General features: G+C 42.5%; 1 protein-coding gene, 1 long non-coding RNA gene and 1 other non-coding gene across 3 annotated transcripts; all 3 read right to left on the bottom strand.

Annotated features, from left to right (window-relative positions):
* Positions 1–158,080: 158,080 nt before the first annotated feature.
* Positions 158,081–255,792, bottom strand: IARS1 (isoleucyl-tRNA synthetase 1). The gene is made up of 35 exons (XM_033071518.1): positions 255,734–255,792; positions 254,012–254,101; positions 251,692–251,811; positions 251,031–251,187; positions 250,440–250,559; positions 247,578–247,660; positions 240,034–240,151; positions 237,464–237,611; positions 236,231–236,318; positions 232,357–232,417; positions 230,735–230,830; positions 226,198–226,320; positions 224,665–224,756; positions 218,903–219,001; positions 208,000–208,126; positions 203,185–203,258; positions 201,289–201,483; positions 196,609–196,695; positions 195,876–195,959; positions 191,166–191,313; positions 187,467–187,587; positions 183,672–183,763; positions 183,261–183,338; positions 182,753–182,874; positions 180,069–180,171; positions 179,873–179,956; positions 174,919–175,093; positions 173,894–173,997; positions 173,526–173,621; positions 172,545–172,721; positions 168,951–169,059; positions 167,912–168,037; positions 163,640–163,783; positions 162,655–162,807; positions 158,081–158,672 (listed from the first exon to the last, which is right to left on the bottom strand). The coding sequence occupies exons 3-35, from the start codon at positions 251,808–251,810 to the stop codon at positions 158,590–158,592; spliced, it is 3,786 nt and encodes a 1,261-aa protein (XP_032927409.1). The 5' UTR covers position 251,811; positions 254,012–254,101; positions 255,734–255,792; the 3' UTR covers positions 158,081–158,589.
* LOC117002696 lies at positions 253,400–253,532 on the bottom strand. Its single transcript, XR_004419342.1, has one exon. It is a non-coding gene; the product is annotated as a small nucleolar RNA SNORA84 (small nucleolar RNA).
* Positions 255,793–261,089: 5,297 nt separating the features above from the next.
* On the bottom strand, positions 261,090–287,465 carry LOC117002288. The gene is made up of 4 exons (XR_004419255.1): positions 287,243–287,465; positions 282,831–282,919; positions 282,053–282,163; positions 261,090–262,879 (listed from the first exon to the last, which is right to left on the bottom strand). It is a non-coding gene; the product is annotated as an uncharacterized LOC117002288 (long non-coding RNA).
* Positions 287,466–288,358: the final 893 nt, after the last annotated feature.

The raw sequence follows: 288,358 nt of genomic DNA, 5'->3' as shown, positions 1-288,358 counted from the left end.
ATTTTCACACAGTGCAAAAGGATAAATAAGATTCACACCACATCAAACACGATGACAAACGTATCAGCACTCCACCTGGATCTAATAATTTTCTTAAGCTGAGCTTATAAAACCTAGTTCATGATACATATCAAAAAAATAATTAAGCCATGCACTATTACTGCTGCAACTTTCATTTCTGCATCCCCACACCTGCATTCCAGACTATAACTGATACTTTACCTGAGAAATTCTAGTTTGTGGGTAAACTGAGGGTTTGTCTTATGAAGAACACATTTATAATTGTGGGGGAAAACCTGTCTAAATCAAGTATTATTTAGGAAGTATTATTTAGTCCAAAATCCCAGGGTGTGGGGGCTGTGGGAGCATGCAGAATTCTGCCAGAGGTACCTTTTGCAGAGGTGCCAGCTCCTCCTGCACCATTTCCATACTGGGATTCAGCATCTCCTCACACAACCCACCAGCAGTGCACTCCAAAACAGCTTTGTCACATTCCCTATTCCACATTTCACATCACACCACGTAAGGAGACAGCAGATTGATCTTCCTGACCGAGGGAATCTCTCCTTAACAATGTAAAACCATCACCATGTGGAAAAAATCTCTGGTAGCAGTGTGTAAAGTGAATAGAGCACTTCTGTGTCCTTGGCTGGCATCACCAAGCCAAAATTCAGGATTGTCTTCACCAACAAAAGTGAATTCCTCAAGAATTTTCCAGAATTTCTGTGAAGTTATGACAGTAAATTTTTTAATTTGCGGGAGAAAAGAAAAAGAAGCAACTTACAGTTGTCTTGTAAAAACGAGCGAGTGCTTCCCAAACAGGGCTCTGAGTCACATAACCAGCTGGGTCTCCTCGTGTTGGCTAATCAATCTTGATTTCAAAACTGCAAGAAAGAAAGAAGATAATTAGACTTGACAAACCCCAGAGAATTAAGCAAATTAATAGAACAAACAAGGATTGATCTAAAGGATGCCCCACAGGAGAAACAGATCCAAGAGCAAACATCCAGTGTCATAAATAGTTAGGGACATTTTGCAGTAAAATAAAGTGATTAAAAAGTTCCAACTCTGTGACCAAAGATGTGAATTAAAAGCTTGAAAACACAGGCCTCAGTCCCAATGACATCTCTTCTTACTCATTTTTCAGAGCTGTAACCCTCTGGCCTCTCCTATTTGCAAATAAATGTGATTTTTAATGTTTTTGGAGACGTGTGTGTTGGGTCTGAGAGGGAAAGGCCCAGGAGCAGAGGGGAGACATTCCTCTGATTTTCATTGCATGACGTAAGGACTTCGAAGGGAATAATTGAGAGGTCTGAAGGTCAGCACAGCGATGTCATGGTGAATAAGTGACATTCTGATGGTTTCATAAGAGATGCCCAGCAGGGTGCAGGGCCCTCCTTGGGCGGGATCGAGTGTTCCATGTGGGAACACATCCCCACCACACCGTAAGGACAGACAAAACAAATCTATTTTTCATGTTTTGGTATGAAAAGGGAGCTCTTGTGCTCCAGCACGATGCCATTTTTGATCCAAGGCACAGAATCACAGTCAGCTCCTCTCGTGTCAAACCTCAGCACATGGCAGAGCCGGAGGGGACACTCCTGGGAGAGCAAACATCCACTTCTGACTTGTAAGTGCCAGCTAATGATCAATTCATCACACCCCTCAGTAAATCATGTTTGGATTCAGCTTGCAAAAACTGGATTGTTTAAGGCCCTTTGAACACCATGTGAAAACATCTTTCATTATAAATGAGGATTTCCCTGCAGACACCAGTAAGACCACATCTGCTTCATCTTGGATTAGCATAAAGGAGTGAGCTTCCCATGCTCCTGCCACTGAGAGTCAGCTCTGCCAGGCTGTGCACGTCATGGGCTTTATTCAGCCTCCACCTTGTGCCCACATGAACATTTAAACTATCCAAACACATTGAAATTCCATACTGCTGGCATTTGTAGGACTTGTTTTAGGTATAGCAACATCTCTTAAATATTCTTACTCTAACTTAGATCAGTTCAGTTTGTATCATTTATCTGGGACTTCCAGGACTTGAAAACCATCCCTTTGTAAACTACATTTCAAATATATTGGGAAGGTTAATGCATAGCACAGTGTGCCAGGACCATACAATATTTCCAGACTTGCTCTTCCCTCATGTCTGTGGAAATCAGTGGGACTGGGGGATGAAAAGATGGAGCAGTCCAGGAGGGGACTTGGAGGTGCTGGTGGATGAGAGGCTGTGCTGAGACCCCAAAATCCCCTGCCCTGGGCTGAGCCCAGCATGGGCAGCAGGAAAGGGAGGAGATTCTGCCCCTCTGTCCCCTCTCAGGTGACACCCCACCTGCAGAGCTGCCCCAGTGCTCCCAGGGAGGAGCTGGAGCTGCTGCAGAGAGCCCAGAGGAGGCTCCAGGATGATCCAGGGATGGAGCAGCTCTGCTGGGAGGAAAGGCTGGCAGGGTTGGGATTGTTCAGCTGGAGAGGATGTGACTGAACTGTGGCCTTGCAGGGCCTGAAGGGGCTGCAGGAGAGAGACAATTCCCAAGGGATGGAGTGACAGGACACAGGGAATGGCTTCCCACTGCCAGAGGGCAGGGATGGATGGGATTTGGGCAGGAATTGTTCCTGGCAGGGTGGGCAGCCCTGGCTGCCCCTGGATCCCTGGCAGCGCCCAAGGCCAGGCTGGGCATTGGGGTTTGCAGCACCCTGGGACAGTGGGAGGTGTTCCTGTCCATGGCAGGGGTGGAATGGGATGATCTTTAAGGTCCTTCCAACCCCAGCCAGCCTCTGATGTGACTCTGTGATATTTAATGCCATGGGATCACAGCCTTGCACTGCCCCAACACAGGGCACTGACAGGGAAGGAAGAACTCACTGAACCTGCCTGCTAAACATAGGAACCTGTGTAGGATCCAGTCTGAAACTCCAGTCTCAAGACTTTGTCTACCAATGAAAATATGACTTTGGGAACAGGTTCCTAACCAAATATTTATTATCAGGCTGTACCACCAGGTGGCAAGATTGCAAAAATAAAGGGATTTTTAAAATTGCTCCTATAACCCATTCAGTCAGGGCTGCTTCAAGGACCCCCTGCTGGGCCATGGTGATTGTTTTGGGAGGACCTGGGTGAGTATTGAACATGTACCCCCATGGGTCTGTAAAATAAAGTATTTTAACTTCTGTCCTTCACTCTTCAGGTAGTAAAATGCAACATAAGAATCCCAGTACATGAAAAAGGAAACTGTGGCCACCAGCTGCACTTCTCTGAAGAACTTGGTTTTCCCACTGTTCTCATCCTGCTCCCTCTTTCCCTGAAAACTGGTCTAACCTTTTCAAAAGAGCCTAAAACCTGACATGACTGCAGGGAACCACATAATAAATGGGACTACAACTCAAAAAGATTAATAAAATTACTTTGCAAAGGGAAAGTAAAGACTTTCCACAGAGTGTACTTACAGTCACTTGGGTAATTTTTTTTCCCATATATTTTCATTTCTCAGGTTATATCCCAATTATCTATAAACCAAGACACAGGGCAGTTCTAAGTTCTACACTAATGGTGTTCCATGGACACATGAGCTCAGTTTAAAGGGTTGAATGTTATAATATGTTATTTTACAGCCTATTTTAATTCAAAGTTTAGGAAAAATATAAATCTCCAGTCACAACTCTCTCTCTAATGCCTTGCCCCTAGATCACAAAGGACACCATGTGAGCACCCAGTCCACATTATGTGACTTATTTACCACTATACACACACACAGAGATATATGGCTAAATAACAGATATAAAACATTAGTAAAGTTAATACTGGTAACCAGACCAAGTTGGTGAGAAACTCTACCTGACCCTGAGATATGCAACACAAAAAAAAACAAAAAAACACCACAATTATTCCAGAAATAGTTCAGGGACTTTTTCCTTCCATTTGTATCACTGCACCTGCTCCATAACACACAGCTACACTTCACAGATGCTTAAAATATTGTCATTATCCCTGGAGCTAGAAGAAATTAGGTAGGTGTAAAATAATCAGAATGTCAAGCACATTAAATGTCAAGCATAAATAAGAACCAAAATTGGAATCTCTCAAAGATGCTGGTACTCCCACAGTTGGGCAAAAAGTGTTAACTTCAATAACTGCCACCATTTGGGACTTGTATTATTACACAAACCACAAAATTCTCTGCCTCAATGGCATCAGCTTGAAACATGGTTTGGCGTTAGAAAGTAGAGGTAAATGTTATCCAAAACATCAAGAAAACTTCCTGCCCCAAAATAGATTTTTATTTGAGACTCTTCTATTCAAACACTCCAGGGTATTGAAATTAAAAAGAGAAATAAAATCTCCAAAAGACTTTGCAGGAGAAGGGAGAGATGAGTAATACACGAGCCTGTGTTACATGAGATGGCACCAAAAATATAAACTGCAAAATAAACTGCTGGCTTATGTTCCTTCAACCAATAAAACAAAATAACTTGTTCAATCAACTTTTAATTCCATAATTCAATCATCATGCAAATTAAAATCAAGCACTCCTTCCCCAGTGAATAGATACTAACTAAATATTTTAAAGCGAAGATTCCTAAAAACTAAATTAGATTGGAAACGCTTTCAAGAGAGATTTGCTTTCATCTAAGTTCATACCATCCCAGCATAGAGTCCAGAAATCTAAACTGTAGTTAACTAAAATTTAAACTTGAAAAAAAATATATTAAAACCCACAAAACTCATTATGCCATGCTTAGGGACTAACACCTATTCTGAAATGTCCAATGGAATCCACAAAAGTGTTTTGGAGGTTTTTTTGTCTGGAATCAGCGTCTCCTTTTCTTTCCACATTACCTATTTAACTTTCTATCTGAACCACACAACCAAAGCAGCTTCGCAGGAGATTCAGGGCTTGGGAATGGCTTTGCTTAGAGGGCTTCAGTGAGAAATTCCCTGGAAAAATTCTGTGGCCCTGGAGAAACCATGATCCCATCCCAGAGATGTCTGCATGGCCAGGACACACCACAAATATACTGAGTATTTAGATGTTCATGTGGAAGGGATCCATATCATTGGACAGAGGCAGGAGGAAACTTTTCTCACCTCTGCTCATCCTTTCAGCCATGGGGCAAGAGCTCTTCTCTTTCTGGGAAGAGTGGGACAGAATCAATGGATGGACAAGAGGAGCAGGGCTGAGCTCACCAGAGCATTTGGCTCAGCCAGAGACTCTGTCAGCCCAGAGGAGCAAAGACATTGATCTGATGTGCAGCAAGCCAGCATCAAGGTTAGAAACCCCCCATGGAACCGTGTTCCTGAGGAGGAAAAACATTGCAGGGAGCTGAACTCCAATACTCCAATCTTCCTTTAAAGCTGCAGAAAACCCCGTGCACCTCATAGCTCCACCAGCATCTACTGTGCCATGCTTCAGATTTTTAGAGCCTAAGAGAAAACACTCAAACTCACAAATTTATCCAATTTTACAATGAGCTGATAGAATTAGGGCAAGACAGATTTACTCCCCTGCTTTAAGGAATGAAGGCTCTCTGCACTGTTTAGGACTTGCTAGCATGCAGTGCTAGGACCACCATGCCAGCTTAAGCCTCTGCTTCAAATCCCAAACTGGCAAGAAAATACATAGGATAATGGTATTAATAGCTGGAGTTTAAGTTACATTAAAGGCTTGGTTGGCTTTCTTCTTTCTCTTATGAAATAGTAAGAAAATAGGAAAAAAAAAATCCAAAATTTTATATGTAAAATGAGGCAGTTCCATATAGGGGAGCACTCTTCCTTAAGGTCTTCATGAAAATAACATTTTCTCTTCCTGGAGAGTACTGTGATCCAGCCACAGACTCAGACAACTGAAGTACGTGTTCACATTTAAAAAAATAATTAAATAAAATCCTCTTCATGTTCAAGAACACTCTCTAAAGCACTTACTCTATAAAAAGAAATCTGAGAGAGTGCATACACCTGATTTATTTCAGGAACCAAACAAAAATAACAAGAGTGTCACCTATCCTTCATTAGGAATAACAGGACTTCCTGTGGACTGACCTTGCTGCTAAAAACCCTGCACAGCAAAACCTGGCAGCTGAGAACATATAAAACTCTCCATCTGGGCAGGAACTTGGGGGGAGAAATGCAAAGGAGTGTTGCATGGAAAAGCAGGATTAAAAAGAAATACAGAAGGAGGAGGAGGACTTGGGAAAAATAAATCTGTCAGGTATCAAAAGTACAAAATTGAACCCAGGAAAATTAAAGATGTTTTAAACCTTGAGGCCACATGTTGGGTTTCAGTAATGATTTTATAGAAATAAGTTTGTGTGTAACATGCAATGAGCAAACTTGGTCTAGAAGAAGCTGCTGCACAGAGGCAGCAGCTGCCATTGAACAGGAGACAGGGAATATTTATGCAGTGCAGACAACTAGAGCATCAGAGGGAGGTGGGAGGGTCATTATTTTCTCTTTTTTTAAGGTTATAGCAGATATAGGAGTAATACAAATGAGCAATACCAGCACCTATACCAGGAAAATAAATTATTGTACCTAGTGATAAACTCATAAATAAATATATTTTATTGATAAAAAGGAGGAAGGTTTTCCTTTTTGGTAAAAGGAAGTCATGGCTCACAACCTGCTATGTGCACATGGATGAGGGAAAATCCATACATTTAAATCTATTAAAATCCAATAGATATTTCTAGGCTTTCCAAACTGCCTCCCACAAAGGGAGTCACATGGAAACTAAGCCACTATGAGATAATACAGAAGGCCTTTGCTTTTCAGAAAAATCTGGTGCAAATATGGGGAGCAGAGCTCAGTTCTCCCTGCAGTGGACACTGCAGAGCTCTCCAGGGAATGTGAAATGGAAAAGGGAACAGCAGCAGAGAAAAGGGAAGGGGAAATGTTCTTCCTGGAAAGTGAGGAGAAGAGTGAAAAGACCTTTCCAGCTGCAACTGGACATTCAGGAGAGATTAATTTCACCACAAGTCCCCACAATACAATAAACAACTGAAAAAACAAACCCTAAAGTTACTGCTCAAATAGGGGAGCTCTGAGCTGATCTCCTCCCCAGAGAAGTGAGACTGGGATAAAATAGAGATATAAAACATGGCCTTACATGGGACAACATCCCTCCTTTACCACACAACCAAAACCAGCCAAATATTTGTCACCTCTCCTGATGAGATGGCCTGGAGAGGGCTCCAGAAAGTTCCTTCCAGTGCCTAAAGGGGCTCCAGGAGAGCTGGAGAGGGACTGGGGACAAGGGAATGGCTTCAAACTGACAGAGGGCAAAGTTAAATTGGATATTGGGGAGGAATTCCTGATCTGAGGGTGGGTAGCCCTAGCACAGGTGCCCAGAGCAGCTGTGGCTGCCCCTGGATCCCTGGCAGTGCCCAAGGCCAGGTTGGACATTGGGGCTTGGAGCAGCCTGGGACAGTGGGAGCTGTCCCTGCCATGGCAGAGTGGAGTGAGGTGATCTTTAAGGTCCCTCCCAACCCAAACCATTCCTAATCTCCAATCCACTGCCTGTAGGTTGGTCAGAAAGCTCTTGATGATGAAGCAGTATTTTTTAAATCAAGTGGACAGCCAATGCTGACAGCTAAACAATCTTCTGCACTAAATTTCCCAGAAAATTGAGGTGTGAGACACCAAGCTCCAGGAAGCATTGCTTGCCAAGCAGATCTTCAGAGACATGAGAGACATGTCTTCAGATCATCAGAGACATGATTTACAGGATAAACAAAATGCAGTGTCGTGTTGGAAAGTAATGGAGGTTACTTCAAACCTGTCAAAATTCACAAGTTCAACCTCCCCAAAAGTATTGCAACTGCTTTACCATAGGAAAAAGGTGGGAAGAGTCCAAATGAGCACTGCAACCTCTCCAAAGAACACAATGTGGATCAAATAAGGATCATTCTGTCAAGTTCCCCAGCAGAAGCTCCACTGTGAGAAGTGGTTATGGATTGACTTACACATTAAACAGTGAATGATGGTTTATCTATTGAGGGAGCTTTGCTCCAGTGGTTTATATAACATCAGTCCCTAAGTATAATTACAGCTATGTAATCAATCAGGGACTGCATGTTGTTTTACTCTCGTACAGCTCTGTTTGGAATCACATCCAAGACATTTTAAATTGTACTCCAGTTACAGCTTTAAAAAATCTGCTGTATGGTCTCATCAGAGAAGTTTCAGAAGGATGCTATTAATAAGTATTGAGACAAATACAAAGAATGGCAGAAAAGCAGAAGTGTGAAAAATATTTCCCATTAACATGTACATATGGTTTCATTCAAAACAAATTTTCTTGCAAGAAACATGTTTATATAACAATATTAAGTTGTTACATTACCAAACCGGCTGTACGTTTATAATGGGGCCATTTTGATTTAGGCACCATAAAAATTGCAGCTGGAAGGCAAAAATTTCAAATATATATGGAAATAATGGAAGTAAAATCCTGGAGGAAAACTATTTGAGAGAAAAATTATAAAGACAAAAAAAAAAAAAGTTGTTTCTGAGCTCCTAAAGGATGCCAAAAGCCCAAGGAAGAAGGAGGGAGATTGAGATTCACCTCTACCTCACATAAAGGTGTGTAAGACAGTTCCACAATTGCTGCCAGTGCAGCTCATCTTGAATTCTTTATGCAAACTTGCAATTTGAAGTGTTTTTAAGAAGCCATCAAGCAGCAGGAGCCACCTGTCCCCAGGCATTGCTTGAGCACCCAAGTCCTTGTCCATATTACCAAAGCATTACATGAGTATCCAGCTGCAACAGGATTTTTAAGCAATTTTTAATCCAGCTCCATGCTTGGATGAAATAAACAATTTGTATAGAAGGTTCTGTTGTAAATGGCAATTTTTTTTCTTGGCATCTACTTGCTTTTGGGATCTGGATTAGCCTTCATGCTCGGCAGGACTGAAGCGGAACTGATACGTGATAAATGCTGAAAATGTGATAATGCAGGAATTTCTACGTATGAGCTTCAACAGGTGAGACTTACCCAAGGAAATGACCCAAACTCTGTGAGTTTAACACTTCTCACTGCACCAAAGGAGTGACCAACACAGGCCTGTTATGAATCTCCCAGTCCTGTGAAAGCTGGGAGATAATTCTGATGGAGGAACAAAACCACAGAGAGCAGGCAGGAGAAAACTGGGCTGGGTGGGTGGGAAACCCTGGCACAGGGTGCCCAGAGCAGCTGTGGCTGCCCCTGGATCCCTGGAAAGGTCCAAGGCCAGGCTGGAAGGGGCTGGAGCAGCCTGGCGCAGTGGGAGGTGTCCCTGCTATGGCAGGGGTGGCACTGGATGGGCTTTGAGGTCCTTCCAAGCCAGGGAAGCTCAGAGGTTTTAAAAAGCCTTTCCCTGCTTGGACAGGTAAACCCCAGAACCACATGAACATGCTGGTGTTTGAAGCCCTGCCCTGAGGTGCTAACCCAGCCTTGTACCAGTGTAATTCTGGAATTTATGGCAATTAAGGAAAGAGCAGGTGGGAAAACAAGACCATGGCTCGGTAGCAGGAATGTTCTTGGAGCTGTGAATTGGGCACAGCCACCCTGCTCAGGGCACAGGGACACTTCTCTTTTGGGAGTCAGGGATGCTGCACATGGGAAGAAAAGTAAAAGAGAAAACCCTTCAGGAGGAAAAGCTGATGCATGAACCCTCCCAGCAGGTGTTCAGTGGTGGGACAGAGGTGCTCTCAGCATTGTCTTCCACCACAGGTAAATTAGATTGCAAGAGTACTTTTCATTATTTTCATAGATTGAGAGGATAAATATGAAACCAGTGTAACAACTTGTTACTCTGGGAAACCAAAGGGGTACATTTGTCAGCAGCTAAATGTGTACATCATCATTTCAAGTGACACCTTAAATATGGATTATTATGCTGGGAAGGAGCAGCACCATCCCTATTGAAGCCTTCCAGGAGGGCGTCTGAGTAACTGCAGCCAAAAAATCATAAGGAAAAATCCAAACCCATTATATTCAGTGTTTATACTTGTTTATGACATGAAATATTTACTCTTTGCTCTCTGTTTTGGAAATATCAGATACAACGCTTTTTGCTTCTTATCTATCAAATAACTGAGAATAAAAATAGATAGGATTAAATCCCTCAACAGCACCCAGAGCAGCCAAAGGAGGACACACTCTCCATGTATATAAGAACAAGCAGGGACCAAGTTCAAAACTCATCTCCCTCCAACTCCAGCCAAGTTAACTGCAAAGGCCACTTGGAGGAGGGAGTCCCACACCACTGGATTTGCTCTGTGGATTGCAGCAAGTGTTTGACACCCTTTCCCTGGAAAAGCAGGGCACTCTCCCAGCCCTGAGCAGCAGCATCCTCCCAAAGAGCTGAGAGCTCACTCATCCTCACAAAGTTACTCCAGACTAACCATGGCTGTGGTGCTTTTCCAGACTTTGTCACCCTGAGTGTCTAAAGCAACACATCCTGCACACTGCAGCACCAGTAATGTGCAAATAAATGTGACAGATGGGTTTAAAAGGTTCTCTGCAAAGCTTTTGTGAGATCAAGGCAGTTCTCATTGTCTCCTCCCTCTTTACAGCCATTCCTGTGTGCTCTGCAACCCTTCTTTCTCACACACAATTACCCAAAGTCACCAATAAAGCACCAACTGCTCAGTGAGCTGCTGCAGATTGCTAAATGATGGCCTTGCACAAAGCTCATCAGCCTGACTTGGATATTGTAATCACCAATAATAATTTAGATATTTCATGCAAAATGCCATCCTATTCCCCTCTCAGAATTACCAACCTTCAAAATCGCCTTCCTAAGCCCATCTGAATCAGTCAGAAATAACAAATTCATTTCTTTCCAATTAATTCAGCCTGGCTTAGGAAAAAAAAAAAAAAGGCAGATTTTATTTGCCTCTGAAACAGTGGCAGTTCTAGATTTCTAGTACTTGAAAGAGTCTCTGTACAAGCAATAATGCCCTAATGTCTATTCCTTTAAAATTAGCACCTAAAATTAAAACAAAAAGCTTCATATCCTGCTGGATTTCTTTATCTGCTTAACTCCTCAAGGGTTTGCTGTAAATGAGGCAAAGAACTCTAATAACAGGGGATATGAAAAAATATCCCTCCTGACCTTCTTCCAGGAGGAAACTACTTTTAAGAGGTGCATGCAAGGTTCAAAAAGACACACTGAGAGCAGCAGTGTGAGGGGTCTCAGTTGCCCCAGGCAGGACACAGCCCAGAGCTGAGCTCAGTGGGCTCTACCTGCAGGGAGCAGACAAAAGATCCCCAAACCATCAGGTGAAGTTTATCTCCAGCTGGCACATGGAACATCCACTGCTACAGCAAGAGCAGTCACAAACAGGCTGTGGCTTTCCCCTCTCCCCAGCAGGAGTCTGTAATATCATATGGTGAAGGGATTTTAGAATATTGTAATAGTATGGGACAAGATGAAGGTTCTGTGTGTTGGCTTCTTCTTCCTTCTTGTTCCTTCTTCTTCATGATTTCAGGCAGTAGTTTTTGGTTGGATAGAAAGTGCTGCACTGTGGGTCACAGGTGTTTGGTCATTGGGTCAAAAGTATAAATAATAGAGATGTTAGCTTTTAATTGGATAGTTAGGCCTTAAAAGACCTTGTAACAAGCAAGATCCAGCTCCATTTTCTCACTTTTAGCTTGTTAGCTAGAAGTGCTGCAGAACTCTCTGTACTTTAGGTAAGAATTAATAAAAACTGAGTCCAAACAAGAAAATCTGTCTCTCATGCTTCAATCCCAACTCTGACTGAAGGCAGAGGAAAAAAGAAGATAGCCACCAATAGGTCATGAAGAAATTCTTCTCTGGTGAAGAAGGCACCAAGCAGCCATTTGGGTAGCAGAGGAAACTGAAATTAAATTGAAATTGTTCCCTGTGAGGGTGCTGCACAGGGTGCCCAGAGGAGCTGTGGCTGCCCCTGGATCCCTGGAAGTGTCCAAGGCCAGGCTGGATGGGTTTGGAGCAGCCTGGGATAGTGGAAGGTGTCCCTGCCCCATTCCAGCATTCTGTGGTTCTATAAACTCCCCTCCTGAGTAGGAACATCTCAATGCCAAGAGTTGCCCTAGGAACGAAAATTCTGTTCACTAGCAACCTTCTCTCATCAACATTTATTGTCCCTAACTCCATTCTGCTCTCAAAGCTGGGAGCCAGAGAAGATGGATTTCACGTAAGAGTGAAAGCTGGAATGGAAATGGCCCTTTGTAAGTGATGGATCTGCACTGCACTCTGAAAATTCTTCTTGGGAAATGACAGACAGCTACAGCTACAGTCTGAGGCACTGGATGGATTGAGTGAATGCTGCCAAAGCACAGAGAACTCAAAAGGTCAGGACAAAGACCTAAGAGGAAGATGAGGAGGCGATCACATTACTCCTCAATTATCAACAAAATGAGAATTTCTAAAGTATGTATGATGCATTATTAAGTTCCAACTTAAAGATTATGCAAATACTCAGGAAAACAGGTCTAGTAATAAAAACCACTGTGCCCTTCAGACCATTAAAGCAACCAAACACTGGAGTCCTCCTTCACTGCTGCCCACAGGGCCCCTGGGGCTCAGCCTGGCTGGCAGTGAGTTAGTCCTCACTGCTTAAACCCTGCTCAGCCAAACTCAGCCCAACAGCCTCGTGCTGGCAGCTCTTACATCCAGAGCCCAGAGTCAGGCTCTGCCCTAACCCAGCACTCACCTGAAGAGCAAACTAAAACATTCAGAATTTTATTCAGAAGATTGACTTAAAATCACTGTCAAACTCACTTAATGCAAGGATTATTTTTAATGTGCTCTTAACTATCCCTTATCAAGGTCCTAGATAATGATTTCAAAATTTTACATGGCTTATTTAAAACCAGAACAAAATTGATGCAACATTCCCATCTAATTACAAGTGGTAGGGATAACCATCATGGAAAGAAAGCAAGGTTTGGTTTGCTTATCAGGAAATAAAGCAACTCACCAAACATCTGAAAATACAAAAATGTGCTGGGAACGATACGGAAAAAATTATCTTAATTGAAAAATAATGGCTTGTCTGAATTTTATTTTCTTTGCATCTTTTAAAAGAAATTTCAGACAGCTCTGTACTCCCATTGAATCTAAATATAATTGCAGTACATCATGATGGTTCTCACAGCAGAGATGACATATCAGTGGCAAGCAGACCCTGATGTGGATTAGGATAATGGGCAAGACAGAAGGGGAAAAACAGAGCTCTCCCCTGCACAGCATTTTCCAGGCACACTGTACATCCCCACAATCACACACCACAGTCACCTTGCTGAATAATGAATAGCAAAATGAAAAGAAAATTAAGGAGCAGCAAGCAAGGGAGAGAAGATTCGAGCTGACATTTGCAGCGAGAGGAAGTCACTGAGAGGTTCCCAGTGGCTGCTCCAGATGGCTGCAGCTATTTTGGCCAGACTACCTGGCCAGGACAGAGCTGCAGTGAGGTAAGCAGAAGGGGACAGGAAGAAGGAAAGGAGCAAAGGCAAAAAAACAAGCACTGAAAACGGGATTTGAAGCCTGCAGGATGCCTCATTCTGGATCTTGTGAATAAGAGAAAGTTCCAAAATAAAACTCACAGTGGCCATTTAGGAGAAGGAAACCAATTACCACTCAGGATTAGACACAGAAATTTCTTTTGGCCACTGTATGGATTCATTATCTCTCCCATGCCTGGCTTTCTATAAACATAATTAAATTGACTATTTCTTATGAGTGAATCTTACATGTGCTTTAGGCCACATAAAGCGTCTTACCATCTAATTGTATTTTTCATCTCTGCTTTCCCCCATTGACCTCCCTCACAGAAGTGGGGAGAAAGGAAAAGCCCTCTGTATGGATTCATCTTTTTTTTGTTTGTTTGCCTTAAGGTCCAATGCATATTCTAGCTGTCAAAAGTGATTTCCCTGCTCACTGAGCAAATATTCTCAACAAGGAGTTTCTTTTTTATTTCCTACTATTAAACAATGATTTTACAGACACAGGTAATAGAAATGCAGGCAGGTCGGAGTGCATCAAAGATTTATCTCTGGGCAGGAAGTCAAGTTTCATTAAATATAAAAATGAAGTTTATGTAAGTGGAACACAGGGTTGTTGTGAGTTGGCTTTGGGACATAGGTGACAAAGTTGCAGCAAAATGATGAAAAACATCACAAAAGCCAGTAAGAACCTCACACGACCCCAAGCCAGTATGGTAGGTTGGTTCCACTTCCAGAAGACTCTTTTAAACAATATATCAAAATATATTTAAAGACCTGAAACTGGATTGAATCTTACAAATCTTTTGTACTTTATAGCACTGGACATAAGATGAGAAATAAGCCACAAAGTAAAAAAAATGTAAAGCAAGTGTAGGAGTGGTGTAAATCAGGTCTGTGTCTGATAGCAAGGTGTGAGCAGTGTGCCAGTGCAGCCAGAGCCAGGGATTTGTCTCCAGGGTGCCCAAATCAATCTCTGCACACCCAAGGCTTTTCCCCAGGGCTGTATTTAGGGGCCTGAGTGGAAATAATCCCAGGGGTCTCACAAACCTGCTGGAGCCCAAACACAGCCTGGCAGAAAAAATGGGTAAAGCCTTGGGTAGCTCCTGCCAGAGCAGCTGATGTCCTGCTAAGAGCTCTCCTGGTGAGCAGGCTGATGGTGGAACAGCATTTACAGAGCTGAAATACCCAGCACATCAGAGTTTTAAATTATCTAAGCAGATAACAAGGAACAGAGGATTAGTGCAGAGGTGAAACTGAGCTGGAGGATATTCCTGTAAATGCAGCCAGGAGAAGCACAGTCACGTTTTCATTTAGGAATTCAAACACCCGTGGCCTTCAGTAGTCCTTAGGAGCCTAGTACTGGATTCTGGAGGTATTTAGGTCCAAATAAGCACTGATTACCACTTCAAAAAATTCCTGTATTTCTTATTCTACACACCAGGCATCAGCATCTGATGTAGCTGAACTCCATTACTTGTCACAGTGTGGGTCCCCACTTCAAAACCCCCCTAAACTTAATGTATTTTACAAATGCTAAATGTACATGAAAATTAATCAAGAGAGAGGTCTTTACAAAATATCTAAAGCTTCTTTAAAACCATTGCAATGTCTTAACAGTTGTTGTGAGTGAACTGCTAAATAGAAATAAAATTCAAGCAAGACCAGATACCAGAAAGGATTATATTCCCTAAAAAGGTCGGATAGAAAACCCAGAAATATTTCAGGCAACCGTTTCCAAGTTCATTAAACACCATGACAAAACAATAAACCAGAATGTGGAAAGCAAAGCATCAGGAGAGTTTAGGAAATTGAGGATGGAACTACATAATGACAAACTTGTCAAGCTACAGACATTTCCCCCATGTGAACAAACCTACAAACTCCATGACATGATGCAATTTGGAAAATGTCCGGATGTCAAAAGATACCAATAAGTAGGAAACTGGGGGTTTGTTTAATGGCTATGAGAGAAATGCAGCCAATGCCATCACTAGGAAAATAATGGTGTAAATACAAGAACAAGGAAATCATACACCAAACATGGATAATTCATGGCTGCTGCCAGTGTGTCAGGAATGTGAGTATAAAAACATGGTTTTCTGTTCCTTCAATTAATTAAAAATAATTACTCCATAAATAAAAGCCTAAGGTGTTTTGGGATATTTTTTAATTAAGACATGTATTGGGGTTAAACAATTTTAAATACAAAACAAAATCAAATCAGGTTCATCAAAAGAATTATAAGATATCTGTGTTAAATAATGAAAAATAACACAACTTCATTTTTTCACTATTATCAAAAAATATTAAGTGGAAACTACAGAAGAAGAAAAAGTTTCTCCCTGATAGACAAAAGAATTATTAGGATTATTAAAGGAATCCAAATTTGTACAGAAAACAAGCTTTTGCAATTAAAGGCCAGTGTGTACTCTAGAGCCCATGGATCAGATAACAGAAAATCTGAAATAAGAAATTATATAGGAGAATACAAGACAAGGTCCAAGCTTTCAATGCAAAAACAAGTAAAAGTCTGATTTCCAATGTTGTCAGGATTTCTGGGTTATTAGGAAAGCAAAAACAAGTAACAGTCTGATTTCCAATACTGTCAGGATTTTTGGGTCATTAGGAAAGCAAAAACAAGTAAAAGTCAGATTTCCAATATTGCAGGATTTTTGGGTTATTAGGAAAGCTGCAGACTTCCCCTGGCTCTTGCCCCTGAGCATACAGAGCCCTGCACTCTGCTACAGCAGCAGCAAGAGTTCAAATGAATTAAGTCAAGCCAAGTTAAGAGTTCAGCCAGACAAGAATGGCAGTAATGAGAAGCCAGGGAAAGGGACCATGAATGGAGCAGGGTTACACAAGAGAGAGGAAGAAATCAAGACACCCCCTCTGTGACTGGCTGGGCTAATGGAGCCTCGCTTGCTTCTCTGCTCTCTAATTGTATGCGAGATTAAAATGGAGCTTTTTTCCCAAATTAGTGACATCTCAGGAGATCTGATTCCCCAGCAGCTTTTTGGTATTCAGCAGGGATCATCAGCCTTTTTCTCAGGGCTTTCTTTCCCCTCAGCCTGGTCATCTGCCCTCCCTGCTGGCAGGAGCTCCCTGTTCCTGGCTCCACCTGCCAAATGGACTCGCACTGGCCCAAGGATCCCAGAACTATTGAGGTGGAGGGGAAAAAAGGATGAATGCAGAGACACACCAAGAGATTTGATCTGAGTGTTTCCAAGGGGAGTTACTGCCAAATCTTTGCAGCTCCTCCTCAGCCACTTCAGCTCCTCGCATTTCCCCCTCTCCTACCCCCACTCAGAAGCACCAGGAGGAATCTGGGTTTTGGGAATGAATCACCTTCTCAACACCTCTCTTCATGAGACTCTTTCCTCTTTGGAAACTCAGCAAGAAATCATACATATGCAACAGAAAACCCAACAAAGTCCATTTATTTTGAGCCCAGAAAAAGGGAATTAAAAGACAAACATTTTGCAGGAGTTAAAACCAAGCCATTTTCTGATTATTAGCAATGAGGACAAAGAAGGCAAATGGTCACAAGGAACCTGTCAAGGCTTCCCAGCACCTCCTGGTGAGGGAAGCTACCCTACTTTCCAGAGCAGTTTTTCCTCAGACTCATCACTTTCTGCTAACAGATGGGAGGCTGAAGATAGAAAGAGGCATAGTTTATGCCTAGCACCAAGGGGAGGGGAAAAAAATTATCTTAGCAGGAGATTCTTAAAAAAAAAAATGAAACAAAAAAAAAAAATCAGCAACTGTCCTTCTCCTCAGAAACTAGGGAAGGGGGAAGTGTTGAAGACAAAGGATCACAGACTTTTCCTGGTGTTGCCCATGCTCTGAATGCCAAGCTGAGCTCCTCCAGCCTCTTCTGCTCTCCTTGCTCCTTTTCCTAAACATCCATCAGTGGTAGTATAAGAGGAGTAGGAGAAAAAAAGGTCCTTCAGAAGTCTAACAGAAAGAGTTCTACGATCAAAAAAGCTTCCTCATACTCTAAAAATTGCAAATAGGTTTTTTTTTTTCTGTAAAACCCAGAACATTTCAGCTGCTCCTTAATCCTGAATGCCTATTAGTTTCTTCACCAAGGAGTCAGGATTTTCCTAACTCAGAGATGGCAAAACACTCTGTAATGATCCAGCAGCAGGGCAAATCCTGGGGTGCACATGGAAATACTGTGCAGTGAAATGCTGGGATGTACATTAAAAGAGACTCTCTGATGCAGTCTGGAGTTTATAATTTGCCATTGAGACCTACAAATTTCCTGAAATTGTGATGATACAGTAAAAGTGTTACTGGTCTTAAGTCACTTAATGTTTTCTTCCTTTTCCTTATGGACATGTCAGAATATTTATCAGTAGTGATATTAAAAAGGAAAACACCTCAAACACAATCCCCACAAAAAATTAAGTTGAACTGAACACCTTTAAATTGTGATACTTTAATACTCAAGGAGGGGAAAGACCCTCTACTAATTCAGCAACCTTACCTAGTGCTGGAAAGGACAAAGAGCTGACAATTTTTAGCATAATTTGTCATCATTTTCTAGATGTCAGCACACACTCCACTTGCATTTGCATGTGTTTGTGCATGCATGCATGCCCTTTTGTGTGGTTACATAAAAATGCACACACATTTTGGGGACAGTGTCACCAGCAGCATTAATACCACATTATCTACACACAACTTTAAATTCCCACTGGAACCTCAACCAAGGAATTCGAGAACGATTTTTTATTTTTCCTGCTAGTGATTTACCAAGTCAATTGAGTAGGAAAGGGCTGCTTTGCTGCAGTGCTAATGCTCATGAGTAACACAAGCCTTGCCCAAACCCCCAGCACCTCAGGGTAGAAGGAACAGCATTTGCACAATCTGATTTTAGATTTTTTTAGATTTCTCCCCTGTGCAGGTGCTGAGGCCCTGGCACAGGGTGCCCAGAGCAGCTGTGGCTGCCCCTGGATCCCTGGCAGTGCCCAAGGCCAGGCTGGATGGGGTTTGGAGCAGCCTGGGACAGTGGGAGGTGTCCCTGCCATGTGGAATGAGATGATCTGTAAAGTCCTTCCAACCCAAACCATTCTGTTATTTCTCTTTAGCTCCAATTTCAAGAGCCAGCTGAGAGAACGCAGGGATTTAAAAAATGATTGTGTGTATAGTTCTTCAAGGGAAAAGCTTCCATTTCTGTCTTCCCTAAAAGAAAAGAGGTCACCAGAATCAGGGTGAGAACATTTCCAAGGAACTTTGCCTTTGACAGGGCAGGCATGGAATTGCCTGAGTGATTCTTACACAGGAGTGTGAAGATAATAATCAAGCTCTAAGAAGGCTGAAATTCCCAGGAGGTCTACACACACATATAAACCCTGAAATAATGAAAGATAAATGTTTAGTGAAAGTATCTCTGTTATTTCTGAGCACATACCAGCTGCTTAATAGAAAAACAGAATACAAATATAGAGTCACACACAAAACCAGAAGTGAACCAGAATGGTTTGCTCACTAGAGACATCAGAATATCATCAACTAATTAAGTGCATCTTCACCCTTTTGGGAAGATAACTGCAGCCTCTGCAGACTTGAGAAATCTACATGGACTCGGATGAAATATGGAAAATGGAACTTGAGCCTCTTTAATGCCAAGTGATTGTAGGAGGGTACTTCTTATCTTCTTTTCTTGGTCTGTAATGTGACCATGGAAGAAACTGCACAGCAAGTTCCCTGCCATGGAACCACTTTATCTTGGAATTTCATTAGACCATCAGTTGAGACAAGCACTGACTGAACAAATCAAAGAGAGGTATTTATCTACAAGCAGTGCAACAGATTAAGTTGCCAATAATTACAGATATTAAATAATGCAGACTAGTCTACAATGTGGTTTTGTGAGCTTCTATTTTGGTGGGAGTTCAGTTTTGTACCATTCTTATAGACTGTTTTGCAGTGTCATCATAAAGAAAATTTAAGCCAGTTTCTCTCATTTCCCTAAATCTTTCTGACTAGCCTGATAAATGCCTTGAGTTATAAAGTCTGTGGTTATTTACAGATTTGCCCTCCATCATTCTGGAATGAATTTCCCTTGAACATTCATTTCCTGGCTGAAATCTAAGAGAAAGTAAAACAAGGGGAATTTCAAGGATATCCTTGACTATGAAATAGGTTAGGGAGCCTTCAGTTCAGAACATCCTTGTTCAGAAACTACTACAGGTGGCAGAGATGAAAACAGTGAAAGAATTCTGGACAGCTTGTCAAGCAAATGCTGAACGATGAGAATCAGGATGAGCATCCTCACAGTGCAGACAGGCCTCTCATGCCAGATTTCCTTTGATGCCCCAAAAGTCTCTGATTTCTCACTGCCACTATCACACCCTTTGATTACTGATTTGGTGAGTGGTTGGAATTTCCCCAGAAATGTTTCCAGACACAGTCAAGTTCCCTTGGCACACAATGAGCTGTTGACAAATGTGATTATTACCAGGGAATGGATCTGCTCGATTGTCAGAGAAACCCCTGCAAGCAGCAGCAGTGCCCCAGCTGGGTGTGCTCCTGTGTGCACCCAGGCAGGTCAGACACAGCCCTGGGACCTCTGGGCTCCACAGCTCCAACCTCCCTTCTGACAGCTGACCTAGAACCTGTGCCTTCCCTTTTTACTCCAGTTAAAGTTCACTCATTGCTTATTCAAAACAGGCCCCAGAACTGCAGGTGTTCCATTTTCACTTGTTAAAAACAGGAATGGGCACCACACAGATTTTTCCTCTTTCAAACCAACCCTCAGCTGGTGACAGCTCAGTGCTGGCTGGGTGGCAGGACTGTGACAGACACTGCTGCTCAAGCTCCAGCAGCAGCAGCATTAGGTTTACAAAATCATTACTTATTTAAAAAATAAAAATAAAAATTAAAAGAGAGAAAAGCCTGAAGTGGTTTCATGTGACCAAAAAAGGATGCTTGATATGAAGTTTTTGTTTCATTTCTGATTAAATGAAAATTGAACACTATTAAGGTAGAAGTTGGGAGATAAAGTTAACCTGAGTTACCAGCAACACCAAGATGGTTTCACATAAAACTTGAAATTTTATCAAAACTATGAAAATAAGATTTAAATATTGAAAACAACAAAAAACCCTCTCCTATTAGCTAGTCTGCCATACCTTATGTTACAGTGCTTAGTTTACATGTTATCAAAACAGAGGTAATTAGCTTGGCATTCAATTCCAGTACATAAAAGCTGCTGAAATTTTCATTTGCAGAGATGTTTAACTCTCATTTTCTTCACACTTTGAAAGTGAATATAGACAGTCTGCTTAATGTCCTCTTATGTAACATGCACCAAATGCAACAGAAAGTAATATGGAATAAAACATATCTAGGCAATTTCAATTTTACTTGTATTTCATACATAACACATTTAACCTGACAAGAAGAAAGGTAATAAAAGTCATCGATTCAAAATAGCAGTTTTTTGTTCTAGTCCTTAAGCTATGAAAGAAAGTCAAAGTTTCCATGGAAAATGTTCCACTACTAAAAAACAGAAAAATCATTTTCAAATCATAAATCCTGAGCAATAGACTTTTTAGCTGCTAGTAGGTGAAAAAATACTGCTGTCAAGTGACTAAAATAAGCATTCAATTCTCTCTGAAGTATAACAGATTTCACTACAATATCAAAGTGCACTCAGGTACATGAAATACATGACACACAGGACATCCACAATCCCATTAGAAAGATTTTTAAATTTACAGTCCCAATAAGAAAGCTCCTTTTTCATGTGCTTGATAGAGAGGGCAGATATATGGAACTGCTGCTCTCCTGCAGCTCTGCACGAGCCATTCCCAAGAGGGGAAAAAGCAGGATATGGGGAAGTGCTGGTTGGAGTTCTGGTGAGAGGCCTTTTTGTCTTTAATGTAGTGAGCCTGCATCACCAGAGGCAGATGCAAATTCCTAACACCTCCATTTCCTTAAATAAATGAGAATATTCAATACTGCTATACAATTAAAAGGCTTTTTCCGGTACTGAACTTGTATGTCCAGTTATGGGGATTGTAGCACAAACCATAAAAATATCCAGCAGGTCTGGCTGCTTTTCCTGGGCTGGGAAATTTGCCTTTCTGTCAGGAAGGTGGGTGCCCATTTCACTTGGCCAGGGCACTCTAAAGAGGAATCACAGCAAACTTCCACACCAGTAATTCCTGGAGCAACATCATCCCCACTTGGATCTTCTTAAGTCAAATCTTTAAAATATGGATGTTCTTAAGGCCATGATGCAAAACCAGCCATTTTTTACCCATTTCTACACTGGAGAAATACCTGCATTGTCCATAGCACTTTAATATATGTCTGCCTACTGCCTTAAAGATACTTTAATAGATTTACTACCAGCTATCATACCTGGATTTTACTGATTTCAATCACCAGCCTCCAAACCAAACTATAATAAAAGAGCTGTTGGACCTGTCACAGCCTGAACAAAGCAAGAACTAAATGCAATGTTTTCAACCAGTCAGAAAATTCTTTTTTTAATAGAGAGATGATCATCATACCAGAAGACATCATCAGCTTTCACAATTCAAAATTCCTTTGTGTTGATTGCAGCACATTACATGGCAAAACAAGTGGGGATAAGTATAAAAATATGTATATAAGAACATATATATGAGATAGGTCTGGAATAGAGTAGCCAAGTAAAATTCAGGAAGACACAGAAACAAAAGAAAGCCCAGGGATGTGTTAATTTACTATTATTTTTCGCACTCTCCTTCCTGGTTATCCTGTCTGAAAAGTAAGGTGGCCTCAGGACCCACTTCCAAAGCTGTCACAGACTAAAAAGCACTTGACAGCTGACAATTCACTGTCACTAACTTTAAAAATATCACATGGATCAGCTTCAAGAAAGGTACCATGACCCACTATAAGAATGCAAAGGAAGACATGAAAAAAAATCTAAATTCTCTCAAAATGTAGCTCAAAGTTCCTCACTCTACACAATAAAAAATAATTTGTTTCTTCGTAATGTTTTTTTTTTCTTCTTACATTTGTTTCTTTTGTTTTCTTCGCTTTGGATATCCAAGAATCACAAAGAAGAAAAAAAAATATAAAACAAAAAAGAAAAAAGAAAAACCCATTATAATGATTTTGAAAATATAATTTTAAAGTCGATTTAATGATATTTACAATCACACTTGCAATATTTATTTTTCATGCTGGATCTCCCAGCACTTGGATCTTAACACCACTACTGGTCCATGCAGGCATCTGCAGGGAGTATTTTATAAGGAACACGTATTTGATTCTGTCTGTTGCCTCAGGATGGAGAAGACAGGATGGCAGTGATAATTCCATTAGAAAAACCAAACTTCTTCATGTGAAAACCTAATTTTTGCCTCTCAAATCTTGAAAACTTATCCAAAAAAGAAGTTGAAGCATGCATTAAATGCTGTTGTTCATCTCAAGGCCTGCCCTGTACGAGCCTGTTTGCCAATCCCCACTCAGGGAGAGGGAAATGCAATTTAAGATGTGCCAAAACAACATTTCCTTGCACTCCTACGAGTGGTGGCCAACACATTTGGGCCAGCTCCCTTCCCTGTGTGACTGGCAAGGACCTGCTTGAGCTGTAATTACTCCTGGCAGCAGGAGTTGCCTCCTCCTCCTCTCCCCAGCTTTTGGAGAACCAATTCATTTCTTTCCAGTCGTTGGGGCCATAAAAGTGAATTCCAAGTGTCCCACCTCCTATTTTCTGCTCATTGTTCACATGCACGGATGCTCTCTGGAACAAAACCCTGACTCCTGTCAAGGATCTGTGGCTGAGTCACAAGGCACAGGAAGAGGCTTTAGAGGGACTGGGCTTTGTCCCTGGGCTGTTCCTACAAGTATTTATGGCAAAAGCAAGCTGCTAAAATGGTAATGGAAAAGGAAGGAATTTAATGTGGGACATAACCTAGGCAGTGCTATAACCACGCTGTAAAAATTTCAGCAGGAACCTTTTCTGTGCAGGCATTTCCAGGAGCTTTTTTTTGGTTCAGATTTTTGCTCCAGCTGAAATATCAGACACATAAAACATCGAGACAACACCACCACCAAAAGCATAATTAGAGATTTGGAAGAAGAGCTTCATCACTTGTCCATTTAATTCTCTCTCCTGGCTCCAAGAGTGGCAGCACCAAATGCTTTGGAGCAAAAATGCTCCAAATAAGAGGAATCAGAGCAGTCTGCAATCTGGTAAAACCCTTTCCCATGGAAAGGTTCCCTGAACTCCTCTCTAGCTCTTCTTATAGAATATAAACAAGCCAAACTTTAATTACTGTAAGCTTTCACATACTAATGGAATATAAGGAGATTTAAAGAAATTTGGAAAGCAGCAATTTACTTTGGAGTAATGTAATTTTACTTAATTGCTTCTAATTAAAATTATTCTACAAATGTAAAACAAAAATGTCTATTAATTCTCTACATAAACTAAATTTAGGTATCAACTGAGTAGCTTATTCACAGTATTTACTATAATTACGGCAAGACTTTTGTAACTTTAATGATTTAAAAGTTTGGAGGCTTGATACCAAATAATGGTTTCTGCTGCATAAAGCAAAATAATCTTTCAAACTCCCAGTGCCTTTGTACTTTGACTGTGACTCACTAAATTTACATTTTGTCAAAGTACATGTAGGAGTAAAAGCACTTATGCATTATCAAGAAATATGACATTATAATCCCATGAAGTTACTACTTATAGAAAAAAATAAAACTGTTCCCATTCTCTTCCACACCTAAGTGTAAAGTGAATACCTTCCATTAACTTTCCTTTGGATTAACTTTAGAAAGAAAAAGGACACTTAATATTTTTGCATATATTTTAAACTTCACTTTTAACACAAAGTTTAAAAATCATCCATGAAACATAAAAATTGGAAATATCTTTCCATAAAAGCTAACTCATCTGAAAATAATTATTGTATTTTAAACAATTTGTGTCAAATCTGACAAAAAGTCACGGCCAAAGTTGGGGTGGAAAATTAAATTTTAAAAAAAGTCCATTCTGCAAACTTTTATATTTTAGAAACAGACTGAGTTAAGTCCAAAGACAGGGGGCTTTGTAATTTCTTCTCTTATCTTCCTTATTCTCTCTCCACGTTTTTGCTGCCTGGTTTTTCATTTGATTCTTCAAACAATGCAACAGGGTCAATGTGCCATTTTGTGGGGATATTTGCTAATTTGAGTAAAACCAGTACCAAATTCTATTTTCTCTCTGCAGATAAGCCATTTCCTTCTCCAAATTCTTTAATGCCCCAAAGTCAGTGCATCACAAGAAGCCATGCCTGATTTAATCCGGGGCAGATTGTTTTACCACAGGGTTCAGTTCACCCCACTAACACCTGAGCATGAACCTCCAACAACAAACAGAGGGAACAACCAAGCTCAGAGCTCCTCTTTCTATTGGGAATCATGGAATGGTTTGGGTTGGAAGGGATCTTAAATCCCATCCAGTGCCATGGCAGGGACACCTCCCACTGTCCCAGGCTGGTCCCAGCCTGGCCTTGGGCACTGCCAGGGATCCAGGGGCAGCCACAGCTGTGCCAGGGCCTCACATGGAAGAATTTCATCCTGATATCCAACCTAATTTCCCTTCTTTCCATTGGTACCCACTCCTCCAGTCACTCAGTTCCTGACAAAGCCCCTCTGCGGTTCCCGTACCCCTTCAGACACTGGGAAGTGCTGTGAGATGTGCACACATCCTTCTGTTCTCCAGGCTGAACAGCCCCAGCTCTCCCAGCCTGTGTGCTTAGGGGAGGTGCTCCAGCCCTGTTACCAACATCCCAGCTTCCCCTGGACTCACTCCAGCAGTTTTAATGTTGGAGGCACCACCTGAAGACACTTTCAGAACCTGGCAAACCATGGAGCGTGGAAATCCAGACCCTGGTTTTGTTTTTAAACTTGGGGTGGGGGGAGGAGAAAACACATTTCTGTAAGCCAACAATTTTGGCACTATATTACCATTGTTTTCCTCCAAAAAAAAACCATTTCCAAGAGCCTCCTGAAGAAGTCACAGGGTGCCACCTTTGGGCTCAGCTGTGTCACAGAAACATCTGTGCAGGGCAGGATCAGCATTTCACCTTTTCAGCAGCTGGAATCTCTCCATCAGTGCAAGGGCATTTCCCTCTGCCTAATGAAGTTCGAGCCAAATCACCACCAAAGCCCAGAATGAGATTGCTGATGCCATGGCAAAGCAAAAAGCAAAATAAAACGAAATAGTAGCACCCAGGAAACAATTTCTCACTGTAATTTACTTCTTGCATCCCTGTGTGGCACTGACTACATCCCTTCACTGCATGCATGCCATGGGAAGCAGATGGTCACACGTTTTTAACCCCAAGATCACCAAATCTAAAAACAGGCTCTTAATTAAGAAAAAAATCAGGGGAAAAAAGCTTTAATAAACAAATGAGTTACATGAATACAAAATGCAGAGGGCATGTTTAAAAATTGGCCAAGATCAAAAGCAGGAATAATAAGTTAAATTACAGAAACAGATTAAAATGTCTGTTCTGAATATTTGAAAACAAAAACCTTGAAAATGCACTGTTCCAGGGAAAATTCTGCAGTGGCAGGAAGAGATTCCCAGTGCGACTTGACGTTTTTTCTTAAATTCAGCAATTCACTAACAAATCATCATTAAAACCTTGATCCCCAGGGCATTGTAAAAGCACTTTTGCAGCATTAGTAATAGGCCATTTAATTCCCCCACTTTATTTCTAATTTCTAATTAGGTTTTAATTCATGATATATCTTATCCTCTCATTGTGATAGCCTGTATTCTTAAGGAAATGGGAATTTATCTTTCTAAGCTAAAAGTTTTTACAGTGAGGATTGCTGGATCATGGTGTTCTTACTGCTTGTTTGCCATTTCCTTCAAACTATCCTAAAATAAATCCAAGTGTTTATTATTGAAATATCCTGTTTTTTCCTTATCTGCTTATGCTGCTCAGCTGGCATTTTGGAAATGCAAGAACTGGTGACATTCCATGTATCACCACCTCAAACCACATTGAAAAGTCCTCTGTACCAAGAGCCTTCTCTTAAAATAATCTTGAAGAGCTTCACCATGGAACACTGAATAAACATCTGCATGTCACCCACACAAGGGATGGTGCCAGGGGCCCCTTGTCCTGCTTGGACTCCTCCTACCTATTGATTGCTGCACTATTTGACTCTCTAAAAGTTTCTACAGGACAGCTGCTTCCATTGTCAAACTAAGCAATCAAAACAAAACCAAACCAAACAGAAAAACCAACAAACAAACAAACAAACGATCTCCCCAAATCAGCTGCTTTTCCATGTGATTCTTACTCCATTTTCTCTTACCCCAGGTACATCTAACTCCAAGATTTCTTTGTGATCTTAAACAGAACAGAAGAACTGGAATTAGGAATTAGGAACTGGAATTAGGGTGGAGCTGGAGGGGGAGTAGAACAGAACAAGGGAAGAGTTGGGGTGAACTGGAGCTGGAGCAGAGCAGAACTGGAGCAGAACCGAACTCCTGCACCTGCAATGCAGCACATCCCAGCTCTGCTCAGCAGCAGCAGCAATCTGCTGAGGGTGAGAGGGACCAGCTGCACCTCAGGAATTGTTCCTGCACCCACAAATTCTGTCCCTGGAGAAGCATTCCAGCACCCTCGCAATGCCTGTGCTGGGGACAGGAGTGAGACCCCTAGAAATGGAAGCCTGAATTTATTCCTGATGCCCAGCAGATTTTCCTGTCGTCGTTCAGTTTAATTTGTTTAGTTCTAAATACCAGCAAAAGGTAGAGTTGAGGGGAAAAAAAAAAAACAAACAAGAAAAAAAAAAACAAAAACACCATCAGCCAGGAGAATTTGTCTCCCTGAGGTGCAGCAGAGCCTGGGAGGGGCTGTGCCAGGTGATCCCACACTCAGATCCTCATCCGAGGCTGAAAAGCGCTGCTGCACTGCAGGGTTTGCACTTCCAGCCCTCCCAACCCCTCACAGCAACACAAGCACCTGAAATCAGCCCAGGTCCCTGTGTTTGTGTTTTCTGAACGAGCAGCATGCATAGCTCATGCTAAGAGAGAGGCTGGTTTTCTTCAGTGTGCTGATCTCATTATAAGCAAAGAGGAGGGCAATCTCATTTTATCGGCCGCAAAACAACGAGCGTGTTTAAATTTTAACATCCAGCCAAAACCTCTTCTGCTTATAATTTGAGTTTAAACTTATACAGCATGTTCATTACCATAAACAATCTGCAGAATGGCCAGAAAACAAACTCCCCCCTTGTAATATGCCATCAGAAAACCCCAAAGAAATAAACTTTGGCATCTCAGCTTTGCTTTCGCTTTGCTCTGAAGGCTTTGGAAAGACCAGCTGAGAAGTTTTCCTTCCAAATAAACTGAAGGTTTTAAACAAACCAAAGAACTCTTCCAGATGTTTTTCTTTCAAGCATACCTTAATAAATGACCCTGAATAAAGAAAACTTCAAGGTAGATAAATAGTGTCTTGGAGGATAAAGAATTAGAGAAGGGCTCTAATTATTAGAAAATTTTACTCATGTTTCATTTCAATTGATTTTCCCACCTAATCAGTAAAATCAACAATAACAACTTGACTTTCTTCTTTGTGAAAGGAAACAAAATGCTATTTTAAAATATGAGATAATTTCAATTTAATAAATACTACATGTGCAGATAATGGGATTTCCATGAAAAATTCAAAAAGCATTGCTCTTCATCATTAAATTCAAGTTAATCAGCATTTTCTGCTGCAGATTCAATTAAAAACCAATATTCTAAATTTATTTCTCAGTTGCAAATATCAATTCAGTTTCTAAGCAAAACAATACGAATCTGCAGTAAACAGCTCAATCATTCTGGAAGTTGTCTAAACACCAACCCCAATAGCAACAGAGAAAATAAACAAGAGAAAAGCCACACTAGCAGCTTCTCCAAAATCCAGGCTGTGTGGTACAGCATATTGTACCTTAACAAACCAGGAGAAGTGACAAACAGTGGTGATAACCAACAGGAACAAAGGCTGCTATGTGGGTATCAAACGTTATAAATTATGGTTTTACACAGATGTTCGTTTGGAATGCCAGATGGGAGATGGGAAGGGTCTGTCAGAGCACAGTCCTGATGAAAATCTCCTAATGAAAGCTGACAGAAAACCAAACCAACAGACTGACAGCCAGGAATGGCAGATGCCTTGTTTCCTTTGGAAAAGCAGCCTGAAAGGAAGGGCTCACTAACAACAACCACAACATCCTTGCAGCGATGGTGACAGCACCCACAAACCTCAGCACGGCGATATTTAGTGGGAAAAGAGTGAATCCAGAGAGCAGAACCCCCGGAGAAGCCTTGGAGATGGATCCAGGAGGAGCTTCTGCCCACCCTCCCTGTGAGATTCCCCTGGGCTGTCCTGCCTGCTTGGGAGAGGAGCCCCAAACTCCTGGGGGAGTTCCCTGGGACAGAGGGATGAAGGGAGAAAGCACAAGGATGGGACAGCAAGGGCATGGAATGAAGGCAGGCTGGTAAAACCTGATCAGCTCAGTCCCGGCTTTCCAAAGCCAGGCCCAGCAGCTGCTCTGAAACTTCAGGCACAGGGACAGCCAGGTTTGGGCAAGCTGGGGAAAGCAGGAGCTGAGGGAAGGATGAAGAAAGCAGGAGCTGAGGGAAGGATGGAGAAAGCAGGAGCTGAGGGAAGGATGGAGAAAGCAGGAGCTGAGGGAACACTGGAAAAAGCAGGAGCTGAGGGAACCCCGAGCTCCACAGCCTCAGGACCATCAGGGATGTCATTTCCAGCTCCAAGGAGTGCCCTAAGTGGTAACAGACTCCACTTTAATGTTTCCCTCTCCTCTCCCATAAGTTCCTGTTCATTATTTTCATATTTTCTGTTTGGCATATAAGAACAGGATAATACCAAGTTTGAACTAAATTTCTCCATGACTATAAAAATATATTTGATTAAACAGATGTCAGCAAAATTTTATGGAGTGAAAATTGAGTAACAGATGGTGAGGTCTGTGGAGTTCAAAGAGGCTGTATTTTATTAAATAGGAAATTTGAGAAAAATAATTATTTTGCTGGAAATATTGATGTAGTGTTTAGGCAAACGTAAATGCTTTCTTACTTGATAGAAAACAGTAAGTTTTTTTAAAAAAATTAAAATAGATGTATTCATGCCGTGAACTTCAGACCATTAAAAAAGGAGTTTTAATTCTACCTTCTTTTTACTGACTTCAGCACAACATCAAGGTTCTCAAAGAAATATAATGGGGAAGAAAAAACCCAGCTAGTAAACCAAAAATAACAATGACCTTGATTAAGCATCCTGAGCAAAATACATCCTTTATGTGGTACACAAACTACTGTGAAAACAAGTTTAGAAGTACAAGACCATGGAAAAATAAACAGTTATACCAAACTTATATTATAATCATTAAACAAAATTGCAAATAATGGCTTATGTGCTATGGGAAATGAGACAGAAGGATTATAACTCCTGACTGCCATTAATGTATCACCCCTATTCCAGCTTTACTACTTGGAATGGCAGAAGAACATTGCCACCAGTGGAACATAGACAGAGAGTCAATGGAATGAAAAGAACATCATAAATATAATTATTATTGCACAATGTGATTTCTCTCCCTAGTCCTATGGCTCTCAAGTCTTTCCTTCAAGCTGATATTTTAAACATTTTATTACATCATTGGGAAAAAAATTCAAAGGGTAGAAGTAGTTTCAAATTCATGACCAGGCTTCTGCATCAAAGAGAAAGCTACAGTACCCTGTGGAATAGCAGTCAGAGCTGCCTCAGACGTCCAGGGGGAAGAATTGGAGAAATCCAATAGTTCCAGAGCACTTAACCATGCTGAGAGCTGCCTGTTGTCCAGACAAGCCTTGTGTTGGCTCACAGGCAGAGACCCCTCTGATTCCCTCTCACTGAAGGTTCCAGAGTTGCCAGAGCCTCTCTGACCTCCAGAGGCACCAGCCCCTGTGGCCAGACCTGCACCAACACAGCCCAGCTCCACCAGAGAGCTCTGCTCATCCCCTCCCAAAGCCTGCTGGAGCTGCTCTGTCCTGCTCTGCCCAGCCAGCACAGCTCGGGTTTGGAGCTCCCTTGGGTCAGGCTGGAAGGGCTGCTGTCACCAGGGTGGAAGCATCCCAGACACATCTCAGATATTGCTGAGCCTGTGCCTCCATCTCTCTGGCATTTCCCACCAGGTGCTGGACTGTGCTGTCAGGGCTCCTGATGTGTGCAGCCTCAGCTGTGGAAGCTGCTCCATGCTCACACTGGGAAATGCTGCTTGTTTTTCACAGCGTGGTGCAATGAACTGAACCCCCCAGACTGTGAATGCAGAACCAGAGCTCGTAACTCACCAGTATTTATGGTTTATTAACTACCTAATTATGTCTTATTAGCAGGTTTAAACCTCAACACCACAAGATACATTTTCCCACGAAGACTGTATTCTAGGAGAGAAACAGTCAGATAATGTTTGACAGAGTGATAGAACAACCAACTAATTCAAGCCTCCAAAAGCAAAACACCCTCCTCGAGTTTGCACTTCAGGGTTTTGTACAAGCACAAGCTCTTTAGCTTCACAACTCATCCATCATTCCTTCCTCTCTACTGATCCATTTATCAGTCACATCCAGGTATCTTGGATTGGTTCAGAGGCTCCAAATAAACACATGGAATTGTTCCTGGGTTTATATCAACACCAGACTAATTTAGATCACATTTAGCACAGCCCTCAAGCCTTCCCAAGGAATAACTGATTGGATTCAAGCACCTTGAAAGCACATATATGTTGTCTGAATTATTTTCACATGCTTTCAGACCTAGAAATCCTGTATTTAAGCAAGCAGAAAAAGGAAACATTGGAGGTGGGTGTTAATTACTCCTATTTACAGGCTTTTTAGCAGTTTCCCATATTGGTTAAAACAGAAGCTGTATCTTATTTTCAGTGATTCAAAAATCAAGGCAAGAGGCAGAAATTCATCAAAGAAATCTGAGACTACTTTTCCAGAGATATAAAAGAAAATGCAGCTTACACATCTCAGGCATCAGCTTTTAGATCTGTCTTTTATTTTCCTAAGGCAAATGTGATGATCAATCTATTAAAAAATTCTGAAATAGTCACCCAAAAACCTCCTCTTAATCTTTAGCTGTCCAAGGATTCTGCAGTTTTCAAAAGAACTCTTAAGCACAGGACATTTTGGGGTTTGAAGCATTCAGTGTTAAGGGCATGAAAAATATCACTTAAAATGTTTAAAAGGGACTTCAGAGCTTGACCCAAGCTGATAACCCTGGTTAAGATTTTCATTTCTGGATATTTAAGATAAAACTGCTAAGGACTTACAGAGAAGAGAAACCAGTTTTACAGCAGCATTTTAAGCTGTGATAAGACTCCTAAATATAAATGCCCAAAGCTAATGTGCCAGAATGTTCATTGGGTATTTTTTAAAGGAAGGCACAAGGAATGATCCCAAACCTATATTTAAGATCTACAAGAGGCAGTTCAGTATTTAGAGAGATCTGAAGGAAGGTCTTGTTCTCATCAGATCATCTTTCTTCAGCTTTGGAGGAAGAAGTGCTAATTTCCATTCTTCCCCATTTTCTGATGTGCTCTAGGATTCATTGTGGATGTGGGAAAAGAAATTATTTGACCTCTTGAATAGAAGGAAAAGGGAAGTGGGAGGGTCATGTCTGGAGAGAGATCTTTGCCCCCTAAAAATACTATCAATGTTATGGGGCCTCAGGCCAATTTCCCAGGGCCAAACCTGACAGCTACCAGAGAGGTTTATTGTGAAATGAAACAAGGAAAAGTATTCTTGGGATAATCTCATGGAACCCTCATTTTATTCCTGTAGTGAAAGTCAGGAAAAGCCTATCTAAAAATAGCAGATCGTGTACAAATGGAGTCAGAAAAAAAAAAGTGTCAATATGTGTAACACTCCCCAAAGTGGATGTATTTGATTAGAAATAAAAACAGCTTGTTAAAATCCTCATTCTATGGTGCTTTGGTAACCCCTAAGAATTGTTACCATACTGCAATCAGAAGTTCCTGAGGAGCTGCCTGTTGATCCCTTACATGACAGGTTACTCTGTAGATAAAATTTCATGCCCACTGTTGGTACTTTTTTTGTTGATGTTTTCACAGAGAATGCCTAACATTTTTTAAATAATTATTCTGTGTACAGGAGCCTGCTCTGTGCCCTGGGAATGCCAAAGGTTGCCTGAGTGGTGCCATGTTACTGACCCTCCCTGAGACACAGAGGTGACAAGGACACCAGGAGGGAAGTGACTCCCCAAGCACAGCCCTGCACTCAGTGCCTCCTTTAGTGCAAGCTGAAAGCAAACTGCTCAGCTGATAATTAAAAAATAGGACCCAAACAGTTAAGGCCTCTCTGAGTAATTGCTCTACTTAGCTGATTTGATAAGCCCTCCATCAGTTTTCCTTGCCTCCTTCATTGGCTTGATCTACTTTGTAAATTAATCTAATTATGAGCACCTGCAATCCAAAGCCCCATCTCTGCACAAGTTCCACAACTCTTATTTATAGACAGCATTTCCTAAAGGTCAGCTCTGAGCCCCATCCTGCCACAAAAAGGCTTTCTGGGGTCCCAGGAAGGGACACAGCAAGGGGAATGTGCTATGGAGGAACCTCTCCCTGCCTCAGCAATGCTTTATTCCCTCTGTATTCAGCAACACAAACTACAAGAAAAATCTAACAAAAATTTACAGCTGCCAGAAGATGACAAACGAGTCAAAGTCACCACAGTCCCCACAGCACATGAATCAGATCAGCCACACACCAGGAGGGGAATGATGATGCCAAAGAAAGCAGGGACTGCACAAAGTGCCATGGGTTTAAACCACACCGCAAGCTGCAACCTGATAAAATTATTTTGCAAAGTTCAGCGTCACCTAGAGTGAATATATGTTAGCTAATAAAAGATTAACTGTGTGTTTGTGTTGTAGATGTGTGGCTTACACTTGATTCCCTGAAAATCCATTTCTATTTGCACCAGTTCTTCACACAGGACAGACCTCTGCCAATCTAATCCAATCACAAAACTTGTGCTGCAGTATTTTCAAAAGTATGGTAACTGATTTTAAACCAATTGCACTGATAGTTTTAATTGATCTCTCCAGTTGCTTCTTCATCCTCATTAATTATTGTGAATATAAATTAGAAACAAAAGGAAGCTCCAAGCAGTTTTATCTGGCTATAAAGATTTCTTGCCACTGGATTTGCAGTTCCTCTTCACAAATTATTTTGTGGGCAGAATTTTTAATACTCTGTTTTAATAATAATTTTCTTCCTCTCAACATCATTACAGACAGATTCAACATAATAAAATTATTTTTTCCATCAAAATCAGAAAAAGTTACAGTTCAATTCATCTGGGGGTTTATGCTAGCCTTGATAAAATGCATTTTTAAAAGAAAAACAATAACACTGCCAGACTTTCCTAACTCAAAAGCAATCTGCATTAGTAAAATTTAACTGTAAGCCCTTGAGATGACAACGGTTTATTGTACTTGTTGTAAAAAATATTTTAGCTGAGCAATGCCAAGCTTGGGGCCTTCTGCAGTAATTGTGGCAAGAAAAATTAGGAAGCAGTGCTTCAGAGAACATCTGCAGAGCTTGCAGGGGATCCCTGCTAGATGGACTCCAAAATGAAGGACACTCCTATCCTACCTCAAAATACTGGTCTAATATTTTAAACCTGAGAATATGAGGAAGTGATGTTATTAATGAAACCAGTAACTGTCTCTCTAGGGCTCCCAGATTAATTAAATTCAGAGTCAGTGCTAGATCCTCACAGCCTTTCCAAACCTCCAGCAAGCACCTGCAGAACTGCTCCAAATATCACCATCACCCATTACACAGAAAAGCTGCTAGAAGGTCAGAAAAGTATAGGAAACAACACCAAAAACAAAAAGGAAATAAAGAAATGTTGGCATTAAAAGACCTGACAGATGTTAAGCTTTTGTTCTTGCATCATGTCTCATTGCAGAGTGCTCAGTAATTCAATGTGATGTGCAACTGAGCAAGGGCTTGTCCTGGTCACGCTCCCAGAGCTGCCCAGAGCCCTGGAGCAGGGGCTGCTGGAGACCCCCAGGGCAAAGCACTCCCCTGGCCAGTGGGGGTGATTATTGTGATTATTGAAACACCAATGGGTACCCTAGGATTGAACACTTCCCTCCAGGAGGCTGCAGCACATTTCTGACTCTCAGAAACACCAGGGAGCTCAGCTGAACCTGTCTATTGATTACCCAAACAGCTTAATAAGGCAGATTTCAGTGCCTGACTCAACTGGGCTGAACTATGGAAGAAGATTAAAAAGCTGTGTCCCTTAAAGCCTTGGCCACTCCTCTGACATCCCTAATCCCATCAGCAAGGGAAAGCTGTTTATTAACTTCTGCTCTCACAGGTGGGGGTCATCAAGCAGCTCAAACATCCTGGAGCAGGCAAGGGAGAAAAAAAGTAAAATGGAGAAAAAAAGGAAAAATAATTGTGGAACCACATGAGGATTACCTACTTCTAGTTAAAAGCATGAGGGAAAATAATCAATTTAAAAATATGTATCAGTAAACTCAGAAATACAGAAGTTGTTTGCTACTTAACCACCCCTCCCAAAAAAAAAGGACCTAAAAGCAGAACACAGTAGGAAACCACTTGATAAATGTGAGGCCTAGTCCCAGAAGCTGGTTTATTTTCATATCATAATAAAAGGGGTGATTTGCTAATATTTGGAGGAGAAGGGAAAGAGAAGGAACATGTGCTGCTGAGGAGCAGCACAGGGGCTTCTTTTGTCTATACAAAATGAGTTTATGAAATATATTTAACTGAGTTATTTTAAGAAGTGCCAAAAAGTTGGCAGGCACAGAGAATTCCTTAACATAGCTAAAGAGCCTGAGGATTTGGAGCCAGGACAAAACAGGATTCACTGGACCCAGGGTGGGCATTTTGTGTTGCTGTTTGTAGATCTCCTCAGTGGGGACTGTCAGGAATTCTGATGCCACTGATTATTTCAAACTACAAACGGGCCCCATCCTGCCCTGGCTGCAATGCTGACCATAACCACTGAACCATCAAATCCTTTACAGGTTCTTAAAACTCACTTGGCACCAGATGTTGTACAAAACTGGAGTTTTGTCAATAATTCAGAAAAAACAAAGACTAAACTCATGCTCACGTGTTTATGATGATTTCAAATGACTGATTGCTAAAATAATATGATATCCTGATATAATAATCCCTGGAATGGCAGTGTGGATAACAGGAGGGAATCAGGCTCACCATGAACATAGCGCACCAGGCGATGAGATCTCCGTGTCACAGCATGCAAGACCTGATAAAAACAAAGGAAAAAACAGTTTATATTTTGGAAATTTAAATTATGAATGTAAAGTCAAAGAAAAGGGCAGTTCAGTCATTGAAAAGCAGCTGGTTTCATTTAAATCCAAATGGGTTTATTGCATAATTAATAAAATTAAGCTCATCTCTTCTGTGTTATTCTATAAGAGAAAATTTAAAAGTGACTCTTAAAAAAATGAAGTCCTACACACCAAAAAGTAAAATATAACACACCTTCCAACAGAACTGAAGCACTAAATATTGCCTAATTCCAGAAAAATCAAACTACCAATGCACACAAAAGCTATCATACTCATTGCCAATTCTAATTATTTTGTAGTAACATTCAGGTCTACAAGTATTCAACTGATAACCTCAATCTTACTTAGAATCAAATATCTTGAAGGGAAAATGTTTACTAAATAAATACATGCATGAATCAGGGCACATTAAAGTTTTCTTCCCTTCCTTTTGGAGCTGAAAACAAACATCTTTTCCAAGAATCACATCAGGACAAATACACAGGTGTCACAAATCTAATGCCAGGACAAAATTTTCAACAAAGGATCTATTTCAACCCCTTGTGGGGGTGATTTTAAGTCAGCAGAGACAGGATCCTGTGTGCAGCACATTCATCAAGACACAAGTTGCCAAGCAATCAGTTAAACACAGCCCTGAGCTGCTGGGGGAACCTCTCCCAAAGCAGCAGATTTATGCAGGAGCACAGCAGTGCCAGCCCTCCAAGAGCTTCAGGACACTGAGATTCAACAGCAACTCCTCTGCTAGCTCCTCAAAGCACTTCAGAGCATCACAGAAGGATGCACAAACAAAAAGAATGGATGTGGTGCTGTGAAGAGCCAAAATGAAATTCCTGGAGTCGTCGGGTCCCGCCGCGCAACTGCTCGGCCAGAAATTCAAAGGACAACACCACTTACTTTGAGAGACAAATATGAGTCAGGGAGGTGACACATCATGAAAATCTGGCCAAAAAAAATAAAAGAAAAAGGAAAAAAATAAGCCTAACTCACTTGATTGAAGCACCACAAGTGATAAAAATACCTCTCTGCCATCCCAAGTGACAGCAGTGCTTGCAGGAGTTCCAAGCCAAACATCTTGTTCCACCACCTGGGCTACCAACATCTCTTTAGCACATTTATTCCAGAGATTCCCCATTGTGAGAACACATGAAAACAGCTAAAAACCAGAGCTCTCTCACTCTGAATTGCACACAGGATGCCAGAGCTGAGCAAAAAGCAAGTCCATCTTCTCCAGCAGGTGACAATGCAATCCCTGTACTGGATACCAGTCCCAAAAACCAGCAGGTAACTCCAGGAATCAAACAGCAAACAAGGGGACACAGCAGGGGGAAATACCCAAATGCCAGGGCTTTGGAGTACAGCAAGTCAGAACATCTCCACCAGAGGGGATGGAAATGGAGCAAAGTCAAATAAAAGAGTGAGAAGGAGACTCCCAGCAGGATGGTGCAGTCAGGGATGGAACACTTGGCTCTGTCCTGACTAAATCCCAGTTCCAGCACCTCCTCTTGGAGGCCTAAGTTGTAAAAACTGTTTGAGCCCAACAGTACAGGTGTGTCCCTAAACCCACTGCCTCCCTCTGCCTCAGCAGTAAAGTTGTCCCAGTTCTGTGAGATCGATTCTGAGTGTAAATTCTAAGGATGACATCAAAGTGCTCAAACACTGGGCTGATAAATTAAAATAAATGTGTCACCGGTATTCTCAATATATTTCTACAACTCTATAAAGACTCAACATTTTCAGCCTGGGAAGGATAACAAAACCAGAGTCCAGGAGTAATCAATGCTACTTTTAAAATGCATTTTTACTTTAATCAGGGATTACTTAAACTGCAGCCAGATCAATATTTATTTATTCTTTCATCTGGCTTTCCCAGAGTTTTAGAAAATTATAGTTGTCAAAGGTACTGCATAGTGCTGTAAATTTCCCTGTGAAGGAGTTTGATGTAAGAAAGTCAGTCACTCATGAAAAAAATTAAAGTCATACAAAATTTATGGTTAAATAAAAACCTTTGTGCTTCATTCATTTCCCTAAATAGCTTAAACCCTTGCTGGAGCAGAAATTCAGTGTGCCTGCAAATCAGTCATTTGCTGCAGCTGCCTAAAAATACGAATAACCATTAAAAAAATGGATAATCAAAGAATTTGCTAGAAGTAAAAAAATCTTAATGATTTTTAACACTGGTTTTGATGAGGGAAAGGTTTCACCTTCCCAAAGTGAAGATGGAATTGTAACAAAATAGATGAGTTCCCATTTAGCCAATACCCAAAAATCTGAAGTCGCAGAAGAGGCAGTGGTGGGCTCTTCATCAACAAACCCATTTCCTAGGGAAAGGAAAATAGATTCTCTTTGGGATATAAGGGCATGGGGGAAATTTGATTAAGTATTACAAGAAACTTCTAAAAGGGGAGGGAAACAAAAGGATCATTTTTCTGTCAGTCAGCTCTGGGCTGCCCAGCTGCTGCCAAACATCCTGAGAAGTTTTTATTTACTTTAAAAACAAATTCACAGATATTTCTCTTTATATTTGGTGCTGCTGAAGTGGTTCACAAAGTAAGGCAGAGCAGTTGCAGCCTCTCCCAGCCCAGAGCTGCAGCCCTGCCAGGTGTTCCCACACAACCAGAACCCATCAGCACTTCTCACAAAGTGAGACAAGAACAGAACCGCAGCGGCTCCCAGCTGAATCTGATGGCGATTGTTTGCTTTATTTTTTAAATGCTGATGACCAAGGTCCAGCAAATATTTTATCATCTCTTTAAAACCCAGGTGTAATGCTGCGGTTAAACGTTTTAAGTGAATTTTGTGCTGCTGAGAGGGTATCATTTCCCCAGGATTCCGTGGCAATTAGGAGCAGCACTCAGTAGGGCTATTTTTAGCAAGTGCACCTCATTCACACATCTCGCAGTGCTGCTCAGGGATCACTGATCTGTATGCATGACTGCAGTGATAAAATCTGGCAACACTCTTTAATAACTGTTTAAACTGTTCTAGGCGTGTTTCGAGCGGCGTACAATTATTCCAACACCTAAAAAGAGCTTTTCCACTTGCAGGATTTTCCACTGCTCAGTATGTGCACCCTTGCAGTCGGATAGTTAAGATTTTCCATTATTTCCTTTATTCGATTTACACCTTTTCAGCCAGTGGACAAAGAGGTGTCCCTGCCCATGGAAGGGGGCTGGAACTGGATGATCTTAAAGGTCCCTTCCAACCCAAACTGTTCTGCTCACAAAAGATAGCCAAGGTGGGATTTGCAAAGGCTGCAATGAGAGCACGAATTCATGAGGATACAGCTGAAAAATACATCGTTCATCAGCACATATTTATATAAATATTGAGAATGATCACCATAAGATTTATAGGATTTGTTACATTTTAGTGAGCATCAGTATTTGGCATGACACTGAACAAAGCCAAAATTAAAACTGTAGCTTGGCCAGGTTTGTTTTTGTTTTTCAATTTACAACAAATTCCAGTAACATGTTCACTGCATCACCACTGAATTTCTTTTTACTTTCTAAATGCCCTTAAATGCTACTGCTGTACAGTGCCATTTCTTACAATAAACTAAACAAATTTAATTTATTCAAATTAGCATTGATGGACATTTTGAATCAAGCATAGCACTTATAATATATAAATACATTTTATATAAATATAAAAGGTGGCAGAGCTTTGGGTGAAGCAGGGATAAACAAAAGTCAGCTGTGTTAGGACATCTCCAGGAGGAGAAGTGTCCTGCTGGCCATGCTTCCATCCTGTGCAATGGAAGAGACCTCAAAACCCTGCTCCACTTGGCTCTGGAATCCCAGGACAAAGTTCACTAATGTTTGAAGATGGAATGAGTGTGGCATTAACAAAAAGCCCATCATGAACTGTCCAGCTGCAATTCAAGCTGCAGAAATGAAATCACAATGGCTGAAAGCAACAGGAGAAAAACACAGTGATACCTGGAAAATGCACGTAAGGAAGGAGGAGAAATCACTGCTTTTTCATTAAATGGTCATTTTGAGGGCTTTGTCTTCCCCTAAACCCCCTGCAATAGGGTACAGATATCTACAACACCTTCAACTGCTCCCACCTTTCAAAAGTGCAGCATTATTCCAAGTTTACTTCCCAGTGTAAAATGCATCTCATTCTCCCTACAATTCCCCAGGATCTCAGTAGCTGTAATTACAGCATGCCAAAACAAACCTGACAGCCACCGTGGCAGCTCTTTTTGTCAGACAGGCAGGCAGCAAAGCCTCTGTGTGGCTGTGCCACAACCACTGTCAGCTCTCATGGGTTGAAAATCAGCAGTGATGGCTTCCCTTGTTCTAGCAAATGAGTCAAAGATGTTCTTCTAAAGATGTTCTCCTGACTCTCAGGCAAGTCCTCACTGGAAATGGGTGCTGCAAACACTGCCCCACAGCACTCAGATTTGGAAACATGCAAACCTGGTACTTCTGTTATTAAACGTATTGACATTAAAATAAAAGTGACACCCCAGGCACCTTGAGTCTCTCTTGGAAAGAATGAAAAAGGGTTCTGGAAAAGGGCTGTAGGCCCCAAACAGACAACACAAATTCTCTGCTTGGTCATGCAAACTCTGGATGGTTATTTAAAATCATCCCATGTGTTCTGTTTGCAGAGCTGAGGTGACTGATGCCCTAGTGACCTGAGCTGGTGGGGATGAGAGAGCAGCAGATAAAAGTGTTCCTGTGCCATGTCCCAGCACATCTGGCACTCCTCTGACACACAGGAGCCCTGACACATCACAGTGTGCTGGGGACCTTCTCTGGGGAGGTTTGGTCAATGAGTGCTGCTCTGATGGGGGAAAGAGGAAAAAAAAAAAACGGGGATTGGGTTCTGGCTTGAGATTTTGTGTTGGGTGGGGTTTTCCCCTCTTCCTGTTTTTTTTTTACCTTGTCTTTATTTTAGAATTGCAGAGTTTGAATGATAAAAAAAAGGTATTCTCCACCTGAGAAACTTCACTTACTTCAAACCTCAAGTATTTCATACAATGACTATACTCAAGTTAATTTAACGTAAAATACACAAATGAGCAACTCTACCAAAATCATACAATAGATCCAGACAAATTTGGTTCAAATTTCTTTAGGTGCAGTGTGATTTAGATGTTGATCTGCACTATCTTTGGTATGGTTAGTGGCCTAAGATGTGCTGGTTTATGCATTTTATCCTAAGGCCATCTATTATAGATTTAAAACAGGAAAAACAAACATGTAAGGCTCTTTCAGACAATAAACATTTTGTTCCCTAGAAATACTCAGCTTCAAAATAAATAATGAAACAGGGATTTAAGATTGTAAGTGCTGGAATCACAGATATACATTTCATAAGACTCTGGGTGATGTCCAGCCTTCATCTGCCTGCACACTGCTCATATCCCAGGAGATGGGAATTTTGTTCTTCTGAAATTGTTTTGGGTATAAGAAAACTCAGTAGCTCAAAAGGTACAGTAATAGCTTTCCCTCAGTCATATTAGACATATATTTTCTAAATATTCCCTTCTATTTCTAACAAATGGGGCTGGATTTGTAGCAGAACTTGAATATCAAAGAATACAATACAATTACAACCCAGCTTATCTGTAAACTCCTTCATGGTTTGTATTTACCAGCACCTCATAAACTACAGTTATTACCAATTCCTTTAATAAGTTGGCTTTCTGATTCTGGGAGATTATCTGGGCCAGAAGAATCCTCAGATGACAACTCTGTGATGTTACAGAGCTTTACAGCTGTGTTCAATAGAGATGCATCAATGTTTTCTCCCAGTGATCAGTTCAGTGATCTAATAACACTTTTGGACAGTTTAAGGCTGTGCAATAAACACCTCATAAAAACTGATTCAAAACCAGATACTCTCATGAAATCTGAGAAAACATAAATTATGTTTGAAAAACAAGAGGGTTATTAGGAAAAAATATTTATTTTCCTGTATCTGAAACCACGAGCCAAGAACTAACAAAATGCTGCTTTTCCAGCATTCCCAGAGAGTGATCCCTCACTGCTGTCCCTGCAGAGTCCCAGGAAATGGGAATTCTGTGCCCTGCTTTAGGAATGGCAGTGCCACCAAGCCTCCAGCACCACAGCAGAGGCTCCTCATGGAGGATGAGCAATACCACAAAGCCAAGAACTTAACTTAGCCAAAAATACAAGTTGCTTGTTTGTAAATGACAGGCTTAGTAAGCAGAGCCACCAACAGGTATTGGCTTTTAGGCAGCATTTGGAAATGAAACTGGCTCTGGGAAGGAGGAGTCCATCATTCTCCCTCAGTGGTCTTAAACTCAGCAGCCAGGAACAGTTCCATTATCCCAACCCTGTGCAAAGCTATTTCATCTCATTTATAATCCCTCAACTTCTTCCCACAAAGCAGAAGGATCATGCCAGAGTCCAAATGCCCTTTCCACTGTAGCCATTATGAAATAGCAAACATTCCTCCCAACTTCCTCCCTGTACCACTTGCCACTGGTGCTGCTTTAATTCCTTTAATTGAGCTTTAATTCCTCAATTTTCTAATGAACATGGCCCCATTCTCTCCTTAATATATGCAAATGTACTACAAGAATTTCCAAAGCACTGAACAAAACTTGATATCAATTTCTAATTAGAAATCTCTGCAGAAGCTCCGGAAATCTCGGTCTCCTCTCTGTGATTCTGTTAAAATAAAAAATCCATGTAAGTCGTCATAGGAATGTGTATTGTATGAATGCATTCTTTTAATTTATTCGTGAAGAAATATTTTTAAAGGCTGCTCAGTGACAGAGGATTTAACACAGTGTTATGCAATAACTGGTTCAACAGCTTCCCCCACCGTGTACTTTTCTCTGCATGTAAATTTTTTGAAGTTATTTCTAAGGCAATAACTCGATATCAAAAGTTTAATTTCAGAGTGTGACAGATGACAAATATCTTCTCCCTTATTTAAGTGCTCCCCCCACAGTGCTATTCTAGTCTGTGCAGAATATAAATGACCGACTGAAGGCAAAAGGAAAAAAAAAAAGCCAAAAGCATTTTTCAAGGTTTTTCATTAAAATCCACATTTAAGAGAGGAAGAAGTTACCCTTCCTGAATGATGCTGATCAAAGTACATTTCTTCAGAAGCTTCAAAGATTTGCTGAGCAATACAACACTCATGTCCCCTCCCAAGGAAAAAACAAATAATGTATTGAAAATCTGGGTTAGCTACAGTTTACTGTAAATACATTTATGACACTGCAACAAAGGACTGCTGCCATGTACACAGGAAGGAAAATTCCTGCGACATTCTTGCCGTAAAAAGGATTGCACTGAGTTTAACACCACAGCTCAGGGTGTGCTTAGGTGCTGAACTTGGCCACATCTCAAAAGCTTGCAGAGCTGCAAGGCTCCGGGTGAGAAAGATGAATCAGCCTTAAATTAACCCCAAAGTGTGTGGTGAGGCTGGAAACCTTCTCAGTAATGCAGAGAGGTTTTAGCTCTAGCTCTGCTTGCTGCTCCAGCACAAGTTCGTGTGGCCATCAGTGATATTGCCTGGAAAGGCTGACCAGGAACAGAGACTAAATAAAGCAAAAGGAATAAAGGAGGTGTTTATCAAAAGGATACACCTTGGGCAGTGCAAGAGCCTGGCTGGGGCTACACCCAAGTCAAATCCAAGATGGATTCTGGTCATGAGTTTTACACTTTCATAAGTTTTGATTCACCTACACACTGGGGTTAATTGTCCAACCACAGCCCCAGGCTATGCAGTCTCAACTCACCTGCCTGCCCCTCTCCCTTTGCTGTTGTTTATGCTTTTTGGGTAACAGCTGTCCTTGATTCTCTAGCTGGGAAGGAACTGCCTTGTCCAACTACCCTGTGAAGAGCACTTACTAACAGCTAACATGAAATTTCAGAGTTACATACCAAGCAGCAGAGATTCTGAAAAATATAAAAGCTAAAACCTGAGGCATCAGTGATTCCAACTGCATGGGCTGTGCCATCAGGGAGTTGGGGCTGTGCTGGCACTTGTCCAGGTATTAAAAAAACAACAGAGATTTTCTTTTTTGTGCTTCTTTCTGCTCCTTCATCACCGGGAACATTCTCAGGTGGTGCACACAGGAAAATAACTTCATTCAAGAGAAAATCTCCCTCAAGCACCAGAGAAAGCAGTGTTTGCTTTGAGTCCAGCCCAGAAAGAAGAAGGGCTCTGGTTGTGTTCCCATCCCATTGTGCTGGGTAGCAGAGCTACATCCTGCAGTGGAAAGGTCATCCATGGGCAAGGCCTGCAGCTCAGCTAAACACCCTCACACAGGAAAAGAGCTACAAAAACACAGGTGACAGCAGTTTGCCAGGCAGGCAGATCCCAACCACAACCCTGAGCATCTCACTGGGAATTCAGAGAATGAGCAGCATCCCCAGCATTTCCCACAAAGTATTAGCATTTCTGCTTTTTACTTTATCCATATCCCTCCCTTCAGGGGTGCATCCAAACATCCTGGATCTGAGAGAGGGTTTAACACCTCCCTGGTCACACAGCTGTGGTTAAACTGCTTTTCTGGCAAATTTTTACCTGCAAATTCATTCATTGTCTCTATTAAGGTCTTCCAAAGCACCAGCAAAGTGTGGTGACAGCACTGCCAGGGGAGGTGATTTATGAAAAGATGCTTTCCAGCTTTTTCCCACACTAAGTTCAATATAGTTGTGATAGCTGGTTTCCCCATCACTTATAGTAAGCACACACATTAATTACTCATTACAAATTGTTATCAATTACACATTACAACTTGAGCTATGGCAAGGTATCTTGCTAGTACAGTCCAGTTAGTTACACAAGTTTTAAAAAAAAGGTTAATTTAAATTTTCTCTGATTCAATAACATACTGGAATTATTTCCATGGCACATCCAGAAGTGGTTCAAGGTGAACTCTTTTGATGCAAAAATGATCAGGACATTTTTTCAATTCAAATATAATGAGAAGGCAGTGAAAAAACTTCCTGGTGGCTGACAGGTGACTCAATTCCTAAACAATTCCTTTTACCTTCAGTGGATGGACTTGTGAAAAAACGCTTACTAGAGCTGTTTGGAAAAATATTGGTTTGTTACTGGGATTTTAAATGGTGTCAAACCATTCCCTGCAAGATTGTCATAAAAGAATTCCCTGGAGAACACCAGCAAACCTTCTCTTTACAAACCAGGTGATCAGAACCTGTCTGAAGGCAAAGCAGGGCTCTCTCAGCACAGTGGGAAGGAGAAGTATTTTAAACCATCCCTCAGCTCTTGAGCCTTCTCCTGCACATCTTTCCCCCACACCATTGTCACAAAAAGGCAAAGCTGACAGCTCCCCAGGCTGCAGCAGGAAGCCACCCACACACAGATCCAGAAAAGCTCAGCCTGGATAAGCTGGGCTCTCCTGGCCAGCCCTGCTGTGACGTCCCTGCTCTTCCCACGGTGCTGGCACTGGCAGGATCTCCCTCTGGGGACCCTGCAGCTGGCACTGGTGGCTCCTGGCCACCCTGGGGCTGCTGCCAGCCCCTGAGCCCAGAGGTGCAGGAGCAGGGGGGCTGCAGCACCTTCCATCCCAGTGCAGCTCCTCCCTGGCTGCCCCAAACACATCCTGCTCTCTGCAGGTGTCCCCAGTGCAGCCAAAAGTAGGACAAGGGTGCTGCTCCCCTCTGATGGGGGGTTTGCTGCACTGCAAAAGGATAGGGAAATGAGAAAAAACCAAATTTATTGCTCAGGGTAGCAGCACAAAAGATGATTATGCTGCCTTAGCTTCCCAAAAATCACCTTCTCTCAAGATACCCATCAGTCACTGCTATTTTCACAGCCATTAGGACATATTTCAGCTAAAATTCCTCTGACAAGGGGTTTTTACCTCTCTAAAACATCTCAGTTTAAAAGAAAAGTTCCCTTATTGTGGATTAGGGAAAAAAGCACACACACACACAACCACAAAAGCACAAACAGAAAAGGACAAAACTGCTCAAGCTAAGAGAAAAACCATAAATACAAATTGCCATGGCAAAAAGACACAAAACTTGTACTATTTTCAATCTTAGCAAACTTTCATAATCAGTCACCACTATTTTCACAACCATTAGAAGACATTTCAGCTTAAATTGCCTCTGACAATAGGATTTTTTTACCTTTGTAAAACATCTTGGCATTAAAAAAAAAAAGTTCTCTTACTGTGAATTAGAGATTCTTGGTTTTATTGACCATCTTTCTGTGCAGAGGAATCAACACTAGTATTCCTTGCTATGGATTAGAGGTTTTGGGGCTTTAGTGAATGTCTTTCAGAGAAAACTCTAGTTTAGGCTACATAGCAACATAAACCATTGTTCAAGATAATTTCCAACCACATGAACAAGGAAATACAGGCATAAAATGATCCTGTTTGAAGGGTTGTAACTCTGTGATGTATTTGTCTTCTTGTTCTGATAAAGTGTCTTGTTGACAAGAGAAAATTGGAAGAGAGATCCAAGGGACTAAAACCCCCTGCCATCAACTAGAGAAAATGTAACATGGTTCCTGTTGTACCAGAGATTAGAGACATTAAATGCACATAGATGCAAAAATGCTATTCATAAAGTGATTTGGAGGCCTTGAATAACATTTTTTGGTAAAATGTGTCATTCACAGAATAAATGCAGATACATTGTGAGCTGTGATACAATGAATTGTGATATATTTCATTTTGGAGGCATTTTTGGCCCTTGTGTGAGACCATCAACATCCAGCTCCTCAGAGGCTTCAGCATTCACAGAATCTTAGGAAGGCTTGCACAAGGTGCTCAGAAATTTATCAGTGATGATTAAATGATGAAAATGCTTTAAGATTACTGCAAATTCCACTTGATGCCAAATATTTAATTTTACACAACAAGCACCCACATGCCAAATTAAAGAAGCTGAAAACCAACATAAAACTTCATTATTAGTCTTCACAACATGGAGAAATGAAACAAATAGAAGTTGCCAAACTATCAGGTCCAGTTTTGAGCAACTGCAGGCAAAGGTAGAAATGCATCAAGTAAAATAAAATGAGACCAAGAGTTGTTCAGCCCAGAACCCCTGCAGATGCTGATTGTGTTGGTGTGACTGGGCATTACCTGTTATTTATAAGTGATGGCATCATTATTATGCCAGGTTTTCCCCATGGATCCCTCCAGACAACAATTCAAGGCCTTTCCCCACTGCTGTCATCATCCCTTCAGTCCATGAGCCAGGAGAAAAGCTGCACTCACAGGTGCCTCCAATCCCTGCAGTGTGCAGCACAAGCAAGCTTTGGTTTTGTTTTGCAGTCTGGGCTTGATTTACTGCCTGAAGACAACTCCTCAGATACCTCCAGCACTCCCAGAAAATTTCTACAGCCTCTAATAGGGCTGCAAAGAGAACCCAAAGGGCTGCACAGGGACCCCAAGGCCTGCAAAGGGATCCCAAAGGGCTGCAAAGAGACCCTAAGGAGCTGCACAGGGACCCCAAAGCGCTGCAAAGAGATCCCAAGGAGCTGAAAGAGACCCCAAAGGGCTGCAAAGAGACCCCAAAGGGCTGTTTTTCCTGGCAGCTGTAAAGCACTGTGAGCTAGGGCTGAAAAGCCATGCACAGCCTTTCTTCACTTCCACCATAAGTCATGAATTTTTCTGTAACTCCATTTCCATCTGGGAACTGGGAAACACCTCCATGCATCTTCCTTGAGCTGGCCCAGTCTCACCAATAAAAGCTGCCCAAGAGCAGGATGCTGCTGGTGGATTCTGCTCCCACAGCCAGGCCAAACATCACCAGCACCCAACAGCCACGACCTGTCCTCACACAACACTTTCAGGTAAGCAGCAGGCTGGAATCATACAAAGGTTTGGGTTGGAAAGGACCTTAAAAATCACCAAGTTCTAACAAGTCCTACCCCTGTCATGGCAGGGACACCTCCCATTGTCCCAGGCTGCTCCAGCCCCAATGTCCAGCCTGGCCTTGGCACTGCCAGGGATCCAGGGGCAGACATAACAACAAAAAAAACCAAAAAAAAACCCCCACAAAAAACCAAAACAACCAAAAAAGAAAACAAAAACAAAACCAGAAAATCACAAAACTGCTGAAGTTAAGGGAAAACCATAAGTACAAATTGCCGTGGCAAAAAGCAAAAATTTTTACTATTTTCAATCTTAGCAGACTTTCATAATTACTTGTTCCCTTAGTAGTAAATCCCACTCCCAAATAGTACCTCCTATACTGTATTCAGTGCTAAGGGCTCCAAAGAACATATTCCCCCAAATATTTCTCATATGAACAGCACATTATATTTACCATTTGATACATTTACAGTGGCACACTAAATATACACCTGTAAAAAAGGCTGGATTTATTTCCAGCATATAAAAGTTTTCCATGCACAGGGACCAAGCTAATCATGGTCCATTCAATCACTGGACTCCAAACATTTCTGTGAGACAGTTTGATTATTTCCCACTAAGAACATATGGCTCTTGTCTCCAGATAAATCTCCAATGTGGGTTTAAGGAACAAAAGGGTTAACAAGCACTCAGGTATTCTCACACAAAGGCATATTTCTTCACCAGCCCTATTTCCACAGGCTAAAAGAATATATCAAATTTCCCACACATAACAGAGTGCCCCACATTTAAAAGCAAGGATGCATTAACTTCACTTCAAATTTCTCTGCTCTCATTTTTGGTACTTACATGTTTAGCCTAATAGTGGATATTTTGTCTTGCTACACTCCACTCTCACTTTCTCTCCCTGCTTGAGACTGAGCTGCTCTCACAAATGGACAAAATGGCCAGTTTTTGGATGAGCATGGGAGAAGGTGATTGTTTGGGGTTTTTAAATAAGTCCATTTTCAGCTGTCTCAAAATGACCATTTCAAATCAGCAACAAGCTTTACAGCAGCCTTGGTCTTATCTTTTCATTTACTTGCTTTTATTCCCCTTAAACCAGCAAAATAAAAAGCTTTCAGGGATTTCCAAAGTGACCCATACTCATCACTGCCAAATGGAAAATGTGCATTTTATTGTAATATCCTATAACCAGGATCCTGTTGCAAAGGGATATTCTGTATGAAGCAGACATTTTCCTTTAGAAGTGAAAAAAAGGACTCCTTTTTTCTTTTTTTTTAAATGAAAACTTCTTCCTTACAGTCCATGTATTAATTTGTGCAATGTAATAATAAATGCTGCCTCCTCAGAGAGCTTTACTGGAGCATCTGAAGGTGCTTTTTATCATTCACTACAATATGTTGTGTTTTTAGAACCAATGTAAATATAACATAACCAAACCCAACCTCCAGTGGAACACAGGAGCTGTGACAGGGGACCAGGACACAAGAGCTCAGGCTCGAGTGGCAGCACAGCTTCCTCAACACCTGATATTTGTGGCAGGAACTGTTCACTGGACAGTGTAGAAATAAACAGTCTGACTTGTCTAGACACGGAGATTTGGGATAAGAAACCAGCAGGACTCCTGGAATTGTTGGAAGAGACTTCCAAGGTGATTGAATGCACCTGTCAATGCAGCACTGCCATGTTCACCAGTGGTCCAAGTGTCACATCCACACGGCTTCTGAGCTCCCAGGATGAGCCAAGCACAGCCCTGAGCAGCCTGTTGCAGTGCTTGACAGCCCTTCCAGTGAAGAAATATTTCCTAATATCCAACAGAATCCTCCCCTGACACACTTGAGGCCATTTCCTCTTGTTCTATCGCTTGTTATTTGGGAGGAGATCGGCCCCCACCTGGCTGCAAGCTCCTGGCAGGGAGGTGTAGAAGGAAGCTGTCATTTGTCATGGTAAGACTTGAACACTGTGCACGAAGACAAAGCTGGGATTCTCAGAGCAGCAAAGTGTTCTCCAAGCCAGTAATTCCTAATTCTATAGGACACAGATCAATACTCTTCAGCTTTACGAGCTGATTCGCTCGAGTTATTGTTCCTGCTGCACCTTTAGTGCCCGGCAGAGAGGTTTAAATCAAAGGCAGGGAACAAAGCAGGGCTGATGTGCCCCTGGGGAGGTCTGCATGAGATGCAGGCTCTGCTCAGCACCACAATGGAGCAATCAGCCCTTACACCACACAATCAGCAGGCTACTCACCCTGCCACTGAGTGCAAGGGCTGCACAAGGGGATTTAATAGGTAGTGAAGAAGAAAAGGGGCAGAGGAGACCACCTGAAATCTCAGCTTTCTTTTGGAATACCAGCATTTGCCTGTGTCTCTGGCCCCACACACAGAGGAACAAAGCCTGGCTGGTTCACACACAGCCCCAAGACAAAGTAGCAGCACAAGCTCCTGGGACAAGTTGCTGAACAGGAAAAGGGAAATGGAAAAATTAAACATTATCTTAGACAATCTGGGGTGAATATTGTTAAAATCTTCTTTCAGCATTACAATCACTTGCTCTTTTTTTTTTTTTTTTGTTTCATTTCAATGGCAGCTTGCAAATCTCACTGAAGTGTAATAAAAATCATAGTGCTCCATGAACATAAACTAATAAAAAAGCTACCATTTATTATATTACTTCAGTGAAACAAGAAATGGAAACTCTAATGTATCCCATCTGTCTAAATGGTAATGAGCCCATGCAAAACTCATTGCAGGGTCAGAATCCAATATTTCCCTTTGGATCATTCAGTGCAAACAAAGTTCATGTCAGCTCTGGGTTCCAACAGCAGAAAGAGGCAAAATGAGCTGCAGCTCCCAAGATTTTGTTATGCTGATCAGATATTTCTCAGGGTTTGAAGCTTCTTCAATTTGATTTCACACATCAGAATTTGGACTGGAACGTGTCTGCAGCTCTTGTTTCTCTGAATGCTGCTCCACCTGCCTGGAGAGTTTCTCCCAAGGCACGCGGGCTTGACTCCCTCTGCACGGGGAACATTGTGGCAGTCAAGACTTGTATTGACTTCAAAGAACAGAGCTTCTGCAGAGCACCTTATGTCTTTATAAAGCTTTTTTAAACCTAAAGGTACATTCAAACATGTAGTTTACTAACACTAGTTGGAAGCTTTTTTGAAATAAAAATAATAATTTTTGAGTTTTGAAGATTTGATTGCCAAAGCTGAACGATCAGGGCACAGTAACTACCTACATGCTTATCTTAACACAACTGACAGAGATCCAAGCAGCTCCATTTAAACAAAATGAAAAAGAAGAAAGAAAACCAAGTAGACAATGTACAACATCTTCTTTTAAATAAAATAACCAGCAACAACAAAAGGCAAAGAAACCTTCACTTATTTTCCTACACCATTTGACTGTAAATTGATTTTGAAACTCAGCTCCAGCAGGCAGGTTTACAGAGCCTGAAAGCAAACTGAATATTATTTGTTTTCCTTTGCAGGACCAGCATCCAGAGCAGAGCTAAGCTTTGGCTCAGGTTTCTTTGATCCTGGAAAACCTGGTACTGCCAAAACTGTTCAAACAGCGCTGCAGGCTTCAGGCTAAGCAAGGGAGGCTCATCCATATTCAGCAGAGCTGAAGGGTTCTTGTGCTGGGAGCCCAGAGCAGACCTTCACAGATGCTCTCACGGCCCACACCTCTTGTGATGCCACCACCCACACTGGGCTTGCATGATGAGCACCAGCATATCAATGTGTGATCAATTAATTTATGAGAATTTAATATGCAAAGGAAAGGTCAGCTAATTCCCTCACTGAGATTAAGAGAATTTTTATTATTAGTGGCAGATACAGGTACATCTGTGGTCCTGCAGCTCAAACACAACATTTTAAGCCCATAGGCACAGACATCTACTGAAACTGCTCACAGGAGGATGATTTATCTTTTCACACTCACTTCCCACTAATTTTGTTACTGACATACCAGTAATTACTGTTTCTAAATGCCTTCCTTACCTTCTTCAATTTTAATTATACTGTGTCAGCACTTAAAAATGTACAAACCATGCAGAAGACAAAGATGCATTTCCTACAGAGGCTCCAGAGCTTTCAAAAGAAGGAATACAGGAGCAAGGCCCCAGTAGGCAGAAGGCACCAGCTTTGCACAGGGAGTCCCAGGCAGGGATAAAAATAAACATGAAGTTTTGAAAGGCTGAAATAGAGGGCAAAAAGAGATCTGCACAACATATTTCCTAGCTCTTACTTGTCATTCTTCTGAGGCTCATCTCTTCCTAAGAAATGGCCAAAGAAAAAGTTTGCTTGTCACACCAAGTAATCCAAAACCAAGGCTCCCAGTCAGTGTTTAAAAGCTTTTTCTGTCCTGTCCCCTCCAGCATTTCCACCACATCTGTATTATCCCCAAGGCCCATTCCAATAGAAGTACATCAATAACTACAAAGGAAACAACTTTTCCTTGCAGATCCCTTTCCTGAAGAGAAACAGTTCAGGATTTATCCCACATCCAGCTCCACCTCCAGGCACCTGGAGCAGGAGAGATGTGCAGGCACCTGTGATGTGCCATGGTTTGTAAATCAGTGCAGAACCATCTCCCTGTGAGGAGCTCCTTATGAGGGGGACATGAAATAATGCCTGAGAGGGGTTCTGGTCGATCAATAATGATTTGTCTTTAAAAGTGAGCTGAGGTTAGAGAGCCAGAGTCGTGAGGAAGATGGAATGCCACAATTCAACTTTCTCAGCAGTGGTTAAGTTCATAAAAAGCTTCTCAATCAGACTCTGACCTGCTCCCCACCTCCAGGAGACAGCATGACAAGCCAGGGGCTCTGACAGGGCCTTTTTGGGAGCCCCTTTTCCCTCTCCCTGTTAAATAAGGTTGCCTTCCAGTTCTCAGCTATTAAGAATTCATTCCTCTTCTGGTGTGAGGGAATTACCTAATTGATCACAGCTCAGCCTTACTCCCATAACAGCACCTACAATCAGGGCATGTGTCTGTAACAGCTCCTCAGCAAGTTATCTTCTCCTCCTAACCCTCACAGTCTCGAGGGAAGTCACTAAAGCTGTGAAAAGAAAGAGCTGGGGCTGGATCCAAAAGGGAACTAAAATCCCACTGGGCAAGGCACAAACCCCGAGTCAGGTTTTACTTCATTTGTGGTCTCTGCTCCCCAACAAGAGCCCCAGTGCTGTTTGAGGGACACAGACTCCCTAGGGACATGGATCAGGATACTTCAACAGACAAGATCCACCAGGAAAACACACAAGTGTCTGGATCTGGAGTCCCTTATCAGATCTTGGGAACTTCTTTTGATAAAGATTTGTAAAACCTTCCACACCTGAGGGAATGTTCCTCAGATTAATTAATCATTTAAAAGGAGCAAGGCTTCACCTACTGCCTCCAGCCCCTGCTACTGCAGCTCCCACAGCTCTGTTCAATGCTTTGTTATCTTCCATTTTTCTGGAAGATAAATGACAGTGTTCTTACTGAAGCAAGGCTGATACATTAAAGAGTGCAGAGAACTCCTGCAATGATGTTTTTTGTGTCATCCACCTGATGGAGTTCCTAATCCAATGGACATCATATTCATATTTTACAAATAAAAACCAAAACTGGTTCTTCTGTTCCCTCTATTTTACATTTTCCCATCTCTCACTAAAGAGCTTTTTTACCCAAGAGATCTCTGATGGACATCTGCACATCACAAAGCACCACTTGTAGGCAAAATGAAATTTACTGCTTTGCCCACCAGTGACATTCAGCACTTACACTGTTATTACTTATTACTTACACTTATTACTTATTTTATAAAAGATTCTTGAGGAAAGAAGGTAAATATTTTGGTCTAATGCCATTTAACATAATTTTCAAATTCTGGTATGGTATGCTGGTATGGTAACTTGTTGGCTGTGTTACTTACACACTAATTGAGGACACATCGATTACAGTAATTTCACGATTATAAGCCGCACGTTACAATCCAGAGTGTGATAAAAGGTATCTGTTCCATCACCATCTGTTGAGGGTGGGGGCAGTGATCCTTATCTCAACAGCAGATATTCTGCTAATGGGCCATCCATTGAAACCAGGCAGGGCATTGTTCTTTATCTTTTCACAACCCATCCTTCCTCCAGAGAGTCATTTTCTGCTAATGCCCATTGAGTCCCACTGTGGGACTGATAAAATTACTGCATCCCACTGGGAGTTGCTCCAACCAGGGGGAAGAGCCCAACATTTCCTATCAAGATAAAACAGAGGTTTTGGGACACTAAGGGAGCCCCTTTCTCCATTGGACTCCAGAGGAAAACCGGATTTCTCCACATCACCACTGGACCTCCAGAGGGAAACTGCACCTTGTACAGGAGCACTGCTCCAACTGAATCACATCTGTCACTGCAGGAGGATGCAGCCACCATTTAATGGGACTGCTACCAACACCCTGCCTGACAGGGTGTCAGGTTGTACTCTGACTGTGTCAGGGTTTGGAGTTTGTTTCTTTGTAGTACTGTATTTCTATTTTAATTTCTCTAGAAAAGAACTGTTATTCCTAATTCCCATATTTTTGCCTGAAAGCCCCTTGATTTCAAAATCATAATAATTTGAAGGGAGGGGGTTTACATTCTCCATTTCAAAGAGAAGCTCCTGCCTTTCTCAGCACACACCTGTCCTCCAAACTAAAACAGCAACTTTCTGTTCTTTGTTCGTATATAAGCCGCACCTGATTATAAGCCGCACTTTGGGTTTGGACCAAAATTTTAATCAAAATGGTGCGGCTTATAATCGTGAAATTACTGTACTACCAACACCCTGCCTGACGGGGTGTCAGGTTGTACTCTGACTTTGTCAGGGTTTGGAGTTTGTTTCTTTATAGTACTGTATTTCTAATTTCCCTAGTAAAGAACTGTTATTCCTAATTCCCATATCTTTGCCTGAAAGTCCCTTGATTTCAAAATTATAATAATAATTTGGAGGGAGGGGGTTTACATTCTCCATTTCAAAGAGAAGCTCCTGCCTTTCTCAGCACACACCTGTTCTCCAAACTAAAACAGCAACTTTTTGTTCTTTGTCCATATATAAGCCGCACCTGATTATAAGCTGCACTTTGGGTTTGGACCAAAATTTTAGTCAAAATGGTGCGGCTTATAATCGTGAAATTACTGTACCTAAAGAGATTATACCAAAAGTATCTTGTTGGGAGACTTTCTGTCATCTAATGAAGAAAAAAAAAATCTAAGTGCTACAGTCACCTTTTAAAATAAAAAACAAACCCCTGTCTCATTAGGAGTGTTCTATACAATGACAATTTAAAAGCCAACTGCCAGTTTTCCACCTTAGGTCTTGCAACAAGGAAAATTTAAGTATTTCTCAAAGCCTGGAGATAATTCAGGAAATGCTTAAGACCAGCATCATTTTTGAAGGGTTTTAGCAGCTAAAATTTTAATAAAGTATCAATTAAACTTTTCTCTATCACACTTAAAAATATGCAGAAGCCAGCTCCAGGTCTGACTTCACAAGATCCCAACAGTACAGGCTCTAGAAATAAAGCTGTTGCTGGATTGGAAAAAGTGAATTTTCCCTGCAAGGTTTCAACAGTGACACACAGGAAGGCAAAGGCTTTTGCTGCAGGGTTTTGCTCCACAACAAATCAAAGCAAGCAGGCCCCAGTCCTCGTCTCCCTCAGCACCCTGCAGATGCAGCTCCATTAACATTCAACACACTTGAGCTCAGAAAAAGAGGATTTTGTATAAGTATTAATTATGCAAATTAAATAAGTGTATGCTTTTAAATATATCTAATGTATGGAAATGACCCACAGTTATAACTTCACTTGAATTCCTGTCTAATAATAGAGAGCTGCTGTTGCTGCAGGTACAGCTCATGGGGTGACATCTTCATTGTGGCCAACATTTTTAATGAAGTGAAAAGAGGAAGAAAGGGGACAGGAGCAAGAACTTTTTTCTTTGCTAGTTTGGCATCAAACCTGAGATAAAGTGAGATGAAATCTGTGTACTATTCACCAACACTTGCACAAGTAGCTGTGATAAATACAGATATAAATATTCTCTGGGCATCATCCTGGAGCACATTGCTGGGTTTGGGTGTCTGATTCCCACATCTGACCTGCAGCTTCAATCCCACCAGGACGAATCTGCTGCAGCTCCAATGGTGCTCTGGCAAAATCCTACTAACTATGAAGAAAGGAGAAGAAAGGGGATGGTGGAATGGAGAAAGGAAAGGACGAATAATTGCACACTTTTTATGAGAGAAATGAGAGATTCAGATCATAAACACCTTATTCTGTTGAGAATTCAGCTAAAGGCTTTATTATCCAATGACTGGTATTTTCCAGTCTCTAACCAGACCTAGGCAGAACAAAATCTATGATGAAAGAACATAACTGAACTTCAGAAATATATGATTGAGGAAATAATTCATGCTTTTGCCTTAAACCCTTTAATGGCCCTGAAATAATTTTAAAATTAAAAGCAAAACAAACTACTTTTAGTGACTCAAACTACAAACCCTTTCTAGAGCACATAAATTGAGTAATCCATCATAATTCCATTTAAAAAAATTAATGGAAACACCAAAAAAATCCGGTTTAAAAGCTTGTTTTTAAATTACTAAGGGAATAGCTGCTTTTATTTACTTCTAACTTTCAGGAATGGGTTAATTATAAAACAAAAATACAAGCATATATAGAGAAACATCTGCTTGGGGTGACTTCATTACTACCACCCTGTGCTGGCTGTGTAAGGCTGTGCCACAAGTGTCACGTTTCTGGCATTTCTTGCTATGCCAAGCACCCTGTTCAGCAGGATTGCATGAACATTTCCTCACCATGCTGACAAACTCTGCTACCAGGACACCACTCTTGGTGGGTGGAAAGCAAATTTTTTTCCTTCACTCTCTTCTGGTGATAAAGGCCAAAATGAATTTTTTTTTTCTTTTTTAATTCCTGCTCTGTTTCTCCAGCACCATCATTCCTGAACTTCATGGTCCTATTATCCTGCCAGATCCCTTTCTCTTCTGAGTTTGACAGCAGCTTCCTCTTCATGAGCAACATCCCTCTCACTGCAGCAGCTGTCACACAGCTCAGGGATGTTTGATCAGCCAAAATCATTTGACAGCAGGAAGAGAGACCTCATTTGTTGGATGAAGATGTTCTGTGCTGAACATCACAAGGCCTTCGATGATCTTCTCCATGAAAAAGCACAATCTGGGCGAGAACAGCTTCTCATCCATGAATAAGATATCTCATTGCTGTAACCTGTTTCATATTTTTCAAACAGTGCTTTCTGCTCAAAAAAAGAGTGCTGTTTCTCAAACATTAATGTTTCTTCTATTCCAAAAAAATGTATCAAAGAAAAAAACCACCTTACTTTATTCAGAGGGAGAAAAGAGCCCAGTGCCCTAAAGCAGATCTGAATTCTTGTTGATTATAAATGTCACAATACCTTGGCTGTTACACAACTGCTAGGAAAATGAAATGGCAATGCTGTGGGATTACTCACATGGAACAACAAATCCCCTACTCTCTGAGGGAAAATATTAAACTTAATTGTAAGCTAAATAAAAGTGTGTTTTGAGGAAATGGTGCATCCATATAACAGCAGGAGTGAAGAGACTTGTTGGAGATGAGTATTTGTGTGCATTTCACTCTGGTTCAGATTTGCTTTTATATCAGTTGGGCTTTCAAATGAGTCTGTGAAATATGAGAGTTTTGTCATTCACATGGACCATCAGGAGCATCTCGGAGAAGGAATGCCAGGCAGTAAATGGCTGTGGCAAAGAAACCTCCTGAGCAGGACAGTCACAGCAAAGAGCAGGGAGGTGAACTTGCAGCCTCTCATCATTTTTCCCAGTGCCTGGAAAAAGTCTTTGCTTTGTCTCTGACACGGATTGCTAAACCACTGCATCCCCACAGAGAATAAAACTGGTGTTCCCTGTCTTCTCCAAGCCATGGGGCTCACCTGAGCTAAATTATTTCAGGCAGCTCTGATTCCAATGGCCCCAGCCCCTCTCCAGCTGTGACAGTTCAGATAATCGACTTCCAAAGCAGAATGGAACAGCACAGTAACATAAGCCAAATCTCTCAGTAGCCAAAAAATCAGTGACTAAACTGCTGTCAACATACAGCAATAACCACCCCAGCTGTGTACAGACACCAAGTTATTGGGCTGGCCAAAATTTTTCAGTTTGAATTTTGCCATGACGACAACCCCTGTATGGAACAACAAATGACAGACAGGCTCTTCTGACCCCACTCATTTTGTAGTTTCAATGAGGCAAGTTAAAAATTGGGCTGTGCCTTTCCACACAACCCATCCTCCTTCCAGAAGAGCTGCAAATGTCTGCACCAGCAGGAGCCAAGACTGGTGCTGCAGAGCAAGTGGTGGAACACGAGCCAGACCTGGGACAACCTGGAGCACCACCCAGGGGTTGCCTTCAATTTATGCCCATGGGTGCAAATGTTTGGGGATGCCAAAGAAAAAATTCATAAAACTACAGTGGAAACAAAACTGGTTTTTTTTTTGCTTTCATCCTTAAGTGTCAGAAGGCTCCTTCAGAAGACCAGAGCTGCCTCCTCAGCACCAACAACAAATTCCAGTTTAAACTTCTGCTGAAGGTTATTTTGCCAGAAAAAGCAATGGGCTTGCCTTGTTTGATTTGCTTTTGTTTGGTTTGGGATTTAAGTCAACATGGTCTGCAAATAGTACAGCAAAGAAATTAAATAGTTCTAGAGGAAAAGGAAAGCTCTGTTTCACTGTTTTAAAAAGCCAATAGCATTCAATGCTCTGACTTCATCTCAAGGTTCCTTGAGATGTCTGTGAAATAACAGGGCACAAGGGCTGAGGCTGACAGATCAGATCCACCTTGAAGTATTATTAAACTCCAAAGAGCTGCCTCAACAAAGGCATTTCCTAAATGAGTACAACTGTTCCACTGATGCAGGGTATCAGATCATACAGAGAGCGTTACACACTTCAAAGGAAAAAGCCTTCATGTTTCCTCTTATTATAATAATAATTATTGCTTTTCTTATAAGACATTTGGAAACTACAGATATCTGTGAAATTTCAAACCTGCCTCCTAACAGAGAGGTGCTCTACACCAAAGAGGTAAAAGCAGTTCTAAGAGAGAAACCACCTGTTTTATGAGTGCTCTTCAAAGATTTATCATCTCTGCTGGTTTTTTCTCTGGGTTACAACCTCAATGTTACATCTGCAGTACAGATGCATAACATGCTTCAATTTTAAAGGTGGAAATGAAAACTGATGGAAATTGCTTTTAAACTGTTCTCAAACTCACTTAACTGAATCACCAAGGCTTTTAAACCAGAGACAAAAAAACCCCAAAAAAAAAACCCCCAAAAAACCACCCTGAAACAAAAGCAACAAAAAGGCTGATTCACCAGAAAAGGTATTTCCAAATCAAGCACCACCGAAATATGTTCAGGACACTCACATTAATTTTTCCTTCATCAGACTTCACTCTTTTTCAAAATGCATAACCAAATCTAATATTCAAGCACTCCTATGATCACTGTGAAGAAGCTGGTAAAGTCTAATTTGCCAAAATAAAATTGAAAAAGGAATCTAGTAAAACATTGAAAGAAACAGTCACAAACAGAATTACAACTGCTGGAACATGCAATAATGAAGGAAAGTAACAGGCTGACAACACTACAGAATTTTGAAAAAGCAATTAAATCCCAGGTACTAAAGTCTCTTTACATCTCTTGGGATGCTTTGAAATTTCTGTCCAACAATATCAACAACAATTACACTCAAGATAAAGGTTCATTATCTGACTTCTGCAGTCAGGCACATGTATTTGGTACCTGCATTGTGACATTTCCTGCGCCTGTTTCCATATGCAAAAACCTGAAAGAAACAAGACTGTACAGTATTTTTACATAAAATGAACCTCTACCTGGTAAAAATATTACCTCAAGTGCTAAAAAAACCTTGGATTCCTAATATCTAAAGCACTAGAAAGTTTAGAAACTTAAAAATGTTCATGTAACCATAAAAGTTTCCCTGAAACCTCTCAGCTTCTTGCTTTACTCAAAGCAGGTCACATTCACCCTTGTCTGACTATTTAAAAAAAGGCCAAACAAAAGCCATTAAAGGAGCACCTTCCAGGTGGGATTTTTCCAGTGACAACATCAAATATTCAGAGCAGTAGCATTCATTTTGATACTTTGATGGTGTAAGATCAAGCTAAAATAGCAGAAGGTGCTGGACACCCTGAGCTGTGTTTGGAGAACTTACCCAAAATTTCCAGAACCACACCACTCCAGGATAAAAGGGTGTTTCTGCACAAATACCAATGGGTTTGGGCTCTCTGAACCAAATTTCTGTATGGTGAAGTGTCATTGGTAAGGGACATAACTCTAGTCCATATGATTCTGGCTTTAGAACCTTTTTATGGAGTTAAACCCTCTGCAAAATAATGAATTATGAATAACTGGGATTAATGCTACTTTTGTGCACTTCAGTCACACACTGTAAGTAATAAGGTGAAATTATTATGATTCAGGGTCAAGAATGGAGCTGTCAGCTGCCCACTGCCTTGTGTCACTGAGTGGCCTCACAGGTCACTCCTGCTCCAGCCACCCAAAACAAAGCTGTGCATGTGACTGAATAATACGAGTAGAGACAAAAACTAACATAACTCAGCTAAGTCAGCCCTGAGAGCACAAGTGTTGTCACTCCCTTCCCTCATTCATTGACAGGATTTACAAAAGAAGAAATAAAAATATTTAGCAAGAAATTCTAAAAAACAGAAGACAGATATTGCAAAACTTCCCACAGGAGAGGAAATCAAAATAGTTTTTGAAATATATGACAATCAAGGCTTGGTTTCTAAGAGCCACCAGTGGCTTCTGGACACTGCTGGTTTTTCAAAAAGATGAAGAATGGCAGGGTGGAAGCACAGGAGGCTTGGGGAGGTCCTGTTGGGAGCCCTGTCCTGACACCTCCAGCCAAAGCTCCAGGCTGGGAGCACAGCAGTGTGTGCCACTGGCAAGCCAAGCTGGGCCAGCAGGAAACAAGCAGCTCCCAAAGGTCTGCTTTATTACTGTTTCAAAAGGAATCATTTCCACAAACACTTGGGACTGCAAGGGATTGGAATTTTTCAGCCAAAAATGTGTTGTCACAAGTCTCCACCATTCCTGCCACCAAATTAAAAACCATTAAAAGAATGAATTTGTTGTGCAATTCTGGCCAGCTGGATTCCTCCTCTGCAGCTATTAGAGAATTCTTACATGACCTGCAGCCAACAAAACTTTTCACTGATGCTCACGTGCTGTGCATTTTGTGTACCCAACCTGAAGCTGCCAGATGAAGCTCCCAGCTACATCTGCAAGGTGGGTGTTGGAGTCCAGACCAGAAAAACTTCTGTCAATACATAAAAACTTCTCGAAGGGCTGACAGCATTGCAAGATAATGCTCTTGACAAGGTGATGCTGTTCTGCATTCTGAGTCATAAAAACATTAGATTCTCTTTCTTAGCAACCTCATGATTAAAAGATTAAGAGAAGTGTTCTGTCACTGACCTACTGACATCTCAGCACAGAAGCCCTGGTTCCCTGGCTTTGATGTTGCACAACACCCACACAGCAGAGCCACGTCAAAACACGTTCCTTCTAAAATAACAAACTCACATACCCTCCCCAGACCCAGCTAGAGAAAGTGTTACTGCAATTCCAATAATTATCCCTTGCTGCTGAAAGAAACTAAGTCACTTCAGAAACAAATGAATTACTTTCACTAACACCATTGATTAGGTTGTTGCAGGAGGAATCAATGTAGGCATGGCTGTACCTGCTGCAGCCATGGAAATAGCTCAGCCACACATTCACTCTCCAAAGACTGATTTTGTGCCAAGCTCAGGCTAGCAGAGTGTTCCCATATTGTGCATTTTACACAAACCAAGCTTCACAGAAGGTCTCCAAACACAGACTAAACGTGGTCTCACTGCTCTTCCCCAGCCTCCTCTCATGCACCACCCGACCAGGAGCACAGGAAAACTCACAGAGGAATTATTGGAAGAAAAACTTAATCCACCCCATCCCAAACTATTTACTTCAGTCTCTAATAGTTTTTCCATTAGGGAAGGGATGTCAAGTGGAATATAAACCATTATGACACATAACAGTTCGGCAGAACAAGGATTTGAAAAGATTACTCTTGATTCTGGCAAGCGTGAAGTATCAGAGTAATTAACTATTATTGGGGTAATTGGTGTCAGTGAGACCCCACCTGGAGCAGCTCTGGGGCTCCAAACAAAAGCAGGGCATGGAGCTCTGGGGGTGTTCACAGAGATACTCATGGAGCTGGAGCCCCTCTGGAGCCAGGCTGGGAGAGCTGAGGGTGCTCACCTCGAGAAGCGAAGAGAAGAAGAGAAAAAAGAAGGAGAAGAGAAGAAGAAGAGGAGAAGAAAAAGAAGACCCTAAAGGGGCTCCAGGAGAGCTGGAGAGGGACTGGGGACAAGGGATGGAGGGACAGGACACAGGGAATGGCTTCACTGCCAGAGGGGGGGGAGGGAGGGATGGATGGAGGGATGGATGGAGGGATGGATGGAGGGATGGATGGAGGGATGGATGGAGGGATGGATGGAGGGATGGATGGGATATTGGGCAGGAATTGTTCACTGGCAGGGTGGGCAGCCCTGGCACAGGGTGCCCAGAGCAGCTGTGGCTGCCCCTGGATCCCTGGCAGTGCCCAAGGCCAGGCTGGACACTGGGGCTTGGAGCAGCCTGGGACAGTGGGAGGTGTCCCTGCCATGGCAAGGGCTGCAGTGACATGAACTTTATGTTCCCTTCCAACCCAAACTATTCTAGGACTGCTAACCTCAACTGGAAGCCACTCTGGATGCACAAAACTGTGCCACACTTCAAAACAAAGATCCTTCCTCTCTGTGTAGGGATTAAATGGATCTCCCATTTGAAGCAAATGTGATTTATTAAACCATGTAATATTTGGAATAGCATTTATGCTTTCACCTTATACATAGTGCTGACATTCCAATAAGACAACTAAAAGCAACGATAAAACAGATACAACTGCATTTACTTACCTGTACTAATAGAGAAGAGAACTAATGTTGTCATCCCTGACACTCCATAATGTAATTTTTTAGTGTATTCCTTTGGTTTTACATTAATAATAATGCTTCCTTTCAGGAAAATCTCCCCATACAGAATCTGGGATTTTACAGAGATTTTCAGACACTGTGTCTATTTTCTCTCTAATTTACGTGCAGTTACAGTAATAGAAAAACTTGCCTAAAACAGTAATAATCAAAAATGCATCAGTGTGATGTCTGGGACCTCTAGGCTCCAAATCCAGCTGAGGATACCAAACACAGTATTTGACTCCTCCCTTGGAACAAGACTGGGCATTTTGATGTAACTGCAGCTCTTTTGAAGTGGCCAAGACTAAAAGACCACAGCAAGTGGCTGAGGATTGTGCTGAAGAGCTCAGTACCCTGCTCCAACTCCTGCTCAAAAACCAGGAACTCCTCCCTGGTGCTCCATCACACAACTTTTGCAACCAACGGGTTCCTACCCTTAGAAGACCTCTCAACTTTTCCCTCTTCCCAAACTAAGGTGGTCTGAAATACCAAGGAAAACAGTTTTTAAAAAATGGAAATTTCTCTCAGAAAAATGTATTTATTGAAACTCTCTGAAACCCACATTTTCTGTAACCAAACATCCTTTGGAGAATGTTTTGACATTTGAGCAACAGCTGCAAGCAGGGAAGATGTGAGGGTTTCATTCTGGCCTGCAGTGTCTGAGGGAACACTGGGCAACATTAGGAACTGGATTTGACACAGATCCTATTGTGAGCACTCATTCCCCAGCAATTTGGGCTCCCTGCTTCCTTCCTGGCCCTGCTTTCCCAAAGCCAGCATTGCCATAAGGAAGAAATGAAGAAGGGGGTGGTACTCAATCAGGATGTTTTTCCATGAAAGGAGCAACAATAGAGCTATTTTTTACTTTTATTCATTTAATAAAATGTTGGTAATGAAGAGAAATAAATAATCAAAACCAACCACCTTCAAGAACATTTTAGATGAGTTAGGAACAGCCACTCTCTGCTCACTTCATCCCAATGGTAAAATTACAGATTCTGTCTCAGGAAGAGAACACTGTTTGGAATATTTCCTTTCACCAACTCAGACTTTTACACAATACAGTAACAATTCTATTGAACTTTTTTTTTTTTTTTTTTTTTTAATTTGATGAGAAAGAAAACAAGATTATGGACTAAAACACAGCAGGAATAGGACTGTGGATGCAGCTGCCCTAAGTTGTGCTGCTCATGTTGCTGCAGCACCCTGGCCCAGGGAATGACTCTGCCCTGCTCCATGAGATCTCCCAATTTTTCAATGATTGAGTGACTCATTTTGTCTCTGTAGACAGGAATGATTCCCTATTTCTCAGAGCTATTGAGACAAGATGTCACAATATTATGGGAGTCCCATAAACACTGGTGCAAATACCACAAAATACAACAGAGTGCCAATACACTTCCACTCTAGCATCTCCCAAAGAATCCAGCTCTGTGTTGGAGAAACCCCTAAGGAATTGGTTTCTGTTTTCTGCAAAATTCTACTGTAGGAAATTTTCTCTAAATGATTGAGGTACATAGTCCAGCTTCCTGAAAGAAATGGATTGAGCTGGAGACAAATTCATGTCCATTGTGAACCAGGCTTAACCTCAATGAGATCCAGGCCTTCTTCTAAGTCAGAACTCAGATACCATTCTCTTGTTTTGAAAGCACTAATTAGATCCTCAACAAACATATTCCACTCATTTTTACATTGACAGAAGTCAGAACCATTTGAGTGCCTCCTGCCAGCAGGTCTGCCTGAAGCCATTGCTTTTTGTGTGGGTTTTAAAAAGTTTCCTTTTCATCTCCCCAGAACTACGGAATAACCATTCTTTTGGAAGTTTTTGAATTTGTCCAGAAGCTTGCCTTGATGTGAAAAGAGTGGTTATGAAGAGGCCTTTTACCTAAATGAAGCACTCACTGGACCAAGCTTACCTGCAGACCCATTTTATCTATATTTTATGTACATTTTATGTACATTTGGCACAAACTGCCCCAAACGCTTCTAGGACCCAGTGGTGCTGGGAAGAGTTGTGTCACTTCACACATTTTCACATTTCAGGTTGATTCTTAAGCTACTTCCAAAACTATAATTTCATATTATGTAATAGCCCCTTTTTGAGACTTTTGATGTTTATATCTACAGTACAGAAAAAGAAAAAAACGCTCATTTTTCAGATCATCTTTTTAATGCCTTTGGCTTCACACACTTTAAATGTTCCAAGTACAGCATGGAAGAAAGCTTAGAGAATGTGCAGCCCTGCCATGGCCAGGAATGTACAGGATTAAGACAAGCAGTGCTAAATCATGCTTGCCAATATGTTTCCAGGGGAAACAGCTCTGAACAAACTTGACTCAACCTTCAGCGGTTCTGTTGTAAAATGAGGTCCTCCAAAGACAAAGGACAAGCTTTTAAAGCAGCTGAGACAGTCACCTCTAAAAACAAGCAACTCAGCGTTCATAACTGACCTCCTTAGAATTGTCTTATAAATCCTTTTGCCTCTGGATGCCAGAAATCTTTGGATTCAACACCTAAGGGTACCTGCTGTCAAGGAAGAAATACCAACAGCTTTATGAAGTGCAGTGTTAAAAGAGAATTCTCTGAATATCTTCTAAAGCTTCAGAGTAGAAGCAAACAACCTTCTTTTACTGCTTGAAAATCCAAGGTACAATCCCTGAATTTGAATATATTATAGTCACTGACTCCATAAGATTATAAACAATCAGAATCCTTAAAATCTATTTCACCTAACTAGTATTGGTTTAGCTTGAGACAGAAAGGCAGCAGCACACCACATGCAAAGCATGATCTGCAGGGAGAGGAAGTATCATTTGTGAGAAGAAATTATATACTTTGGAATATAGGGTACAAGTATTTTTTCCTTTCAGCTACTGATGAGACATGCAATTATAATATCAGTGGGGATTCTTTTTCCCCCTCAAAGGGGAAAGCAATCAATGGTTTTCCAACCAGATCAATGCAAGGTTCATGATACATCCAATGTTAGTGTTCAATTTCTCCAATATGAGACAGGGAGGAAAATAAAATTTATGAAAAGAGAACTGAAGAGGTCAATTTGACACCATATTTCTGTGAACTGCACTCAGAGCACTTCCAGCTCAGCACACCCTCTAAAAAGGGTTAATAGCAGTTCTAAAGTGCCAGCAGATAAATTTTAAGCCATCCAGTGAGGTTTTATCCAGCAGTATTAATAACAAATACACAAAATACATATTATCCACAATAAATAGCAATTTATAATGTTCCTGCATTTCAAAAGAACAGGGAGAAACTGTTTTGGATAATAAGCTAAGCCTTCACAGTTAAATCTAAGATTTGTGGGAGAAGCATTAGCTACTGTACAAAACTGGAGAAGGCTAAAAACAAAAACCAGCATATGCCAATTAATCTTGCAGCATGACGACATAGTGCTAAAATCAGACTCCTAAGATACAAGTGTAGGCAGAGAAATAATTTGTCTTCTGTTCAGAGGTTTTTTTTCCTTGGGGGAGGGAAAAAGGAGATAGAGATGCAAGAGCCCAAATAGAAATAAAGAAATATCTTCCCATGCCCTTTTTCATCCAAGGTTGGAAGTATCCCACAATCTTCAAAATAAGTAGAATCTGCTAGTACAAGCTAAATTTAGTTGCATATGTTTTTCACAACATATGCAAGTACCACTTCCCCCCTTCCTCCTGGGGGCACACACTTTGCTAAGCTGTGGTGCACTCATTAATCCACGCTCACCACAAAACTCCAGAGGAATATTCCATCACAGGAACAGAGAATCCATCTGTTATTGAGCCTTGGAACAACACTCTCAAATCAAACAAGAAAAATCTCTCTCCTCTCTGTCCCCTCCCCACAAGTTTCCCACCCTGGTGGAAATCAGGATCACACAGCTGTTATCACAGCCACGGCTGACACAGAGCACGAGCACACCAAACCCTTCTCTCCTTGCAGGATCATTTCTGCTGCAATTCCACTTCTCACTTGGGATGAACGTTTTCCTAGAGAGAATTAGTATTTACTACTGATATTTGTTCTCTGCCATCCAAGGATAACAACAACACAATTATTCATTCTCCCCTCTTTTCCAGGATGTTGTTCACTATCTTTTTTAAAATACGAAACTTGAATTCTACCTGTAAAATATTTCAACTGCATTAATTAACATTAATATAATTACAACAACACTAACTTCTCTCTCTTTGACTTCTATATCTCCTTACCTCTTTGTATTTCCTGTTCTTGTCCCCTGTGTTAATGAAACACAGCAAAGTTTCACCTTCTGGAAACCCTTCAGTGGCTCAGTACAGCTCCAACTGTCTCAAGGTTTCAGTGCAGCATCACCTTCCCGTGGAAATGCTGACACAACCAAAGGCAGGCAAGTACAGTTCCCTCAAAAAAACCCTTCCATGGACAGTGGGGGTTGAACTTGGTAACACCACTGTGAGTAAGAAATCAATTTAAACCAAAAGTGACTTTCAGAACTACTCAGGAAAGCAATAATTTCACATCAAAGTTCCACTGCCGTCCCTGAAAAACAGTTTTACTATCTTTCAATCTTGTTTTTGCAAGATAATAATGAAAAAAAAAGTAAATCAAAAATAGCAATAGCTATCCTTACCATTGTCAAGCCCTACTGGTTAAATTTGAAGGACTCTATAGTAAATACAGAACAGAAAGGATATTTAATTAAGACTAATTTTAAGCAATACTTAACATAATACTCATCAGTGGCACTGTACATGAAAATAGCATGTAAGAAGATGAGACCATAATCCTTACTGGTGCTTCAAAATGTTGCTTGTATGGAAAATATTTCTGCCCTAAAGAGAACAAAACCATGCAAGCAGTGACACCAAGCACTGCCAGGCCCTCCAGGCTCCCCATGCTGCAGCAGGGAACCCCTCCTGACCCAAAGATTGTACCCCAGACCTGCAAACCTGTGCTCAGGAAAAAACACCACTGTTAGGACTTCATAAAAGGCCAATATTTAATGCTGTAGAGCAGGGGTGCAGCTGCTTTCCTATCACTATCCAAGCTAGAGGAATGCATTTGTTTTGCTTTTAAATTCTGCAAATAGCAGAATAATTCTGCTGTGCCTCATTCATAGGGACAATACTGATATCACAGCTTTCACAGCAAGGTTGGCACAAATCTCTGCATTTCCCTTTAGGTCAGTCTGTGGTGTTTTTTTCCCTGGATTCTTGATCTCGACTCACAGGCGAGGAGACCAGAAAAAGTGAAATAAAGTATGAGGGCACATTCAAGTTTCCAGGCTTGACTCAGTCTCTCAGCAAAGCTGATACAAGCTCACATTTTATCCACAAACCCTTCCCCTTCCTAAAGATCCTTTCCCATTCTCTTTCACACATTCACTGGAAGTGAAAAAATGTTATTAATGACTCCTGAATGTTCCCAGTCAGACCAGGTTTCTCTGCACAGAAGTGCCCTGCAGATTTACAGAATTATTTAGGTTGGAACAGGCTGTTTCCATCTCCCTGCAGTGAGCCAGGAACGAGGTTAATGTGCAAATTGTACCTGGGAGAGTGGGGAAAACAGGTAAAAACAGGTAATGCAGAAAAAGCAACATTTTCTGCTGCCTCTATGGCTCATACAATATATTAACCAGGAGAAAATTAACAATGTCTAAATACCAATTTCTAATTGAACTCTACAAATTCAGTGGAGTTCAATTCTTCAAATTGTACAGTTTGGGGAACATGACCATGAGCAAATCCTGTCTCAAAGTGTCTCAGACACAAACCCTCCTTAGTTACCCACAGGTGAAAAACAGACTCATTCCTGCCAGTAAAGCCCATTAAAACCTGCAGACCTGAGCCAACAGAAACCTCCAAGCATCATTGCAATTAAAAGCACATTTTCACCCCAAATCCAGCAAATAAGACTACTAAATTTGTGTCCTTTATGTCCTGGTAAGAGGAGAAAGTGCCCAAGTAGGAAACTACAAGGAATCAATTAAAAGACTGTGCAAGTCTTGAGGAAATATCAGCTATATTGTAGTCTGAGCTGTTTGTTTGTTTTAATTCAGATGACTGCAAAATCTTTGTTTTGAATATAGCATGGTACAGAGTCTGGCTTAAACACAACATGTGTAACCTGAAAGTTGAGATGAATTTTTACTTAACATAACCAACAAGAAAATATATTGCAAAATCGCTAAAAAAAATTAATAAAATATCCCTGTTGGGAAATTTTCTTTACATTTTGTTTGTAGGCAAAATTTTATCTGCAGATAAGAAAGCACTTTTAAATTTTTATGGGTTTTGGTGTCTGATGTTTATAGGTCTCACACACTGGAACAGAGAAAGTATCAGCAAGTTTTTGAGGCCAATATTGACTCTTCTTTGCAAAAGAGATTTTGGGAATTGCGGGAAAAGAGGAGCTTCTCCGGAAAAAAAAGGAGAGTTCAAGAACAACCATAAATATTTTGCTGTGAATAAAGGAAAAATAATCTATGTGTATATACACATACAAAATATTTAGACCATATGTACACAAGCACCCACAACTAACAACAACTAAAGCTTCAGGAAAGAAAGTAAAAGCTTTGTCTCAAAGGGTGGGTTGAAAAATAAAACTGCAATAGCCATTCACCTGCATATTTTATGAAACCATTCCCAAAAACCCTTTTTAAGTTTTCTATTCTAACTAGGAAAGTCACACCAAAGTCAGTCCTGGACTGAATGAGAGAAAACTCTAAACATTAAGATAATAATTGCAATTGCTTTCAGAGAACTACAAGGGAGAGCAGTAAAGTCTTTCAGTATTCCCAAAAAGGTCAGAAATTTTTGAAAAGGAATACCCAGAATAGCTGCTTCCACTATTATTAGTTTTAATCAAAACAGGGGGGTTTTAAGGCCATTTGTAGACCAGCTAGGGCAAGTTCAAATGGGAAATGTTATGGGGTAGCAAATACTTGAGAACATTCATTTTGAATAATGTTGACCACACACATCCAGCCCTGAGTTCTTTTCAATACTGAATTTTTCCAATAATAAATATTATAGTTAAGAAATAGTAACATCATTAACTAAGATTAAATAAACCCCCCACACACATCAGAAAGATTTTGACAGAATAGACAATTTTTGCTGTTCTTAGAGTGACATCCCAGAGAGGTGAAAACCAAAGAAATCATAAAATTCCCATCCTCTTTAGGTGAGCAGCAGATTGCTGATGTTTCTCACAGAGAAATGAAAGGTTGTGTAAAGCAAGGAGACACTGCCCAAGTCTGCCTTGCTTCAGAAGCACCTCAGAAAAGCTTCCCTCAGAGAATGCAGATGATAGAGTGGCTTTTATTTATATAAAACTACAAATAAACACTTAAAAACAGCCATAAATTCACTTACTGAGTGATTTATTACTGTTTAAAAATTATTTTTATTTCCCTCTTCCATCAGCACTCTTGGTAATTTATTTCTGCCAATGTCTTTAGGAGGAATGTGACACTAACAGGAACAGGGGGTAACTTGTATGGTGAACCTACCCCAAAAGGTAACTTAGCCTGAGAAATCCCACACACACCTTTATTACTACTGGAGAAAATGCCTCCTCCCAGAGTACACAGACACATGAAAACATTTCTGCCTCACAGCACCAATGTATACATCACACATATGGAAGGTATTTATTCCTTTCTGATACTTGTTGACATTACATACATTTAAATAGCTCTGAGATTGCTGGAAATTCCTACTTGTGTCCACAGCAAACCCAGAACACTAATTTTAGTTTTAATTTTTCTTCATTTGGTTCATTGGTTGCGTTGGGTTTTTTTTTCACACTTTTTTTTACCCTCTACCCCTGCCAGACCCTAAATGCTGAATCTTTCCCTGAGCTCCCTCCTTGAGCACTGGAAATTCCAAATGGAGGAAAAAACCCTATAAATATAAAACAGTTCAAGATTGCTGCCTCAGAAAATTCCAAAGGACAAAGGCAATCCACTCATAGAAATGCATTTCTCATATCTGTATTTTAACTACTGCAAAGGGAAAGTAGCACATCGTATTTATTCAGGTTGAACTCTCAACTCTTAGCACTGAACCATGTAAAAAACATAAATAGAGCTGAAATTGAGTCCTCCACCTTTCAAGCATTGGTCTTCTCACTGCTTAATATTCTCCATGGGTGAAGGTCAAGCAGAGCACTCGAGAAACCATTGTCTGCAGGATTTGTACAAGAATCTGCTGGGAACTGGTTTGGGTTTTACAAAAGCCTCAGGAGCAAAAGGCCACCAGGCAGCTCTCACGGTGCTGCTCCTTCTCAGGAATGCAGAGATATTGAGAGAATTCCAGTCAACCTGTCCCACCTGCCCACCCTCTTAACACCAAGGGGACATTTCCACAGAGCTGCAGTGTTTTCTTCACATTTCTGAGTTTGTCTTTATGATAATTTGCTGAGCACAAAATAAGAATTTTCTATTTGTTAACGTTTTGCCAGTCATCGCTTTTGTCAGCGCTCCAAACTGAAACCCCCAAGAATAATCCCAAATATTTGGGGGATTGTTTGCTCTCTCCTCCTTCCCGTGCCTGCCTTTCTCCACAAGTTCCTTTGCTTTGCAGGCAGCACGCGAGCAGGATTACGCTTAATTTAACAAGATCTCTGAAAACAGATTTTTCACTTTGTCCTAAAGCACAACATGCAAAGGCAAAAGGCCAAGTCACAGTCACATGAGAGATTTTAAATGTGAAAGTAGTAAACATAAGGGTAAGTTGAAATAAATAGTTTACTTTGGGTCGTTAAGCTGTCTAATTAATTTTTGTTTGACATTATTAGTGTATAGCAGCAAGCAGCCATTTAAGCAGCTGCTTAAACACAGATCATACAAATATATGAGCGTAGGCTAATGGAAAGAATGGCATATTTATTTAGATTAAACATTCCTGAATGATTTAAATAAAAAAAATGCTCAGATCACGAGAACTGTGTGGCTTTCTGAAACATGCTGCAGAAAACCTGGCTTTGCTGCTTTGCATGAGGGAGAGCAGCAAATGGAACGTGGTGAGTCCAACCAAGATTGTGAACTTGCTATAAGTTGTTAACAGACCTCATTTGTAAAGACTTACATTAAAAATAATTCCTCAGCCTGCTCCTTTTTTTAAGTACATAACCTCTTTTTATTACTCAGACTCATTTTCATCACCAAAAGGCATTGCGCTTTGCTTTGATGCTGTGTAATGCTGCTTCTTTCTGTTAAGTGGTACATAATTATATTCCTCCCCTTCCCCCAACAGAGATCATAAACTCCTCATCTCCTGACAGCTTCAAACAATTCAGCTTCAAAATATGCAGGTGAGGCAGATGGGTTAGAAGTCATGTGAAGTTGTTCAGCCTTCAGATGACAGAAGGGGTCTGAGTGTTATTTAGTGCTTAACTCCCAAGCTCTGAAGCTCTGAGCAAAGTGTCAGAGCCACCTTTGGTTGTTCCAATATCTGAGACAATCCACTTAAATCTGAGGCAGCATCAGCACTCGATCCTCTGACCTTTCACTGCAGCAGCAGAGCCTCAGCAGTGTGAACAGACTCCCAGAAACTTCACATGGATTTGCTGTCTCATCACATTGGCTCATTTTGAGTTTTGAAAGTAAAATAATACAACTGTTGGATGCACCAGCACTTCTCAAAACTGCAAAGAACATTCTAGGTCTGGGTAAAATCCAGAGCATGCCTGAGGGTTTCCCATTCTGCCCATGCAGACTTGACAAGAAGGAACAGGGTGCCCACATCTTTGGGACCAGTGTGCACATCAGGGAGCAGATTTCCCTTCCCCAGGGAACATCCCCTCCTTTTCCCTCAAATCCCTCCTCCAAAATGATGGCAGCTAAAGGGAACATGCAGCAAGTGCAAGGTGAGGTTTGCTCACCTGGAAAAGCCACCAGGCTGGGAGGAGCCTGAGTCCTTCCCAGAGTTTGGAGCTGTGCCCTGTCCCAGTCCTGCCCAGCCCCCAGACCCCCAAGGGCAGCTCAGCTCCCACCTCTCACCCCACTGAAATCTTCCTCACAAACTTCCCTGGTGAGGGCTTTTCCTGCTCTGCTTCTTGGAGCACAGGGAACAACTCCCCACCATCCTCTTTTCAGAATCCTTTATTTAAAGAATCATGTTCCCAGCTGATGGTTTTCCAGTTCTCTCAGGGTTTTCTTCCTCACAGAGCACTTTCTCAAAAGATTTTCTTTTTCCCTTATCTGCTCTACTCACCACAATTTCTCCTTTGCTTTAACTTCCCTTTGGCATATTTTAAAGTGCTCAAATTAGAAGCTAAGTGGGCCTCCATGAGCTCTGAGGGTCAGAGCTGGTGCATGTTACAAAGACAACCCCAAACACCCCAGATTAAAAAATCTGTAAAACACCATGCTGTCATGTTCAAAGTCTGCTCTAATCCTACACCCTGCTCTAACCCAAATTCCTTCCCACCTACTAAATTCTCTTATTTTAGGTTTATACTTGTAATAGTAAGTAGTACATTTCCCTTTTTATTTGTTCTTCAATGGTTTTGATTCATTCCATACTTTATTGTACATATCAGTTTTAATTACCCTGCAATATCCTTCTGAAATGCATTTATCCTGAAAGGCCTAAACTTTGCATGTGTTTTTCTATTCTAGTGCCAATCTGTTAATAAAAGAAAAATAACACATAAGATTCAGGCCATGAAACACCCATTCCAACAAGGGAATGAATACCTGAGAAATCTGAATATTCTTCTAAACTGGTTGTTTCCCTGAAAATGCTCACTCTTGTTTTGCAGTCATTTGCCTAAATCAGATTTTTCTGCTGAGAATGCCCTAACAGACCATGCAAAATGCCCTCCTGAAGTCAAATTTTGTGTTTTCCCTTTTTTTGGTAACCCTTTCAGAGCCATACAGGAGGTGAGTTCTCAGTAAAACCTGACCACTCTTTAATGAAATCTGCCCTCTATGTCCTGTCAAACTCATTTTTTAAAACAATCTATTCTGAATCTTTCCAAATACCCAGTTAGACCCTCTTTACCCTCCTACAAAACAAAGTCATATTGCTTCCCACCCACCCACACCATCCAGCTCTCTGGGAATTCTTCCTCCTGACAAATTCTCTGTGTCAAATGGCAGTAAATCATACATTGCTTTAAAGAATTCCTTAAATAGCAAAGAATGTATTCTCACTGTGCCTGACCAAGTTGAATCCATCTAAATCACCTAAATATTTTCTAGCACATTCCTACCTTCAGGCATGCAGAACTCTTTTGAAATTGCAAATAAAGCAGAATCTAGATAATCTTTTCTGGATTGGTTAAGAAAAAAGATATTCCATGCTTCAGCTCTGTCCACATCATCTGCTCTTTTCTTACACTCAGCAGGATAAAGGGACCCCTCCTTCTCCATGGATAAAGATAGCAAGCACTCTGGTTTGACCAGACAGTGCCCATGGAAAAAAATCCCAATTACCATCTCCAGCCTTTTTAATTGGAGCACAGTTTCCTCAAGTTAATTAACAGCTTGTAGGGAACCACAACTGTTGAACCTAATTTTGAAGCAAATCACTGTAACTCAGAACAGCACACCGACAGTTAAGAGCCTCTAATATGTTAATTTTGCCTTTTGGCAGACACTGTCTAAGCTATTTACACTACATTGACTGTATGATATTTCAGTTTCTCCCTCTGACAAGTTGATACACCACAGTTTCTAAAAATATCTGATTTATTTTCTTGAGGATCTTACAGTAACCTCCCATTGAGTCCTAATGCAAATAGCCCCCAGTAACCTGTGTGAAAAAACCACCCTTACTCAGGTATTTCTAAAAGTATCTTGAATTTATAAAGCCAAGACAGAAATTTCATGATTAACAAAAGTTATGCATGGCCAACAGCAACAGAGAAATTATTTTTCCTGAAATTCTTACAAGCTGAAAATTCAAGGACCTATCTATTGAAATTAATAAAATAATAAAGTAAAATAATAAAGTTAATACTGTCAAAGCTAAGGAAGGCTTCTAATTACTTAGAGTGATGGGTCAAAAAAAAATTCATAATCTGTTTTTACCTACTCATATCACTACTCTGTTAAAAAAAAAAAAAAAACAAAGAACACAAAAACACAGACAAAAACCTTAAAATAATGTAGATGGTATTTACAGACCTTTTGATACCACAGAACTTATTCTTTGCTCAGACAAACTGCCCAACAGACAGAAATTCTGGGTAAGAGCACCATTGCAACACAGTTAATTCATTTACAAAAGCATCTATAAGTGGAGCTGTCAGGAAGCTCCAGATCCACGCTCTAAACTTTCCCAGCAGTGGGATGGAGCTGTAGCTATTTCAGCAATTTTTGGCACTTCAAACAATTTCTTATCAGAGACAGAAATCAGAGATGTCTGTTTCCTGCCTGCCTTTTGCACACATGCATCTGACTTCTGAATTTACAACCTGGAGCCCTCTAGCACTTGTACTTAGTTACAAATAATTTCCTAAATACTACAGAATATTTTTAAATCCTGGCAACTTAACTTTATCTTAAAGTCTCTCAGATCCTCCCCACTGTGAGGAAGGCTGGAGTCTCATTCTCAGCAAAACTAGAACCAGCGGAACTGTCGCTGTGCATGGAGCTGGAAATTCATCTGTTTGCACAAAACAGACAATTCAGAGCCATTTTATTTAAAAATTAGCAGTTAATCTAAGGCAAGCTGCTCTGTCACTGGCAGTGCAGTGTCATCTCAATTTCATTACACACAAATCACCTCTCCCAGCCTCATCCTCCACTGTGACATTCATTTGGTTCCAAAGGATTGCAGCTCAGTTCCAATGTCCAAGTGCCTCTTCCATGCTGTTTAATGTTTAAAATGCCAGGGTCCACCCAGTTTTGGAAACTGTATTGAAATAAATAGTATTTGTCATTTATGTCAAGTTTGGTACCCTGTCTTTAGACAGTTTGAACATCCACTCAGCTGTTCTTTGCTAGGTTGTTTGCTAAGGAATGAAGCTGAGCTACACTAACTATCTTCAGTTTATCTGCACTGAATAGAACACATCACTATAAAAAGAGGGTCTTTTAAAATGTGCAATTAAAATATAATAATAATTTTAAAAATCCAACCTTGCCAGCATTTTTTTAACTTGTTCCAGAATTCATTCTGTGCACTAATAATGCATTCCCTGCACAGCAAAAAGTGACGCCCAACCTCAGCAGACTTTTTAAGAGGACAACTTTAAATTTGGAATCAGTCTAACACTTAGCATTTAGTCAGACAAGAAAATCTCTTTTCAAAGCATTATAAATCTCTTAAAGCATTTTAGTCTGTGCAGCTGGATTTCTGTGGAGAAAGAAATTCATTATTTATTATCAAGTTAGATTATAATATATATAATTTGAATTACATTAAATTCCTCCCAATGTAAAATAGTTTTAAAAGAGTATTTATCTAGAGTACATAAAGGAATAATCCATGGATTAATTCATGTTCTATGTTCCTTTTCTGGTACCTTCTGGGTGGATACAGGAGCTGGTTTTAACCAATGAGTGGCAAGTCTCACAGAGAAAAACCCATTTGCTTAAGCTTCATATTCTGGAATATGGGGTGTAAAAATGCCATATATTGGTAAGGATGCTGCTGTGGAACCACTCAGGAGTTCCTGGTTTGTACCCCATGAAGAGATTTGTACAAACACAGAGCAGTCAGTGATGTGCAGGTGTTGTGGCAGCTGGTGCTGAGCTCAGGAGTTCCCCGTGCCCCTGCTCCTTCTGCACAGGTGACAAAGGGGTGTCCTGTGCTAGCAATGGATTTCATCCAGGGTCAGAAGTGAAAACCCAGTGGGAAAAACCCCAGTTCCCCATTGTGACACTACAGAGGCTGAAAATAGAAACCCAAGTCACTGTCACCACAACTATCCAGGGAGAGGGATTAGCTCAGCAAGCCTAAGGACATGGGGCAGGCACAATGAAATTGTGGCTCTCACAACTTTGCTCCTTTCCATCAATCATTATTTTCAGCTGCATGAAATCCCCAGAAGCACATCAAATATTTTAGGACTCTTTCTTCCAGACTGTCAGAAACAAGAGGAGAAAAGAGAAATGCCTCTAAACAGATTTCAGGATAAAAACCATCTAATACATGATTGACTACAAACTATAATACTTTATGATCTTCCCCTACAGCTTCCCAGCAGGAGCTATGATAATGCCGTTTCCTTTTGAACATCACTTGGTTGGAAGCTCCCAGTGAATGCAGCTGCAAGGGTTGGAAATACAAACCCAGACTGTGCCATCCTTGCAGCCCTGCTCCAAGGGATTGCACTCCTCAGCAGCCACACCTTGGTGGGTGCAGAAATTCTTTCTCCTGGCCTTGAGGGCTGAGCAGCCACAACACTCCCGGGTTGGCTGCAAGGTTCTGTGTGTGTGCTTATCAGTTTGGTGTGGAGTTTCTAACTTACAGGGTAAGATTCCTGAATTCTGAGATAAACTGTGCAACAGGAAAACAGACTGAATAGGAAATAGGTTTTATGGTTTCAACAGGAGCCTCAACAAATGAACACTCCCTTTGGACAGAAATCCACTGGAAATGAGGAAGCACATGAGGGAAGTGGCTCAACACACAGAAACATGGGACAAAAATCAACGAAGAAGAGCAAAATCAATAAAGAAAATAAGTGAGAAGACCGAGTCTGGCAGCGAAGCCTCGTGGCTGTCTTTGGTGAAGATCTGGTGATTGTGCTGATTCTTTTAATGTCTTGCAGTGAACAGAAAAACACTGAAAAAAGTACTCTGACCAAATCTGAGCTGGAGGGGAAAAAAAAAAAAAAAAAAAAAGAGAGACAGGAGAGAAGTGGGGAGGGATCCAGTGAGGGAACCTGGCCTGATCCCTACAAGCAGTTTGTTTGTGCACAGCCCTGCCAGGTGGCCTCAGGACCTGCAAACACCCCTGGCATGTGGAACTTCACTTGAGTTTAACCCTGACACACTCAAAACGCTTTTAAAATTTCAGAATTGTATTGAGATAAGTACAGACACAGAAAACACAGTCAGAGAGAACCCTCAGCTTCCCCAAAAAATAATTAATCAACCTTCTGATGGTGATTGCAAGTGATTTAAAATGGACAACAAAAAGTAATAAAATTGCAGGTATAGAACTGTCTCCAAAGAGAGTCAGTGCTGTGCCAAACTTGAATCATTACATTTGTTTAGGACTCAGGTCAGAAGCTCCTTTAACACCTTCATTGATGTTCTAGTATTGTTCAAATACAAGTGGACCCTCATTGCAAGCCACAGCTCCCCACATTTTATGCAAATAAAAAGATCAGTGAAATCTGATACAGAAAGCTTGAGGAAAATGGGCTCCCCTTTCAGTGCCCGAACACAGGATTTGGTGCCCAAGGACAGGCATCCCAATATTTACACCCTCAGTCATTTAATAGCTGAGCATCAGGGAGAGATTTGAAGCTAGAGACTGGAGAAAAAGGGAACACTCAAAATCTAATTTTGCCATATATAAGCACTTGAAAACCAAACCCTGTTCCCAAAAGTCTAGCCCAAGATGTGCAGGAGAAGCCAAGCCAGGCAGTCCAAGTTGTTCATTTAATAGCTCAGATGTTTAAACTCACTCGGGTGGTCAATGCAAGGAACTGACTGCGCAGAGCACGTTCCACTTCACCATAATGTGGCAAAACTTAAAGATAAAATTGAATATTATTGGCAAAAAGAATCTTAAAACCTAACAAAGAAAAAGCTGAAAACTCTTCTTTTCTTACAAAGTAAATGTGGTTTTTTTCCTCCTGAACTGGCCACACTCAGGCTGGATTCCAGTTTTCTTCAGGTGCAGCACACAGAGAGCACACAGAGCCCAGAGTATCTGGGATTAATTCCCAATGCTCCTGTGTTTGCCAGCAAAGCCAAGTGAGTGGCAGCAGATGATGAGCAGTTAAAGGGTGAGGCAGGAGCAGGGGAAGCCAGGGATCACCTTGCACACATCCTGACAGCATCAAAGCATCAGGTGCAAACCTACACAAACACAAATTACACACAGAGCCTGGCACTACAGTCAAACACGAGGCAAGTAAATATTTGACAATTTGAAATGACAGGCTGTGAAACAGAAAAGAATCTGAACCAAATGTAGCAAAGGCCCTCTAATTTCATTGATAATGAAGGAAGAAAAAGCACTATTCAAATGAATGTAGGCAGATATGGTTGCCACAACTTAAATCCTGTAACCCTAATCCTTGCCAGAAGGCTGCCAAAAAATTCTACATTTGTGATGTTGTGAATAAAATATTTCTGGGCTTTTACCCTGAACTAATTCAGGTGAACACCACCTAATTCCAAACATTTTCAAAGCCCACAGTCTGTTTGTCCCAGCATGCAGTGACTTGAGCCTGTGATGGGAAATGGGTTCTGCCAAAAGAGGGGGAAGGAGCACGAGGTGCCTTTACATTAATTCAGTACAGTAATTTCACGATTATAAGCCGCACCATTTTGACTAAAATTTTGGTCCAAACCCGAGGTGTGGCTTATAATCAGGTGCAGCTTATATATGGACAAAGAACAAAAAGTTGCTGTTTTAGTTTGGAGAACAGGTGTCTGCTGAGAAAGGCAGGAGTTTCTATTTGAAACTGAGAATATAAACCCCCTCCCTCCAAATTATTAGAATTTTGAAATCAAGGAGTTTTCAGGCAAAGATATGGGAATTAGGAATAACAGTTCTTTACTAGAGAAATTAAAATAGAAATACAGTACTACAAAGAAACAAACTCCAAACCCTGACACAGTCAGAGTACAACCTGACACCCCATCAGGCAGGGTGTTGGCAGCAGTCCCATTCCATGGTGGCTGCATCCTCCTGCAGTGACAGATGTGATTCAGTTGGAGCAGTGCTCCTGTACAAGGTGCAGTTTCCCTCCGGAGCTCCAGTGGGAATGTGGAGAAATCCGGTTTTCCTCTGGAGTCCAGTGGAGAAAGGGGCTCCCTTAGTGTCCCAAAACCTCTGTTTTTATCTTGGTAAGAAATGTTGGGCTCTTCCCCCTGGCTGGAGCAACTTCCAATGGGATGCAGTAATTTTATCAGTCCCACAGTGGGACTCAATGGCCATTAGCAGAAAATGACTCCCTGAAGGAAGGATGGGTTGTGAAAAGATAAAGAGCAATGCCCTGCCTGGTTTCAATGGATGGCCCATTAGCAGAATATCTCCCGTGGAGATAAGGATCACTGCCCCCACCCTCAACAGATGGTGACAGAACAGATACCTTTTATCACACCCTGTATTGTAACGTGCGGCTTATAATCAGGTGCGGCTTATGTATGGACAAAGAATGGAAAGTTGCTGACACCCGGAAGTGCGGCTTATACTCAGTGTGGCTTATAATCGTGAAATTACTGTACTTGGAAATAATTGAGCCAAGCAGAACTGCAAGGAGAGAAGTTTCCTGTTATCTCTTGGTTGTGGGGGTAAGGTCAGCTATAACATCCACAATGATCCCAGTGCTTGAGTTGAGGCTATAAAATCCCACATGGATTAAGCACTAAACACACATTTGGGAAGGGTAAGGAAGATTACAGGCACTGTTCTCACAGTTTAAGAGAATTTGTTAATGCACAAAAGGTAAGACATGGAAGATATGGAAATTTTAGGAAAATACAGTGCCAAGCATTAAAGTTCATTAAATGATAGGAGATTTTTCAGAAGCCCAGGAAAAATATCTCCCAGAATAGCTGATTTTAATGAACCACACAGAATTCCAGACATAGTCTCTTCAGCACCATCCCCATTCTGACCCCACTAAAATGGTGGGAAACTTTCAGATCACAGGCTGAATTTTACAGAATTATTGAACTAACAAACATGAAACAAACAGATCCCTAAAGCACAGGCTGGGTGAAAGGCTCTTTTTTCCTCCAGTGTAATTCGAAATACAAGCAAAGATACACCAATTATGTGCTTGTCAGCACCTCTCTAGTCAGAGGCATCATTCCCTATTGTTCACAGAAGGAAAATCACCAGCAACACCTGTAACCCTGTCACTGCTCATTCTGCCAAATCCCAGGGAATATTCCCCCAGCATTCCAGAAACACCAGGCTCCTTCCAAGAATTACAGAGTAATGGCAAGTCACTGATGTTCTGAGGAATGGAAAATAATTTCCAAAAGGCAATGGGGAAAAAAATGTGACAGAACAGCATCAAGAGCCTTCACATCAACTCCTGCTTCCTATTTAGTATTCATCACATCACAGTACCAAAATGCCTATCAGAAATATGTACATCAAATTAGAACCTCCAATTAACACTTCCTAAGTAAAGCCAGCACATAAAATGCATTTTCATCTGTAAAAGGAGGAAAACTTACTTTCATATGGATGAAGAGGAGGTTGCAGCATCCTCCACAGCCAAAAAATCTCATCTGAATTGTAACACAGAATTAAAATATTCTGTGGAAAGGAATTTAAACCTCCTTTATTGAGTTTTAAATAAAATACCTGGGAAATATGCCAAGCCTTTAAAATATCTCCCAATGTAAGAATGTGGGGCAAAACCAGACAGAAAAAAAATCTTTTTTAAAAATACTACATTACAATCCTTTAAGAAAAGATTGATGGAATTAAGTTTATCTGATGGAGCATGTTTTGCAGCTATTTGGTTTAGATGCTCTTAATTAATAAAAAAATTATTTGTGCAATTAGTTCTTAAGCAGTCAAGGAAGATAAACTGAAGAATTCTCAGCAAGGTAAATTCTGCAGATTGGGGTTGGCCAATCAGATTCCAGGTGCAAGGTTCAAACCCAGAGGAAAACCCAAATGTTCAGAAAAGTCATATTCCTCTGCACTGTTCTAAACATTATTTAAGTCTCATTAAATCTGAAGCACTCCAAGAGAGCAGTTACAGATTAAAAAACACTCAAACCAAAGCAGGCCAGAACAATGAGTATCCCTAAAACCAGAAAGTTCTACCTGATTAAACCAAAGAATATCAGAGGAATTTGGAAGAACATACTGCATCTATTTCTAACTGCTTTAAAATTAAAGGCTCAAATTATATTTGAAAGGTATTTTCAGATTGGAAATATTTCACCAACATTCTCCATGTCCATCCATCCCAGTGCACACCAAAACTAAACACAGCCCACTGTACCACAGGCACTGTGTAAAACCACAGGTTCCTTTCCAGACCCCAGGATTCCAACCCCACAGGAAATCAAGGAAGAGCATTCAATAACAATTAAGACAAATAAAAGCCATAAGTGTCTCCATGTTAGTGAACTCGCTCTGTGTTTTGGGCACTGAGAAATCAGGAGTGATGGCACAGGGCTGGATTTAATGCCCAACAGGGGAATGTGTTCCCAGAGCAACAAGAACCACTATTTATCAAAAATTTCCCTTTTGCCCCCTCACTCACACTTAGAAAGTACAGTAATTTCACGACTATAAGGCGCACCCTTTTGACTAAAATTTTCCCCTGAACCCGGAAGTGCGCCTTATAGTCCAGTGCGCCTTATCTGATGTGCAAAGTTCGGAAATTTGCAAACCTGGAAGTGAGAGCTGCGAGCCGCGGGGCGAGCCGGCAGGGCCGCGGCTGCTGGGTGGAGGCGGGGCCACGGGGCTGCAGCTGCCGGGTGGAGGCGGGGCCGAAGGGCCGGGACTGCCGGGTGCCCACGGGGCCAGGACTGCCGGCTGCCTGCGGGGCCGGGGCTGTTGACTGGAGGCGGGGCCGCGGGACCGGGGCCGCTGGGTGGAGGCGAGGCTGGGGCTGCTGGGTGCCTTCGGGACCGGGGCTTCCGGGTGCCTGCAGGACTGAGGCTACTGGGTGCCTGCCTGACCGGGGCTGCTGGGTGCCCGCGGGGCCGCAGGACCGGGGCTTCCAGGTGCCGGCAGCACCGGGGCTGCTGGGTGCCCGCGGGGCCATGGGACCGGGGCTGCTGGGTGCCCGCGGGGCCATGGGACTGGGGCTGCTGGGCGCCTGCGGGACCGGGGCTGCTGGGTGCCCACGGGGCCGCGGCTTCCAGGTGCCTGGAGGACCGGGGCTGCTGGGTGCCCGCGGGGCTGTGGGACCGGGGCTGCTGGGTGCCTGCAGGACTGGGGTTGCTGGGAGCCTGCAGGACCGGGGCTGCTGGGTGCCCGCGGGGCCATGGGACCGGGGCTGCTGGGTGCCCGCGGGGCCGCACACCGGGGCTTCCAGGTGCCTGCGGGACCGGGGCTGCTGGGTGCCCGTGGGGCTGTAGGACAGGGGCTGCCAGGTGCCTGCGGGGCCATGGGACCGGGGCTGCTGGGTGCCCGCGGGGCTGTGAGGCCGGGGCTCCTGGCTGGAGGCGGGGTCGCGGCTGCTGGGTGCCCACGGGGCCATGGGACCGGAGCTGCTGGGTGCCCGTGGGAGAGGGGCTTCCAGGTGCCTGCGGGGCCGCGGGACCGGGGCTGCTGGGTGCCCGCGGGGCCGCGGCTTCCAGGTTCCGGCAGCACCGGGGCTGCTGGGTGCCCGCGGGGCTGTGAGGCCGGGGCTCCTGGCTGGAGGTGGGGTCAGGGCTGCTGGGTGCCCGCGGGGCTGCGAGGCCGGGGCTCCTGGCTGGAGGTGGGGTCAGGGCTGCTGGGTGCCCGCGGGGCTGCGAGGCCGGGGCTCCTGGCTGGAGGCGGGGTCGCGGCTGCTGGGTGCCCACGGGGCCATGGGACCGGAGCTGCTGGGTGCCCGTGGGAGAGGGGCTTCCAGGTGCCTGCGGGGCCGCGGGACCGGGGCTGCTGGGTGCCTGCCCGACTGGGGCTGCTAGGTGCCCGCGGGGCCGCGGCTTCCAGGTTCCGGCAGCACCGGGGCTGCTGGGTGCCCGCGGGGCTGTGAGGCCGGGGCTCCTGGCTGGAGGTGGGGTCAGGGCTGCTGGGTGCCCGCGGGGCTGCGAGGCCGGGGCTCCTGGCTGGAGGTGGGGTCAGGGCTGCTGGGTGCCCGCGGGGCTGCGAGGCCGGGGCTCCTGGCTGGAGGCGGGGTCGCGGCTGCTGGGTGCCCACGGGGCCATGGGACCGGAGCTGCTGGGTGCCCGTGGGAGAGGGGCTTCCAGGTGCCTGCGGGGCCGCGGGACCGGGGCTGCTGGGTGCCTGCCCGACTGGGGCTGCTAGGTGCCCGCGGGGCCGCGGCTTCCAGGTTCCGGCAGCACCGGGGCTGCTGGGTGCCCGCGGGGCCACGGCTTCCAGGTTCCGGCAGCACTGGGGCTGCTGGGTGCCCGCGGGGCTGCGAGGCCGGGGCTCCTGGCTGGAGGCGGGGTCGGGGCTGCTGGATGCCCGCGGGGCTGCGAGGCCGGGGCTCCTGGCTGGAGGCGGGGTCGGGGCTGCTGGGTGCCCGCGGGGCCATGGGACCGGGGCTGCTGGGTGCCCGTGGGAGCGGGGCTTCCAGGTGCCTGTGGGGCCGCGGGACCGAGGCTGCTGGGTGCCTGCAGGACTGGGGCTACTGGGTGCCCGCGGGGCCGCGGGACCGGGGCTGCTGGGTGGAGGCAAGGCCGGGGCTGCTGGGTGGAGGCAAGGCCGGGGCTTCCGGGTGCCCGCGGGACCGGGGCTGCTGGGTGCCTGCGGGGCTGCGGCCGCTGGGTGCCTGCAGGACCCGGGCCGCTGGATGCCTGCGGGGCTGCGAGGCCAGGGCTCCTGGCTGGAGGTGGGGTTGGGGCTGCTGGGTGCCTGCCCGACAGGGGCTGCTGGGTGCCCGCGGGGCCGCACACCAGGGCTGCTGGCTGCCCGCGGGGCTGCGGGGCCACGGGACCGGGGCTTCTGGGTGCCTGCGGGACCGGGACTGCTGGGTGCCCGTGGGGCCACGGGATCGGGGCTGCTGGGTGCCTGCGGGGCCGCGGGACAGGGGCTGCTGGGTGCCTGCAGAACCGGGGCTTCCAGATGCCTGCAAGGCCACGGGGCCGAGGCTGCTGGGTGCCCGTGGGGCCGCGGGACCGGGGCTGCTGGGTGCCGGCAGCACCAGGGCTTCCAGGTGCCCGCGGGGCCACGGGACAGGGGCTGCTGGGTGGAGGCAAGGCCGGGGCTTCCTGGTGCCCGCGGGACTGGGGCTGCTGGGTGCCTGCGGGGCTGCGAGGCCGGGGCTCCTGGCTGGAGGCGGGGTCGGGCTTGCCGGGTGGAGGCGGGGCCACGGTGCCGCGACAGCCGGATGGAGGCGGGGCCTCGTCCAGCAAACACGCGGGGGGAGCTGGGGGCGGAGCCTCGCTGCAAAAAAAAAAAGTGCGCCCTGTAGTCCGGTGCGCCTTATCTGATCTACAAAGTTGCGAATTTTGCCGACTCCTGGGGGTGCGCCTTATAGTCCGGTGCGCCTTATGGTCATGAAATTACTGTAAATAAAGAATTTTTTAAAAGACAATAAATAAAAAAAATTATCACTACCTTTATAGCTAGTAAGAAAACAAAAGCTATCTGGTTTGGGTGTTTGGGCTTTTAAGTACCTTGTCTGTGAGGGAAAACGGATTCTTTCTGGTAGTTTTCTACCAGGCTGGTTTCTAAGTGAGGTCACAACTTCTTACTCATTCTGGAATCTGCTTTTCAATTCTTTGCCTTCAGTAAGCACCCAAGAGCTCCACTTTGTTTCCATACCCTCTATCTCTTCCTTTAAAATGGAAATCAGCTCAGAATTTTATTTAGCCTTCCTTCTGACAAAAGCAGTACCATCTCAACATGCAAACAGAATCATTATTAAATACAAGATCCTGGCTCTTCACATAGGGATGAATCTTTAGCTCTCATTTTCCAAGCTTGATGAGCTATCCAATATTTTTCCAGAGAAAGGGAATTGTGGTTTAAATCTTAGTGTCCTTCTCCTTTTAGCAACCACCAGTGACAAATCTCTTCTACACTTCCATGCGTTCCTGTGTAACTCAGAGGATTCCCAGTCTGGAGCTGAGACTCCTTGTGACCTCTGTCCCTCCAATAGAAAATGTCCAGCTCACCTGGCTCACTGAATTACCTCAGTGTTCCTTAAAGTGATCCTGATGATCCTAGCTCAGAGTGAGTGGCAGAAGTGGAATGCCTCAAGGAGCTGGCAGTGTCTGCAATGTCCCAGTTGAACTGAAGTTCCTCCTCTGGCCTTTGCAGAGCTGGCATTGCACTTCAGCCCTTCTCTCTACCCTTAAGGACACTTTCCATGGCATCAGTCAGTAAAACATCTCCATGGGGGCACACTAGAAGCAAGAGCTGAGAAAGCATTTAAAAATGACATACTCCAACTCTGCAAAGAGCACTTCCTGAGGATCTAACTAGGAGACTATTTTGCTAAAATTATATCAAAAGTTCAGGCTTAGAATTAAAATGGGTGCAATAAATGGCTGCCTTCATGCCAGATAGCTCCTTATAACCACAATAAATCTGCCATTATTTTCATTTTATGCTTTAATGGAGAAGAAGCTGAGCCCTGTCACACCCAGCTCAAACAGGTGTTTCTTCAGTGGCAATGGCTCATCAGTCCCCACTCCAGGAAAGACAGCAACTTATAACATTTAGCTGAAGGCTGAAATCCCTTCACACTCCAGGAGGTCAAATTAAAGTCAGTCATTTATACAAATCATGCAGCAGGCAGCCAGTGGCTGCGTGCTAATTAAAATGAATGGTTGTGTGGGCAGGGGGAGCAGAGCCTGAGCAGCTGAGCACAGCAAGCAGCACAGCGTGTCCCCTCCACTGCCACAAAGGGACACAGCACCAGGACACCCCTCAAGGGAGGCAGGACAGCAAGAAAAGCCATGTTCAGTCACATTCAGCCTTCAGAAAACACCTAAATCCCACCAGGGGCAGGCTTAGCCGGGTGAGCTCTGCATGGCACTGCCACCAATCTCTGCTGGGGATCGCCAACAGGACATGGGCACTGTGCACACAGCTCTCTGGGCATCCCTTCTGCAAGCAGTTCCCAGTGCTCCCCTCAAACATGAGCATGTGAGCTTGAATTAATCTTCATTCCAATACACTTTTCTCTGCAATGGAAATAAGTGCAGCCTTGAGTAATTTCTGGGTGTAGTTTGTATGGCAAGGTGTGAAAACCACCATGTAAGTGGATTTTTTTAAAAATGCAGAATTAATGCAAAGTTTTATAACTATGCAACCTGTGGTTAGGAGATAAAGCACCAGCACACCTTGGCAGCTGCTGCAGGGTTGACACCATCCTGTTTCTCAGGTATTTTAGCAACAGCTTCATCTCCCTAAAACTCAGTGATGAAAAGTCAGTGAGAAGTGCTGCAGGACAACATCTAGGGACAAGGTAATACCCTACAGGTGCTTTTGTTCAAGCCAGACCTTCCTGGAGGGGCTGGGTCAGAACACTCCCAGGAGAGATGGAAAGTGGCAGTGCCATCACTGGTCACTGACCTCATTTCTGGGAGCTCCATATTGCCATTTGGGGTTTAATATTCAGCTTTCACTGGATTTTGTGGAGGGCTGCTGGATCTTTGAAGTATCTACTACAGGAGAAGTGCCAGACATGGATGGTGGCTCATGAGGGAGAGTCAAGCAACTCTTAACATTTAGCAAGAAACAGAATCTCACTGGGCCATTTTTATTGGCCAAACTGATTTTATCATAGAATCATGGGATGGTTTGGGTTGGAAGAGACCTTAAAAATCACCTCATTCCACCCCCTGCCATGGGCAAGGATACCTTGCACTGTCCCAGGCTGCTCCAAACCCATCCAGCCTGGCCTTGGGCACTCCCAGGGATCCAGGGGCATTCCTCACCCTCCCAGGGAACAATTCCTGCCCAAAATCCCATCTAAACCTGTTGTGTGCCAGTGTGAAGCCATTCCCCTCTCCTGTCACTCCAGACCTAGGTAAAGAGTCCCTCTCCATCCTTCTTGTTGGCTCCTTCAGGCACTGCAAGGCCACAATTTGGTCACCCCAAAGCTTCTCTTCTGCACCTGAACAAACACAATTCTTGTCTTATTTTGAAATTTTGGTTGTGAAAAGATAAAGAACAATGCCCTGCCTGGTTTCAATGGATGGCCCATTAGCAGAATATCTCCCATGGAGATCAGGATCACTGCCCCCACCCTCAACAGATGGTGACAGAACAGATACCTTTTATCACACTCTGGATTGTAACGTGCGGCTATAATCAGGTGCGGCTTGTGTATGGACTAAGAATGAAAAGTTGCTGACACCCGGAAGTGCGGCTTATACTCATGAAATTACTGTAAATAAAGCAAGAACACACACAAGGGATTAATTCTTTTCCTCCTAACTTATTTCAGTATACAGGCACTGCTTGCAAACAGCCATCTGTCAAGCCTCAAAGTACAATCTTTGGGCTTAACATGGTCCACCCAAAGATAAGTTTAATTTTGACAGAATAAATCAAGCCTATCTGTTAAAGAGGAAAAAATAAATCAGAAAAAGTTATTTTTTCCTACTGAAAAAATAGCTCTGGATAGATATATCAACTACACAGCTCTGAACCTCCTCCACCTTGACTGCAGTGTTGGCAGCAGGCTAAAGGTTCTCAGCTAAAGCAGCAGATCCTGTCACTGCAAAGCTTGCTTTGATTTGGATCATGAAAAGAAGTTTGATACAACGGTCAGTGAAAGGGCAGCATTACCATATTACAACAACTCCAGCCACATTTCTCCCTCTCAACAGAAATAAACACAAATCTTGCTTCACATCTCAGATTCAGCTGTGGCAAGTTATCGTGTTCTGCATTCTTTACCTGCATCCACCAAGGGCTCAGGCATATCAGGAAGACTCAAGATGTCAAAATGCAGGAGTTTTTCTAAGGAAAATATCATAAAACATCTAAAAGCCTTAAAGAATGCATCTTTGTTTATTTCTTCCATATTTAAAACAACAAAACAAAGCAACCAACCATATTCCTCTCTATGTAATGCTTGACCTTGATGAATAATTCCCATTTCAGAAATAAATAGGAAAAAAAAGTTAAAAGATTGCCTGAGCACCTAATAATTGTCTCTGTAAATTCCTCCAGTGTGGCAGCATGATCCCAGTGATGCTCATTAATGTCAAACACAGGCCTGGGAGCACAAGTGCAGGGTAAGGAAGAATTAAATCCATTTAGTAGTGCTGTGCATATTTTGATGAATGTTTTTAAAGAAGCTAAACAGTGCAGAGGTCAGTCAGAAATAAACAGAACATTAAGTAAATAACCTCTTCAAATAATAAGATAGATGAATTTATTAAAAATAAATTTTAAAAGAGATGGCTTTTCTGACTACTGCACTTGCTTTCCCTGGCAAACGAAACGGGAATAATTAATGGATTTGGCTGCTTCTCTCCAGGGACAAAGATAATCAATCTGTGAGGGAAGGCCTTTATCTAGAAGAGATAGTGCTGGAACAGCAGAAGAAAGAGGGGGGGAGAGGTGTTGGAGATCTTTTCCTGGCACACCTTCAGAGCTGCTTATCAGCTCTTACTGCTCAAACCAACTCAGCTCCAGGTATCTGAGACACTGAAACGTTGCCAACAAAAATATTCTTTCTTTTATGGGCCAGAATGAAAGAGGGTGTCCCTGTTGTTATTAAAATAAAGCAAAACCTCAGAATTAATCCAGAAGCAATAAACAGACTCCTTGTTCCTTTCTGGCAAATGCAGCTCTTGAAACCAAGGACCATTTTTTTTTTTTTTTTTGTTCATGTATTACTGGAAGGTGTTCCTGCCCATGGCAGGGGGTTGGAACCAGATGATCTTTTCTGGTCCCTTCCAACCCAAAGCACTCCATGATTCTGTGCAGTTACAGTAAGAGGGCAATCATTGCCTGACAACACAAACTGCAGGTTTATCAGAATTAAATGGGTTTGGGTTTGAGTTATTTATTTCACAATAGCTCGGTTCATTATCTACTCCACAGCTGAGTAGTTCTTGAAACACAAACCTCCCTTTCAGAGTACAAGAGATGCAAGTTAATTCATCCCTGCAGGCAGTGAGCAGTGTGACTGAAACTCCAACCTTCCCAGCTCTTCTAGAGCCCCAGAGGCTGCACAAACACCTCTAGGAGTCAGCATTGAAGAAACTCAAGTCTCAACACTTCTGCCAACAGTTTCCACTTAAGATTATCATTGTCTTCATCTTCTGGAACAAACTAACAGTGACTATTTATATTTTTTCCCAAAGGTTTCATGAGTTAGGATTAAATAAAATAATTGTATCAGCCCAAAATGAGCTCAAAACTCACCCTTCGTGTTCATGATTCTCTAGCAGAAAAAGGGGGAAATAAAAGAAGGTGGTGGGATTTTTAACACATTCTTAGATAATCACATGGCATTGCTCAAAATAGCATGAGTTAAAAACCTCTGAGAACACACAGGAACTCACAGCTTTCCCAAAGTCATTTTAAGAAAAATTAAAATACCTTGAAAGGAATCAGATTCTCCAGGAATGCAGAGACCTTCTTCCTTGGAGGAGGACAGAATTCAGCTTATTAAAATCCCTGCACAAGTGGCCTGGAACCCAACCAGAAGAGCTACAAGTGGCTGAACAAACACTACCAGAAGGAGCCTAGATTTTCACAGGAAGTGAAACACTGCTGCTCTCCTTTCCAAGTTACCATCTAGTTTTCCTTTGTGAGGTGGGGGGAGTAGAGTGTGACAGTATTTCATCTATCACCAGAAATAATCTGTATTCCCACTGTCAATCACATGGTGTTCATGTTAACTCATTCTTTCAAATCAGCACAAACAACGAAAAGCTGTTTAAAAATCTAGTCCTACTGGTTTGTCAGAAATATGGTGACTTAGACTAATGTGGAAAAGAAAACAGACACATGATCTGACTGATGTAAACAAGTGTTTACTCAGGAAAGGTCAAGTCCTCACCTCATACAATTATGAGAACCAGCAGTGGCTGAAAGTACCATAAAATTCTGAAAGAAAACAAAATGGGAAAGGGGTTGTTCTCTGGTGCTTAGTAAATTCTGCAGGAAAACAAGCAAAAACAAACAGAAGTGTTCAGCAATACCTTCTTAATGAATCCAAACATACAAAAATTATCCTTGTGATTTCCCTTTTCTCTGACCCCCATTCCGTACATTTACTTCTCAGCCTTATTTCAGAAGCATGTGAGAAAATCTCTTCATTTTCTTTAGGAGCAGTTATCATTTCATTAAACTTATCTCCAACTCTCTCAGAAGCAGATAAATTATTTAGCACAAGGCAGCTAAAAATCAAAGTTTGGTTGAACATTTATTCTTGTAGTACATCATAACTATGTGCTCAAATCTCCCTGCTCTTCCAGTGAATGTTTCAGCAATTAAATTTCAAATTACACCTACTTCCCTTTCTTTTTAGAAGTAATTAGAACAAGAGGTAAATATCCTAAATAAAATAAAATTTCAAGTGTAGATCTTGACATGAATAAATTGGTTCATTTGGGGCTAGAGAGAAAATTGATTTCTGACCAACATAAGGATGAGTTCTGGCCAAGAATGTCAAACCATCCTCATAAAACTTCTCCTGTCTGCAGCGTGATTATATCAAGCAGTGGGCAATAGTGAATATGATTTTTATTCCCCAAACACACCTGGGTTTCTGTCCCATCTCTGCTCCTTCTTCCCCTTTCCCACGTGGAGTTCTCTCAGGATCCAGAGCACTGCAATTCCCCACAGGGCCAAGGTTAAAATAAATTGGCTCATACAGGTATTGAGCACAGGGGGCACCCCAAAGAGGTCACACACCTGCACTCCAAAGCCAGAGGAATCTGCAGGTGTCCAGCAGTGCAGCTGCTGCTCAAGAACATCAACCAGACATTGCTCTGAGTAAAACTGAAGGTGTATTGCATAAACTCTGACAAAAGGATATACTACATGTTACACCCCCAGCACCATTCTACCTTCTGGGCTGAAAGCAATCTAAAAAAAGTCATTGGAAAACATTCTCTTCCAAGGGCTGAAATCATCTGGATTTAATGGCTGGCTCAGTCATCATTAAGTGCTTTGTGAAACTTGGAAGTGCAGGAACAAAGTTCAGCTCAAACAACCATTCATCTCCTCATAAGCTGGGTGAACATTGCACTGAACCAGCTGTGCTAAAATCCCATTGCTGGATTCACTGAGCACTAAAACACCAAATAGAAGCTCCCAGACTCCATTCTCATTTTCCATATCCATCATAAGCCAGGAAATGCACACACACAGAACAAGAACAGGAGAGGGCACAGAACCCCTGCAGTTCAGTGGCTTCAGGAGATCCCAGGGCAGGACCACTGGGGAGGGCAGCAGCACATCCCAGCACATCCTCTGGGCTTTTGGGGGAAGATTTAACATACACACCATGAAAAAGTAAACTCTCTCAGCAGACTAAGCAACTGATGTGAAGCTCTCCCCTGGCAAAAATTCTACATCAAACTAAAACAATTTTTATACATTTCAGTTCTAATGAAAGCACAAAAAAAATTAAGTATTTAATATTGGAATTAAAGCACTTAAATGCTGAAGTCAGGAAAATTAATGGCAAAATGCAAAGTCATTTCCAAAGTAACAAAATCATTACCACTCCCCCTTTTAATTATTATTTATTTATTTATTTTCCCTGTCTTCATTCCATCCCTGGCTTTTCAACAGACATTTCATGTCACATTTTAAACAATATACTTAGGTTGACATTTAATTTTGTGAAAACTGAAATAATCAGTTGTTAGCTATTGAAAATAAACTACTATGTTGGAATTTATTACCACATTTGGAAATAACTGTATATGGTCCTTGGTTAATGTCCAGCAGATATTCCAGTACCATCAACTCCCTCTTTGAATCTCCAGTGCTTTTCTGCTGCCTCATGTCTCATCTTAGTACTGCAGAAAGTTTGACAAAATAAGGCAAATAAATAAATCCCTCCCCACCCCTAATCTCCAGCTTTATTTCACTAAAATACTACTATAGTTTGGATCAAAGAAATTACTGTGAGAAGTCTTAACATGTTCTCTTTTTCCCCCCTTACATTTCCAATACTCAGAGTCTGTTAAATCAAATTATTTTGTGGCCTTCAGCCATTCCTATGTGAACATCAACTCATCCAATGGGAAGAACCAAAGTCAGCCACAATTCTTAATACTTCATCTTTCCAAGAGAATTGGAGATTAGACATGAATGGAACAGGTGTCAACAGCACAAATATTAACTGGCATTTACTAAGACATCACAAATTATTTGTCCAGCTTGCCAGAGAGCTCCTGTAATCTACCACAAAACCCCCAAAGACTTCAGCATTAGAAGAGGAGCAAAAAAACATATAAAATACAAACAAATACACAAAATACTCATATATTTGTGACATGCCAAAGGTCAGCTCTATACCCTGGCAAACAGTTTGGCTCTAATCCAACAAAGCATTTAATTATATGAGAATTATTGCTAAGCGTGACTTCAGCTCCTGGGTGGAACATTTGGAATCATGCAGGGCACTTCCGTAATATATATATTTTTAGTGCCTGCTTTTTAATTTCCAAGAATAATTAAGCAATTGACTTTAAAAAAAAATTAGAAACATGATATTATTATCATCATTCTTTCTTCCCAACACAGGTTCAGTAAGTGCACAGCTTTGTGATCCACAGGCAGGTTTTGAGTGGGTATTATTAGGTGATTGGATTTAGGGGGTTTTGTGGTCGTTTTTCCTCCCCACAAAATAATTCCCAATTCCACACAGCCAGTAAGACACATCTTTCAACTCAAATTTTAAAAAGCCAAATCTATTTCAGGACAATTTTATTCAAAGTGTCAGTGGCTACAGGTACTTATTTGGAAAGCTCTCCTACTGCATTAAATTTCCTGGGAAAATTACCACCTCAAGGCTGAGAAAAGCTCAGCAGAGCAGCCCACCTCTCTCTATATATACACCTCTCCAGAGCCCATCAGAAATCAAGACAACTTTCAAGCTAGGATGCAGAAGCCTGTGCTATATGCAGGTCTTCCTTGCTGCATTCTGCATGCAAATACTCTGGCTATTCTCTTTTAATATTTTCAATTACCATATGACCTATTATTCTGACACCTAAGTAAAAGGCTGAAGGACCAACAACAGAAAAAAAAAAACAAAACACAAAACAAAGGGAAAAAACACAACAATGACTGCTATACTGTTAGCAAAGGCTCTTTCTTGGTACTTCACTGTCTCTTCTGCTCTGCATATAAACAATTCCAGGGTTCTGCTCTGCTGAAGCTTTCACCAATCATTATTATAGCACTGTTTAAATAACAATTCTGCCTCCACAACAAAGCATAAGTATCAAAGCCCTATCATAAGAAAGATAAAAACCTCCATGGTTTTCTATTAAGTGTAACTCCAAATAAAACAAATTTTTATCTATTTATTTATGTCAGTATATATAAAGGCACATTCCCACGTCAAGGTTTCAGAATGTTTCTTTCCAAAGGCACACCTGGAGGAGCCTGGCACACACCAGGCCATGAACACACAGAATACACAGCCAGGAACATTCTAGCAAGCCAGTGCCCATTCCCTTGGGGGTGTAGTCCCAGATCTATTCTGGTTTGGGGTTTTTTTAACCTCTTTCACAGACAATGTTTCAGACACCATCTTGCTTCATAATGAAGACCTGAATTGCAGACAAAGCAAAAGCAGAAAAGCAGAACAAACAGCTTTGATTATCTTCTTCAAATATTGTTATGTTGGCATGAAAGTGTTTGGCTCTCACAATGCCTTTTTTTATTGTTTGAAACATGAATGGGTTCAGAGGAACAGCAGCACAATGAGGACAATTCAGTACCTTTTTCACAGAGACACAAATGCATTGTCAGAGCAAACATTGCTTTCTACATTCACCAGTGCAGAGGTCGAAGAGGAGCCCTCACTGCAGACACCTCCCCAGCCCACAGCACCAACCACAATTATTCTTACAACAAGAAATCAGCTGAAAAGAAAAAAAAAAAAAACAAACACAAAAAACACCCTTGCCTATATATACACACACAAAATGATGTTGTCTCCTGAATATTTATTCTGTCAGCACACAGTTTAAAACAACAATCCCATAAAACAGCAGGCATTTGCTTTTCTGGCTGAGATGGATACAACAAAAGCAGGGAAAAAACTTCTCAATTTAAAAAATACTACACAACTGCTACCATTAAATTTGTTTATTAGAAGTCCTTGAGGGATTAACAGAGAAGGAAGTACCAGGCCAAAACTCACAAGAACATTATAAAAATGTCAATTATATTTTGCATTCAGCTGCCACTCAGTCAAGAATGCAAAAGGAAAAAAAATGCATTTGACTAGGGCATTATATCTAAATAATTTTTTTTTAATCCATTGTTAAAGGCATTTTCTCTCTTGATTGACCAGCTTTTCTTTATATGTTGTGTGCCAGTTTAATCCTACCAGTTTGCCTCATCAACTTTCTAAAATAATTTTCCTCCTTACTCAAGAAGAGCTCTCTGAGTATCACACATTCCCCGCAGTGCCCTTGAAATAGAGCCTTGCTATTCCATCTGAGGAGAAAACCCAGAATATCAAAGATCCAGTCTCCACAGACCTAAACTGCAAGGGAAAAACAAACACTTGGCTTTGCATCACTGTGATCCAAGGGAAAAGGGAGAGCTTTGAACAGCATGAAAGAGATCCAGACCATCTCTTGCATTTTAGAATCTTTGGGCAGGCGAGGTGAGTATTTAAAAAATATTTGGTGTGTTAATGTTCATTTCAGGAATGGGCATGTGATAATTATGTGACACCTGGAGCACTGTGTGCAGTGAGAGATGGACCAAAGCTAAGGGAACACATGAAAGAAGAAATGGCAGAGCTGTGCTAACCACTCACCTGCAATGCTTCTCTCCTGCTCCACAACCAGAATGCTGCATCCCAAAATAAAAACACAACCCCCAACAGAACAGACCTTCCTCATGTTCATCTGCCATTCTCACACTTCAGGCCAGAGAGAAGTTCAAATTCAATGTTCAGTAAAGCACAGGATCCAGTTAAACCTGCACTAATCCAAGGTGTCTGTCTTTAAGTCTCCTTCAAGGATTTATCTGTGCTCACTGAGGAAAAAAGGAAGCATCCATGCAGCACAATTATCTTAAATATCAGCTACCATCCCCAAAATGTACTACTACTGAAACTTGACATTTGCAGGAAGGAAATTGCTTAACTAAAATTGTTCAGCTGAAATATATACACTGTCAATACAACAAGTTCTCTGCTCTGGGAAGATGCCAATTCAATTCAATTCAATTCCATCATACACTGCTCCACTGCTGCAAGAGGGTTTTTAATTTTCCTAGGGGAACAGGAAATAAATAAGCTGAAAGATCATCCTCAAAATGTTGCTGGAATTCCTGTACCTAGTTCATGACTATAAGCTCTGTCCCATCTCACTAGTCCTGACTCCACTGCACTGTTGGAAATATCATTTGTTTGAGATATTTGACAGAGCATTATTCACCCACATTCATTTTTAAACTTCCACTGTGCTTTATAAAAGGAGTAAGTTGATTTTGACAAGGGATGAGATGGCACATCTATTGATCCAACACACACGTCCACTCCTCTTCAGTCTTTTCCATTCATAAGAAATCTTTGCTATTCTCAATATTTTTACAAGTGAGCTTTACAAAGAAAGACTTTAAACCATTGCCTTGTCATACTTGATGCACACTTTTAGAGACTTTTTCTATACATAACATTCCTTTCTACAAGGCATTTTGAAGAAATGGGGTTTTTTCCTACATGAAATAGTAAAAGCAGGTGACTCAGTCAAATTTTAAGACATGAGGTGAGAAAATAAAACATTTTGAGCTTTGTGCTCCAATAATGATTACTGGGAGCTGGTCAAAACAGAATGCAGCCAGAAATAGCAAAACTCTAAACAAGAAAGGTGATCCAACTTCTCCAGTGACACAACACTCCAGGTGTAAACCAGCTGGAAATTTACTGCCTTGTGATTTGGAATCTGAGGAGTTCCCAGCACAGCTGCCTTTGGCATCTCCATCCCATAGACAACACTATGGCTAAACAGTCACCAAACACAAAAGTGCAGGAAAACAGATTGGGCCTCCCAAAGAGTCTGTGTCAAAACAGCTTTTTAACCACACACACCAAAGACTTAAAACTTTGCAGTGGAACATAAGGAAAAGGTGAACATTTCTATTCAAATGTCCAAAACCCCAAGAATATTCATTATTCCATGATAGAAAGCAATAAAGAATTGGAAATTAGTTAAACAATGCACAGGCTTCAGCCAATTCCTCTCCAAAATGGGTTAGCAGCATCTATTACACTTTATTTTCTTCCAGCAGTTCCTAACTCCACTCAGTATCAAACTTTCCCAGTATCTCAACCAAGCACCACAAGAAAAATTTGTACATTTCTACAAGTATTTCTTTGCTTACTCTCTAAAGAACATGGCCAGGTGCAGCCTGTGAAACAATTCAACATGCTGAGCCCTTCCCTTAAATTCTCATCTCCCACTGCCTACCTCAGCACCAGAATTGTCCACAGAAAATCATCCCACAGTTGCTAGAGGCCTTTCATAGCAGGTATTACTATCTTAAAAAATCTTGTAGGGAAAAAAAACCAAGATAACAACAAATAAAGAATAAAATATTTACAAAGGTATCTTTTCACTCCTGTGAATTTTTAATCACTGAATAATAATGCAGGTCTTAAAGAGCATTGCCTGATAAATGATCGCTGCCCACTACAGAGCCTCTCAAGTGTCACATCTGTTAAAATTTCATGGAGGCAGAACCTTTAATGATGTCTGAAAAATATCTATTTTTAAACACCAAGATTAAATGGAGAAAAAAAAATTTGGGAAAAAGGCACATTCAGAAAAGGGTGGATAAAATCCAAAGCCTCAATAAGCCAGTATTACAAAAGTGGGTGTTAGAAAAGAACTGATGGAAATGTCCATTTGTGACTTACAACTACAAGAACAAAACCCCCATCCTGCAGCACAGCAGAACTCCTGCATGCAGAGGCTGCTGGCGTCAGTTCCTGCTGCAGAACCAGCAGGAGCACTGCTCGTCCACAGGGACTGCCTTCCCTGAAAGATGCTTGTTTGTCTCAGCCACTCTTGGCACTAAAAATGAAATCAAGGACTTTGGGATTGATGGTGGCAGGCTGGGAGAGCTGGGGGTGCTCACCTGGAGAAGGGAAGGCTCCAGAGAGAGCTCAGAGCCCTTCCAGAGCCTAAAGGGGCTCCAGGAGAGCTGGAGAGGGGCTGGGGACAAGGGATGGAGGGACAGGACACAGGGTGTGGCTTCCACAGGAATCTTGGGCAGGAATTCCTGGCTGGGAGAGTGGCGAGGGGCTGGGATGGAATTCCCAGAGCAGCTGTGGCTGCCTCTGGATCCCTGGAAGTGCCCAAGGTCTGGTTGGACACTGGGGCTTGGAGCAGCCTGGGACAGTGGAAGGTGTCCTTGCCGGGGCAGGGGTGGATTGGGATGAGCTTTGGGGTCCCTGCCAGGGCAGGGATGGATTGGGATGAGCTTTGGGGTCCCTGCCAACCCAAGCCAGGCCAGTCTGTGACACTGAGGCCAAGCAGAAGAAGGGCTGTGACCCTGGCACCTGCTGGGGACACCTCCCTGCCTGGGGACAGCTCCCTGCCTCCACACAAACACATCTCACTATCCCCAGTCCTGTGACCACGTCTCACCATCACTAAATAATGCCACGAGACCATAACTCTCTCCACTCCCTTCACCAAAGTGTGGTTTGGGTTTTTTTCCGTGAAAGTCAGGGACTTGTCTCAGACTGCCAGTGTTTAGCTCCATTTTATAGATACAATACATTACAGCACTCTATAAGGAAGGCACTCCCAGATACAGCACAGGTTTTTTTATTTTCTTCTCCAAATTGACTATCTTTCATGGCTTCATAAACTCTTCTGATAGAGAAACAGCCTGAGCAAATGACTCCTCACCCCAACATAACAAAGTTAATTCTCTAGCTCAAGGCAAAGGAAAACAAAATAATTATAGAAATCAAATTGCTAAAAAAAGTAACTTAACTGCCAAAATCAGCTTCTGTTATAAGGTTTTAATAACTACTAGCTTTTCCAAATGAACATATTTGTAAAACATGAGAATCAACTTGGCAAATCAGAAAAATAAAGTGAGGAAAGACAGTAAATTTTTATTAACAGAAAAACCTCTTCAGAAAAACAAATCAAAAAATTGCTACGAAACACCCCTTACACAGCTTGCATAAATCCTATATACCTTAGTACTTAACATGATGTGTATTTTTATGAGAAAATTGGGGTTTAGAATTAAACTTTGAACAATTTTCTTCTGGAGAAAATGTAACAATGAAAGGAAAAAGAAAACAAAACCATAAGCATGATGGGAAAGAGATGACATAACAAACACACAACACTTTCCATAATTAGTTGTTACCTTTGTTGCAAATGAGTATCACAGAAAAAAACTATTAAAAAATAACCAGGTGAATCAAAAGCAAGCCCAGTGAGATGTCTATCTAGTACCTGTGACCTGATAAGGAGTTTAATAAAACAACAGCCATAAAACAAACTCAACCCAATCTCAGAATAAAAAAGTCAAATAATGGTTACAAAAATAAGTCTTTAAATGCTCTTAAAAATTACAAGACATTAACAATATGCTCCATCATTTCAGGAAAACAGCAAAATGCTCCTTGGGAAATGTTCTGCATTCTAAATTAAGTCTGCAGATCCCAGGGATTATTTTATTTTGTGTTTGCCTCTGAGGTCACGTACAGTTTTGCTGCGAGTTATTTTCCTCTAGAACCTAGAGGGCTGAAGCACCTCAAACTTTCTGACCTTGAAATACAAACATCTGCAACCAAACACAGAAAACCTAATTAAAGTTGGCAGCAGAAACCATGGAATTAAATTATAGAAATTTATCTAAATCATAGGAATTACATTAAATAGAAATTCCTAAATTCTTTCCTTTTGTACTTTACCTGCACATAGGAATCAGAACATGTCTTTGTCAGCAAATGGAACTTTTTGTTTTGCCCTGGTTTATATCCACTGACTACTCCCAAGTTTGCTCTCTCCTACTTGTTTCTCTTTTTACAGTCCTTACTGCCTCTTTAAAGAGAAAACTTTTCATCTCTCACGATTCCTCCTGCATTATTGTGCTGGGACTCCCAGTGCCAGGAGCCACCTCCACCCAACCTGCCCTTCTCAGCAGGATCAGCTCTGACCTCAGACAAGGAGCAAAGCTGGATTCCACATTTTCACACCCACTGGGTGTGAGAACCATCTCCTCCAAAACCTGTGGGACAAGGGAGGATGCCCCTTCCCTCTGGCTTTGTACACAAGCTTCAATGTGCTCAGGAAAACAGGGGAGAAGAAAGTGTTTTGTTTGTCACACAAAGCAGAGCAGTTCTAAGTCCAAACACAGGATTGTAACTGGAAAACATAAAAACAAAAAGTTTTTTAAATATTATTGGACTCATATAGGGTGGGCAAAACGTGTTTAATAAAGAAAATTGTTACAATTATTCCTTCAAATGTGGAGTTGAAAATATATCTGGTGACCACTTAGCAACACAAAATCCATGGAGAGCAACACATTTGAAAAGAATTTCCTCCCTCCAACTTCAACAGGTGGAGCTCAAAAGCAAAGGTAAAGCCCAGGAGGGGAATGTCCCTTTCCCACCTGCTCTTCCCTCGAGGTCAATGCACCTGCCACAGAGCCACCAACAAAATCTGCACCTTGAAAGGAGCCAGTGCCAGACACAAACACAGCAGGTGACAGATGGGGAAAACAACACAAAAAATGCATTTCCATCAACCCCCCCAACAGCTCCTCAGTGCAGGACAAGGGTCTCTATTAGTGGTTTTTGTTTGGTTGGTTTTTGTTTGTTTTTAGTTAGAGTTGGGATTGAAGCATGAGAGACGAACTTTTGTGTTTGGATTTGGTTGTTTACTAATTTTTATTTATAGCACAGTGGGTGTTATAGTATTTTTATTAAGAAGCTAAAAATGACAAAAGGGAAATGTATCTCGCTCGTTACAAGATCGTTTAAGGCCTAATTATCCAATTAAAAACTAACATCTACATTATTTTTTATTTCTGACCCAATGACCAAACATCCATGACCCACAGAGCAGTGCTTTCTATCCAACCAAAATACACTATCCAAAACCAAGGAGAAGGAACAAGAAGGAAGAAGCCATCTTGTCCCAAGACTATTACTATATTCTAAAACCCCAAATTCCAAACTCTATATTACACACTTCTGTTCAAACCACACATCAGTGATTCTGACTCCATCACTCAATTTTGGAACCCTTCTCCAAGGCCTCAAGTCAAAAGCAGTGTTCCTTTGAGGATCAGTGCCTGACAGCACAGAAAGTTCAAAACTCCCAAGCTTCAGGGTTCCAACAGGTCTCCAAACTGCGCTCTGCAGGCAAGCTGTGCATCTCCCCCAGAATTCTTCTCCCCCAGCTCTGAAAGGCAAGCAGGGCTCTGCAGGCTGTGCTCCAGCTGCTCCTGGTCCCTCCTGCAGCCCGGACACAGCCCAAGCTCTCCTGCCCTGCCTGTAAGGACAGCACAGGCAGCTGAGGCAGAGGAAGGGGCCCTTGAGCCCCCTCCCTTCTCAGCCTCTTGGGTACCAACATGAGAGTGGGGCAGCAAGGGAGCTGCTCTGCTCCTTCTGCTGTTGGTGCAGGCTCAGCCAGCACTGGCCCCATCCCTGTTTGCTCTCAGCTGGCAGGCTGCCCCTCTCTAGGGTTTACTGCTGGAAATCAGCAGGTCACAAAGCTGCTTCCTCACCCTCCCACAACATCTTCTTGGGGCTGTTGCCAAGGAGGAGCCGAGGCTCTGGTTACCTCACCCCAGTCCTTCCTTCACCGGTGCTTGCAAAGGGCACTGCCAGCAGCTCCACAGAGCTGAGCCACACCATGCAGAGGGGCTGTCCTCAGGTGACAGCCAGGATTTACTGACCTTGCTAGAACTTACCCCTGGCCCCTCAGGCTGCACCACTGAGAACAAGCAAAAGGTACCCCAGGGGCTGGAACCCTCGAGGGAGCCATCTCCTCCTGCCAGGGGCAGCTGAGAACCAAGAGCCCAGGCTTTGTCCATCACCCACACTCAGCAATCCACTCCCAGCCATGGGGACAGCCCAGCAGCCAGCCTGGAGCCTGCAAGTGTTTTTTATCCAGGTGTATTGGCACAAATTCCCAGGCTTGGTAGCAAGGGGACTGCAGGGGCTCAGTGGGAGAGGGCTGGGGGTGCCCTGTGCCAGCCTCTGCAGACCCTCCATGGGCCAAAGCTGAGCCAAAAGGAGGAGTCTGTGGTGCCCAGGAACAGCCAGAGGAGCCTGAGCTGCTGCCATGGGAGAGCATTTGAGCAATGGCAGTAACTGGAGAATGGATCAGTGACACCTGGAGGGGCTGCAGCCTGTGGGTGGCCAGAACAGCCCAGGAACGACAGAGCTGGGGCAGAGTGAGGAACAAGGAGCAGCAGAAACTGATCCCAGTGACAGAGAGGGAAGGGCAGGTGTGGTCAGTGCTCAACTTGAGCCAGGCAAAAGCAGTGAAAGGGGTTTTCCGTATGCTTGTCATGTTTCCCAGTCAGTAATCAAACATTTCAGATCAAGTCTGAGTCCCTGAGTTCAGCTCATTCTTCCCAGAGCAGTAACTGGTGAGTGATCTCCCTGTGTTTATTTTGAACCATGAGATTTCTGACCCCAGATCTTCCCATTTTCTGCCCCATCCCACTGTGGGGAAGGTGTGAGCAAGAAGCTGTGCCAGTGCTTTGCTCTTAGCTGGGGCCAATCCATCACATCAGGGCAGATTTTCAAGGACTCCAAGGTCACTTCATCTGCCCTAATCCAGCAGCACCATCTCCATCATTAACAGAGTGGGATTTTAATTACATGTCCTAGCCTGGAAGGGACCAAGGACATGAATAAAGCCCAGCTGTGATTTGTTTTGTTACAAGAACAGCTCTTCAGATAGCACAAACCCCAATCTCAAACTGCCATACACAGTTCTGTGCTGGATTGGAACTCTTTTCCCAAGTGCATGTGCCACTCATATTCTCTTCCAACAGGATTCAAGTCTTGTTTACCTTAACCCATAACAATCAATCTTACTTGGAGGATTTAAAACTTTTGCGTGTAACATCTTCAGCTCAAAGCTTTCAGAGAATCACAGAGCAGTCAGGGCTGGAGGGGACCTCTGGAGATCATCTAGTCCAACCCTCCTGCCAAGGCAGGGTCACCTGGAGCAGCTTCCAAGCAAGGCCACCAGCTTTTGCAAACTGTCACATCTCCCCACTCAGTTGCCTTATTTACCTTTGAATAGCATTAAAAAATAGAGCCAAGTCCTCTGCTCAAGGGGATCGCAGCATCAATAATATTGCTGCAGTTAGCATTCTCCAGTTTTAAATTTTCATTAAAGAATTCATATTACTCATGAGCCTATGCAATATTCTAATCATCCTGTATTACCTTTTCCCATTAAGGAGTCAGTAAATTCAGAGCACAAGATCTTTTTCCTTCTCTCGACAGCCAGTAGGGACAGAAATACATCTCCTGCAGATCTGTCTTGGAGGTTTTTATCTACAGACCAGCACCATAAGGATAAATCATTTCTGAGCAAGTCCAGGAAGTTCTTTTTCCAGTATCTTGCTGGAAGTTAGAATCTAACCTTTTCCCTGAAAATTCATCAAGGATAGATGACATAAAGCATGCCATCAAGACCACATTTTACCTGCATTTCACCTTGTCCAAATTTAACTGTGGCCAGCTTAGCAGAGTGTCCAGCCATGAGCACAGGGGCCACAGTTCAGCTTTCCAGCTGATAAATGGGAATTGAAAATTTTATATAAAACACTCAGCCAACCTTGGATCTCAAATGCAAAATGGTTAAATACCTCTTTGTTTCTGACTTTGCAAGTCTTAGCCTTCCTGATGTTTACCATCAAATTTTCCAAAGAGAAAACAACCAAAAGCAAACCACTCTGCTGTATCAGCACAGCCTCAGTTGGAAGGTTAAGATTCAATTCACAGAAAGACAATGGATGGGTGATAACAGAAAAAAAGAAAAAAAAAAGTTGAATTAATTTTTTTGTCTTAAAATTAAGAAAGCATCCATGAAGAAAACTACTCAGAGAAAGAATCAGCCTCCAGAAGTAATAATCTTGTTTTATTTATAGTCAAGGTCGTGGGAAATCTGTCCTGAAACATAAAAAAATACAGCTTCCCAGATTAGTTTTGGTATGGGAATTCAAGGAATGAACAGCTATGGGAAAGTTTAAATTCTCATCAAATACACCTGAGTGTCCCTGTTCAAAATGGTTTGTACTTTCTGCCACTCATTAAGCAGAAAGCACAAAGGCAATTGTAATTGCTGAAGCACTCAGGACTAATTATTGTGGTAACCCAGTGTTTACTAAAAACATGAGCATCTGTATTGTTTACAGACTAGAGTCTGTGATCATGGGTAATTACTGTATGATTAAGATATAATTTGAACTATTATATTTGACAAGGAAAAAATCTATAAAATTACTTTATTAGATTAATTAATAAAAGTAATCACTAAACTTTTGCTAAACACCCCATATATATAAGTCTGCTGTACATGCTAGTGAATTAATCCTATCTAGCAGCACTTCTTCCTAAAAAATAAAACACTGGTGGCAAGAGGATGCCTTTTTTCTGTACTTCCTGCTCTGTTGGGCGCTTGCATAACAAAACTCAGCTCCTGTCACTTGTGCTTCACAGTTTAAAAAGCTGTTTGTTCTGAGCACTGCACCAACAAAGTACAACACGACAAACAAAGCCCCACAAACCCAGCCTGGACCCCAGCACAGCCTCTGACCTTGAGGAACTGGTCCTGTCTCAGCTCAGTTGGTGTTCTCAGTGCCCAGGTTCTCACTGCTGCTCTGCTCCTGTCAGAGGCAGTTCTGTCCCCTTGGTGCCACAACTGCAGCGAGAAGATCTGTGTGCTCAACACAATTCCAGCTGGACAGCCACAGCTTGTGACTCCAGACAGACTCCACAGAAATGGCACCAGGCTTGAGCCCTCTACATCTCAGAACTTTGGGCTACCCTCGAAGAAATAGCACCTTAGTGAAGAGTCACACTTATTCTTACATTTCCCTTTGATAAGTGTATGCTTTTGGGGTTGATCCTTGCAGGAAAATCAATCAGGATCTGAATCTCAGCAGTAAATCCAGAGAGTGGCATATTCCCCAAGGCATCCAAGCCACAGGCTCACCACTCCAGAGGCTGCTTCGTGCCAGCCCTTGCAGAGCCTGGCAGACTGTGACCAGAGCCCCAAACATAAAATATTCATTTAAAACAGAAGAGGTGACATCAGCACATGCTCTTCTGGCCCCTCATGTCCTAAACCACAAGCAAGGGAGTAAAGAAACCTTTGCATTTCTGTCAAGCAGAATCATCCTGTTCTCTGCAACATCTTCAATCATCCACTCTGCTCCTGCTGCAGGAGCTGAGCACTCCTGGGTGACAATGCCAAGCTCTGTCACAGAGCTCTGTCACAGGCACCCACCTGCACTCAGTGCCTCAGCAAGGAATCCCCCTGGAGCTGACTGCCATAAGACTGGATTTTTTTTTCTCTCCAGAAATGCTGCAATTATCTTTGTCAAACTGCAGGCAGGTGAATTGTCGTGCCAGGTGCCTGCCAGCTGGAATGCAGACAGGAATGCAGCACCTATGGTCCCTCCCAGCTGCTCTGGTCCTCTTCCATCATGTTCTCAGAGACACAGGTTTGGCCCCCCAAAAGTCAATAACTCTTCTAGAAAAGTACATTCATTAACCAGTGTGAGATCTGCAGCAGCACTCAGGGACACAGATTGTCACAGGCACACACCAATACCTGCCTGCATCTCTTATTTCTGTCATTGTTAGGGTTCCATCTATCCTTTCTACCCCATTTCTGTTCCTGTTTTCTTACCTTTCAACAGCAATAATGCTTTCATTTGACTGAGTGCATATCACTACTCTGTTCATATGTATGCTATTTACCTGTAAATTCTCAAATATAGATATATTATATTCATATTCAATTCAACCATGCTTAAGCGGCCCTCTAGGGACTGCTGTCATGATGATAAAATTTCCATTTCTATTTGCAACCAACTAAAATCACTATTATTTTATTGTGTCTGGAGTTAGCCAGATTCAGGGAGGACTGGGGTTTTTCATTGGATTGGTTGTTTGGGGTTTCTTTTTTGTGTGTGTGATTTAGGGTTTTTTTGGAGGGGTGGAATTTGTTTTGATTTTTTGATTGCTTGGTTTTTAAGGATGGATCTCTCCTTAAAAGAAAAGGTGTTTATTTAAAGCACACAGTTAAACTCCTTTTCTCTGAACAAAACCAGAACCCCACCAGGGAGAACAGCTCTGTGGACAGAGCAGAGCCTATTCCATGCAGTTCTCTGCTCCTTTCTCCCCCATCACCAGATTTCTCACTGTACTTTCTGCTTCCCTCCCTGCACAAAGAGCTTCACCAAAGCCCAAAATCCAGCCTTTGACATCAGCATCCCTCTCAGATAAGGAGGGAGTGCAATTTATAAAGGCAGCCCAGACTCCAGAGCATATTTCAAAGCAAACGTCACGCTCTTGAACAGTAACTGCATTTGTTTCCTTCCATCTCAGGAGCTGTAAGAAGCATTGCTTCACTCAGTAAAAGCACACACTCAACCCAAACCTCTTCTCTGAGATACATTGTCAAACCCAAAACCATACAAAACTGAATATGAAAGTACTCAGAAACTATTCCATTAGTCAAACTAGAAGTTTCAGTTATGTTTTTAGACTACTATAATAAAAAAAAAAATTCCTTACAAGTTCAGTAATTTCAGGATCTATATTAAAATGAAATAAGAGTATTGCATCTCAACAGAGATATAAATAAACAGTGGAGTTGGTATGGTACATGCTCACCTGGCATTCTGGCCAGGATCAGCACATCCCAGACTTTGTCTTTAATGCTATCAGGTGAGCAGAAGAACCCAAACCCACCTGGTGAAAGTTCTGATTACTTCATCTGGGGAGAAGTGTCCACAATAATCAATTAAATATTTTCTAAACATACACAGCTGAAGGGCTCACAGATTTTGTTACTTCAGTGTTCAGGCTGACAGATTCAGAGGTCATTGCAGCTCCTGATACTTTATCAGTTGCACAGGAGACTGACACCAAATTGAACATTCATTTTAATCAGCTGCTCCTATTTACAGCATGAGAAATTCACACAAACCTCCTTAACAATACCTATTTGGTCTTATCAACAAGGGAGCCAGAGCAGCAAATGTTGTAATGTGAGTACTCATTAATTTCCTCTGTCACTGCTACCATCCAGTGAGCTGAATTCCTGATTTCTATCACCACTTTTCCCATACACCTTCATTTCTGTCCTTCACACTGCTGGACTGCTACACGAGGCAAAAGATTTCTCTGGTTCTTGCAGCTGGTTCAGGACAGTTCACTGAGCAAAACCTCTTATCACCTCCTGCTCTCTGCTGCTCACACCACAGGGGACTGCACAGAGCCCATGGATTTTCTGTCATCAGCAAAGTCAAGCCTCCTCCTGCTGACACACAGAAAGCTTCCTCAGCTTCTGGAATGGACTAGAAATTACCTACAGAAGTACCTGTGTTACAAAATGAGGCAAGCAGAAACACAGCTGAGATGAATGCAAAGCCCCTCTCAGTCTAGCTAAGCCTTTGAAAACAGAAGGAACAGACTCATTTCTTCTTGAATTAAATGAATGGGAAGGATATCCAGTGGTGCACTGCAGCAAAGGAACAGCCCCTGTTAGCTTACACAGGCAGGCTGAATTTTGGACATTAATGCCTAAGCCTTTAAAGCACAACATTTTGTGAAAGGTGGATCATGTAGGAACTCCAGATCAAGATTTTCTAAGGAGATCTGGGACAACACTTGTCTCACATTAACACACCTATGTCCAGGCTGATCTTCCTTTCTGGAGTTGTTCTGTGTATGTACAGAAAGCCTTTAGAGGAACACATTCCTTTTTGCTTAAAGTATTCTAAAAATATTACTTCCTAATGAGGATCTCATTTGCATGACAAATTCTCTGTGCAGTGTCAGAAACATCTTGAAATTAAGATGTCATGCTTACAGGAATTATTCTGCACACAGATGAGTTCTCACCAAACTTTCCTTCTGACAAGTTAATTTCATTTTCCTCATCATGTGCTTTGACAGCAAGATAAGGGAATCAAAGCCTTTCCCCAGTGAGAACCTTTTGCTCCTACATTAATTGGAGCCAAGGAATATCATCCACTTGAATTCATCCCTACTTTTCTGGCCAGATATTTAAAATCAATCACTTACTAAGCTAACAGTACATATGTCACCCATGCCTTCCACTGTAATTCTTGCAGGAGAAATGCAACCATTAAGGAGAAACATTAATAAAACCACTAAAGGTTTTTCCTACCTCTACACTATAGGTTTACATTAAAAGAGAGCATAAAACCATCAAGGTTTTAAAATTGGAGATAAATAAGACGAACCACTCATTTTAAAACAAAATTGGAAAAAAAAAAATTAAGAAAATCCTGAAGCCAGTATTCTCTACCTATCTGCAGAACACAAAGAAACCTGTGTACATGCCCAGAGACAGACCTAGGTACAAATGCTCTGTGTCTCTAGAGAAAGCAAATTCAGGAGTTGCTTCCTGCTCCAAGCCATCCAGAAAACATCCAGCAGGGAAACCTCTGCCCAGTCCCAGGAAGCAGAAAGTGTGACTCGAGCCACAGGCTGAAAAACTTTCACTTGCTAACCCCAGCTTTGGAAGTGTTCACATTATCCACTGTGCTTTCCTGGAAGTGTTACTTGGCACGGGAGGAGGAGCCCTGCAGGTATTCCAACATCCCTGTGCCCCTGGCAGGAGCAGGGCCAGGGAGGGAGTGGGTGCAGGGAGCTCTCAGTCACGCTTCCCTGGAAAAAGCTGCCCCTGGATCCCTGCACGATGTGACAAAAGCTTGATGGAGCAAATAAAAGGCATTTATTCCTCTGCTGGAGTCTGAGAATATGTGAGAGCTGTGCACCAGAAAGCTCAGACCCTGCACACTTCTCTCCTCAGCCTGGAAACTTTGGGAATTGATGGTGAAGTCATGAAGGAAACCTTAAATAGACTCTGTTTTCCACCATCACCAGGCTCACTTTCTCAGATTTTATCTGCTTCAGTTTCCCACTCAAATCTTATATTAGATTTTTTTTCCTCTTTTTTTCTCCACCTCCAAGCTTTTCCATTTTCTAACATAATACTGAATAAATATTTTATAGCCAAAGAGGATTTCTACCTGTTATGCAACTCACATTTTTGGAGGCAGCTTCCCATCTCATTTTTAGTGATAGAGCCTCCAGTGAAACCAGGAGCTGTACTGATGTAAGCAGGGTGTGCCTAAACTTAAACAAACACTCTGTTTATGTCACATTAAAAATGCTAAATGGGGTGAGATTTCATTTCATCGATATGCACATGGGGTTGACAGTATTGAGGAAAATATTAACATATGTATATAAACATTAACAAAACGATTAATTGTCACATAATGAGGCAGCAATTTAAGCGTGCTGAGCAGATGCATCCCAGCTAAACTGGAAAGAACAGTCACATTCTAATTCTGAACCAGGCTGGCATCCCTGGCTGGGCTTTGGATGCCCAGTCACAGATGCTTCCCAGAGCCAAAGAAATTTTTGAACAGCCTCCTCTAAAAAGTGCTCTGATCTTGGACAAAAATATCTGTCCAAAAGCTAAAAAGCTCTTTCTTTAGCTCTGCCTACAACTTTAAAAAAATTTTAAAAGTAATTCCACCTTCTTCTGGCCCCTCCACCTGTTTGCTTACACCATAACACTGGATATAGCAGGAAGGTCCCTCAATTATAAAATAATGTCTATGCTCATCAATTTACTATCAGGTCACCTGCACTGCATGGCAAAAATTCTGTGTAGCAGAGAGCCTGATGTTTCCAGCCAGGCCAGCAGCACTGGATGCAGAAAAAGAGCAAGCTGAGAACAATTATCTTCTCCCTCACCATAAGAAAAACACTCATTATTTTATCCCTATAGGATGCTTCATTTCAGAACTACAGTTTTCTGACAAATAATAGTTATTTTGGATTTTAGAAATTTAAAATTAGCTGTGGTTGGGTTTGACCCATTTTAATTAGGAAATAATAATGTAGTGATGTATCCTGATTGATAACATTTCAGAGGGGAAAAATACATTTAGAAGATCAGCTTTGAGTTTGGTAACAAGAACAATATTACAAAGAACACAGGTGTTACACTGCCATCATCTCCTCTCAGGATGTGCCCTGAATGTGGAATTTTATAAGAAATGCAAAGAAGACTCCATATAAAGCTATTAAGTTGTAATTGGATTTAATATGATCAGCTGCTTTCACTTGTAGCTTTATGCTAGAAAACAGATTATAGGAAAGAAACGTTCTGTGTTTACTCAGTCACTCGAATCAGTTCAAGGAGACCATGTAACAGCCAGAACGGCCCCATTTCTTCCTCCCGTGTGGTGTTAAATAAATGGCAATGCTGGGGTTTCAACTCAACATTGGGACAGAATTCTGGGGTTTGCATTCTTAAAAAATAAATAAATAAATAACTTAAAGAAGCTCTTTGCACTAAGGACTTTATTACACACCAGGAAAAACGGGTGTCTGGGAACTTGGGAGATTACCAACACAAAACCCCATTAAGATGGTGCCAGAAAGATTTATAAACGGTGCGGGAGGGATCTTGAACCTCTCCTTCGATTGTGGCCTCCTTGGAAAGATCCCAAAGCCCGGCCTTGGGGTCACAGCTCCGCCAGCCGGGCTCAGGGCTCGCTGGTGCTGATCCAGAGGGTCAGACACGGAAGGGAGAGGGGACAACGAGGAGCTTGATAACAGAGAGGGGAAGGCGGAGAACGCGGCTGTGCACGGGTGACGAACCGGCACCCGAACGGCCCCGCAGCACCGGCAGGACGGAGAGGCGCGGTACCGGCGGATGGAGCAGCACCCGGGGGGACCGGGGGGAGTTCGGGTCGGACCGGGGGCCCTCTGCCCGCCCGGCGCCCCCTGGCGGCCGCGGTCGGTGCAGCCCCGAGCTCGGTCCCCGGCGCTCCGGGAGGCATCCCCGGGATGCGATGGGGACACCCCCACCCCCGGGACACCCCTCCGGACACTCCGAGCTCCCCCGTCACCCCCAGGGCAGCCGAGCTCCCCAAACGCGGCGGCTCTCGAGGACCAGCCAAGCTGGGATTTGCACCGCTGTCGATAATTCGAGCAATAAGGCCACAGATGCTGCAGCCCTCAGAGGAGCCGCATCCAATAAACGCTGCGAGCCCCAGCAGCATTTAAAAAAAAAATAAATCTCCACAGCAAACAGCACGGGAGACTGAGGCTGCTGACAGAGCCTTATCTCCATTTATCCCGAGCAGATCGCAGTATCAGCTGCTGAATGAATTCTCTGCAAGACAGGGAGGTTTAACATCCAGTCTTTTGTTCTGGATCTTAAAAACCCCTTTTTAACAATAATAGCCCAAAAGACATCTATTCCTTCTGTCTTAAATAGATGTCAACTCCATAGTTGAAGTTTGAATAGATTTCAATAAAGGATAATTCAGAAGTGAAGATAAGGCTGAGGGAAGTGTTCAGTGCCTCCCTTGTGAGTGCCCTATCACAACCCAAGGATTTTCTTGAGAAAAATGCCATTAAATGGAGAAGGGGAGTCAGACATGTATTAACACTCACACATACAGATATACATAAGGACACTTGGCTGAAGAAATAGCATTTAACAGCTCAGAAAACCTGGCAATCAAGCTCAGGGACAAACCTGTTTCTATCCCTGGGTTAAAGGAATGACAAACATGCTAAAACAACCAAGAGTGTGATCACCCAGCGTACTCATTTGGCCATTGACAAGCGATGGTGAGCACAGAAACGCCAAGACTGAAATGTCATCCACAGGGATTTGCAGCCCCCGTTTGGATAAGACAGTCAGTTTATTGAAGCCTCAAGAAAAGGGGAAAAAAGAAGCCCAAGTTTCTGTATTAGTTTTCCCCTGCAGAAAGAGGATGTCTTTAGTCTCTCAGCAAACACGGGCATGGAGACAAACCAGACATTGCTGCTGGACTGAGCCAAAGTAAGCACTGGGTGGGGTGGCACCAGTCTCTCACTCGGGTGGGGTTTTGTTCTTGTAAAGGGAGAATTTTTCAAATAACTTTGAGCATCTCTAAATAACAATTTGTAATCAAAAGAGCATTGAGATTGCCTGTGCTGCAACACAAATTAGAGCTGCAGAGTTCAGCACAGATCTGATAATCTCAGCTCTCTCCCGGTGTCACATCTTGCGTCAGCACGAGCAGAGCAAGCTTACGTTTGTCTGGAGATGCATCGAGGGATTTTTGGGTGCTGGCTTGGGCAGGACAGGCTAAAGCCACAAAGCAGAGCCAGCCCAGCACTCCAGCCAGCACTGCCAGCTCCAGGGGTGACAGCTGGACACAGCCTCTGCCTAGAGCAGTGTCCAGGGTGTCTGTCAGTCTCAAATCTGAGAACAAGTTTGGTGGCATAGCTCTGTACGTGTAAAAAAATTTATTTGGTGTATGCCATGATGTCAGCTGGTCCTGCTTTATCATGCTGGACATTATTCCATGGGTTTCACTATTCTGTACTAACAACTGCATGGAAATCTACCTCCACCTCAGCAAGGACTGGGTTTGCAGCTGGTTTGATGACTTGTAAACAATCATTGGTGCTGAAGGGCTGGAGATCAAGACAAATTTTACCTCTTCAAACACCCTTTGGTTTGTGCCCACAGAGAGCCAGGCAGCAATGGTTGATGAAAGGACTGATGTGCAAATGTAACAATAAAATCCCATTGACTCTTCACAGAAAGAGCTAAATATAATTTATATTCCAGGGAGTATGTGGTGTAAACTCACCTGTCCACCCTGTACCTTTTGTAGGCACCACAAAAACCCTGGAAAAGCAGCAGATTCAGTGCTTTGATCCATGGCAGCACAAGCATTAGAATTTCCCACATTAGGAAGAACGCTGAGGGGGAAGTCTCAAATTACACAAAGTCGGCAGACTTGGGACATTATCACTACTGAGCAAAATGCAACAAAAATTCTGACTAGTCATGTGTACAAGGCTGGTACCAAAGAACTGGAAGCTCATACAAATGATACTCTGGTCCTTTTTTGGAGTTTTATTCTAAGACAAGCAGAACTGCACTATAACTAAAAATTTTTGGTCCAAAACAGAAACTTAAAAAAGACAGGTTATAGGTAAAAGTCAAAAAGAAGCATTTAAAGATCTTTCAAAGCTAAAGAAATGAGTCTTTTAATCTTCTTTCTTGCTCTAGTCTGCTTCTAGAAGAAAAAAACATTCTAAGCAAGAAGTGTTTCACAGGTTATACTCCCAAGAGTTAAATTTTGCTGGCTTTTTGTTGGGTTTTGGGGTTTTTTTAAGGCCAACCACATGCTCTATTTAGTTCTGCCTTCCCACTCACACACAACACTTTAAAATTTACAAGTTACAGTGATACCAACTGTTTTCATAAAATTTAATCCTTCTCCTGACACATCTTGTTGCTCCTGAACCTGCAGCCACTGCAGGTTTCTCATATACCTTGGTGCCCAGCACAGTGCACAGAAAAGGTCATTTTGAGCATTTCAGGAGCAAAACAAAACCAGGAGGTGATGTAAGCCCTGGCAAGGGAAGCTTTGCCCACGCACGTGTCCGGGCCCTGTTCACAGAGCAGATTTCAGAACTCACTGGAACATTTCAGAACCAGCAGCTCCTGCAGCCAGGAATCCCAGCATGGCCCAGAAAAGGCTGCTGGAAGTGGCATTTGGGCAGAAAATTCACCCTGCTCTCCCAAAGTTTTAAGGGTATTGTACAGGAAGCTGAGGTGTTAAAGTAATATATTTGCAAAGATCACTTCTCTGTTCAACCCCAGCTTTTTCCAAGCTCATGCTCCTCACAGCCAGAGCAGTTTTCCTGGAGGTCTGTAGGGCACCTCACACCCCCCTGAAATCCCACCCGTGGGGAAAAGGGACACAAGAGGAGGAGAAAGGAAGCAAGACAGAAAAAGGCTTTGCTTTGTAGTTCTGTGTTCCAAAGAAGACTCCTGAAGTATTCATGCTGCTTCCTAGAAGTTACACCAACAGGCAGCTTGTAGTTATCCTTGTGAAATGTGGGTTAACTTTAGGATAGAGGACATGCTGTAAAGTCAGATGAAATTATGCCCATTTACACCAAAAGTGAAATAAAATGTGCTATTTTAGGGCTTTTAAGCAAATATTTGGTTATGCTGATTTACAACGATGCATTAAAAGACAGCATAAAATAACAGCCCATCACTTTTGTCACCTACAGTATCCATTTAGATTATTTCACATAAATAAAAGCACCAGAAAATACCTGCAGCAGTCCTAGCTTAGAAGGGCTTGAGACATCCATACCCATGCAAAGTAAAAAAATATTTACTTTTTTCAGACAAGGCTCCTGCATTATGTATGCCCAGCAGAAATACCTTTGCCTGAAATCAATTGAAACCATCCATCTGGAGCAAACAAGAAAATTAAGCACTTGAGAAAAAAACTTTACAGCTTACCACCCTCAACCCAGGGAGCCTAAACCTTATTTTACACAATAATTCTCAAGTATTAATGTTGTCCAGTAGCATTCTATAAGAGCAACTAATCTCCTTAACTGAAATCCACTGACTGGAAACATATTGAATATACTGTGGGAACAGTCTGAAATGACAGCATAAGCTGCCAGAGGAAAACAATGGCAGTCCCATAAAACATTCTGGGAGCAGAGAGCTGGACAGAAACAGCAGGGACTGGACCAAAATGAGAATAAATAAAAGGTGAGTCTCAGGAATTTTAACACCTCCACTGAGCCTACCTCCTCACTGGTGGGCTTCCCATCCCTTGGGAAATGGAACATGGCATCTTCTGAACATCCTTCTTCCATCTTCTTCACAGCTCACACTCAAACAGCTCCAAGTTCTGCCAATTCCTTTGAAATGCCCACTATTACCTGCAAATTCTACTGGCTGAAAACGACTGAGCTCAGCATAGAGGCTGCTGCTCAGGCTCTGTCCCTGCTGGGTGCCAAGACCTTTCCTCCACCAGCACTCTGAGAGCCACCAGAAACAGGAGAAAGAGAACCAGTAGGAGAGGGAGGAGCAGCCTGGGTGAAATTCTGAGCCAATTCAACTCAGCTGTGATTGATTTAAATCACTAACGAATGAAAGCAACAAGCCTAGTTTCCTGTTCTAGATCACTCCGTGAAATAAAAGCTTCTTTTACCATCTAGATTTGAGGAATTTTAGATGGTTTTGATTTTTCATGACAGTTCTTTGTCTCAGAAGCCAGATATGAACAACTGGTAGCAATTGCTTGTTCATATATTAGTGAAGTGAGCTCTCCCCATTAAACACGTGGCCTGCCAAATAAAGCCTGAATGGCTTTGCTTTGTTTTCTCAAAAGTTATTTTTCCATGTTCTGAGCAATTAGTCCTCTGACAGACCCCAACAGCTCACCAGGTTGGTTTCTGCTCACTATGATGACTAAAATTCCTGTTCTAGGGAATTAAAGGCAAATCCTCAGCAGACACAGATACTCTCTGCTTTAGTGCCCTGGCTGACATCTGTGTGGTGCTGAAAATGTTTGCTGCTCTCTACCCATGCCCCGTTTGCTCTCTGGAAGGACATCCCAGGGAGCATTCCAGCTTCCAGGCAGCATTTTCAGAGGGGTACATGCAACTGCACTGCTGCTCTACCCTCTGCCCATATTGCTGGCCAGGCTTCACTTCTAATCTGCTGCACAGACAACCTGTTAATTTACAATATCTTAATTACTGTTCCTTTCTGTTAGCATTCTCAGTTTTCAAATAATAAGGTCAGTTGAGAGCACAGCATGGTCCTGCTGTTGGCCTGAGAGACAAATTAAAGCTAATTTGATTTGTGCCTTCCCTCCAGAGCAGTGAGGAGCTCAGGTTTGAACTCTTCAACACCCCCACCTGTGTCTCTCTCAAGTTCAGCATCCCTTCTTCACTGCAAAATAAAAGGCTGGAACTTCTGTCTGTCACCCTTATAAAAAACACTGCAGTCCCATTTGTTCTTTGTAGGAAGAGCAAGGAAAGCTTCAATATTTGTAAGGTTTGAAAAAGTTTCACATTGATCGTGTGAAATCCATCTGAATAGATGTGATTAAACTCACAGCTGATGGTACTTAGCCTGAGGTCAGCACTGTGGGATCAATGCAAATAAACCTTTCCTGCTCCTGGAAATCAGTCATATCTACCCAAAGAGAAAAATGTTCAAGGCAGAGCCACCAAATGATTTATAGCTGGTGGCATTACTTCATTTAAATAAAACATTCATTTAACATCACAACAGTGACTCTTTTAAGCTGAACTTACTTTTCTCTAAGAATTATTAACCAGAGAAAACATTTTTCCCCTTCAACCATACTGGCTCAATCCACTCTTTTTTTTGTATTTTGTTTCTTGGAAAAAAAAATCTCCTGTAGACTTGGAAAAAAATTGAATCAGCAAAATACCAGTTAGCAGGTTATGACAGGAGAGGAACTCAAGAGGAACATTAAGTTTCACTGTCTCTGAGAGTAGTTTCAGAAGACATTACCTTCCATCTGCTATGGTGTTACCTTAGCACCAGAGACAAGGCAAGACAACAGATTATTCAGATTATTATTAACAACTAGAAAACAGCAAGAAGCTGTGCATAGGAGTTTCATAGAGTTTAGGAGACACAGAGTTAGGAGACAATACAATACACTAGGAAAAAAAATCACATTCCCACCAGAATATTATTTCTTCCATGTTAATGAGTGTGGATAAAAAGTTTCTGAGTTGAATCCTTGGTAGTGTGAGTGAAAATTAAATTTGGGGTCAGGAAAAGGCACAGAGGGAGTGTTTTTTGTAATGTGGACTTTTGTCACATTGGAAGTGGCCCAAAAGGCCAAGTAGAGGCTGTAAGACAAAGCAAAGGAATGGTTGTGACTCGTGCCCTGCTTGCCAGAGGGTGCCAGGCTCTGAGGGAAGAGAACCTGGGAAGAATTCAGTGCTGGGATCACCATTTCTCACCCGGGGTTAAAACAGAATTTGCCTTATGGGCCAGTGAGTCCTGCATTTTCTCCTGTTTCTTCTGAACCCAGTCTGAGACAAGTTTGACCAGAATGCTCTTTAGTCCCTCACAGTGAGCCAGGATCATAAACACAAACAGCTCTGCTCTCTCAGTGACAGAGACAAGAGACTGAGGAGCAGATGAGTGTGCACTGCAGAGCCTTCACAGCCACAGCACCTGCATGACCTCACAGTGCTGCCCTGCCATCCACTCATTCCTTCTCAGAAAGGCTCTGAGGAGGGGAAGGAGGCAGCACACAACCTCTACACAGGCAGCACAGGTCGTGCTGGAGAAAATCAAGTGCAGAGAAGGGAACAAAATGCCTGTTCTGGCACCTGTAGCACTGACCCCGTATTTCATGAGAGCTCTGACCCTGTGCATAACGTGAGTGCCTTCAACAGCTGCCACAGCCCCAGCAGACAGGCAGTGCAGGCAGCACCAGAAAAATTCTCTTTCTGAAAAAGCCTTTTCATGATTAATTTGCCACTTGAACTCCCTCAGACTTCTCTTGTATCTGACTGCATTATCTAGACCAGTTCCAATACGACTGACAATCTACACTAAGCAACCTGGAGGTGCAGCATTGCCCCAGGAAACAGAATGTGGGGGTTTTATGCCTCCTTTGAATAAACTGAAGCAGTAAACTTTATTCCAGGCAAGCCCCAGGTTTATAAAAACACCAAGAAAAACTAATGAGCAACCTGTTAACACAAAGCACTGCTGCAGTGCACAGGCACACAGCACTCATTTGGAGAGTGGAGCAGTTGAGAGGAGCTGAGCCCCAGGAAATGCACTATATCCTTCATCCCTCCTTGTGCACAGCATAACAAACACAGAGCACTCTGCAGGTGCTGATCCAGCCTTCCACACACTCTGTGCATGGGGACAATTATTCAAAGAGGTCTGCAAGAAAACGAGGGAAGGAGCTGTGCCGTTCCCATATACAAACAAATAAATCTCATTCTGTCCAGCCACTCTCTCCTGGATCACACTTTTCAAACTCATCTTCACTATGGCAGCTCTTCATTTTCCCCATGCTTTGTCACTCCCTTGTGAAGCTCCAGCAGTGACACGCTGCACCTGGTGTTACAGCCCACAAATTAACACACATCCACTAAATAAGAAAATAACAACTCACTGTTCAAAGAAAACACACGTGCAGCCAAAGCAGGAGAGCATTTTCCATATTCCCACTCCAGCCCTCTTGCAATAATTGTATTTCACCTACTGCAAAAACCTAAGGAAATTGAGCTCCTTATCTATAAAAACTACTGTACTTCTTTTCTCAAAGATTTGTCTCCAACAACAACCAAACATCACATGAGTGAAAGTCTGAATGATATTGCACTCATGTGATTCTGTTTCTATGCAGGCTAAACCTCTCTTTTCTGTTTTGCATGACTCCACAAGCTTTCTTGAGATTTAAGAACTAATCCTATTTCACCAAAACATTTTTGTTTGCCTCAGATCCAGTCCCCCCCTCTCCTTTACTGGCAGTGAAATTTTGGATTCTTTTCAGTTCGCAGGCAGAGGAATATGGGGGAATACATTTCCATTTTTCAAGAACTTTTGGAGAAAAAGTAAAGGACACTGGTTAAAGCTCTTAGGAGAAATTTAGATCTTTAATCTGTCCTGTAGGTGTTGTGTTTTGGAGATGAGGTACTTCAAGCAGTGTGGCACATTAGGGGAGGCTTATTTTAATACTTATCAAACAGAAATGTATCAGCATTTATTGAGCAAGCACTCACTGCCCACCACACACTTGTGCCAGGGATTTTTTAGGACAGCTTCCACTTCCACTGCTTGACTGTGGGGTTTGGGAAGATTATACAACTCCTCTACACTTCCCTTACAATGCTGTTGCTCCATTCTTTGTAATTACCTTCCAACAGAGAGGCAATGACAGCAGCGTTTTGCCATAGCATTTTCTGGGTTATCTGAGAGAGCTCGTAGTCATTCCTCCCCTCTGTTAGGCCTAGAGGTGTCTGGAAAATATTTCCTGAAAGAAATTCAACTTCAATCTTCTGGGTAAGTCATTTATCCTTTGCTGTTCTTCTTGTGATAGTTCAAATTTGAAAAAGAAAATCTTTTTTATTTGGATTTTGGTGTAAAACATACCTGCAGAGTCTGAAGGTACCAGCAAAACTCTGGTCTCATTTCTCCCATGTATCTCTGGGAGACAAAGTTAATTGGATGGCTGGGTAAAAAAACCCTGACAGACAATATTGATCATCTGCAGGAGTTAGTCAGTGGGCTTCAAGGAGTGTGGAGAATTCTCAGCAGAACTTTCTCTATATAATTCAAACTATTTTTCCTTTCTTTCATATCTGGAGACCTTGAGCAGATCCAAGGATGAATCATTCTTAGAGTTGCAGCTACATTACAAGACTGTGGCAATCAGTGATGCCATTTCAGTGATTTACACAGGCAATTCTTCTCCAGAAGGAATGGGGAGAGGAAAAGTGCTGTGATGAGCTCATTGCACAGCAGAAGATTTTAATGAAAGGAAAAGAACGAGAAGCCCAGGCTGAGCCAGGAATATGCCCAGATGAATATGCAAATGAGAAACTTGTGGGCAGACATTTTCTCCTGATTTTTTGACAAATAGTATCTGGCCTGTGAAAAGCCTGCCTAAGAGCAATGTTAGGCAGGGCTGTGGGAGAGCCTGGAGATCAAAGTAGGAAGATTTTGCATTTAGAGCCAGGAATGATGATTAACATTAAGAGTGAGCATTAACATACACAGAAGTCTCCAGAGCAAATGGCAGAAATGTCACTGAGCATCATGGTCACTGCTGCACAAGAGGAGACTGAAGCTCTGCACTGCATCCCTCTCATCCTCTACTGCTGAAATTTAACTTCACCAACTCTTCATTAAGTATTTCTTCCAGAGTTAAGCAATTTTAATCTACGTCTGCAACGACAGAATTTCTAACTAGAGTAAAAAAAAGATTTAAAATAATAAAAAAATCCCTTTAGGACTACTTCTTGGATAAAAGCACATATGTTGCTTTTCCTATACACATCATAAATAGCACATACAGCCACTGCAATAAGCAGCTGGCGGGAAATGCCCTGGATGAAGAAATAGCTGCACTTATTTCAGATGAAAGCCCTGCCACAGAGCACAGGTCTGCCCTAATCTGAATTATGGATGCGTGCTTTTCTTGATGAACCTAAAAATAATGCACGCTTTAGACTTTTAATCCATTTAGAGAATTACAATGTGAACAAGCAAATAGAGACATCTTAGATTGTGCTCCTTTCACTGCTTATCCATATCACTTATCAAGCAGCAAATGGGCTGAGTTTTCTTGAGAAGTCCAACTGCAGTGGACTGAAAAGCTCAGTAAAGAGCATGCCACTCCTCCAGTGACATTCACTTAGCACAGGAACATTTTGCAGAAGTCAGTAGGATCAGTGATAATACAGCCAGCAGGAAAAATTAGGGCTGTCTTGGGGAGAGGTGGGCAGTGCAGGAGCAGGAGAAAGAGGTCATGACTAAAACCAATTCCTGTTTAAGTCGACCAAGAGGCTAAGCTGGAAAAAATGTGAGAGGAGAAGTTTCAGAATGTGAAAGATCCCCATTTTGAAATCAAGTAGAATGCTCTTTTTTTGACAATTTAACATTTCATGTTAAAATCTTTTATACTATTAGGCTCTCATTTCAAAATTCACCTAAACTCAAGGAAATCTGGAAAACATTTAGTTTTAATTGAGCTGGCAAATATTTTAGGCTGAGAAGCAAAGCCTTATGCAGTATTTTGCCAACAATCCTGTAAGTGTTGTTTCAGTTCAATTCTGGTTTTGTTTCTTTCAAAATTTTTGTTTCAGTCACTATGAATATGAAAGTAGACAAAAATTACCAACTTTATCTGAGGGATAATCCACAGGGATTTTAGTTCAATGTGGAATGCAAGTCTGCTCCTCATAGCTGGGTACAATCACCCACTGAGATCCTGCAGGGGCCCATACAATTAACACAGGAACACAGCCAGCAGCTGGTACCTGTGCTGGCAGGAATATCAACAGGAACTTAAACAGGAATATTAACAGGAATATTAACAGGTAGATTGGTAAAAGTATATTCTAGGACTCAGGTGCATTCACCTTCTCAAACCCAAAAGTTCAGCAGGGATAACTAAGGCAAAGAATTTTCATTTTTAAGAACTGCCATTTCTAGATCTTTATAGTAGTGAAAGGACAAAATATAAAGGCTTCTGCCTCCAAGATCTTGCTGAGGAATTCAGAGAAAGGAAGCAGCTAAAGAAGGGACAACAAAATAACCAATATTGCTGTAAGTTTGCTTGGTATAGCGAGTCCTGAGCTCTTCTCCAGACTCCTCCTTCCTCAACAATCAGCATTTGTGCTTGGGTTCCTTTGTGCACAGTTTGGAATGCTGAAGAGAATTAATATTTCAGCAAGGCTAAAAGGCTGTACAGCCTGCAGTCTCTCACTCACCTAGAGCAGGGGCAGTCCCCAGAGGGCAGGAGTTCCACAGAGAGCCCTCCAGCCCAGGAGGGGAAGGGCCACTTCCAAGGATGAGAAAGCAGCTCAGTCATTATTCATTTTTATTGCAGTGGTACTCATGCACCACATAAATATTATTTCTGTCCCAGTAGTCTCTTGCTCAATTTACAGGATGCCAATTAGTGATCCCTTTCTAATCCTATTTTTAGTTCTCTGCTTTAAATATCTATTTACTGGTAAACAGCCCAAGGTCCCTTTACCCCCTGAATGGGCCAAACATTGCATTTCATAAGAGCTATATGATATTTATTCTTTCTGTTAATAGCTTTGAAACAAAAATGTGAAACCCCAAAACAGAAATCTAGATGCACATATACAGAAGTCTATGTCCACATGCAAATAATAAATATGCAGAATATTTCTATCGTATCTAGGCAAGATAACATTTTTAATCATGGTGCTATATAATTTTTAATCATGGTATATATAAATGCCAAACATTTAGCAAGATGTAAGGGAGACACACTAAACAATCTCATGCAAAACAAAATATTTAAATGCCAAGAAAGTGTAATGGATTTCTAATTTTCACAGTCACTTCTACTATGGTTCTGTGCTCAGAAATGAAATTACATCTTCCAGAAAATCACTTAGCCTACTGCCCCTAAAACAAACCAAAAGAAGAAAACATTGCTTTTGTGCCCCAGGACACAGAAAACAGGAGGATTGTTTGCTCTGGGTGGTAATTGGGTGATACTGAGGACAGCATGTGTGTGTCTATGTGCATGCACACATTCATCATTTACCCCAAGTGGTAATTAAATGATTTCATGTTTGTGGTAACACACACTTGTCTTGGGCAAATCAAAGAGCCCTGAAAACCAGATCAAACAGGACAGGAAAATCAGCCAAGAACAAGACCAAATGCACCAGGTTTTAGGCTTTCCTAAATCTGTCACGGTTGAAAAGTTTGCAATTAATACTTGGTAACTCTTCAAACAGCACAGTCCTGTCTTGCCAACTGTAATTCATAAGTGCTTTGAGTCGTTTGAACATTTTCACAGAGGTCTATCCCCTCTGCTGATACGAGTCATTATTCTTCTCATTCACATCATTTCCTTGAAAACTTGGCATTTCTAAATTTGCCCACAACGCCACGAAACGTTTTGAATCATTGACATGGGGTTAACAACGGGACTGGAGCAGCAGTAAACCAGACTAAGGCTCCAATCTCTGCTAAAAGGCACTGACAGATTTACAGCAACCCCTAAAGCTTTGCTGGGCTGGGACTGGCTGCACTTCCGAGCCAGTTACTCTTACCCAGAAAATGAATTTGAGAGTCAGCGCACACCATCAAGTGACTCCATGGAGAATTCTTGTGTCTGTCTTCAAACCCATTTATTTATACAGCAATTAAACGTCTCTATAATTACATTTTGTAAATGTTTATAGCTCATCTTGCCAAACAGCTACATAAAGAGGAACTATACTGAAAATTAAAGGTACTTAATGCACACTAAACAGCCGAAGTTGAAAGGAAAGTTTATTTTTTGCAAGAACTGTTAAGGAAGGAGAAGCAGGCTGTCCATCTGTGCAGACTCAGAGATCAGGTCACCATTAGAAATGAGAAATATGGAACATTCTGTTTACATATTCTATAGCTTGGAATTGCATTCAGCCCTAATTGCCATGTTCCTACCCTACTGTTGTTTGATAACTGTTTTCTTCTCTGCTTCTTTATGGAACTACAAAAGATCACATCATCAGGAGAGTGGACAAAAGAAGAACAACATACTGAACATTCCTAAAAAACATTTGTAATTAAAATGTGATTTAGACCCACACTACTAATGTCTCTGCCTAACAATATCATTGTTCTTGGTAACAGCACTTATTTTCAGGTAAGTATTTTATCCATTGTATACTTTATATACTAATTATCTGTCAAAGACATTTATTCACATTACTTTTAATTTCTCTAATGCAATAACACAGCAGCAGATTGTAAATTTATGCTGCATATTGACCTCCACTGATGGCCATGGGAGAGACTCTATAAACTAGATTAGAAAAACACTTCTACTGAAGACAAGCACTGATTTATCAGAAATGCCAAAGCACATGAACAGTGAGAAGATGTCAAACATGCCCACCCAATTCGAAGGCACTTAGGAATGTGCCTTTCACTGTGTTTTGCCTGCAGCCCCAGAGCACTGAAGAATGGAAGAACCATACCTGGAGAAGGTCTGGAGAGGCAGGCAGGAAAGCAGCTGCAGCACACACAGTTCAGCTCTGTCCATCTTCAGTTAAACGAGAGAAAGAAAACCCAGCATAAAAACAGCTGCACAGAAACCTCTGCCACTCTCCTCTGCTTCTGAGAGGGTTTTTTGTGGAGTTTTAGGCATGATGGCCAGCGAAGGTTCTGCCTCATCAGCTGCCTCTTCCCTTTATTCTCCTCAGAATTCACTCATGTCAACAATTCAATAAAGACTTTTTCAAAAGAATCTCAACATCTATGACCTTATTTTCCTTTTTATCCAGTTCTAGGAGTAATTGGGCTATCTTCTGTCTGAGTAGAGATTAAAACAGAGAAACAGCAACTAAGAAAATTTTCCACCCATCTTACACCATCAGCTATCTCTTGGTCAGGGCATCTATTTCACTTGGCCTGGCCTGGCTGCCTCAGGTAAATACTCAGCTCCTGTGGCCTATTCAATCCCACCTTTCTAAATACTGATTTTTTTCCCATTTTCCAGTGCTGGAAGTCAGGAGCAGTGAAGCTGGATGCTGAGGGATGCAAACTCTTCCCCACCTGGGAGTAACTGCAGACTCAGCCAAGGATTTCCCTGCATGCTCCTTTGAAGGAGCCCTGGGAATACAATCCATTTTTCATGCCTTCATCCACTCACACAGCCATCAGAGCTGAAACTTCTGCCAGTGCAAACACACCCAGTGCACTGAAGTCTGCTGTCTGCAGAGATCCTTGTCATGTTTGCAGCACAAGAACACACAGAAGTCATCCAGGCTGTGCTGAATCACGAGCTCAGGTGGGATCCCAAGAAAATAGACACTGTAGGATATCCTAACCTGGGACTATCTAATTTGATACCCTTATTGCTCCCTAAAAAGTGTTTTGTGATAGAAAATGTCATTTTTAAAAGGTGAATCCTCTGAAAGTTTAAGCCTGCAATTAGAGTCACTGTTTGGAGGATTTATTCTAACAGCAGTTCCTGCTTGCTATAATCACACTGAAATTCCCTGTAACATTGCTGATAAGAATGTTTTATTCATGGGGCTTCAATACTAAGTTTGAGATTATCTAACAGAACTTGGGATTTAATTCCTATAGAAAAGAGCTCTCTTTTTTCTTTTTAAATACAGGAAAATGCTGAATGCTCCTACTTCACTTCTGTCATCTGTTCTAGTACAACAGCACCACAGGGCACACCAAGGATTCAACTTCATGTGCAGTTTCTTCATTTTCAGCTACTTTTCTCAAGTTCATTAAAGGATTCTGTGTCTGTAAACCTGCTGGCAACTGGGTACTGCACCTTGCTGCACTTCCTGCCCCAATGAGTTTAAATGCTATTTTACACTCTCAGTTGAACATTAAAAGGGCAATGATACACACTAGGAATTTCATGCAGCTGTATTAATGCTGACTACTGTAGCAGAGAACTGGCTTCCAAAGCAGCCCTAGAATTATCCTGTAAAGACATTATTACCAAGGAACTGGGAAAAAAAAGGAAAAAAATCTTAATCTGGTGATTTCTTATAAAAATTAGGAAGATGGAGAAAAAAATGATGTTATTTTTCTTTTTAAGTCTACATCTGAGGCATTTCAAAATCTTTTTTTTGCACAATTATAAGGAATTTTCTTTTTAAAGGAAAGTCAAAGAAAAAAAGAAGAAAAATGTTTTTTTGTAGTATTATCTGATTCCAGGAACTACAACTTACAAGAAAACATCACATACGATGGAGGTGATGCAGAAAAAATCTTGTGCCAGAAACAGAAAATTAATCCATTTAGTAATCTGTGTGTGTCATCAGGGCCAAATAGTCATCTATAAAAAGCACCTCTTTGGTGCCTCATTGGCTCCAGAACTCCAGCACCATCCTCACTGAATCTGGTGTCTTCTAAGATCACATCTCCAGCCTGCAGCCTGCCCTACTATTTATAGCTGTTCAGGGTTTCACAAATATTTATAGATAGGAAGTGCTTCACAGAAGTTCCTTGTAATTCCTGCTTCAACATCAATGAAAATTATTTGCCCTCAGAAAGCCAAGACATGATTATGCATATTAATAAGCATCTTAGGAAGTATATATTAAATGTATGATGTATTCAAATGCAAGTTGTGACCTTATAATGATCTCACACAACTATTCATATAAATAACAAATGTTATTTATATCAATAGTTGTTTAACAACAACAGTCTTGTGTTATTTCTATGAATCCAGCTAGGATTACCATAGCTGGACTAATTCCTACCAACCCTGATGGTGCTAAAAAAGCGTCTTGGATAACAAAATAGAAGAAAAAATTAAAAAGAGAGAGAGAAAAAACCCAACTTGAAAATACACTGAGTTTCTCAGATCAAAGCTATTTTGAGCACTGTCACTGCACCTTCAACATCTCCCATGTTGCTGGGTGAGGATGAGAAAAGTGAATGCAAAGAGCTGCCATCAATCCCACCCTCCCAAAGCATGAGCCCAGCACAGGCTCACCAGAGCTGTGGCCAAAGGAAACCTGCCTTCCACACTCAGGCAGAATTGGAAATGAGCAAATAAATTGCTTTTGTCCTCCCTCAGAACTCTCTTTCCCTCCTACTCCTATGCCCAGCCCTGTGTGTGCATCTCCACATTCCCTTGTAGGTCATGTGGGGCAGAAGGGAAGGATGGAGGGAAATGCCCTGGCCCTGGATTTGGGGGAGGGGGAGAACTCACAGCCCAGCTTCCAGGTCATCCCTGCCTTGCAAGTTGATTACTCAACTCACCACTAATCTGCTGCACAATGCAATTTGATTTCAATTTCCCTAGGAGCTGGAGGAAGGAAGAGAGGAGAATGTACCCAGGTGATGGAGCCCTGCTTAGGTTAGTCTGCTGAAAGCTTTCTGCAGAAAAAATTCACAGAAGGCACTGCAAAGGCATTAATGACTGGTCATGTTTCCCCAATGCTTTTTCCTTTATTAAGTATTTTTGTTAACTAAATGAGCATGACCATTTTGTTCAACTTTGTTCTCAATACCCCCTTAGAACATGCAAAATTCTGTCTTTGAAAAATGGTTGGTTTTTGTCCTAAAAGGAACAGAAGGCAATTCCATTCCTTGGATAATTTTACTTGATAAAAATTATAAATATTTTTGTATTGAAAATTAGTAATGGTACTTTATATATAGCTTAAAATATTTTCCCTTCTCCTGGAGGCAAGGCCTCTGGCACCACCACTGACCAAATAATGAAAGAATTTATTTGCCATGCAGCTTTAACAAAATAGCTCTGGAACATTTAATTAAAAACGCTGTAGCTCTTTTCAGCAAAGAGGAAGCCTGACAAAGAGTTATACTTTGCAGAACTCCTTTGCTTCACTGCATGTACATTTCAACATCAGACCACAAATACCTCAGCACTTCATTTCCACTCTAATCCCTCATTTCCCTGGCAATATCCTATTGGAAGTTACTCTCTCTGCATATTCCACAAAGACCAGCTCATTAGTTTCTTGTCCACCAACCTGCTTAATTACATCCCATAGTGCAACTCCATTACTTTTACCAGAAGTTCCGTGTCATTCTAGAGCCTATTTTGGTATTTTGGTCCTGTTTCTAGCAGATTTTGATCCCTGGTGCAGAAAGTGCCACTCCCACAGTATGGAGCTCCCAAAGATAAACCCATTCTGTGGAACTCAGCCCATGGAGTCAGAGCCCATCCTGACACTGGCCAGGATTTGTAACAGCTCTGACCTCTGAATCAGCCCAAAATGGCCCTTCCTCTAAGCTCCATCTGCTCTCATCAAACAGAACCTAGAGCATACAAGGGACTTCCACTCAAATATTTACAGAGGGTTGTTTTTAATTATACAATTGAAAATTTTCAACTATTACACTGGGGAGATTTACGTGAGCTTATTATGACTTTATAGACTTGATCTGGTTTAAATTATGAAAGCCTTTTATAACTTCCTACATAAGGATCCAGATTAGAATTTCTTTAATCAGCTAAATGTAAAACATTTGAATTAACCATTCTTACAGTGTGCTTTTTCTGATGGAGATTTAAAGCACCCCCACAAAACAGGTACACAGATTTGCCCAACAGAGAAACAGTGAAGTAAACAAAACCCCAGGACTGTGGCTGGCAGACAATTACATACAGCACCAGGGATGACTTGAGCCCCACAGACTTCTTTTTAAACAGTCACAATTCTTCAAAGAATATTTTTGAATGTGGCCTTCTAGATCCACTTGACTCATATGTGTGTGTTCATATATATATGTGTATATCCACCAAATCATCATAGTAATTCTGTTTCATCAAAACATCAGAATATTTTTCAGTCAAACCTCTGCTTCATCAAAAGTCCGACCACTCATTAGTTCAACCAGATCTCCAATGGAAAGAATTTTTTTAAGAATTATCCCAGCAGTGAAGGTGACTGATAACCAATATTCTGAAAGGCATTTGGGGAATCTTGGGCTGATTAACTCTAAGTGATGTGAGATGTGAAAGCCGCACTTCAGTCAGAGCAGGGACTCAGAGCAGGCTTCCCAAAAGCCAATCTGTACCTCAGAATCCCTGATGAGGGACTGGCACATTGAAGTTTCCATCTCAGTGGAAATGTAAGCTTTACAACCTTCATATTCCTATAAATGAAAAAAAAAATCAGTTTCACTGTATATGTCCATGCTGTAAAAAAACAGGATGTATTGTATTTTCATTATTTTCGCCTGATTGAGACACAGTTTTTAATTCTCACTTTCTGATGGATCCAGCCAGCCACAACAACCACTATGGAATTTATGAGGAGCCTTTCTAAAGATAAGATGACTAAAAATAGCTGTCAGTATTCCACAGGGATCCCTGTAGAATAGTTGAATAGTGGGCAACACTTTGAAAAACTGAAATGGTAAACTAGATTTTCATTATGAGAAAAGAGATGGTATTTTCTGAGAAATTAGGCCCTTTTAAGAGATCTTATGTTGATAACTCTAAAACTGAGAGCTAAATGGTTTTTAGATGTACTTGAAGACTCCTTGAGCAGGTTAACTGGGATGCCTGGATGGAGGAGCCCATGCTCTGAACTCCTGAGTGCACATGCCTCACTAATGCCAGGAGGAAAATCCTCACTGCGTTAGTTTTACAAAGAAAATGGAAATTCACTTCAGTGGATAATACAGGTCCTACTGTCACAAAAGAGCAGTTTTTATCAAGTCTGATCAGCTCACAAACAACACAAGAACACAATTGTTGGAATATCAGAACTCAATTGCCCTGCAATACTTTCATGCCCACCAGTTCTCCAAGTTAATGGGCAGTGCATGGTGTCAGAAATTCCCTATAAAACGCTGCCCATGAGGGCTCCCAGCACCCCAGGGGCTGTGGAGGAAATCTCCCTCCCCTGGGCTCTGTCCGTGCCCACACAGCCCCTAATTCCACCCAGCACTCGGGGCTGATGTGCAATGCTTTATTCCAGCAGAATTCAAGTGCACATGTAAGTGCTCTGCTGAACAAGGAGGGATTTAGGCATGTGCTTAAGTACTTCACTGAACTGGGACCAGGCTACTATTTATAGCAAGCTTTTTGTTCCGGTTTTATTGTTCAACACTTAAAGTCATCCTATGGCTTTTCCTTCTGTATACCCTCCCCTCACACAGCAAACCTTTTAGGGCTGCAATCTTCTTCCAGGAGTCACAGGTTTAAAATCAGAATGGATATTATAAGCTCCTCCAATTACATAATTTTTTTTTCATCGTATTTACACAGAAATTTAAAAAGAAAAAAAAAAAAAAAAAAAAGGTTGAATGATAGGAAAGTCATGAAGCCAAAAGCTGTATGTAGTAACAGAATGAAAAATCCCACCCCACCCCCAGCACTGAAGCATTCACAGAGGAACCAAACACTAATGTGTGCACCCAGAAGTGTTCATTCCAAATTCCCCAAGTGTCCTTTGCTGTGCAATCCTCTGCTCCATGGAGGAATTCAGAAATTCAGGCAGAGTCATGTCTGAGGCACGATTTTATTGAAGTTGAAAAGCCATCAGTGCTGAACACCCCTTGCTGCTGCAGAGGCAGACTGCTAACAGGCACCGAGTGGTGTTGTGAGGAGACAAAAATACTTCAAATGACTTCCAGTTCAACACCAGCACCTCTGTGTTTGCACTCAGAAAAACAGATCTCTCTATTGCAGAGGCATCTGGACCTATCAGCTCATCTTTCAGTGCTAATGAACATGTTTTCATCAATCCTTGTTTTTATTAATTAATGTCTCTTCACAGATAATGGTATAACAAAAAATCCACATCTCCCCAGAAATCTCACTACATTCCATCTGCTTTTTTAAAAAATACAGTTGCTGTTGTTCTACAGACTTTGTTTTTCGCATAAAAATGCACTCGGGTCTTCTGTTTTCTGTATTTGTACACGGATTGCCCGAAGACAGCGCTGTGCCTGTGGGATGCTCGGAAATGCGGCCGGACAAACCCGGCAGGTCCAGCTGCATCCCTCAATAAACCAGCCGGGAACGGCGCTTCCCTCCGGAGCGACAGCAAATGGAAGGGTGCTCAGGAACGGAGGCGCTTTACAGGGAAAGGGATGGTGCTGGCATTCGGTGAGAATGGAGGGACGGAGGACAGGCAGACAGGGAAGGATGGAGGAGCGGAGCGAACCAGCAGCGGCTGCGGCAGCGGCTGTGCCGGGGAGGGGATGCAGGGATGGGGTGGGATTGAGAGGAGGGGGATGCAGGGATGGGATTGAGAGGAGGGGGATGCAGGGAAGGGATGGGATTGAGAGGAGGGGGATGCAGGGATGGGGTGGGGATGCAGGGAGGGCAAGGACTGAGAGGAGGGGGCTGCAGGGATGGCAGGGATTGCAGGATGGGAGGGATTGAGAGGAGGGGGCTGCAGGGATGGGAGGGGGATGCAGGAAGGACAGGGGGCTGCAAAAAGGGCAGGGATTGAGAGGAGGGGGCTGCAGGGATGGCCAGGGGGCTGCAGGGATGGGAAAGGGATGCAAGAAGGGCAGAGATTGAGAGGAGGAGGCTGCAGGGATGGGAGGGGATTGCAGGGAGAGGATGGATTACAGGTCTGCAGGGATTGCAGGCTGCAGGGAGGGCAGGGGGCTGCAGGACTGTCTGATGCAGAGCCCGTGCTGCACAGCAGGAACAGCACTTCCCACTTCCCAAGGAAATCCACTGCCGAGCCCTGCCTGTGGAAATGTTCCCCAGAGAAACCTGCTCTGCCTGATTCCTCCTGTGCTCAGGGGGACAGGATCTCATACATCCCTGTAAATACTGGCACGTGAACATCATCAGAGGAGGCTCCAACATCCATTTCTCCTGTAATTCAGACTTTCAGTTCTGACTGCCAAGATGCATTGAAAGGGGCAAAATCATCCCTCAAAAGCACATTATTTCATCAGAGTGCCCAATAACCCAAAGCCACTAAAATCACAGAGAGAAGCTTTTCACCATTTTCAGGAGGTACTGAATTGGACTGCAATAACCTTCAGCTGAATAATTAATGGTAACTTGTGAGCCATTACCATGGAAAGATCTCTATTAGTCGCCAATTTACAGTGTTATTTTCAAAAACATCCAACTTAGGGATGCACAAATCCCATTGACAAGCCAAAAGGACTTAAAATTCAATTTGGCTTCCATTCCTCCCCTTTTTAAAAGTCCTGCCCTTAATACATTAAACCTTCCTACTGCACTATCTACAACTTATTTGACAATCAGGCCATAAATGTTACTTGACAAGAAGACAACCCCTGGTGCTAAGTCTACAAATTCTCTCCCTAGAGCTGGATGAAACTTTCACTACAGGGCATTCAGTTCTAGGCAAGTTCTTCTATTTGAAATGCAAAGGTTCTCAGAAAGGTGCCCTCAAGAAGAGCAGCAAAAAACCTGATATTTTCACGTACAGAAGAGACTTGGTTGGTTGTGTATATGTAGAATATATCACACTTCTCTTCTACATAAGTAAATGGCTTTCATGTTCTTATTGAATAACATTACAAATATCTTGCACATACAAACAGAGCTTTGCACTTACAGCTGCATTTTCTGTCCAAAATTCCCAGCAGCTTTACAAGTAGTGATCAATTAACCCTTGAAAGAGGCAGGTTAGTGCACACTGTAACAGCTTAATTGTAAATCAAAGCAACAGCCCACGAGGACAAGCCATGTGTGTGAAGGCACAAAATGTCTCCTAACAAAGCAGGTAACAACACACAATTTGTTCTCCCAACCCATGCCACATACCTCTAATTTTTTAGTCTTTCCTTGAGGAGGAAACACGGGATCATCAAGCTGGAGCTGTGCTAACAGGATAAAGGTGTGAGCATGGGAGCATTACTAAACTGCAGCTGTATTTTATTCTGATTAACAGGACAGCATTGACTGGGATCTTAAGGGCAGCAATACATTCAAGTAAGCATTATCACAAGTCAAGAAAATTCACCAGTAACACTTTGAAAGGAAGATGTGAAGGAAGCACAAAAAAGTGGAATTCAGGGCAGCAACTTCGGCAAATCAGACAAATGATTTGTAACATCTCTTAAAGAGAGGATCAAGGAATTAGGAGAGCTGACAATTACCAATGAAGAGTGTATAAAATAATGCAAGAGATTATCTCAGTGCAGGGGGAATATAGAAAACACTGGAAGATGATTGTTACACCCAGAATCTTCAAAGCCTATCAGAAGAGATTGAGCTAAAGGTGAAACAAGAACATCTAACAAAGAACAAGAATTAGAATGGCACAAATGGTTCAGTTCTGATTCAGATGAGCCAATACACAAAAGGATCAACAGCTAATGAGGGACATAAAAAGGCAATAGGAAAAGGATCTATAAATACAACAGAAGTAAGTGGGAGAAAAGATAAGCAGAGGTTCTAGTATTTAATGGGAAAGGAGAGAAAATAACAGATGGCAAAGAGAAAGCTGAAGCATTCAGTACTTCCTTCATATTCTTTTATGTCTCCATCTAAAGGATAATGAACAGCAAAAATGTTTCTAAAGTGATTTTCAGGGAGAAGACAGGACTAGAGGCCTGAAGAAAAGAAAGAATAGGCTAAAAAGTATCAAAAGAAGCCAGACACACTCAGTCTGCTAGAGAATGATGAAGTTCACCGCAGAGTACTTAAGGAATTACCTAAAGCCATCCCCAAACATTAGCTATTATATTCAATAATGCACAAAGGGAGGGTAGAGCTCCCAAAGGACAGTGGAGAGGCACAAACAGTGCACAGCTTCAAAAGGAGAAGCAAGGCTAAACTGAAGAAACTGCAAACCCAACCACCTCCACTTTATCCACAGTGACACTGACACAAGTTAAATCTCCACAGAAGTTCCTCAAGGATCAAGTGCCTGAAAACAATCAGAATGTCAAAGCAATGACATTTCCTTTTTGATGTGGTAGCTGGGCTGCTACAGAAGGAAACCCAGTAACAGCAGTCTGGATGGCTACTAAGGCTTTCTGTAACTGCCCAGCAAGATATTTTCGTGGGGTGGAAGGAGTGATTGAAAATTGTAGTTTAGTGGGTGCAGTTTCTTTAAAAAAAATAACAATGAAAAACCAAGCAACCACCCAAAATAAAAGTGATTTCTAGAACTCACTGTCAATGGAATGCATCTCACAACCCTCTCTACATGTTAAAAAATGCCAGGAGAGAAAAACGTTTGTGAAGTAAACAGGTAGGGTTTATGTCACCTCCAGCCCACAAGCAAACAACATCAAAATTCACACTAAAACTTAAAGCATTGGAGAACTTGTTGAAAAGTGAAGTGTAATAAGCAGAACAAGGGCAAATCTAGACATCAAGAAAAACACTAAACAAAGATCAGCTGAGTTCTGTTGGAAGGGATCTAAAAGCCACCATTGACTACAAGTAAAACATAATATAATGGTAATTTTAAAAAGGCATATTTCATGCCAGGATGTCTAACAGGACTGCCACCCAGACAATAATCTTTCCATTTTTCTCCACTGTGCAGAAACTTGCAGAACATGAGTGGGGAAAAAAAAATCACAAGAAAATTCACAGTAAAAGCAACTCTGTCTTGTCATCCTATTTAGCTGGGGAGCAATAAATGTCAGCAGTGCCAGGGGGAAATATGAGGGGAGCACTGTTGGGTCACACAAAAAGCAGTGTAATAGTGCATCTTTGGAGGGAACACACCCATTAACACCAACCTTCACAGGCCATAATGGCATTTTCGTGTTCCTACTGCTCCCAAATTCTTTAGCACTTGACACAGAACCACCAGGGCTACTGTATATAACACATTAATTTTTCAGAGTATTTAACCTTTCAAGAAGAATCATTCTACATCTTCCAGATTGATTCTCGTGGCATTTTCAAGCTTAACTAAAAAATGGGCCTCGTTTTTGTCAGGGCTTTTGGACAATTTCTGTAATTAAAAAACCCCCAGTGATGTAGAATAGATGTCTACCAGGTAAATTTTTGACATTTTGTATTCATGTAATTACTTTATAGTTTTTATAGGCAAAAACTCATGCCAGCCTTCTATTTTCACTTCCCATAAACTGATTTAAAGCTTGTAAAATACTTCACACATTAGAAAAATGCTGGTGAACATGCAGACTTTGTAGACTAAAGCATTGCATTAACACTGCATTTGAACCTAAGACCACAAGTTCAATGCAGCAAAGCAGTTGTAAATACACCTAATAATACCAACAATTTGTTTTAAATAATGAAATTTCTTCTCAACAATTCTATTTTGCTTTTCCTGTAACTGTAGGCCAGCACCTAAAAATGCACATATCCATTTTTTCAGATGGCAAAGAATGTAAATCTTAATTCTTCTGGAGTAATTGCTTTAAGCTTCAGCAATTGCAAAGAAATCTGATGATACCAAAGAATAATTTTCTGCTTGATTATAGTAAATCTCCTCATTCATGCCTCTGCTTAAAAATATTCTGAAATGCCTATTGGAATACTTTCTAGGAACCCATCAACCTATTGGAAGTTTTCAGTATGGGTTACAGAGAACATTCCCTGAAAACAAAATTCCTATTATTTCAATCTTCTTAAACAGTATTAATTTCTTTAAACAATAACAACAGTACAAAAGGTTTAAAATACCAAGAAATTACCTGGGTCACAAAAAATGGAATGCTGGATCATCTAAAATACAGCCCTGTTTTGTCTGCTGTGCTGAATGCAATCACACCTCCCAGGGTGGCAGATTTCCCATCAGTGGGAATAACTTCCCCCAATGAAGAATGGCTATTCAATAAGCAGGACAGAATATACAGGATCAGCAAATACTTTCAAGGTGACTTCTTCTGCACAGGAAAGATATCCAGAGGCTTGGAATCTCCTGCTCATAATGAGATAACAAAAGGAATGTGCTGGGCATTAGGCTCACTGATAAACCATCAAGAGAAATCCTGTTCACCAGAAACCTCCTGAATCCTAAAGCATTTCATGGAGAGATGCATCTGGAGTGGACAGCAGCTGCAATATCTTTGAGCAATCTTCATCCCTGATGGATGATTTTAGAGCAGGTATAATTTTCATAAGTTCAGTACAAGTTATTTGAGCCTTTTTAATAAATAAATCAGGCTAAAGGCAATTCCCCAAACACTGTGGAATTAATGATTTATCAATCTTAGAAATAGAAGCACTGGATAGAGACAGCTGCATTATTCTGGCTTCACAACACACAAAATGTTTGCAAAAACTTGAAATGTGCATCCAAGGTCACTGTGAGAGGGAATGTGATTCAGCCTTGCAGCTCCAAATCCCATCCCTTCAACAATTAATATCAATCCTGGCTGAATGTGCAAGCCCTGCTGGCAGTTTCTGTGTTTGCACACAATGTACACACATCCCACTGCTCCAGACAGGCAGAAGGACCTCGGAGCACCAGTGCAATGAGGCAGGTCTGCTTCTGGAAAACCCCACTGCTGTGATTTTTTAAAGGCATTCCACACACAGGGAATAAACTCACTGTGCAAACAGAGGTTCCTGGATTATGGCAGCTGGACAGCCCAGCACAAAACCCCTCTGCTGCTGCTGCTGCTCTCTCACACAGGTTCAGCTGTTGCACCTCAACACTGCCTTCCCAAGCCTTTGGCACCTCAAACGTGGCAACCTGGGGAAGCTGAGGGTTCTTGGGATGTGAATAGGAATAGGAGTGATGCAGAGACTGAAAAACCTGCCAGCAGTGCAAGCCTTTGGATCAGAGAAGAGAAAAGAGTGGATAAATAAGCATCCACAAGAGAATTGCTCTGGAGGCTCTGAGGGCACTGACCTGAGCAGGCTCTTCAGAAATGCCTTTTCTGCACAATTAAAGGTGTGCAATGAACCCTCCAGAACTCACTTTCTATTGCACTAATTAAAGATGTAGCAACCTCTGCCTCCTAGAAATATTTAAAGCTTTTCTGGTTTACATTCCAGTCTGTGGAGTGCGTCCTGCAGCACACCAGTTATTTTATTTAGATGTTACAAAATATTCAAGATTTCTGAGCATAACTTTCAAAGCAGGTGAAAGCACAGCCTTTTACATAATGACCCTTAGATACAAGCCCATGCTGATGGAAATGGGGTATCAGCAACATGGCACTCACACATCCCCTAGGAAATGCTGTCTTAGATCACACAGATGTGAAAAATTGGTCACACCCATAAAATGGAAGTCTGAAATATTTCAGATTACTAAATAACTCTAGTTAGGAAAATGGAACATTTTTCAAAGTAGTCTCTGGCAATAAATAAGCCATTCTGATTTAACTGATAATTCTGTAGCATGAATACACTGAGACCAACCTGGATCTCAGCCACTGTGACACTCATTGCTGTCACCTCTGTCGTCCTATTACAAGCAAATATTTCTTATTCATTCTCACTTTCCCTTTCTCAATTTTTTTCAGGTAATTAAAATTATCTATTCTTTTGCATTTGCTAATTCTATTCACAAATAATCTGCATTTCTATTTATCTTACTCTTTACAGACTTCTTCTTTCAAAGGACAACGTAAGTTCCACTCTGAACTTTGCAAATTGCAACCACTTGCTGCACAGTGTATATTGAATGTAAAGCTGTTTGAAAACGGAATTCTTATGTCTGACACGCACATTCCAAGGATAAGCTTCACCAGAAGTTTGAACTTTGTTCACATGTTTGTTTTAAAAGATTTCAGCAGTCACACAATTTTGTTTAAATGTAAACATTTGCTCTGTTCCCAATTATCTCCTCTGCTATCATCTCCCATCAGCCTGCCACTAAAACAATCATCTCTTGTACAATTACTCTGCTTCTTTCCTCATGTCAATGCAGATGACTTTTTCCCAAATGCAGTCCTGAACCTGTCCTTAAGCTACAATGCAAGTTTTAGAGTGCTTTGAGGATCAGAATTTCCTTTTTAACCTCACTTGCTACACTTTAAACTGCCTACAGTAATCAGAATATGCTGGTTTTGTTGATTCAGATGAACTCCAAGCACTTAGAGGATTATCAATATTCAGACAAGCAGTCCTACTTTCTGTGGTAAATGACCTGAGGTGCTTTATTCTTGGCTAACCAAGGATAAGGAATCAAACAAATGCACCAGGTTTGACTCAGCCAGCCCCAAAAAGGCAGCAAACTCTGTCAGAGGTGCCTGGTACATGACGTGGGACACAGTGGAGACTCTGAAGCAGTGCCAAAGGCCAGGAGAGGAGCCCTGAGGCATCTCCAACAACACAAACACCTTTCTGGGGAAACAAAACCAAACCAAATCAAACCAAACCCCCTGGCTGTGATAGTGCTCCATTCAACCTCCTCCCTGCGCTCCTCCAAACCAAACCCATCGAGGTGACAGCATCACAGGACACCATAAGAACATCCCTGTCATCTCCCCATGGAGCTTGTCAAAAACAATAAAAATGTACTTAGCATAATCAGAAAATAGGCAATTGAATGGTTAAAAGAGATGGTTGGGATAGAGAGACATGCCAGACATTTAGGTCAATACCACATTCAATAGCCTGGACAATCAAGAGGTTGTGGTCCTGGGTTTTTACAGCATGGCAGCAAAGGACAGTGCTGGTAATGGCACCAAACAGGAATTCAAGGTAACAGAACACTCTGCATTCATTCCATTATGTGTTAAAGTGACTATATTAATATTGACACTAAACAGAACATTTAATCCATATTCTTTTGCTTTAGGAGGAGCTTGCAGCAATGTTCACTTTGAAAATGGAGCTTAACGCCAGATCGTGAAGTCATTGCAGAGAATACTGAGCTGGTTTCTTAGCAAGATACCACAGACAAACCACTTCACAGAAAAGTCATGAAAATGCTGAATCCTGTTTGAGTCAGCACATGAAAATCAGTCACGTGTAGGTGAGGGGACAGGATCAGACACAAAGTGCTGCTGAGAACATGACAGTGTGCGTGCAGATCCGCTCCAAGAGCTGCTTACATAACTCAGGGCTCGCAGAATCCACCAGCCATACTCAGTATTCCTTAAAAGAATCCTTTTTACTGCTGGGAGTTGAGTTACAGCACTATCAACCTGCACACTGTTTAAAAACTTACGTTTTAGCTTATTTCGGGAGCAGTTAAGTCACACTCTACACCATTGCTTTCAGCTTGCCTATTTTCCCAGCACCTTATCTTGGTACCCATGCTTCTCAAATAGCACTTTACTACAAAATACGCTTTAATTAAAAAGAAAGTTTAAAAAGTATTACAGTCAGGTTGGTGTAACGTGATAAAACTGCACAATAAGATGCGGGGGGAAAAAAAAGAAAACACAAGCAAAAAGAATCAGCAAGAAATACACAGAAAGAAATAAACTTTTGGACAGTTTAATTCAGCAAACGAGAGGTCTTCTCCACCTACAATACAGGAAGCCTTTCAAAGATACAGAAGGGAAGACAGTGCCCCTCCTCGCAGTCTCCAAATGAGGATTTTAGGAGAAGAACCCGTTATGTTCAGTGACGGGAGGAAAGCACATCTTGACGACATCCATGCCAAGGCGGTGGCACCGGGGCTGCAGCGGCCGCTCAGCCGGCACCAGGGCACGGGGCTGGCGGCTGCGCGACCCGGGCAAAGTTACCTCCGCCGCATTTTCCTGGGGCTGGAGGCGCTCGGAACGCTCCGCCGGAGTACTGCGAGGCTTTGGAAACTACTGCTAGTAAAACATTTAAATCCCCCCGTGGAAAAGAAGAATTAAAATAACGAAGCGCCGCAGAGCTGAGCGGCACCGCAGGAGCCGGGGGCACGGCGGGGACGCGGCTTCCCTTCGCTCCATCAGCCTGCGAGGGAGCGGGGCTGCGGGCAGCGCCTCCCCGGGACTCCCCACACTGGTGTTTCCAGCAGGAGCGGCACCTCCCGGAGTCCAGGGCTCCCTCCGGGCCGGTGCCTCGGGCTCAGCGCGGGCTCCGCCGCCTCCCGCCCGCTGCTGCCTCCGGGAGCCCCCCGGGCTGGAGCCGGACTGCGAGCAGAGCTTCCCGCAGCGCCGCGGCCGCTCCCCCGCATCCCTGCCCGAGCGCATCCTCCGGCCGCACCGCATCCCGCATTCCCGGGATGGGCTCGGCCCCGGCAGCGCCCCCGGCCCCGCCGCCCCCCAAGGTCACCGCGGCCCCGGCTCCTACCTGGGCCGGGAGCGGAGCCGCCGCTGTCCCTGGCCGGCAGCGCCGGGGCTCGGCCGCGCTCGGCGCCTCCTCCTGCGCCGGGGCCGCTGCGCTGCCGGCTCCGTCTGAGCGAGCGGGGAAACCCTGGGGGCGGGCAGCGCCTCTCCCCACCCGCGAGCAGCCGGAGCCGAGCCCGGCCGAGCCTCCCCCGGCGGGGCTGGGGCTCCCCTCAGCGGGGAGAGGCCGCGCCGCGCCCCGCTCCTCCGCAGGGCTCCCCCAGAGTCCCTCAGGGCTCCCTCAGAGTCCCTCACGGTCCCTCACGGTCCCTCAGGAATCTCTCAGGGACCGGACCCTCCGCAGCCGAGGGCGGCTCTGGGGCTCAGCACCGAGCGCTTCCCACCACCTTTCTTTTGCCTTTTTTAAAAAACACTCGCCAGTTTTCTGCCAGAAGTCTGCAAAAAATCTCAAGGGGAAAGCCTGATGCGGACTCTGAGAGATGGAGAGTCCTGCCCTGGGACACAGCACCTGGGGAAGCACGAAAAATGGAATTATGATGTACAGGTGATGTGCGTTACACAGACTGAGCAACAGCAGTCCAGATTTAGAACATTGGGAATAAAACCCCACCCCGTGACTTAGATTTGAAGACAGTAGTTTTGAACTAAAGAGGATGGCATCTCCGAAATGCTGCCAGAGTAGTTAATGCCGGGTATTTAACCAACACGTTCTGGTTTTACACATAGGCTTAAGTTACATTTCATAACAGTTCTCTTGTGCCACATAATCTTTTCACCCTGAGAGTTAAAACCAGTTACCAAGTATTTCCAGAGCTGAACGGAGACAGAGAGGATTCTGAAGAGCAGAAAAGAATAGTTGGGGTGGGGGTTTGCGTGGTGTGAAGGATGCACACACATCACACAACACCTGTACACTGCTACAGAGAACAAAACAGCATTTTACTTGGAAAACTGGAAGTATTCCACCACTTTTTATTGGGTGAATAGCTGCACTGCCCAGCCTTGGTTGTTTGACAGATGATACACTGTTAATTATATTCTGATTACTATCTTGGCTTCTTCCTTAACACCATTTAAATTCTAGTTTTAACCTTATCTCAGCAAGGACTAAAGGAAAAAGTAGGACAGCTGACATGAAAGTACAAGTCCTTCCACATCTTTTAAAACTATTTCTAACTTATCAAAACCCAGGAGAAGATGTTACAGTGTATTTGTAGAGTTTTCAGGCAAGCTTGTTAACAAAATCCAGACTTGTAGGTCTCACCAAGTTCAGCTTTGGAAGAAAATCAGAAACTTGTAAGTATTTTGCAAATATCTAGATTGGTTTTTTCATTTGATCTTAAACCACATGCTTATTGTCAAGTGACAGTGAACAAGGGTGCTTTCCCCTGCTACATTTCCCTGGGTCGTGAGGAAGATCAAACCGAGACAAACTAATCAAGAATAGCAGCACTCTTTGTTTTCACAATGCTTAGAAAGATGGCAGAGAAAGCCTGAATGAAAAGTTTACAAAAATAATCACGCAAACATTAGGTAAATGCGGTGCTATTTTCAGCTAGTGCTTATTAATCATTTAAAGCAGATGATTGGAGTGCCATTTGAAAAGCATTAGATGTGCATCCTTACTAGCTGTCTGCAAATGCATTTCACTGATAATTCTGTGCTGCACAAAAACGTTACATCCTCCAGACTTTTCACAAAAATGCTGAATTCCACACACCTGTTAAATACCAAGGCTCACAGGGCAGAGCTCAGGGCTTTAATCTCCCACAGAAGGGCAGTCTCAGTCTTGTGATTCCTCACATCAGAACACCCTCAGCAGGTCAGCTACTGCAGCTGGAATTAACAACACCAGAGCAGCACAAACAAATTATTTCTTTCCTTGCTTCCTCTCCATCTTCAGATGTTTAGCCCCTACAAGTGATTTTGTCACTCATGGTGAAATAGCAGAAGTGTCTGGCTGCTCATCACTTGTGATAAGCAATGGATGACAGAGCAGATTTCTTCATTTTAAAATCTTCTGCCTATGAAAATCTCTCCCCATGCAGACAATGAAGTAAAATTTCATACATTTCTGCCAACTTTAGAAGCTGTCCCCATATTTTTGTAGAGTACATGACAGGGGTCTCAGCACATCTTTTCTGTTACTACAGCATTTCTAGGAACTCAACCTCTCACATACAGGTTTTAAAGATACTTAAAGTGTGTTGTTAACAGTATCAACATCAACTAACGACTAAATTTAACACTTCTTATTCTATTTTAGAGATTAGGACAATTTGTGTTTTGTTTTTTCCCTGAATTCATTGCACCTCCTCTCACTTACGGTGATGTTTAGAAATTCCTTTAAGTTCTTCCTCATTTTCCTCATTGAGGAGGGGTTATGTGCATAGTGGAGTCATCTGCTTTACTAAAAGGATGTAAAGGAGCAGAGATCATGTAAGCACTAAACTCTGGCACTACACTTGCCTCAAGTTTGAATAACCTAATAGTGACTTATCCTTCTCAGACAGTTCTCAGGTTTTAGCTTCACATAATTTTCACAACCTGGAGCTTAATTTCCACACTAACAAAACAGGAGAGGATTTTCAAGGAAATTTCAGAAAGGAAGTGATAATGGATTTTGGCTGTAGTATGTTAGAATGGAACAGCTGAAATTTGCATTTCAGCCTTCTTTAAGAAATTTCTAAAAATAGATGTGTATGTGAAAGGACACAACTATGATGTCTTGATATCACAAATAAACATCCATCACCCATCCTTATGCCCTTACAGAGTTTATCTTTGAACGTTTGGTGCCAAGTGACGACACTGAGAATGAAAGTGAAGAACACTTAATCTGCCAAAAACACAGCAGTTTGTGCATCAGGAGAGCAAAATGCAATCCTAAAAGCTGTCCTCCTCCTCCAGGCACAGACGTGGTGCCAGCAGTGGTTACCAGCACCACGGAGCTGTGAGGAACGAACACGAGCAGCAGGGAGGATATTTAGGGTGCCCATCCTGAGCTCCCAGCCACTCAGCCCGACTCTTTTCTACCAAACTGGGACATTTCAGCACCAGAATGGCCAGAGCCAGCTGAAGTTTCTATTGAGGAAAAACTCCCATGGTATCAAATGCCACCAAACTGTGGCACAAGTCCAGCATCTGATAGAGCAGAAAACGTATCCCTGTGAATCGCCAGCGAGATCTCCCGCAGTAATTTCACACCCTCACACCAGCCTGCCAGTAAAAAGCCAACCAGCCCTAAATACCTGCTGGTTTTAAGAGCAAAAGTAATGCCAGACAAAGGCTGTGGCAGTAAAATACTTTGTAATACTGCCATGATGTCCTACAGCAACCAGCATGAGGAAATCGATTTTTGCATTTAATATTTCAACATTGTATGCACTACAGGAGCAGATAACAAAAACCTGCCCTCTGCTTTGTTTTGAAAAAATACAGGTTGACCAGAGGATTCTTAGGTATATTGGGATATTCTGGAACCATCATTTTGCTGTTCTAATTCAGTATCAAAGCAAAAACAGTAAAGTGCAGAGGGCACATTTTGACCTTGCTGTGGCCCAGCTTCAGCCAGACAAAAAGCAGAGGGGCTTCCACTTCCACCTGATGTTCAGCAACCCCACAGCTCAGACACAAAGCTCCTGTGCTGTTGGTACTGCTGACCCTGGCTAGAAACAAGATTGGCTAAAAGTTAGCAGTTGATTTCTCCATCAATTCTAACAAATATCAAAACAAATCTGGTGCTTCCCCAGCAGAAAGAATTCTCAAGGTCTAATTTGTTAAACTTGTTTAACAACTTTTAACAAACTTTGTTAAACTTGTAAATTTGTAAATTGTGACATAGAGTTGATGATTTTACAACCAAAAGCAGTTTCTCAGGAACAGCATGAAAGGCCATTTTCTCCCACATTTAGAACTCAGTGGATGGAGGTGTCCACAACACCTTCATTCTAAAAAAAACATTTTTAAATTAAATTTGAAAGCCCTACCAGTTAACCTGAAGCCACCACAACAAAAAAAAGTCAGAAGAATATGGTGAATAGAGACAACGTAATATTACAATTATACATTTTCCGAAAGGGCCACTAGTCAGTTTTGCCAGGTGCATAATCTGACTTGGTTGGTCATAATCTGCTAATTATATGTATATAAAAGGGGGCAGAATAACTTTTTTGACCCCTGAACTCCTTAGCAGTCACACAGTTCTCTTATATACAAAGGGTGAATTATGCAAAAGAGCTTTTTGCAATATCCAAACCTTTCTGCAACACATCAAGATAATCCTCTTAAGTCATGCAGCAAGACTGCTTTTTTAAAAAAACCCAAATTTTATATACCACCCATCCCACAGAATATTGTGAGAAATCAGTTGGCAAAAGTAAAAGCTTTAGTAAGGATGACATTGCTTCGAGTACAACTTAGATACATTATTTATTTATTAACAAGGAAGTACATGAGGGAAAATGGTCAAGTGGACCCAGTGGATAAAAACTCTGAAAACATTCAGAGAACCAAAAGATGCTGAATTACCAAATGTTAGGTCATATCACTGTTATTTTACAGTTAAGAAAAGACAACTCCAAGTTGTATAATACTCACTAATAATCTCAAACATGGTCCTCTCTTTTGATTTTTCAACTATTTCCTTTACTTTGTTTTCCAAGAAAAATCTTGATAGATTGAAATAGTTTGCAAAATTAGTGCAAGTACCAAAGATCCTGAATGTGGCAGAGCATTAAATCCTTGGACATGAGATGTAGGATGTTTCAGAAGCAAGACTAAAATTAAATTTAAAAAAAAAAAAAAAAAAACCACTGAAAACAAAGCAGCAGCTAAAGGTCAGTACTGGCAAACCAGCTGAGTATTGGCAAATTTGTCTCAACATTCCTATAAATTTAAAAGTCAGTCCTTGCTTTCTACAGCAGCTTCCCATGGGGAAGCAGAATAATTGATTTAAATACTAGTTGTCATCAGTGGTTACAGCAGAAATTCCCAGAAAAAACACTACACAAAAATACCTAAAAGAAAATATTTATCAATACCACAGAATTCATGTTGCAAATAAAGTGAATTTAGCAAGGCAAGCTGAACCTAGACATGGTCCCAGTGGTCATTTTATAAATCCCAGATTTAACTTGCTGCTGCTTGGGTAAGAAGAATTCACTTGCTTTGAGAATAACAATATTTTACAGTATCTTCTTTGGACTGAAGGTTGTAAATTATAATCCTGCTAATTTTTTTAAGCCCACTTACCTTTCATACTTCAAGTCTTAATTAACACCAGGGCAAGGCAAATCTGCCAACATGCATTTTAAGTGATTGCTGTAAGTCACAGATGCCAGGAAAAACAATCAGGAAGCCCTTGGATGCACTCAGGAGACCCATGTCACTGCTAAAGGAAGTTAACAATGCTCTTAGGCTGCTCTGCAATTTATCAACAGTGAAATCTGCTTTTTCACTTCTCCAGCTTCTGACCAAAACTGCTGCCAATGAACCCAGCGCTTGTTTCTCAGTGCATTCTATAAATAATCACCTTGGACCTCCTCACAACCACTGAATGAGCCCTGAGGGGAGATGGACACGGGCATTCCTGTCAGACTCGGCCACCTCCCAGCCAAACAGTCCCAAAATAATCCCACAATTACCCAGCACTCCCAAATTAATCCCACAATTACCTGAGTCCTGATGGGCTGAGCTGCCCCAGGGGCTGGTGAGGTTTAACTCGTGTTAAACAGCACCAGAGAGGCCCTTCATGGCTCACACCTGGCATTTGTGTGGCCTCACCTGCAGCCTTCAGCTCTGAAAAGAGTGGGATATTTATATTTATATTTATATTTATATTTATATTTATATTTATATTTACTCACAGACATAAAACAATGAAAGGAGAGATAAGTCCACCCAGATCTCCTCAGACACCTTCAGGATCCCCACTTCCAACCTCTCCATTATCTGGAGAGGGAATTTAAGGTGCCTACACACCTAAATTATGCACTTAAGGATTAATTAAGAATTAACCTCTGATATTGTTTTATAATTAAATCCATATATCTGTCTAATGATCCTGGGCATATATTATAGTGATGAGTGCAAACAGCAGAAAGGCAAAAATGTGCATGTGGATTACATTAGAGATAGATGAATGACAAACCTTTTCTTATTTTTCATTCAGCTTTTTGTATTCTTAGAGTATTTCAGCAACACGTTGCTTTATATTGATCTAGAACTTCTGGACAAAAATCAACTTCCAGTTAAAAACTACTTGCTTTATTTTCCTCAGCCAATAAATTGATTTTCTTTTTTCTATAAATATTAAAATTGTCACTAAAAGTTTTAAACCTGAACTTTGTCAACAACAATATACTGACAAAGTGCATCCAAACCACAGTTTTTCTCTCAGCATAACTTTTTACACAATTTTAATTAACTGTGAATAAACACTGGGATGAATTTTATTTAAAAATGCTTTTCTGGAGTAGTCTGAGTTCCTGCAGACTTACTGATCTTGAAAATACTCCCTTATCTTTAGTGTTTCCTAGTAATAGTTGGCTCAAAATTACCTTGGGAATAGTGTTTGACAGAATGTCAATGCATTGTACAAAAACATTTCCCCAGCCCCTGAAGTTTTAATTATCTCTTAGAGATGGTTTAAACTTTTTGTTACATGTAAGTGAAATCTCAAGACAAACTTAAATTCTTGGGAGAAGAGTTGTTCTCTTACAATGGGATTTGAATGGTTCAGGCTTCTCTGCAAATGCTCCTGTCCTGCTGGGCTGCCCTTGCTCCAGGCTGATGTACACCCTGTCCTCACTCACAAACACTTCCTAATGAGGCAAATGTCATTCTTATATATCATATTACAATTCAAAACTCTCACCAAAACAAACAATTTTTGATTGAATAGAAGAATTTTTTTAAAATAAAATCAAAATCCAATGTCCCATCTTTCCTGAATGTGGGAACCACAGATGCTCCCACACACAGCCAGCTGTCCCAGTTATGCATGGAAAGCCTGGATCTCAGCAGCAGCAGTGAGCTGGGATGTGCTGGGAAACAAAAGCTGCAACAACACTTGGAAAGCTCCTGGTGGGTGGGCTGCCAGTCCTTCCATGGCCCCTTGCCAGAACAGTTCTGGGATGACTGCTCACACTGAAAAGTCCCTGGGTCTTTCAGAAATCATGCCCTTTGCAGTTCCATAATTTGTTTTTGCCTGGAATGAGCAGGTTGGGATAAGCACCATCACTTCCTCCCCAGTGCTCTGGTTCCTCCAGACTTTTTCCTTTCTTTCTCTGTGAGGAGTTCTCTGCACAGAGTGAGATCCCAAAGATGGACTGTGCTGTTCCCAGCGGAAGGAGGCAGCCAGGCCTTGGTCCTGGAAATTAAGTTATCTCTGTTTCCTCTTTCAGTTCTCTCCTGTCTCTGGTTTATTTCTTGGTTAAACCAATGCTCACAATTAGTTGTGTCTGCATTTAGTCTCCAACAGTTGGGAAAATTGAAAACACACATTTGAGTCAGCGTTAGGGGAGCTTCAGTAAGGAAAATCCAGAAATTTCTGCACTAAGGCAAATGTTCAAGGTTTAGATGAGGCAGCAAATCAACTCACAGAGTGCAGAGCAGCACCTGCCCAGAGGTTACAACCACCTGTAACCTGCCTATAAGCACAGAGGAGTGGCTTAAGGATATATTCAGTAATTTGAGATCAAAGAAAGCAACCCAGATATAAAGATACAATATTTTTAGAAAGGTCGTTTTATTATACAAGAGCGAACCCACACCAGAAAACAAATACCTTCCATAGCCCAGGAAAAAACCAACCAACCAACAAAAAAAAAAAAAAAACCAAAAAAAAAACCCAAAAAAAACCACAACAACAAACCAAAAGAACCAAACCAAAAAAGCCCCACAGGAAATCTTCATCTATTCCTTAAAACTTCTCACAGACTACATACACATCTTATAATGGGAAGCACTGACATATATTAATCAGAGTCTCTACTAAAGCAGTAATTATTCCTGTTCTAAGGGGGTGTTGGGGTGGATGTACTCAGTGCAGATTAATATTCCTTTAATTATGTAACTTACTGGGATCTGTGAGTTGGCAGGGCTGGTGGTTTCTCAGTGCTAGGCATACATGGCAAAGCTTCACCAGTCTCTCAGCATTTCCCCCCTCTCCTTTTCATTTATCATACGGTTACATAAAAACAGCAGGGAAATGAATTATGCATATCTTTTAGCACACTGAAAAGTTAATGAAAAGTTAAATACAACTTAGGTATGTGATTGCACAAAGCACTTATGTGACCTTGCTAAGCTTGAACAGGCACTCTAAGATTAGCCTGGCATGTATTTCAAGTGTATGAAAAATACTAAATTGGTTCTTAAACCACTAGTACAGACTGTTTCATGCCTAAATCCTGATTATGTGTAGTGTATTTATAGGAAATGACTCAACTTTAAAGTGTGCAAAGACAAGTACAGTAGTTTCACGAATACAAGCCGCACGGATTATAAGCCGCACTTCCGGTGCCTCGACAATGTTGCTGTCTTTGTCAATAGATAAGCCGCACCCCGAATATTAGCCGCACTTTCGTTCGTTGCGAGAATCCGTGCGCAGCTTTCACAAATTGGCCAATTAGTAACAGGATCGCGGCATAGCGGGCTTTACTGGCTCGGGGCGGGGCCAGGAAGGCTGGGCCCGCTCATGGTTGCCGACGGGGCCGGGTGGCCCAGCTCAGCGCCACGGCTCGGCGGGGCTGGCCGGGTGGTGCTGCCGCTGCCGCCGGGCTCGCTGGCCCCCCTCTCCCGTCAGCACCGCCTCACCGCTACGTTTACGTAGTCGCCCTGCCGGCGGACCAGCCACTGCCGGCGCTGGCAGGCATACCGGCCGCCTCGCCGCTGCGCTGTTTACGTAGTCGCCCCGCCGGCGGACCAGCCACTGCCGGCGCTGGCAGGCATACCGGCCGCCTCGCCGCTGCGCTGTTTACGTAGTCGCCCCGCCGGCGGACCAGCCACTGCCGGCGCTGGCAGGCATACCGGCCGCCTCGCCGCTGCGCTGTTTACGTAGTCGCCCTGCCGGCGGGCCAGCCACTGCCGCCGCCGCCGGGCTCGCTGGTCCCCCTCTCCCGTCAGCACCGCCCCGCTGCCGCGTTCCCTAGCCCTGCCGGCGGGCTGCCGCCGCCCGGCTCGCCGGCCGCGCCGCGCCGCGTTCCCTAGCCCTGCCGGCGGGCTGCCGCCGCCCGGCTCGCCGGCCGCGCCGCGTTCCCTAGCCCTGCCGGCGGGCTGCCGCTGCCGGGCTCGCCGGCCGCCCCCTCCCATCTGCACCGCCGCCGCATTTCCTCGCCCTGGCCGGCACTGCAGGCCCCCGCACCGCCGGGCTCCCCCACGCTGCTGGCCCCAATTCTGCTGGGCTTCCCCCGCTGCCAGGCAGCCCCACCCGCCGGCCTTCCTGCTTCTGCCATGCTCCCCTGCACTGCTAGCCCCAGTTCTCCCGGGCTCCCCCGCCATGCTGGCTCAGGCTCTGCCGCCCGCCCCCCACACTGCTGGCCCCGCCTCTGCCAGGCTTTCCCACCTCAGCCGGGGCCGGCCGGGCTCCAGCTTGGCTTGGGGCTGCTGCGGGCTCTCACTTCCGTGTTGGCAGCTTTTAGAATTTTGTTAATAGATTAGCCGCCCCGGAATATTAGCCGCACTTCCGGGTTTCCACCAAAATTTTGGTCAAATTGGTGCGGCTTGTATTCGTGAAATTACTGTAAACTCCACTTCCTCATGGCAAAGTGGTGCTCGTGTATTTGGATGCTCCTCGCCAAGCTGCAGCCTTCAATAAATCCTGCACTGCACACAGAGGAACAAAGACTCTGCAAAGGTTTCCAGGTACTAGTTTTTGTCATAATGGTTGTGAAACATTGCAGCATTTTATAGCTGAGCAAATGGGAGGGAGGGGAAAGAAGGAGGTGAAAAAGGAGAAGGAAATCTCAACCCTTCGACCTTTTTGAGGCTGAGGGTTTGCACACAAACCTGAGGGTTCTCACTTGGCCTTTCCATCATTTGTTACATCTCATTTTAATGTTAGGCCTAACCAGCCACAGGGCAAAGCAAAAAGTAAATGAATAGAGGATAGAACAAACTTCCATCCTTCCAGCACCACAAAAAGAGAATGTTTTATTCCATGCTTTATTCCCTGCTCTTGTGTAGCAATGGAAAACATGGCAGTGCAAGATCTGACAAACCATGAACCAACCCTCCATGCCCACAAGGAACACCATGGGAAAAGTTGCTTCTGTTTATCCATTTGTGAAAGAGGCAATAGTTTAAGGAGTTGGAAAAACCCACATTCTTCTTTAGCAATACCTGGAAAAATACTGTATTTGTGATATTAAAAAATTACTTCAGTAATTGAACTGTTCTGAGAAGTCCTAGACAATGTTTCACCCTCAGCTGACAGAAGCAGATCAGGTTTAAGTTTCCTTACAAATTTATCCAAACAATGAGAGGATGAAAGATGTTATATGGTTGTCTCCCAAAAGAGTAAATACAGGTAAGCTGTGGGAAGTGATTTTTAATACCATTCTTATATTGGGAAAAACAGACCATGGAACAGAAAACCATACATGACACTCAGACAAGTGCACATTTACCAATAACCACAGCTCTCAAGTCCTTCACCTTTAACCACTAATATTAAAATATTTTTCATTTGTGCAACCATTCATTTTCCTTGACTTAATATCTCCTTACCTGCACAGCTTTGTTTGTAGACATTACTGTGTTGTGCTGCATTATTACAGATAAACTCCTGGTTGAGTTATGTAGGTCTGACCAACAGTTATAAAAATGTATTCCCCCAAATGCACCTCTTTCTATCATGCTCTCTATTTTTGCCTTGTCTGAATTAATAGAACACATTGCAGCCTTTCCATGGTTTTACTGCTGGGGAATAATAATTTTTTCAAAGTGATTATTCCATGCAAGAAAAGGCTTTAAACTGGCAATACTTTAAGCAAGTTATTACAAAGGTGTATAAAACCTGTTTGATATTATTGCCCCATGTAAATTACTTTGGCCTCTTGCAACTCTTAATACCTTAAAAAGCAGCAGCTTAAAGAGACAACCTTGCAATAAAGAAACTCCATGTACTCTGTGTGTGGTGCCCTTATCTTCCCTTCCTCTTTATTATGTACACTTGCATGTAAATCTTTCACTTTGCCACCACTTCTTTTCCCTTCCCTTCCCTCTCCTATTGTGATGGAAATAATTTAAGAATTAACCTGCTGCCACTGATTCCTGGGTCAGTTTCTCTGTTGCTGTTTTGACATCATCTAATGAAGATTAATTTGGATACAGGCTCTGAATGGCAGCTCTGGGAGGATCCAGCAGTCAGAGCCTGCACTCTGCTCCTGTGCTAAGGAAAAACAGGACAGCTCTCACAGGCTTAGAGTTCCTGTGTTCACTTCTAAAAATGCAAACCTACAAAATAATCAGCATATTTTTTTGCCTTAAGAGAATCCTGGGTTTGGATTCCCCCCATCCCCACCAATGTAATTAATGAGTTTATCAACTTTTTCTCTGGATATCACAAAAGAAATCTGAAAGCAGAATTGCCTTGGGACAGACCAAGAGCCTGGTCTTCAAGGAAACAATATGATGTTTAAAAATATAAATACACATTATTGTCAGCTGCAGAATGCCTTTCTGGCAAACAGCAAAGTAAAATAAATACCAGTCTTAAGAAGTTCCAGGTGTGTTACTGATGGTGGGGAGTAAAAAAAGAGCGTTAAGGCTGGACCCTCTGGCAGCAGTGACAATGTTTGTGCCTCTGTGTCAGCACAGACAAGTTCTGCTTGGCAAATGTAGTTTTGAGTGAGAATCCCCTGGAGTCCATACACAAGAAATTGGAATGGAAAGGCAGGAATGAAAATCCAGTATGCCAGAACCAGCTCAAAGAACAACATTCCCAAGTGCAGCCAGCCCAGAGAAACACGGAGCAGGGAAGCAACACTTTGGGATCCTCAGGGCTGGGCTGTGCAGCCTCAGCTTAGCACATCTACCAAATCTACCCAATACAGGCCTGTGCATCCACCAAGAGACAGCTGAAAACAAGAGTTTCACACAATAATCCAAGTCAAACTAAATATTTGACAATTTTGTGCAGCTCTGTTTGGCTGGGATTGCTCTTGTTCTTCCCAGTGAGCAGTTTGTGTCTTGTACTTGATGGTACCGACAGCAAAATGGGATTTGGACACAGACCATTAGGTCTCTATTTGCAATATCTTTTTGTAGGTTTTTCCATTTTTAAAATTATGGATGTTACTTGTTCTTTGCTGTTTTCCTCGGGGGGAGGAAGGCATCTCTTTGGAATAAGTATAGCCTGAAAGAGTCAGTGTTTTTTACCTAATATACACAAGTGCTAAAAGCTGATGCCTTAGGACTTTAGCTTTTGTATTTTTGATGTATTTGCACTCCTGCAGTTCTTCAGTGCAGAACTCCAAACTCCACACCCAGTGTCAGCTGCTGCTCTCCCATTCTGGGCACACACAACAATTCCTCTGCAGCCTGGGAATCAAGGACACCTCACTGCCTCAGGGCCCAGAGATGGAAACAAAAGTGAATTGGGGGGAGCAAACTTGGGCTAAATGACTTCATTACCTGCAGCTGTAATTGGGAGATTGACCCCAATGTGCAAAGGGACCAAACTGATCAAAGTGTGAAAACCCCTGACCCAGGGTCCATTTTGGGTGTAGCCCCTGGGGGCTTTGTCTGCCCTAAATGTACCTGAAGGCTTTCAATAAACAGAACTGCTTTTATTGCCTTAATCGTGTCTGGCCTCTGTTTTTAGGTACTCCCAAAAAGGCATCAAGGCAAAAGCACAGGTTTGCAGGGCAGTGGCTCAGCCACGGAGGGGAAGAGGTTCAAGGCCTTCTGTAAAACTGAGATTCAGAACTCTGTATTATAAAATTCAGGCAGCCAAGCAGCAAACAGAGGTTAGGAAAGAATCCAAGTGCTGCCCATCAATACAGCTGGAACAAGTCAATACAGATGCGCTGGTACCATGGCACCAGTGCTTACCCCCCCCCACCCCTGCTGTGTCAGACACACTACATGGCTGCTTTGGGACTTTTTTCCTCAGAGATACTCACTTTCTCCCTAATTTAATTTTAAGTGGTGAAAATAGAAACACCTGTGGCTGTTTACCAGCTCATCTCCTCTGTTAGTATTGAACTGTGAGTTTATGTCCCTGAGAGGAGAGCAAAGCAGCAGAGAAAGGCATTTTTTACAAAGACTATTAAAAAGGGGGAACCTGAGACACTTTTCTAATTAATTTGCAGAATTAAGATCAGGAGTAAGCTCCTACCAAGTCCACAAACTAATAGTAATAGCCAGAGATTTGCAGTATAAGGTAAAGGTTCCAGTTTGGATTTGTTCTCTCCACTGCTCTGAGAATCATCACACACAGAAATAAATATAAATTGTGTTGTTCTGGGCATTTAATCCTCTTTCTGTGCCTTTGTTTCTGTCACTTTGATTCCTCTTACAGAGCTGGTCTAAGTTAGATGGTGTTTAACACCAGGCGAATTACAGAATCTTGAAGGTACCCAAATATTGCCAGCAAAATCCATTTGTGATCTGGCTTGTACATCCATTGGCTGCTGAGGATGCCACAGGGTGCCACAGAGGTGTTCAGACATCAGTGTGATCAACACATTATTGCAGATATCCAAAAAACCCCACATTTTAGAACTAACAACCAGTTTCTTTCCTTGTATCCAGTAATCTTTATGGGTGAGCTAATGACATGCTGAAATTTGTCAAAAACATTTTGCAAAGCCATTGTTTCCTTAAGTGACTAAATTTTAAAAGAGAGAAAAATCCTGTCACTTTCCCAGACCACCCATCCTAGGGACAGATTAATTCTTAGACAGCTTCTCCTCCTGTGTGGCCTAAATTCCCATCCCATTTCACTGCAAGCCTCTCGAAAACTTGTTCATTACTGTTCTCTTTGCAATTAGTATTTATTTATTGGAAGACTCATCACATCTCACCCTGTCTTCCCTGCTGTAGACCAAACATGCCAACTCTTTCACTCTTTCCCGACAAGACATCTTTGCCAGACCTTATTCCTGATTCTCCTCACGGGCCTCCCTCCAAATTGTCAAAATCTTCCTCATTGCAGGGTTCCCGAAATTGGACACAGGGCTGCAGGAGGAGCCTTATCGGTAACTGAGTGGAAAGATTACTTCATTATCTCCCAGACAATCCTGTTTATGCAGCACAGCACTTGCTTTTTTTGGTGCTTGTGCTTTTTGGCAAGAATATGGAATTATTAGTCCTTGTTTAATTACTAATCCGTGGCAACTCCCTTTGCTGTAAAGCTCTTGGTTTCCAAGAGCCTGAGCCTGGCTTTTGGCTCCTTCAGCTGACAGAGGGAGCAACTTTTCTTTTTCATCTTACAAACATTGTCTTCAGGAATATTCAGGATCCTTCATCCTTGTTTAGATTGTATCACCAGCAAGATTTGTAGTCTAAGATCTCAATCTTTCCACATTGCCTCATCTCCTCCCACTCGCAGTGCCTGGCACACGGCATCCATAAGCAATGAAGTCCCAAAGATCCCAGCATTCTGAGGGTTGCCAGCACACTAATCACAGAACACAGGTCCTAGGTCTACATTTTGATAGCCTTCACCTTTGCAAATCTGCTGATATGAAAACTAAAGGAAATTTGTCCTTCAGGCAGACCACAAATGATATTCCATGGCAGCACCCTCTGCACAACTGCCCAGCTGTCATATATGATCACACACAGAAAATATTAAGTACCAGGGTACATTCTGCTTGTCTGTGAGATTTCAACTGTTTTCAACTATTTTAAACTGTTTTGAACACTAAAGACAACTAGAACAAACTGCAGAATTAGGACAGTGTTTAGAGAACTCCCAAGAAAGTCTTAAAAATCAAGTACCTTTAGGAATAATTTTAATTCCATCTACAAGGAACTTTAGAAATCTTCTGAGGAACTTTGTGACCCCCTAATTAGAACTTTGTACAGACAGAGACTGGAAATTAACTGAAATACCCAGACATACCGAAATAGGAACCTTCCCCCTCCCCAATTACATAAAAGCTATAATTATATTTGTTACATAAACATTTTAACTGGGGAAAACATTAGATAATTGAACACAGCCCCACCCTCCAACCCCAGTTCCCCACCACTCACAGCACAGCAAGGGTAAAATTAACTCAGCAAAGTTGTGTTCCCAGTGCAAAGCTGCTCCTGTGCGTGGATGGTGCTGTGCTGCTCATGCTGGGGAAGGAAGATGTGAAAGCAAACTATCTGAGGCTATTTTGCAGGTCACCTTTTGTAATGCAGCTGCAGAGAGTATATTTTCAATCTGTTTAATCAGTGCCAAGAGGCCAGCCTGTAGGAAATCAGATAAAGAGCAAGAAATTATTTAACAGACTGAATAATTGCTTTGTGCTTAACCAATAATGACGAGGATGCTGAACTCCACCACTGCTGGCAGAAATCAGAAAGATTCTGAGCAGCATAAAGGCTGAAAGGTTGATCAGCTGCCATTCAACTCACTGCAGGATGAGGAGAAACCTGTTTATTTTTCCTCTCCTTAAAACCATTCTTCTCTCTGGAAGTTACTTACAGACGGACACCTACAGTTGCTGCTTTTCCCTGCATCCAAGCAAGACAGAAATGCAGTTCTGGCGGTTGTAGCTCACCCTGGGGGAGGCAGTGAGGTGATTCTGGGCTGGAGCCAGCCTGGCCCATGCTCAGAGAGATGGGTCCTGAGGGATGCCAGGGACTGCACTGACAGGGAGCAATCCTGCTGCTATCCTGTCACAGAACTTTGCTGGTTTAGCTCAGCCAAGCCTGAGGATTTCCTTGCTCAGTGCCAGGCCCTCTCCTTGCCAAGGGTGCCAATTAGCATGAGTTACAGAACCCCAACCTGGTGGAACTGGGACAAAACAAATCACCTGGAGCTCAAGCCAGCTCCAAGATTCAATGGGGAGGGTCACAACTCTGTGCACGTGTGGTAGGGGATGTCTCCGTTGTGCTGAGCTCCAGCACTGGGATTTTTGGATATAACAATGGATCTGGTTTGTGTCAGTACCTTCTGCTCCCCAGCAGCACCAAGCTGGCTCAGCAGCCAGCTCCTGCAGGCATTCGAGGCAGGAGGAGAGCTGGATTGCCACAAGATGAGAGGCAAAACATCAGGATTCAAGGATCCAAACTCCTCCTGGTACAGCAAATGCTGTGACACAGCTCTGGGAGTGCCCTGGTCGTGGTTTCTCTATGCAGCAGTGGTCTGGGACCTCATTTGTGTAACAAGCTATTTAAGAGGGAAGCTAATTGAAGTACATAAATCCTGAAGAATATCACATCAAGCCAAGAGACTATTATTAGCCCAACCTAGATAATGTTATAGAAGTGCATTAAGAAACCTCAATAAAAAAATTACTAGGAAACATTCCCCACTTCAAGATCCCAAGAGATAAATTCTCTCATGCAATGATTAGATATTATCCAGAATATTAAAAAAGGAATACTAAAAATGGATGTGGAGAAGGTAGAAACAGCACAAGTTCACCCAAATGGGTCACAGCCTGTTCCTAATGTTCACTGCTTTGGAGGTAAGAGATCAGAGCCATATAAGAGTGGCACCTGAAAGGAAAATTAAACTATAGTTCTATCACAAAATTATTTTTTAAAATTACACTAATTTCACGATTATAAACTGCACCTGATTATAAGCCACGTTACAATACAGAGTGTGATAAAAGGTATCTGTTCTATCACCATCTGTTGAGGGTGGGGGCAGTGATCCTTATCTCCAGGGGAGATAATCTGCTAATGGGCCATCCATTGAAACCAGGCAGGGCATTGTTCTTTATCTTTTCACAACCCATCCTTCCTCCAGCCAGTCATTTTCTGCTCATGGCCCATTGAGTCCCACTGTGGGACTGATAAAATTACTGCATCCCATTGGAAGTTGCTCCAGCCAGGGGGAAGAGCCCAACATTTCTTACCAAGATAAAAACAGAGGTTTTGGGACACTAAGGGAGCCCTTTCTCCACTGGACTCCAGAGGAAAACCGGATTTCTCCACATCACCACTGGAGCTCCAGAGGGAAACTGCACCTTGTACAGGAGCACTGCTCCAACTGAATCACATCTGTCACTGCAGGAGGATGCAGCCACCATGGAATGGGACTGCTACCAACACCCTGCCTGACAGGGTGTCAGGTTGTACTCTGACTGTGTCAGGGTTTGGAGTTTGTTCCTTTGTAGTACTGTATTTCTATTTTAATTTCCCTAGTAAAGAACTGTTATTCCTAATTCCCATATCTTTGCCTGAGAGCCCCTTGATTTCAAAATTCTAATAATTTGGAGGGAGGGGGTTTACATTCTCCATTTCAAAGAGAAGCTCCTGCCTTTCTCAGCACACACCTGTCCTCCAAACTAAAACAGCAACTTTTCATTCTTTGTCCATATATAAGCCGCACCTGATTATAAGCCGCACTTTGGGTTTGGACCAAAATTTTAGTCAAAATGGTGCGGCTTATAATTACTGTACATGCTACGTATGTAAATGTAATGTAAATGTTGATGTAAAGTTAATGGACCAAGAAGCATTTCCAGCAGTGTCCTCTGATCAACTCTGGTCTTGTTCTTCCATTACCTGTCCAAAGTATATTGAATTTTTCCCTCTCCAGAAAGAGCATCTATGGGCATTTCCATCCTTATGATGTGAGCAGGCTGGGGCACACCTGGGTTTCTAGAAAAAGGAAGAGTGAAGTGGGTGAAGTGAAGAAAGGAGAGTGAGATGAAACAGGACAAAATGCTAAATTCCAAATAACTCTTTAAAAATGCAAGCAATGTTGTGACCTTAGACTGGGTCATTAAGAATGAGGTTAGGTTGCAATCGTTGCAATACCATCTCCCTTTACTCTCCATCAATAATAAAGTTACCGTAGGAACAGCAGTCTTGCTTTCACAGAAGATGAAACCTGGACATTTTTAATGTGACAAAGAAATCCCACAAACCAATACAAATTGGATTTCCATGTCACTATGTCAGTAAAAACCAGCTGACTTCCAGGTAAAAGTAGAGGACAATGTCCAGTACTCATTAACCTGAACAAGCCAGTGGTTCAGGAGGCACAGCCATTTTTAATACTGATATAAATAATTTTCTGTAAGCTGAGTGCCAGGAAGTTGGTTCACTTCAAAGGAGTCCTGACAATTTTGGTACAGTCCACTACTGCACAGGAGTTACACAGAACAGCTATTTATAGTTATTCCAACTAATCCAGAGTTATCATGAACAAGCTTTGGTTTTTGTCCATAGGTAAAGATGAAAACCACAGAGCAATGGAAAAACATGCTCAGCAGGTCTCTGTTCTGCCAGGCTGTTACTCACTGATCCCTGTTTGCAGTGTGTGTCCTGTTGTTCTCAGCAGGGCAGGCAGCAGCTCCTGCCCAGCACAGGGTGAGGACAGCCAAGGCTCACACTGACCAAACCCCAGGGACATCCAGGGGTGCTTAAATCTCCAGCTGAACCAGGCAGAACCACCCAAACTGCCAAAGGTGGGCTCTTACCTCCCCTGCCAGCAGTGTTCACACGAGTGAACACTGAAACACTGACAAGTTGTACTGGGCATTACAAAAACTAAAACCCCAACTACTCTCAGTCTGAAACTGCTTCTGCATCACAACAACTCTCCCAAACAAACCAACCCCCCAACCTGTCAGCACCACAATCCAAACAGCCACTGGTGCTCAGCATTGTCACATCTCAGGTGTCTCTGGCTGCTCCTGATCCATATGGAGCTCTAAGAGGCACCTTCTCCAGAAATCTTGAGGAAGCAGAGTACTCTGAACTCAGGGAAGCAAGAGTCTAGAGATGAAGCAAATTTATTGTTCCAAGTGTTGAAATTGGGGAGTATTGAAATAAACAGCCACACACTTGATGAAAACCCAGCAAGTATGAATGAACAAATCCAGATAACTCTTAAATAAGTTACAAAGCTGTTGTGGGATGGTGGATATATATCAGAGAGCCTTGTAGGTAAGCCATGGTTTAGAAAAGATGCCCTCTGCACAAAGGACAGGCAGAGGAAAGCATCACTGAGGTACAAGTCCCATTTCTCTCAGGCAAATTACTGCATAGATATCTAAGGTTTCTGAACAACTTTTACAGCATATTAAGATAACATAATGAAAATACATTGTATTTGAAACCAAAGAGCAGCATATTAGACATGCACTGGTAGAAAACATCCTGTGTGCCACTAGAGATGTTGAAAGTACCATACACAACTTGGATGTTAATCTAAAAGCATAATAATTTCCTTTGACTTCATTTTTTGCAGAAAAAAGTCTACATGGTCATAAATCTGGAATTCTCAACATTCAGCTGTGGTGGGTATGACATGGACATAGAGGGTCTTCATGTTCAGGTTCTTCATAGAAACATCCTTTGTGATCTCTGAATGAAGGAAAGAAGAGACAAACAACAGAGTTAGTGCTCTTGTTTACAGGGAGAACTATGAACTTTTTTTTTTTTAATTTGCTTTATTCACACATTTTTCCTGGTTCCACCACAGTGGGACCGGGACAGAAATTGCTCAGCTCGAAATTCCCTCCTGTTAAAGCCCAGGGTATGGAAGAAAGGGTCACCATGTGTCAGGAGTGCCCCTGCAGGAGCAGGAAAATCTGTTTTATGTTCCAGAACTTTTTGAAAGTCTACATCTACAGGCTCTCAGCCTTCATATCTTGACAGAGCAGCACCTAGTTCAGAAAACTCTAACACCATGATATGAAGTCAATATGAACAGTACAAGACAATGCACTGAAAGCCAGAGTCCCTCATAAACACTTTATATGTAAAGCAAGGATTGCACCAGTACCTGCTGAAAAACTACTGCTGGAATCTTGTTGAGTATGCCTGAAATTTCTTACCATACAGCATAACTCCCTAAGTCTTCTCATAGCTACATGCACAGAGTTTGGAACAGGAACAGGATAAAGTCCCAACAAACCTCTGAAGGGCACACTTCCAACAGGCTGATCCAGGGGTTGTAATCACCCCTTGCAAGAAGCACAAACACAGAGTAATCCCACTAGGAAAAGTCACCTGCAAAGCTTGCAGGAGCTGGAAATCTTTCACTATTGCATTGTGAAATGTGAATTTTTCCCAAGAAGCCTGGTGCTTGCTGACTTTGCTTCCAGCACCCATCAGCTGTAGCAAACTGCCCCACTGAGAGCAGAGTGTTTGGTACTGGGAGGTACTGGGAGCCTTGGAACAAAAGTCAGCCCAGTAACAAACACCCCAGAATCCTCTTCACTAAGGAAGTTCAGAGTGATAAGAAACTTGGCAGGTGTAACCCAGGAACACTGGTGAAACTCAGATTAACAAGGATTGAGGTCACAGTGTCACTCTGCACCCCAGAACCCCCACAGACAACCCCAGCAAATACAAGATAATATAAAGGTCTGGCACCAGTGTCAGCACAAAGAACACATTAATAACACCCAGACTGGCTGGGGGTTCTCATGAGGAACCCTTTTGCAGTGTTCTTCCCCATCTCGCTTTGAAAAAATTTCATTTTTACACTAAACACACAGAATCCGCCATCTGTTAACTGGAGAACTGAGAAGTCCTCGTGGACCACAGTGTGTTTCAGGAGTTCCCTTCCACTGTAATACTCCTCTTCAAGCAGCTGAATATCCATCCGCAGAGCTAGAAGAGCAGAGCTATAATCCAATTCAGCAATTAAGGCTTTATTCCCTCACTAACCTTCCTTCCCAGGAACATGTTCCATCAGGATGTGAAAAAGTCCGCTCTGCAGAAGCAGACTGTGAACTTGGTCTCCAAGTCTCTTATTAAATATTTATTTTTAAGATCCTGAAAAAGGAGGAACTGACATGAACCTATTTCCAACAGTACTTACCACAACAACTAGTTTTTAAAAACTGGAAATTTGATTTATCAACAGACTGTGGGGACACCCTCCTGTCCGTGCCAGTTGCTCCATGGAAGGGCTTTGCAGGGAGCACGTGAAGTGCTCCCATCATCCCCAGTGTGGATCAGTCAGGTACCTGGAACCTGTGTCTCTCCAGCTCAGGAATAAGTAACACTCACCACTTGGACATTTATCTGTGGAATGGTTTCCAGCATTACAAAGGAGGAGTCAAAACCATGTTTGTTTCTGAAAAGCTGACGAGTTTCTGTGCAATAGACAGCAGATGCCAAACTGCCTGGGCCGACAACACTTATAAAAATAACCTTTTCAAAACCAATAACTCATTTTCCACCAAGTGATTGTTTTTCCTTTTTATAGAAAGGGCACCAACCTTCCAATTCATGGGTTATTTTCATCAAACGTTTCAAACAGTTAACAGCAAATACATTTTTATTTTTAGAATAAACCACAAAAAACCTACTCAAGAGACTGAACTTTGTGGTTCTGAAGGTAAGACCTTGAACAGATTGATCAGAAGATGAATAGGGGATTACAAAGCTGCAACAATACAGATAAACATTAATTGACCTAATGTTTTCTAGAGGCATCAAAGTGTTTTATATGCAATACTTATTTATCATACAAAAAAGAGATGTGAAGATAAAATAGAGCTATGGCAGTGTTTAAACTATAAAAATGTTATTCAAGCAGGTGAATGCTGAGAATTAAATCTGAGTTAGCAGAAGTGTGGCTACAAGGCATTAGCTGCACAAATAAACCACTGGGACCAAGCTCTCTCTGTTCTGAGTTTAAAAGAGACCAAATCAGTTGTTTTGGCCTTGGAGGAGTTATCAGATCTGATCTTTCACATCACTGTGAACTGTCACTTCATACACTTTAATTGAAGTTTGAACAGTTCAGGAGAATCCATACTACAAAATGTTACAGTGATTTAGCCCATTTCCCTTTCAAATGAAGGCATCTTGAAAATCCTCACTTCAACTGAGCCTTAAAGGCTGTTTTGCCTGTACATTTTCCTGTCCTGTCAGCTCCTTGCCTCTTTCAAAGCCCTGTAGATTCCTACAGTGGTTATTTCAGTGTCTGAACAGAATCATCTGGTGCTGTACCAGTGACAGGAACCAAAGAGGAACTGTGCCTAACATCCCTTGTTCCTGAGTGCCTGAATCCCTGAATCCCCAGGTGGGCAAGGCTGAACACAAAAATACTTTTTAGTTTGTGCAAACCAAGCGTGGTTCATCTTCTTGGTTCTTATCCCTTGTGCTGAAACACTCCAGGCTCCAGTTGTCTGTTAACACCACTCAGCACAATATTTCTGGCATTTGCTCAAGCTATCACCAGAAAGTTTCATCAGCATCTGAGACCCATTTGAATCACAAAAATGGCTTTTGAATAAACATGCTTCAGGTCATATGAAGTAAAATGTTTTTTAAAACCCCAAACAGCCAAAAATCCACAACAACCCCTCCTCCCCACCACCAATCACTTCTTGCTCAGATTCCCACTTGAATCCTCATGGACAGCTGAGTGCCCTCAGTTCTCAGCAGCTGCACTAGAGCTGCCCCTTCCTGCCCTCCCCACTGACAGCACCTCCTGAGGAAGCTCAGCCCACCCTGAGATGGGCAGATTGAGCAGATGTCCAGGTTCTGGACAGGTAACATGTGATGAACCAATAAATGTCATGGATCCTTCCCAAACAGTTCATAAACCACATCACTGTGACACACAGACACAACCCTCGGCATCATTTAATTCAGAGAGATGAATTCTCTTGAACGCAGGAATCCCTGTTTGGAGTTGTGTTTTTACCATGTAGCTTCCAATCCATTCTCTGTGTCAAATGCAGTCCCAAATCACTCTGGTCCAATTTTTCAGCACCACAGGTGGCTCCAGCTTCAGTCAGACCTTCCTCATGAATCAGAGATTTTTGTTTCCCATCTGGCAGTGTTTTTGGGAGGGTCTTTAGCATTTCAGACCTGTGAGCATGTGCTGAAGCTTCCTGCTTCCCAGGTACCCCAAATGGCTGTGCCCTACCAAGTCTGACCTGCCCACACTGCTCTAACAAGAGATCCCACACTCTTTTCCAATTCTCCAAGACAATGCACCAACATGAATGTTACAAGTTTGGACAGATTCTTACAATATTCCTACTGTAGACTCACTTCCAGGAGGGGATTCACTGTTCAGTCACTCAGCAGGGCACTGCCATTCCCACTGCTGACTGACCTTTACTGCACAAGGAAAAAGCTTTTACACAACTTGCCTTGGCCACCTCATGAAGGAAATGCATTACAGCTTAGAACTTCTAAATCTGTATGTTTGCTTAAAGGATTTTATTATGCTACTATTGAATTACTGGGCAAAATTACGAAGCAGTGTGTGAACAGTGTGGATTTACTAACTAAACTGGATCTCAGGTTACACCCCAGCTCCTCAACAACAAATTCCAAGGATCCTCAGACAAGCAAACCAAAGGTTTATGCTTACCATGAGTTAGTGCTTCATCCAGGAACAACTTTAACCTCCTGCTTCTGAGCCCAAAAACTTTTGCTGTCTCATGCAGAAGACTTTTGTAGGTTAATCCATTCTGACCAACGGGGTTTTCCATTAGGAGAGTTCCCACTGTTCCTTTCTGGCATTCTGGACAAGATAAAACAGCTGAGTCACTACTGGTAAGAAATAAAATCACTTCATTTATCTGGGTAAATTCAAATTTAGTATTTCTTCTTCCATTTCATCTCTATTTCTTTATAGTACTGAGAGACAGATTAGCAATACCAACCTACAGATATTCACTAAGATAATGAATTATAGAGCCAGAAATGTAAGTGATGACTGACAGCTTGACCAACAGAAGAAAACTTCTTTACATGAGTCAACAGGACTACACAGGGTCTGGAAAACATTAAATATTTCAACAGGACATAGAAACCACTACATGCAGTAGCTCACCAAGCACCTGTAAAAACCACATTTTTGGCCCCTGCAACCTCTCAGTAGTGTTAGAAATGGCTCATACCAGGGCACAGGGTAAGAGCAAGTTATTAAAACAACTCAGCTGCTCCTGTGAGCTTTCAGAGTGCCAGATTAGCAGCTGGGGAACAGAATTACACACACACACATCTATACCCCAGACCAGGTGAGCAATACAATTCATTTGGATTTTAAATAGCACTAAGAAATGTTTCCGATGTCTTTCATTCAAACTCGGTCTCTTTTAGACTCAGCCTTTTACAATAAGCTGCACAGGTGAGCTGATGGTCAGAACAGGGAAACAATGTCCAGGGGTTCATGTTTAACTGCTGCCCCTTATCTCAAACTGGCTCTCCTTTTCTCTTGGAAGGGAGAAAAGCTAAGTATAAACATTGTTTTTATCAGGAAGTACACACTAGGGAAAAAATTAACAAAATCACCATGTACCAATGAAAACTACAGCCCAGGCTGTGAAGGAGCAGCTCAGCAGCCCACGTACCTTGTGGCTTTGCATTGACCAGCTGCAGGTTGATGTACTGGCAGAGCAGGGCACTGGGGGAGCTGGGCAGGGCTGGGGCTGACCCTGCTGTCACATGCAGAGTCTTCCCACTGAGGCCCAGCAGGTCTGCCTGGTTTATCAGCTCTGCAACACAAAGTGACACCAGTCAGGCCCAGGAGCTGACAAGGAGGCTTCTCACTCCTGACCCCACTGCAGCAGTGTCTCCTCTCTCACAATCCATCCCAATCCCGTGAATTATGCAATAAAAACAGTTAGCTAACTTCAAACAAGCAAGAAATTATTCACCCAAGCCAACCATTCCTATCTCATTACATGAAGAGCTATGTTCTTTGCATGCACCCAGACTCCCCTGGCCAAAGCAGCACTGGGAATGTATTACTATGCAACACAGCATATTTGTTCATATTAAATATATTAAACTCCAGAGAAAACAAACCAAAAAAATCCAAGTCATGGCTCATGAATAGAGCCCCTCCACAAGTATCTGTGTGTAATGCCACCACAGCTCATGACCCAGCACATGACTCTAGCCAGGCAGATTGAGAGAATGTGGGAAGACCACACCCAAACAGGAGCCCTGTCTCCAAGGACATCAGAAGAAATCCCTGGAAGTGCTGGCAGGAGAAGCTGATGAGGTTTCTGTGACAAAAATGAATTCTGCAGCACGGCCTGAGCCTCGTGGTCAAACAGAGCCTCTGATGGGCATGGTATTAAAGATACACAGGAATAACATCATTCTGTGCTGCAAAGAGCTCCAGAGATCAAATCCAGGGAACACTGATGCATTTAATTTCTTGTCAGAATTGTGTGTTCCTGTTCATATGGAACATGCACATCTGTCAGCTCCAGCCAACAGGTTTTCATTCCACAGCAGCCCAATTCACATGTCACAGAGCCTGAGCTGTACAAAGCTCATCTTCTATCAGTTCACCTGAAAGAATCTCAGTTTATAAATTTATACATTTTGTAGGTTTATGAACTTACAAATTAAAAAAATCGTAAACTGACAACTCGGCTCCCAAAAAAAGTCCCAAACCCTCAAAAAACCTTACCCCACAAAAAGGGGAACAGCAACCACAAGCTACAAGCTCTCAAAATTCTGTCAAGTGCCACGTAACACACTGGGATGCACTGGGGAGCATTTACAAGATTGCTCAAGGAAGCAAAAAGACCTCAGGCTGCACCTAAGATTCCAAAATGTGTATTTTAAATATCAACTTTTATATATTTGCATATAAGTTTATAATAGTTAAAAAAAAAAAAACAAACCCACAAACCAGAAGTCAAACACTGCTCTGGCCTGTCTGAGGTGCCAGGCTCGTGCTCAAGCACAGGAAGGGGATTTGCTTTAGGTTTTATTTTCAGTAAAGCAAGAGAGCAAGTGGAGAGGAATTACCAAGATTTCACCCAATGGAAGGGAGCCAGGGGCAGCTTTTCCTAAATCAGCACAATTTCAGGCCATGGGAAGAGAGAGCACAGGGGAGCAGGGGGTGACAGACCTGGGAACACTTGGCCCCAGGGGAGCAGGAACTGCAGGAGTGGGGTTTGCCCAATGAACAAATTAGCATTTGGCATTCCAGGAGCACTGACATTTTCCCAGGGAAGAGCTCAGGCACAGTGCTGTCAGAGAAGTCTGTTCACAGAACCCTCTCATAAGAGCAAGAAAAAGTGAATCATTTTTTCATATGTATCAATAGACTTGAAGGCAAGCAGGTATTACAAGTGCTCATCAAAATCACTTTATAGGTCAGTTCTCCCTGCAGCTGGGGTTTAAGTGGCAATGCTCTCCCCTAAGGTACCTTACAGCCTCACAGTCTTTTAAAAATTGGGGATTAAAAAAATCAGCCATCTGAAAATCATAAAGATGAAACAAGACATGGATCAAAGAGTGTGTAGGGAGATTTCTAATCCACCTTCCTTGCCCCTTCCCTTTTTTTTAAGCCCTACATGACCTACAGATGCATTTCTTCCTATAAACATATTTAAAGTGTTTCAAAGAAATCTTTTTCAATGTGGGCTACTTGCATGCAAGCTCAGTGCAAGTCTACAAGCATCTCAAATAAGAAGTTAAGAGAGTTTTCAGCAATCTAGAGGAAAAAAGACACAGACAACTTTTTTACCATCTGACTTGAGCCCAGCTTCTTTCCTTTGAATTTAATTTTTTTTTTTAATGTAGAAAGAGACAAATTCTATTTTCAGTTTCTGAAGGTCAGTGCAAGTCCCAGAGCCTTGTTTGGGGATTGTGCAGGTCCTCAAAATAGCCAACATGCTAGTGGGGAGGAAATGTTTATCCCGTTATTCCAATGCTGCACTGTAAAGCAGGGACAGGATCCTTAATACAAGAACTCAAGAACTGCCTGATCCTGTGTACAGCACAACCCTAAGGAAACCTTCACTACAATTAGAGAACAGGATAATACATTACTGCAAGTAAAGTGGACAGCCCTAGAAACTACAGGAGGGGAATGAGGGGACAGAAATACAGTTTTACTGGGTCCCAATTTTATTAACACTCATGGGAACTATTCAGAAATTACTTGTCTGGAGTGCACAACCTTTCTCTGCAATTCCTCTTGGACACAGCAGCTGATTCCAAGCCCTGCTCACCCACAGAAGCCCTGGAACCACCAGGAGACCTCACCTGAGGTTCCCCACACCAAGGCTGGGCAGAAAAAGCAGATGGATTGTATCCCAATCAAACATTGGAATCCTGGTTCTATTCTCTGACACCCGTCAGGTCTTTTCCTGGCACATGCCTTGAACTGTGAGTCCCCAGGGAGCCACATCTGCTGACCAATACTTGTTTGAGATGTGACAAACTGCAACAAAAGCCAATTTGATAATCTGATCTTTCCAAGGGAATTTCCATATGCTTAATAAGTGGGCAGGAAAAATACCCTGCTCTGCCCAGACCACTGACACATACTGAAAGGTGAGAACCAGCATGCCAAAATGGAAGTCCCAAAATGATTCCTAAGGAGGGAAGGGGAAGGGGAGGCTTTTCTACTACAGCAGAGGAAGAGGAAAGGTTTCAACTTTACCTACCACTTCCTTTAGGACTTTGGCATTACTGGATTTGTGCTGCATCTTTTTATCCTATAAATGGCAGAAAAATCCCAAATACAGAGTCAAACTACTTATAAACTTAATAAGATGGGAGTTTCCCAACTCTTCTGGGAGTCATTTTTTGCAGGTCATCTCTTACTATCTGTGGTGACAATGAACAATACAAGTACAGATCCCCTCTGCAGGCAAAGACCACACTGTTATCCCTCCTGCTTGGAAAAGGATTCCAAGGAAAACCTTTTCCTCCTTCAAAACACAACTGGAACTTGAGGAAGATACTGAAGGATTTCCTCTAAATCCCCTCTGACTGAAAGCAAAGATTAATCCTTTGACAGGACTGTTCAGCTGAGCTGAGCACAACCTGGGAGATTTATCACAGTGAGCTAATGGATGACACCAGATGGGAAACCCCCAAATCCTCCTAGAAATATTCTCAGGACAGGACAAGTAAGGAAACTAAGCACTGAGATGGCAACAGTGACCCACAGACTATTTCTTTATGGATGTCACTGTTGGACATGAACTGGTGATCCTCAGCAGCCCTGGGGGCACCCCAGAACAGCCAATTCAAGCACCTCCCCCTCAGATGTGCTTCAGTAATATTTCCACCAAAAACACTAATAAAAGGTTTTGTAGCCATCCAATTACCATTTTATAGTGTTTTTTCTTTTCACATTCTTGTGCCTTAACAAAGTTCAAGCTGCAAAAACATTCAATAGGTTTTTCTAAAAAAAAAAAAAAAATGCAGAGCTCCTCAAGGTTCTCCAGGGTGGAAAGGCAACATTTTTCTTCTATAGATCACAGTTTGCATTCAGCTTAAGTTTCTCACCCTGCCTACTGAGGCATTTGGGAAAAGCAAGCATGGAAAGGCTGATGGCAGCTCGCCATCACGATCCAACATAGCCTGGGCCCAGTGGAAACACTGAAATAAATCACATTTTGTCCTGATGAGAACTGCAATGGAAGCAAGATAACAGATGAGCACCATTTAGCAGTAGCTTTTGGAAACATGTTGATGTGACTATAAACACAGTCTCATAAGCTAAGTACTACAAAATGGAATATTTCCTTACCCATTTCCTTGTCAATTTGATATAGCTAGCTAGATAGATATAAATTACACAGTAAATAATTATATAGTAAATGACTTCTAGACTTTCAATTTCCTTGTCATACTCCATTTACCTGTGTTTCCATTAAAAACTGTCAGTTTGGAATTTTTAAGACCAAAAATGCAGGAGACAGCATCTACAAGTCCAGTGAAGTTCAAGGTATTATCTCCTTTTGGATTTTCCAGCAGCAATACACCATCTAAAACCAAAATTAAGAAATTAAAATGCTGTTTGGAACCAATATCCAAGTTCTAATGATTTTCTAATGACGCTAATTACTTCCAGTGAGTTTCTAAGCCAATTTAAAACTGGCAACACTGCATCTTCCCAATTATTTTAGTGGGAAAGGGGAAAGAAAACAGAGAAATGGACTGATGTGTACTTCAGATTTATCCTGCAGAAGTTATATTTGCTTTTATTGCCAAGGCAGTTCCATTTGTACGTTACTAAAGTACAACCCAGTATTAGATTGGTTAAAAGCTGTCTGACTGCCCTCTGAGATGGTCAGCAGCTTCTCCAGCTGGATTCATCTCGCTCAGGGAGCAGCTCTGTGACCAATCCAACAAAGCACACTTATTTCCATATATAAACTGTCAGTACATGCAAGGAAAAAACTCCCCAAGTGTATTTCATTTTCTCTCTTTATAACTCACCCTTGTAACATCACTGCACTCATGCCCATTGCCCAAGACAAAGGCTGCTCTCTAGTTTTAAATATTCTTTTAATCTCTGTACTTCATATCTGAGCTTTTCAAACCATCTCCTCCACATCAAGGCCTCATTCCTGCACAGTGCTACAGCAGGAATTAAAAATTCTCAAGCACAGCCCCAAATGCAGAGAGTGCACCCTCACAAAGGTACTCACACACAAACTCTCCCTGGAGCAGGAGTAACAACTCCTGTGCACATGGGAGTGTTTCCCTCAGAAGAAATCATGAACAGGTGTGGTTTTGCTTTGAATAAACTTATTTTCAATAACTATTTGAAGCTCCTATTGAGAGGAAGGATGCATCATCTTTCAAAGGAATTCAGGCTCCAGCATTCACCACACCTTTTCCAAACTCTCCCTTACACCAGCCCTGACAAATGAAGCTGGGGATGTTCATTCCTACCTTGTTCTGTGCCATTGACACAAACTTTGAGGTTGACGTAGGCACAGGCTGGGCCAGACTGACACACTCCCCCTCTGACCAGTGTGATTTCCAGCTCTGATCCCTTCAGCTGGGGAAAGAGAGACATCAGCATTGTTTCAATATTGCTCTATCAAACAAACACAGCAAAATAGCTTCCTTCAATAAACAACACTAAGATCTTGCCTTGTTATACTAAACAAGATTTACCATAAAACAGGAATTTTCCCCACATCTCCTTTCAATGGCAGTGCTTCAGACATGAATCTGCCTGTACCAGATGTCAGGAAAGCAGGGAATAAACAGCCTGATTTTCTCAAGTGATGAGCAGTGATGACACTCCCAAAATACAATCCCAAAGCAAATCTGCCTGAGAGGAACATTGTTCCAGAGAAATTCAGAGTGCCCTGCTCTCAGTCACTGCCTGGAGAAGCCTCCACTATTCCTGGGGGAGCACAGAGAACCCCTTGGGTCACAGCTGCCTTGGTACCACCAGCCTTTGAGTATCTCACCAGCAGTGACCCTGTCAGACCTCCAGGCACCCCAGGAAATCCAACATGGACCTTCCAAAAAAGATCCAGAAATCATCCATATGAACAACTGGTACTAAAAGGCCATTTAAGCCATTTTGTTTTGTAAATTTAGAGATGGCCTTTGGCAAGAGACAGTCCAAAGGGTGATAGACAAATTTGCAAGTGTCATTCTTTTCTGAAGTCCTATTACAAAGTAGGGAAAAACACTTACACAACATTAAATTTCATTCTGTGTTTATCCATTTATACAATAATTCAAAATTAATTTTTCAAGTACCTGCTTTTCTGCCCCAATAGTTTCTGAGAAGCTGCTTTTTTGTTGTTATTGTTGTGGCTTGGAGCAAGTCATTGGGAAAGGAGCTCAGAATTAAAGCCTTGTATCAAAAATTGATCCAGGATAATTTCCCAGAAGTAATGACTTGAATGTAATCACAATAAATGTAAAAAGGACAGAGAGCATTTCATTTTTGTTCCAGTCCTCACATATATTTAACATCAAGCAGATTGCTGTTATTCCTCTGAATAACTTCCAGAAATTTGGTGCAATGATCCTGTCACAGCTGACTTAACTTACTCACATGAGAGGATTTCTCAGGAAGGGCTTTCTCACGTCACTGTTCTTGATGTGACAAAGGAATTGCAGCAGAACAGAGTCAAGCACCTGCCCTAAGCAATCCATCTCTGCAGGCCCAGCAACAGAGACTTTCAAGGAGCACTTGACAGTTGCACTGAAATCTCAGTCATCTGTTTCTCTCTGCAACATCTATTTTAAAGTCTAAGTGTGTGACAAACAGTTCAGAGGCACATCAAGCCCATAAGCACAGAAAAGGCTGCAGCAGGCACAGAGTACCCCCACAAGGAGCTCCTCTGGGGTGACTGTCCCTGCCCATGGCAGGGGGTGGAACTACATCATCTTCAAGGTCCCCTCCCAAACCCAACTCATCCTATGATTCTGTAACTGAGACTCCTTAAAATAAAGTTATAATGAACAAGTGCATCACTTCTGTTCTTCTGTGCCTCCATTTCCCACACACAGACTGCAGCCCCTCAGGACTTGCAGCATTTCATAGAATCCTAGAGTGGCTTGGTTGGAAGTTTACCTTAGTGACCATCTCATTCCACTCTTCCTGCCATGGGCAGGGATACATTCCACTGTCCCAGGCTGCTCCAAGTCCCAATGTCCAGCCCAGCCTGGCATTGGGCACTGCCAGGGATCCAGGGGCACCCACAGCTGCTCTGGGCACCCTGTGCCAGGGCCTCACCACCCTCACAGGGAACAATTCTTGCCCAATATCCCATCCATCCCTGCCCTATGGCAGTAGAAACCATTCCTGTCACTTCATCCCTTGTCTCCAGTCCTTCTCCAGCTCTCCTGGAGCCCCTTTTAGGCACTGGAAGGGGCTCTGAGCTCGCCTTGGAGCCTTCTCCAGAGAGAAGAAAAAGCCCAATTCCCTGCTCCTGGTTTTGTTTGAAACACCCTCCCTGCCAAGGTTTCAAGGTGGCAGGAGGCCCTCTCAGCTGGATGTCCACAATGAGACAACTGCATTTCTCTAAACTGAGCTATTAACAGCCCCACAGAACTGGTTGGTAGAACAGAGTTATTTAGTGAAGATTTCTGTAGATTTTCTGTCGGAAATTCAACATTTGTGCAAATGCACGGCCTGACCTACAAACCTCTGCCAGGGTCACACACCAGCTCATCATCTCCACAACTGAAAGGATTGCCTGGTTTTTGCTGACATCCAGATGACAGCCATCAGTTCTATCCATAAAAACCAGGTCAGGTGCCTGCTGTTGGGGCAGGATTTTGTCTCTACACACACAGTATTATTTCTAACTAAACCAATGCACTCTTTCCTTGATGGTTTTCTTCGCTAAAATATACTAAAACAGATTTAGGTAAGAGTAAAATAAATATGGATGGGGGGAACCATATTTGCACAGGCATGAAAGTTTTCATGGAAAGCAACACTGACCAGCACTAAAGGTCAGGCAGAGGTGATCTGAGGCAGGCACAATCAGAAGGTGCTTCCCAGCACTGTATTTCCAGCTTTTACATTCTAATTCAGATTTGATGTTGCCTTTACATCAAACTGTCCATCAGAAGTATCAAACAAGTTCTTAGAAGAAACTTAAAGATGTTCAGTGATTTCTCAACCACAGTATTTACTTAGTGTTTTCCCCGTTTATCATTAGATGAAACCGATAGTTTTGAAAAAAGGCCAAAGCAGGGCTTTGTTTCAAATCTGTACAATTTCAGAAGTGCCATTAATAACTATAAAACATTTCCCTTACACACACTATTAAGATGGATGAAATGAGCCCTTTCCTTGCAGCTATTCCCTGCCTTCCCAGCCATCCTGTAAATCAAATTTCAAGTCTGATAGATCCTACACTCTTGTGTGAATTAATCTTTGTGGTCCAGCAGGACATTTACATTGAAGAATTGTTCATTCTCAGTTCTGCTAGGAAAGTCTTTTGGATAGAGTAAGTTTCAGTAAAATCTTGACAAAACTATCATCAAATATGTCAGAAGAAGCAATCAAAGAAAACAATAGAAATTGCTGCTGATTTGAACTGTGAAACTACACTTTTACAACAGACAACTTCAGCAACACAGGGCAGAGGAAAAACCATCCTTAAATATTAAACAAGTTGGTCTTAAGCCAAATTTAGCCTCAAAGGAGTAGTTCTAATACAAAAGTCTATTAATCTAAAAAAATCAGAACAACATTTTGGCTGTTCAAACAACACACTAATCCAAGTACAAATAACTGTGTATTAAGTTCAGACAAACAACTGCCTCAGTTATTTACTTTGGTATCCAAGCAGCTTGATTTTCAAAAACACCACGCATACAGAACCCAACTCCTTTCTTTTATAAAACAAAAAAGACTACTACAGAACTCTATAAATAGAAAACAGTATCTGCTCTATCCCACAAATAAATATTGACTCCATTATTCTTTAACTGGAGCAGTTTGTTGGATTAAAAGCAAGTAAGATGAACTATGCAAGCTGTGCTTTTTTTTTTCCTCCTTACTTGGGTTGTTTCCTGGATGAGAACTTCCTTTGAGGTAGGCACCGGGTAAGGCTTCAGGTCTGCCTTTATTGTGGCAAAAATGAACTCAGCATGCTGCTGGATGACAGTGTCCAGGTATTCCCCCTCTGGCAGGGCCCTGTAGTACACTGAGATCTCATCTGTGGGGACCAGGTTCCTCTGCAGGACATACAGACACACCATTACTGACAGCAGGATCACAAACCAAGAGAGGAATTCTTGTCAAGTTAAAAAAAAAATATTTATCAAGTCATGGTTAAAAGCTTTCAAATGAGACTTAGGAAAAAAACCCCTCTGCAAAAGCACCAAGAATCTTAAAACATGGGAATATAGGCAAGATTAAGTATATTGATATTCATTACAGTGAAAATAAACTATGGCCTTATGTCATTACAGAATTAAATTTAAATAAATCATCCAGTAACATGTGGGAGTTTTCATGGTCGAATTCCTTCCTGGTTATATTTTATACAGAAATAAATCATCTTAAGTTTTATATATGTAAAAAACATTAAAATATATAAATCTACATAGGTGTGGATATATATATATTTAAAACACTACGTAGGTGTGTGTATATGTACATATATACATATATATACACACACACATATATAATCTACACCGATTTTTAAAAGATATATATATAATGTAAAAAACATCTATTTTGGCAAACATTTTCTTATGCTGAAGAAAGATCCTTTCCAATCCAGACTTTTCTATGAATCTATGATTTATGCAGCCTTAACCACACAGATATCTTTTCCAAAAAAATATGTCCCAGGAAAATTTTCTGTACGCATCCTTTAGAGTTCTTGCAAGGGGATCCAATCAGAAAGTCATACATGAGGAGTAAATGATACAGGGGGCTTCATGTTTAATTAAAAATGCAGACTGCTGCACACTTCCCAGATTGCTGAAGAGGAAATGAAAATGTTTTGTCCCACCCCAGTGGTCACTCACCTTCTTGCGAAGCTTCTGGATGCGATTGATCACTTCCCGGGCAACTCCTTCATCCACCATAGACTGGTCTGGGGTCACATCCAGCAGCACCAAAACCTGAGCACACATAGAGAACAGGTGACAAACTGAAAACAAGGTGGAAGTAACACTCTCAGGAGCTCAGGATGCTTTTAGAGAGCTCCTCGCGTATAAAATACGATGGTGGAGAGAGCACTGAACAGCTCCAGGATTCACACACTCCTGGAATGTGCTGAACTACCTGAACTAACAAACCCAAGCCAGCTTTCACCTCACCATTTTCCTATTATTTCCCGAGGAACTCTTCCCTTAATCAAAAAAGGGAAGACAGGAAATAAGCAATGAAATACCTGAGCATCAGAGTGTGCCTCGAACTGGGCAGATCCCTCTGTCATCTGATACATGAGACGGAGATCTTCCCCATGGAGTTCGTGTCCTTCCACAACAATGCTGCCTGCAGGGTTGGCAGATGGAGAGCATCTCTTACCATCCAAGTAAAAACCCCAGTTTGAAATTCAGAAAGCTTTAACTAAGTATCAGACTTCAAACATGTGCAATGCATATACTGGCAATGCAGTCAAACAGCAGTTAAGCACTAGTAAGCAGCACTGAATTATCCCACATCCCCATTTTTCACACAAGCACTTCTCCAGGCAGCAGAGCTCACTAAAACACAGTTCTTCAGCAACTGTTTGTGTGGAACCATCTGAATGGAATAAAACTTAAAAATAACGTGTATACTCCACCAACTCGAAATTTCCATTTAAGCAGTTCACTATACAGATATAGCTGCAAAATTCACACCCACTTGTAACTCTGGAATCTGGGTTCAGCTCTGGAATCTGAATCAGATTGGAATGGAGTATTTGTGCAGTAGCTTTTATTCTAAAAGCATAAAAGCTACTGCACAAATACTCCATTCCAATCTGGTTCAGTCTCACAGAAAGTTTGTTCTCTGTTTCATCTTGGCTTTACAGTAGCACTTAAAATCAGAGAACATCCTGAGTGGGAGGGGAGCCACAGGGATCGCTGTGACCACCCTGTGCATCCCTGGGAGTGTTGTCCAAACACTCCTGAAGTTCTGGCAGCCTTGAGGCTCTGCCCATTCCCTGGGATGCTTGACACTCTCTGGGGGAAGAAACTTTTCCTCTTATCAACCCTAAACCTCCTCTGACAGGAAGGAACAGTTTAACAGGAGAACAGCTTAAGATCAGTGTTTATGGTCATTTCTAATGTACTGTCAGAAAAATACTGGAACTAAAAATTCCAATTTTCTCCTTGTAAGAGTTGAACAGGGATAATCAGAGGAAGCAGGCCTTAAGCTCCCCACAGCAGGACACACTGCCACCCTTGAGAGGTCTGTCCCAGTACCGACCTGTCTCCTGGAACCTCTCCAGCTGCTCGCTGCTGAGCTCCTTGATGGCAGCCATGACGGGCTTGAAGGCGCCCTTGAGGCGCCGGCCCAGCACGGTGTGCTCGGGCTCGGCCCTCAGCCGCACCCCGTAGCGGGCCTTGTCCGCAGACAGCGTCAGCGCCCGCACGTTCAGCTCCTGCAGGGACACAGCACAGCTCAGCAATGGCCACGGGCAACGTGCAAGGCTTGTACGGGGGTGACTCTGGGCACCAAACCCAACCCTGATCCCACCTTCCCTGCAGAGCCCAGCCTCAGCCTCCAGCAGCAGTTCTGTGTTACTAACACCTCAAATCAGCCCCCAGCTCAACAGCCCTTTTTATTTCCCCCTCACAACTGCTTTAAGAGTTGACCCCATTCCTGTGGAGGACGATGGCCCTGCCCTAGAAGGATGTCTTAGGTTGCAATACAGGATGTGACCAAAAGTCTGTATTCTATCACCATCTGTTAAACCAGGTGGGGCAGTGATCCTTATCTCCATGGGAGGTATTCTCTGGCAATGGGTCAGCTGGTAAAACCAGTTAGGGCAGTCATCTTTAGCTTTTCTACAACCCATCCTTCCTCCTGGAGATATCTCCTGTTACTGGGCCATTGAGTCCCACTGCATGGCTGATAAAATCACATCATCCCATTGGGAGATGCTCCAGCCAGGGGGAGGAGCCAAGCCTTTCCTACCTAGATAAAATCTGACATTTGGAACACCAAAGCAGCCTTTTTCCACTGGATTCCAGAGGAAAATCAGAGCTTTCCACATCATCACTGGACCTTTGGAGAAAAACTGCACCTTCTACAGGAGCTTCAACTGAACCACATCTGTCACTCCACGGGGACTGCAGCCCCCATTTAATGGGACTGCTGCCAACCCCCTGACTGACTGATGGGGTGTCAGGTTGTATTCTGACTCTGTCAGTGTTTTGGGTTTGTTTTTTGTAATATTGTATTTCTATTTTAATTTTCCTATTTCCCTTATCTTTGCCTGAGACCCTTAATAGTTTGGATGGAGGGGGTTTACATTCTGCATTCCAAAGAGAGGCTCCTGCCTTTCTCAGCAGACACCTGTCCTCCAAACCAGGACAAAGGATGTCCCTTGAATGGGCTGTGAATAGCTTATCCCAATCCTCCTAGAGAGATGCCCCTTAGGTGGGCACATCCTCCTTGTCATGGTGAGCTATCCCAAAGGCTTCAGTGATCCCATCCCTTAGCACCCATGGTAATCCTTTGTAACCTATTGCTCTTTCCTCCTTTGCTACGACCCTTGCTTTTCCCCATAACACCCCAGCCTCTGGCCAGTTCTCCAGGGAGTTGTTGTCCCTGGCACCCTTCACAGAGCTGCTGGATAACAAAGAAATCTCTGTGGAATTGCCATAGGAGCAACAGACCTCCATGGACCTCCCAGCCACCTACACATTCCCTCTGTGTGCAGTGGTGGAGCCAATGGCCTGGTAGAACTCAGGAGGGAAAATTCTGCTGGAACAGTCCTTTCAGTACACATTGAGCCAGGAAACCATAACCAATTTCACGGTTGTTATGTAGGTTGTACAAAATGGCCTCATTTTGTCTCCTTTTTACCTGTTCATTCCAGCTCCTCACTGCACAGAAAATCACCCTGCTCAGAAAAGCTCCTGGCTGTGCCCTGTAGCCAAAACAGCTCTATAAAACCTGCATGGACTTCAGGAGGGGCCCCAGGCACTGCTGGAATGTGTGTGCCCATTTTTCTGAGGTACAAGTGCAGATTTTTTTCCATATCTGAAGGAATATAGTGGTGCTGTGGGAAGCTTTACATAACTGAAGGGGGATATGACTGGGGTTGGAAAACACAAGGCACAGACCTGCATGTACATTTTAGTGCAATCCAGCAGGTTCTGCCAGGCTGCCCAATACTTGAAGCATTTGGTGTTTAATGCCCCCTGGATGGTGGTGAGAGCTCCCATCACCATCCTACAGCATCACCAGGTGCACCTGGCAAACAAACTGCTCCAAGGCATTTAGGAAGTAGAAGTAAATGGCAGCATCAGCATGACAGGATTAGCAAGTAGCCAAATATTTGGACTGAGAAATAATGCTTAAATACAACCTCAGTGCTACAGCCTAATTCCCTAGGAAGTCCTACTCACATGAGGAGCCAAGAACACAACTGAATCTAATTTTGTTTAATACATCTTTTAGGAAATCTAATCAAAATTACACACTTCAGAAATTCAGTTTCAATGGGGTGCTGCTGGAAATGAGCCCACAAGTTGTAAATGACAACCTCGTGGGGGAAAAGACATAATAATTCAAAAAATAGCACAAATTGAAAGATGACTTTGGGCCCGATTAGATAAATCACAGAGAAGCCAACTCCATCAGGACAAGTTTTCTGTACTAATTAGATTAGGAAATCATTCTTTTGTACACATTATCCATTTAAAAACCCAGAATGAGTCTTAGAAAAACAGGCAAATCTGTATCTCAGGTCTGTTTACATCAGTCTCAGTGCTTTGACTTAAAAGAATTCTTAATTTTGTCTTCCTAATTACTCAAAATTAGGTCCTTAACACATCTTTCAAGTCTCATGTGGGCATAGTGAGGCAACCAGCCCTTCCCATGACCAGCTGGAAGAGCTGTACATGGAATGCCTGAACATACAAGAGCCTTTAACTGGTGCCATGTGCCCCAGCTATGCCCAGTCCTCACAACAGAGACAGCAATGTGAGAAATGCTGTGCTTCAGCTGGACTGGGCTCTCTAAGCAGGCAGCCTAAAAAGGAAAGTACTCATTATGTAATAGTGTAAGAAATTAAAAACTGCTGGGCCCCCCAGCCACAGCTCCTGTGTCAGATAATTGAGCCCTGTCACAGGCTCGGTCCCCAGCTTTGATGGAAAAGTCAATTTTCTCTGTTTTACAGCAGTCCTATACAGGGCTGGGGGCTGGAGGGAATACAAAGGTTGGATGGAAACAAGATTCTGACTGTGCACAGAGTTAAATTTACTCAGAGAAAACCTTTCCTTGGAAGCAGCTGGGAAGAGAAGTCCTGACCCAGGCTTGTAAAAGGCCTCAAACAGAAATGAGTAAAATGCAACTGTGTCCAGTTGCTAAAAGCCTTCTGGGTTTATTTCACTTTGTGAGCTTGGCTATTTTTGCATGACAACTCTACAATCTGCAAAGTTCTAATATTAAAATCAATTTATTTAAATGACTTGCTGTGTTCTGAAGATGAGAGAGCAGCACTGCAGATCAAAGACTACAGCTCCTTCTGCAAAAGCCATGAATGAAATTTCTGAAGAATTGACAATTGACAATTCTTTTGTCAGCAACTACACAAAATTAAATGGTGTAATTCTCCTTACCCATTACCTCTGGCATCTGCAAATTTACTCCTGGCAATCACTGAAGGCTCTAATGCTCTGAATAGGCAGGAGGTTGATGAAAAAAGCTGCAAATGCAGCCCAAGCAATGCTGCCCAGTCTGGCTGTAATCACTGACCTCTTTAGCTCTGCACCATCCAGTAAACAACAGGATTGATTGCCATGCAGTACAATAAAACACACACTAAGCTCCAGCAGCAGCTTGTTGAATTTTAAGACACATAATAAAACCAGGACAATAGACAGTACTTTGTGTCTGTGCTTCCACAAAGGCATCTGAGTTTAACTCATCTCTCCAGAAGAGACACTTTTGTCTGCAGTAGCAAAGGAATACAAATCAAAACATACTAATGTACAATCCAATTACATAATAATTAAAAAATTGTTAGCTTCTTTTGTTATCTTTCATTAGCTGTAGAAGTTGACAACAAATTTTACCAACCACTGTTTTAGAAATAATTTGAGCAAGCAAAACTCATCTCCCTTAAAACTAGATTCTCTAGAATCTACAAATTCATTTCTCAGATCCAAAAAATGGGACAGACATTAGCCTAAATTTCACAGGATACTGCTGTTAATGAGACTCAGATATTGAAATTATTATAATTAACAATAACTACAGCAATTCTGAAGTGAGGGATTGTAACTGCCAAGTCTAAGAGCAATAATCAATAAGTTAACATGACAGAAAAACTTTACAGTCCCACTTGCAAATCAATTACTATTTTTTAATTAAAATTCCTCTAGTGGACAATTCTTAAGCATTTAACTCCCAGAGTAACTAAAAGCAAGCAGCATACAGCACTGATGTAGAGGTCCTGGGCACTGAGTTGTGACTTCCTGAGCCAGTGCTCATTCCCCCATCAGAATTTTGAGAGAATTTCCACAGACATGTATTTAGGCTTGGGGAAAGCTTGTGTTGCTGGAATTATATAACATATAATATACAATATTATATATTATAGAACACAAGTTTCAGAGGTGCTCCTGTGCTTCATCTCCTGAATTCTCAGACTGATATGGCTGCCCTCACCAAGACAAGTGAGGTGAGCTGATCCTCTTGGCAAGATGCACATTTCTGTTCTCTTTGTCAAGGTAAAGCAGCTGACCTTGACAATGGCAACTCAACCACAACATGATGGCATATTTTAAGTATGTGAGCAGACCTGCAGTTACAGATACCTCACTGAAGGGAAGAAAGAATCCTTAAGCTGCCAAGAACAGGCACAGGATAAGGGCCACACCATTTCTACACAAGAGAAAACCTCTTCAGATCCTGTACTGCCAGTGTTTAGTGTGAAGAGAACAAGAATTTTATGTCACTGACCCAAAGATGGATTTCATGGCTTTAGAAAATGCAAACAGGTCAGATTCTACCAGTCCAGTGTGGTTAGTTTGTAGGATTAAGTATTTCTCAACACTCAGCTGACTTTGGCACATCACCCACTCGTATCCCCTTTCATTACAGCTCTCCTGGAAATTCATTTCACCTGTGAGCTGTTAATATGCTCAACAGGGAAGGTTGTTCAGGTAACCAAGAGACACAATCCCCTCAAACAGGATGTTCTTACCTCGAGTACGTACTTCTCTAAAGACCTGATGTTTTCCAGAGCCTCAGGATCCTGGTGGATAACTACTACTTCTTTCAAAGGATACTGGGGGGAAAAAAACCAAAACTGAAACTTAACTATTCCGATTCCCCAGGTTTATCTCAAAGTTACAAAGCTGTTACACATTGGTATGACAGGAGATGTGAGGTGTTCTAACCTTGACTGGGATGGTTTTTCTGTCTCTGATCACTCGGCCCAGCTCAATCACAGACTGCAAACAAGAAACGGCACTTTCAATTTTTCTGTCGATGAGATCCTCCCTAGATTAGAAAGGAAAGATTATAATTGCTTCATTTTCATCACATCTCTTTGAGCAGATTGAAAACATTTTACCCCCTTCCTTGACATTTCCTGCAACAGACTCAATTATGCCCTGGTTGGGGCAATTTGAAAAATGAACAAACAGGCTTCTCCTCTGTCTTTGTGGAGAAGATGAGGAGGAAATAACACGCTGAAAACAAATAGCAGAGCTATTTTTACATCTTTTGTTAGCACCTCTCATAAGGTGCAGGATTGAGTCATACAATCTATTCTAGTAATAGCCAATAAAAAGTACAATTTACATTAATAATATCATAAGAAGATGGAGCAAGATATTATAAATAGGGTACTTATAGCAACAATGAATTCCCTGTAACAACAATTCCCTGGACCTCAATTCATCATCTTCTCCAGAAATTGCAGATATTTGAGCTTGATGTTTTAGAGTTTTAACATCTTTCCTGGCTCAATAATTTTAACACCCTTCCATCGAGGCAAGGCAGGGTTGGGGTTTTATTTTGCCTTTTGGCATTTTTGGGGGATGGGTAGGGGTGAGGATTTGGGATGAGTTTTAGGCCTTTTTTTTTTTGAGGCAGTTGACATTCACATCTTATTTCAAATGTACAAGCAGTGAAATGTTCTGAAAATGTGTTTTTTCTGATTTGAGTAGATGCACTAATTGGGCAGCTCCTTTAAAACCACTCAGGTATCAGAGCAAGAGCAGAGGTACTGGTTAAAAAAAAAGATATTAATAAAATGAAATGAACACAGATACTTGCTGTAATCTAAGGAGCAGAAGTACTGGGATGAAAACCCAGTAAGGACTGGCCAGAAAAACAGAGCTGGTGAAGCAAAACTTAGAACTGAAATATGCCCATTGCAGCATTATGGCTTTGAGTTGGTTCTACCTCTTTTGAAGCTTTTCTTTTCAAAAGCCAGTTCCTGAGGATGATCCTCCAACAACTTGGAAACGTGGAAATTACAAGATGGAGTATTTTACTCCCAGAAACCTTCATACAGGATTATGTGACAGTATTTCAATATCACTAAACAACATTGCAGAGCCACAACATGAGAGTATTTTTCAAAGACTGAATGCCAATACAAAAAATTTAATGCAACCCATCTGTTCAGACACTGAGCAACCAAGCACAACCTTGGTGGGGTTTTAACACAGGTGTTGAGTCAAGCTTAGCTGTGGAAGTGGCCAAGTCCTTCTTATCTCCACTCTCCATACTGGTAAAGTAGTATTTTTTGTAACTGCATCCAAAAATCTCTCTTCCTATTAACAGACAATATTGTCCTTATGCTGTATACAAAAACTTTGAAAGTAAATGCAGTGATGTGCTTTGCAACTCCAGGTGAAATTCCAACTTCAATAACACTCTAGATTTGGAAAGGCTTTTTTCTACGGGACAAGGGAACAACTGATACACAGGGGATCCAATAAATTCCACAAACTAGTAACAGACAAAAACCCAAACAAAATGCAATACAGAGACAAGTGGTGCAAGCCTCAAACACATCCCACATTTGCATGATGCAGCAGCAAGTGAACACTAACTGCAGTGAAGAGTGACTAAGCCACTTTAAAATGCTTGTGCTAAGCCCATGCCTGAACTGAGTCCCTGCAAACAGCTCCCCATCCTTCCCTGACTCCCTTCTACAGCAGCCCAAACCTATTCCTGGCAGCTCCCTGATGAGGGTGGCATTCCTTGATTACATATTCTTCACAGCACTTGCCCAGGGAACAGAAAATCAGCACCATCATTATGTCAATCTCCAGCTCCCTGTTGCAGTAACTCTCACTATTAAAGCTCTCACAAAGACCATACACCCTCCTCAAAGCATGCAGCAGCCATAAAAAGATACACCATTAGAGAAGGTTTAAATTTTTAAACTGTAAAGTATCAAGGTCAGGTCCCCTGTCCTTGAAGGTTTTCACACTGAGCTGCAATGCTGAAGGGAAGATTTTTCCCTTATTTTCAGATACCCAGAGCAGACAGTGCTGCAGGAACTAAATGCAGGAATTTAATCCACTGCAATACCAGTGATCTCTCTGATCCTTTCACAGGCCTTTCACAGTCAGGCATTACAGCTTTGAGCCAACACACGGTTTGAGGAGTAAAAAAGGATATTCCTGCCCACCATAAGAAAATGTTATGAATTGGAAACAGGCATTCTTCCTAATTGCTTTCCTTCCTATCTCCAGTCCTTTAAGCTAACACAAATCTACTGCCTAAATATGGAGGGAAAATTCCCAGCTAAAATTGACGGTGGAGTGTGAAGTGCACTGCAAGGGAAATGTTCTCCTACAGCAAAGAGACTAAAATTCATCAGATCTTAATCAAAATATAAACATTCTGTGCTCACAGAAAATATGTTCACTAGCATCCTAAAGTTTTTTCAGAGACAAAGGAATATTTACATTATTAAAGCAGCTGGGTTTCTTATGCAGGTTATAGTGAGTGAGCACTATACTGTGAAACAAAAAAAAAAACCTCTCAAACCCAAAAATGAACAAAAATCCCCCAACAACCAACCAAACCCCAATTTTGCCACCTAAGAGCTGTCTCTTACCTGACTTGGGGGAGCATGAGGTAGTGGATGCTCTCAGTGTTCTTCTCCTGGACCGAGGCTGGATCAATGAGTGTTTTCAGATTCTGGTACATCAGCTCAGTGATAAATGGAGTATATGGTGCCTGTAATGTTGCATTCAATCACCAGCTTTCCTTTATTGCTTGTACATTATGAATCAGTAATACCATGAATTACATAAGGACAGTTCAGCAAAAACAATGCTTAAACAGTGTCTGCAACTGAGATATTATTCAAAATATAGACTGAAATAAATAATGGAATTCATACTACTTATTTACCTCCTGCCTGATATTTAAATGTTATTTTTGAGCATCAGGGAAGAAATTATAATGTGTCCTTATCAATCAGGTAATACAGGCCTTCTTTTTTCTACCATGGGGCAGATAAGCAGATGAAGGAAAACATGGAAAATAGACTGTGCTAAACAAAGATGCTTTTACATTAACTGCTTTAAAGTGCTATTGAGAGTGGGGTGTAATTCCCTTACCATGAGTCTGCACATGGAGAACAGGACACTAAACAAAGTTTCCAAGGCCATAATGCAGTCCTCAGTCCCATTCTCACCCTAAATGAAGAATTCACCAAGAAAAAAAAAGCGATTTTAGGAACAGGAAATGCACTTTAATAGGCTTTAAAGGTTTCCTATGTTAATACAATACATTTGTTTTCCAAACTGTATTAACTTTGGTCGATTCCAGTGAGCAAGTGCAATAAAATTATTGGGCATTGGTTTTTCCCACAAAGCAGAGGGGAGAGAAAACAGTTAAATTTTGTGCCACTCTCAGGCACAAAGTGACAGCATTTAAAGCCAAGATGTTTTGTGGAGCTGCCATGAATCCCATTAGCAGGGACTGCCAGGATTTGTTGCCAGTGCAGGAGTGCAGCAGCTGATCCCTACCTTGAGTCTCCTGCGGTTCATTCTGACGTACCAGTTGGTCAGAACATCCACAAACTTCACCAGTCGAGGCACCACCGTGTACAGCCTGTAAGCTGCAAGGGAAAATGGGTCCTGCAGGTAAAATCTGCCCTCTGCAAGCTCCTCACTTAGAAACCACATCATCATTTACAGTCCTGGTGGTAAGCACAGCAAAAAGCTCCAAAAAGTGACTAAATATTGACCATTTTACAGCTGTATTTTGAATATGCACAGCATCACTCTCATGCTCAAGACAAACACTTTCCCCCCCTCCCAAATTGCTTCCCTAATCCCATGCAAACAGACATTATGGGAGCCTTATGCTTTTATCTGACTGGTAAAGAGGATAGTGGATAAGAGACTATTAATGGCAGGGGATTGGGCAAATCCTCCATTTGCACATGCTGCAAACACAGCTAAGGCACTGCAAGCTGAATAGAAATTATTGCAGAACCAGAAAATAAAATTTTCTTAATTACTGCCAACGCTTCCCTCTTTTGTTCAACAGATTTAAAATGAGACACTTGCTTCAACCAAGTCTCCCCGAATTAATTACAGTTTTTCGCTATTTCTCTAAGTAACAGGGTAAGCTAAAATGTGAAGTAGCAGCAAGGCTGATGAGGTAAGAGATAAACAGAGCTGCATTTTCAAGTTCTGTGTAACTGAAATCATGGAGAGCTGCCAGCACCAAGGTCATCACCAACATCACTACACAACAGGGAAACAAATTTCAGCTGCTCCTGAGAAAACTGGAGGATAAGGGAGATGGACCTTACACAGGACTCAATTTTCTAAGGAAAAACTTGTATTTAACTTCTCTAAAAGCCAAGAGCTTCTCGAGCTCCATTCTGAAGCAGTTTCATTAATCAAGCAGCTACTGAGTAAAATGGATCTTGGCTTTAAACGCTCCACCACATTTTTCACTGTGTTTTGTAAAGCAGAAGTGTTTTTAAAGGCAGAGAACTGGGATTTAAACCTAAAAAGGAAATGCCCAGAAGATTCACACCATGGTGGGAAGACATTATTTATGGGGGAATTTGTATTCCTAAAAAATCCTACCCTCTCCTCCAGCTATGCATTATTTAGTTAGGAGACCCATTATAAACAAATCTTAAAATAATCAAAAATCCCACCCCTCAGGGACAGTGTAACTTTCACAAGAGCTACAGAAAATGCATTTCTGTTCTCAATAGTTGCAATTCAATTGTGAAATCTGCTTTTCTGTTACTCAGAGAAAAGCCATGGATACATAGTGACACTACACACTTCATTTCAGTCATTAGGAGAAAAGATATTTTACTAAAAGAAGTGCTTGTATTGGTCACTTTAATAGAAAATAAAAGCCTAATAAGGCTTATTGATTTTTAATACAGAATTTTAACACCTCTGAAAGACATCAGGTTTCAACACAATGTAATTTGTGCCACTTTCCATGAATCCTGGGAATGGGGCTGGGTGTTCTCCAGCTGCACACACTCCTGGAAGGCAAAGCTCTCCCCATGCAGGACCAACAGAGGGCTCTTCCCCCTCTCTGGAGTTTTTCCAGGCTCTCTCAAGCACCCCAGCGTTGGAGAGGGCACAGGTTCAGCCCATTCAGGTGAGGTCAATCCCACACTGACCCCACCTGGGCTGACACTGTCACCTCTTCAAGTGCCAGGAGAAACTGGGGCAGAATTACCATAAATTGGACTTAATGGAAACATTTTTCCAGAGATAGGGGATGGGTGTAAAATTCAGCTCCACTCTAAAAGACACTGGATGAAATGGAAGAAGCAGAGCCCAGCTGCAGCATTTCCCTGGTCAGTGGGGTCTCCTCAGCACTGCCAGTTTCAAACCTGTGTGTTCTTACACCCCATAACCTCCAGCTGCAGGAATTTTTATTTTTATTTATCTCCTTTATGGAGCATTTGACAGTATCAGTCACAATTATAATCTTCCCTTGCCTCTTCCTGACATTTCTCCTACTTGAAGTGATACAAAGTAGAAAATCTTTTAAAGAAAAAAAAAATTCCAAATCAGGTTTGTAAAATAGATTAGAGTATCATGTCACAGTACACAAATTCACTGCATCTCATTAAGATCTGCCTGACTGAATCTAGAGTTTATGCTGAAAAAAAGCCTGAAAAATTCTGTTTATTAATCCCCTCCAAATGAGACTGCCACTCATTTGATGAGCCCATGATGTTATCTTCATCTAACACAAGACAACAGCATTTCATACCAACACTACTGCCTTGGAAGTTTTGACACTGTCATTTTCCAACAGGAACTCTCTTCTGGACTTGGAAGGATCTTCTTACTTTGTAAAGATGGTCACTGACACATCTTTTTTTGTCAGCTTCATCTTCCTCCCAGAAATACAGAGCAGATATTTCAAGTTCCTACCCTCATATTCACCTTCCTACAATTATTTCTGTTTAAACCCTGCACTGATCCAAGATCCCAGGTTCACAACCCACAAATGAATTTTCTGCTGTCCCTCAGAGTATTTTCCTCTTTACATGGAGCACATAAACTTGCATAGGCTCTGCTTATTTCTGCTTGGCAACATGTGAAACTCAGCACAAACCACCATCAAATTAAAAGGACAACAACTTGCAGGAAGAAGCCACATTTTCATAAATGAGAGCCAGCTTTTATCACATTGCTAGGTTGGGTAGCTTGAGGATTTTTTTCTTCCTTTAATGAAATGTTCTTAGATGAGTTCATGTGAACCTGCTCATACCAAGTGCCCTGGTTTACCTGTCACAGCAAGATAAACTCACTGTACTGGTCTGGTCTTGGGGAGAGAGACCATCACAGCAGTCAGAGGGGGGAAAGCAAGACATGAGAGCAGTGCAGGATTGCCCTGTGTCCCCATGAACTCGCATCTGGCATTTAGCTATTTCCTTATTTTCTGTTATCCCACTTAACACCTTCATTCCCAAGCCCAAGGCTTCTAAAAATTCTTCTGAGGGGGAATTTAAGATCACAGGCATTGAGGGGTGTTATTTGTTTATTCATGAACAGGCGTGGCAACACCAAAGCTACCCTCTTTCCAACATGTAGGCTTCCAGAGCCCTGAGATGCACCAAAATCTCTTCAAATCCCATGGTGACTTTATCTGCAAGTTTATCAACTACTCTGGGGAGTTCTTGCAGGATCTCCTCTTTGCAATTAAGTTCCCCAATGTATGTGAGCATCAAGAGGTAGGGGATGACGAAAAAGACAACATGCAGGGAAAAAAACCTGGACAATATCTTCCTACAGCTATCCTAATACCATCCATTCTGCTGCACACACTCCCACAGCATGATTCCAAAAAAACCCTCTCTGTGGAACTATACTAGGGGAAAATTTATTGCCAGTGTTCATGTACCTCTCAAAATTATTTTATTCAGCTGACTTGAGCACTGCCCATTTTATTCCTTTTTTTACAGCTTCTCCAAATTCTATTTGGCTTCCTTTTCACTGCTGTCTTTTAGTGACTATTATAATATTATTAATTGCTCCAAGCACTGCAGCAGACGTCGTTACAGCAACAAGCTCCATCACTGAGCTCACAGGATTAGCTGTGACAAAAAAAGCCTCATCACTTTTTGAAATCCCATGAACAAGCACAGCAAAATCTGACTTAACACCCATGAAAGAAGCATTCCATGGATTATGATAGCTGGTTAAAGATTTCCTTCCTTTTATCAAAGTCTCTCATGGAATTTGGGAATCTCTGTATGGAAAGGCAAGTTCTGCAATCAAACACCCCCAGACAAACACCACCACCTGAGCAAAAATGCATACCTGCCATTTCAGCTTTGAAGAACTGGATGAGGGACTGGGTGAAAGAAAGAATCCATTTATCCATGATGTTATTGCTCTCCTTAACTGTGTTCTCATTGTAAAGGAATTCTCTTCCCTCATCCTATCATCAAAACAAAGCACATTTCCAAGTCAGCAGGGTATATAATCAAACCTCTATATCCAATTACCTGTCAGCCACCACTATTTTCAGCAAACATTAAATTCCAGACACAGGTATGTAAGAGAAGGAGCTGTGGCAAACCTGTCTCTCACTGCTGCCTCACCACAACCTTTAGGAGGCCAGTGATTTGGGGCTGCTAAAGCAGATAAAAAGCAGAACCAATTCTTTTCTTGTGCACAAGGTGAGCCCCAGCCTCCAGACACAGGGCAGGATCCTTGAATTCACACAGCTCCTTCATCCAGGAGGATCTGAGGCATTTCTAAGGAATTTACTATGCAGATGGATTCTATTTGGGGAGCAGGCTTAGAAACAAGACCGTTACTTTTTCAAGAACACGTGACAATTTCAACACATTAAAACACAGATGAATGTAGCAACCTGAAAAAACAGGTGGAATTTTTAGCATCCAACATGCACACAGTGCATTTTTGCTGCAATCCAGAGCACTGATGTTTGCAGCCATCTGGCAAATGGCATCACTTTGCTGCTTCTGCAGAGCCTTGCAAGCAAGACCATGTCTGTATCTGCTCTGACTCTTTCCCTCATTTTTCCAACAGGTTGGAAACAGGTTTTGGGGTTTTTTTTTAATATTTACAAACAGTATTAAACAACTGGTTTTAAAAGCCTTTAGAACTTTCTCTTCCCTCAGAGTCCAGATGAAAGTATCTGTTTAGATTATTTAACCCCGAAAGTATGGATCCACTTTCACAGTACAAAGGAGAAGATTCATAGGAAAGAAATGCAGGAGAGGAGCAATCCCAGTGTGAGGTCAGCAGTCATTAACCAACTACAATTAAAGGGGAAATTACAACAACCATTAAATGGTTATTATACCTGATCCAGGACACTGGGATTTTACTTTCTCTATTGCAGGAAGCAGAACACAATGAAGAAGTTGTCTAAACCTGTGCATGAAATCTAATTTAAGCATTATCACCTCCAATAACACATTCTTTTGCCTAATATGGTGCCTAGGAAGGATTTTGCTATTTAGAAGGAAAAAAATCCATCTACTGAGCTGCCAAACCTATCTCCTTAAGCACCTGGATTTTCCACTGGAGTCTTCCATCCCCAAGCTGACATCATAAGATTTAATGGATCACAGCAAAAAGCTATGAAGTGCCCTTTAGACAATTCAAAGGTCACACAGGACAAACAAGTGCATTTTGGGGGTAACATCTAAGTTTGTCCGATACATGCTATCAAGGGAACCTAAAAAAAAGATTTGTTAAATATTAGGGTCTGGAGTTAGCAAACTTTCTTCCCCAAAGAGGTGCTAAAACAGATAAACCCAATTGTTTAAGTCAGCTGTTTCCTGTACTGAATTCAGCTGCATTCATTGATTCAAATGACAGCTCTCCACAGTGACCAGGCTGCCACTGTAACTGTACATGTAGTACAAGGTTTGGACTTTTCATTTAGCTCCCACTCTCCCATAAAAGTCTGCACTAAACGTGCTGTCATTAATTTCAGTTGAAAGATTAACATCAGTTTCAATAGAAACTATACAATATACACATCAAATCTTCAATTTTAATGAAAAATTACTATAAGAAAGAAATTTTAATCTTGCTTTCATACTGGAAGTGTAGAAACTCCTGTCACTCATCCAGCATTTTTAGTAGACTTCAAATGTAATCTACAAGTCAAAAGCATTATTGCTTTTGTGATTTGCCTTTCTTTCCATTCCATTTCTGAATCTTTTTTTCTAAGTTACATTTAAATATAACTGTTAAAAAAAATTACTGTCATGTTACAGAAGACAATCTCCTTGCTGTGGCTAATGTATTCAGGACTGAGTATTCCCAAGTTAAGCATTTTAATGCAGATTCATAATTAAAGTTCCTATAATGAGTTAGTTCCAGAAACTGCCACAGCAGCCACTACTGAAAATAACTTTCCTGACTGATTTGCAGTTCTGCTCATGTTCAGTGTGTGTGGTGCTGAGCACTGATCTCAGTGCAGAGGAACTTGGAGCCCAAGTGACAGATCCTCCTGGCCAGGAGCTCTGCTGGCCGCACCACACAGAGGAACAGCAAAGAAAAAGCAGCAGCACTAAGGCAGGATCAGTGGGAACTGCTGCTCTGGAAACATTGCCAGGAAAACCCACCCAGGTTTAGCAAGGACATCTCAGAAGGATCCCTCCAGCACACCTGGCTTTAACTGGTGTACGCAGGGGGTGAGGAGCAGCAAGTACAGTAATTTCACGATTAGAAGCCGCACATTACAATACAGAGTGTGATAAAAGGTATCTGTTCTATCACCATCTGTTGAGGGTGGGGGCAGTGATCCTTATCTCAACGGCAGATATTCTGCTAATGGCCCATCCATTGAAACCAGGCAGGGCATTGTTCTTTATCTTTTCACAACCCATCCTTCCTCCAGCCAGTCATTTTCTGCTAATGGCCATTGAGTCCCACTGTGGGACTGATAAAATTACTGCATCCCATTGGAAGTTGCTCCAGTCAGGGGGAAGAGCCCAACAGTTATTACCAAAATAAAAACAGAGGTTTTGGGACACTAAGGGAGCCCCTTTCTCCACTGGACTCCAGAAGAAAACCGGATTTCTCCACATCACCACTGGAGCTCCGGAGGGAAACTGCACCTTGTACAGGAGCACTGCTCCAACTGAGCCACATCTGTCACTGCAGGAGGATGCAGCCACCATGGAATGGGACTGCTGCCAACACCCTGCCTGACAGGGTGTCAGGTTGTACTCTGACTTTGTCAGGGCTTGGAGTTTGTTTCTTTGTAGTACTGTATTTCTATTTTAATTTCCCTAGTAAAGAACTGTTATTCCTAATTCCCATGTTATTGCCTGAAAGCCCCTTGATTTCAAAATTATAATAATTTGGAGGGAGGGGGTTTACATTCTCCATTTCAAAGAGAAGCTCCTGCCTTTCTTAGCAGACACCTGTCCTCCAAACTAAAACAGCAACTTTTCATTCTTTGTCCATATATAAGCCACACCTGATTATAAGCTGCATTTCGGGTTCAGACCAAAATTTTAGTGAAAATGGTGCGGCTTATAATCGTGAAATTACTGTAATTGCTCAGTGTGTGTGTGTGTGTGTGTGTGTGTGTGTGTGTGTGTGTGTGTGTGTGTGTGTCCTGACCCCACAAATACCAGGTCTGGACCTCCAATTTCACAAGTCTGAGTGCAGCAGCATCCCACAGATGTGAAATAAATGGAACTCAACAGCAGTCTAATCTGAGAAATGAACTATCATGTCTTGGCAGTCCCCCACCTTCCTCTCCCCTCCTTTCTATTTAGTAAGTTTGGTCAAGAAGACAAAGATGCAGGTGATTACAACCTTATAAAGCATGGTACAAAACAGCAAACAACAAATTAAGAGCAAATCTAATATACAACCTGATCTAACTTAGACCAAGGAGGTAAAGATCAGATGACCTCCAGAGTCCAAACCTCCCTTTTAATCTGAATTTCCCTGCAATGCTGATTCCCTCTAACCCTGAGGAAGCAGGAAATCCCTTGCCCTCAGCCCCCAGACATTTACCTTGTGCTGCAGGATCTGAACATTCTGCACCAGGAAGCGATAAGCATTGTACCAGGGCAGGAACACATCCTTCAGGATATCCCTCACTCCCTCCTCCTTAAACCTCAGGTTTTCTGCTCTTACCACGGGAGAATTGATCAGGTACAACCTGCAAAATAACAGCATGATACTTCAAAGCTTAAAACTGCACATACTGATAGGGTTTCACTCTAAAAACTCCTAAGATGACTGTATTGTAGGCATGTAACAAACTAAACATAAAACTATTTACTAGTAAGTGCTACAGGAGTTTTTCTAAGATGCTGCATACAGAATTTGAATTGAAATTTTTTTTACTATAGAAGTTAACTGAAGTGTTAACATGCTCAGATGCCATCACAGTATAAAATAAGCAGAGGTTGCATGGTTCATCTTTAGGATGGCACTTACTGTTTTGGTAATATTTTTAATTCCTTAACAACTACCCAGTATCTTTCTACTCAATCTTGTTCATCTCCTCAAATATGAAAAGCTTTGGCAGAACTAAGGAGCAAAACAGAACAGGCAAATCCAAGGGAAAGACAGCAGAAATTAACATTTTCAAGAAAGACAGCCCCAAAAGGGATCAAAGGATGTGCCTCCTACAATACAAGTGTGCCTCAGCTCCAGAGCCAGTTCTGAAGGACCAAAGCAGAGGATCCAGGTGACACCAACTACTTACACAAGGGACAGAAATGTCCCTCAGTTTTTTTGCTGTCTCTGAGTTGAAAAAAAAAATCTTTATGCCTTCATGCTTTATCCTACCTTCTTCCCCAAATAAACATTCTGTCTTCAGAAATAAACTGGCATCTATCAAGTTCACTCAAGGGGAAACCAGGCCTTAATCAAGTATCAAAAAAACTTGAATACAAACTTGATTTAGATACACTTCATTTAATTTTCCAAAGATGAAAACCACACCAAATATTTTTTCATTTTAAGGATTGTGGTATTTTTCAATCCAAATTTATTAACCCATTTCCTCACATTTTTAAGCTCTTAAAATCATGATTCTAAACTAATATAACTTTACAGGCACTTCCTTTAAGAGGTTTTAAAATCTTAATGGGGTTTGACACAGCACATTCAAGAATACCAGACCATAAATTCTTCAGGAGAGAGGGTTTCTTGCATTAAAACTAATAGATAAAAATAGAGCTGCCAGAATAAACAGACAGTAATGCAACACAGAAATGGGCTTTTCCAGTACTGGATTTAAAAATAAATAAATATATTTTTAAACACAGATTCATAGAATGGCTTGGGTGGGAATGGACCCCAAAGATCACCCAAGTGAATTCGTACCTGAATTCAAGTTATACATTTACAGAAGTACAGAACAATTAATGGCAATGAACTAGCAAGTCCTTAAATTAAACTAGAGTTTAAGTCTATCCTTAAACCACACCTTCCTTCTATCACAATTATTTGCATGGCACACTTTGGTGATATAGTAGTATTGTTTGGGAAGGGGGGTTTGTTTCTTTTAATAAAGCAGCCTTACCCTGCCTCACAATATGGAACTGTTAAAAAAAGAACAATTTCCTCAATTATTCCAATTCAAAGGCACATTTATATTCTATGGAAAGAGAAATAAGGCACACAAGCAAACAAGAGTCCCATCAGTTTAGTTGCAGCCACTCAGTTACTCACTGGGCAGAAAATAAAACCTTCCTCAGATCAAGCCAGTGTTACTGAGTCTGCTGACAATGCCAGAGGAAAAAAAGTAAATCATCTCCTCTTCACCCCTCTAAACCAGCAGGTTGTTGCATTATTTCTTCTGCATTTTCAGACCAGCTTGAGAGGAGGATGTAACTCCTCACTTCTAACAGCAATCCTCACCCAGAATAGAGGGAAGTAAAGGCCTGGAAGTACCGTGACCAGCAAATTCTTTCTGACACAGCTCAGCTTGGACAGGTCTCCAGCCCAGGTCTCAGTAACACTGAAATGGAACTGTTTTGGCCCTTCTTACAGATTTCACTCAAGATTCAAATTTCATGTAGTCTCAAGTTGGGTTGATAAATTTACCGTGCTGTTATTTCTGCTGTTTGCCCTTTCTACTCAATTCCAGATTCATTTCACCAACTTACATCTCTATTTTCTGCTGATCTATTTATCAAGCTACTGCTGAGAATACTTCAAAGCTGGAGTTAGAACATACACATATATTTGTGTACTGCAAAAGCTAAAGTAACTCTGCAGGGAAACAGTGCCAAGGAAAAAACCTCAGTTGTAGCTTTTGCTATAAACAGAGAACATCAAGCGCCTCAAAAAAGGCAGAGAACTGAATTGCAGAGCTGCTTCCAGAAATGAGCCCAGGCTGCAATGCTTTTTACTCTCTGTGTGGGTGTAGGTATAAATAAATGTGACATTAAAGAATGAATGCACTGGCAGAAAAATGAATTAGCTTCTTAGAAATTAAAAAAAAAAAAAGAAAAAAAACATGAATAATGGAAGTGTAACTTCTGGTGTTTGAGATTTTTTTGCTTTATTTATAAAAAGGGCAGGGTTTTTTGTTTGTTTTTTTTTTAACAGAAACATCACCTGTGATTTAAAAATCTCCAGTATGAATAACTCCAACCCTTTTCACTCTTCTTGTTACAGCTACCAACTCAGTGCTACCCTGCTAACACACCTTGCTGATTTGTAAAGTGCAACCTTGATTAAATTTAAGTAACTCTCCATTGTAAACATGTACTAGGTATTTTAAATGCTAAAGCTTGAAACAATTAGAACTCCACATTGATTGTTTCAAATTACAGTAATTTCACGACTATAAGGCGCACCCTTTTGACTAAAATTTTCCCTCGAACCCGGAAGTGCGCCTTATAGTCCGGTGCGCCTTATCTGATGTACAAAGTGGCGAAATTTGCCAAACCGGAAGTGTGAGCTGAGAGCCGTGGGGGGAGCCGGAAGTGCCACTGCAGCCGGCTGGGGGCGGGCCCGGAGGCCCGCGACACTGCCCCTGCCGGGTGGAGGCGGGCCAGGGGGACCAAGGCACCGCCCCTCTCCGGTCCAGGCAGTCCTGGGGCCTCATGGCTGCCGGGTGAATGTGGGCTAGGGAGGCCGCGGCACCCGCCTTCCCGGGTCCAGGCAGTCCCGGGAGCCCACGGCTGCCGGGTGAATGTGGGCAAGGGGGGCCGCGGCACCCGCCTTCCCGGGTCCAGGCAGTCCCGGGAGCCCATGGCTGCCAGGTGAATGTGGGCAAGGGGGACCGCGGCACCCCCATTCCCGGGTGGAAGCAGTCCCAGGAGCCCATGGCTGCCGGGTGAATGTGGGCAAGGGGGGCCGCGGCACCCCTGCTCCTGGCTCCAGGCAGCCGCGGGAGCCCATGGCTGCCGGCTGAAGGCAGGCTAGGGGGCCGGCAGCAGCCCCGTTCCTGGGTCCAGGCAGTCCTGGGGAGCCATGGCTGCCGCGTGAATGTGGGCTAGGAGGGCCACGGCAACCCCGCTCCTGGCTCCAGGCAGCCGCGGGAGCCCATGGCTGCTGGATGAAGGCAGGCTAGGGGGCCGGCAGCAGCCCCGTTCCTGGGTCCAGGCAGTCCTGGGGAGCCATGGCTGCCGCGTGAATGCGGGCTAGGGGGGCCGCGGCACCCCCCTTCTCAGGTGGAAGCAGTCCCGGGGGCCCATGGCTGCCGGGTCCAGGGTGGCTCGGTGGCTCGCGGCACCGCCCCTACCGGGTGGAGGCGGGCCCGGGGGCCAATGGCTGCCGGGTGGAGGCGGGGCCTCGGCCAGCAACCCCACGGGGTGAGCTGGGGGCGGGGCCTCACTGCAAAAAAAAAGTGCGCCTTATAGACCGGTGCGCCTTATCTGATCTACAAAGTTGCAAATTTTGCCGAATCCGGGGGGGTGCGCCTTATAGTCCGGTGCGCCTTATAGTTGTGAAATTACTGTATCTAAAAGCCACAACCATCTTCCCCAAATAAACATTCAGCTTCCATTCAGCCCATCAGTTCTGTAGCTGTAACACACAATGTGTTGAAGGGTTTCTTATATACACAAGAATTACAGGGCTCTAGAGAAATGCCCAAGTAGTGCATTCCTGCAGTTATTAAATGTCCTTTATGTACCTTTACCTCAAGGTACCACTTGATGCATGTAGCCAGTGCACCAAGGCAGAGCACCAAGTGACTGTGTAATTACTTCATATGTTCCTGTAATTTTAATGAACCACTTGAACTGTGTTTAATCTCTGTTGGACTAGGATAATTTATCTACACACATTAGGCTGCTCCACTTCTGCTCTGCTGGTACCACTACTATTAGGTGCAAATTATGTACTTACATCCACAAAAACAAAGCATTTTCTCTCTAGAAAATGTATAGTGCAAACAGGAAACAAATGTTTTGTGCATTATGCACAGACCTTCCTCTAAGCCAGTGATTTAACAGTGACCTTGTAGTGTTATTATCAAATAATTTATTCACGTTTTCACTGGCTCAGCTCAGACTATCAGTGCTGGAAGAAGCAGATCCCTTGGGCTTTAGGGAGGGAGACATGCACTGCATCCATTGCCAGTTCTTTGGAGTCATCCACTCTGGCAGCTACTTCTGTCACAGTGGTCTAGAAGCTTCTAAAATTAACTTTCTTCCTGCTGCTAACTGTCAAACCCCCCAGGAAGCCTCTTGGTGTGGATCTGGCATGAGTAGGGAGCCAACACATCCCACTGAACATCCATCAGAGAAATCCCACCTGAGTGCATCAGCTCCATAACTGTTCACAATGTGCATCGGATCAGGATAATTCTTCTTCCTTTTGCTCATTTTCTGGCCATCACTAGAAAATATCAGAATGTAGGCATCAATTCCCAGAACTCTTGTAATACATGGATAAAGAAAAAGGCACTTCAAACCCAGCTCAGTTTTTCTTTTCTAGTATGTTCCTGGTGGCACAGACACGATTATATTTATCTATATATTAGCATATCATTTCTGTAGGACTGCTGAACCTACAAAAATAACTAAAAAAACCCCAAAACCCAACTCAAGAAGCTCACAAGTTACAAATCTAAGCAGGAAATCTGTCCTTCCTACTCAAGCTGAGGAAAGATGCACTTGTTTTGAATAAATCCCTCCAGCCCACTGGCAAAGCTTCATTTGAAAATAAAGGGAAATAAATATAAATAACTTTAACATTTATCATCTCCTTTACTCTGCATAAAAGGTGTAATTTCTTTCCTGGTCTTGTTACTCATTTTCTCTCTCAAGGTAAGACTAATCCTGCTGGAAAGAACCCAGTGCAGCACATGCTGGGATGTGTGAGCCTCTCACTCTCAGACACCTCTTATCTCCAGCAGCACTGATATCACCCTGGCAAGTCTTAACAGCTCCAAAGCCCATTTCATATTCCATTTACCATTTGCAGGTCTTATCTAAAACATTCTTTGACTAAAAACCTGCTCAGGAAGGAGCTGATTGACACCAACCTGGCAAGGACAAGGCCATTCACAATGACATTCTTGAAGGGAGGCTTCCCAAAAAGAGCAGTGGACAGCACCAGCAAAGTGTAGAACCTGAAACAAGAGACACCATAAATGGGACTTTATAAATACACCAAGCTAAAGCCTGCATGTCTTCATTACAGAATAAATGCTTCATTATGCTGCTTTCCTCAGCAAGGATAAAATTTAAGTCTGGGGAACATTTACGTGGCAAAGAATCAGAAGAGAAGCTTATTGAAAGTAGATCTTCCTATTTGAAGCATATCATGCTGTTTGCTCAGCTGGGATCTGCTAGTCCAGAAAGGCAGAAAAATTCTAATAGGAAGCATTAGGAAGATCATGAGGAGGAATACTGCAGCATTTTCCCTCTTTAGTACAAAAAAGGGAATTCTGCCCCTGAACAAGTTTGCTGTTTGCTCACTGAAACCTGTGAGCACGGGATCAGTCAGGACCAGAGCACTCAGGAGCAGCACATTTTGTGTGTTTGTGTGTTAATTGTGTATTCTTCAGCCTGACAGACAATGGAACATAGTATAGAAGTATAAAAGCAAGTTATCAAAACCGGGAGAAGCCTCCTTCCAATCCTGCCAAAGGTTTGACTGGAAGGAGGTTGTGGCTGCCTGCTTGAATCAGCCATCACTAGGAAATAAGAGAATGTTCCCTCAATGGGCAGCAGAGGTTCCTCCCCATTCTATTTGATGTGTTTACAGGCACTCTAAACTGGGACACTCTGGAAATCAGTGCTGTAGCAAGCACAGGTACCTATTGTTCACAGGCTGATATATGATTATATCTGGGAAATTAAGTGGAAGTGCAGGATGATGTGATAATTTCACACTCAGGAGCCAGAGCCTTCACCAAAGGAGGGATGTGTGAGCTGCTGGAACTGCACTGTTGGTAATTACTTTTAAGAAAGTAACTGGAGGGTGGGCCACAGCTTTCCTGGTTCAAAACAGGCATCACACTGACAACTGCTTAGCAACCTTCAAAGAGAAGGTGATTATAAAAAACCTATAATAAGGCACAGGAGGTTATGTCTCAGAACTATGTATTTGCATGAAGATTTAGTGGAGAAACACTTCAGTGTAGGGAAAAAAAATCCATCTGTATATTCCAAAGTTGTTTTTATCAAAAAGCAGCCTGTAAGTGCAAAAGCATTCTGACACTGGAGGGTCCTCTGCAGAGGTTGCTGTGTGCATTTATTGACTTCCATGACAACTCTGATGCTTATCTCAGACAGGCACCTAAGTCTCAAAATCACCTCAGCTCACACTGCAGGATACAAATTCTCTTTATTAAACTGCAGTTTAATTTCATGAATTTTAACCAATACTCACTCCTCCACATGCACACAAACATTTGCATTCAAAATCCCTGTCTTGATTTTTAATTTCTTAAGAAAACCCTTAAACACAAATATCTGACTATTTATTCATGTGACTAATACCTCAAGCCTACAGGCTGCAAGTTCATTACAAACACAGTGGTTTTTCCTCTGTAGTTACTAAGAAGTTCCCCATTGACAAATTCCCAGCACTTTCTCCAAACTGGTCACAAATTCTCCTATTAGAGCACCTGAATTTGCAGGTAAAAAGCCCAAAGCAGAACTAACTAGGAGAAATTTCAATATTGTTTAGGAATTCCTAATTCCTTGTATTAGGAAAATTGTACAGACAGACTGTGGGCATTGAAAAAATGCATCCAAGGATACATCACAAATTTTATGTTCGAATTGTCAAACCCAAAGAGCCCTAGCATGAGGTGCCTTAGTTGATGACAGCTACAAGACTGTCTCTGAAAACCTGTGATCCACATATTCTGGTGGAACTCTTCTGATTCTTCCTCAGGTTGTGCTCTTAAAAATTCACTCTGAATATTTTAAAGCAGTGTCTTTCTGCACCTTATTTTTGAAATATCTTGTCCACAGACACATTTGTTTCCTGCAAACTTCCTCAATTTCTCTGCTGCTTCACCTTCCATTCACCAAATCTCAGACTGTTTCTAGGTGTCCTTGCAGATAAATAGCTGTCAGTCACACAACAGTAAAAAAGCCACAACAGGGATGGAAATTCACTCCTTTGCTCTACTTTCCACCTATGAGAAAATAGAGAGGGAATTTTTTCTCCTTTTTTTCTTGAACAACTGTGGGTACATTCATGATCCTGTGGTTCATGCCAAACCTTCCAGCTGTGAATTCCCTGTGGGCCACCACATTCTGACCATGACCATAAATCTTGCTACATTTCGCTATACAGAGGCAGAGCTTTCCTACCACTCTGCCAGGACTGCCAGTCTTGCAACCCAGTACTCTAATATTTTGTCCTGTGGTTTTAACAAATATAATTCAGCTGTTCCTCTATCCATGCACAAAGTCATCAAAAATGTCCCTTTCCTGGACAATCACCTTTGTCACATTAATTTTCCCCTTGTCTCCCTTGATTTTTTCTCCTCTTGTGTGGAGTGAACCAGAAGCCACCAGACCTGCACCTCCTGAGCATTTCCCCACCTCCCAGTCCTCATTCACAGCAACTGCAGTTCTGACCTGACACAAAACCAATCTCCATTCTCAATCTTCACACTTTGCACAGGATGTGCCAAATACAAATCACATCCTGCGCTCTCACCACTTCAGAACTCACCTGCTCGTTGCTCTCTTAGACCTCACATCTTAGTTCCTTCTGTCTCCCACAGATCAGAAGTGCTCTACTACAAACCACCCAACACTTGCTGGTAGCAAAGCCCCAGCTCATTAACAACCTGGGAGTGGTGGGAGCAGCAGGAATTGAGGCAGTGTTTTGATTTCTCACCACAAACAGGTGAAACGCACTCGGCTCTAGGTAAGACTCCAGGAACTCTTATGCTGCTGTTAAGAACAAAAAGCAAACTGCCCAAACTGAAAAGGCAAAGCCTCTTTTGCATCCTGACTATGGTACACAAGTCTGAGGGCTCACACCAAATGTCTTCATCCAGAGTTCTTCCATTTAAAAAGAAAAAAGCACCTTTTCCAGATAAAAAGAAGAGGAAAAATTAAGTTTTTCATTCTCTTTTTGCTACCCAACAGTACTTGACTGTATATGAGGTATTAGAGAATTTTTTATTTCACAATTAAGAGGTTGAAAAGTGAAGACATCAACTACAATCATGGAATTCAGTTGTATTTGGCATCCTGCCTGCTTTCATTGCTTGGTTTGTTGGGGGAGTAGAGGAGTGGGCAAAAGGAAGTGCCAACTGTGTTCCAGGGGAATTTATTTAGCTCTAATACCTCAAGTACTGGATGGAAAAGATCTGCTTGGACACAGTCAAACTCACTATTCCAGAAAACACAAAAATTCATCTTAATCTGTCAATTTTCACAGTCACACTCAAACTTCAGACATGGACTGAACACTTTGCAATGCTAACACTAAAACTGTATGTAGGCATACAAGTATGTATGAGAACATTAACCACAGAAAATCAGAGAAAATTTTTTAGCAATGAGTGAAAAGGATTTATCCAGAGTGAAAGAAGCAGATGCAATTTCCAGCTAAAAACTTTGACTTTTTTTGTAAACTACACGATCTTAACAACATAATGTTTGACTTATTTTTTTATGCACTCATATAAACTGAAAATTCAAATTTAATAATGGGGTAAAAATTACCAGCCATATATTGGCTTGAAATCCTCAACACACTGACTTCTGTTTCAACTGACTCAACTGCAGTGCTGTCTCTAGTAGGTAACTCAAGTTCTGTGATCATTCAGCTCAGGTTTTTCCTTACCAGGCCAAGGATGTGCCCTATTACCTAATGATGTCTTTAAAAAGCTGGAAAGGTTTCTTGCTAATATTGTATTTCTACAACAACTTGTCACCAAGCTTGAGACTATCATGTGGTTTAGTTTAAAAAATTAATTATACACTTATCTGTACAGAAACAGTCAAATTATCTGTACAGCATTAAAGATATGAAAGTACTGTCCTGGTTTAGGACAAATTTGGGAGGAAATCTCTTAATGGGGTTTCTCTAGGAAACAGATTCATGCAGTACCTCCACCAACTGCTTTGGGGAAATATTTCCTCAGAGAGAAGTGGAAAAAGACCTGTTTATTTAACAGGCAAAGCACTCCCCAGCACAAAAATGAACAATACTGAACAGCAAAACCTCTCACTGCACTGAGGAGATGACAAATTGACAGGAGTACCTTCTGTGCGTTCCAGCCTGGCTCATTCAGGCCGTTCTCAGTCCCTCTGGTGCTGGGAAATGTCACAGCCCAGCCCAGGCCTGGTGGGCCACAGGTTTGCAGTCCAGAGCAGGTTCAAACAACTCCAATAAAAAGAAAAAAAGTCCACAGTCCAGGGAGCTTCTCTGACTCAGCTAGACAGAAAAACTGACCTGCTGTCCACTGCAGACAACCCAGTCTGTGTGAAGGATGCAGGGCAGCAAGTGCAGTCTCTGATAACAAACCCTGCACCTCTTGTCTCCCCCTTCACTCCTGGAACCAGACTGAAAGTTGCAGAGCTCAAAATTCAACACCAACAGAACAGACAACTGGGGACAGAAGCATCAGAAAGCCACCCCAAAATGCTGTTAAATAAATATATGAATTATTCAAGTAAATAGCAAAGCACTGAAGTGTCAGACACAGGGCGATAACCTGACAGAATAAATGGCAGAAAATTACCATCCTCGTGTCTGGTCGATGCCCTCAGCGATGAAGTCAGCAGGGAAAGCGTCCTCGAGCTCCCTCCTGTTCTGGAAGGGGTAGTGCACCTGGGCATAGGGCATGCTGCCACTCTCAAACCAGCAGTCAAACACCTCGGGCACGCGGCGCAGGGAGCCCTTCCCGCAGCGCGACGGGATGCTCAGCTGGTCAATGCTGCGGGGGAGCACAGACAGTTTGACAAGAAAGTCTCACACATATCTATGTGTGTCTTAGGCTGCAATACAGGATGTGACCAGCAGTGTGTATTCTATCACCATCTGTTAAACCAGGTGGGGCAGTGATCCTTATCTCCATGGGAGATATTCTCTGGCAATGGGCCAGCTGGTAAAACCAGTTAGGGCAGTCATCTTTAGCTTTTCCACAACCCATCCTTCCTCCTGGAGATATCTCCTGGTAATGGGCCATTGAGCCCCACTGCATGGCTGATAAAATCACATCATCCCATTGGGAGATGCTCCAGCCAGGGGGAGGAGCCAAGCCTTTCCTACCTAGATAAAATCTGACATTTGGAACACCAAAGCAGCCTTTTTCCACTGGATTCCAGAGGAAAATCAGAGCTTTCCACATCATCACTGGACCTTTGGAGGAAAACTGCATCTTCTACAGGAGCTTCAACTGAACCACATCTGTCACTCCACGGGGACTGCAGCCCCCACTTAATGGGACTGCTGCCAACCCCCGACTGACTGATGGGGTGTCAGGTTGTATTCTGACTCTGTCAGTGTTTTGGGTTTGTTCTTTCTAGTACTGTATTTCTATTTTAATTTCCCTAGTAAAGAACTGTTATTTCTATTTCCCATATCTTTGCCTGAGAGCCCCTTAATTTAAAAATTATAATAATTTGGAGGGAGGGGGTTTACATTCTGCATTTCAAAGAGAGGCTCCTGCCTTTCTTAGTAGACACCTGTCCTCCAAACCAGGACAGTATGAATAACAAAGATCTTGAATGTAGAATCTGAAGAAGGAATAGAAATGATAGCAAATTTTGACATAGAAGAAAAGAATTGCAGAGCCAGTCTTACTGAATAACTAAAAAGGCAAAGGGTAGATTGTATGTTAGTATGTGAGTTGGAAGGGGCTTTTATGGCTCAGAGCAAAGGACAAATCCACCTCAAACAGAAGATATTTTTACCAAGCAAAAAGATTTCTCAGGCAAACAAGAATGCCAATGTTGCAAGTAGAAAAATGGTCTCAGAATTTTCCACTGTAAAAAAACTGAAAAACAACTTCTAGCTTAAACTGTAACACACTAACTTTTTGTGACTGCAAAATAGCAACATGAATATGGTAAGGTTAGTAGTTATGACAGACTACAGGTAATAGTAAAGGTACTGATTAGTTGTTATGTATTAAAAGTATATAATGCATTGTAACCAGAACTAGAGTTGGCCTCAGACAAGCCTACAGCTGTGGCTGACAGCTGTAGCTTGGGCTCTTGACCTGTGAATTGCTGTATCATCTGGATACAATAAACAGCATCTTAAGAGCCATCTGGAGTCCTGCATCCCTCACTTCAGCTCTTACAGCTGTGGGACAAACACCCAGCAACCCCAAAAAAAGCCAAGTTAGGAGCAGTTCACATCACACTTGTATATTAGGATGACAACAGTGTGGCTTCCATTTTATTGACTCTTCAAAATCGCTCCTTTGACAATCTCTGTAATTTTTATATTAACAGCGTTCAAAAGTGTTTTTCAACAGAAAAAAAGAAAACTTATATGTGTAATCACAAGTCCTGCTACAACTTTTATATTCCCTAAATCTGTTTCCCAGGGTTTGGGGAAAAAATACCCAAGGTTTTTTGATGTCTATGTATCTATTTCTAATACCCAGTGAAGAGTCTCTGTGACCCACCTCTCTCGATGCAGATCTGTGACTTTCACTCCAGACAGCTCTTCCAGTTCTGCTATTGAGCCAACACAAACCACCTGCAGGAGAAATTTAGCCAGTTATTTGCACACAGCAGCTTTTTTTTTTTTTTTTTCATATCAGACAGGACACTTGCAATATCTCTTGTAGTAGTTGGTAGAGCCAACAAAATAAAAATTTTATACAAGGGTCTCCTTCCTCAAATGATGTTTGAAACCACTGCCCTGATTTAATACAATTCATGTTACAAGAACAGGAGACTTGGAAGCAGCAGCATCTTGGCTGGTTATTAAAAAATGTGGGATTGGGAGGGAGGGGGGGGGAAGGGAGGGGCTTCTCCAAACCAGATACACCCAAAAACTTCCAAAAATTCAATAACTGACTTTTACACCAATAGGAGTTTCAGATCCCAGGCTCCTCTCCTAAAGTAAGCAGCTCATTATCTATAAGTGTTCCATCCCAAGTAGACTAAACTGTACATGTTGAAGGCTTTTTATTTAAAGAAAGTGTCACAGCTACCAAAGGAGTTGCTAAGAAAGACTTCCTTGGTTTCGTTGCATCAACACACTATTAAAAAAATGCAGATTTCCACACCAGACTTGCATAGACATCAGAAAGGAATGATTCTGAAAAACTGTATCAGAAAGCAGAAAAGAAAAGCTTTCTTTGCTTCAGGTTTTACTCAAATTGAGCTCTTCCAGAGCCCTGTGGCCTCTCTCATCTGGCAGGGATCATGAGCTGCAGTACAGGCCTGGATTTTGGAGATGCTGTCCCACATGCCACCCTTCCCATTTAGAACTGCCATGGAAAAACCCCAGGGTTTGACAGACCTGACAGGGAAGGAGTTAAATGTAGCACCATAAAGAAGCTGTAAATAGGCCAGACATTTTTCACATGAAATAACTTTGTAAGTTGCTCTTAAGATACACAAAATCAGAGCACTACTCAATTCCTGTAGCTAGTCTTAAACATATGCATATGTATACACATGGAAATTGTGACTAACTGGAAGGTTTTGGTGTATTTAAGTCCAAAAAACTGTCATGAATTACAGAGAAGACAGAAACTCAGTCTGATTTGGGTTTTAAGACATGATTTTCCCAGTCTGATTCAAGTGCTGATCAGCATTACTAATCACCATCTTCTATTGTTAAAGTACTTTGAAAATGTAATATTTTCATTGATTATCTGTCTTTTTGTTTTTTCTGTAGGAAGTGAGGCAGGACAGTGATTCCAGCAGCCAGGTACAACAGCCTGCAGAATGCACACAAACTCCACCAGGGGATTGATCCCAGGTAAAAATACATCTTCATCAACAAACTATTTTTAACCCAGATCTGTCCTTCATTCATGCAGCCCCATAAGTAAACACACAGGCTCAAGTGAGCAGCAGCAGGTGCTTAGTTCAGCACTGCTGGAGAAGGAAAAGGTATTAATAGAGAAATGGGTAAAAAAATGCCCTTGGATACACCAATTACTTCACCTTCACTAACCTTTGTATTTGGATATACTTTCACACTAAGCTCTGGGAGAAAAGCTGCTCATTATTTGGTGTTTTTTGAACACGTATTTCAATGCCAAAGCAAAATTCTGCATATTGATGCAGAACTGCAGCCAGAAATCACTCATGGAAGAAGTAAACCCAAGTTCACATGAAAAATCCACCAACCCCCAGAGGAACACAGATCTCCCCCAGTGAGTATTATTGCCTCTGTCCAAGCCAGAAGGAAGGAGCTCCTCAGTCCCAAGGGGAGCTCATTAGGTACTGAAAGGCAGGAGGAGGATGCAGCAAACAGATGCTAATCCAATTCCATCCCTCATTAGGTCACACCCACTGGTTTCTGCAAGGAGCACACACAGGCTGATGGTCTCCAAGGAAAGCTGCTGCTCTGGATCCATCCCTCCAGGAGCCATGGCTGCTCCAACAGCCTGGGCCCTCTGCCTGCCAGGCATTTGCTCCTCCTCCAATTTATGGCTCACATCAGCTGCAAAACCAGCTCTGCCAACATTTCACAGCAGCACAGACTGCACTACACAGGCTGGGTCAGCACCACCAAGACCTAACCAGAAACCAAAGGTCAAGGTTAACCCCTGCTAACAAAACAAACATTAATCCAGGATTATCCATGAAGCCATCCAGCAACATTCATGGATTTCCATGTTCCTGTGGCACAGCCCTGTAGTCCCTGCTCAATAAAAATGGTTTTCTTCATGGGTTTGCCATTTCAGCTCCGTTCAGTACCACAACTGAGGAGTAAGGAGTGCCCACAGAAAGGAAGAAGCCTGCACAGTGTGTCAGCAAGACCAGAAAGCATCTAATGAATATTAAACAGGAGACGAAATGACTGCTGCCATCAGCCAGAAGGGGCCTTAATGCAGCCTCAAAGCAGCCCAGAAATGCACCTGGAGAGGTTGCCTCACCCTCAGGAGAGCAGAGCCAGAGCCCTCTTGCTCTGCTGGGCAAGACTGAGGGCACCCAGCCCAGGACAGGGTTACCAGGAGTGAAGAGCCAGGAAATAATCAGGGAACTTCCACAACATCACTGAATAGTGAACACTGTCATTTGTATGCAAGCCCTATAAAATGAGCCCATATCTGCTTTACCAACTTGGGTGTGATATTAAAAAGTTTTATTATCTAATCCAAATGAGATGTGTTCCTCCACTGAGGAAAATGTTGGAATTTCAAAGCTTAAAATGATAAACTGTCTGCAGAAATGTAGCAATAAACACAAGCTTCAAAATTTAACTTCCATTATGTGTCTCTACCTGATAATTATGCTAAAAGAAAACTAAAATAAAACTGTGCAAAACCAGTTATTGATCTGTAATAAAATTCACTTTAATACCAATTAATTCACCTCACTGTATATTAAATAAGGAATTGTTATTACTTCTCCAGGATTTAATATGCAAAGCATAATTGTGTGCAACAAAGTGTTCTTCTGAGAGCAAGACATGAAGAGGCAGCTCTGCAATCCCACATGGCACCAGGCTGCAGTAACACTGGAGTCAGGCAGTTCTGAGGGAATATCATTACTTGGAGAGCAGATGTCACCTAGGCTTTAAGTTCCACATCAGTTGCGGCACTATTTGTTTTTCCAGCTATATCTCACATATACAAAAAAGTGAGTATTTTTTTAAAAACCCCTAACTTGAAATTTAGCTCGGTTCAGAGGCTGTACTCAGCTATTAAAGCACAATATTCAGACTCTGGAGCAAACAGAAATGTGTAACATCTATGGATAGAAATAATAGACCGGTTGGTATTTCTGTCATTATTCAGAACACTGAGCCCTTAGGAATATTTGCAGCTCCTTTCAAAGGAAAGGTCAATCTTCCAAGTTAGACATCATTTTGTTATTAAAAACTAACAAATCAAACCTAGAAAAGCAAAAAAAATCAGTACACAGAGGAATAGATATGGGGAGACTGGACAGAAAATGAAATATTATTAGAGGCAAGGAGTGGAAATAATGAAACCTTTACACAATCTTTTTCAGCTGTAGAATGAAATACCCAGGCACAACACTGAAAGCCTTTTTATTACCTAAAAAAAAATGTTGTATCAAACAAGAGACTTAGAAATGTTGGATGAATGCGAAAAAAGTGTGTATAAATTGTCAGCCTTCAAACTAAACTTTAACTGTTATATGAGAGACAGAAGCACTTGGTTTGTCAGTAATTTACAAACACACTCACAGCACAAATAGAATCCAAATTCCAAGGCTCTCTTAGATACTTAAATCCTAATTGCAGGAGTAGCTCCCTCCCTCTTCCAATATCTCCCTGCCTACCAAGATTCCCAGTGAAGAGGAAATAAAAAATGCTTTATGGTGCACATCTAAGCAATGGTAAGTTCAAGGTCATAAAATACTTCTCTAGCAGATGTTTTCCTACTCGAGGTCTTTTAGGTCTACAATGAAGAGTAAAACTTTTTCAAATCAAGAGAGAGAAAAATAAAGGCTGGGGATGCTGCCATCAGTGTTTACCTTCCCTGGACATCCTGACACTGATTACCATTTCCTACCTCCAGCATGAGGAAGGCTTATCATGCACGTCTAATGGAACCCAATTTTAAAAAAATAAATTAAAAAAAAATAAAGAAGGAAAACACCAGACAAACAAAACCCCCAAACCCACTTGCCTTCAGAATGAGTTTTAAAACCATCAAAATCTTGTAAAGGGTTCACTCATGCCCTCTGCATTATGCTACCAATGCAGGGTACCTTACAACTTGACAAAGCTCATTTCAGCACTACCATTACACATTTTCACCATTTCCCTAGATTTGTGCTCTTACAGTCTGCTATATTCACATTTGTGGCACTGCAAATATTTCTTCACTGTGCTGCTGTGGTGGACTTGCTTTTATGCCTTCAGCAATGGATTTGGCTTGAAGTAACCAACCACCAGAATTTCAAAAGCAGACTTCAAGGAGTTACAAAAAAAAAAAATCTCCTCCTTGCCATTTTCTCACTGCATTTATTATTTCCTTTAGATTTGCCATCACTGCAAATTCTTCTGGGAAAGACAGGATTAATTTTAATGTAAAAACCAAGAAAAATTGCTTGCAGTTCTAAAGCAAAAGCAAAGAAAGCCTGTACAGGCACACAAATGCACCCATAAATATGCACAGATCTATCACCTATTATACACATATAGATGGGTTATACAGATAGGCTGTTAAAACATGTAAATAGCACTTCAGGCTGCAGCAGCCAAAGATACACCAAAATAAGCAAACAACATGTACAGACAGGGTTTTTGCCAGCTGGAACCTTTCCTTTTGCTCACTCACCTCTTCCAAATCCTCGCTGACCCACAGAGGGATGGGGGTGCCCCAGTAGCGGTTCCGAGAGATGGCCCAGTCTCGAGCATCCTTCAGCCAGTTCCCAAAGCGCTTCTCCCCCACAAAATCTGGAACCCTGGGCCAAAAAACCCAAAAGTATTACTGCATCACTGTTGGATCTCAGAAACCTGGGGGTTTGAGCTTTCTGTGCTGTCAGGCACTGACCCCCTGCAGAACACTGCTTTTGGTCTGAGGCCTTGGAGAAGGCTCCAAATTTGAGTGATGGAGTTAAAATCATGGCTGTGTAGTTAAATAGAAGTGTGTGCTTTCACATGGTGAAGGGTTTGAAATTTGAGGGTTTTTATAGTATAGTAATAAGTATGGGACAAGCTGGAGGATTTTGGGTGGTGTCTCTTTGGGTGCTCATGTTCCTTCTTCATGGTTTCAGGTTGTAGTTTCTGGTTGGTCAGTGTCACACTGAGGGTCATGGGAATTTAGTTATTGGGTTAAAAGTATAAATAATATAGGTGTTAATTCTCTATTGGACTGCTTTGCTTTAAGAGACCTTGTAGCAGCTGGATCTGTCTCCTTTTTCCTCACTTTTAGCTGGTGGCTAGAAGTGCTGCTGAATGCTCTATGCTTTTTTATAAGATTTAATAAACAACCAAGCCCAAACACAAGAAAATCAGTTTCCTTCGTGTGTTTGTTAATCCTGGCTCTGAGTGAAGGCAGAAGAGACTGAGACAAATCACTAATTAAGTGGTGTAAAACACCCACCACTTTTACATATCACTACATTCCACTTAGAAGGAAGCTGGTAAGAACTGGTTATATTTGATTTTATCCACTAAAGAAGTTCATTTCAGCACTGATTGCCTTGGAGCACATTTGTGTTACAGCATTGTATGGAGGTGCTGCCAAAAGACAACTGCCTCCTGATCATCTCCAGGTAAACTGCAGAAGTGAAAAACACCATATACATATTTTACTATAAAGTAACTCAGGAAAACATGTCCAACATAAAATGGATTCACTGGGGATGAAACAATGGCCAAAGTCCTCAGGACAGTCCAACAGTGGAGGATTCTGGCTAAGGGTGATCACAACACTACTTAAATTAACACTGCTTAAATTACATACAGAAAAGGGAACAGCCACTGTTTTGGGGTTGGCTGAAATTCCCCAAATTGAAAAGCCTGGAGAAATAGCATTAAAAGGCACCTTGGATTATGTGTGGGCATCCAGGTATATGCACATTACTCAGGTTGATAGATCATACAAAACATCCTTTCCACACTATTTATCATCTCACATTGAATTACCCAATTAAGAAACAAAACACACCCCTCAACCACAGAATCCTATCAGTGCCTGCTAAAACCTCACTAATGGGCACTGAGGGAAGTTAAAGACAAATTTTCATTGTATGAAAGTGCCTTGGAGCTCAAAGGTTAATGCCACAACCCCATGCCCTGCGAGGTTCCTGGCTGAACTAAGTGGCCTGGTGGTTTGATTAGAACCATTTTCTCCCAGGATGTAAACAAACAATTAAGTATTTATCCAATTATTATGTGCAGATGAAGGAAAGCAATGGGTTTCAAAGGTCAACAATATGCCCCCTTCATGCCTAAAGATGCAATTAAAAAGACCAAATTCAAACCAAACTCACAGGAAGTGCAGCCTTAAGACACTGTCAGACACACAGAAGCTGCAAATGAGCAGCTCTTGACAATGAAGTAGCTCTGCAACTGAGCTTTGAGCAGCCCATGACAAGTTTTGCTGGGTTTGTTTTTCCAGTCTAACTACAAAGGCCCTTCCCAAGGTCTGAGCTGGACTAGGAGAGCCACAGTTTCCAAAGGGGGAGCAGCCAAACTACAAAGCACACAGGGTCTCTTCCACCTTTTCTTTTGGAACCTCTTGGCCCTCTTGTCAAGTATTTCTTTTTGGAGAAGATTTTTAATCACAGATCAGTCCCAAGAGTAACCTTAGAGGAAAAATTAAAAGAATGGATTCACATGACACATTGAGGTAGGATTTGGCCCAGCAGCAGGAGATTTATGAAACAAGTGTGAACAGGAAAAAAAAACCCTCTTGATGAAAATAAAAGCCACTCTCTTTTAAAAGTTTTACCCACGATGAAGCCATGTGGAGATCTAAAGGCTTCTTGATGCCAGTGTTGTCTCAAGTGGATAGAAACTACCCTTAAAAGCCTCACTAAATATCAGCCTGAAGTTCCACAGCTTCCCTTGCTATTTCTGGAGTTACTTTCAGCTGCAGAGTTGTCTTCTGTAACACTTCTCGAACAAAAATCTAATATAAAAAAATTTTAAACAAACTCAGTGACTCATGTTTCACATGACATCTGTAGCCCTGCTTTGAAATCTAGAAACATATACAGGCTTTCCCAAATTGGTTCAGCGTGGGACTCATTACTATTAACTTTCTGTGCTGACCTTAGGAGACCCTCTCTCCAAACACCAGTGGAAACTGTACAAAGTTCATTAGCATTTGCCCAACATTCCACTAATGTGGAAAACTTCTCTTTACATCACTCCTAAACTAGTTTCCATTTTTCAGAAGTTGTTAGACACTGATTAGCTGAAATTATTAGTCCCATTTAACATAGCTAGAGGCTGAGACAATCCCCCAATGACATTAAAATGCTAAGAGTTTCAACTCTGCCTCCTCAAAACATGCATGAAAAATTAATTTTATCCCCAAAGTGGACATTAACCACAAAAATGTATGTGGTGTGATCTCTCTCTCTGAGCAATGAAAGCATATAATTTACCTCTTCTGGTAAAATTGTCTGACCCTGCTGCCAGTCTTCAGTGGAACATAAAACACAAACCATCTCCTATGAACCACATTTGCAACAATGATCTGTGGCTCTTTAGAGCTACAAGGCAGGGATGACACTGGCATAGCCATCAAATCAATTAAAAAGAGCCTGCAGCTCACACATTCTGAGGCCATCACTCAAAGGAAGTGTTACTTACAGCAGTTGGGTTTTGGCACTGCAGAGATGCTGCCCATGGGTGCTGCCCAAGGGCAGCCACAGCCTCCAGCTGGGATCAAGCTGGAAGGGGGATCTGCAGCAGGAGCAGCCAAGCCAGGAACAGCCCTTCAAGTCTGGAGCCCATTTCTTTTACTTATTGTCACTAGATTTAGATCCAGATATCTCAGTTTAACTTCCCTACATATCACAAGGGAAAAAAATTATATCAGAGGCACCTTCTACTTGATTAGGATGGGGAACAAAAAATATTCTCAATGATGTTGTTACTAGCACCAGATCTTTATTTATACCAATTCCAGGTTAGTGATCTTATAAGTTTTTCAGTTTCTTTTAATCCTACTCTTAGATATTTTCTTGATATATTTCTCCTGTTAAATTTTCATAAAGACACCATCTTGCCACAGGCATGTATTAGTTGAGGAAGCATTTTTTACTTTTCCATTTACACAAAGCATCTGGAAGATGAATGAAAAGCCCTCTCCATATGCCAATGCACATGTTTTTCACGTTGAACCCCACATCCATCACAAACCCCCTGCAGCTTGAAAGCACAAATCTCAGGTTCCTGCTGGTGACCACTGAGTTTGCAGCTGGGTGTGAGCAGAAGGTGCCTGTTCAGAGCCCCCTGGTCTGGCACTGGACACCTTCACACCTCAGAGGAAATCAAGCCCCAGCACCCAACAGATCCATGAGGCTGCAAGTGAAAAATCAAAGCAGCCACATCTATTCTGAAACCATCATGCTTGCAGCTCCTCAAACTGAGCTGTGAGAAATAGACTTTTATATTTCCCAACTGGCCTACAATTTGTTTGACCTTCAAATTTCTCTGCAAAAATGACACAGATAGGATTTCATACTTCTTTCTCTGACATTTAGCAAGGTTAAGGAGACTGCTGCCTCAGCAGGTCAGGGAGCTCTTGATTCATGGGTGTGGAACAGTGTGGGACAATTGCAATTTCTCCTCTTGGCACTCAGGACAGGGCACTAAATAAATTTCAGGATGCAGACACTGCAGCAGTTGGAAAGCTCAGGGAACTGAACTGCACAACACAAAAGAAAAAATATTATTTTGCCAAATGATAAATCAGGAAGATTTTGAATCAAAGTACATCAGTTCTAATCAGTTTGAATGCTCATGTCTGCCTTACTTTCCCAACATCAAAATTCTATCATACAAGTTACAGATAATGAAAATTATTCATTTGTTGCAAATTTTCATGTCCATTTTTGACTGTTTGTTCCTGTTTTTGAAGCAGTTGTGGGGTTTTGCTTAATTCATGCATTGCTAAGTCCTCTGCACAGTAAACTCCCACATCCCTTCTTGGTAGCTACTCATTTTCTTAGTGTCTAAAATAAAAATCGCATTTGACAAGCCAAAAAATCCATGAAGAACAAAGTAAAACCCAGTCTATTAGCAGTATTTATTAACTTATTACAACAGGAACCATCTTCTTTGCCTTCTCAGTCTATGCACCACTCAGCACCCAAGTCACACAAGCAATGTGGGCATGGATTTGAAAACACCAATTATTGATCACCTTCAATCTCAGAGCAGGACTGCATCTGCTGACAGCAAGCTACCATGGGCTGAGCCGTTCTCAGCATCAATAAATACTCAAGGAACAACATCAATTAAAATAAATAAATTTGCTTTCAGACTCTTGTCTCCAGAGGAAAAATGTACAGGATGCAAATAAAAAAATATTCTAAATTATACATAATCCAGAAAGAAACATTAAAAGGATGAAAACATCTGTTCCTTTTCTGTAGATGTATTTTGAAGCATCTTTCTTGTGCTCATAACAAAATTGCAAATACTGAACTCAGCTCCTGATTCCATCTGAGAGCTCAGATGTGCTCTGAGCTGGCTCACCGTGCCCCGTCACGGGATGCAGAACTGTCTCAAAGCAGCACCATCCCTCTTTTCTGTAAGCACAAACAGCACTGCCAAAATAAAACACTGCCCCTGCACAAGCCTCGTGTTTTATCACCAGCTCAACATTGAAAGCTGTTCCAGATATTACATAAAGATAGTAATAATCCTTTCTTACTCTTCATCATTCTCCTCACCAGCTGATTTTATTCATTATATTCTCTGCAAAACCACAGCAACTTTATGTATTGGGTCAGATTTACTTCATAATTGCTAATTAAAGGAGATAAGACTACAAAGTTGATAAACAAAACACTACCTTAAGTAGCAGGAATTAGGGGACCTAATAGCAGATTAAGAACTCTAATACAGCTTTGGTTCTGAGAGGATGGTCCCAGATCTGTCCTGTCCTTTGGCAAACTGGTAACTTTTTCAATGCCACCTGAAATCAGGAATCAGTTTTAAGTCTGGAAAAGAGAAAGTTCCTCTTCCAGGAGATAGGTGAATTGTATCAGCAACACTGAAGCTGCTGAAGTAGTTATTCTATGTCACCTAACTATGTATATAGAGATTTATTTAAATTCCTAGCCTACCAACTGGGGGGTTTATTTTAGGTGTAGAATTTGGCTTTCTTTTTAAACATTAACCAACTCTTAGAAGACAAAGGCTTAAATTCCATTATGTTAATTTACTCTAATAACAAGCCTCCTTCAACATGCCCTCAAATTGATTTTTAATGGTTTTTAATTCAAAGAGATAAAATAAGCAACTATTCATGCCCTTTTGACACTTTAATTAGAGCCAATCTATATCATGGACCTAATTAAACATGGGGGGAGGCAGGAGGGAGGAGAGGGGAAGGGAGGAAAGGTCATTGTGTGCCAGGCACAATTTGCACTGCAGCAGCCTCTGCTCCTGAGCCTGGGAGAGCTGCAGCACTGGTGCAACCCCACACACCCCACAGCAGGCTGGGCTACCTCCACCGCTGTATTTTCTGCTTATGGTGCAGCTTCCAGGGCCTAAATGAACTGTGCTTTCAATCATTTTGATCTCCCAATGTTTCTCTTCCCTCTTCTCTCCTGGTTCCCATGGCAACCCCCACATTGTGGTGTGACTGCAATGCTGCAGAGCATCCCCATCACCGCCGCTCCTGACCTCCGATCCTGGCACACAGCCCACTGAAAACCCTGCTCCATCTCCCTTCCAGGACCCAGGCACCCTGCTAACTGCTGCTACAACTCCTGATCTTATCAACAATCCCTGCAGCCCAAGCCAGGGAGAAGGGAAGCTTCCACTTCTCTCTGCACAGTTCCTTGGGAATATTCTAACATTTACTGGCACAAAGTACTTTTGTAGGGCATCAGCACTCAGGATCCATTTCAATCCACATACATCAATACATTTGCATTCAGTGACAGTGGCAGACATTCAACACACTCTTTATGTCACAGATTTATCAGCTGCCCAAGAAAATCATGCTGGAATTGTTTGGTGAACTGGCATTTGGAGGGTTTATTTCATAAGTTTTTCCTTGAAGCCAAAAATAAGCTTTTGGTGACCCTTCAGTGGGACTGAAAAGGCACCTCTGCATTCATGGCATCACCAGCAATCTCTGCACAACAGGCTCAGAGAGGAAACAGCAAAATTACAGCACAGAACACAAGCCATCAAAATCCACTGAACAAGCCTCCAAATTCACTTCTAATCCTCAACCACATCTGATAACAGACAGTAATAAAACCCTCTCTAAATTAGACAAACACAAGGCTAACCCTGCAGCAAATTTTTTTTTCACCTCCTGCTGTAGGCAATGCCTCTAATTTGGATTTTTCCTCGGGAAATGTTGCCATCTAGTGACTCCACGTTGCTGTACACATCACAATTGCTACTAGAGGGAGGATCTCATTTGTATTCATGATTCCTCAGCAAGAAAAGTGTGACTGATGACTCAAAAAGAAGAGTTACAACTGCATGGTGATACTAAAGAAAAGAAAAAATGAAAAAAGCTACACACACCATGCATTTAAAACTGTTGAGATGAAATGTATTAATATTAACAAATCAAGAAAGAAAATGTCCTGTGAAACTTTCTAATAATAAACAAACAGTAAAAGAAGAAAAGAAGGACTCACTGATTTTCTTCTACTGTTCTAAAATTCTGTTATGATTTAAAATTCTGTTGTCCTGCTACAGACTCAGATTCCTCATCTGAGCAAGAACGACAACATTTGCTTTCTTTTGTGGGTGGGCTCCACAGCCCATCCCCTGCACAGCCTCGGGGTTTCTGACACAAACAGGCATCACTCCTGATCACACCTCACCTTTCCATGGGTGGGAGACAGTTCTGTGGGCAAAGATTACAATGCCCAGAATCAAAAGCTTCTCCAAAGCTTGATGTGCTGGACTGACACAGAAGAAGACACCTGGGCTCACACAGGAGCTGCAAAACTCTCACTTTAACTTCACTCACAGAAATGTGCTGTGGGTGGCATTTCCAGTGAGAACAAACAGCTTAAGTGATGGAAGTCAGGAAAGTAATACCTTCAACCATACATCAAGCTCTTTATTACACCACCTGAATTCTTGAAGGGTGAGAAGATGCCAGAACAAAAGGTTTGGTTTCTTTGAAGTCCCTGTCTCCCATCACTGCTTTCTTTCCACTGATGTTCATTTTTCCACTACTCCAAATGCTGCACATCTTAGGCAAACAATGTCAGGACTGCACAATGTCCTTAACATCAGAAACTTGGCAACACTTACAGGTGACTGTTTCAGGAGTTATTGAAGGAGAACTTTAAGTGAAGGAGGTTTAAAAAAAGAAAAAAAAAAGAGTTCAAAGCCAATATTTCTGATATTTAAATACAAACTACTGAGTCTTTTCTATCAGTCTGCAAGAACAGAAATGTAACACCCACTGCCAGAAGAGAATTCATACTATGGTAGCTCATCTATTATAAACTGTATGGATTTATTGCTTACAGTAACTTATAAATTTTCAATTTATACCAACTTTGAACATTGAAGAGAGGAATTAGTCCTATATTGTAATTATAATCTAAAGTGGCCTGGTTTAGTCTGTGGTACATAAAAAATGCTTTTTCAACAAACCATTCGAGAAAATGACGGTGACAATAATTAAGGCTGAAATCCAGACAGCACCTTGGTGCTGCATCCAACTTTCCTTATCAAGAGAACAGAAAGCCAAGATCTGACAAGCCTGGATTTTATGGCAGCCAAATCTGCTCCTCTTCATCTCAAATACAGCAGTAGTGGGTGCCTGAATGCCAAACAAAAGATAACCTCTTTCATTTAAATTTTCTTTTAAATAATCTGTTACACAGTGAAGAACATTCAGTAAGGGAACTTCAATTTAAGGCTGAAAGCAGCCCCTAAATACTGTTCCAATTGTGCATTTTCATCAACATCCAACACAAGTTAATTCCCAGCCTGACTGAAATAAGGATGTGACAGAACAGAGAGGGATTTTTGGCTTCTGGCTTTACAAAAATGCTGGCACATTACTCATGTAACCATTACTGGAAGTGATAGTTAAATTCATTTTGAAAAATGAATATAGAGTTGCTGGTTTTAATAAATTTTGAATGACTGTGGCCTTATAAGTTGGGTAATTCACTAAAAAACTAATTAGAAATGCAATCAGGTTGCAAAGTTTGTCCAAGTATGTTTAATCTATTTCATCAGAAAGGATATCTATCAAGAGGGCAGCTATTCTTATGGGACAATATAGCTATCAGTCATTTATAGGAATATAAAAAGCAATGCAGTCAAACCCATTTTGTAAAGGTTAATATAGTCTGAAAAGCATTTATCCCAAATTTTCTCATTTTCAGGACATGCTGAAGCCCTAGAGAGTCCAAAAATAAATTTTTAAAAAGCTACATATTATTCCTGTGACACTTTCAGAGATCAAGTCTCTCCAAAAGCAGAAAAAGTAGGTTTTGGGAAGGATGGAGTTCCCAAAATTTAAATAAATGAATACTGCAGAAGGCCAGCAGTCTCAGTGCCAACTTCAGCAGCTACAGCCCAAACAAAACTGGTATCAATGGAGAACACAGGAAGAAAACCTCAAAAACACTCCCTTATTCTTTATAAAAGCTGGATTTTAAAAGCCAACTTCAAGATTACCCAGTATTCAAATAACTATGAAATGTCATACTGGAAATACATATTATTCATTAATAATTCTGTGATCATAATCTCTTACAGCTATATTCCCAACAAAAAAAGCTTCCCACAAACCCTAAGACCACATGGTTTTAACAGGAATCCTGAGAAATCAGTTATATGTATGGAATTGTGCTTAGACTCAGAACTGCCTAAAGGACAAATGGTTCCTGTAATTCCAAGCATTTTGAAAGTTGCCAAATGATGTCATTGCCTGCTCTTCTCACCCAACCTTTGCAAGAGCAGCTCCAAAATTTGCTTCCACTTGTATCCCCACTACTCAGCACTTACAGAAAGCACCAGTGAAAACCCAAACATGCAGGAGGCATGGTTCAAGCTGATCACTAATTCTTACTAATTATTGTCTCCTGGATGAATGGAGGTCGTTTAGCAGCTTCTTCCTGAAGCTCTGCTTCTGGAAAATCAAACCCCATCCATTCAAGCACTTCCTTACCAGGATCATTACATTTCTGTGAGAAATTAAGTATGCAGGTCTACTGTCATCCCAACAGTGAAAGCATCTTGAGGAAGCTAATTAAAGCTAAGAACAAACACTTTCACCCCCTCTTCAGCTTATTTTTGCCCCAAAGGAGGATCACAGTATGTTCTGCTATGGAAAACAGAAAACACTTACTAATCCCTAAACTCTCCTGACACAGGCAGACTGGGCATGTGCTGCTGGCAAAGCCAGCCAGGCAGGCTCTATTCCGGATCACTGACTTTTCCCACAGATCCCAGGATTTACAGTGCCTATACCACCTAAGCAGTTATGCAAAAGCTGCTCATGGAGAATTTAATTGCAAGCTACTGTCCATGAAAAAACGACAGCACAAGCTGTAATTGCTCAATGGAGGTTGAGTCACCTTCTTTACAAGAGGCAACCGTGGTGGGAGAGAGGTGGGATCCCAGCTCTCCCTGCAGTCCTCACATGGAAAGCTGAATGAGGTTGTAAATCTCCCAAGTTTTCCTCACTCACTGGGAGGTCTCAGCCTCCCAGGCACAACTGATTGATTAGAGGAAGGAAAATAAAAATGCAGCTTATGAAAGTGCCAGAAGATAAAGTCCTTTTGTTACTAACACACCACAAACCCAGGACTGAGTCCTTAAAAGGCCACCAGCACCAACAGTTCTTTTACTGCACTTAATAATGCATTTAAGTGGTTATTTAAACCTCATCTGCTTTCTACACAAATTTCCCACAAGTATTTTTCACATTACCTATACAATGCCAAGATTTCATTTTTGCCATTAGCGAAATATTTTTTCTTTAAACCTGTGTAACTGAGTTTACCTACAACAATTAGGGCAGCTGGGTTGAGCTTTCTGTGGGTGTTTGGGGGGAGAGTGGGTGTGGATTTTTTCTTCAAATGCACTCATGATGAAGTAATCAATCTTATCTCTAATAATTAGATTAAAAAACCCACAAGTTTTCTAAAAATTAGTTTAATTTGGAACAATATAAACACAGCACTAAGCTGCCTCTATTACTGTCTCAGGTGGAGCCTTTTTGGAAACACCTCCTTGCTTCTGCAGGACAATTCTCTGCAGTTTCTCTCATGCTGGATTGTTTAAGTTTGCATAACATGATCAGAGGGCACTTTGAATGATCCTGGAGTGTATTTCCCTGTAAATTACCAGGAAATATTCAACCCTGATAAAACTGAGATAGAACACTGTTTAGAACTGGTCCCAGCAGCAGTGGCTGAAAAAGAGTGGAAGTATGAAGCAGAGTGAGCATAGGAGCAGTGGAATAGCTTTGGAGTGTTCCAGCACACATCCCCTGCACTCCCACCTCCAGGGAAAGGAATAAAACAGATTTCTGCAGGAGGCATTACCAGTAGCACTGGGCATTATTCTCCAGCAGCTTCTCCACCATGTGCTCCACCCTGACAAACCAGCTGGGCACAGCTTTGTAGATCAGCGGAGTGTCTGACCTGGGAAGGGAAGGGAACAAAACAAACAAAAACATCTTTAAATGCTACATTATTTATAAAGTGCTCTTTAATATTTATTTTTGCACATGACAGTCCCCTTTCCACAGACTTTTGCTGTTGCTGAAATACTATCACAGTTAAAGGTTGGGGTGTGTTTGGTTTGTTAAATTACATCAACTGTTACACTAATGTGAGCTACTATTTTGAAATCCAGTCATGAAAAAAAATTTTACAGCCTTCAAACCAGTAATTCAGGGAATTTGTATAGCAAGAGCAATCATGAGAATGTTCAAATGATACTTGAATTTGAAATTTGTGCTCCTACATAGTACAACATTATGAACTCCAGTAACTATTAAAATGAGTCATATTTCAGTCTTCCACATGAGCTCATTCTGCATCATTTTTTATGTGTATATGAGCCTGAAAAGCCAAGGAACATTATGCTGTGTTTTTACTATTTGCATTTAAAATAATAATCACAAATCATAAAGAAGTAACAGCACCCAGGGTAAACCAGAAGAAAGTTCCATTCCAGGAGGAGAGGGAAAGCAAGAAATTCAGATAAGCACATAAAAGAAGTTTTAAATATATCTTAACACATTCCTTGCTTCAACAAGCAATAAAAGAAAATCCATACAGGAGGAGAGCTGTTTCACAACTTGGGATTGCTTAGAAATGGAAACACAATTGGTCACAGCACAGATTGAGCAATTTCCTAAATTACTTGGTAAAATCAGTATCTCCAAGCATCTGACTGCAGTGTCCCAGTCCAGTCTCTGATTTATCTGCTCCATAATAACTGCTTAAAGCCTTGAATAACTGTTCAGGCAGCACATCCTTCTACAGGAACCTGGGATCCAACATGGGCACAGGTCACTGTAAGGAGCTCAGACATTTCTAATCCTTCACATCTACCCCATTATTCCATTATGAAGAGGGAGGAGAGCCCTAGGGGATAGGATCTGTCTGTGGCTACAGAGGAGCAAACACTGAGACAAGAAGCTCATTCTCCTTTAGCATCAATCCACCCCACAAAATGTTTCTTAAAATACTACTTTTGTTTAAGTCACTTTGGTTCAGAACTTGGCAATACACAAAAATTCACCAGCAAAGATGCTGAGAAACTGCTGTTATCTCCCATGTGCAGTCAGCACTACAAACAGCCAAAGTTTAATTCATTTTACTTATATCCATAGCAAGAACACATTTGAAATCCACCAACTACTGCAGATTATGATGTAAATTAAAATTGCTACTGTGCCAGCACTTGCTAAAGGTGCACCTGCCTGACCCACAAAATAAAACCCACAGCAAAGGTTGTTCAGACATTAAAAGCTGAACTCACAGTGCACAAAGACCAATAATAAAAAACCACATTGTTTCTTTTAACACTATTATTTCAAAAGACATTTCAAGTATAACCTCCATGCTTCAATGTGCTTAAGTGTTAAAGTACTTATAACCTTAAAAGAAATTGTGACAGCTCTAAGTAATAATCTTGTAGTTGTGTCCCAGCTATTAAATGCAAACCTACTGACGGTTTGCTATGCAAATTTAAGTCCTAACAACTAAAAAAGTGCTTACTTCTCACAGAGCACCAAGATCTCAGTAAAAAAGAAAGCATTCCCCAAGCTACAAGTGTTTTGATTTCACTGAGTATCTTGTTTCAGATGTGCTGAAGAATGAATTGCCATCACAATATCCTGATTAACTAGAAACATGGAGAACAAAAAGCTGATATTAAAAATTTCTCACATGGTCTTAACATGTTGGAAAAGGAAGGCTGGGACAATTGTGCACCCCAGCTCTGTGAGGAGAGAGCAGCAGCTGGGGCTGGCTGCAGACAGGGAGGATCCATGACAAGGGCCAAGCAAGGGAACATTTCCCAGGCTTTCCACCCAACACTGAGGTTGTAACACCTGATAACCACTGCCAGCACCCACAGGACTCTATTCCTCCCTACAAGAAAGGGGAGAGAGCAAAGTTTCCCTGAATATTTTTCTTCTGGCTGCACTACCAAGCAGTGCCTCAGCAGGAGGCTGCAGAGAACAAAACACTAACATCTGCCCCAGCAATGACACCTCCAATATTTCTGCCCTTCATGACTGGTGAGAAGGATGAAGAATCCAGATTTAACTGGATTTTACTGTAGATTCAAATGAAAAATACCCATTGCTGGGTTTTGGTTTCCATCAACACAAGGGAAAAACCACTCAGATCTTAAATCAATGTCTGATGCTTATAAAGTTCCTGCCTAACTGTTCTTCTCTGTCCCAAAGTTTTGTTCCCCTTACAGGCAGATCCTTTAGAATCACATCAGAAGACTCAAATCACATTAATTGTGACCTTATTCCATTTTCCTCTAATTTAGAAACCAAATGATCAATAATTGAGCCTATGCTACAAAGATGCTTCTTGGCTTTGCCTTCACTGGCTTGGAAAAGTCCAAACTCCCTAACTGCCAGTGGAAGAGCTTCCCAATACTGTTCCCAAGGAATGGCAGGCAGGAGCTGTGAGGGACACTCCAGCTATCACATCCAATCAACAGCTGCTGAACTGCTGCCCACATCACACAGACTCCCAAGATCTCACAGACTTTTGACCAATATCCTCCATTTTCAGAAGATCCAATAAAAGGAAATTCTAACTGAAAACCATCTACTGTGTCCTTACCAAGCTGCTGTGTTTTTCATATTTTAAAGTTTTAGTTTTGCCAGAAAATTACTACAGAGAAGGACCCTGATTTCATTATATGTAAAAAAAAAAAAGGCAAATTTCTCAACACCTCAAGCATTCAACAACTGCCTGGTTTCAGGGAAAAGCTGTAGTACCTTAAGAAGAGCCTGATATCAAAGTTTTCTTACATTCATCAAAGTAACTTATAAGTATGTTCAAAGTTAAGAACTACTCTTCTACTTTTAGCATATTCCAATTATGGTTTGATTTGTGATGGCAGTGAAATGAGTTTTTCAAGTAGAATCCATTGTTCAGTTCTTCCCACCGGATAATTTGCTGCTAGGTGCTGCCTGCAACTTATCATCAATCAACAAAAATGTCAACAGAGTGGCAGGATTAAGGATCTCCTAAAGAATCAGCACTTCTACATCCCTGCTCTGTCTCAGAAGGCCATGACTGGATATTTGAGTTGCTACACAAGAAAAACACAAGCATTGCTTGATTTTGGGGCTGCCATTTTTCAAAAACTGTCCCAAATCATCAAGGATGTAACACTTGAAGAGCAATTCCCCTTCTTCCTCTAGACAGCTGCTAGAAACAAACCAATTCTGCTGTTCAAGAGCAAGCAAAGGTTATTTTTGCTATAAATTAAAGATAAATGTACCCTCCTAGAACACTTCACCTGGCAGAGTCAGAGCCAGACAGAGAGATGAGCTTTTATCACAGTTATTTCAGTACAGGTGCTGTGTACATCAGATAGGACTTAAAATCTTCAAGCCATTTCAGATAATTAAATTACAGTAATTTCACGAATATAAGCCGCACCAATTTGACCAAAATTTTGGTGGAAACCCGGAAGTGCGGCCAATATTCCGGGGCGGCTAATACATTAACAAAATTCTAAAAGCTGCCAACACGGAAGTGAGAGCCCGCGGCAGCCCCAAGCCAAGCTGGAGCCCGGCCGGCCCCGGCAGAGGTGGGAAAGCCTGGCAGAGGCGGGGCCAGCAGTGTGGGGGGCGGGCGGCAGAGCCTGAGCCAGCAGGGCGGGGGAGCCCGGGAGAACTGGGGCTAGCAGGGCAGGGGAGCATGGCAGAAGCAGGAAGGCCGGCGGGTGGGGCTGCCTGGCAGCGGGGGAAGCCCAGCAGAATCGGGGCCAGCAGCGTGGGGGAGCCTGGCGGTGCGGGGGCCTGCAGTGCCGGCCAGGGCGAGGAAACGCGGCGGTGGTGCAGACGGGAGGGGGCGGCCGGCGAGCCCGGCGGCGGGGCTAGCGAACGCGGCAGCGGGGCGGTGCTGACGGGAGAGGGGGGCCAGCGAGCCCGGTGGCGGTGGCAGCACCACCCGGCCAGCCCCGCCAAGCCGTGGCACTGAGCTGGGCCACCCGGCCCCGTCGGCCACCATGAGCGGGCCGAGCCTGCCTGGCCCCGCCCCGAGCCAGTAAAGCCCGCTATGCCGCGATCCTGTTACTAATTGGCCAATTTGTGAAAGCTGCGCACGGATTCTCGCTACGAACGAAAGTGCGGCTAATATTCGGGGTGCGGCTTATCTATTGACAAAGACAGCAACATTGTCGAGGCACCGGGGGTGCGGCTTATAATCCGTGCGGCTTGTATTCGTGAAACTACTGTAGCTATTTTATTTTAAGTGTGTCTTTGCTCATAAAAATAATTTAATACTCTACCAAAAAATTACTGAAGATTCTTTTTTTTTAATTTGATATTGTTTGGTGATTTTTTACAACAGCAATTGGGGAAATTTCAAACCAGGGAGGACACTAATAAAAACAAGCTTCATTTCTAGATTAAAGCTGTATAGCTTGTATTCCTCAGAATCAAAATTTGTTTGTTCACTGATACTGAAAGCCCATGGAAAATTCCATATGGAGACTTCCCAGAGAACTTCACCTAGGGATGTTTCCACACACTTCTTTCAAAGAAGTCATCCTACAAGGTTTAAAAGAGCTGTATTTATCCATTTTATTCAAAACATACAAAGCTTTAACACAAACATCTAAAGAACTATAAAAAAAATCCTTTCCCATCACTCAGCTGCTTAAAAAACATTTTTTACAAGAGGTGGTTAGTTAGGAGTTCTACACCAAGAAATGAGCAAACCAACCATAAAAACACACATTTAAAATCATAAATAGAAACTAAATTTCAGCACTACACCCAAATGCATCAGTTTTATGGCAAAAAAAAAAAGAAAAATTCTTTGACTAAATCAAAACCGGAGCTTTCTAAATTCATAATCTCAGTGTTACTTCTAGTTTTGTTAGGAAAATAAGTGGCGGGGGGTAAATATGGGAGAATCCTGAAGAATTTCTCTGTTAGAAAGCTCAACTCAAAGGCAGGTGCAGGTCTGTGTTGGATCCCAGAGACCTGGGGGTTTGAGCTTTCTGTGCTGTCAGGCACTGACCCCCTGCAGAACACTGCTTTTGGTCTGAGGCCTTGGACAAGGCTCCAAATTTGAGTGATGGAGTTAAAATCATGGCTGTGTAGTTAAATAGAAGTGTGTGCTTTCACAGGGTGAAGGGTTTGAAATTTGAGGTTTTTATAGTATAGTAATAGGTATGGGACAAGCTGGAGGATTTTGGGTGGTGTCTCTTTGGGTGCTCATCTTCCTTCTTCATGGTTTCAGGTTGTAGTTCTGGTTGGTCAGTGTCACACTGAGGGTCATGAGAATTTGGTTATTGGGTTAAAAGTATAAATAATATAGGTGTTAATTCTCTATTGGACTGTTTAGCTTTAAGAGACCTTGTAGCAGCTGGATCTGTCTCCATTTTCCTCACTTCTAGCAGGTGGCTGGAAGTGCTGCTGAACTTTCTGTACTTTCAATAAGATTTAATAAACAACCAAGCCTGAACACAAGAAAATCAGTTTCCTTCATAGTTTTTTAATCCTGGCTCTGAGTGAAGGCAGCAGAGACTGAGACTATCGCTAATTAAGTGGTGCAAACACCCCCCACTGTTACAGGTCTGTGCTTACCTCCAGCAGAAGGGGTAGCTGTGCTGGAAGGTGGTGCTGTGGATCAGCCGGCCCTTCTCCTTCAGCCACCTGATGATGTGCTTATCTGCATCCTAAAAACACACATTCTCCTTGGATTACACATTTATACTCACTTCACTCCGTAAACTACTACAGGATTTGTCTCAGATATTCAAATTAATTTTTTAAATAACTGTGCATAACACAGCATTTATACTCACACACACAAAGTTTCTATCAAGTTTATACATTTCCTGCAGGGGCACTGTAAAACACTAAATTTGCAAAGTTATTTTCTCTCCAAGCCTGTTTATTTACAGTGTCTTCAATGTGTCTCTGCTAATTAAAATTTATAAATGAAAGGATCAGTCCTTTTTTACCCTTAACTCTCTTTTAACATACACACAATTTTGTGTAAAATGCAAATTTTCTGAAGCGCCAACACAAGCCAGAAACCACATTATTTAATATCCTAATGATTGAGTCTTCTCATTTTATGGCAGGAAATCACACAGTGCTTTTTACCTAATATTCAAACTTCCTGATAACACACTCCTCTAAAGTAGGAACTAAATTTCAGAATTTGAAGCATATTTCACAATACCTCACTGACTAACTGGGATTTACATGCTAAGCTGGAAGTGAAAGCTGTATATTGATAATTTAAGACAATCTATTGAACATGCAAGTGTCAATATGACATTAAGGAAAAAATACACAAATATCTAGGAGTGAAAAATTCAGTATCATAAGAAAATTTTCCAAGAGCCTTAAATTCAGATTTCTGCCAGCAAGAAGCTAAACATGGAGCCTCCAGTGTTCTCTTATTTACCTTAATGCATAAAGCAGGAAGGAAAGACAGCTGATTGAATTCTCAACTTAATTGACAAAGACTTTAAAATCTTGTATTGCATTGGTTTACAGGAACATGCTTTGGTATCAAACTGCAGCAGCAGGGCTAAAAGCAATTTGTTATCTCAGGACATGGAATTTAAGAGGGAGATTTGTATCTGGAGCAACGTGGAGTTCCTGTGGGTTCATTTTCCAGGGATTCTCTTGCATCTACTGGCAAGTAAATTCTGCAACACAGCCCCCAAGTGGGGAAAATGACTTTGAATGGATTTCTGCCTTCTAGTGAGTCACATTACATTAACTGGCTGGGAGAAACTTAATGATGGCACCTGGGAATTCAGAGTCATCCAGAGGTGAGAGATGCCCTGCACATGTGCCTGGAGACTCTGGATATGACATTTGTCTCAGGAAAAAGCACAGAGTGAGTCTCTCTGGAGTAGCAGCAAACAGGATACTCAGCTGCCCTCACTACAGATACACGTTACCTGTGTTTCAGCTTTTTTCTCAGCTCCTGAATAAACAATTTCAATCTTGTTGCAAATATTAAAATGCATTTTAATTTATCCAGATACCAGTCACACATTGAAAACAAGCCCATATAGGGAAAGAAAATAAAGCTTCTGCCATCTAGAAAATGTATCTTGAATAAAGTAGTAATTTACTGTCTCTAGGCCCACTGACCTTTACATACTGCCCAGCAAAGTCAGCCACTTCTGCTGTGAAGCAGCCTGATGCATCAACAGGACACACAGGCACAGAGTCCTTCTGAATGACATTAAAATCCATGCAGACTCTGTAATCATCCTGCAAAAGAGATAAGCACCAAGCTGTAAGAATACAAAATACTTGGTAAAATATCCATCCCTTAAAACAGAAATTAAATATTAAACAGACAATGTGATGACTGGACAAGAATAGCAAAATACTCAGCCTTCACTAATCCCAAATACTTATGAGAAAGTCTTGTTTTATAGGATTGTAATTTTATTCATGCAGAAAATTATGATTTCTTCAGCCTCCTACCTAGTATAGGGGATATGTGTGTGCTTTTCTATGCACATCAATGCATACACACGTGTATTTTATGTGTCTGAGTACACACATACACTCATGGAGTGAACAGCTTCAGGCAACCATTGCATGGCAAAAGAATTGCCAACCACTCCATCCTGCTCCTGTCCCAGCCAGAGCCTGGATCTCCCAGCTCTCCAGGCATTTTTCAGAAAGCAGGTTGTTTTAATCATTTTCATTCTGGCATTTCACATAAGCAGTCCCATTTTCTGAATGTCTTAACAATGCAAAGCCTTTAAACCTGTATTTCTCAATCTTTTTTGGCCCATGGGCAATCCTACTGACCAAGAACCACACCTGGACAACATCACAGGTTTTTTTCCTGGCCAGTCTCCACTTATATTTTTAATTTCCTGTAGCAGTAAGGAAAAAAAAAAGTTACCTCAGACTTTCCTGAACATGACTGAACAATAATGGCATCGGAGAAAAGATTAAAACAAAATTAGTAGGGGGATAGAAAAGTTCAGATTTTACCTTCAAGTCTGAAGTCACAGTAAATCTGTATCTTACCCAGTTACAGCAATGCCTTGCAGGGTGCACAGCAGCTGTATCTAAAGCACCCTCTCAGGCTGACCAAGGACACCCCACCAGAGCCAGTGTGTAAATACACATTTCATAGGCCAGTGTTCCCTGAATTCTCCTTCCCTGGTCCTAACAAACACAGGTGAGCCAGCTCTGGAGTGCCAGGGCAGGACTTCCATGTCCTTTGTGGCCTCATCCTGTCCCTTCAGCTGTCCCCACTATCCCTGCAATTCCCAGCTTGAGCCCCAAACTAGACCTTGTATTTCACAAGGATGAAACTCATCCCCAGACAGGGAAGTTGGTTGCTTCATGGACCAAAGCTCTACACATAGAAACAACAAATCCCTGCAGCTCCAGCACTCCCAGCAGTGCACAGCCTCTTCCCCTGCCCAGCAGCTGCAGAAAGCATCACACAGTTATTCACTGCACTGGGTCACCCAGCTCCTGCAGCCAGGACATGGCTGAGATCAGCCCCTTCTCTGCTGGCCTTTCCTCAGCTGTTATTGCTGAGGGACTGGGAGCTGTGGGCTTTAAAATACAGGCCAGATGACAGAGCTGATGTCAGCCCTGATTTGGCAGTGAGCTGTTAAAGGCTTTGAAGCAGCAGCCAGCACAGACTGTAAAGCCTGGCACACTCACAGCCCTGCTAAGGCAGCACAACAAGCCTTGCCCTGGGCAGCACCTCGCTCAAGAGGTGCTCCAGCTGCACTTGAGCACTGCTGCAGCCAAGGGGACACAAAGGGCTCTGCTGCTCTGCCCTTCTGCAGTCACTCCCTGCTTCTGAGCAACTTGAACATGAATGGAAGCTCTCCAGACTGAGCTGCCATTTGATTTAATGAAGATCTCCTTCAGCAACCATGAAGCAAGAATATATTCAGGCACATACAAGGAATCCACAAGTCCTGAGCTTAAATAAAAGCTAAGAGCAACATCAGGTTTTTTTCCAGGTTAGGAGTTATAGTGGTCACTCTTGTACCTCAAAATCCCTCAAAGGATTACACACAGAAGTTGTAATACACACAATTAATAAGTAGAAACTATTAAACAGCTCATTTGTGAGAAATCAAAAGCTTTTTTATGTGAAATTTTAACAAAACCAACAGAAGCCTGAAGGCAAATGTTCACCTTGAGCACCTCTGCAAAAACCAACATCACATTTGCCAAAACTGTCAGGTACTAAAGAAAAAGTGCATCAGTAACAGATCTATAAAACTTGTGTGTCACAGTCTGAGCAGGCACTAGAAGTATTGCAAATTAAAAATCTGTATGCAAATACAAGTGTTACTAAAGCTTTTTAAGTTGACTGCAGGTACATCTACATATGATGAAATGCCTGAGCAGCTGAATTCTAGTGTCATGTTAATCTGGAGGCACAATGAGTTTACAGTGTTTTTAATGCAGGTTTGTCTTGTTCTGTGAGCTTTAATTTTGATGTCTTTTGAACTGAAATAATAGAGTGCTCTGATATGGTGTGGCAGCTTGTATTTGGCAAAGGCATCACACAAGAGAATGAAACTACATCTGGAACTAAATGAAGGTGAATTTTTACTTTCAATTTTTTTGGAGAAGGATACATTGCTGAGGTATCAGCAATGCAGAACATGTATCATAAGTATGATTTTAAATAAAAAAACAAAACTTTACAACTTTATTTATCAAAGGGACTCACATTGATGGGAAGCAACAAAGACTCAAGGTTTGTTGTGAAGGACTGTGCTCCATTTCTTCTCCTCTGACCATCCTGGTCCAATTACTCCTTTTCTATTCACCTTCAACTCAACAGGAAGGTGCAGAGGATCTGATTAACCAGGAAGACAATCCTGTCTGCTACCATGAACCATCCCCCTTCTTTCATCTAAGCCTGTCTAAAGGCCAACATGCAATACCAACAGGATTGTACACAGAGCCAACTGCATAATAATGAAATCCTGAACTTACACCAGGACCTCTGTGAGCTTTTCTGAACACAAATAATCTAGGGGCTGTCAAAACTGAATCACATGCACCCCAAAAAGGAGGCAGCAGCATTAAGTGTAACACACTGTGCACTTTCCTTCTGAAGGCACCACAGTGCATTGACTCAGGCCCCTGTACCAAAAGTTATCTAAAAGTTATCAAACCTCTCCTTAGCTGATGACTGCAAGGTTTTGTTTGTGATGTCTGTGCACTTTCTCCTCACACAATGTTTTATGCAATTTTTTTCTTCATGAAGCATTTAACTGTTACTCTCAGGTTTTTTCCCCTAAAAAAATGTTTTACAAGTAATTGTTGATTTCCCAGGAGAGAGAGAGAAAAATATTTTTCCTCTGTGTTTACAAAACTCAATGGGCTTATTAAAAAATAAAATAAAAGAGGGCAGATAATCCTTGCTCTAAGAGGCCAAGCAACCTTTCCAACAAGTTGTTTCCAACAAGTTTAACTGGTCTGTGCAAATACACAAACCACTCTTAGAGCAGTCCAGGGAAAGAAAGCTTCTTCCAGAGCTCCTTTCCTGCTGGCAGCCTCTTCCCTTCCCTCCATCTCCCACAGCAAGAGCTCCTGACTCTAAACCAACTCTCACCCCTCTGGAACACCCAAGATTCAGCTCCAGGGGAGAGTCTGAGGAGCACAAGTGTGACAGGATTTATCCTCCTGAGGACACTTGACCAGCCACCACCATTTTCTTTATGAACTGCTAACACAGCCCACTCCAATTTTCTTTATTCAGAGCTATATTAAGCTGGAACATCTTTTCATATCAACCATCATCCTGACAAGGGAAACACCACCACAATGGATGTACCCTGCAGAAAAATGCAGGGAAAAAAGGATGGAAGAGGATGGGCTATTTCACATGAATACAAAGAGGCCTGTTGCTAATGCCAAGTTGCTCTGGAAATTATGACAGAGCTCGTGGTCCAGGGATTGCTAATTGCTAGGCACTGCAAGTTTTTTGAGGGCATCTTTGGATAATGGCTGAAGACAGGACACTCTACAAAAAGGACAATGAGGCTAAAACTAGTGCTTTTAATTCAAGTGTCTAAAAACTGAAATGATTAAATCCATGAAAATTATTCCTCTTAGCCTTAAAAAAGAACAGACTGAGGGAAGGGACAATAAAGGCAGGAAAAAAAAAAGAATGGAGTGCAACAAAATCCTTTCACACCAAGGGATAAAGTCTCAGGACAAAAGCAGTGAAAGCATTTTCTCATTCTCTAAAAGCCCAGTGAGTAATGAAATTGAAATGCTGAAGAGCGGCAGTGTGCTGAGCAGAACTGCTGTTCCCAACCAAAATTATCACTTAGCAAAGCCAGCTTTCACTGCCAGTGCCACAGATGAACCCTTCTCAAAGCTCTAAGTTCAGACTCTGAGAAAAGCTGAGATCAATGGCACACAAAAAACAGTGGTGAGTTCAGCTCACACATCACAACACAACCAAAGCAAGGGACACAAAAAATCTCCAGTCCAGCACAGGCACTAAGTGGTAGAGTTCATGAGAATACAAAGCTACATGATAGTCTTACATTGTTAAGCAGCAAATGGGAAGATTGTTTATCAATCACCCTGAGAGAGTCCCCAGGAGCTGGAAAGCCAAGTAACCTGTGTTGGCCAAAATGAACATTACAGATGTGGAGTTCATACTTACAGCACCAAAATAGGGAGCCTGATGGACAACTCCTGTGCCCTCCTCCTCCTTCACATAACCATCCACTAGCACAGTAAAGGCACCTTTTTCTTTGCACTGTAACACAAAAATATGGGTTTATATAGATATACCTTTACACAGCAAAACAGCTGTTCAGAACCTGGCAGAGCCATGAGCCACACAAGGGAGGAAAGAACTGCATCAAGAATTAGTGACACAGTAAAATGTGACATCCCTAACATGACTTAATGACTTCCCACAGCCCAGACACCTGTGTACTTCATTGAAAGAGTGTCAGGTGTGATTAGATCTCACACCTCTCCAGAAGGCCTCCAAGTCAATTACTCTTCAAGCCACTGATCTTCACACAGTTCTGTGCTTAACAGACTGCAAATCAATACACTCCTGAACGTGAGGACACAACCAAGAAAAGTACAGGAGTCTCCCTGCATTTTTGTATGTCCCTTATACCTCTGAATTTAAAAAAAGTTTGCTCTGATAGTCACACATTTTCCTTATTCTCTCCAGAGAATAAGAACATGGTATATACTGAGAGAGAAAAGAGAAAACCCAGAAAAAAATTGCTAAGAAAAGATACGAAATTTTCAGTGTGTTCAGGATACTGATAATGAAAAAAAGAGTTATTTACTACTCCTTAAAACAAAAATAGTAAAAAAAAATTACTGCAGTCACAGATGAACTGAATATGTTACAAAAAATTAGGTTGGGGTTGTTCTGAAAGGAGATATTTTGAGATAATTTCTCCATTCTAAAGAAAAAAATTGTAGATGTCCCATCTGCTCCTTGCAAGTACAGAAGGACTCACAAAATTTATTCATTCCAAACCTCAGATGCACAGTCCAATCTTCCAGATTCAGCTGTGTTTGACTTTCCTCTAGAAATATCAGACCTTGCTCCCTACAGAGATTTTCCCACCTTTGCTGACTCCTTCATATCTTTCAGAACAGAAAGTGTCACAAATGACCAAATCCCTTAAAGGAGTTCACAGCTGCCTGGCCAGCAATGCTGAACCTCTCCTCCTTGAAAAATGTGATCAGTTTTTAATCAGATTTCTTTTTTTTAATAGAAAAATCCTCTATGCACTCTCCTATTGCTACATATTCTCTTATCATCTATAATGCAGTGCTTAAAAGCTGCATCCAGGTAAATCTGAAACATCAGTAGGTTTTTAGCAAAGGCTTTTTAACTCTTCAGTTGGAAACATGCCTTGTCTCTGATTGTTGTCCAAAGTCAGTCACTCCCTTGTGAAGACAAAGTTTCTGCACTTAGGAGGTAGACAACACTCACCAGATGAGAAAATGAGAGAATATTTGGTCACATGTATTTGCTAATATATATTGAAGTTTCTCTGCAATCTGAAATCAAACTTCTATCTATCATCCAGTGTTTACTCTGGGTATATTTAAAACTTAAAGGAAAAAACCAGAGAAAAAAGTCAGCACTGGTTTTCAACCTTTCACTAGGATTTTAAGGTATTTTAATCTAACCTGGAATTTGTTATTAGAACCTAAGATTTTTTATAATATAAACAAGGAATACTCAGAATGGGTTTTATTTTTATCTCTATATCCTGTATCAAACACCAAACTGGTTCATCTTACCTGAATAAAATATTCAAAGAGTGGCTTGTATTTCTTGCCTTTAAGAACAATACCAGGAAACCTGAGGAGAAAGATTTACAAGAACATCGATTAACAGCTTGAAAACTGCTTTCTTTCTTATTTGCTTCTTCGTCTCACTAACAGAACTTGATTTCAGAAGATGAAAAGAATTTCCTTAAGTTTACTTCCCACCTCTCTGGTAACTTGGACTGGGAGAAAAAACAATGTCTTTTCATACACCTCTGCTGGCAGTCAACAACTTGTACCTGATGGACTTCAGTCAATGTAAATTAATAAAGGAGTTAAGCATTAATGACAAGCTCCTTATGGTAAAGCTGGGCAAGAATCTTCTGGATAAAACACAATATTCATAACAAAGCCCTAAAGCTTTGTCCAAGAGAACTAAATAGTGATCCAAAACACCTGAAGTTTCATGTACAGAAGATTGTGACACAAGGTATTGCAGCCTATACAGCTCAGATGCCTCATTCCTTATTCTAAAACTGGGCATCCAAACTCTCCACAGGCATCTCAGGGAATGATCCAACACAGACAGGACTGGCTGAGGAACCAGCTGAGCCAGACAAGAAATGCACAGCAGAGATGGAGCCTGCAGGTCTGGCTCCCTTCAGCCTTCTGACAGCACTGACAAAGGCAGAGATTAGCTTGGGATTTGCAGCACAGAACTCTCCTGAAAGTGCTTAAATCGTCCAATTTCAGGGGGAAAATCCAGCTAAAACATAACTTAATCTGATGGATGGGCTGGCTCTCTGACTGTGTCCCAGCTGTGGTCTCTTCCTATTCTGTCCTTGATCTACAACTTCCAAACACTGGTCAAACCATAAAACACTTGACTCCTTCAAAGTGGGGGACTCTTCAAAGCTGTTTCACTGCACAGGAAGGACCTGGAGCAGCATTTACTGCCAAGTTCAAGAGCATGACTCCTCAGCTCAGCACACACAATATCCTCCAGGAATAGAGGAGATTGCTATTTTAAGCCTCAGCTTTGCAGATGGTTTATATGTTTTTATATTACAAACAGCCTTAGGAATGTTTGAGGCACTTAATCAGGATCAGATGAGAGAACAGCATCCCAGTGCTCAACCAGGCAGATGTGGGAATGCTCAGATACAGAATGTGAAGCACCAGAATTGGCTTTAAAAAAACCAAAAAAGTAGTTATATTCTTATTTAACACAAGTCAGAGAAAGGTAAAGGTTGTGGATCACATTCCTGATTTTCATTTTGGGATCTGAAATACTTTGTTTGTCAAAGTCCTGAACTTCAGGTTGAAAATGTATACAATGGTGCCTTCTTGTGACCTAAGTTAATGTAGTAAGACTTGTTTAAAATCACTTCAGCAATCCTTCAGTCTCAGGAGATCAGGAATATCTGCTTTGGAATCTTTAGAATATAAAAAGAGACAAAAAGAGGAAATAGTGTGAAGAAATGAAATGCTTAATATGCCAAAGGATTGAAATCTAACACAAGGGGAGAGAAACGCTCAGCAATCACATCCTATCTTCCACTGCTAAATAAAACAGGAAGCCACTCAATACCAAAATTGGGGTAATACACCCAGAGCAACTGATGAGTGCAAAGTAGCCAGTTCAGGGGACTTCAGACACTGCACATTTTCAATCAGACCTTTCCCTGACCTCAGCCTGATGCCTGGTATAGATTAAGTTGCATCAATTTCTTCCTCAATTTCTCCTGCTTGAGAATTTAAAAGTGAGCTAAAGGAAGAAAAAAGTTAAAAGCAGAAGTGGTGAAGTTCATTTCTATTAACTTAGATACAGATCTAAATCTTTCACAGATCCATTCAACTACTAGCTACCTTTTAATTGTTTCACATTTCACATTTGAGAAAAATTAATTATTACATAACAGAAAAACTGGAGCATGACCAAAAACAGAAAAGAAACAAGCTTGAAAAGAGACCATAGCACTAATACAAAAGAAAGAAAATGTACTGCTCTGCAAAGAGATTTGCTAGCAGCTTTATAGATAGGCAGAGGTTTAAAAAAATAAAATTCTAAAAATAACCAGAGTTTGGGGGAGTGAGTGGTGGTGGTGTTAGAAATATCACTAATCAGGCACAAATACAACACCTGAAATGTGTATGATTGCCTTAAAGAGCAGGTTCTTCACATTTCTGATGAAGACACCACATCAAAAAAGGCCAAAAGGTTCTGTGCATTCCTGGATATAGAATGATTGCAGTCACACTGAAGTAAAATTTGTAGTATTGCATTAAAAGAAGAATTTGGAAGCAGAAGATAACAGATTGACAGATTTAATATATGGGCTAGCTTGCTTCTTTTTAAAGCCTAAAGCTAATGTATTAAAAAATATTTAAGAAAATAAAATGGTTTTGATAGAAGGCTTAGTTTTGAGACACTGAACAGGTTTCAAAAGACCAAAAAGGAACAGAATATCTATATTTCCCAAGAGAACTGAAACACTGATGGACCTAAAAACCACTGAGACAGCTCTAACAACCTGATTCACTGTGACTGAGAGTTCTGAGTAAGTGAAGTGCTGAAGAATATACAATGTGAGTTTGTCAAGAACAAGCCACACCAAGCCAAATTTTCTGGGGGCAGACTTACCAGCTTAGATAGCAAGCAAGCAGATCAAATTTAGGTCTTAATGTCAGTGAGAGTTTTGACACTTCATCATTCCAACAGGCACAAATACTTGAACTGGTGGAACAGAACCACTTCAAGGGAAAGTTGTTGTTAATTCAGTATCAGAGCAAAGGAAAATTCCCAGTGGTGTCCTGGCAGGACCATCCTGACACTGACACTGTTCAGTGGTTTCACTGATGACTCAGAGGGGAGGAAAAAACTCCAGAGATCAGAAGTTCAGCCAACCCTGAAGAAGGAGAGCACTGAACATCATCTTTAGAAAGTGAACACCAGCTTAAATTGGTACAGACCAAGTGACAGATTAAGAGCATTCTCATAGAGGGGAAAGGAGGGAAATCAATGCAGAAATAAAAAATTATTCAACTGTCACAGTATGAGCCATCAGAATAAGAAACATCTTAAACAAACATTCCAGTTCTGTGTTTCCCTAATTTAATGATTACATGCAACTGCTTAGCTGAAATAACCTCAATTTTTTCAATTTAAAGCTTTCAACTGCTTGATAAAAAGACAAAAATAGAAAAAACTGATGCCAGTGAAGAAGGAGTGTTATTCTCAAAAACATTTTTAGTCTTTATTTTTTTTTATTGTGGTTATGTGAGGTTTTATAGGGTTTTCTGGTTTGTTTGTTGAATAAAGTGAGCAAACACATATCTGTTGTATTTGACCTCTTTAACAGACTGCTGGTTTATACAGAAGGTTTAAGAAAAGCCAAGACAAACATTTTGTCTAAAAGAGCTACAGAATTTAATACCTGCACCCCCTGCCCAGGCTGACTTCTTAAATAATTCCTGTTTTTCAACCTAATCAAGATGAACAAGCACCCTGCAGAAAGCAATGACTGCCAGTAATTACAGAAGTAATATTTATTTGCTAAAAACAATGGGATTGCTTGGCCCATTTCCCTTTAAATCTTCACATAATGTGAAGAAGGCATTTTGACCACACCTCCAGCATTTTCTCAAACTTTCACCTTAATGTAAGCACACAGGAAAGGGATGGACTATGGAACCTTCTTTCCCCACCACAATACAAGGACCTAAGGAAACTTTTTTCTATTTGTAGCTTCACACACAAGACCAATTTGTTCCAGCAAATTTCAATTCCTTTTATAGATTTTTCTAATATAAACACAGATGCAGGGAGATCCATCTTCTTAAAACAATTAACTTCTGATCTAGAGAAACACTGAAAGCTAGCAAATATAATAATTTATGTACTTGCCTGTCAAGTATCTGATATTCACTGTCAGATTTGTACAGTGCCACCAGCCTGGACTCCATCAAAATGTAAATCTTCCCTGTGGCTTTATCTAGAATATAAAATGAAACAGGAGTTTCAAAAATCTCAGTTTAGTCCCCTCATTTGCACCATTATGAAACCTTTCAATATATGCAAGATATTGTAACAATAAAACTGCCCAGAATAATCCTTTACTACTTTCCAGGTACTTCTTCCCCACACAGCCAGTTAAGGAACACTTTTCAAAAGCAGAAACCACAGGATGAAACCCAGGCCACTGAATTTCAGTGTGTTTTGTTGTTGCAGAGGCAGAAATACCTTGTCTATTATTGCTGAGTTCAAATTAAAAAAGCAATTGAGAAGTTTCAGTAAATTGTAATTGAAATAGAGGGAAACAATTGGAAGATGGACAATGACTACATAAAAACAATATTATTAAGTTGTAAGGTAATGACTGCACTTTATGCACTTCCTGAGATTTGCTATTTCAATTACATGCTTGGATTTCTTTATAAAAGTAGTATATACTAACAAAAGGAAGTTAACATCAAAAAAGAGTGAAATGTTATGAAGAAAACTCATTTTCTACCCCAAACCACCCTGATTTCCAAACTTCAATGACAAATTTTATTCAGGTTGCTACCCTGCCAACTCAGGCAGCGAGCCAGAGACATCCAAACCCAACTCAGCACCTCAGGCAAGCAAGGTTATTTCTGAAAATACCCAGTATTTCTTTTTAAAGATGACCAAATTTATGTTAAAACTTTTGAAAACTGAAACATACTTAGTTCTCTTCAAAGAAAGAAAACCCAAACACGTGGAGTTCACTACAAAGGCCTGCAGAAACCAATGTTCACAACAGATTCATGTGGTTATGTTGAAAATGGCAATTCCTACTCACTATTTTATTTTTTAAAAAAGGGGAAGGTGTTTGTAGATGAAGATATAATTAAAGACTACAAACACACACACACACACCTTTTTTTATTCTTCTTTATTTCATCTGTCAGTATTTTTAAGGAATTGTCCTCTCAATTCATGTTAAATAACAAGAGAAAAACAGTTGGAAATCATCAGTCGCATCCAAAGTGGATGTCATCCTCCAAACTACTGCTGCTTCAACCCCAGAAAAGTTCTGTACATTTAACATAAACCAGTCTAAAATACAAAATACAAGTCCATATTCCCAGGCACTGAAGGAAGTTCAACACTTGCCTCTCAGTTTTACATATTGCAGCTCTGGGTTAACACAAAGGGCCAGATTGCTGGGCAAGGTCCAGGGAGTTGTGGTCCAGGCAACAAGAGAAACATCTGGATCTTCCTCCAGTGGGAAGCTCACAGTCACTGAAGGATCCTGAACATCCTAAAAAACAATTTAACATGCCATGTTCATCTGTAATGTAAAAGGTGAAGTGGCAGCATTAAAGTCAGAAGAGAGCACCAGTAACTGAGCTCCTCATTACACCAGTGCACTCTGCCAGTACAATAAGGCCACAGGATTAAAATTTCCCATTAGCAGGGAGATTTGGGGGATTTGCTGCCAAAACACCAAAGAAAGTCAAGTGCAGTTCCTTTAGGTACCTCTTATAACCCCATTTTTGAAGTTTTGAACCAATCTCAAGGGTCAGGAAAACGAGCAGCCTCTCAGATACTGCTAAATAAGTCTTTTCCACATTTTCTTCTTCAGTCAGGGATGAGGAAGAACAGCCATCACATAAAATTAGTCATCTCTAATTAAGAAGTTGCTGTTAACAAGGGGGAGAAAACATTTGGGGTACTTAGAAACAAGAGTATGTCAATATTTAAGAGGAAAAAAAAACCTCAGGGAAGGAGACCTTTGTCAGCTACCCTACAAAGCTTCACCTTCAAACAAGTCCAAAAAATCCCCTGAAAACAAGATTTTCTTTCAGCCAAGTACAACCCTATTCAGTCACTTCTCATTTCACATATGATGAAAAGCTGCTTGTAAAAGCAAGTCTAATCCTGCAAATGTGAAATTTTCACTAGGAAATTCTAGATGCCAGCTCAGAGGGTGCCATGCACACCAGCCCTAAGCCCAGAAATAGGTCCTGTGCCTTGGCACGTCTCGTGCGAGGCGCTCCGCTTTCCATCCAGCATCATGGAACAGTTAATGGCATCATGGGACAGGCAGCTATTTATGTCTGAGCTGAGGGCTGCTCCAGAGGGAATTTTCTGTGAACATCTGGTGCAGTCAACAGTAAAACATAAATATTACATAACCCATGGCCTGTGCTCAATACCAGGCAGAGATGGAGCTCTCGGTTCTGTCTGTACCGAGTGCGAGGCAGCACTGCAGGCTCCTCACTTTGCTTTCTGAAGCACTGAGCTCACCAAGTAGATAAAAACAACTGGCAAAGCAGAAAAATCATCCAGGCTGACAGGTAATGGCACTGTGTAGTGTTTTAGTTGTTAAAATTTCACCTGCAGACACTGCTTTTTCAGTTTAATGCAATAGCAGCTGCTGGCATTGTTAACTCAGGTGTGCACTGGACACCCAACTCTGGTTCTGAATCTGCTTCTTGTGTCCTATTGCTCCTGATCTGTGTCCCACTTCTCAGAGAATCAATAAACAGCAGCCAAAGGCTGCTTTCCACTGTGAGGAAGACATCCAGAAATGACTGTGTCCACCAGGAATAAATCCTGTCAGCTCACAGACCCACAACTTCCAAACACCATTTCTAGCAGATGAGAGAGATCATTTTTGCATGGAGTGGTAGAGCAGCATCCCACCCACCCACACCTCTGGTTCTAGAGTAAGAAACAGCATCTAAATATTTCATTAAGACTCAAGAAAAGAGCTTTGGCTTTATGGAAAAAGAAAACATAGATATAGATACACATACACATAAACCCTCCAAAATAATCTTTGTTCCAAAGAAAGCTCATTTATCTGAGTCTGTGTGAAATGTCAGTCAATAAGGACAAGAAAAGCAATTATTTTAGCTGTCAGTCAGTCACAAATATCAAGATCTCTTTGCAAATCTCTCTTTCATAAATCACAAACTGTTTTTTCTTCAGTGTAAATACCCCTCAGCAATACTGAAAGCTCTGGTATCTCTCTGCTATCTGTGGGCTGCATTGTACTCCAAGTCTATTTAAACATTTGTTTTTAAAACACTATTTTTGGCCAGAAAACTGGTCTTTTTTAGGCAAGATGTAGAGACCAGATGTACAATCTGTGCTAGCTCTCTGTTCTCACAATGCAAGTGAAAGATTTACAATAAAAGGATATGGAGGCCTGGGTCAGGATTGGAAAGGATACAAAACCTCTATCTACAAACTAACGTGGAATTTGGAAAATTGGGACACAAGTTCTGCTTTCACATACATGAACATGAGTTTGTTGCAAGTGAGAAGCTGCTCTTGCTTTATCTTGTCACTTACTTTCAAAGGAACATTTTATAAACCACAGTAAACCCTGCATTACATGAAATATTTTCTGGGGTTTTCCAATCTAAATTAATGATTCTTAAAAGAACCATTATCCTACAGCTTCAGATTCCTTGTGAATCTCCTCACAGAAGATTCAAACCCTGCAATAAAACCTTGGGAGTCCAGAGAGGGAGGAATTTACCATAATAAAACTAAGTGTGGATCAAGTGATCCAAACAAATACAGCAAAATATCATCAAAATTTACCCATTTACCTAGATTTTTACAACCAATTTTGAGTGTAATGACATGTTTAGGTACCACCAAGCAAAAAGTACTAAAGTTTTCCAAATCCAAACAGAATAAAGTAGAGAAATCTGATTGCAACTTACCTTGTAGTTCTGATGGGACTCAAAGTTGGACAGGGGGGTGTTGCATGCAGTTGAAAAAGGCATGACCTTAACCCCTCTATACACCAGTCCTTTGTCATAGAGCTGCTTGAAAACCCACCTGGAAGCACATAAGGAACAAGGAATAACTTGGTGTTTCATATTGAGTAAATAAACTACAAAATGGGGTTTCTGCTCTAGCTGGAGTTTCTTTCTGAATGAAACTTTTTTTCAAAAAAATCCACCATAAACTAAAGGCAATATTTGCAAGTCAAAAGGCAAAGGGAATTGATTGCAATTGCATTTCTAGCAGATTGTTAGCTTTAGCTGGTTATGGCAGCTTGGTATTCCATGCACTGGCTGCACAGCACAGAGATTAATCAGCAATATGGATTTGTATTCCATCAAAGTACCTTCCCAGATTTCCTGAATACAAAGATCACCTGGAATCTGAACAATTTACAAGGCTGAAATGAGTCATAACTTAGAGAAGGGCTGTAGTGACATGGCTGCTCACTTCTCACATGATCCTAAATTTCTGCTGCAGCAACCAAGTGCTAGAGCAGAGACACAGATACAGGTCAGAGCCACCTGCAACCCACCCCAAGCAAATCCTGATAATCCAAGAGCATTTTCCACAGAAGTGCACAGTTAACCATGAAGAATCATGAACTCATTTTTACAGTGCTGCAATTGAATGTTCTCCTTTGAACTCCGTCTCACACCAAGGGCTAACTCTGCTTAGGAAACCATCAACACAGCCTGCAGCATAGCTGAATTCTTATGTTTTCTTGAAATAATCAAGACAGCACTTAACACTACAAGTGACAAATTGAATCAATGCTCAAAATGAATGGAAGAGAAACATTTCACACAACAACTCAAGGTGTCCGTGTGATGGACAAACCCTGAACACTGCAGGGTTTCCTCAAGGACCATCAGCATTTATCAGCTTCTCATGTCTCGCTGACTTGCACACTCAGTGGCACAGCCTGCAGGCTGCAAGGCAGGAGAGGGCAAGCCTTAAATAATCCTGCCAACTTCAACTCACAAATCAGAGCTGCTGCAGAGCCTCGTCATTTGGAATTTCACACAAAAACTGTTAAACTCTGCTGACTTGAAAAGCTCCTTTATTCAAACTATGTTTTCAAACCATCCTGATCCCTTTTCTGGGTCCCTTTGCAGATAAATAGCTCATTGCTAAGCAACCAACCCAATCCTGGCAAGCAGCACTTTTTTCTGCAGGCTGTCATTTTGTGCTTGAGAATCTGGACCTGTATTTCAGTCAGTGTCGTGTCTTCTATGCTTGAAATAATCATCTTCAACAAAAAAAAAAAGTAGACTACTGCACTGATTTTATCTGTGGTCCAAAATGAGAATATCAAAAGACATGCTCTGGTTTGCTGACATGAAGTCCCGTGGTGCCTTAAACAGAATAATTATTATATTGCAGATTAGGCAGCTGAAGAAAATACAGAATGTCACGCAGAAAAGATGTGCAGTCCACTCAAATTCATCCATGGGTCTCCAGTAAAACTCCAAAACTCTCCTATGAGCAGTCACTAACATCAGAAAAATTATATAATACAAAGTCTGAGATGGAAAAAACCTCTGAGACCCTCAGCAGCATCAAGTTGTGCCACAGAGGAGCCAAACCCAGGGGTCCCTCAGAGCTGTGCACTCCTACAGAGGTGCCTTACCTTACACAACTCCAAAGAAGCCTTGTCCAACCAAGAAATGGCACCCACAGGCAGGATGTGGCTGCCTGACCCCCAACCCAAATCTGAAACACAGCAGTGAGTGACTACAGTGGAGATTTTAAGTTTATCAACTCAGACTTGTATAAATCTAGATCAGTCTTCTATAAAAATGATCCCTGAATATAGTTTTTATCAGCTTTCAGCATATAACTTTGAGCTGGCTAACTGCACAAGTTTTTGTGGGAGTTAAAATAACTTTAAATGTGTGCTTACCCCTCAGAGCATAATGAATGCAGCCTGTGACAAGTGACAGCATTCCTACTGAAGGTGTTCTATTTGCCTTTCAAAAGCAGTAACTAAAACACCTATAGAAAAAGGCTCCACTTTACTTTCTATAGAGCACTGCCAACTAACAGCACACAAAAACTAGTCAGAGAAACACTGAATATTTAATTCAGCTGTAAATATAACTGTAAACTCAGGGAGCTGCTCAGCAAAGGTGAGCACTATGTGGAGCTGCCAAGCTCCCAATCCAGGCCAGCATCTCCCTCCTGTGGCAATCCCATCCCATTGCACACCCCTGGCTCCAGCTGTGCACTCAGAGCAGGGATGGGATCAGACCACATCTGTCCTCTGAGAGCCTCACAGGCCACAACCAGCACTCATTTGGAGTTTGTCACAGCCTGGCCCCTCACACAGCAGAATAAACAGAATTATCACTGAGTCAGCACTGCTGTTGGATGCCATAGCCCTCACTACCACTACACAAGCTCTTTTGTTACCTTAAAAAACACCTACAGTGGTTTCCTTAACAAAAAAGCTGCTGGGAGCTGCTGGTGTGTGACCAGAGTTGCAGAGATGATTCCCAAAGAGTTGTCTGCAGCAGTGCCCACCTGAAACACAGCACCTGCCAGAGATGGTTCTAATAGTAAGAGTCACTTACAGGTGGAGATCACGTTTTGATTAAAAAGTCATCCCAGTATTTTAGACAATAACCTCACAAAACATGGTTTAACCCTTATGTTTGAAAAAATGTTGACACTTTGCAAGAAAGAGGCCCAAAATTGAAAATGCAGTGCTTTCTGAAAAAAAAAAAAATCTAGGGAAACCACAGAGCTCCTTTCTAGTGACAAACAAAACATGTACTCACAGAAGTGAGAAATCAAATCTTGTACCTCTAAATCTGCTACATATCTCTTCAAACAGAAATTAATTTAATTGCATCCTCTTGGCTGTGACAGCAGTACTCAGACCTTTACTGAAGAAAAATGCAGCTTGGGAAAAAGTAAAATTCAAGATGCATATTTCAGCTTCTTGTAGGGAGAGAATCTGGTCCCTAAAGGTGCGAGGAATGTTTAACTTCCAAAGTGATAAGAGTTGGTTGTTCCTGAAGTGCCATGAGGTTCGAGCCCAGTCAATAACAAAGCCTTGCCCTCTCCAGAACTCCCAAAAAACCAGAACCTTCCTGCAACATTTGCTCATCCAAGTCACACACACAGCACACAACCACCACATGGATATAGTCAAACTCCTGCAAAGGGAGCTTTTGCTTCCAAAAGATACTGAATCAGTCAGTGCAGCACTCCAAACACCCCTGGCATCCCACACAGAATCCAACATCTCTCACTATGCAAAAGTAAGCTGCACTTCTCAAACACGTACATCCAGTTCACATCAAAGAGAAGGATTTGATCTCTGAGCTTCCCAAGTTATAAATGCCACTCATGGAGCTCTGTTTGCAATGATCACTATCTAAGGGTTTTCTAAGGGTTTCAGGATTCCAACCTTTTCAGAGAACTAAGTCGTAACTAACACGGAGATTTCTTTTCAAACACATATAAAGTGCTTTCACCCCTTTTCCCCTCTTTAAAGAAAAAACAGCAGGAACTGTAAACTTCTGTGGGCATTAGGACACAGGATCTAGGTCTATGACTTCAACATATCCATGGTACTGTAGGTAAGTGGACAAAATTATTGCTGTGACCTCACATCAATTCATATCAAAAGGACAATTTTATAGCCTCAATTTTGTAGACCTACCAAACAAATCCAGGTACAAACACCATGCTATATAAGAAGTCCTGTCATTTAAAAGTTCAGCAAACACTGCATCCTAACAGCACCACGGGAAGCAGAGCTTCTGAGGAAAAGGTTTTCCTACAACTCATGGACAACACTTGAAAAACAAGAGGAAATCAAAATTAAAGCAAGAATCAAAAACAGATGCTCAGGGACAAAAAAAGTACTCAAAAAACATTGGATGTGAATCAAAAAAGCATAAACTTAAGTGGAACATGAATTCCAACAACAAACACAACCTATCTTTAGAATAGCATCTTGGAAAGACAGCTCCTTAAGCAAGACAGGAAAAGTATTTCTTTGTTCCAGGACCTAGGAATTGTTGAGCACAGAAGTTGTCAAATTCCATGTTCAACTACCACTGAAAGCTTTAAAATCCTGGCATACAGAGATCATCCTGTTCCAGGTCTACCCTCCAAGCTGTAATCTTCAGAACAGTGTTTTTGTTGAGAGATTCTGGATCAAGCAGAAATGCAAAATACCTGTATATCAGAAAATGTGAGTATCTAAAACTAATGTTAGACTTATTCCAAAGATCATCCACAGGTGTGCAGTGTATTCCTCCTCCAAAATACAGGTAAGGAGATACAACAAGGACTGGAATGGTGAGAAGGTAACAAGGGGACTAGATAACTTAATGCATAAAAGAAATACAAGAACGAGGGAAAAAATACAGGTAGCTCATAGAAAAATGGACAAACCACATTTCTTATCACCAGTATCTCTCTAGAGCATCATTAGTCATGGAATACACAGAATGCAACAGTGACTCCTATTAGGAGAATTTCTGTTCAAAGACCTGCTGTTCTGAGATCATTGTGGTTTAGTGCTGAGCAATGGGCCTGCCTCAGGGCAGACTGGGTGTGAGCCCAGCTCTCCCTGGCACCTCCTCCCAGAGCTCTGTCACCAAGGAGAGCTCAGGACCGTCTGGAACAGGCTCAGCCCGCAGTTGCTCATTTGGGCACTAGATGGTGACAGGAATCTGCTCGAGCAACCCTTCAGAGGAGCAGGAGGAGAGGCCAAGCCATGGCATCACCGGGGGAACAGCAGAGCCATCTCCTCCATCCCACTCTGCTTCCCCAGAGCCCGGGAATAAACTGCCCTCACAATAAACTCACACCCAGCCCACACCTACGCAACAAGCCAGCAGTGAAGACAATCATTTAGAGTTATTCCAACTCCCAAAGGTTTCTTTCAGACCATCTCACTAAGAAGTTTAAGTTCCCATCAAACTCCTCTCCATTTCACTGCATGTGTCTCGTGACTGTACAAAAAAAGGCAAGAACCTAATTTCATGTTTGTGCCATGCCAGCTCAAGAACATCACTCATTGCACTGTTTCAGTGAAGGGCACTTTTTAATTGAGATCCAAGTTGTCTGCAGGACAAATTGTACAGAATTAGAACTTTAAAATTCTATTTAAGTTATTTAGTATGTGCAGAGTTGACTGGATGTTAACATGGAAAACCAGTGCAGTATCACCTCTTACTGATACCAACTTTCAAACCTCCCCTGAAAATTTCTGCCAGGATACTACAATTCTACCAATGAAGGTTTTGTTGAAAGTCAAAATTTAGCAGGCTGAAAATTCAGTTTAGTCAGTCATCATATGACATAGCACCAAAATGCCAACAAAGTAGTCATTTCCACCAATACAATTACAAAGATGAAAAATAAATGTGCTCTAGCATTCTGAGCTTATTGTTTTGTAGAGATACTGGTACAACAGATGTATTTGGTGTCTGAGTCCTAAATATTTCAAATCTAAATAATTTGTATCAAATCAACCACCACTGAAAACAACATTTATCACAAGTATTAGATTATCTCACTGAACTCAACAGAAACAAAGAATAAAACACCATATGTCACAAAGAAATTCCAGCTGAGGCCACTCCAGAGCTGCAGGAAGAGCTACAGACCAGGGAAAAAATAACCAAAACAGACTGGTTTAGCTGATTATATGACTAAAGACAAACTCCTTACCATATTTTAACCACAAAACCTACAGCTGCCATGCCCACTACCATTTTCACAGCCAGGTTTTTTTTCCTGGGCCTAAAATTAGCACTGTACTCCCACAAAGAGAACAAGGTAAAACCACTGGACAGGCCAATATGGTCTTCAGGGCAGTCAGTGCAGAAATTAAGCTGCAGTTTCTCTTTTGTACATAGCTGGACACTAAATTTTACAACTTTTTAAAAGAATTTCAAAAGGATCTCAGAAAAAATGCAATCAATTGTGAGAGAAGCATGCTAAAACCTACAGCTCGAATGAACATTGTGGGTCTGATGATTGTCTGGGTAGCCATCCAATTAATTTCTTAGGAAATTTTGCATTACCCTGCCAAAAGCACCAATCTAACTGCAGTAAGGGTTCTCTTTAAGCAGTATGTCCTTCAGCCCTGAGACAGTTCTAGACTTTAAAAAAAAAATAAAAAATAAAACCCCAACTTTTAAAAACAGAAAATGTTTCATTACATGATTTAACAGAAACTTAACAGTATCAGGAAGCAAAAAAAGTACAAAATTAAGAGCTGTCTGTCTACATACTTCCTGAAATCTGAGTTTTCAGATCCAACATAGAGTTTGTATTAAAGCAAGCATTAGAGGAGGTGATCTCTGTTACACAGGTGAAAGACCAGGAACTGCCTTTTGCAGAGGTGGTGGGAGAAACAAACCACCAAAAAAACACCTGGTCTGGTGAGAGAAGACCCTGCAGCTAGTTCAAGGCAGGTTTGGTTTATAAGCTGCCAGTTAACCAGGATTTGAGGTGCCACTAAGCATTTTTGTAATTTACAAAATGAAGATTTCTTATCAGTTTTGGCTTTATAATTATGCAGGGTTTCTTCAGCTGAGCGAGTTAAACATCTGCTGCCTTCCCACCATCTTCCCAATGCTCACTGAAATCTCCCTGGCACTTCAGCCCTCTGCAGTGGCTTCAGGGGCATCTACAAGGTCTGTCAATCCATTGCCATAACTTTATGAAACTAACTATAAAATTAAAGCTAATTATAAGCTAATATTACCAAATATTCAATAATACTTAGTTATGCACATAATTTGCTTTTCAATGGCTTTTTGTCAGCATATATTTCTGCTAAACCTCTCCCTGCAAAACTCACCTTGTCATTCTGTCACCCAAAGGACTCACAGCTGCCATTTCTTCACTGTGTTAAACCAATCTGATTATCCATAACCTGTAAGGTTGTCTTGTATGTTGAAATCCCAACAGGCACCCTGAATACATTGCCAAAACACCCAAACTTTATTAAGCTCTGCACCAGGAGTCCAAGACAGTTGTCAAACTGTGCTGCCAAGAAAAAGATAACAGCACATTCACAGCCTCTAAATTCAGGCTTGAAGAAGAGGTTTGGAGCTAAACTGAGCTTGGACAATTTGCCCATTTACAGCTGACAGTGTGAAGAACATCAAGAGTGAAGAGATAGGAATGTAATTTCCTAAACCAACCAAGGAAGATATTAATAGATCTTCAGAACTGCTTTTAAGTTGACATGGATCAGTAGGATTTCAGGGCTCCCTAAAGGCACTGTTGGTGTACTTTATTTTGCAAAGCCCTGCTATCCTGGAGAAGGAAAAATGGGACAATTAATTCCACCACTTGGACATCAAGAGATTTTACATCAATTTAATTACTCTGCCTGATGCATTTTCAGAACAGTTCTAGTGATACATGGACCAACACACATTTCCAATGAGTGAAGCCTTTGTCACATTTCAAATCCATAAAGCAGTGCATGTTCACTTACCACACAGACTCCATGAACTCAGGGTAAAGAGTTTTATAGTCATTTTCAAAGTCAATCCAGCGTCCTAATCTGGTAACACTGAACTGTTAAGACACAAAAACAGAGATTGAAGGGCATCTTAAGAATGTATCATCATAATACATTACCAATTTTTATTCTGTAAAATAAAAATCAGCTAGGTTTTTAAGTGTAATCTTTGTCCCATATCAATGAAATGTATATATAAAATATTTTAGCATTATAATAGTTCCAAACAGTGTATTCAAGCAAAAATAAGAAAGGAATGAAACAATGAGCATGGTTATTTACAACCAAGGTCACACAACAGGCAAATGTGTTCAACACAGCAAAAATGTTTGATCACTTGGATCATTCATCAAATAGAAATGGTGGATCACTCAAGGTTCAGCCAAGGTTCAAATGCCTGAAAATTGCTTTTCATTAGAGTGGTCTCACTTCTATTTTTAAGACTACTTGTTGCAGAGACAGTGAAAACACAGAAGACATAGTCTATCAGCTTTCAGTGACATGAAAACATGATGTAATTTGAAGACATAGAAATGCTGAAAGAAATTGCTATGTGACAAGTTATCAAACTATTCCAGGGCCAACTGCCTTCTCTGACTTCCCAGAGCCATGAGAGGGCTGCCAAAGCCACAGGAGTGACAGGTGCCAGCCCCTGTCCCAGGACAGATCATGGTCACATGCAGACACTAATGAGGAATGAGCCAGCTGTGGGATTCACTGGGCCAAGTGGGATTTCACAGCCATCCAAACCCCCAGCTCTGCAGACAGCCAAGCCAGGGACACCTGTCCTGACACTGTTACACTGAATGCCAAACCAGCACAGAACACATTCCTTCTCTCACCTCCACATTTTCATACAACACCTGAGCTCCTGAAATGGATCACCTTCCATCCTGACCTTTAGGCCACTCTGACATTCCACTAATAAGAGCCATAGCCTAGGACTGATGAGCACGAGGATCCACTATTATGTTTGGTCTCAGCACTGTAAGATCTTATACACCCAAGGAACTTTTTTTTATTTTTTCGTAAGGCTCAAATATTTGCTAACCACTCCAGGTAGAAAATAAACACTCTAACAGGAATGTTGGTAATTCCTCTCCTAGCACTATTCCAAAATATTTTAATTTATTACAAGCCAAAAGATATTTAAACAAGTATCATTATTTATCATCTAAAATACACACATACATCCACAAGTTTATGAACAAAACAAAATAAAAAAATCCATTCACCACCCAAAAGATGAGTGCTTGGACTACCCAGCACTGCAAAAACACCAGCTGCTGAAGCACAGCAAGTCAAAAGGTATGGAAAATGAGCCACAAATGTTCCAGGCCTGGCTGGGATAGAGTTAATTTTCTTCTTCACAGCTGTTACAGTGCTGTGTTCTGGGTTTAGGATGGGAATGATGTTGTTAACCCACTGCTGGCTTAGTTGCTGCTGAGTAGTGCTTGCCCCAAGCAAGGAGTTCAGAGTTTCCCAGGCTATGCCAGGTAGGAGCTGCATAAGGAGCTGGGTGGGAGAAGAGCCAGGACAGCTGATCTAAACTGGCCAAAGGGACATTCCATAGCACAGGACATCGTGCCCAGCAGAGAAACTGGGGGGACTTGGCCAGGAGCTGTGAATCACTGGGCAGAGACAGGCTGAGCATCACTCAGCAGCAAGACTGGGCTTCACTTGGTTTTCCTGGTTTTTTATTCCTTCCTCTCTCTCCTCTTTTACTATTATTAATATAATTAGCATAATTATAATATTTTACTTTGTTTCAATTAAACTGTTCTTATCTCCACCCATTGGTACTTGGCTGCCAACTGGGGTTAAACCACCACAACAAACCAGAATGAATATTGCTATTTTTATTTCTAAAAGCAGCAAAGAATTATCAATGATGGGTTTGAAGTAAAACATTTCGAGTGTAATTTGAAAAAAATAAACTGTGTGCTTTTCATCCAGCCACTCACTGATGTTTAGGCCACAATTACTCTACCCAAGGCAGCTCTGGTTTCTTCAGAAACTGGCTGTAAACTTCAAAATGCTCCCAAGGGCAAAAGGCAAGTGAGACTCAAGTAAGAACGTGCTATTTCCATGAAAAGAAATACAGCAGGACTAGAAACATGCAGAGGAGTGTGATGAAGCAGAAGAGTGTTCACACAAGGAGAAATTAAAACAATTAGGACTGTTCTGCCTAAGAAAGAAAAAATTATTGTTAAGATAAAGCTTTATTGGAAATCATTTTAAAGAATCACCATTCTTCAAAACTGCACACACCAACACTTTCCCTGTACTCCTAGGATGCAAAGCTGACACCAGTATTCTCTGGGAAAACTGAGGATTTAACCACACCTCTTGTGGCAAAACCAGATGTGAGAATTTCTGTTCTTCCAAAAATACAAGCTGCTGCCCTGCACGCTGGCAATGAAAAGACTGTGGGGAAGTAGGAGCAGAAAAGCAATGAGGTGAATGTTAATTTTCTTTAATGGTTCCATTTGAAAACCAAAGGCAGATCTTTCACTTTTCTACAGAAAAGAAGATACAAAGAAAGAGACAATGCTCAACATCTCTCTTATTTGTTCAGTGTATGTCATTAGACACTTTGAGCTCCAGGTAACCTGCAAGGAACCTTCTCTTGACAGCACAGCAGTCTCTGTTCTGAGCCACAATGGTGCTCTTTTTGTTCCCCTTTCAGAATCACAGGGGAGAAACACAGGATCTTAAAGACATGAGATTTATGCACATAATCAGACAAATGGATGAAGTTCACCCCACCTGGAACACTTCTGCACAAACAGATTTAGAAATGCTCAGCAGAACATGGACTGAGCCTTCACTCACCTCCCACTCCTTGGCATATCTCATGACGATCCCTCTGCACTCTTTGTTGTAAGCTTCAATCCCCATCTTTGCCACATCCTCTGGCCCTTTAATGCCCAAAGTCTTGTCAATCTCATATTCCTGGGAGCATGGGAAACAACCAAACAAAACATCCTGTTATCAAAAGCTTTCAGGATTTCCCTGGATAGTTTTTTTGTGTCCTATACATTCTAATGAGGCTCAGGGGCCTCCTTTAACCTTTTGAGATTTCATGAGAGCTGCACCTGAACTAGGCAGGGATTTCAAAGGCTCACCCTGGCATGACTGTTTCTTTAGTATCTTTTCAAAAATTTAACAAAAAAAAGGTTTCTGAGAAATGCACCAAATAAATGCAGGTTCACAGCAATGAAGAGAGTGCAGGTGATCAGTAGGAAACTCCTGAACTTGAACTCACCGCACACAAAAGCCAGAGATACACACTGGACAAGAACTTAATTTCTCTTTTAGCGACAATGCCAGGTATAACAGCAATAGAAAAGTGAGTGATAAGCAGGGAACAACTGGGAAAGAGAAACCAACAGAAGTATCTGCAGGCAAATTCATGGCACATACCACAGGGAGGCCGTGGCAATCCCAGCCAAACCTTCTGTCAACATGAAAACCACTCTGGTGAGCAAATCTGGTCACGATGTCTTTGATGGTCCCTGCAAGAATGTGGCCATAGTGGGGGAGCCCCGTGGCAAACGGGGGGCCGTCGTAGAAGTTAAACCTACAACACAAAACATTCCTCATTAAAGCAACAACTGAGCAGCAGATTCCCAGGGTGGCTCTATTTCACTACTTGTGTTTCACTAGGAAAATATCCATTCCCTCTTCTTCCATGATCAGCCAGCACAGGTGCCATGCTGGCAGTGGGACTGAAGGGAACATTCTAACTTGTTCAGTTCCTGCCACTGCCAGTTCTCCCAGGATTCCCATGGAACACCCCAGCACAGTGCTCCACAGCTCCACAATGGGAAGAGTTCTTTGCTTACCTCCCTATTTCTCTTACAAACCCACCAGGCAGGAAATTACAGGTCTATTAAAACAGTTTGAACACTCCTGATTTTTCACCAAGTGAAAAATAAAGGGACAGCAGCATGAGCCAGGCCTGCTGCTGGCAAAGGGAGCAGCTGCTGTTTACAGAACCAAGGAAAAACAAAGAGTAATTACAGCCAAGCCAACCCTGCACTGCCACACACAGTGGCACTCACAGCTTTTAACAGATTCTTACCTAGGTCTGTTCTTTGATTGTTTCAGGCATTCCTTAAAACAATTAAGTTCTTTCCAGAGCAACAATATCTTCTCTTCCTCATTTGGAAAATTTATGTTTTCTGGAACTTGTTGAACCATTCTTTCCCAACAAGGATCAAGAAGAGAAAAATACATATTGAACAGAAGTGAGAAAAAATAACTCCACAAATACAACTTATATCTTTCAAATCTGTATCACCAAGCCAAAACTCAGTTTTCCAAAGAGCCTGATTCACTGCAGGCATGGAAGCAAGCACTCCATTCTAAAAAAAGGTTAATTTTGAGTGACTGGCACCAAAGTTTTGGAACAGGAAAAGGATTCTCCATTCATCCAACAACGATTATTCCCTTCTTTATCGTGTTTTTATTTCTGTTTCCCAGAGAAAACAATCAAAGCGTAAACCATTTTTTGGCTACAGGTTTGGGGTTTTTTCTTCAGGAAAAACTTCCAAGTTAAAAGTGACCCCTTAGCACCAGTTTGTATCAGAGTTTCACTTTAAACTACTGAAGAATAGGCTCGTTTTCACTGTACATTTATTCACATTGTTTAGATGCTTAAAAGAGCATTTTCCATCAGGCTATGCCAGCAATCTCAGATGCCCCAGAAAGCAGCCAGACTGCAAAGAGCACAGTTGAAAAACACTACAAAAATGAACATGAGTTTTATAAGCACATTAAAACTAAGCCCCAGCAGGCCACATCCACACTCTGTAAGCAACACAGGAAAGAGGAATTCTCAACATAATTAGGAACACACAACAGTTGCCTGGTTCCAGACCTGCTGTGATAGAAAGGGGTCAGATTTCAATAAAAAGCCACAGCAAGAACTGAAAGCTCTGGGGAATAAGGGTGTTTTAAGAGAGCAGTTCCCTAAAGAAAATTGGTTATGAAGGTTGTAATAGATGATGTCACAGAATAAAAGAGTCCTTCCACCTCTCACTTTAGTGCTGCTGCTCCTGAGCACACTTACACCAGAAGCAGCTACCACAGCATTAGAAAATTACAAGTAACAGCACTTTACTGAGGTTTATAAATACTAACCATAAAGCAGCAGCAAAGGCAAATGCATGAAGACAATGCTTCCAGTTACAGCTGAAGTTCCAAAACATTTGCTTAAATGGAACACAGAAGAGCACAAAAATTGCCAGCTCAAGGATTGAACCCCTATGAAAAAGCATGCTACAGACAAATGCCACCACTTTTGTACTCATGACAAATAATTCTCTCCACTAATAAAGCCAAATTGTCCTTTATCATTATCATATTAGTGTAATTGAAAAATACCACAACCTGGTGCACAGGCTACAGAGCATTTGGAGGGGAAATCAGGGGCTGACAAGGAACACATGGCCATGGCCTGGATGTATTTTAGAAAGGTAAGAACCAGCCTGAGCACAGTGAGTTACTCTACATACAACTTGCAGGAGAGTTTTCACCATTCTGCCTTGAAGCACTGATCAGGCTGTGTCATTTCACAGTGATTTGATCACAGAGACAAGGGGAATAATAAAATAATTCAGCCTTACAGCTTTCATTTCCCACAAGCCTGCTGACCTGAGGTTTAAGGATCTGCATGTTCTGTTCAGCTCAAGCTCAGCCCTCCCAAATTAGTGGTAACTGCCAAGGGTTTGGAGACTGGCCAGCTGCCAGGTGTGTAACTGAACAAAGTAGAGGCAGGCTGGGCTTTGGGGTGTGCCTGTGACCGGGCTGTGGAGGCTGCTCATGGATCACAGACTCCCTGCATAAATCACAGAGTCACTGTGGGCCCATCCTCCAACTGGAGCACTGCACGGGCACAGCAGTGTCCAGTAACCACAGGGCACAAATCCATCCACACTCAGCAATATCACAAGTTTATTGTGTGACAAGCAGTGGGGAAAAATACCATTGGGAATTTTTTCCCAAGTTACAAACCAGAATTTTAAACAGACTGACTTAAAAGGCAAAAGCACATTGAAAACCTCACCACAGCTCAACCTCAGCTGAGGAAAAAGAAACTAAGAACTAACAGTTTTATAGACAGAGGTATGAATATCTCTATAGCACAAAAAAAAATCATTATAAGCAGTTTAGGTATTTTACATCACAAAATAATCAAGGATAACTTCATTACTTTGAACATAGACTGAACAAAAACATCACAAACCTTATTACAGAAATTATAGAGAGAAATCTAATAAAATCACACTTTCAGACAACACTTCACATTTACAGAGATCAGGGGTCCCTATTCATTTTCTGCTGACAAGAAGTGTTAAGGACAATGCACCACTAAGCAAGGTTTTATTAAGTACACTCACTTTTCTAGAGGATAACAACATTCACTAGCAAAGCTGTCAAAGTTTGGAGATTGTATTACAGCAGTCTGAGACTTAAGATGAGCTTCTTATCTACAAGAAAAAAAAATGCATTAAAACCATAAAGTCAAATTCACATGTGCTTTTCAAAATATTAACTTTTCAAAAGTCAATAAAAATTCAATTAAAACACCACTACGAATGAAGCAAACCCATACTTGAGAGATATTGTTGTCCTTTCCACGCAACAGATATGATGAAAATAAAGTGGATTTCAAGATATTAATCATTTTGTTGATGAGTAACTGTAAGTATAAAGAGACAGGATGAACTAAAGGTGTAAAAAAGGTTTCTGATTTCCAGGGGTGTGTGATCAGTCTCTTACTCTTGTTCCAGTCACCTTCTCCCACAAACTATTCTGTAAAAGACCAAAGCCCCTCCAAAGGCTAGGACCTCCTTTCTCCACCTACAGCTGCCTTCTCCAAAGTTAAACAATGCTGTTTTCCATACACACCATTTCTGCCCTTTTGGGTACTGTCTAAACTGTTCACCTGATAATCAAAATTCTCCATTTCTAGAAGGGATGGAAACAATCAAGTTTAAAACAAGAGGAAGGATGGATGGAAACACAATGCTGAAATACAGAACAAACACTGCTTCTGAAAATCTTGTGCTAGTGTATTACACAGGGAATAAAGCTGCAACAGTAGCCCAGCTGTCCCCCTGCAAGGCTTTCCTTTAATATTGAAAAGCCAATTAAAACATTGCTAAAGCAACAACCACACTCATCAATGAGTGCTGTCTTTAGATACAAAAACTTCATGCTATGTGAGAGCCCAGTTTTACACTGCATCTTGTGACAGCTTATGAAATTTTTGTTGTCATATTATCTTGATTTAAAATGTAACATATCATTGTGAAAAGAAGAAATCTAAGTTATCTTGAAACAACTCTGAATTATGTCTTTTTAATAAAAACTCAGAAACCAGTGTCAGCTGAGTTACTGAACACTGCTTTTATGTGACAACTAAATTCTACTACCTGACAGCTGCTTTCTAAGCATGTCACCACCAAACCGAATAAAAATATTTATAAAAATGCAGTTTCCAAAAGGCTCCCGGGATCCAGAAGCCAAGGTTTGCTGAAGATATCAAAGTCACCGCAGTTGCAGCAGTAAAAAAGGGAGCATTCATCAAACCCCGCCCCCATTAACAGGATGCTGAAGGGAATGCTTATGACATACTACACGTTGTAAGGGACCTTAAGTTCTTTGTATAAACCAAGACTTGCTAAGTATTAAGCCCTGCAATAAGGAATTTGGCTAACCTTTAATAAACACCTGCTGTAAGTAACCCCTAAATTGCAGAAAAAGCGAAGAATCTGTACAGCACCCAGGAGTAAAACACACAAGTGAACGTGACGCTGTACGCACGGAACACGAGCTAATAACGCCAAACGCCGCAGGGGAGCTGCCAGCCCGGCCGGACCCCGCTGCCGCGGTGACAGCACAGGCACTGCGGGCCACGAGCCGCCGCTTTCCCGGGACAGCCTAAAGGTGCCGCCCAGCACCGGCTCCCCCGCCAAGGCCCCGACACGCCGCTGGAGCCGCCCCGCCCTCACGTCTCGGAGCCGCCCGCCGTCCGCATGAGCCAACCCCGGGCGGCAGGGCCGTGAGGGGGCAGTGAGGGGCCGAGGGTCCGGCCGAACCATGCCCGCCCCGCTCACCTCCGTCCCGCCATGATGCAATCGCACCCGGCGCAGCATGGCCGGAAACACCGCCGGCGCCACGGCCAATCAGCGCGCGGCTCTCAGCTGTGGGACAAAGAAGCTTTGTAAGACGTCCTCCCATTGGCTGCGAGCTCTCCTGGGGCGGCGCGTCACGGCGGCGCAAGGCAGCTCGGGAAACTCTTCCCACGCGCCCGCCCCGCGGCCCCTGATTGGGCGGGGCAGGGGCGGGGCCGAGAGTTCCCCTCACGGCCACGGGGAGAGCTCCTGAGGGCACGCGGGTGGCATGAGCCCGAACTGTGGGCCGGGGGCTGGCTTCAGCCGCGGGCCCCGAGCCCAAACCCGGGCAGGAGCTGTGCTGGGTGTCCTGGATAACCCATGCGGCTCCAACCCAGCGAGAGCAGAACACTGGGCTGCTCCCAGTAACTGGATACCAAGGGCCTCTACAAAACCCTTCTCGGGAGCTCGACCTCCATTAAAGGAATAGTCTTAAATATCTCAATATACCAATTCTTAAGGCTGCTACTTACAATAGAAGTCCCTCCTCGGCTGCTAAAAAAATAAAAGGAAAAAAAAAAAGGAAAAAAAAAATTGGTTTTTGGTTCCCCCATGTCAAAGGAAACTTAAGGGTTTGAAAAAAAAATATTGCTGGCTGGTAACCACTAAGAAATTACAAAACATTTCATGATACATTAAAATACATTTCCTCCACTCTTCCAGTGCTGAAAAGAGCTGTGAAAAGGCTCTAGACAGAGAAAAATAGAAGTGAGCCAGGAAGGTGAGGGAGGGAGATGGATGCTCTTCCCAGCCTGCACACCTGAACCCTGACCAGAACAGAGCATAGGCACAGATATTTCAGCTGCTTCCAGGTAATGATTTCAAATTACCCTAAAAACTTATTTACTAATGGAGATGTAGGTGCCAGTAAAGGTTTCAATAAAAGCTTTTGATTTTAATTTGCAGGACTGGGTACAGGATGAATTCACTGGTCTGTGCAGGGCAGTGTCAGTGTGTGGATTAGAGATAATCCAGATGTGAAGGGAGGCACATTAACTGGAATCCCTGCTTGCACAAAGTAGCACAAGACTCCTTTCTACACAAAATGTCCTACATCCTTCTATAAACAGCTAAAAGAAATGCAGACCCAATCTGCACAAACTCAGAGAAACAGAAGAGGAAATGGGAACTGAGGCTGAGCAGTGGACAGGAGAGCCCGGGTGCATGTGGTTGCCAGGACAGTCCCCTGTACAAACACAGAGTTCTGGGATGTTCTGTATCCAGGAGGGAAGTTTGGAATGGCAGAAGTTTATTCAAGCCACACTGCTGCCTAATACATCTGTGAAAAAGCCTGTGACAACTCAGGACGTGAATTCTACCACATGATGTGGCATTTCTTTACAAACACCCTGATGAACTCTGAAAGCGCTGCAGCCTCCCCCTGCTCTCACATTCCCTCACCTCTCAAAGGCTGCCGATTTTAGACAACTTTAGACAGCTGCTGCCTGCTCCCGTGCCAACTCCTTCCATTTTGGCCTTTAGTTTGTAAAACACACAAGTGATAACACCAGCTGAGTTTAAATGGAATAGCATATAATTCCTGAATGGCATTTGGAACAAGCACTCTCTATATCCTCTATAAATACACTCTAAAGCAGTGAGACAGACAAATGTTGGCAAATTGGTTTTGGCAACGTTAACTCCAACGTTAACTCTAGTTGGCCCAAATCCAGATTTTTACCTTGTCTCCCCCAGTATATTTTGTAGTTCTTTGCCCTTCACTGTTAAATTGTAATAAAATGTTACCTGCATGGGAGTTGTTGCCCTGGTTCACGCTCAGCTTGGGAGCATTTGGGCAACACTGATCTTATTTTTCATGAACAGACTGGCCATGAGGCAAGGGTCAACAGGGAAGTCAGTGTCACATTAGTTACATACAGGGCAAAAAAACCCCACCCAAAACAGAGTGGAAAATCAGGGGAAACTTGCAGTAGAGGCACCAATGCCCAGCACAAGTAACTGGGGCATTCCCCAAACTACAAAAATGAATGCCTCTGGTCTCATTTTTCACTCTATACCGATGAAAAAAACCACCGATTCAGCTGGAGAGGTTAAAGGGAAGAAAGAAAAAAAACCAAAAAAACACTGTGAAGCCTCAGGAGGGGACTCCCGTGGCGTGAAGCGGCTGAGGGGGAAGGCGCGGGCACCATTTTGTGGGACCCGCGGGAAGGTCACCGTTTCCCGGCGGTGGCACCGGCCGCAGCCTGGAGCTACAAAGGAAGGGTGGCCGCGGGCACTGGCACTGAGCGCCGCGGCTTCTCCGGCGTCCGGTGCCGGCCTCAGGCTTCCCCTTCTCCCTCCTCGCAGCCCCCGCAGCCATTTCGCCGCCTCCCCCCCCCAACAGTGCCCCTCACGGCTGGATTACGCGATTTGCGTAGCGCCACCGCAAGGGACGGGCGTCGTACGCAGTTTGCGTGGCGCCGCTGCAAGGGGCAGGCGGGCAACGGTGTTTGCGCGGGGAGCTGAGCGTAAATGGCTTTCGTGAATAGGGGATGAACAAAATGCGCTCGCCGCTCTGAGCCAAGCCAAAGCGCGCCCAAGGGGGGAAAGATCCCGGCACAACCCGGGAGAACTCGGGATAACACGGGAGATACGAGCACGGGGGCTGCGGTGACGCGAAGCCCCCGCGCTCCCCCGGTAAGGAGGGCGAAGTTTGGAGGGGACAGACCGGCTAAGGAGTGGCTGTGCTGCCCCGGCACCCCCCCGCGGCGCGGAGGCAGTTGGACTGAGCCGGAGGTGATAAGTAAGGGTTGCGCGGGAGCGCGCCGGCAGCGGGCGCGGGGCGGCGGGCGGTGCGCGCGCTCCCTGTGCGGTCCCTGAGCCTCGGCGCCCTCCCTTGCCTTCGCTCGCTTCGCTCCCGGGCCCTGCCCCGGCCCGCCGTGCCCGGCGCAGCGCTGACAGCCCGGCAGCGCCCGCCCGGGGAGTAGGCGAGACCATCTCCGAAGCGGCAGCTTGGAACCCGTCAAGCTGCCCCGCAGCCCGCAGCCGTTCAGCCAGGCTATGCGCTGCCAACGGGCTCCGCTCAAGAAAAAAACAGAGCGGATCGTGAAAAGGTAGAGGCGCCCGCAGAGGCCCCCGCAGGGCTCTTGGGAAGCGGCCGCTCAGCCCGGAGAGAAGCGGAGGACGCGCCGGAGAGGCGACGGCGCAGGAACAGCGCGGCGGGGGCGTCCCGGCGCCTCGGAGCATGTGAGAGGCCGGGGGGCCGCGATGCTGCGCCGCGCGGAGTTCATCGTGTGCCCGCCCTGGGAGCCCGCCCGCGGCGAGGGGGTGCCGGGGGGCGCCTCCCCGACGCCGCTGAAGGGCGGTGAGCCCCGGCGGGGCGGCAGCCGCTCCCGCTGGCCGCCCGGGCGGCGCGGGAGGGTCCCCGGCGGGGCGCGGAAGCTGCTGGGCAGCCGCACGCACAGCCACTTCCAGCACTACCAGCACCAGCAGCTGCAGCAGCAGCACTGCCGCGCCTTCCGCCGCTGCCACCGCCCGGCGCGGCCGCGGGTGCTGCTCTCCCTGCGGCCCGTCAATGTGCTGGGCCGGCGGGCGCCGGGCATGCGGGCGCCCCGCAACACCAACCAGTTCCTGATGCGAGAGAAGTACCAGCTCATGCACCTGCGCTCGGACTCGGTGGGCACCGAGAGCGGCGGGTCGGACTGCGAGATGGACCCGCTGGACATGGACTCGTACCTGGGGGTGCTGGAGAACGCCCGCGGGGCGCTGATGGAGTGCGCGGGGGAGCCCGGACCCGCCGCCCGCTCCCCGCCCGCCCGGGCCGGGGCCGGGGCCGGGGCTGGGGCGGCCGCGGGCTCCCCGCAGGAGGAGAGCCAGCCGTACTTCCCCTCGGAGGACGATGTGATCGAGAGCGAGCTCTTCATGGAGAGGGACTTCGACGAGTTCTGCAGCAGGATCGCCTGAGCCCCGGGCCGGGGGGGAAGCAGAACCTCGCTGGCTTGGAGCCTTTCTGCCTCGGAGGGAGGGGAGGTTTATTTATTTCTCAGCCATTCCTTTGCGTTTTTGTCAGGGGGGTTGGCTAATTTTACAGATGTGTGTGTGTAAACGGGGGGGAACCCCGGGCACCCCCCTTGTAAATAAAGTGAACTTTTCTGAAGGCGAGATGAAAGCGGATCGCGCTTTATGGTTTTTTGGGGGGTAGGGGGCGGGGACCGCAGGGAGAGCCAGAGCCGCCGTCGGGGGCAGTGGAGAGACCGGGAGGGAGGGAGGGCACGGGGAGTGACCGGGCAGGGGGGCGGTGACGGCCAAAGTCACGGCGGAAAAGTTTCACTGTGCCTCTCTGGCACTGGCCCGAATGTGGTTTAGGAGGGCAAAGCTGTTTAATGAAACCAGGGCCCGGCCGAGGAAGCGGCTCTGACACACGGACACGGAGCGAGCAGGGGGAGCAGCGTTTGGGGGTGGGCAGGAGCCGGAGAGCCACAACTCGGAACTCAGCAGCTCCGGGGTGCGAGCCCTGCCCGGCTCGGCCCGGCTCGGGCACAGGGGGCAGGGAAACAGCAAAGCCATGATCGGCCCTGCAGGTCTTTATTGACCTCCCCAGCTGGGGAATGCTGGGGTCCCACCCCGGCAACAGCTCCCATGGCTGTCCTGGCCTCCTGACAGCAGCTTTATTCCTGTTCTACCAACTACAGCAAAGGGAGAAATGTCTAGAGATTTAGATGGCCACCAGCTGAAACACTTCGCCAGAGCCAGTTAGGATTAAGTTTAAGTACCGTGCAGGGAGCAGATCTGATCAATATTAAACTCACTAACTCCCTGAAAAGGGAACGAGGAGGCATCAATTCCAGCTACAAAAGGTTAAAAATTACAATAGGTAACACATTCCTGGCACTTGTTGCCAGGGGAGAAGAGAGGGACATTGTTTTAACAGGTCTGAAACAGGAGATGCAGGCCCATCTTTGGATCATTTCTCGTGGTGCCTCCTCCTCCTCGGCTCCTGTCACACACCTTGTGCTTCCCCCAGCACAGGCACGGTGAAATCAGACTGTGCCAGGAGGACAAAGAGGGGCTGTGATGTTGATTTGCAGATAAAGTTGTCCGTGCCCATGGCAGAGGTTTGGAACTGGATGATCTTTAAGGACCCTTCCAACCAAACCATTCTGGGTTTCTGTGGGATGTTTGTTGCAATTATAGACACAGAAGTTAAATGTTATCCTTAAAAAGGAAATGGTATTTAAAGACAAAATTTTCAAAATTTGTAGTACCTCAATTGCAATCCTATGAAAGGAAATGTTCAAATACACAATTTTTTTCACCCTTCTTAAGAAACAAAGCTGCTGAACACATTAAGACCAACATCATGTTTATTTTCTTTGGAAATACATACAAACTTCAGTTTGTTTGATGCAGAGTTGCATTACAGCCGTGCTTATTCTGGGAATTTTAGTCCATGGGAAATTCCAAGAGAGGCACAGGAAGAAATAAACCTCTCACATGGGTAAACGAAACCTAAATTTGCACCAGTTTGGTCATCAGCAAGTTTGTATTTTATTAATGAATCCAGATCTGTACCAACATGCTAAATTAATGTTTTGAATTCAAGTTTTCTTTTTTTTTTTCCCTGACTCGTGATTTGAACAGGTAGGACAAAAACTCCCTTAGGAACACTTACTTGGAACTTGGCCTTCATGCTGCTGGTGATTTTGCATCATAATGTGGATGTGGTTGGGCACAAGCAAAGTAAAGCAGGAATAGAAATTAATAAAAGAGCACAGGGCCATAATTACAGGTGACACAGTGCCTGACAGAATTACAGAGATTTTCCACTGGGGAAGGCAGTCCCGTGTTCTCTCCACCAGACAGACTTGCCATGAATGATCCATTCCTGCTGAAGCCCTGGAAGGACATCCAGGCACCAGCCTTGCTCCCTCCCTGAGGGAATTCTCTTACAGACCTTTCCTTGGTATGTTACTTAGATCTGGCTTAATTGTAATTTTTTTCTCCTCTTTCCTTCCTTTCACCCATGAATTAGGAATTTCCTGAGTGTTTGCAAAGTAATCTGCCTTGTAATGGCTGTAGCCACAAATAACACCTTACTATTAAGTTTGAAAGTACTTAACAAAGCTGAAATTCAAAATGTAACCAAGTTCCTCAACATTAAGACTGGGAAAAGAAACCAAAATTGTTGCTCCAGAAGATCACTGATCAACCCAGTGGCCAACAGACTTGATCAATTCAAATTTTACAAAAACAAGTTTTATACATTCCTAGGATTTTTCCTTTATAGACACACTTCTCATACAGGTGAGCTTTACAAATTTAAGCAAATGTGATGCCCAGAACCTTATCTATCAAGCCTTTACATCAGTGAATTTTTGTCAGGGGTACAGCTGGAAGTCACTTATAAATAAATACAAATGACTGGGAAGTCCAAGGCAAACAGGAAAAAAAATTGAGACCTTTGTTACAACACAAAGGGTTCTGTTGTAACCTATGTAAGGTATTTTTCTGGCCAGTCTGGGCACAGGATGACTTAGGATTTTGTAAACCTTCCTAAAGAAAAGAAGGGTTTGGTAATGTTATGAAGGAGGCAGCAGCATTTATTATTCATTACTGCCATTTCAGCACACTGCTAGGCAGGTGCATTAGCAGTTTGTGGGGCTGTTTGAAGTCTCCAGCATGGCAGAAATTCTGCTTTTTGCTGAGGAATAGTGATGCTGCATGGTTCCTGAAAGGTTTTCAGCCACATTCCTAGGAGAAAAATAACCATGGGTGGAAGAAACTGGTCAGCCTGTCACCCCTCATTTCCAACTGTGCATTTGTCATGGATCTGAGGATGTTCAATTCAACATGAGGTGATAAAAATATGTATTTTTAACTGTCTGCTGTAATAGGAGTGACTGTTTTGCTGTCACATGTCCCAATTACAATCAAATGTCTCCGGTTAATTTTTCTTAGCTCTTGTATTCTTTTCCAGGCAAAAATAATGGCTAATAAAATTCACATGAGATGTAATTTATTTTTTGCTGGGTGAGGCTACCCTTTCTCACCACGCAGGAAAAAAATCTTCAATCAAACTGGGTGCAGCTCACCACCACTCCTGGCTGTGGTGCTGCTACAAATCACCCAGCCACAGCAGGCCAGTTTGAGCTGTGAAACAAAAAAGTAAAGTGTCAGAGAAGCTTCTGTCTCCTGTTCAACAAACACTTTTGCATTTCATATTATCTTTCATGTTAATAATCCTTCTATCCTGAAATTTTATACTGAAAAAAATCAAATGTCTTATGCAATTCAGAACAAGGCAATTAGTACAGAATAAAATTTTGATTTATGTGCCCCTCCTCCCCCAGTTTCTTCAGGAAAAGAAACCTAAGGTCTGTAACAGCAGCAGATTGAAACTGAATTAAATAAACACAGTCTAGCAGTTATTCCTAGCCAGTTAAAGGTCTTTTCCAGATGATGAATCCTTTCTTTTATAGCAACAATTTATTCAAAAGTTGATTCAAAATAATTAAAATTCCATGCTCCAGAATAGAATTATATTCTTATATATATCCAGAATATATTCTTTTAAATATAAACCAGCAACTTTTGCCAAGAGGAAAAATAAAAAATAATAATTAAAAAAAAAAATAAAAAAAAGAGCTTCCTTCTGGCATGCCTGAGCACTTCAGTCAGGGTGAGCAGACTCCAGCAGGGAAGCGCTACACAAGCTCTGTCCTACCAATATCCCTCAAGAGCCTGGTCCAGCTGGAAACTGAGTCAACGATCCTTGTTTCAGTAAGGGCCCCAGAATATCAAGGGAATGTGCTAATTTTGCTGTTTCCAGGCTTCTTGCAAGAGTTAAGTCGGGTAAAAAATGCCCCAGTCATGGATTCCCACAAGTGAGTCAGGGCAGCAGTGCTGCTGCTGCCACGAACAGGGCAAAGTAGAGTTTCCTGCTGGCTGCTACCACAGACACTTGTCCAGGCCAGCATTTCCCAGTTATCTTGCTCCACCCCTTCTCCCTCCACAAATGAACTCTGTCATCAGTTCCTGTCCTTATCAGCCCCAAAGCAGGAATTCTGCAGGCACAGAGCGCTGCTCCCAGCGCCGTTCTGCTCCCTGGGTGCCCTTGTGCTAGCTCCAGAGAGCTGTGCTGTAAAGGTGGGGGTGTTTGCACCACTTAATTGGTGCTTTGGCTGGAGTCCCTTCTGTCTTCACTCAGAGCCAGGATTAAAAAACTATGAAGGAAACTCATTTTCTCGTGTTCAGGCTTGATTGTTTATCAAAGTTTATCAAAAGTACAGAAAGTGCAGCAGCATTTCCAGCCACCTGCTAGAAGTGAGGAAAAAGGAGACAGATCCAGCTGCTACAAGGTCTCTTAAAGCTAAACAGTCCAATAGAGAATTAACACCTATATTATTTATCCTTTTAACCCAATAACTAAATTCCCATGACCCTCAGTGTGACACTGACCAACCAGAACTACAACCTGAAACCATGAAGAAGGAAGATGAGCACCCAAAGAGACACCACCCAAAATCCTCCAGCTTGTCCCATACCTATTACTATACTATAAAAACCCTCAAATTTCAAACCCTTCACCATGTGAAAGCACACACTTCTATTTAACTACACAGCCATGATTTTAACTCCATCACTCAAATTTGGAGCCTTCTGCAAGGCCTCAGACCAAAAGCAGTGTTCTGCAGGGGGTCAGTGCCTGACAGCACAGAAAGCTCAAACCCCCAGGTCTCTGGGATCCAACATTGTGCCTGCTCCCCACCTTGGGAATCACAGAGAACATTCTTTGCCTCCTGTGTTTACACAACTTGTTGCCACAGGATCCTCAGCACAGCTTTGAATGGAGCAGGGCTGTCAGTTGAGCCCATTTACCATTTTCACTGTTGAGATCAGTGAAAGATTCTGCTGTTCCCCTGCCAGGCACAGTGAAATCATCCTTGTGACCCTCGGGCTGCCCACAGTGCCCACCCTTGGCCATGGAATCTGTCAGTGGAATAGGAAGATGGATGATCACACCCCAGCTATGTGGCACCTACTTGAAGTCTCACAGTGTTTACTGCAGTGCAAATGCCCAGCAGTCTTTCTGCACAGCAAAACTAACAAAAAAACCATGCTCAAAATCAGCTGTGTCCTCAAGCACATTTCTATTCCCTCTATTCTATTTCCTCTATTCCTTAATTACAAAAATAAATGGAACTGGACACTAACAAAATCAGAAGATTCCCTTTTAGCACTGATTTTATACTCATTGATTATTTTGGGGTACATGTGAAGAGGAAGCTTAGAGGTAAAATTCTCCCCCTTCAAGGCCTTTTTTGAGGGATAACTGCCTAGATGTGTCCCATTGTAGGGGTACTCCCTCCAAGCAAGGAGACTTTGGTATCCTTTGGGAATAAGCTCCCCAAGTTCACCCTGGATTTCCTCACGTACAAGTGCTGACTCCATCATGCTTGTGCAATGCCTCTGGAGTTCTTGTATTTGAGGAGCTGCTGAACAGCCAGGCTTTATCTTATCTCACCAATGGTTTTATAACCTCTCCTGCATTCCAAGTTGTCTCTTCTCTGAACTGAAGGCTTCTGGCATAATCATCTCCTTCTCACACTGATCAGCCCTGGGATCCACACAGAATTGTTGCATCTCTTCTTGCAGACTTTCTAATCAGTCTCTCTCTGAGTCACCAGTGCTATCTAAAAATTCATTATCTACAAATGCAATCTTTGTTTTGTCTTGTAAAATAACAGCTGACTTGTACCTAAAAATGTCTTGCTCCTAGGAAGGTCATATTTTGTAACTGAGAGCACTTCATTACAACCAAAACTTACCTGGTTGGTAAATTAATTTTACCATAGATCAATTGCAATGAATAAATGTTTCCCTTTTTTTAACATAAGAGCTGCCAACAAGATGTCTCTCAAGAAAATGCAAATAAATGCAATCCTAAATAGAGAGAATTTTGGTTCAGTATCAGGAAGGAATGATTATTTCAAATGTTGTATGCTTGCCAGGTGAAAAACTTTTTGTGGTTAATTCAATGTAGGTGCTCAGTTGGATTTACCATCTTCTATGTAACAGCATAAAATTGGATTCAGCAGTTTGTAAACAAACAAAAAGTACCTGCTTCCAAAAGGGAAAAAAAGCAGGAAGGAAAATTAGATCACAGCTCTCAGGTACTCCTTATCAATACCCAGTACAGAGAGAAAACCCATTTATAATGATTTGAGAAGCCAGATGGGGGATGGGGAAGGGAGGGCAACACTTCCCTGTCACACTACAGTCCTGAATTCACATCACCCCAGCCTCAGCTGCTGGAAGAAATGCAGGGCTGACCAGAGCTCCAGCTAAAGTTCACCCCTGGAAACAACAACCTGCTGAAGCCTGCTTTCCAGCAAGATTTCCTGGTTGTTGACTGAATAATTTTCAATGTTTTTGTCACCATTCTGCATCACAAGTTCATTCTTCTCTGATGACTGTCTGAAAACTGACAGAGAAGAGAAACTTTAACTGAGAACTAAATCAGGGGCTTTCTTTTGTGGGTTCTTTGATGCACAGGTTGAGCTCATATTGCATTCTTTAATGCAGCCTCAGTATGTGTATTTCCCTGTACAGAACTGAAATGTGTGTGTCCCACCTTTGAGATCTCAACACTTGGCTCCACAAATTATTATAAGGGACAGATGAAAGGACACATGGAGCAGTATGATCCCTAAGAGACAAAAGCTAGAAAAGAAAAATAATCAATGATGCATATTTAAAAACATCTGCATGTGTTATTATCCTGTAGCTTGTGTTAAAGCAGCTCCAGTGTTCAGCTTTACAAGCACACACAAGAAGGTGCCATCCTACTGAAACCTGCTTTTTCCATGGATTATTTCAATATTTAGTCCTAATCCATCTACATCAGCACTCAGTACCAGAGCAGCTGCATGTGCTTAGGACATCACATACAGGAGTGGGTCTCACAAATACCAAGGAAATGTTGGAGTAAAAGAGATTCTTTCATGCTGCTTATGTCAGTTTTTCTGCATCCCTATTTCATTGACCTGTGTTATGAGAAAAGGCAAATTACATTTCCAGATCTGTTTCAATCCATTGTGCAGATAAGAAAAGCCCAGTTGCACTTCTCAGACCAAGAAATTCTCTGTGCACAAGAGAACACATTTTTTCCCCTCCTGTAACCAATTACTACAAAATCCAGCAAGTATCAGATATCTACCTAAGTATATCTACATGAGAGAGCAGGGTAAAGCTGTGAGCCTTCCAGAACATCAGACAGCCTCACAAAGAGGTTTGATGTTTCCCTTTTTTTTTCCAGAGAGGAGAAATGGGCCAGGCACACTTGACTCTGGTTTGCCTTTGGATCTCAGACATGTACTATGTAATTATCACTAAAATCACACAAGCATGAAAGAAGCAATAAGCATGCATGGATTATTTCTTTGCTAACATATGAGGAAAGTTGGTCCTAAAGGGCTTGGAAAAGTAAAGCCACAGATTTACTCTACCTTTGCCACACAGACAATGCAAGTGTTGCTCTGTTCTGATCCCTTTATAGGCCTTCATAGGATTCAGCATGTCAATCAAAATTCTATTAATTACAAAAAAACCACAGAGCCAGACATTCACAAAATCAGAAGATTTCCTTTTAGTACTGATTTTGTACTCATTGATTATTTTGGGGTACACTTGAAGAGGAAGCTTAGGAGTAAAATTCCCCCCTCCTTTAGGGCTCTTTTGAAGGATAGCTGCCAAAATGTGTGCCATTGTAGAGGTACATATCCAGCCTTAAAAAGCTGAAGCAGGCCTTCTCACCAGTGATCAGAAGGGATTCCTCATATCTCTGTCTTCTGGGAATCATTCTTGTGTTCACATTACTCCATTTGCTTTAGCATTCTCCTCCTCCAGCCTTCTCCTTTCTCTTCTGTTCCCATTTCTCCCCTTCCCTCCACATCTTTCATAGTCTTGCTCTCCTTACAGTTGCTACAGACTAAACCCTTCTCTCAGTGGGACTGTAGGAGAGGGTGATCATCAGAACAAGAAACAGCTTCCCCTTCCCACTGTTTAGATGTGAGGATCAAAAATAATCACAAGCCAGCCAAGTATAAGCACCCTAGAAATCCATGACTGGTGAGAGCAGGGCTCCTTCCAGCTGGTGTCTGACTCCAGGAGGAAAGGACACATCTGCTTCCTCCCATTTGTCCCCTCAGATCCCCCAACATGCACATTGTTATGCTAAATGTTCCCATCAGTTTATGGATCTGTCATCACAAATGGGGCTCATCCCTGATCAGGCCAACAAATGCAATCTGTCCCCACCTCTCTTCCTGGGGCAAAGCTCTGTGTGTACACTACTTCCTCTAAACTAGACTAAATTTAGTTCTGTGTTCTGCTGTTCTGCTGTTTTGTCATTTAACACACCTGCTATTTCATACAGGAAACATTAGAAACGTTTAACAATTGTCAAAAGAATGGAACTATTCTAAAGCTGCTTAACTATCACCCACTTTCCCTCAGTTTCTTAGGCCAGAAACCCTTCAGCAGTGTCTTGCAGCATAACCCTGTGCAAGGCAGGTCTGCACTGGTGCTAGGGCAGCCTCACACCAACACTTTGGACCTCGTTCAGCTCTGTCAAAGTGAGGCAAAGGCAGCAGGAGCTGTGTCTGCACTTGTCAGTACAGAGCCTGGCCCTGGATTCCTACAGCTCTCCAGCCTCTGCACTGAGTCCTCCAAAATTCTCTGGGGTTTGGCTGGTTTTGACCAGGAGGTGAGACCTTGTGTCTGTCAGCCAGGGCCTGTGAACTCTCCAGGGCTATGAAACAAACACCAGTGCAGAGCTCTGCTTGGTCAAAGAATATACAACTAACTTCTGCCAGACTTTTTTTTTTTTTTTTCTCTTTTTAGAAATAAATCCATACTTACATTACACTTCCAACCCCCCTCAGGTTCTACTTCAACATATTTTGTTGTTCCCACATCCAGGAAATATAAAAACTAACAAAAGTAAGAGCTTAATTGTGTGGTAGTATAGCAGAAAAAAAGATAGAGGTCTACATTTAAGCACTTTCAGCTTCTCTGAAAAACTTCTTTAAAAAAGAATCCTTGCACTAGCAAGTTTCTTCCTTGCTAATAGTGAGTGTATTGATGGCCTATCTAATAATATTAGAATTCTAGAGGAGATATAGGCAAATCAGTTTCTGGAGCAATCTCAAGTTCTGTTTATCTCTAAGCTACTGCTCTGCTTTGCCTTCATAAATAAAGTATCCAAACCCAAGACAAGCTAAATGTTTCACACATCAATATAGAACTGCAAGAGGTTCCTGGAGTGCACAGCAGTTTGCATGACGTGGGAAGCAGAAGGGCAGAGTGCAGCAGGAGCAGGGGCAGGAGCAGCAGGAGCAGGGGCAGGAGCAGGGGCAGGAGCAGGAGCAGGGGCAGGGGCAGGGGCAGGAGCAGGGGCAGGGGCAGGGGCAGGAGCAGGAGCAGGAGCAGGAGCAGGAGCAGGAGCAGGGGCAGGAGCAGCAGGAGCAGCAGGAGCAGGAGCAGGAGCAGCAGGAGCAGGAGCAGGGGCAGGAGCAGGAGCAGGGGCAGGGGCAGGAGCAGGAGCAGGGGCAGGAGCAGCAGGAGCAGGAGCAGGAGCAGGGGCAGGAGCAGGAACAGGGGCAGGAGCAGGAGCAGGGGCAGGGGCAGGAGCAGGAGCAGGAGCAGGGGCAGGGGCAGGAGCAGGAGCAGGAGCAGCAGCAGCAGGAGCAGGAGCAGGGGCAGGAGCAGGGGCAGGGGCAGGAGCAGGAGCAGGGGCAGGAGCAGCAGGAGCAGGAGCAGGGGCAGGAGCAGGAGCAGGGGCAGGGGCAGGAGCAGGAGCAGGAGCAGGAGCAGGGGCAGGAGCAGGAGCAGCAGGAGCAGCAGGAGCAGGAGCAGGAGCAGCAGGAGCAGGAGCAGGGGCAGGAGCAGGAGCAGGGGCAGGGGCAGGAGCAGGAGCAGGGGCAGGAGCAGCAGGAGCAGGAGCAGGAGCAGCAGGAGCAGGAGCAGGGGCAGGAGCAGGAGCAGGGGCAGGGGCAGGAGCAGGAGCAGGAGCAGGGGCAGGGGCAGGAGCAGGAGCAGGAGCAGCAGCAGCAGGAGCAGGAGCAGGGGCAGGAGCAGGGGCAGGGGCAGGAGCAGGAGCAGGGGCAGGAGCAGCAGGAGCAGGAGCAGGGGCAGGAGCAGGAGCAGGGGCAGGGGCAGGAGCAGGAGCAGGGGCAGGAGCAGGGGCAGGAGCAGGGGCAGGGGCAGGAGCAGGAGCAGGAGCAGGAGCAGGAGCAGAGTGCAGCAGGAGCAGGAGCAGGGGCAGGGGCAGGAGCAGGAGCAGGAGCAGGGGCAGGGGCAGGGGCAGGAGCAGGGGCAGGGGCAGGAGCAGGAGCAGGAGCAGGAGCAGGAGCAGAGTGCAGCAGGAGCAGGAGCAGGGGCAGGGGCAGGAGCAGGAGCAGGAGCAGGGGCAGGGGCAGGAGCAGGGGCAGGGGCAGGAGCAGGAGCAGGGGCAGGAGCAGGGGCAGGGGCAGGAGCAGGGGCAGGAGCAGCAGGAGCAGGAGCAGGAGGAGGAGCAGGAGCAGGGGCAGGAGCAGCAGGAGCAGGAGCAGGAGGAGCAGGGGCAGGGGCAGGAGCAGGGGCAGGGGCAGGAGCAGGAGCAGGAGCAGGAGCAGAGTGCAGCAGGAGCAGGAGCAGGGGCAGGGGCAGGAGCAGGAGCAGGAGCAGGAGCAGGGGCAGGGGCAGGGGCAGGGGCAGGGGCAGGGGCAGGAGCAGGAGCAGGAGCAGGAGCAGGAGCAGGAGCAGGAGCAGAGTGCAGCAGGAGCAGGAGCAGGGGCAGGGGCAGGAGCAGGAGCAGGAGCAGGGGCAGGGGCAGGAGCAGGGGCAGGGGCAGGAGCAGGGGCAGGAGCAGGAGCAGGGGCAGGAGCAGAAGGAGCAGGAGCAGGGGCAGGAGGAGGAGCAGGGGCAGGAGCAGGAGCAGGAGCAGGGGCAGGGGCAGGAGCAGGAGCAGGGGCAGGAGCAGGAGCAGGAGGAGCAGGGGCAGGAGCAGCAGGAGCAGGAGGAGCAGGGGCAGGGGCAGGAGCAGGAGCAGGAGCAGCAGGAGCAGGAGCAGGGGCAGGAGCAGCAGGAGCAGGAGCAGGAGCAGCAGGAGCAGGAGCAGGGGCAGGAGCAGCAGGAGCAGGAGCATTTCCCCCGTGTAAAGTGTGCCCAGTGCTGCTGGCAGAGCAGCACTCAGGACAGCAGGGGCAGGACTTGCTGGGTGCAGGATTTGTCCACCTGCACACAGACAAATCCTTGTCCGCTCCCAGCAGGGACCACACGGGTTAGAGCTCAGTTTCAGGTCAGAATCCACTGTTACTTGTGGAAACAACCCATCTGTAACACAAACAAAAGATCAACACAAACTCTAATTTTAGAAGGTGCCTTCATGGGATCTGCACGTGCTCCTGAGAGGTGACCTGCTTTTTGTGTGCGGGATCAGCTGTAGTTTTGAAGAGTTTTAAGAGACACTGAAGTGAGAATGGCACAGAGGGCAGGGAGGCACCAGGACCTGGCAGAGTTGAGGAGTGGGAAGGGGCGATTTGCTCCCCCAAGAGCTGCAGCTCTGAGCCATCCATGCTGAACAACATCCTCCAGCCTCTGCTGGGAAAAAATATCCACAGTGCTTAAAACTATGTTAAAACATAGCTTTAAAATCTAGTTAAGCATGAGCAAGAAACAGTTAAGTTCACACAAAAAAAACTGGCTTCTGATCAGAAGGAGGAGGTGTTTGGCTTTCAGTGATTTGGAATGAGAAGTAAATCCAGGCTGTAGCGAAGCTTCCTGCCCGAGCCTGGCCGCCTCAAGGGTCCCCTCAGCAGCCCAGAGTGGCTCCCAGCACCCATCTTTAGCAGCCATGCTAAGGTCTTTAGAAATTTTAGAAATAGAACAGAAAGACTATTTCAGAAATAGTCTTTATTTCCATAGCTGGGGGGACACAGCGAGCAGTATCCCCCAGCAATCCTCACTGACGCAGGCACAGGCACATTTTCAAGTCATTATGGGTTTGATCATTAATTTATCGGACTTGTGTAAATTCTGAAGGGATTGTCTGTGCTGTAAAAGGGGGCTGGGGGAGCCTGCACAGCGTCCCCGAGTTTGGCAAAGCCATGCTTCCAGGATGGCATTTTGTGAGGTACATAAAGACCACACGTTTTGGAAGAGTCCAACAGGTCCCAAAGGGCCTTTGTGTTGCAGATTTGTAGAATCACTGAGGTTGGAAAAGACCTCTGAGGTCAAGTGCAGCCATTTAACCACTGCAGACATGACCCCAGTGAAGTTCAGTCCCAGCCATGGGGTCAGGGCTTTGCCACTGGGCAGAGCAGCAACAGGAGTTAGAAAAGGCTGCTCCTGGTGCTCCAGTGGAATTAAAACTCTGCCATAGGGATTCCTGCCAGGAATCCCTGTCTCACACACAGAATGCAGCAGAGCTCAGTGCTATACACCATTTCACCTCCTGACTCGCTGCCCCTGCCCTCACACCAGTGTGACCAGATCTGTTAATGTTTGGAGGGTGTTTTTTCTAGAAATAACTCCTACTGCTGAGCAGTGTTACCCTTTGAACACCTGCCTTCACCCTCTCCTCCCTAAGTAACTCTGTTTTTCACTTTCACATCTCCATTCCCTTTTCCCTTTTTGATTTTTTCAGTCATTAGCCTCTGCACTGAGTTGTTTTGGTTTTTGTTTCTTTTTCTTCTTTTTTCTTCTGTGCTTTTATGAGGACATGAAAGCCAATGCATGAGAGGTTTACAATAGAAATATTTTAACAACCTGAATCTGATCTTTTGCCTCTGATTTAGTGGTGAAAAAGGCAATGCAGGACATACACTCAGTAGGGCCTGAAGGAGGATGCTCATCAGCTGAGCCAGGAAAGGTATACTTACTGAGCTGTTTAACTTTCCTGAGGTATTGAGAAGTGCTCTCCAGCACTAACTTCCTATTGCCTGTTTGTTTCTGAATCAGCTTCACATTGTGACCATTATTTTGGCTGCCCACTATTCAAAATCTACAGTTCCTCTCCTTGCATTAGCCTGGATTCTACTTTGAAAAAATACTTTTGGATATCAGAAAATATGGCCTGGAAAAAAGGGTTAAAATTTAGGCAGAGCAAATATTTGAATGCTTCAGGAAGCATTTCCTTTGTGGTGAACAAAAGAAAAGCACACAAAGAAATGAGTTTTCTGCTTGTTTCTCTGGTTTAAGGTTTATTTTCTACTTGTCCCACATTTCCAATAACCCTAGAGGGCTCAGCAGTACAGCTCTGTCCAGCTCTTAGGTGAACAGAAAGTCCATTTCAGCCTTCCAGTACCTACATGGAGCCCACAAAAAACATGGAAAGAAACTTTTTACAGGGGCCTGGAGAACAAGGGGGCATGGTTTTAGACTGACAGAAGGTAGGTTTAGATTAGATATTGGGAAGAAATACTTTCTGTGAGGGTGGTGAGACCCTGGCACAGGGTGTCCAGAGGAGCTGTAGCTGCCCCTGGATCCCGGGAAGTATCCAAGGACAAGCTGGACAGGGCTTGGAACAACCTGGGATATAGAATATGATGTGTCCCTGCCCATGGCAGGAGGGTGGGAATGAGATGGGCTTTAAGGTCCCTTCCAACCCAGGCCAGTCTAGGATTTTCCAGTTCTGTGCTGGCTGTGAAGAGATCCTTCATGTCAGGGAATCTCTCTGGCCTGGACCACACTCCCACAGCACAACCCCCAGAATGGTTTTGTTCAAGGACACTACAGAGAGAAGCAGCCCTTCTTTAGCTGCACAGTGTTTGCACAGCAAGTGGTATTTTTATAGGCTGAGAGCTGCTGCACATCTGTCACCTCTGCAGTGTCCCTGACGCAGGTGCTGGGCGTTCCCAGAGAGAAAGGCTGCATGTGTGGCACTCCTTCTCTGGGATGGGCAGCACAGGCAGCTCCTTCCAGAGCCACCAGCCTGCTGCTCCTGCCTCACACAGCTCTTCTGGCCACCCTCCTGTGGCTGCAGGACACAAAGAAAGCATGGAGTATTGCCTCTCCTCCAGGCCACACTCAGACTGACAGTCAATTGTCTCCATCTCTGCACCCTGCTTTCAAACATTGGATCTACAGTAAAAGTCATAAAAATGTCACTTGAGTGTCTCTCTCTATTCACTAAGGAGATGTGTATGTCTGAACATGACCCCAGGAATCTAGAATTAATGAATATTTTACAGTCACATTTTAAGGACATGCACATAAATAAGAGGCCAGTCTAACTGATACCTGTTCAGAGCTGCTGCCAAATTAGGAAACCAAATTAATGAAAAACATCAGCAACTATAACAAAGCATTATAGTTTTGCTGTAGTTTCAACAAAGCATAACTATAGCTAACAGGGGAAGGGGAACAGATAAAAATGCAAAATGCTCCCAACTGTTACTGCAAACTTTCACTATAACAAAGAAGCACTACTTTCCCAGCCTACATTGGCAGCCTAGAATATTTTGATGTGGATTAATTTACCCATCACTCAAAATCAAATCAATTTACTCAGTTGTTAGTAGTTTGATCAAATTGTTAACAAAATCCTGTTAACAGATAAACTCAGGAGGGCCCTGTAGTTCCCTGGTAGAGTAACAAAAGCCAGAATTCCAACTTGGTTAGAAACTGAAGTTGTGTGAGACAATTTATATTACCAGTGTTGCCTCAGATGGTATTTGTGACCCTTAAATATCTTCCTTAACCTCCCCAGGCCCCAGCTGGAAGACATGCAGGAGGTTATTTCTGAGGAACACTTTTCCAAGCTGGGATCTCTGAATGATTATTTGTGAAAGGCTTTTGTTTTACTGATAGGTTTTGATTAAAGCTATTCTCACAGTGCAGTATTTTTTAGTCCATTCCAATGCACCTGTGAAACAAGTTTGAAAAATGCACTCAGAATTACAATACAGTAATACAATACAATACAGTAATTTGTAACAGCTAAAAAAGATTCTCAGCTGACAAAAGAATGGGGAAATAGAGAAAATTCAATTTCCCTGCTGAAGGACTATTTCTAATGTGTTTTCCCTCACTGACCATGGTACAGACCAGGAACCTGCTTCCTAGAACAGCCACTATAAATATGACATCACATGAATTAACCTTGTTTTTATTTCTCTGCATGAGTGACATTACAGTGGAAAGTCTCAGATAATGTGCTCATTAACTTTTCCATTCTTTGAAGCAGTAAACTGACAAATTCAAGCAGAAGTACTTGAAATAAGCTCCATTTGTCTCATTTTTTCCTGGGTTATCTGCTCAGCATAAGAGACAACTTGTTTCCCATGCATGAAGCAACAATTCCATACCAGATATTAACCTGAAATGTTCTCTTCTGTTCCTACTTCACCCTAAAGTGGCTCATTCAATCACAGGAGGCTTTTAAGCAGATAGTGGAGCTGCAGCCATGACTAAGTGACAATAATGAGACCAGACAGCTTAAAACCTTGATATTGTTTCTGCCTCATACCCAATCTGACACCCCACTGAGATCCCTCCACATTTGCCTCCCTTTATGATACTGCAAGAGGCACAGCTCATCAGAAACAACAACATTAATGAGATTTCTATTGGGATTGCAATACATTTTTCTATTTGGACCATTTGGACACTACAATTTGCTTAATTATTCCTCTCCTAATTAATTCTGCTGGCAGTGGCAGATCTTCAGTTACGTAAATACTCTCCTGTGTTTGTTCAATTAAGTGGAAAGATTCCTGTAACTTAATATGTTAACATTAGGATAAAAAACAGCTGCATAACCTCCACCCAATACAGAAAATCCTAGAACTCTGTGAAGGAAAAGCCTCTCATAGCTCCTTAGACCTCTTTTTTTTTATTCCCTGTAGTTTCTTGTAATTTTCAAAAGTATATTCCAAATATTCTTTCAATCCTTCAGGGCTGGTAAAAGGCATTAGACTACCAGAGAGTAAAAAACAGTATTTCTTTAGAGAGCTACATGGCAAAGAGCTTTACTACAACTTTACTACACCAAATGATACCACTTAAATCTTTAAATGTTTAAGGAAAAAGAGTTCAGCATTCTGCTACATTATCCTGCACCCACAGACAGAGCTGGGGATGACCACAAAAGTTCTGGTGTATTTTGTCTTCCTGGCTTCTACTCCAGTGGGGACAGAGAGAACTCATTTACCCAATTCCTTGGAGGAGCCAGGAGAGTCTTGTCTCAGCAAAAGGGGCCAAAATCCACTAATTGGAGAACCACAGACAAAATGATTTTTCCCAGCAGGAAAAATAATTTAATGGTGCAAAAGGACAAACTCTCTGCAAGTGCCCATGTGGCCCATGTCAGTGTTCCCTGACTGAGCCAGCTCCTGTGCTGGCCACTTCCCATCCCAAGTTGTCCTACCCACACCACCCCTCCCACCTCCAACTTCAAGGTGCTTGCACCTTTTTAAACAATTACAAATAATGCAGAAGAACATCTTCAGTAATTCCACATCAGTGGTTCCTGTGCTTTCTGATGTGTGCACAACAGCCTGTTTGCTTTGGTTTATGACTAGTGATTTACATGGAAAATTGTTTTTCAGGGCATGAATGACATGCCAGCAGGTAAACACTTTGCACTAGAGGCAGAATTCACTTTTAGGAAATGACAATCTCAAATTTCGGGACCTAGTTAGGGCAGCCAGAATTACACAGAGTGTCTCAGGAGGCCAGCTGGTGGCTGAAATTCAGTTATACCATGGATTTGGTATCTAAATGTTCTTTTTAAGAAAGTCTGCCATTTCAACATGGTAAAGGTAGAACAAGTGTTTTAACTCCAGTGGATTTTGACAGTTCTCATGATTACTGCACTTCTAAAACAAACACCTCAGGGCATATGGACAGGCTGCTCACAATGTCTCCATTGGCACTCCCTTACCACAGACTTATTTAAGTTTCCAGTTGGAAGCCATCAGTTTGGAAAGAGCTGGTTTAGGAGAATTTTAATGAGGTGCTGACTTAGAACCCAATTTTAATACTCAGAAGGAATAACAGCTGATAAGTACCAGCCTCCAAGGCTACATGACACACATTACTTTTTCAGACTATAAACAGGATTATTGAATGTTACAAAACAGAATTAGCTTTTCATTCTCTAGGACTGTAAAATTATTTCACTATGGATTAGCTCTAGGTTTTTCAAACATTATCAAAGTTATCAATTCTGTTCAATGCAAGAACTTCCAGCTGTGTCAGATAAGACAGCAATTATTAAAAAAATCATGCCAATTAACCAAAGAGTCTCACAAGATAAAGATGACAGTAACTTCTTTCCACAGGACACATCCCAGTTAATACATCCCATGCTGTTTTAATTGTTCAGCAATTAAGTGCCTCCTATGACTTTGCATTCCTGCTTATTTGGAGTTGTACAAAGAGAACTACTCCACAGCAGGTTTAGCATGGATTTGACATTAGTAAATAATATACGTCAAATATCGAACAGGGATGCAGCAGATTATACTCACAACCAAAAAAAAAAAAGAAAGCCTTGGACTTTTATCTCCATTGTTATGAAGCAGGAGAGAACTTTGGTAAGAGAAGGGTCAGGATCCTTACAACGAGGTGGCAGTGAAAATAAATGGTTCAGAATGTCCTCTGGCCTGCCTTCACCACAAAGATACAATCTTGGTTCCTAAATCCAGGTGTAGACGCTTCTTTCCCCCACACCTAATCTAATCCCTTGTGTTCAGGACACCAGGAGATCTTCTCTGCAGAATTCCTTTTCATACCTTTTACCTTCTGCAACCACATTTTTCCTCTCAGTTCCTCATGTTTGGAACACAGCAGTTTTCCAGTGCAGTGCAGAGCTCAGGCCTGTTGCCCTACAAGCCAACTTCAGCCTCTCTCCCAGAACATGAACCCCCTCTTGAACCTCTCCCCTTCACTCAGACCAGCACATAATCCTCCAAACACATTTCAGCAGGAATGACAAAACTCAAACTCACCTGGAAATTTTAAATTAGAAGGCTTGTGGCAAATACCTGTACACTGTATTAAAATATGCACCTTTCTTGCCAGCCTCATCTATCTGCCTGAGATAGTCTGACTGGTGTACATCTAAATAAAAGGAGTTCAACTTGGATTTGATCTCAACTATTACTCATCTTTTAAGTAAAACAGAATCGTAGAAGGGGCTGGGTTGGGAAGGACCTTAAACACCATCCAGGCCGCCCCCTGCACTTCCTGAGACCTTCCACTATCCCAAGTTGCTCCAAGCCCTGTCCAGCCTGGCCTTGAACACTCCCAGGGATGGAGTGTTCTTACTCCCAGCTTCCCTGGGCAGCCTGTGCCAGGGCCTCACCACCCTCACAGGGAAGAAGTTTTTTCTAAAATCTAAAACTCCTGTCTCTCGGTTTGAAGACATTTCCCCCTGTCCTGTAACTCCAGGCTCTCATAAAAAGTCTCTCTCCATCTTTCTTGTGGGCTCCCTTCAGGTACTGGAAGGCCACAGTTCAGTCACTCTGAAGCTTCTCTTCTCCAGGCTGAAGTACACTGATTTTGTTTAAGAGTGGAAGGGTTGAGGGAGGTGGATATGAGAAGACATTGGTACACTTTTCTAATTATATCAGCTGATTTATTTTCTAAAGATGTATCTCTATTTTTAGAAAATGTTGTCTCCCCAGTACATGCATTGGACATGCAGTCAGTGAATAAATAAGTGCCTGGACTTGCTTCATTCACTACTGAGGCAGAAGAGGCAAGGATCTTCCCTTCTGCTGTAAAACCTGAAAACCACAATTCAGGTACAGTTCTCCTTCCTTAAAGGGAAAAGAAGAAAAATCATTCATCTGATGATGACCAGGAAAGAGACCAGCAATTCGTGCTGGGCTAAAACAAGCAGAAAACATCCAGATATATCCTGAATTGGAGCTCCTGCTGTCTCAATCATCAAAATGAAAATGTGCATGTTCCCAGAAGTGCAGTTCTTCTCCAACCCCAAAATATGTCCTGTCCTATCCCATCTCCTCTAAAGAACAGAGGACAATCAGTGGTTGAAACAAGCATGGGTAAGAATGTAGCAGCACTGCTATAAAACAAGCTTTAGCATGGTCTGGTGATAAATTTGCTGTAAAACAAGATGTTGGAACAGCCCTTGTTCTAAAACCACTGGAACAAGCAGATCTAAATCTTGTACAAAGTAAAGCTAATTAGAAAACAACATTAACCACGTGAAGTTGCCACCTGCCTCTGGCCCAGGCCCTGCCACCTCCACCTCAGAGGCATCAGAAGAGCCCTACCTCATCACACAAACACTCACACAAGTTAGCTCAGATCACCAATTTAAATCACAAAGCTGCTCTGGCTCACTTTGCCCGGAGCAGGACACTCACATCATCCCTCCCTCGCATGCCTTGCAAAAGGCACCGGTTACCAATGGGGAGAGGATTAGGAGAAACTGCAAGTCAGGGGGAACCGAACAGCCAATTCCAGCTTTATGTATCAAACGAACATTTCCATAGCAACCACTGACTCAATCAGCCCGCTTTTCAGGGTAGAACTTGTATTTAATAAAGAAAAGAACCATAAAATGTTAATTTCAGCATGTTACTAAAAGGGAAATACTCAGCCTGTTTCAAGATACTGCTGAGCCATAAATTAAGAACTATAGCAGATTAAAGTGTTTGGTTTTGTGCATTTATTTGGAGCTATACATTCATTCATTTCTGTGGGTAAGAAATGAAGATTGAATTTTGTGATCTGTTCAAATACCTCTGCACTCAAAAATTTTTAAAAGTTGAATTTTAACTAAAACTTGTAAGAATAATTCAAAACTAACAATGTATTATCTTTTAAAAACCCCAAACCTGATTAAGATTGCAAGCATATATTCTCCCTTGTTTTTCAAGGTTTGGTATAATTATCCATCAGGAATGAATGTGCTCCATAGAGTTTAAAATACTGGGGGTTGGACAAGAGGTGACTTCCAGAGCTGCCATCCAACCATTTTCTCTACAGCTGAAGGAGAGAACTCACTGGTTTCTATTTTGTCCAGCTATTTGCTCATTAAAATACATACTAATGACAACATATCAACCAAACTTCCATTGTTGCATACATCAGTATTCACCATTAAAACAGGTATCTTACACATTAAATTTTAAAACACTTCAAGGTCATAGAATTTCCTGGCAACACAAGTATTACCAAACTTTACATTCCCAGAAGTACAGAAGATGAGATGAGAGCAAAGCAAACTCTATAGATCAGATTCCATGCCCAGACAATCAGATGAAGGCAGGCAATCAAACTATCACAGCATCAACAAGTCTTCAGCTGAGTTTCTGCAGTTTATATGCAGGTAAAGGAACAAGTCAGAAAGGGCAATGCAAAAAAAGGATAAAAATTATGATCTCCTAATTAGCTGATAATTCAGCGGAAAGGGGGCACCACTAGCAACAGTTAGGTGTCTGGTTTTGCTATCTTCCTTTTTATCAGCAGCACAAAAGTCAGCATTTCAACTGCTGCTGTATTTTCCTGCCTGAAACCTGGCTTCAGAAACGATTTCAGGGCAATGATGGCTGTTTGCTGTGTTCAGAGAGCCAGATTTAGAACAACTGGTATTCCACAGAATCCTTGAAAGCCTCTGGAGTAAGTGGTTAATGAACACATCCCTGAAGGCTTTCTGGGACATCTTAAAGCTTTCACATGCTGCAGAAGAGAAGTTGGACTGTGAAATGCATGAGGACAGCATCTGTGGCTATTGCTGTAGGAGGGATTACCCTCTGTAAATATTCTCTGTGTGCTCTGAGTGTCAATGCCTCTTACATGCCAGCAGTCATAAGGTTCAGTGGATCAACATCTATTCCATTTATTTGTGAAATAAGCAGATGGAATAACCCTTTTTGATCCTGATTGCTTCTCCAACAAGAAGATGGCAACCTGCTTACACAAAAGATCTGCTCATTTTCAGTATTTGCACATTTTTGGGGCAGTTACTGGGGCTGTTATTTGTGGCTTGTCACCCTGCTCTGGGATAGCAGGACAAGCAGTAAACTGACTCAGGGTACAGTTTATAAAATAAGCTCTTACCTAAACTTAAATGGGGGAAGGTCTGGTAGGAAATAGCTACAGTACTTGTGATAAATGAACAAAATTGCAAAAAAGTGGCACTATCCTCTAAGAGGCCAAGGCTGGCACCTTTTGCTCTTTGTAAAGGACAATTTTCACTTTCTGATCTGGTAATAATTTAAAAAAACCCAACAAAACAAAAAAACAAAACAGCAGAGGAATAAGATAGAAATCAGGGACTTTAGACTGCAGAGGATGGGTTAGATAATCCTACTAATTATTTCCTAGAATTAACCAATATGAAATGCTATTGAGATAAACAGATTTTTTTTCCCTTAATAGTAGACATTAGGAAGAAGTTAAAAAAAAAGCAAAAAGAGAAACCAAGAAGGGCAGCTGAGCATAAAAGTCCACTGACAGCCTGCAGGAGACTGACACCTCAGTTTTATTTGCATTCCTAACATCTACTCCTGCTGCCAAGGCTCTGTTTACAGCAGGAGAAGCCAGAGCCCAGGACAAGTGCAGCACTGCCAGGCCTGGAGGTGAAGGCACTGCTTTGTTACAGGGGCATTCCCATGCTCAAATCCTCAGTAAAGGAAGAAAATCACCAATGGCAACAACGCTGAATAAACACAGAGCACATTTCAATGGGAGCTGAAGTGCTCAGAGGAGACAGACATTAACTACACTCATCCTCAGGACAGTTTTGTGTCCACATTTGACAGTTCCTCCCTTGAATGTTAAAACTCAGAAGCTCAAAATAACAGTGCCCAGTGTAGTTATTAAATCCCAAAATAGCCCTCTAACAATTGCTTAATTTATTTCCCACTGTCATGTCCCAAGACTTTTATCTTAGGTCACAACAAAAGAATTCCAGCCTCCTGCCCATGTTAGACAAAGAAAGATTTTGAAAGGCTGTAAGGACAGCCATTATCTGTTGGGAGGTTATTTATGAAGAACAGGAAGTTCAGGGGAGATGGAAAGAAGTCAAATTGCTTTCCAAGAATAAGAAGAAAAGCTTTTTAAAACCAGTATACTTTGCCATTTTATCTTTGCCTCTCTCCCAAGATAAAAGATTTGGCATTGTGACTTTATCACAATTGGTTTTGTATCTAGAAAATTAAATGTCATTGTTCTTCAAAATTATAAAGATGCAAACTCTGAAATTAAAAGCAACAACAACAAAATAAACAAACAAACAAAGAAAAACCAACAAAAACTAAAGTATTTGTCAATTCAACTGCAAGATACATAAAATGCTACCTGCCAGCATCAGTTGGCTGGTCCTGCCAGGGTGCAAAAGCTTCCAAACCACCATGGCATGATGGAAAGATCCTGTAGTAGATTCATCACAGCAGAGAAGCTTAACAAGACCTGAGCAAATACAGAGATCATGATTTCAGAAATCAGATAAAGGAAACAATTCCTTCAAAACTCTCTGCTACAGTTTTAGTTCATTATCTACCAGAAGAAAAGAATAAAGCAGACCTTTAAAACAGACATTCAAACCAACAATGAGGTTTTCAGGAATGAGTGATTTTCCCTACTCTATGGGACTGGGCTTAAGCAGATCCCGCCTTTGGAGGGAGCCTGGGAGCACAAATACAGAAGGGGAAATTCCACCCTGTAAGGAAGAGGAGCTGCTCTTTCCAATCTCCATGGTCATACAGTTTGCCTTTTCCAGACTGGGAGGTTGGAAATTTTTTGTTAAATTACAGTTCCAAGTAATTTAGGAGCTTTAGATATTGCTTCAATACAAGCCATTCTTATTACATCTCCTTTACAATATAAAAACTACTGTCTTATAAAATTAAGTTTAAAGCACTACTCCAATATTAAAGAAACTTTTTTAGAAAGTACTTTATCTCCCAGAGCTCAAATAAGGTTATATAAACAGACATCATATGTTAGCATACAGAATCTAAGAAGCTTTTTGGCTCAGCTATTGTCTAATTTTTTTTTTTAATGTAAAATTCTGACACATTTGGTAGGTGCCAACAGGTTGAGTAATCCAACGGGCAGCTCTATATTCACTACCTACCATTACAGCATGAAGACTTGTTTTTGTCAAAATAAATGAGGCTATTCCATATGACAATACATTTTCTCAATAAATCCAACAGCTGTAACCTGAAAACAGGGGAGAGGAGGAAGTTTATTGCCAGGTTAACCCCAAAATTTTTATTTGTTTAAAATTTAAAACAGTGACTGCACCACATAATATTGCTTTTTATGCTTTGCTCTCCCTCCTCTTATTGTCAATACAAAACACATGGCATGCATACTTAGAACCTGGTATGTTCCCAGTTAAATCAGAGAACATGGCAGCATCCAAGCATCCACAATTACTGCACTGAGACATAAATGGATCATCATTTATCAGTCACTTTGCTTATGCAAAGTAGGTATTGTAAATCACACAGATGATAAGAGGAATGTGTGCAGAAGGTTTCTAGGAGATAAAAATCTATGTGGATCTAAGGCAGAAAACATGCTTTTAACCTAAAAAAAAAATCAAACCCCACAGCTGCCTTCGAGAAACTACAGCATGTCAAATTCAGCTTCGCTTTCACTTAGATCATCTCTCTTGGAAAGGCTGTAGATGTTGGGGGTTTTTTTCTTCAAACTTAAGCTTTTTCTAAAGCTGGGCTAGGAAAAAAACGAGACTGCACATGTACATCTTTGACTAGAATTTCCTAGAAGAAACAAGTTCACGTGAGAAGCTTGTGAAGATGTTCAAATCAACGGCTTCCCTGCTTCCTATGCCTTTTCCCCCCACCATGATTGCACTTCGTTTACTTGTATTAACAGCACAGATGAGAGCCAAGATAATAAAAGGAATTATAAAAGCTGTGATGTTTTATACCCCATTATTCAAAGTGCCACGTGCAAACCCAAGCTGACAGCCCTCTACTAGATGAAGGGGAACTAAAATAAGATCTTGCACACTGGATGTCAGGTAGGAGTGAACGTATTTGTGAAAACTACTGTAGAACAGGTACTGCACAGGAGTAGCAAAAATTCCTTCCCACAGACATTCCAGCAGGGAGAAGGTTGAAGACACTTGAATTAGGTTTTCAGGTACTGTGCAGTCTGTGCAAGGGCACAGCTCCCACACACATATACTTTGGAACATCTAAGCATGGGAACGAGTGCTCTGGCTTGCTAAAGAACTCAGTGTTCAGTGGCTTGCAGTGGGGGGTGTTCTTAGAATAAACTCAGAAATAAACCAAAATTAGGCCCTTTATGGCTTTGGGGCTTAGTGTTTCTTGAGGTTTGTTTTGTTCTTTGGGGGGTATATATCTAAAGATGTGTAGAGGAATTCTAGTGGCAAGCACTTTACATTATTAGACCGGGCTAGTTGTCTTACCACTGAGCACAATGAAAAATTAATTCTTTCTACCTAGTATTGTTGGTGATTCCAGATGTAACAACACAAATATAGTCCTATAAAAACCCTGTCTGACATATGTATGGACATTCAGTTGAAGAAAAACCCCACAAATATTCTATTTATAAAAATGAATGGTAAGTTCAATATTTGCACACTTGTTTTTACAAAATCGAAAGGGCAAAGGACTAACTTTTAACTGATACTCCACATCCTTAAACAGAAAATGTTACCAAAGGACAAATGTAATGCTGACCATTAAACGAAGTAAAGGTTCCACCTTTTTTCAGATAAGCACTAGAAACATGACACATAATCAATCTCTCAGTGAGCTTGTTCTTTGGAAAGAGGACTTCTCGTTCCTCAAGGGTGCCATGGTCTGTTGTGTACCCACAGGTCAGTGTCCTCACCTGCCTCCCAGCCTGGCAGCTGAGCAACAGGGCTTCTGGCTTTGGGTAAGGCAGTGTTTGAATCACAGACGCAAACAAGACTGCAGGATATGAAATACCATAAAGTTAAATTCAGGAACTTGTCAGACACAACAGGTCAAATTAGTGAGCAGCACAAAGAGTTCTGTGTTTAAGAATCTGTCTTGAAAGAGATACCAGGTGTGTCTCACCTGGAATTTAGCTGCTGGTACTGGCCATTGGGCTCTGTCACCAAAGCAGACACTTCCTGCTACCACACTGTCAAACAAACTTGAGAGTTGGGCTGCCGATGGAAGGAGAGGTGGACAATTAACAATTTGCCTGGCAAATGAGAATTGAATCTAGACAAATTTTTTGCCTTTTTCTCTGTTCCAAAACAGAGTAATAGAGAAGAGATTCAGAAATCCCTTTCTTCCATCATGGTATTATCCAGTGCCTCCAGCTGTTTTAGAAACCTGGAAGGTGGGGCCAGGGTTCAGGTCATCAGCTTCTGTGACTTCCATTCACTCCTCAACCTCTGCCCATTCCTTGGGGTGCCAGGCTGCCTGGCAGTATTCTCACTCCAAGCCCAGCATCCTCACTGACACCAGCGTTAGCTTTTGGTGGTGCAGCCACAGCTTGGTACCAGTTCATGCAGCTCTCCAGCTCTCCAGTCTCCCTCTACTCCAGCCCCATTAATCAAAATTAATGTTGGCAAACTACAGTAAATGCCAATTAAATTTCTTCAGTGTTTCCTAAGTCCTCTTGAAAACTGTGTACACGGAAATTCAGAGGTTTCACTCAGCTGTGCTGCACAGTTGACACAGCAGCATCGTTTTTCGGAAAGGCAAAAGAAAACAAAATACAGAACCTTCTCCTGGCACATACAGGTCACAACTAAATGATTGAACAGAAAATGTTCAGTTTCACCAAGTTCTACTGCACAAACCAGAGTGAAAACTTCAGGACATCATCCTATGCAGGGGGGAGGAAAGAGCATATTAAAAACAAAAGCAGAGGAAGTGCCACAGATGCTTCCACTGCACCTATAATCTCTGAGATTGGTTGGGGGAGCTGTTGCTCCACAAACTCTGCCTGCTCCTGCCCCACGGAGTAAGTGCTGCTCCCTGTTACAACAAGCTGAAGCACAGCATGCTAAGCTGTTCTCAATTACTATCCCTGATGGCTATCCCCTCTTAAGCTAAGAACAGTTAACAAGTTTGCCCGAGATCCTAAAACTCCCTCAAATTGAGCTGTGTGCAGGCAGAAAATTGTAATCTACAAACGTTTCATGCTAAGCCTAGCAAACTTGTGTTCTGTAACTTCTGGTTTCCAAAGCAACAGAACATGGTTCAAAACCCTGCTGGGGTATTGTCCGATAAAAATCCCTTTCAAGTGCGTCATCACTGTAAGAAGGAAAGCAAGGAAACAAAGGTGAGGCAATTTCAAAAGGTACTAAACTGAAGGCGGAAAGTAAATTAAACCCTCTCCTCAAAGAAAATAAGCTTTGTGTTTACAATTAAATACCTTTACAGGGGATTATTTTAGATTTTTAAATAAGAAAAAAAAAAACGTTTCATTGAGTGGGACTCATATATTAAAACCAGACTAGATAAAACTGCACCTGAGCGTCAAAAATTCTCACCTGTCCCAGGAGTAACTCCGTGAACTGGAAATCCAAGGTGTGCCCTAGCTTGGGGAAAAGTGCTGCAAAAATATTTGCTGCTTTAAGATATGAAATTGAAAAGCTAACATCCTACCTCTTCAGCTCCTACTTTAATGCAAGGCAATGTTGAATTTGGAACAAACCTCAGAAACTTAATAAAATTAACAGCTTTAATGTCCTGACAGCTGATATGCTGGAGCAAGCCCTGAAGTGCCCATGGGATTTAGCAATACACTTCAATCATAAAAGAGGGGTATTAAAGTGAATGATCCCAAACAGGGGGCCAAGCTACTGAGAAAAAAGACTGAGTTAATAAGGGTGTTGCATTAATTCAGGTCCATCAACAAAACAATTCTAACAGCTCTAGGTGTCATCTTCAAAACCAGCATTAATGTGGAATGTTCAGCAGAAATACTACTTAAATAGCCAGCACTAAAACTGGATTTGTTTGTGGTGAACAGGAAATTTCTTCTGCAATTACAAAAAGTAACTGGCCAAGAAGTCACAAGTCCATCACAGGAGTCACATGTCAAAATTGCAAGATATGCTTTTCTGGGGAATTGCAACAACATACCAGAGGTATATAATAAATAATTGCATGTTCAAACAGGTTATCAATAAAAGTGAATTCTGTAGTTCTGGTTTGAAGAGTATTCTCACTTCTCAGTCACATCACAAAGTTGTATTCCTAAGCAAAGACACAGTAAAATGAATGTAGCAGCCAGGCTAGGGCCAGATTTGACTGCTTCAAGTTTTAGAAGCCCCTTGGGAAGCCTGGACACTTGCTCAGTTTGTGAACCCACTCCAACCTCTGTGTTTCTATTTGGGTACTGTTGTACTCAGTCCAGCTGGATTAAAGCTAACTACAGAGATGCCTTCTGAACATGGCAAAGCCACAGCCTCAGGCTCCCTGGACCTGTAGGGAGCATGTCCTCACTCCCGAGCCGAACAAGCTATTTTTGGATTACACAAAATGGATGTCAACAGACCTGCTGTACCCAAACGCTGGTTAAAAACAGCACCCGTCTTCAGCAAAGAGATGGCTCGTGATGGCTTCCACAGACGTTCCTAAAACGCTGTGCTGCCCTAATCAGTTTTCCAAAGGTTCTTCATGCACCAAGCTCTCTAGGGAAGGGCAGAGTGTGCACATGGCAGAGTGACCTTAGGTAGGGAAGGAGAGGAAAACAGTATTACGTAACAGAGAGCTGGCTTTTGAATCTGGAGTTGCTTCCATTTCCCCAGGAAGAAAGGGCGGCCACAGCCGGCTGTGGGACAAAGCCTTTCACCCCGCCCACTTACACTGCAAGGTCTGCAAGCCCTGTCTGGAAGCACACGGTGCCAGCGTGACACAGCGCAGTGCCAGTGCCACGCTCCACACAGTGGCAGTGTGGGACACGACACCAATGTGACAGTGCAGCACTAGTGTGACACACAAAACGCTGGGACAGAGCTGGGACACGGGGCAGAGCGAGGTCTCTGTGTGCAGCTGACACATGCCAGCTGAGGTGCAGAAAAACACAGCTGTTGGTGTAAACAGCTCAGTTCTTTATCCTGTGTGCACGCAGAGCTTGGACCCGCACAGTTCACTGCAAGGCAGGCGCATTGCTTTGCCCCCAGAATGGTGTGGGCATGGTGCAGACTGGCTGCCTGGAATGCAGAGCTTAGGAACAGAAAGTCAAAGTTTGATAAGCACAGCAGTGTCAAAAAATGCCAGGAAAGGGCAGAATGAGGGGGGTGACATTAAGGGCCGTGTTCACTATGCTGCTCTAGCTCCCCCCATCCAGGCCGGGCCACGCAACACAGACCACCATGGGCAGGAGCTGAGGCTACCCTGAGGAAAACCAGCCATGGAGGGGGGCAAGGGCTGCCCCTCCCCCTCAGGGAAAGCCATCATACAGTAGGACTGGGGCTGCCAGCCCTCAGGGAAAGCCACCATAGAGAGTGTAATAGGCTGGGGCTGCCAGCCCTCAGGGAAAGCCACCATGGAGAGGCTGGGGCTGCCACCCCTCAGGGAAAGCCACGATAGAGTGGAGCTGGGGCTGTGACACCTATGGGAAACTGCTATGGCAGCCACCTCCAGAGGTTTTGATGTATTTGTTTCTGGG

This window comes from Catharus ustulatus, chromosome 13, assembly GCF_009819885.2.
Source record: "Catharus ustulatus isolate bCatUst1 chromosome 13, bCatUst1.pri.v2, whole genome shotgun sequence".
Classification (NCBI taxonomy): Eukaryota; Metazoa; Chordata; class Aves; order Passeriformes; family Turdidae; genus Catharus; species Catharus ustulatus.
This window is presented reverse-complemented; position numbering and strand designations above follow the sequence as displayed.

Bases quoted from the DNA above. Each gene is read 5' to 3' on its own strand.
- IARS1 (XM_033071518.1), bottom strand. From the start codon at position 251,810: ATGGTTCAACAAGTTCCAGAAAACATAAATTTTCCAAATGAGGAAGAG. The intron at 208,127-218,902 runs GTAATGCCTCCT...TTTTTGGCCCAG, and splicing joins AATAATGCCCAGTGCTACTG to GGTTCCAGATTTTGTGGGGG. The intron at 175,094-179,872 runs GTAAGAACATCC...GTGTCCCTGCAG, and splicing joins TAGAGAAGTACGTACTCGAG to GAGCTGAACGTGCGGGCGCT.